A 288,358-nucleotide genomic window follows, 5' to 3' on the forward strand; every position below is an offset into this window, starting at 1 on the left:
CAGCAATAATCTTTTTGTTAACAGTTTTTGTGAACCATTAGGCTTTCTGCTAGATCTATAAAATTTCTTTACACAGTTGACTAGCATGGTCTGAAAATTTATCAGATACCTGTATTTATCAAAAGTCCCTTTCTATGAATCTTCTTGAACATGAAAACACTTTTGCAAAACTGTCGAGTACAACAATAGTCAATCTGTAAATGATAGAAGATCTTTCCATAAGTGTGCGTGCTGCACAGGTTAATAAACCTGTATTTCACTTGTTCATCTGTCTTACATCATTTGAATTTCCAAGGCTCCATCCAGAGAGCCCTAGAAGTGTAAAAGAAAGAGGAATTTTCCTCTCCCACTACACAGTAAAGTATACATAATGTAAAACGAACTTTTTAAACCATTTCTTAAATGCACTGCTCTGTGGCAGTAATTATATTCAATTGTTGTGAATCCATCTCCAGAATTTCTACCATCTTCCCTTTAGATTTTATTAGGTTTGTCATAGCTTTCCTTCCAAAGAGCAAGTGTCTTTTAATATTATGGCTGCAGTCACCATCCGCAGTGATTTTAGAGCCCAAGATAATAAAATCTGTCACTGCTTCCACTTTTTCCCCATCTATTTGCCATGAAGTGATGGGACCAGATACCATGATCTTAGCTCTTTGAATGTTGAGTTTCAAGCCAACTTTTCACTCTCGTCTTTCACCCTCATCAAGAGACTCTTTAGTTCCTCTTTGCTTTGTGCCACTAGAGTGATATCATCTGCATCAGTTCTGTTCAGTTGTTCAGTCGTGTCTGACTCTTTGTGACCCCATGGACTGTAGCACACCAGGCTTCAACTGCGTATCTGAGGTTATTGATATTTTGCCTGGCAACCTTGACTCCAGCTTGTGCTTTATCCAGTCTGGGATTTTGCATGATGTAGGGATGGGGGAGCCTGGTGGGCTGCCGTCTATGGGGTCACACAGAGTCGGACACGACTGAAGTGACTTAGGAGCAGCAACAGCAGCAGCAGTCTGCATATTAGTTAAATAAACAGTATGACAGTATACAGCCTTGTTGTACTCCTTTCCCAATTTTTGTTTGTCTGAAGAAGTATTCATTTTTCCTTCACTTTTGAACAATCATTTCACAAATTACAGAATTCTAAGTTGGTGGTTTTTTCTCTCAACACTTAAAACTTGTTCACTCTACTCTCTTCCATGTTTGCTTGGTTTCTGAGGAGAATTGGATATAATTCTTATCTTTATTCCTCTATAGCCAAAATGTTTTTTCTTTAATTTGAAAATAATATGCCTAGTTGTAGGTCCTCCCCCCCCCCTCATTTCTGTTACATTGCTTTTTATCTCTAGCATTTACTCTTGGTTCTTTCTTAGAATCTCCATCTTTCTGCTTCTATCACCCATCTGTTTTTATGTGCTGTATACTCTATACATTAGAGCCCTTGGCATATTATTCATGTTATTGTTATTGTTGTTTAGTTTCTTTTTAGCATTTGACTCTTTTGTGACCCCAAGAACTGTAGCCCACCAGGCTCCTCTGTCTATAGGATTTCCCAGGGAAGAATACAGGAGTGGCTTGCCATTTTCTTCTCCAGGGGATCTTCCTGCCCCAGGGATCAAACCCAGGCCTCCTGCATTGGCAGGCAGATTCTTTACCCCTGAGCCACCAGGGAAGGCATAGTTGCTTTTCAATTCCTCATCTGATATTTCCAACATCCCTGCCATGTCTGGTTCTGATGATGCTTTGTCTCTTCAAAAATATTTTTCTTTTTTCTTTTGCAGTGTCTTGTAAGTTTTTCTTGAAATGCAGACATGATGTCCTGGATTAAAGGCATTGCTATAAGAGGGCTTTAGTAATGAGGAGGTGAGGTGTGAGGGCAGGCAGATCCCATGATTAGGTCTCAGCCCCTCAGTAAGCCTCTTCCTCTGGACTGTGAACCTCACAAGTGTTTCTCATTTTTCTCTCCCCTACCCCATCCCTTGTGTGGGACAGAATGGCTTGAGCCAGCTGGAGCTGGATATTCCCTTCTCTGAGGTCAGTTGGGTTCAGTTAATACCCTAGAGGGTTAGACTCTAATACTAGTTTTCCTCTAGGGCCTTCTTAAGAGGACTGAGTGTTCTGGTCTATTTCAAATTGGCTACCCCCTATCACCCCACTCCCAGCAGGAAGGCTGAGGGGATTTTCCCTGGTACTCCTGTAGGATCCTGATGAAGCTCCTGGAGGTAAATCTCACAATATTGTGAGTCCCCCCATGACTGGGTCCCCTGGAGTTTTTACTTTCAGATTGTTGACACTGAGCCTCCAGCAGTTTGTCAGTTACGGCTCTGGTTTCTTCCCCAAGCACAGGTTCCCATGATCGTTTCACCCTGAGGAAGCCTCAACTTCCTCTGTTTACCTGTGAGCCTCCCCAGTCTCGGGGGTGGCAGTTTGCCTCCTCTGACAGATGCAAGAGCAGGTTTCCCTTTCCTCTCTCTCTCTCTCTTTTTTTTTTTAATCTACACTTACCTAAGTTATCTTATCCAATACCATGGAATTTTTTTATCTTTTTTTTTTTTTTTTTTTTTTGCTCCCAGGTTTGCAGAAGACTGACTCCCTGATTTTGGCTAAGTTTCTCCTCTAAGAAGGCTTCTTGACCACCCAATTTAAAGCAGGGCTTGCCAGCCATCTCCAGCCACTATCACTTCCTGTTCTTCAGATTCCTCATCAAACCTAATGTTATCTTGTTCATCCATTTACTTTTTAACCATCTATCTCCCACTACTTCAATGTGAACACCATGAGAAGATAAACCTTACATATCTTGTAGTCCATTGATTCCCAGTGCTTTGAAAGGTAGATGTATGGTAGATGTTCAAAAGCACTTGTTTAAAAATAATTCATAATTTGTTCAATCATGTTGCTATTGCTAAACTTAGAAGTTAGGATATTTCTAAATCCTATTACAATTTAATAATAACCACTGTTCTGAGAAACATTTGCATATAAATAAAATTGTGTATAAATAGTTCTCTATAAATGACTTTTTTGCCTTCATCATCATGTAAGTAAAAATCCTATTGAGTCAAAAAAGATGAATGTTTTTAAGGCTCTTAATAGATGTTGTCAGATTATGTTCTGAAAATGCTTTTATAATATAGAGTTTACCAATAGACTACAGTGCCTACCACACTTTTCACTAGTGTGGGCTATTCTGGTTTTTAAAGAGTGTTGCTTATTTAAAAGATGAGAATGAATATACTTATACATTTATATTTGTATCATTTTGCAGCAATTTTCTTTTTACCTATTCCTTTTCTAGATTGTGAGCCTAATGAAAGCAGGGTTTTCATCTTTTTAGGTATATTATTTTCTGAGAACACCCTTATCAACTCTTATCAGTTTCCAGACAACTTATCTCAATAATGGACTAGTTTTCCAAAAGGCTTAAAACAAAATAACTGAAGCTCCAAGTATTATTATAATATCTTAATGTTGTTGTTTAGTCACTCAGTCATCTTCGTTTGTCAGAGAAGGCAGTGGCACCCCACTCCAGTACTCTTGCCTGGAAAATCCCATGGACGGAGGAGCCTGGTGGGCTGCAGTCCATGGGGTCGCTAAAAGTCGGACACGACTGAGCGACTTCACTTTCACTTTTCACTTTCATGCATTGGAGAAGGAAATGGCAACCCACTCCAGTGTTCTTGCCTAGAGAATCCCAGGGATGGGGGAGCCTGGTGGGCTGCCTTCTATGGGGTCACACAGAGTTGGACATGACTGAAGCGACTTAGCAGCAACAGCAGCAGCATCCTCTTTTGTACCACATGGACTGTAACTGCCTGGCCCCTCTGTCCATGGGATTTCCCAGGCAAAAACACTGGAGTGTGTTGCCATTTCCTTCTCCAGGGGATCTTCCTGACCCAGGGATCGAACCCGGGCCTCCTGATTGGCAAGCAGATTCTTTACCACTGAGCCCCCAGGGAAGCCATTGGCCCAAATTGAGAAGTTTTGCTTAATTTTTTACATCAGGTCTCTATATGATAGTCAATGATGCAAATGGGACTGAGGGCCAGTGGGAAGTGAGACGGGAACTCATCACTAACAACAAAGTTCTGAAATGTGAGTGTGACTTCTTTCCATGAATTAGATCACATTCGAAATTTGTATACTAACATGACCCTTACTTATTTGCTTTCTTGAGTGGGAGAGAAATTTTTGGTGCTAAAGCCTTTCCACTGGTTACAGCCGTGCTCTCCATAGAAATATACAGTGAACCACATCTATAAATTTAAATTGTAGTAGCCATGTGAAAAAGTTAATAGGGACAAATAATAGTAGTAAGATTTTTTTAAGCCAATGTGTCAAAAATACTATATCAACGTGTAATAAATATAAAAATTCATTGAGGCATAAAGAGTTTTACACTGTCTTTGAAATCTGTGTTGTATTGTACAATTAAAGGACACTTCAGTTTGGACCAGATGCATTTCAAGACCTCAGAATCATCATGTGAATAGTGCTACTGTATTAATATTGTAAACCCAAGGTTTATAATATTAAAAAGTATTTTCATGGGCTCAAAGAGGAAGTGAATATAGTTTTCAATACTTGGAATGATGTTCCTCAGAGGTTTCATAGTTTGGGTTTTCCAGTCACAGACTTTGAGACAAACATTTGAGTGAAAGTGGTTTATTTTAGAAGTGATCCCAGGAAAACACATGTAGGAAGTGGACAAGTGAGACAAAGCAGGAAGGAAACCAATAAAAAGTGTGTTAGCAAGAAAGTTACTGCTTTTGCAACTGGGCTCCTTCCCTTGTGGTCACCTTGGTAGACACAGTTATTCCAACTCATAGGCAAGGGCATTGGGGCATTTATCTACCCACTTCCCATCCATCACTGGTTAAGGGTTGAATCCAAGGTTTTGGGCTTGCTTTTCATATGGCCCCAGTGTGCTTCCATAGCCAGAACGAGGCCCTAAGTGGAGAGTTGCAGATAGGCAGTGACCTCCTTAATCCTGGAGAAGAGTCAGAGGTCACGAGCTAGAAAGTGACAGCTTCTGCTCCAGCAGGTCACACTGTCCAAGGAGGGATCCTATTAGCCTCAGTATGTTACAAAGACTTGATGTTACAAAGACTCCGCTTTATACCACTCATCCTGTTCACTTATATATCCCTAGCTCCTGGAATAGTAGGTGTTTAATAAATGTTGACTGTATGACTTTCCCTGAGTGCCTGCTTTATTCTTTAAGGCTCTCAATGTAAATGGGGCACATGGTTACCAATCATGGGTCATGTCCTTAAAACTCCCTCATCAGAAAGGACAGAGAGGTTTTCCCTTTCTAGCTCCAGCAAAAGCAAAACAAAAATCACCCTCACTCCCCGCCCCCTTCACTGCTCAACATTCTCAAGGAAGAAATCCAGCTGGTCTGGTTAGCCATGAGGTTATCTCTCAACCAAGCCCTTTGGACAAGGTCATGGCATATAATGATTGGCTAGATTTCAGCTGGGTACTCACTCCTGAGTTTACAGAGGTGGATATATCACTAGGAGAAGTGATAGAGAAATTATCACTATATTCACAACTATGCATACCCACAGGATTATGTTTAAATTGTAAATCTCATTTTCCTATATGTCTTGGTTGAAAATGCTTGAGGACCAGCATTATCTCAGCTGAATCATTTTAGTACTGCTCTTATACCTGCTGTAGGTTTAACACTTGAAGCTTTGACGATTTGACAGAGATCTTATAGATCAGTCATTTTCACCGTTTTTGGAACCAGGGACCGGTTTCATGGAAGACAATTTTTTTCACGGACCAGGGAGAGTGGGATGATTTCGAGATGATTCAATCACTTTATTTATTTTGCACTTTATTTCTATTATTATTACATTGTAATATATAATTAAATAATTATACAACTCACTATATTTCAGAATCAGGGAGCCCTGAGCTTGTTTTTCTACAACTAAATGGTCTCCTCCAAGCTTGATGGGAGAGAGTGACACCCGAAGTATGTTCTTATATCCAATCTACTTTGTGATCTTGCTTTGATTGCTGTCACTGCAGAAAACCCTGCTTTACAAAGATAGCTTGTTCAAAATGGAAGCAGGCTTTTCAGTGCTTTGTGGCAATCTCTGCCACAGAGAATATCCTGTGGCAGGATATTCTGTCTTGACTTTAGAATGTATAGAAATTTGAAGTTGTCTCAAACATACTTTTAGGTCATCATCATTTGCAGTCTCACGAAGCTGATCCTCTTTCTAGCATGAACAAAGTTAATTTAGCTGGCTTATTCACAGATAGGTCACAGATCCATTCCTTCCCAGTTCAAGGGTCTTTTGCTGTTGGGATGTAATGCTCAAACTCTTTAGAAAGCTGAGATAGGTGATCAAAGACCACCTGGGAGAAAGAAGTCCCTGGCTCAGTCTTTTTCAAAATATCTGCTAATATTTGAAACATGTCAAAAATCTCAATGTTCACTTGTCACCCCCATAGATCCAGTTTGGCACGGAATGCAGCCACTTTACTTTGTTGGATAACTGGTTGCCACATATATGTGTTGCAATGAACTCATAATTGAAGTAGAACTCTCGATATTTTATCTTAAATTGTTTCCTTTTTGTTGGTGGTCTTAGAGTCTTTTGCTGTCTCATCATTGGGTCTCTCCCCCTTATCAAAGAAGCTCTTCAGCTGTGTTTGTTTTTCACTCATTTTGGTAAAGTTAGCTGTGGGCTTACCAGACTGAGACGGAGTCAAGTGTGCAGTGCAGGAAGAGCCGCTGATGGAAAATAATGGGCAGGCCTTGTGCACACTGAAATGAGTGTTGGATTCTGACTTAAAGCCTATCACGAGGTTCGGCTGTCCAATTGAAGTACATCAACTCATGTTACTGTAAAGCCTGCCAGCAGATGCAGCTTGTCACTTCCCACTCACTGAAAGGATTTTGATATGAGTCTGCGAGCAATTGTCTTATTTTGGTCTCTGTGTCGTCAACCTCTCTGCTCATGATAATCTGTGTTTGCAGGTGCTCCCCAGTGCTAGCATCATCACTTCAGCTCCACCTCAGATCATTAGGCATTGGATTCTCATAAGAAGTGTGCAAGCTAGATCCCTCACATGGGCAGTTCACAGTAAGGTTTGTGCCTCTATGAGAATCTAATGCTGCTGCTGGTCTGACAGGAGGTGGAGCTCAGGTGGTAATGCAAGTGATGAGTGGAATGGCTATAAATACTGATCAAGCTTCTCTCCCTTGCCCATCATTCACCTCTTACTATGTGGCCTGATTCCTAACAGGCCACAGACCAGTGGTTGAAGACCCCTGCTGTAGACCATACAATATTTTATAGTTTGCACAGATACAAATTTCCACCATCTATCCCTGAGGTTTGTTTGGAAATGAATCATCAAGTCCAACAAGATTGCATTTCTCCTTAGATATTGTTTTGCCCTCCTCATTAGAGTCAATGGCTGTCTTCATTAATTCGGCATAATATATTCAGTGTTCATCTGCTTTGTGGCATACTTCAGTGTATCTATCTTGACAAATCATATCCTATTGCATGTAATTCCAGATTTCATTTGCCCATTCATAAGGTGGTGTACACTTTCTTCCTCCCACCCCTCACACCTTTATCTTTTATGAATAATGGTGTTATAACATTTGTAACTAAGTTTTCAAGTGGACATGTGTTTTATCTTGGATAGATAACTATGAGAAGAATTGCTGGGTTGTGTGGTAACTTTGTGGTTGTACCACTTTACTTTCCCACCAGCAGTATATGAGGATTCTGGTTTCTCTGCATCCTCTCCATCACTTGTTATTGCTCCTTTAGTCATAGTATTGAGCCATTTCAGATCAATAAACAAGTGCAGATAGAGGTCTTATGACATCTCCCCCGTTTGTAAGCTCTGTGTCTGGCCTAGTGGTCCTGCACCTGAAAGGCATTCACTGAACATCTGTTCAAAACAAAGTTTTATTTGTATGTTGTTTTAGGTTTTAGTTTTTAGAAAATGCTCTCACAAATCCTGAGGCTCACAGTAACCCTGTAGGAAGTAGGATGAGTTAAGGATCTGGTCCCCTGGCCCTAGAGCCACTCTTCTCTGAACAATTTAATACTGGATTTCAACATTTCTTCTAAACATCGTATTAGTTTATGCTCAGAAAACAATGCTAAAAATTTTCAAAAAACTCTTAGTTTTAAAACATACAGCAGAAGCTGAAGGGACTGAGTGATTTGACAGTTTAGAGATGACAATTACGGTCCTGAGAGAGTTGGAACTGGAGAGAACAGTCTGGGGAATTGGGAAAAGGAAGTCACCAGACTCCCAACTTCAGCAAGCAATTTCTTCATCTTTGAAGAAGACCTAGTAGCTGAACATTTATAGGGATGGAAAATGTAGAGAATTTCAAAGACAACTGGAAATTAGGTGAGGAGTGATTATTTAGATTGTAGATTGCATTATCTGAGAAAGAGTTAACACCAGAAAGATGGGTAATTGAAAACTGATGATTTTCAGCTCTCTCTTCCTTTTTGCAATAGAAAATTTCAAACCTGCATAAAAATTAAGAAAACAATATCAAGAAAATAGTATAATAAACCACCATCACGCCCATTAATAGAAAATAATCAACACATTGCCATTGTTAAATGTATGAGTTATAAAAAATATTTGACTACATTAAGGATTTCTTTAAAATTGATTTCTCCTCCAGCTTTATTGAGATCTAATGGACAATCAAAAATTGTATGTATTTAGATGTACAACTTGATGACTTGACATACATATACACTGAAATGCTCATCATGCTAAGCCAATTAATGTATCTATCACTTCACATCTTAATCATTTAGATTTTTTTCTTTCTTTTATGTTGAGAACCCCTAAGCTCTACTCTCTCAGCAAATGAAAAGGACACAGCACAGAATTATCAACTGTAGCCACATTGCCATACCCTAGTTCTGCAGGACATATTCATCTTGCAAACCTGAAGCTAAAAGTCATTGTTAATAACGCCATTTGAGCCAAGGTTCATGGGAAATTATCAAAGAATAATGAGGTGATCTTGTTATAAGCCCCACAAACTTTGATCTTTCTTCATTTAGGATGAAAGGGAAGAAAAGCTTCTGAGCTGGTAAGGCAGACACAGAAATAATTTATCACTTATGAGTGAGGGCACAAGATTTTGTTCTCAGTCCTATAGTCATTGATTCATTCAGATAGCATATTCTTGGCACTTTTCACACAGACCATCCACCAGTGGGACAGTCATGCTGGATTTGGACTTGAATCCAAATCAAGATTCATCATTTACTGATTCGAAGACCTTGGAGAAGTGCTGTCTTTGAGCCTCATTTTTCTCATCTGTAAAACAGATAACACCTCCTTGGATAGGGCATTGTTTGAGTTAAAAGTGAAGCAAGTTCCCCACAAATGCACATAACCTGTGTTCTATAACATATGCCACTGTTACATGTTTGAGTTTTAAAAAATGTTTGAATACATTAAGAATTCCTTTAAAATAGATTTCTCCTCCAGCTTTATTGAGCTGAGCTCATGATGAAAGAAATCATAAGGCAATCTCTCTGTCCAAAATCCCCCTTGTAAGAGGGCAGCAAAAAACTCACAAGTGTACCGCTACAATGTAACCTGTGAGATGCAAGACATCTCACATGTTGTGGAGTTCTTTAATGACAGCAAATTCATCTTTTGAAATCATTTGGAGTTTTCTAATCTGTCACATTTCTCTAAATCTTGCAGCTCTATAAGCATAATATGTGCTAAACCCTGTTGTTCAGTTCAGTTCAGTCGCTCAGTCGTGTCTGACTCTTTGTGACCCCATGAATCCCAGCACGCCAGGCCTCCCTGTCCATCACAATCTCCCAGAGTTCACTCAAACTCACGTCCATCGAGTTGGTGATGCCATCCAGCCATCTCATCCTCTGTCATCCCCTTTTCCTCCTGACCACAATCCCTCCCAGCATCAGAGTCTTCCAATGAGTCAACTCTTCCCATGAGGTAGCCAAAGTGCTGGAGTTTCAGCTTTAGCATCATTCCTTCCAAAGAACACCCAGGGCTGATCTCCTTTAGAATGGACTGGTTGGATCTCCTTGCAGTCCAAGGGACTCTCAAGAGTCTTCTCCAACACCACAGTTCAAAAGAATCAATTCTTCGGTGCTCGGCTTTCTTCACAGTCCAACTCTCACATCCATACATGACCATTGGAAAAACCATAGCCTTGACTAAACGGACCTTTGTTGGCAAAGTAATGTCTCTGCTTTTCAATATGCTATCTAGGTTGGTCGTAATTTTTCTTCCAAGGAGTAAGCGTCTTTTTAAATTTCATGGCTGCAGTCACCATCCTGCAGTGATTTTGGAGCCCCAAAAGATAAAATCTGACACTGTTTCCACTGTTTCCCCATCTATTTCCCATGAAGTGATGGGACCAGATGCCATGATTTTCATTTTCTGAATGTTGAGCTTTAAGCCAACATTTTTACTCTTCTCTTTTACTTTGTAGTTCTTCTTCACTTTCTGCCATAAGGATGGTGTCATCTGCATATCTGAGGTTATTGATATTTCTCCTGGCAGTCTTGATTCCAGCTTGATTCCAACTTCTTCCAGCCCAGCGTTTCTCATGATGTACTCTGCATATAAGTTAAATAAGCAGGGTGACAATATACAGCCTTGATGTTCTCCTTTTCCTATTTGGAACCAGTCTGTGGTTCCATGTCCAGTTCTAACTGTTGCTTCCTGACCTGCATACAGGTTTCTTAAGAGGCAGGTCAAGTGGTCTGGTATTCCCATCTCTTTCACAATTTTCCACAGTTTAATGTGATCCACACAGTCAAAGGCATTGCCATAGTCACTAAAGCAGAAATAGATGTTTTTCTGTAACTCTCTTGCTTTTTCCATGATCCAGTGTATGTTGACAATTTGATCTCTGGTTCCTCTGCCTTTTCTAAAACCAGCTTGAACATCTGGAATTTCACAGTTCATGTATTGCTGAAGCCTAGCTTGGAGAATTTTGAGCATTACTTTACTAGCGTGTGAGATGAGTGCAATTGTGCAGTAGTTTGAGCATTCTCTGGCATTGCCTTCCTTTGGGATTGGAATGAAAACTGACCTTTTCCAGTCCTGTGGCCATTGCTGAGTTTTCCAAATTTGCTGGCATGTTGAGTGCAGCACTTTCACAGCATCATCTTTCAGGATTTGAAATAGCTCAACTGGAAATCCATCACCTCCACTAGCTTTGTTTGTAGTGATGCTTTCTAAGGCCCACTTGACTTCACATTCCAGGATGTCTGGCTCTAGGTGAGTGATCACACCATCGTGATTGTTGGCCATTGTCAAATGTTTGGTGCCTGGTTTGTATTGACCAAACCAAGGTCTTGTGCCCAATGTACATTGAGGTGAAACAAACTGAAAAGTTGGGGTTCTGAGCAGAGAAAGGTTCCTTGCAAGGGTCAAGCAAGGAGTACAGGATGTTCATGCTCAGAAGGCTGGAACTCCCCAGTGGATTTCAGGGGAGGATTTTTAAAGTCAAGCTGAGGGAGAGAGTCCAGGTTACTTGATTAGCTCATGCACTATTCCGATTGATGTTGAGGAGCAGGGTAATGTAACAGGGGTTATTATCATAAATCGTTAGGTTCCAGTTTATCCTGGTCATCATGCAGATAACTTCTTCCACCTGGTGGACATTTTGGCATCTGCAAAACAACTCAGGAATATGCACCAGACCCTGTTGTAAAGATTCTGTGACTGCTGTATGGCTAATCTATCGATGAAGTTTTTTTGTTATTACATCTTCACATTCTTCCAATCATCCTTGAGCCAGCCTTTTGTGACTCAGAGGAGGCCTGGGAGACTGAAGCTTTTCTACAAACAAGAGCCAGGCAGAGGGCATGGGGTGGGGGTAGGGTCTACCCCAGGAAGGTCCCTCAGTGTCCTACTCCATTCCAGTTGGAGACCTTCCCACAGTGCCCTTGTTTGGTCCTGAGGAGGGCAGCATGTCCAGAGGGTGGGCTGCTGTCTCCTTCTGCCATCTTTCTCAGGGTTTCCTCTGCAGCACATGGGCAGCCTCTGAGCAGCAGAGATGGGCGGGGCCTGAGACTCCCGCCTCCTGTGAGTTCCTGGACTCAGAGCAGGAACTTCGTGGAATTTGCAGCCAGGTGCTCTCCAGGGAGCTGGGCTGGTTGTGCCCCGCAGTCAGCCTTCCTGCCTGCCTTTATCAAAGAGCTGGTAGCTTTGCCTCCCACCTGCGTGGGGCTCCCAGCAGCATTTACCTGGGTGTCTCTTGGTCTTGCAGCCCCACACGTGGCATGCTGCATCCATCCTAGGCCTGTGGCAGTAGCTGTACAGAGTGGGTGCCTCAAAGGTGGACTCTGGATGTTTCTCAGTCCTGGGAGGTGAGACCTGGCACACAAAGGGCACTCCATTCTCAGAAGCAGGTGTTCTCAGGCTCTGGCCCAGTGGACCTGTGGGGTGGCCAGTCTCCAGCATCCACGCCGGCACCTCCAGGAGCAGCAGGAGGCTCACCGCCTCCTGAGCAGGGCGACCCCGGTCTGCGTCCGCCTTGGCCGGCAAGATGCTGGCCGTGTCCCCGGAGGTGAAGACCAACCCCCTGCAGAAGGCGAACTTCTGCTCGCGCCTGTTTGTCTGGTGAGCACCCCATCTAAGCTGTGACAATCCCTGCGAGCACATGCCTGACACTGCTGGCTTCTGTTGGGGACCAAGGGACAAGGAGAGGGTGTGTTCGGGACTGGTGGCAGTAGGGGTGGGAGGAGGACCCAGGGACCTGGTGTCCACCTTATCCAGCTGCCTCAGAGCTGCTCAGCAATTCACTGTCAGTTCTGAAAGAAGCTGCAACTTTCACCCCAAGGAAGCAGCTTATGAACAACTTTATTTATCTAATCAGTGCCCTGCACCTTTGCCATCTTCCAATAATGTCTCCACCTTTCCCCATGTTCCTTAGGTGAACATCTGAATTCCAACTGCCCTGGGCTCCCTCTCTCACCCTGTCTATGGCCATGTCTTTCTTTTTCTCCCTGCCTCCCTCCCTGTGTGGTTGACTATTTGTCCTGGTACCTAGTCGAGGCCAATTTAATGTGTGTACAAAACACAATTGTTTTTTATGAAGTGAATGGGAACACCGTTCTGGAACACCTTTTGCTTTTTCCTGGGACACACAGCCAGGAGCAGAGTGTCTATTTGACCACAGCCCCTTTCCCTATTGCAAATATCTCCACTTCCACCTTTGAGGACCAGATCCTGGGAATGGGGTCCATGAAACCTGTGGGATCTTATCCAGATCTCTAGCTCAGAGAAGCAGTGCCTGGTCTTGATGTAGATGGTCCTGCCCAGGAGTCCTTTGGTCCTGAAACCACTGAAGGATCCCTGAGCTGGGAGGAAACACACAGATGAAAAATGCTGCGGAGTGCTGAAGCTCTTAAATGAAGTCTTCATCTAATAGCTGGGACTACAGAAAGGCAGGCCTGAACCTTTGGACTTTAATCACACTTGGGTGATTACTAGATCTTTTGTTTCTCGACTCTAACCCATTCATCTTTCCCACAAATTCTGATACTTCTTTTATGGGACAGCCTAGGGGATCCCCAGGGGAATGGCAGCTCCTATGCTTGTTTTGATGGTGGTATATTCAGTGTATGTGGCTACATCTCTTGGCTAGTTGATGTCCCTTAAGGAAAGAGGGTCCTAAAAGAAGGAATATGTGTGTGGTTACCATAAATAATAGCAAAACAGATAAATGTCTCTTTAATTTCAGGTAGGGCAACAAACTCTCAAAGCACATTCTGTTTGTTGATTTTGAAAATGTATGTGCATAGAAATGGAAGGTGGAGACTTTGATTTTGGTTGGCACCCATTTCCAGTTTTCCTGCTGGAGAGGAAGGAGGGTAAAGATCATCTGCAGAGGTCTTTACCCTCATCTGGAGAGGAAGGATTGGTAAAGACCATCTGCAGCTTGATTATCTCAGTTCTCCAAGAGATAAAACTAATGAGACAATTGAGGAATCATGGACCAAAGAGCAAGAGAAGGAGAGTAACTGGAAAAGTCTCTAAGAATGGCCTTAGAAGCTCTGGGAATCTGGGGATCTTTCTTTTGAAACTGTCATAAATTTGTTCAGTCAGGCCATTCTTGTTCTGAGCATTTAGCCAAGTGGCCTCTCTTTAAAAAAAAAAAAAAAAATATTGGAGTATAGTTGATTTACAATGTTGTGTTAGTTTCAGGAGTACAGCAAAGTAAATCAATTTTACATATATCCACTTTTTTGGAGAAGGCAATGGCACCCCACTCCAGTACTCTTGCCTGGAAAATCCCATGGATGGAGAAGCCTGATAGGCTATAGTCCATGGGGTCGCTAAGAATCGGACACGACTGAGTGACTTCCCTTTCACTTTTCACTTTCATGCATTGGAGAAGGAAATGGTAACCCACTCCAGTGTTCTTGCCTGGAGAATCCCAGGGACGGGGGAGCCTGGTGGGCTGCCATCTATGGGGTCGCACAGAGTCAGACACGACTGAAGTGACTTAGCAGCAGCAGCAGCATATCCACTTTTTAAAAAAGATTATTTTCTTTAAAAAAGAAAAAAAAAGATAAAGGCTATTGCAGAGTATTGAATAGAGTTCCCTCTGTTACACAGTAGGTTCTTATTAGTTATCTATTTTATATATGCTTCCTCGGTGGCTCAGATGATAAAAAATCTGGCTGCAATGCAGGAGACCTGGGTTAGATCCCTGGGTTGGGAAGAATCCCTGGAGAAGGAGATGGCAACCCACTCCGATATTCTTGCCTGGAGAATCCCATGGACAGAGGAGCTTAGTGGGCAACAGTTCATGGGGTCACAAAGAGTCAGACACAAATATAGTAGTTTATATATGTCAATTCCAGTCTCCCAATTGTCCCTTCTTCCCTTATCTGCTGGTAACCATAAGTTCATTTTCTACATCTGTAACTCTATTTCTGTTTGGTACGTAAGTTCATTTGTACCGTTTTTTAAAGATTATATGTATAAGTGATACCGTATGATATTTGTCTTAGTCTGCAAGCGGCTTTCTCTGGCAGTTGGGATGCCCTCTTTTTTATCAGACCGCTTGTATTAACATAGAAACAACAGGAAATGGTTGCTGGGGCACAGATTCCCCCTTGATCAGCTGGCAGGTAATCAAGAGCTTTGTAGTGGTCAAGAGTCATGTGGGCCAGAGGGTCTAGTGAAGATTTTGTCATTCTAAGGTTAGAACTGGGTCCTCTACTTACCCAAGCCAGTCTCTGACTTTATTTTTTATGGTTATGGGATTATAAATCATTTCTAGTTCTAGGCTCATCAGGGATCCTACAAGAGAGACAACTGCTATTGCCAGTCCAGCTCCCCTCCTGACTAGATGAGTGGCCCCCTTTGATTCACAGGTTGTGTGAGTGTAATTAAAATCTGAATGTAACCTTGATCTGGGTGTGAACCACATATAGCCCAGTGTCCCCTGGTAGAGTTTTCTTGGAGACAGTTGATGGCCCAACATGGGTGGCCCTTGCTACAGGGGCCTCAAGGAACAAACATCCCTCAGGGGTGCACACACTGTCTTTGGGTTTTCTTGAGTCAAGATTAGGCTCATGGTGGCCCCCTTCCATCCGGGGTACTGGTTGCATAACCAGACCCCTCTATGTTTGGTATGATCCTGTTCCCACATCCATTAAGCATGATAACTACCTAGAGTTTACCATGCCTGTAGGTGGAGGGCTCATAGTCAACAGTTGGTTGAACTCCTAGAAAACAGGGATTTGACTAACACATACACCTTTGCAGGGGTGTGGTGGCAGTGGGCAACCTTGATGTCCCCGGGCAGAAGCCTGGGCATGGAGGAATTAAACGGTAGTTTAGTGATGTTGTCAGTTGTTAGTGGAGTTCCCTGAAAGTCTGGAGGGCTATATTTATTCCCTGACTGAGGCTGATGGTGACAGATCCAACAGTCAGTAAAATTTCAGCCCTTTTAGATGTTTGAATGTTACTTTTTAAAATAAATGAATCTGCCAGGAAGTGATACCAAGGAGGACAGTAAGAAGAATCAACTGTGCACTTTAGCTGGGAAGGTGTTATTTATCTTGAGTTTGTCTTCAGAAGATTGGGGTCAGAAAGAGGCTCACGTGAGCATTCTGGCTGAGGGGAGTTTGACAGGGCTGTAAGGAGTTCAGGGTCCAGAGCCTGTTAGGCTCAGGGTTTTGTGTCCAAAGATAACTGCCTGTAAAAATTCTTCTCCGTTGACAGCTGATCTAAGGAGATCTTTACATCACGATTGAAACTGCTTTGAATATGACTGGTGCTCAGACACTTTAGTCATACGGACTCTTTGCAACCCCATGGACTGTAGCCCACCAGGCTCCCCTGTCCATGGGATTTTTCAGGCATGAATACTGGAGTGGGTCGCTGTTTCCTTCTCCAGGGGATCTTCCCAACCTAGGGATCGAACCCGCATCTCTTACATCTCCTGCATTAACAGACAGGTTCTTTACCACTAGTACAATGTAGGTATCCTTGAATCTGATACAGTTCAGAAGATTTAAGTCCTCAGAAATACAGGAACGTATCTGTAGCCTTACCCACAATGGCCATTCAGCTCTATTCTGCTTTCCTGAAACACCATTACTTTATTTTCATTTCTAGATATATTTTTCCTTAATAATTAAAGCAGATGTACAGTGTATGTTCAGTAGGCCACAAACGGCCTGCTTTTAAGTTATTACCATGTATAAGCCAGCATGACTTTCCTAGAATGTATGTGTGTAAGCACATATCTAAATTCCCCCTGTATCTTTATATATTTAAAATGTAGACTTCTTTTTTAACAATGTCCATGAATGTAGGTCTCTATAGAGATGTGTAATTTGGATATATGTCAGTCTCCTTTTAATGTTTAACAGGTGGCTAAACCCCTTGTTTAAAATTGGTCACAAACGGAAATTAGAACCAGATGACATGTATTCAGTGCTTCCAGAAGATCGCTCCCAGCACCTTGGAAAAGAGCTGCAAAGGTGAGCACAGACATCAGAGAGAAGGGAGGAAGAGTGAGAATTTCCATGTGGAGCTAAAGGTTTGGAGGAGGCTTTGCCTTCTTCTGGGTTCTCCTGAGCCTCCTCCCCTGACACTGCACACTCACCCCCTCAGGCTGACCCCAGGCTTAGCCCACTTTGCAGTCTGGGGGAGCCCGTGTTCCCTGTGCATCTGTGGACGTGGAGGAAGCCCTCAGCCACTGCCCTGGAGGCTGAGCTCTGTCTTGGAGGTGGGGTCCCTCGAGGAGGGTGTTTACCCTCCTGAACTCCTCATGACCTGTGAGTCTAGCAAAGCTTGGCAGGAACTTGTTTCCAGAATCTGGAACTTTTCCTTCAAGGCCTGTTTCTCTGGCGCTTCAGAGTCTGCACCGCTCGTCTTTCAAGAGCCCTGTGAGGAGGTAACCAGCATCTATTGCGCAGCTGCAGAGCGCACCGTAGTGCAGGCTCGTCTCCCACTCCACCCCGCCCCCTTTCCCCTTTGGTGGACACGCTGTTCTTCACTGTGCTCTGTTTATCATCGCAGGCACTGGGATCAGGAAGTGAAGAGAGCCCAGAAGGATGCACAGGAGCCTTCCTTAATGAAAGCAGTCATAAAGTGTTACTGGAAATCCTATTTAATTTGGGGAATGTTTACATTTCTTGAGGTAAAAGATTTTCATACTGTGCGGTGCTTTTTGATGTATGTGTCTCTGTACTGAGGTGGACCAGACCGGTGGGGAGAGAGGCCAGTGGTCTAAGGTCTGAGGATAAACCTTCATGGAAATACGATAGAGCTCAGAGGTTGTATTCATCTTTAGAATGGGCAAGGACTGGACTCCAGGGGTTACTATTCTTCTTTTAACTGATTAAAGAGTGTTGTGGAAGGATGGCCTTGAAATAAAAGACATTTTATATATTATGGTAGAAAGTTCCTGGTGCTCAGTATAAATGCTAATTGATCTTTGACCAAAAGAAGATTCCAGCAACCTCAGGCAATATGTGCCCTGTGATTTAGAGGAAGGTAATTTGGACCTGAGCCCAGAATAAAGTACCTTTTATGGCACTTTGTTATAGTTTAACAAGGTAAAAATTGTTACTTTGACCAGGTCACATCTGATAAATGCTTTCCTAAGAAGATACCATCGCCGCTCCTCTTCCAGGGGAACAGAACCCAGGGCCCTGAATCTGGCCTGTAGGTGCCCAGAACTCCTAAGAGCACACCTTGCCCCAGGCTTCCCTCTTCCCCATGGGCTGGCACTGTGAGCAAAGCCCCCGTGAGGAAGAGCTCCAACTTCACCGTGAATTCTATGCACCCTTCACACTGCTTTCTTTCCCTGGTTGCGGGAGCAGATTCCTGGTTGAAGGGGGAGTCCTGATAGCCTGGCATTGGCAGAGGGTGTAGGAGGGAATGTGCAGGGCAAACCAGAGGCAGAAAGCTGTGAGGTCAGTGACCTCCATGACCCTGAAGATCCTGGGTCAAGATCCCCCAGAGGACAGTTCACCTGGGGACACAGGGCTGTCAGCCCCCTGTTCTGGCTGAGCCTGCTGGGGATCTGCTGCTGATCCCCCTGGGTGGCTCATGCTCTCTGTGGTCCCTTAGCGCTGCCTTAGGGACACGGGCGGGCTGTGAGTGTGTGAGAGCAAGAGGGATGGAAGGTGCAGAAGGTGTGAGCTGTCCTCAGTCCATTGTGTTGGGTTGAGGTGGGTGGGCCAGGTCATTTGCAGGTGGGCGGCGTGGCTCTGGTTTAAAGGCTATGCTGTGCTGAAGGGCACTGCGGGCAATGGGCAGCTGGGCAGGTGAAGTCTGCCCCACACAACTGGAGAGACAGAGAATCTGTCAGCTCCCAGGTGACTGGATGGTCCTGGAGGATGTTCTCACTGATGCCAGAAAAAGATTGGCCATTGTGCCAGAGGGTGGGACAGGTATGTGGGGCAGGGTGCCACCTTTGAGAGGGCACTGACCACCTAGGTACTGCAGTGCCTTTTGAAGGACAGGGGTGGGAGAGGGAGCAGGAGCCCGTCAGGCTGCCCCAGCCCTTCTTTGTCCTGTGTGCAGCTGTCCTAGTCATGGAATTTCCACATAGTCACAGTAAGTCTGTTTGCAAGACACAGGTGGCAAGTTGGTGTGGCCTGTTTGTGCAGGATTTCCTGACCTCACACAGCAGAGCTCTCATGAATTCTGCTTATCAGGAAACCCTGGGGCCTGGGTGTCTGCCTGTGGCTCATGCCAGGTGCCTGGTTGGATGAGTGGCCTCCGGGTTTAATGTTGGATCATATCCTGGAGCAGGTCTTTCTCTGCTGTCCCTGGTTCTCTAGTTTCTCTTTGGTAGCAGATGCTAAAGGGTCTTAAAGTCAGGTGGGTTCAAAGCATAGCCCATGTGGCTGGGTTTGAATTGAGCTGCTGGTTTTTCTTGCTCTCCTGGGCTGTTAGTCCCTTGAGTGGAGTTGCTAAGCCTTGGATGGATCCCATTCTAATATGAGTCCTGGGTCTTGGCTGTGGCAGTTCATGGGAGAAGCGGACATAGAGGGAGAGGCCGCAGGATCGGGGGTTCTTCCTGAGAGGGAATCCTCCCCACTGTGGTGCTAGGAGTGTTGATTTCAAAGTTGTCCAGCCCCAGTAATACTTCCTGCTGGGGATCCAGGAAGGCCAGGCCTGGGGCTGCATAAGGTACAACTGGTAGAGCCCTGGGCCCTTTTAGGAGGTTGGTCTCTGGGTGGTCATGGTGGAGAAGTGGGGAGTAGAGGACGTAAATTTAGGGGCTCATCTGTGTGGCAGTACTGCTAGTACTAGTAGCAGTGCTAGTTAGTTAATAATTGATTTTATGAAGCAACTTCCCATGTTGTGATCAATCTATACTGCTTGTTATTCTTTATATTTTAGATGGTGGAAGATCTAAACTCAGCCCAGGATTTTCTAAAACACAAACATGTTTCCTTTTTGACCTCTAGCCCTCTTTTAATCTCTCAGATGCACAGAATGCCCCGTGGATCATCCATGATCCCAAGCAGTGTGGTCTTTCCACCCACAGCACAAGCAGGGCCTCCCAGGTACTCCTGGTGGCACCAGTGGGAGAAAGCAGGGTGACGCCAGTCCAGAGTGAGGGTTTTAGGATATTGAGATATGAAAACCTCTGTCCTATGAGAAGGGCTTCCCTGATAGCTCAGCTGGCAAGGAATCTTCCTGCAATGAGGGAGACCTGGGTTCAATCCCAGGGTTGGGAAGATCCCCTGGACAAGGGAAAGGCTACCCACTCACTCCAGTATTCTGGCCTGGACAATTCCATCGGCTGTCCTGTGAAAACTGAGGAGTATCTCTTCCTCTCAGAGAAACAAGTAGCAGACTATGGAGCACTTGCTGGTCACCCCTAATTATAACAGAACAGCCAGAGAGCTCCCAGCACCCCTGGCCCCTCTGTGCACCTCCACGGGTACTGTGGGTGGAGAGGGCAGGTCCCCACCTGCCCGGGGCCCTCAGTGTGGAGAGGAGGAGCCTGAAGCCTCTGCCTGGGCCAGAGTCACAGAGACTACCTCCCCAGGTCATCAGTGCTTCTCTCTGAGAAGTGAAGTCTCCATTGCTGGTGTGTAAGTGGGGTAACGTCAGAGAACCAGAGTGGGTTCACCCAGTCCCTTCCCCTGAGAGGGGAGGTATTGCCAGGAGTTGTGTCCTTTTCCCAGGACTCTTAGAAGTGGCCTAGCCTTGTCTAGTCACTTGGCCTTTGTTTGAAGCCACTTTTGCTAATGGTCTCTGGTCTAGTTGGAGGCTGTGGGAAGCCCATGTGTGTGTAAACCTTCACTTTGGAGCTCAGTCGATGAACAGGAAGTAAACAGAATCCTCTGCATCCTACAGTGGGCTTTGTGCCTCAACTCACGGCCGGTTCCCCAAGAGCTGAGTGGTCTTTGCATTTATTTCCCAATACTTTCTTCCACGTGTCCCTCACTTTGCTCAACCCAGGAGGCTGAGGAGTGGCTGCTGGTGGCAAAGATACTGTGGGCTGAGAGCAACCACTGAGGACCACACAGCAAGGGAGAGGAGGAGGGGGCCTTGAGCCAAGCAGAAGGGGACCTGCGGACCTGCTGTGTGCGCCCTGCTGGTTCTTGAAAGCATAGCATTAGCGATTAGCCATTAGGTGTTAGTAATATCCACAGTGATGACCTTGAGTTATAAATTAGGGTTTTATATCTACCTTCTTTTCTTTTTCTAAGCATATGTAAGTTTTTAATGTAAAGTTAAAAGAATTTTTTTTTAATTGAAATATGATTGGTTTACAATGTTACATTAGTTTCTGGTATTCATCCGTTCAGTTCAGTTCAGTCATTCAGTCCTGTCCGACTCTTTGCGACCCCATGAATTGCAGGACACCAGGCCTCCCTGTCCATCACCAACTCCCAGAGTTCACTCAAACTCATGTTCATTGAGTCGGTGATGCCATCCAGCCATCTCATCCTCTGTCACCCCCTTCTCCTCCTGCCCCCAATCCCTCCCAGCATCAGGGTCTTTTCCAATGAGTCAGCTCTTCACATCAGGTGGCCAAAGTACTGAAGTTTCAGCTTTAGCATCATTCCCTCCAAAGAAATCCCAGGGCTGATCTCCTTTAGAATGGTCTGGTTGGATCTCCTTGCAGTCCAAGGGACTCTCAAGAGTCTTCTCCAACACCACAGTTCAAAAGCGTCAAGTCTTTGGCACTCAGCTTTCTCCATAGTCCAACTCTCACATCCATACATGACTACTCGAAAACCATAGCCTTGACTAGATAGACCTTTGTTGGCAAAGTGATGTCTCTGCTTTTGAATATGCTATCTAGGTTGGTCATAACTTTCCTTCCAAGGAGTAAGCGTCTTTTAATTTCATGGCTGCAGTCACCATCTGCAGTGATTTTGGAGCCCAAAAAATAAAGTCTGGCACTGTTTCCATTGTTTCCCCATCTATTTCCCATGAAGTGATAGGACCAGATGCCATGATCTTAGTTTTCTGAATGTTGAGCTTTAAGCCAACTTTTTCAGTCTCCTCTTTTACTTTCATCAAGAGGCATTTTAGTTCCTCTTCACTTTTTGCCATAATTAGTGATTTAATATTTTATACAGTACATGATAAGTTTAGTTACCAACAGTCACCATGCAAAATTATTCCAATATTATTGAATATATTTCCTATGTTGTATAATTCTGTGATTTATTTATTTTTTAAATTTTTATATATTTATTTTTTGGCCCCAATCCCCTTTTACTTATTTTATAATTTGGAGTTTGTACCTCTTAAGTTCCCTCACCTATTTCACTTGTTTCCTCCACCCACCTTGATCCATTTTCTTTATGTAGTCAGGGAAGTAGGAGACTCTTTTTGAAAGATTGCATTCATAATGGTTAAAAATTTTGGCAATCTGGGTAGAAGTGAAACCTTAATTACAATCTAGAAAATTTGGTTTTACACATGACTTTTCTCAAGAGTTCTTGTTCCACTGTGGTCTCCTGTGAGGAACAATGAGTTTTCCAAGCCTTTGTGAATCCAGCCTCTGCCATTAAGAATAGAGTAAGTCTATTACTCTAATATAATAATAATAAAAGTGATGAAAAATCCTTGTTTTTATGGTGGTTTCAGAGCACTCTGTGCCGTTGTAGCTCATTTAGGTGTCCCAGGATTCCTCCGAGGGAGGCACGGCGGGTATTTTTGCAGATAAAGACCTGGGGGCCAGGAGGGCACATGATGGGCTTGGGGTCCTGTGACTGGCAGGTGGCCGATCTGGTCTCTGAGGCGCGGTGCTCTGACTGCTAGACCTCTGTTCTCTGTGTTCTGTCCTCTCCTCCCACAGCCTCCACTGAGGCTCAGAGCCAAGAGGAGCTGCTTTTCTAGCAACAGCTCTGGCCCCTCTGTCAACTGCTTTCTATAGTGTTTTTTTTTTTTTTTTTTCCTTTTTAATTTCCTGTAGATTTTTAAGAACATTTCAAAAATACAAAAATAGAATAGAATGGAAAGGTAACACAATGTGTCACTCCAGAGTAGGGCTCTCTGGCAGAAAGACTGTTGTGAGTTGATTCTGTTTTTCAGAAATAGACACAGGAGAAACTCTGAAGACAGAGTAGAAGTTATTCTTCTGAGGGACATTTACACTGATAAAGGAAATCTCCATTTGTAAAGGTGTCTCCCTCTCTGTACTAGAAAAAGAATGATGGCTCTAAATCACCGCAGAATCCTGTTGAAGGACAGTCTTCAAGAAGGATGAAATCTGCATAACACAGCCAACCCTGCTGTAGTTTAAGCTGCTTCTCCTGCTAACCTCTCATTGGCGCTCCATCGCCTTTTCTTCTGTCTTTAGGGGGAGATGGCATTTAAGGTGGTGGCTTGGGCTATCTCAGGGAGTTACTCAGTTCTTCTTGATATTTCGCATGTGTATCAGAAATATACATGTTAATAAGCTTATGTTTTATTTTCTTTTGTTATTCTGTCATTTATTACAGGGATCCTCAGCTAAGAACTCAGAAGGGTAAAGGGAAATAAGCCCCTATGTCACCCTAAGTCAACTTCAATAAGTGCCATAATGAGCAGTATTGATTCATCTGAAACTCACCCTCACTTCCCAAGATTCTTTTAAAGAAGTTCCAAGACATCAAATATTTTTATCCATAAATATTTTAGTATGTATCTTTAAAAGATGTGGAATCCCCCCTCACTAAACATATTTAGCATAAACATTATTTTTATAGACTACCCTGGTGTCTTCGATGGTAAAGCGTCTTCCTACAATGTGTGACACCCAGGTTCAATCCCTGGGTTGGGAAGATCTGGAGAAGGAAATGGCAACCCACTCCAGTATTCTTGCCTGGAAAATCCCATGGTCAGAGGAACATGGTAGGCTACAGTCCATGGGGTTGCAAAGAGTTGGACATGACTGAGCAACTTCAATTTCACTTTATTGTTTTATGCATAAATATTAACTTTAATATCATTAGTATCTAGCCAGTGCTCACAGTGGTCTTTTCCCCTCTTCTGCTGGAAGCAGTATTAAATAAGGTACACTTGGCTGACACAGGTTATTCAGATTGCCCTTCTGTTCCCCTCCACCCTGAGCCTCTAGGTTGGTAGTCCTGTAGAGATTCCCACAGCCTGGATTTGGCTGATCGCATCTCCCCCTGTGTCAATTAACGTGTTCCTCTGGCACCTTAGGTTGGTGTTTAGGTCTAGAAGTTTGATATAGCTCATTTTTATTTTCTTCACCCCTTTCGTCTATGTAGGAGGTAGGGTTGTATATCTCCCTTATAAGGTACATAACATCTTTTGTGTGTGTGTGTGTGTGTGTGTGTGTGTGTGTGTGTGAGTGACTGATGTTGGAGCTATTCATGATCCTTGTTCAAGGTCCATTAATTTATTAAGTGTTGCAAAGTGGGGATGTTCTAAGCTCTTTGGTTAATGCTGAACTATAGTGTTTATAGGGAAAGTAGGGGAAAATAATTTTTTCCGTTTTTAAAACCTGTTTTCCAAATGGGGAATTGGTTCTCCTCTAGTGAGGAGAGGGGCTAGTGAGTTTTCATGGTTGGTTGTTTGGTTTGGTTTTGTGACTGTCAGTTTGAGCTCATGAATTTAAACATTTCTGATCTGCTTCAGTCCATTTTATTTGTTATGCTTGTGTCAACCTTTGGCCATCTTTGGGCAGTGGGAGTATATTCAGGTTGGGTCCTAAGTCTTTTGCACATACTCTAGAAGTCTTGGCTAGTTGTGTTTTTGTTTTTTTTTTTTAATGTCTTTTTTTGTTTGTTTTGTTTTTTGGTTTCTGGTGTGACAGGATGTTTCTAGTTCATTTTGTACAGCATTTGCTCAGCCCTGGAATCATCCATTTCTCCAAGCAGCCCTGTCTTCTTTTAGTGTGAAATGGTATTTAAAGACTATAGTCTGGATGCTAGAGGGGCTTATTGCTCTTGCTTATTGTTTCTTGGCTTTTTTTCATTAGACCAAGTTAGAATACATTTTTAAGGTAAGCAAATATGTTTATATGGGTGTTTCCAATCCAAATCAGATACAGGACACTATTTTTTTTACTTCATCTTATTGTGCTTACATCTGTCTCTCTTTTCTCCCATCATCCATTCTCTTTGTCCCATGTCTAAGTCCAATTCTCAATGATATCAACATAATTATTCATTTGTTTTACCTTATAATGTGACTTCTGAAAACATAATAAGATTTATCTTTTGGCAGTTCATGCTGTCTTCACATGGGTGTATCACGCAGAGCATGTATTTTCAAATTGTTTTGTTTAAAACCACTTTTGATGGTTCTTTTTTGTATGGCTCTTTGACCCAACAGGATGGGCAGATATTTAGGTACTTTTATTTAAATTTACTCTGAAATTTTAGGAATTGCTTTTTAAAAAATTAGTTCCTTTATAATTACAATTCTGTATAATGTTTTCCTGATTCCAAAATCAAGACAAGGCTACTTTTAAAGAAGGCTGATATCCTTATTAGCTCTATTCTAGTTCTCCTTCTCCTTTTAGAGATAACTTTCCAGGTTAATTTTGACTCATCTTTTTATTAATATTTTTTTAAATATTGTTTTATCTGAAATTTTAGTTTTCCTACTGTGCAGAATGAAAATTTTCAATTTCAATGCTGTAATCTCTGGACTTGAGTTTATAACAATTTTTCTGGAAGCATGAAATGTGTCATGGGACTTTGGTTAAAACTTTTTGTGATCATTGTAACTCATTCATAACAGGTCTATACCCATTCCAGGCTCAGATGCCAAGACAGTGCAAGAGTGGAGGTTAGCAGATGCTTACATGGAGTTAGTTTCTGCATCCAGACTCTTCCAGGGAGAGGAATCTTCAGGCTCCACCCAGTTTCAGGAGGCTGGGCCTCTGGCATCAGAGTGCCCTTATCCCCACCCAGGTGATGCTAAGGTGCAGTCAGGATGAAGACCACTGTGTAAAAGATGAGTGAAGGCTAGAATATCTAGAATGCTGGTGGTTATGATTTCCCAGATTCACTGCTTTTTCTCCTTATCTCTGGATTTTTCTCAACTCCACTTTAGAACACCCCAGTTCTAAAGATTAACTGCCTGTTCAATTTTTCCCTACAAGCTCACTCTTTTCTGCTTATATGTTTCACTCAAGTGTTATTCTTTGTTACCTTGCTTCTATTTTTGTGTATTTATTTCCATGAATGAGATGTGGGGAAATTTGGTGATAAATGTTTCAAGTACCTTAACTTGGAGGAGGAATGCTATCCACTGCAGAAGTTCTAGTTTATGACCGAACCCTGCAAAAAGTTATCCTAAGAAGCAAAAGGTGGGACCCAATATCAGGTGCTTTCAGGAGGCTGAATACGAAGAACTCTATCAAGAAATGGCTACCATGAGCTTCCCTCGAATTCCGGTGGTTAAGACTCCATGCCCCCAATGCAGATATGAGGGTTTTTGATCCCTGGACTGGGAACTAAGATTCTGCATGCCACAGGGTGTGGCCAAAATAAAAAGTCTGCCTCAGAGACTCAGACTCTCAGATAATCCTGAATAATGGATGTTGTGGTATTAAATTCAGCTCTTTTAAAGATCCTTTATGATTTCAGAACTGTGAAGAATTCTTGTGAAAGAGTAAGAACTCTATTCTCAATTGGTTTGTGGAAAGAATATACATGTGGTATAAAGGAATGATGCTAAAGCTGAAACTCCAGTACTTTGGCTACCTCATGTGAAGAGTTGACTCATTGGAAAAGACTCTGATGCTAGGAGGGATTGGGGGCAGGAGGAGAAGGGGGTGACAGAGGATGAGATGGCTGGATGGCATCACTGACTCGATGGATGTGAGTCTCAGTGAACTCCGAGAGTTGGTGATGGACAGGGAGGCCTGGCGTGCTGCGATTCATGGGGTCGCAAAGAGTCGGACACAACTGAGTGACTGATCTGATCTGATCTGATACATTGATGTCAGAGAGGAAAGGTTTAAGGGACAGTGTTTGACCTTGTTCCTGCTTATCAAGAAAGTTTTAATTCGGTTAGCTTCATGATTGATAATGAATATTTTCTCAATTGTTTTATTTCTTTTTAGTTGATGGTGAGAATCAGGAATGTCCAGATGAGAGAATTCCTTGGTGGTGTCTGCCCACACCAGTGTACACGTGGTGGGGGCAGCTCCCGGGAATGGCTGCCACCAGTGTCTGTGTCCCCAGCGTGAGCCACAGCCACTCCTTGCCTTTCTGAGAGACTCTCCAAGGCAAGCAGAGTCTTCTGAAATTTGGTCTATCCTTGGGATTCACACCACTGTTTCATTTGCAGTTAATACTTGGACTCGAGCATTGAACATATGCAGGAGTTAATCTTCTGGTAGCTGGACAAACTTTTGCCTGGTTTGCCTCAGGTAGTTTTACCAAATGTCAGAAATGGAAACACTCACAGATTACAAATGCTGCTGCCAGCTGTCCTGTTAAACGACTCTCCATCTCTAACCTTTCGTTGTGTGTGGAGGGGATGGATTTACTCAGTCTACCTTTGATGGCCTCAGTCATTTGTGTCCTGTGTGTTCTGGAAGCTTTGAAGAATCATATTTAATATGTGTCTTCTTACTCTCTATATGTACTTGGGGTTTTGTTTTCACAATTTTGTGCTATTCATTATTTTGCTTTCTATTTTTTCTTTTTGAGAGAAATTACTGGAAAATTGTTTTTTACTTGCTGCTATTTTTCATATGGAACATAATATCAATTTTCTGTTTTCCATAGTTGCAACTTATGCCAGGATGGAAATTCCTTGTGTGTTATACTTTTCATTACTTCTCTGAATTGCCGTTATGGCTCCTTGCTGGAGGCAAAGTTGTGCATGTGTGCTCAGTCACTCAGTTGTGTCTGACTCTTTGTGACCCCATGGACTGTAGCCCACCAGGCTTCTCTGTCCATGGGATTATCCTGGCAAGAATCCTGGAGTGGGTTGCCATTTCCTCCTCCAGAGGATCTTCTCAACTCAGGGATTCAACCTGCATTTCCTGTGACTCCTGCATTGAGATGGATTCCTTACCATTGAGCCATTGGAGAAAGTCCCAAAATAATAAATGACTCTCCCCCCAAATTGCATCAGTAACAGTTCATGTTTGAAATCCTTTGTTATCTTTTTTAAAGATAAGAAATTCTCTATCCAATTAAATAATAATCATTATCAAGAATAAAAAGAATTCATAGATGAGTGTAAGATATGAACCATGAAGTGGCATTATACCTTAATGAGGCTATTTCTCCAACTGTTTTTTGGTTTTGTTTTGTTAATATTGATTTATTTGGCTGTGCCGGGTCTTAGTTTCTGCATGTGGGATCTACTTCCCTGACCAGGGATAGAACCCAGTTTCCCTACATTGGGAGTGTGGAGTCTTAGCTAAAGGACCACCAAGGAAGTCCCTCAACTAGGTTATTAAATATTGTTTCTCAGTGAAAAACTCCAGATGTGCTTAGGCAGTAATGACCTGCCTTTATTTACACTCCTGTTTGCTGGATTTATTGAATTTATCCATATTATCTTTGGTGAGTGCTATTACTCTTATTTCTCCTATAATTACAAGGATGTTAGGCTCAAAAGGAGAGCTGAGTAACAGGCAACAGTATTTCCCAAATAGAATCATAAGTTTCAGGAAAGTTTTGGATGGCAGATATTACTGCTGGGCTTCTGGTGGTTTGTGGCTCCAGCACTGGACTGCCCTTGGCGGCACCTGGGCTGGGACTGCCCGTGTGTACAGTTTGATGTTCTTGCTTCTCTGGGTGAGCCTGCACATTTCCATCTCAGGAAACTGTAAACAGTGTGTTTGACAATCCACTGTGTGAAGGACTCTTCCAAGAGCTCTCTATGCCTCTTAGGATGGGTGACAGGACATGGTGGAAATGTATCAGTTATATTTTACTCAGGTCTGATCATCTTACTTACACTTCTTCAACTAAATAGTGTTCCCTTTATCCTCTATAGTAGATGAAAATCTCAATGACTTCATGGAGGGAGAGGCAGTTGGTGCAGCCTGTTAACGTGTGTGTGTGCATGTGTCCATCTGTGTAGAACAAGACAGGAATGTTAAGGTTTAATGAGACCCCCATATGAGGAATGGGGACATCTTTTGATAAATATCCTGATTAAGCACTGGTTGGCTGAGCAGAAAATGCTTGTTTTTTTTGTGTTTTTTTTTTTTTGGTGTTTGGTGTTATGGATTCTCCTTCCTTCCTCTTGTGTGTGGGTTCCTTAGCTTCAGACAGACAGAAGAGAGCTATAAAAGCATACCTGTCAGGTAAGCAAAGCTTACCCTGTCTGTGTTAGTAATGTGGGATTGCCAAAAAAGGAAAATCCCTGTTCCTGAAAGACTTCTAAATTTTAGCATTTTGTCTTTTGAGAAGTCTGTGGAGGAAATGATATGTGGCCCAAGGTGTTTAGTTTTGGTAACTTGGATTTGTTGAATGATTTTCCTTGATGGTGAAGAAGGGGACCTAGGAAGAAGACAACATTCAAGGGGTGACTAGAGAGAGAAAGTAGGTTGTGAGGTGGAGTGGCTGTTTGGCAGGGTGGGTAGGTGTTGCCGTTCCTTTGCCTTTTTCTTTGGGAAAGAAATTTGCTTTCCCTAAGTTTTACTCAGGGTGGAAGCCTCAGTGCACCCTGAGTCAATTGGTTTAGGCCTTGGGGAAGAGATGATTGGTAACATTTCTTCCAAATCACCAACTTGGTGGATGGTGGATCAAGAACTAAGGAAGACATGATTTTTTAGCTTGGCCTCCACCATGTTTAATTTTTTTACTCCAAGGAACATTCCAACTTCTAGAGGGTAGAGGCGTAGGGAGGCAGTGCTCTCGGGAGCTGAGAGCCTGCAGAGCTGCCAAACCTGGTTTCTTTGTGGTACTCCAGCCAAAGCTGGTTTCTATTCCCTGGATCTACATGTGGAGTTTCGGGTAGAAAAGGGTGGATGTGTTTGTGCCAGTGTGTCAGTTCATAAGGATTCATGAAGAAGGTGATGAAAGCGTGTCTCCCATATGTGAACCACATTGACTTTCTTTTTTTTTTTTTTTTTTGACATGTTACCTACAATAGATTCATTTTATTTTATTCTTTTTTAATTTTATTTTATTTTTAAACTTTACAAATTGTATTAGTTTTGCCAAATATCAAAATGAATCTGCCACAACACACACACACATTGACTTTCTATTGGGCTGGGACATTGAGAGTATGGGGGACAGGGGCAGGCTGCCAGCAGGCTTGTTCCTGTGGAAGCAGATTTCTTCCTCTTTTTCTGCCACATTTTTCTTTATTAATCTTAAGGCTCAGTTGGTATTGAGCCTGTTTGTGATATTTGTTGAGCATCCGCGGTGTGCTAAGCACAATGTACTAAGGCTTTACTATATTTGAATGGAAAATTTTGCCTTAAGGTTAAACTGTTGCCTGCTTGTCTTATCGGAGATAATAAATCTGCATATTTTTCTTTTAAATTAGTCATGAATGTAGCATTTTGTCAAAATGTATTTAAACATGCTAATGATAAAAGTGGACTGCAGCCATGAAATTAAACTATGCTTATTCCTTGGAAGAAAAGTTATGGCCAACCTAGATAGCATATTTAAAAGCAGAGACATTATTTTGCCAACAAAGGTCCGTCTAGTCAAGGCTATGGTTTTTCCAGTGCTCATGTATGGATATGAGAGTTGGACTGTTAAGAGGGCTGAGCACCGAAGAATTGATGCTTTTGAACTGTGGTATTGGAGAAGACTCTTGAGAGTCCCTTGGGCTGCAAGGAGATCCAATCAGTCCATCCTGAAGGAGATCAGCCCTGGGATTTCTTTGGAGGGAATGATGGTAAAGCTGAATCTCCAGTACTTTGGCCACTTCATTCCAAGAGTTGACTCATTGGAAAAGACTCTGATGCTGGGAGGGATTGGAGGCAGGAGGAGAAGGGGACGACAGAGGATGAGATGGCTGGATGGTATCACTGACTTGATGGAGGTGAGTCTCAGTGAACTCTGGGAGTTGGTGATGGACAGGGAGGCCTGGCGTGCTGCGATTCATGGGGTCGCAAAGAGTCGGACACGACTGAGCAACTGAACTGAACTGAATGATAAAAGTAAATCTTGTGTAAAGAAAAACTGACATTTCTAATTAAGGCTTTTTTCTTTTCTTTTAGGAAGGCACCAGAGTAGTTCAACCCATATTTTTGGGGAAAATGATTAGTTATGTTGAAAACTCTAATTCTGTCACCTTGCATGAAGCCTACTGTTACTCGGCAGGGCTGAGCGCCTGCGTGCTCATGTGGGCCGTTCTGCACCACTTGTACTTCTACCACATGCAGCGTGTGGGGATGAGGCTGAGAGTAGCCCTGTGCCATATGATCTACCGAAAGGTGAGTGTCGCTTGGTACCATGGTGTGTTCCTCTCTTGAGGGATCAGGAACATTTGGGGAAAGTTCTCTGTAAATTACAAATTTCGTAACTGGGATCATTTACACCTTCCTAGAGAAGCTTGCTTTTGCATCAAGCCAAGTTTGTTGTTGAAGCAAACTTTATCAATAAATAATGAAAAGTTTTCTTTTGAGATCAAGTGTGGGCTGTCCTTGACAACTTTTAGTCATAGGCTGTCACATAATAGCCACTAAATTTGTACTGTAAAATATTAAATTAATATTCAAGAATAAGTATTACAAGTATCAAGTTGATTTTCAATGTCTTTATGCTCAAATCCCATAGTGCTGTTTATGGAAATTTTTTGTTGTCATTCATTAATACCTTCAGTTACATCAAATTTGTATTTAAAAGTGAACTTCAGAGATTGGATCTATAAAACTATATCTAAGAGCAGAGAATGTATTTGATAAAGGGAATGATTCTAATTTTAAAAGACCCATCTAATTATATTCAATATAATTATGTTTGCTAGAGAAAAATATAAAGAGAATTCATGCTAAATATAGACTCACTCCTTATATTTTATAGATAATTTTTGTTAATGGTATGAAAGAAAATAGGATATTTGAGATGAAACTTGAAAATTTACATTGTTTTATTAATTCTAGAGAGAATTTGTTGCTCTTCATTTAAATTATTTTAATATAATATTTCCTTTTATTTTTAGTATGCATTGTAGCAGTTTTAATAAGAACTGATTTAATGTGTTTAGTGATTTTGTATTGAGGAATGCCATGAAATTATTCCATAGTTTACCCTTGTCTAAACTAGTGTAAAAAGAGTAAGGCTTTCAGGTATCTTTACAAAGGTATTGCCACAGATATATCAGTGTCAGGAGCTGAAGGGCTCTGTATAAACTTGATCCTGGATATGTCTTTGCCTTAGACTGCTTAAAAAAAAATCCTTATTTGAATGTATTGTATCCTTGAAATTTTCAAAGAGAGTAGATCTTAAATGTTCTCACCACACATATTAAATAGGATAACTATATTAGGTAGTGGATACTTTAAGTGGTTTTACTACAGTAACCATTTCCCAGTGTGTATTTATACCAAAGTATCATGTTGTAACCTTAAACATATGCAATTTTTATTAATAAATAAACTCCTCATTGAAAGACAAAACCAAGCAGCTTAAATTGAAAATATTGCTTCTTTTACATGGCTGCTGCTTCTCTAGAGCTTCTGCTTCTTCAGAATACTTTTTTCAGCAGAAAGTGAGATGTCTTCTCCTCATCTTTCCTTGAGCAGAGCTTTGTACTTTTCAGGATTGTGTGAAACTGGGGACCTGGCATCTCACTGTCTTGTCTGACAACAGCATCTGAGCTGCTTTCCTTCTGTGTGATCTGGAAATTGCAGCTGTGCCCGCAAACTGCAGTCAGAGGTCTTCACTGTCATTCATCATCATTGTTATTCTATTGCGTCTTTAACCATTTAGGAGATGGATACTCTGATTTCCCCACAAATTGGCTAAATGTTTGTCTTTCCAGATCATACTTAACTCTCATACTAGTTGTGAAATTTTACCTGAACCGTGTTGCAAAACCTTAAGTTAGGTGTGAGGTGATGGTTTAGTCAAAGCTCACTCTTGGCTGCACAGGTGAGCCATTGTCTACCTGTGTTGCTTCCTCTTCCCACCACACTTTGGAATCTTGCCTTTGGGAAATGTGATCTGACCTGGCACATTGGCTTATATGAATGTAAATATCTCCCAAGAAGTTCATTTACTGCCTTGATTTTACCTAAATGTAGGCCCTATATGTAGTCAGGAATTATGGGGATTATAAGATAGACATAAATTGAAATTCCAGAAACCTGGAAAAGACAAATTTCCTCATGCAGAGCCTTGCATCTAGAGTCCTGCTGGGGTACAGAAACAAGACTCTTCTTTTCAGGTTACAGGTGGGATGATTCTTCAGGGCACAGCTGGTGCTGCCGAGCAGCTCTGAAAGGCCCCTCTGAACTTTTGTGTTTCATGCTCAGGCCCTACCTCCTGATCCCTGGTCCTGGGGAGGAATCAGATTGGGCATTAGAAATGGAGTGGCTGCTAAGCCCATAGCCATAGTTTGTTCTGACCATGGATTCCAGGCTGCAGCAGGTCTCCAGCAGGTCTTTAAGGCTGTACATATTCCACTCCTAAAATGGCCCATTCAGCATTTCGTACTCTTTGCAGCTGAATTTTGAATGTGAAGGAGGTATCATATATAAAAATGACTTGCCATTTATTGATTGATACATTTCCACAGCTTTGGTAAAATTACCTTTGGCTTTTGATCATTGTTTTTGTTGTTGTGATGGTGGTGGTAAAATACACCCAGTGTAAAGTTGACCATTTTCACTCCTTTTAAGTACAGCATTTAGTGACATTAGGTACACTCACATTGTTGTGCAGCCATCACCATTATTCATCTCTGGAACTTTTTCTTTTTATTTTATTTTTTAACTTTAAAATATTGTATTGGTTTTGCCATATATCAAAATGAATCCGCCACAGGTATACATGTGTTCCCCATCCTGAACCCTCCTCCCTCCTCCCTCCCCATACCATCCCTCTGGGTCGTCCCAGTGCACCAGCCCCAAGCGTCCAGTATCGTGCATTGAACCTGGACTGGCGACTCGTTTCATATATGATATTATACATGTTTCAATGCCATTCTCCCAAATCATCCCACCCTCTCCCTCTCCCACAGAGTCCAAAAGACTGTTCTATACATCAGTGTCTCTTTTGCTGTCTCGTATACAGGGTTATTGTCCCAAACTGAACCTCTGCATCCATTAAACACTAACTCCCCAGCCCCTCTCCCGGCACCCAGCGCCATTCTACTTCTTATCTCTGTGAATTTGAGTATTTTAGTACTTCATGTAAGTGGAATCATACAGTGTTTGTCATTTTGTGTGAGGCTTATGCTCTGTAGCATGATGTCTTCATGGTTCATCCATGTTGTGGCAGGTGTTAGAATTTAATTCCTTTTTAAGGCTCAATAATTAATATTCCATTATAGGTCTATGCAACATTCTGTGTATTTGCTCATCTGTCAATGGACAGTTGTTTCCACCTTTTAACTATTGTGAACATTGCTGCTGTGAATATGAGTGTACAAATTGTCTGTTCAAGTTTGTGTTTTTAGTTTTCTTGAGTGTATCCTTAGAAGTGTAATTGCTATATTGTATGCTAATGTCATGTTTAATTTTTGAGGAACTTCTGTATTCTCTTCCATTGTGGTTATATCATTTTACCCTCTCACTTGATCATTGTTTTTTTTTTTTTACTTGAGGAGTAAAGAAAAAGTTTATTATGAAGTATGACATTTTGTTTGGATCAGTGGCTCTAGTTGGTCTGTTGAAGCAGCTCCTGGTGTCTTTTCAGCTTCCTCAGATCTCTAGGGAATTTTTCTTACTAAAAAAAGGGATTGAGCAACCGGGGTTGTGTATTTTGTAAAATCAGCAGACTGGCATCAAGACCACAGTTTCCTCACAGGAACAGTGTTTTCAACCTCATACTTGCTCATTTCAGAATGAGGAAACTAAGCCCAAAGTGTTTAAATGTTGTCACCCACAGGATGAATGATTGAATCCTAGTCTCTGAATTTCTTTCCTAAGGCAACCTCTCCAGTCTCATCCAATTTGGCTAAAAATTACTTAGTTGGCTCCTAAGTCTAAACCTACACCCTTTAACCTTCAGACAGGTGCAAGTTCACTGAAATGGGGTGGATTTGCTTTTACCTCCTGCTCCTCCCTTTGCTGTCCTTGTGGCTGGGGCTGCCACCACACTGAGGAGTTAGAAGCTGAACAAGGGCCCCAGAGCCCTGCTGTCAGGGGTCATCCTGCTCCTGCTGACACCACTCAAGACCCCTGGAACACATGCTCCATTGTGTTATGTTCTAGGATGACTTGGTATCACCTTGGGAATCTGGATCTCTGTCTCCCTCTCTCATTTCAGGCCCTTCGCCTAAGTAGCCCAGCCATGGGGAAGACCACCACAGGTCAGATAGTCAACCTGCTGTCCAATGATGTGAACAGGTTTGACCAGGTGAGCTGCCCCTGAGGGATCCTCTTCCGTTTCCTGTTTTTCTCACTGAATTCAGCTTACTGGGATGCCAGGTGTCAGGGTTTGGTGTCAGCCAGGGTTCTGTTGAGGATGTAAGACAAAGGTTCTATTTATCCAACTTTCACTTCTCTGTGTGCAAATTTGATGTAATTATATGTATTGTTTCATAAGTGAAAGTTTTGTTTTTCTGATAATAAATGGCAGCAGTGTTCTTGCCCAGCTTGGTTAGTGTCCTAAGGGGTCCTCCTGGAGTGGCCCTTCTTGGCATTTGGTGTAGGTGTTGCTGAACTCTCTTCCTCCTCCTCTAGGTGATGAAGGCCTGGTAGTAAGGGATTGTTTTTTCCCCTGCACCCTGTTCAGTGCCTGTTGCATAGGGAGCCTTCAAGTGGGTGGTCCCCAGACACAACCTCCTCTCTGCTGTCCCCACACACTCTTTTTTCCACTGACCTTAAGCATAGATCACATGACCCAGAACATCGTAGCTGTTGGTCAGATCTGTGTTATGGTAGACACTTCTCTTTCCAGTATTCATTCATCAAACATGAAGTAAGGCCCCTACTCACTTTCAGGGATGAATAAAGCTTAGTTTCTGCCCTATAGAAGCCACAGTCTATCAGGGAGGTAAATACACAAGTAATTACTGGAGAGAGCAGTAGGTACCCTAATACAGGCTTTCCTGGGATGCTGGGGAGCCCAGGGAGAAATAGGGGCTAAACTCTGGGATGCAGAGCATTTGGAGAAGCCCTGAGCTCATCTGTGTTGTGGTCAAAATCCACATCTTCCTTCATTGCTGCTTATCTGATTCTCCCGGGACATCCCTGAAGTCAGCCCTGTGCTGCCCTGAAACAGTGTCATCTGGGGTGGAAACTTGGATTTCTGCTTTAGCAGGTTTAAAACCCAGTGAGATAATTTCTATTTAGGTTTCTGTCTGTTCTTTCAGAGCATATTGTTTCTAGTCTCTGTTCATAATTGCTTTTATACCATCACAAAGAGAGGCTATGCTAAAGAATGCTCAAACTACCGCACAATTGCACTCATCTCACATGCAAGTAAAGTAATGCCCCAAATTCTCCAAGCCAGGCTTCAGCAATACATAAACTGTGAAATTCCAGATGTTCAAGCTGGTTTTAGAAAAGGCAGAGGAAACAGAGATCAAATTGCCAACATCTGCTGGATCATTGAAAAAGCAAGAGAGTTCCAGAAAAACATCTATTTCTACTCTATTGACTATGCCAAAACCTTTGACTGCGTGGATCACAATAAACTGTGGAAAATTCTGAAAGAGATGCAAATACCAGACCACCTGATCTGTCTCTTGAGAAACCTGTATGCAGGTCAGGAAGCAACAGTTAGAACTGGACATGGAAAAACATACTGGTTCCCAATAGGAAAAGGAGTACATCAAGGCTGTATATTGTCACCCTGCTTATTTAAATTATATGCAGAATTAATCATGAGAAATGCTGGACTGGAAGAAACACAAGCTGGAATCAAGATTGCTGGGAAAAATATCAATAACCTCAGATATGCAGATGACACCATCCTTATGGCAGAAAGTGAAGAACTAAAGAGCCTCTTGATGAAAGTGAAAGAAGAGAGTGAAAAAGTTGGCTTAAAGCTCAACATTCAGAAAACGAAGATCATGGTATCCAGTCCCATCACTTCATGGCAAATACAGTGGCTGATTTTATTTATTTATTTTTTTTTGAGTCCAGAATCACTGCAGATGGTGACTGGAGCCATAAAATTAAAAGACACTTACTCCTTGGAAGGAAAGTTATGACCAACCTAGACAGCAGATTAAAAAGCAGAGACATTACTTTGTCAATAAAGGTCTGTCTAGTTAAGGCTATGGTTTTTCCAGTGGTCATGTATGGATGTGAGAGTTGGACTATAAAGAAAGCTGATTGCCAAAGAATTGATGCTTTTGAACAGTGGTGTTGGAGAAGACTCTTCGAGTCCCTTGGACTGCAAGCAGATCCAACCAGTCCATCCTAAAGGAGATCAGTCCTGGGTGTTCATCAGAAGGACTAATGTTGAAGCTCAAACTCCAATACTTCGGCCACCTGATGCGAAGAGCTTACTCATTTGAAAAGACCCTGATGCTGGGACTGATTGAAGGCAGGAGGAGAAGGGGATGACAGAGGATGAGATGGTTGGATGGCTCACCGACTTAATGGACATGAGTTTGGGTAAACTCCAGGAGTTAATAATTTACAGGGAGGCCTGGTGTGGTGCGGTTCATGGGGTCACAGAGTCGGACAGGACTGAGCGACTGAACTGAACTGAACTGAAGAAGGCTTTGTCTTTCTCTTTTAAGGTAACGATGTTCTTGCACTATCTGTGGGTGGGGCCACTGCAGGCTGTCACAGTGACCGCCCTGCTCTGGATGGAAATAGGAATATCATGTCTTGCTGGGATGGCGGTTCTCATTATTCTTCTGCTTTTTCAAAGCTGCTTCGGGAAGTTGTTTTCATCACTCCGGTAAGTGAAACACTGCTTTTAAAAATTGATAATATGTAATTGGTAACATCCACAGTCTGCCTGATGCTTTTATTCAAAAACAAGACAAATGCTTTTTCTAGTCTCTTCTTTGTGTGAGTTGTAGACCCTACAGGCTTAGCCAGTGGAGGCTCCAGCCTTAAACTGAAGGCTGATCCTGAAACAGGAACAGGAAAGGCATTCACTGGGTCCTCTTGGCACCGTATCTGAAAAAGTAGAGTGTCCTTCAGCAGAATTTACCCATGTCCAAGTTATTTAAATATTGGTAAATAGTAATAATCTTGTAGCCCCATTTCTCACTGCATATATTTTTGTTATTCTTGTGTTGGAGCCTTTCAGGTATTTATTCATGTTTCCATTAAGTTATAAGCACCCCCAGGGCCAGGCTGATCTTCATTGTGTCTTTATGAAGCCCCACAGTCATAGCAGCACATGTGACAGAAAAGTGGCTGGTGGTGAAGAGCCTTCTAGTTAGACTGAAGCAGGTCCCAGAGGGTTGGAGGTGGGTGGTTGTCAGGTGATGGAGATGTTGTGCTATTTGAAGGTCACTGAGTTGTGTTTGTTGTGTGTGTGCAGTTCTGTGCTTCGTGTCTTTCTTTATTTGGAATTTCCTTTCCTGTCTTTGCTGGAGAGATAGATGCTCTCTATCCTTCGAGGCTCTGTTCCAGTGCTACCAGGTCTCTGAAGCTCTTCTTCTTCTCTTTTCCTGGTGGAATTAACAGCTCCATCTTTTCTGCTCACCAGAAATTCTGTCCTATTTTATTACAGCACAGACTCTGTCTTCTTGGGTGTCTTTCTGTCTCCCTACCTGACCGTGACCTCTTTGAGCAAATGGTTTGTATCTGACACATTTCAGGTCTCTTTTAGCCCTTGCTGCACATTCTCCAAGTTACTTCTTGAAATGGACTGAATGGTTGACTTCCTAGTTGAAGCCTTTTTCTCCATTTATACTTTGAGTAGGACCTGCCTGTGTTCTAAGTGCAAAAGGGCTGTAGAGAATAATTTTATTACTAGCCCTGCCCCCATGCCCACTCCTGCTGCTGCTGCTGAGGAAAGCTGGGCTGTGGTCACTAAGGCTCATCTCATGTCTGTCCCCTCAGGAGTGAGACCTCTGCTCTCACAGACAAGAGGATCAGGACCATGAATGAAATCATAACTGGCATCAGAACAATAAAAATGAATGCTTGGGAAAAGTCATTTATAGACCTTATTACCAGACTGAGAAGGTAAGTTTATATATATAGATATCACTCCATATTTTCATGCTTTATTTCCTATTCTATTGGATACTTTATATGTCTTACCAAAGAAGCATTTAAGTTCATCTTCACATTAAGGTGAACTTGAATACTAACTATTCACTGCATCACCTACATGTTGCAGGAGGGTTAAGAATAGTGGAGATATCATTTACCCTGCTCTTTAATTTGCCATATTCTCAAAGGAAAAAAATATATATATATGCTTCTTACTTATATAGAAATGAAATTCTAAGTAGTTCTTAATACCTCAAATCCCAATAAGCAATGCTTTTAACATAGTATTTGAGACAATGACATTCAAACTAAAATTGTAATTTATGGTGATGGCTGATAACCAGGAAGATTATAGAGACTTGGTATACTTGTATTGAGCCAAACTGTATGAATCACTATTTTTCATTGTTGCTGTGCTTAGTCGCTCAGTTGGATCTGACTCCTTGTGACCCCATGGACTGTAGCTCGCCAGGCTTCTCTGGCCATGGGACTTCCCAGGCAGGAATACTGGAGTGGGTTGCCATTTCTTCCTCCAGAGGATCTTACAGACCCAGGGATTGAACCCATGTCTCCTGCATTGGAGGTGGATTCTTTACCACCATGAAAGCTCATGAGCCACTATTATTCAATTCAAATGGAGCTATGAAAATACTGTCCCTTTTGTTCTGCTTCATGTTTTTAGACTGTTTTTCCATCTTTCATTTAAATATCTGGTGAGCATTTCTTTGACCTCACCTTGTCACCTCTCATTCTGCACCTTTGCAGAGCCCATCTTCCTTCTACTCTGGCCTCCAAGCCTGACTCCAGCTCATCTTCAGGGTCCACGTGTGTGTGACTTGCCCTGACTCCACTGCTCCGAGTTACATATCCCAGCTCTGGGCTCCCTTGGGGGCTGTGATGACTATCTCTGTCTATTGTCTCCCAATTTTGTGGTTGCTAATTCTCTTCACCCATAAGTTCATGAGCTCCTGGAGGGGACAGAACGTGTCTTTCTGTGAGGAGCCTGGTACAGGCTTGTGATTATGAATGTTTGTTGAATGAATGTTCAAACCCAGTATGATTGACCCAAAATATTTGCAAGTGTGACATTAAGCCTCCTTTTACTTGAAAGAGTGAAGTTTTGATGCAGTGTGTGGTCCTGGTGTCAGGCAGACACCTGAATGTGCACTATGCTAATGTCTCCATGATGTGAGGAATGGTTTATCTTAATCTGTGTCCATTCCCTAGAAAGGGGCCACTTACACAGGGCACTGAATTTGTGTCTTGTATGCTGATGCTTCTTATAAAACCTTTGTCCTACTTTCTTTTTACAGTAAGGAAATTTCCAAGATTCTGAAAAGTTCCTACCTTAGGGGCCTGAATTTGGCATCATTTTTCACTGTGAGCAAAATCATGATTTTTGTCACCTTCATCACCAATGAGCTCCTTGACAACTGGATCATAGCCAGCCAAGTGTTTGTGGTAGTGATGCTGTTCGAGGCTCTGCGGTTCTTGAGCACCCTCTACTTCCCCATGGCCGTCGAGAAGGTGTCAGAGGCTGTCATCAGCCTCCGAAGGATAAAGGTTTGGTGACAAATAATTTTTTTTTTGAGTTGTTGGTGGATTTTTTGTAAAATGCCGCCTTTTGTTTGGTATCACTATGTTCCAGTTAGGTGATATTTAACTCTCTCAGTGCCAAAGATGGCAGTCTTCCCAGAATGTTGTAGGTACTGCCTACCTACAACAACACTTTGTAGAGTGTAATGCACTCTACAAAGGTAGATATCATAAGACTGGTTCTCATGTAGGGGCAGTAGTATATATAAGTAGCAGTAGCATAGGGCTCTAGTGTATTGATGCCTGCAGAGTGACTAAAATGTCTAAAAGCAGAAGAAGCAAACAGAGTGCATCTCCTGTGCTGACTCCAGTGGCCAGGCAGTGACTGTGCACAGTCCCTGGGCCGGGAGGGGAGGAACTTGCTGAGAGCTCCCTGTTCCCTGTGGAGGAAGAGTAGCCTCAGATTCACTTAATTCTCTGTATTCAAAATGAGTTCTTTCATCCACAGATGTTTTGCTTGTTGGTGTATGAGCCTGCCTTTTGTATCTGTCTTTTCATCCCTGTCCCCTTTTTATTTACTGCTTAATCTGTTCTCTCTAGCTGCCTTCTTCTTTTTAAATTTGTAATTCCCACCACTATGTGAACTAAGAATTTCCAGATATACAAGCTGGATTTAGGAAAGACAGAGGAACCAGAGATCAAATTGCCAACATCCATTGGATCATAGAAAAAGCAAGAGAATTCCAGGGGAAAAAAATCTGCTTTTGCTTCATTGCTTTTGACTGTGTGGATCACAACAAACTGTGGAAAATTATGAAAGAGATGGGAATATCAAACCACCTTACCTGCCTCCTGAGAAACCTGTATGCAGGTCAAGAAGCAACTGTTAGAACTGGACATGGAACAATGGGCTAGTTCCAAATTGAGAAAGGATTATGTCAAGGCTGTATATTGTCACCCTGCTTATTTAACTTACATGCAAAGTACATCATGTGAAATGCTGGGCAAAGGAGAATGAAAAAGCTGGCTTAAGACTCAACATTCAAAAAACTAAGATCATGGCCTTTCGTCCCATCACTTAATGGCAATAAATGGGGAAACAGTGGAAACAGTGGCAGACCTAATTTTCTTGGGCTCCAATATCACTGTAGATGGTGACTACAACCATGAAATTAAAAAATGCTTACTCCTTGGGAGAAAGGCTATGACAAACCTAGACAGCATATTAAAAAGTAGAGACATTGCTTTATCGACAAAGGTCTATATAGTCAAAGCTATGGTTTTTCCACTCATTGTGTATGGATGTGAGAGTTGGACCATAAAGCAGGCTGAGCATGGAAGAAATGATGCTTTGAAATTGTAGTGCTGGAGAAGACTCTTGAGAGTCCCTTGGGCTGCAAAGAATTCAAAACAGCTAATCCTAAAGGAAATCAGCCATGAGTATTCACTGGAAGGACTGGTGCTGAAGGGTCAATACTTTCTTTGGCCACCTGATGCCAAGAGCAGACTCATTGGAAAAGACCCTGATACTGAGAAAGATTGAAGGCAGGAGGAGAAGGGGACAACAGAGGATGAGATGGTTAGATAGTGTCCCTGACTCAATCAACATGAATTTGAGCAAACTCTTAGAGATAGTGACGGATGGGGAGCCTGGAGTGCTATATAGTCCATGGGATTTCAAAGAGTCAGACAAAACTTAGTGACTGAACAGCAACAAATACACTATATTATATGATTATGTTCATATATACCATGAGATGTAATAATAGTATATATTATTCCATATATTATTTAATATGTTCTGATGTGAACTAATACTTTAAGTACAGTTAGCAAAACAGTATTTAGACTGTTCAAAATTTGCAAATTCCAGGAAAGCGACTGTTTTTGTTTGTGCTTTCTTCCTGCAGTTTAACAATTTGTTTTTTTCTTCTTTTCTGTAGAATTTTTTATCACTTGATGAAATACCACAGCTCAACACTCAGCTGCCATCAGATGGTGAAATGATGGTGGACATGCAAGATTTCACTGCTTTTTGGGATGAGGTAACATATCTTTCTTTCCAAGATCCTGACTGCTAACAGACAAGTGTGATATAGATTTATTGGAGAATTTTTAGATTCTACCATGGTGTAAAATGGAGAAGGAAATGGCAGCCCAATCTAGTATTCTTGCCTGGAAAATCCCATGGATGGAGGAGCCTGGTAGGCGGCAGTCCATGGGGTAGCTAAGAGTCAGATACGACTGAGCGATTTCACTTTCACTTTCATGCATTGGAGAAGGAAATGGCAACCCACTCCAGTGTTCTTGCCTGGAGAATCCCAGGGACGGGGGAGCCTGGTGGGCTGCCGTCTGTGGGGTCACACAGAGTCAGACACGACTGAAGTGACTTAGCAGTAGCAATATGGTGTAAAATGTGACTTGCTCATTAACTAAAAGTATGTTACAAAATTTTTCAAAATTGGCACTGAGGTTTGGATCTAATAGAGATTAAGTATAAAATCAACCTAAAATGTTTGACATGTTGCTCTAGCTTTCATTTTCAAGAGAGCTTTCAAAGTATTAGCACATTTTGAACTTAAAGTCCATACATTTGTAATATTAGAATTTATGGAATTGGGCAGACAAAATGCGGCAGTGTGGAATGGGTTAACTAACAAACACACAACTGGTTGTTAAAGATGCTTTGGGGAATCAGCGTACATTTTTGCCTTGATTATCAGGCCACTGTATTATACATAGAGTGAGGCTATGACCTGGATATTTACTGTGGGGTAGGGTGGGGGCTCCTGCATCCTGAGCTTCTGGATACTTTGGTGGCAGCCAGGGCAGGAGACAGCAGGTGGGCATAATGAGCACCGGTGATTCTCAGTTAAAGGACTGCACTGTATGACAAGCTGACAGGGAGAACTGGTGATTCCCAACACTTGGTTTATTTGTTAGGTTCAGGCAAACAGAAAAAATAAATAAATAAATAAAAACAGGGTCTGCTCTCAAGAAGTTGTCAGCATCACACACCCATTGTGGCCCCTTTACCAACTGAAATGCTCTCCCTGCCCCCTGGTTCCCTGGTCCTCTGTGTACACCCTCCTCTATCAGTGTGAATTAGTCAGTAAAGCAGAATCCCGCCATGGGAGAGGGAATTCCATTCAAGGTGTTAGTTACGAAGATGATAAAAGGGAGGAAAAAGCAGAGAGGGCAAAATGGTGGTGTGTGAGACAACCCAGGGGTTATCAAAGGCAGGAAGCTGTTCATACTCCCAGGGCTGGAGGATCTCTGGGAGGAGGCGCCTCCACCAGAGGGTCCACCCTCCAGAGCAGAGCCCAGGAGTCCAGCAGCTGTCAGAGTGGGGACCACAGAGCACGTGTCAACTCTCTAGATTCGTCCTGTCTTTCATGGCTGTGACTCTGTGGTGCCACCTACATTGTGTTCACCTGCTTCTGACTTAGCACCTGCTGTCCCCACCGACAACCAATGGTTTGTTCTCAGATACATGAAACCACATACCTGTACCTTCTGTACATGGAAACTCACACAGGGTACCTGACCTTCCCTGATGGTTTCTCCTGCCTTAATATAGTAGATTTGTCTCCTGTTTGGTGTTTCTCGGCATAATGCTCTTGAAACATTTATAGAAATCACCACTAAAATTCCATTATAAAGTCCACTGTATGTGAATGCTACCACATTCTTTGTATGAAACTCGTTAGCAGATTTCTTTAGTTCCCAGTAAACACGTAGATTCATTTTAAATCAATTCGGTATATGATATAGATTGTTTCTGCAGTTTTTTAATGAACTGAAATAAAAATATATACAACAGTATCTGCCTACGCAACAAATGGCTATAATGTAGAATAAGGGATTTTAGTTGTACTACAGCCTATGTGAATAAATCAGATGAAAAATCTGAAAAGGTTTCTATATACCTTCTAGAGTAAAAAAATCCAAATTGTTAATAACTCAGCCAATGATTTTAATACAAAATTATTAATAACTCAAGATACTAAACTGTTAAAGGATGAGGGGGAAAAGGTTGTGAGTTCTGCTGTAAGGCTCTTCTTGTAAAATCTAACTAATTGCATATTATGATTCTGTTAGAGCAGTATTCAAAATTACAGAGATGTAGCCTTCATCAGTTCGGGGAAGGCAATGGCACCCCACTCCAGTACTCTTGCCTGGAAAATCCCATGGACGGAGCAGCCTGGTGGGCTACAGTCCAAGGGGTCGCTAAGAGTCAGACACGACTGAGTGACTTCACTCTGACTTTTCACTTTCATGCACTGGAGAAGGAAACGGTAACCCAGTCCAGTGTTCTTGCCTGGAGAATCCCAGGGATGGGGAGCCTGGTGGGCTGCTGTCTATGGGGTTGCACAGAGTCAGACATGAATGAAGCGACTTAGCAGCAGCAGCAGCAGCCTTCATCAGTTATATTTTCACAAAAAATAGCTTCCATGTTAACATTAATGTGTGGCAACGTTTCGTTGGAGAAAGAAATGGCAGCCCATTCCAGGATTCATGCCTGGAGAATCCCATGGACAGAAGAGCCTGGCAGTCTACAGCCCACAGGGTCACAGAGTCAGACATGCCTGAAGTGACTTAGCTAAGCAACACAAAGGTATTCCTATCAAGGTAAATGATAATTATGCTATTGCAACTAATTTTTAACACTTTGGGGGAATGAAAATTATAAATATTTTCAACTGAATCTTATCTCTTACAGCACTCACTAAAAACTAACAGCCATCAGTTCAGTTCAGTTGAGTCACTCAGTCGTGTCCGACTCTTCGCGACCCCATGAACTGCAGTTGCCAGGCCTCCCTGTCCATCAAGAACTCCTGGAGTTCACTCAAATTCATGTGCATCGAGTTGGTGATGCCATCCAGCCATCTCATCCTCTGTCATCCCCTTCTCCTCCTGCCCCAAATCCCTCCCAGCATCAGGGTCCTATCCAATGAGTCAGCTCTTCGCATGAGGTGGCCAAAGTATTGGAGCTTCAGCTTCAGCATCAGTCCTTCCAAAGAACAACCAGGACTGATCTCCTTTAGAATGGACTGGTTGGATCTCCCTGCAGTCCAAGGCACTCTCAAGAGCCCTCTTCAACACCACATTTCAAAAGCATCAATTTTTTGGTGCTCAGCTTTCTTTATATTCCAACTCTCACATCCATACATGACCACTGGAAAAACCATAGCCTTGACTAGATGGACCTTTGTTGGCAAAGTAATGTTTCTGCTTTTTAATATGCTATCTAGGTTGGTCATAACTTTCCTTCCAAGGAGCAAGTGTCTTTTAATTTCATGGCTGCAATCACCATGTGCAGTGATTTTGGAGCCCGAAAAAATAAAGTCTGACACTGTTTCCACTGTTTCCCCATCTATTTGTCATGAAGTGATGGGACCAGATGCCATGATCTTCATTTTCTGAATGTTGAGCTGTAAGCCAACTTTTTCCCTCTCCTCTTTCCCTTTCATAAAGAGGCTTTTTAGTTCCTCTTTACTTTCTGCCATAAGGGTGGTGTCATCTACATATCTGAGGTTTTTGATATTTCTCTTGGCAATTTTGATTCCAGCTTGTGCTCCTTCCAGCCCAGCGTTTCTCACGATGTACTCTGCATAAAAGTTAAATAAGCAGGGTGACAATATACAGCCTTGATGTATTCCTTTCTTATTTGGAACCAGTTTGTTTTTCCATGTCCAGTTCTAACTGTTGCTTCCTGACCTGCATACAGGTTTCTCAAGAGGCAGGTCAGGTGGTCTGGTATTCCCATCTCTTTAAGAATTTTTCACAGTTTATTGTGATCCACATAGTCAAAGGCTTTGGCATAATCAATAAAGCAGAAATAGATGTTTTTCTGGAACTCTTGCTTTTTCAATGATCCAGCAGATGTTGGCAATTTGACCTCTGGCTCCTCTGCCTTTTCTAAAACCAGCTTGAACATCTGGAATTCACAGTTCACGTACTGCTGAAGCCTGGCTTGGAGAATTTTGAGCATTACTCGTGTGTGAGATGAGTGCAATTGTGTGGTAGTTTGAACGTTTTTTTGGATTGCCTTTCTTTGGGATTGGAATGAAAACTGACCTTTTTCCAGTCCTGTGGCCACTGCTGAATTTTCCAAATTTGCTGGCATATTGAGTGCAGCACTTTTGCAGCATCATCTTTTAGGATTTCAAATAGCTCAACTCGAATTCCATCACTTCTACTAGCTTTGTTGTAGTGATGCGTTCTAAGGCCCACTTGACTTCACATTCCAGGATGTCTGTCTCTAGGTGACATGATTGTGATTATCTGGGTTACGTAGATTTTTTTTGTACAGTTCTGTGTATTCTTGCCACCTCTTCTTAATATCTTCTGTTCCTGTTAGGTCCATCCCATTTCTGTCCTTTATCGAGCCCATCTTTGCATGAAATGTTCCCTTGGTATCTGCGGTTTTCTTGAAGAGATCTCTAGTCTTTCCCATTCTGTTGTTTTCCTCTATTTCTTTGCACTGATCGCTGAGGAAGGCTTTCTCTTCTCTCCTTGCTATTCTTTGGAACTCTGCATTCAGATGGTAATATGTTCCTTTGCTCCTTTGTTTTTCACTTCTCTTCTGTTCACAGCTATTTGTAAAGCCACCTCAGACAGCCATTTTGCTTTTTTGCATTTCTTTTCCATGGAGATGGTCTTGATCCCTGTGTCCTGTGCAATGTCATGAACCTCCATTCATAGTTCATCAGAGAAGTTACTTTTAGGAAATCTTGGTGGAATTCTCTTTAATGTACAACAGTGTTAGGATACTTTTTGGAATTACAAAGGAAAGTAGAATTAAATCAACTTTATACTTTTTGAGAACCATAAGAAAAGTTTAGGGTGGTTCAAAAAGCCTTTGACTATACTTCAGTCGTGTCCAACTCTGTGCGACCCCCTAGATGGCAGCCCACCAGGCTCCCCCGTCCCTGGAATTCTCTAGGCAAGAACACTGGAGTGGGTTGTCATTTCCTCCTCCAGTGCATGAAAGTGAAAAGTGAAAGTGAAGTCGCTCAGTCGTGTCTGACTCTTAGTGACCCCATGGACTGCGGCATACCAGACTCCCCTGTCCATGGGATTTTCCAGGCAAGGGTACTGGAGTGGGGTGCCATTGCCTTCTCTGTTTGACTATGTGGATCATAGTAAACTGTGGAAAATTCTGAAAGAAATGGAAATACCGGACCACCTGATCTATCTCTTGAGAAACCTGTATGCAGGTCAGGAAGCAACAGTTAGAACTGGACATGGAACAACAGACTGGTTCCAAATAGGAAAGGAGTATGTCAAGGCTGTATATTGTCACCCTGCTTATTTAACTTATATGTAGAGTACATCATGAGAAACACTGGGCTGGAGGGAGCACAGGCTGGGATCAAGATTGCCGGGAGAAATATCAATAACCTCAGATATGCAGATGACACCACCCTTATAAGCAGAAAGTGAAGAAGAACTAAAGAGCCTCTTGATGAAAGTGAAAGAGGAGAGTGAAAAAGTTGGCTTATAGTTCAACATTCAGAAAACAAAGATCATGGCATCCGGTCCCATCACTTCATGGGAAATGGATAGGGAAACAGTTGAAACAGTGTCAGCCTTTCTTTTTTGGGGCTCCAGAATCACTGCAGATGGTGATTGTAGCCATGAAATTAAAAGATGCTTACTCCTTGGAAGGAAAGTTATGACCAACCTAGACAGTATATTGAAAAGCAGAGACATTACTTTGCCAACAAAGGTCCGTCTAGTCAAGGCTATGTTTTTTCCAGTGGTCATGTATGGATGTGAGAGTTGGAATATAAAGAAAGCTGAGCACTGAAGAATTGATGTATTGAACTGTGGTGTTGGAGAAGACTCTTGAGAGTCCCCTGGACTGCAAGAAGATCCAACCAGTCCATCCTAAAGGAGATCAGTCCTGGGTGCTCATTGGAAAGACTAATGTTGAAGCTGAAACTCCAATACTTCGGCCACCTCATGCAAAGAGCTGACTCATTTGAAATGTCCCTGATGTTGGGAAAGACTGAGGGCAGGAGGAGAAGGGGATGACAGAGAATGAGATGGCTGGATGGCGTCACCGACTCAATGGACATGGGTTTGGGTAAACTCCGGGAGTTGGTGATGGACAGGGAGGCCTGGCGTGCTGCAGTTCATGGGGTTGCAAAAACTTGGACATGACTGAGCACCTGAACTTAAGTGAGCTAATTAGAAAGAAAATCACGTATCCAGGATAAGGACATTTCCTCGAAAGAAACCGGTTGCATCAAAGGCAGGCTTTATCACAGGATGTGAGGTCATAGATAGAGTGGTGTTAGTTGTAGCTGAGAGTCGCTGCAGTGGGAGCTGAGGAGGGGAAAGCACCGCTGTGGTGTTCATGGTGGTTGCTATGGTGTATCAGCTGTGTTCACCACCTGGCAGTCACTAACGTTGAATTATCTGAACAGTAGCTCTTACCTTTCATTCAATACAAAAGCAGGTAGTATTAGCAGCCTTAGCATCTAAACAGGAGACACAGCTGTTGTCGTTTTCCCATATTTCTGGTGCTGGAGAGGTGACCCTGAGGAGCTGCGGCATTGGGGCTCTCATGGAGGTAGTCAGTAAAGCTGGGTGTGTAGTTACATTCAGGGCCATGGTGGTGCCCTGAGCCATGATCATCCCACAGTGTATGGCCAGGCATCCTGTGGCCCAGAGCAGCAGGTGGGAGAGCCTGGACATCGTGTCCTCTATGCAGGTGTTCAAGTGGAACTGGGGCGCCCAACACTATGTCTGTCCTTTTGTCCCATACACCCACCCACCCCCATTGTGTACAGGTGTCCACTGAATTTCTTTTGTACCAAACTATGCAGCATTTTCAAATGAACTATTTTGTTCTTTCAAGAGCTGAATATCATGTTCTCAGACTTCTTGCCCTTAGTACAGAACACGCTGTTCTGTTGTCCTGGCCTTGCCTATGGAAGGACTGTGCCCCTTGCTGGCATCATTAGTAATTAGGGGCTGTCATAGGTCATGGGTGAGAGAGCCCTTGAAAGGGGGAGAAGCACAGACATTGGGAGTTTTGGAGAGAAGCTGAGTCTGAATGAAGCCCCTGCTGGGTTGGGAGGCAGGAAATAGACATGAGCTCTGTAACCTTCTCACTATACAGCCAGGTGGGCAGGTGGGGAAGGTCTCAGCTTTAATATAAATGGTCCCAGGGACTTCTCTAGTGGTCCAGTGGTTAAGAATCCACCTTCCAATGCAGTAGACTTGGGTTCCACACCTGGTTGAGGAACTAAGATCTCATACGCTCTGGAGCAACTAACCCCACACACTGCAACAAAGACACAGTGCAGCCAAAATAAGAAAAAAAGCAAAATAAAGGTTCTGTGGAGGCCTCCAGATTTCATGGGACAGGGGTTTCAAACTGTATCTGCACAGAGTTGGGGCTCAGCTGATAGTGTTTTGTTGAGTCAGTGTCCCCTGAGCCTGGATAACTAATGGGGGAAGGAACCCAGTGTCTCTGAGCTGTTGAGTGCTGCCCCCTTCTGGGCATCCCAGAGCAGTGCCGGATCCCGACTGAGGTGCTACGATGGGAAGCTGATGTTTGTAGGTAGTTCACTATTTTGTAGTCATAACTTAGCGAAAAGTAGTAGAATTGGAATCCTAAGTTTCAGGCAGGAAGAAAGAAATGGAGAAATTTTAAAAGCTTAAAGAATCTTTCTCATGTATTAAAATGATAGATTTGTAATTCTTAAAATCTGGAGCAAGCTTTTTTTTGGTGATGAAAAATCATTGTCAAATTTTTTTAGTATGTGAACTTTTTTAATCAGTTCAGTTCTTTCCAGAAAAAAAAAATTCAATTTGAAGATTATCCAGACTTTTACTTAATCATATGTAACCACTGTGTGTATGTGTCTTTCTTAAACATAGCAGTTACTGACAATTCTCTTAACATTTAGATATGTAAAGATGTACAGACACCCTAAGTCTTTCAGGAATATGACCCATGATTGGCATGATGGTACTTTTCCTTCTCTGTCATATTGGACTATGCACTCTCTCGTGTACATCCATGTTTTTTGTTTTCCTTGTAGTAGAAGCACTTTATTGCTCCTGTGTAGCCAGGATAGGTAATGCATGTATCACATATAAAATTGAGGCTTTATCACTCTGATCCATGATGTCATAATTAATTTCTTTATTCTTCATTATTTTGTTGTCAGTATTACATTACAGCTCTCGTTAAATTAGAGCTCTGACCATGACTTATAAGAGTTAATTTAGCATGAGTGACTTCTTCATATAAAGTGCCCTTTTGCTTGCTGAGCATTACTGAGGTTTATTCTTTATCAAATGAAAGTGGAGACATTAGTGATTTCAAATTATTTATTAAAAGACGAGGCATGCTAGGTACTTCTGCTGCCACCTTGTGAAGATTAATGAGATAGACAGGTAAAACCAGAGGTCATGATGAAAACTTATAAATGATTAAAAACCTCCCCCTGAATATTCTAAGTACATTATATTAATAAGTTCGTGTGCATCATGCAGTTTGCATTTCAGGCAGGTACCTTGTCATCTCTACTACTTAAATTCTGTGGGTGTCTAGAGCTGTGTCTATATGGAAATCTGGTGAAAGAAGGTATCTTCGTAAAGGCAATTATAGCTGCTTCAAACCCCCAAAGAGATAGGATTGGATGAAAAGGCCTCCAGGACACAGTATCTTAAAATAGGAAGGATAAAAAATGTGGGCTGTATTAGCATGAAAGTGAAAGTTACTCAGTCATGTCTGACTCTTTGCAACCCCCATGGACTATACAGTCCATGAAATTCTCCAGGCCAGAATACTGGAGTGGGTAGCTATTCCCTTCTCCAGGGTATCTTCCCAACCCAGGTCTCCTACATTGCAGGCAGATTCTTTACCAGCTGAGCCACAGGGGAAGTCACCAGGGAAGATATATTAGCATATCAATGATTATTATATTATTTTCAACTACTTTCTGAAGTAATTTGTGTTACTTTGTTGAAATGAGTGTGTTTTTATAAACTTTAATTTGCAGGAATTGGACTCACCAACCCTAAAAGGCATTTCATTTACTGTCAGACTGGGTGAACTGTTGACTGTGGTTGGACCTGTGGGAGCAGGAAAGGTAAGTTGTGATTCCTTTTGTCACTTTGACGCAATGCTGCAGCTCCTGTTAAATTCTCAGAGTGGAGCCCACAGCTGAGTGTGACACGGTTTGAATTGCATGTGTCTAGAGCAGTGTTTCTCTAGGTGTGTTCCATAGAATGTTAGTTTTCAAGAAGGTTTCATGGCCAAATAAGTCTGGATAAACACACACTGTGTTTTCCTTCCTGATGTTTCATGTTGCACAGTTGGGAACTGCTTGTAGGGAGTTTGGCTGTTTCAGTGAAGGAAATTATTGATGTGATAGCTGTTCAGGATAGACGGAGACAGTGGGGACTACTTTTTGTCACAGTGGCCCCTCCAGGAAGTCTGGAGGTAGTGAAGGCTCTTGCCAGAAGCTCTGAGCATTTCCTCATGTGACTTTACTTGTTCCCACCAGTACACATGTAAGTGAATGTGCAGCCATGTGGTAGAGCTCAAGGTACAGACATGAGCCAGACCCAACGCCTCTGCCTTTGAGAGGCAACCAGATTCTGAGGTGAGACAGATATGCAGGCAGATTATTTCAGCCCAGTGTGGTGAGTGCTCTGATGATGTGGACATAGACATGCCTCTTCTTACAACAACAGATTTGAAGGACATGTGTACGTGCACTTAGTCTCCTGTGTTTTGTACAACAAAATACAGAAACCTAAATGTGGGATTTGTACACGAGAGGGAGATGATTACCTCTATGATGGACTTTTAAAAATATTTATTTATATTTCTTTTAAAAATTTATGTATTTATTTTACATTTTTAAAATTTATTTATTTTTTAATTGGACGATAATTGCTTTGCAATATTGTGTCAGTTTCTGCCATACATCAGCATGAATCAGCCATAGGTATATGTCTGTCCTCTACCTCTTGAAGCTCCCTCCCACGTTGCACTCCTCTAGGTTGTTATAGAGCACTGAATTTGAGCTCCCTAGGCATGATGGACTTTAACTCTTTGACCACAACAGCCTTAGAGTTCTCTTAATTAATAATCTTTGGATATATTCTTCACACATCGCTTTAAGTTAAAAAAGAATATTTATTGATTTGGCTGAATTGGGTCTTAGTTGCAGTACATGGGCTCTATAATTGTGTGTTGGCCTAGTTGCCCTGCGGCATATGGGATCTTAGTTCCCTGACCACGTATCTAAGCAGAGCTCCTGGCATTGCAAAACAGATATATATATATATATTTTTTCTTTATTATCTGGGTATTTTTTTAAACTTTTTATTTTGAATTGGGATATAGCCAATTAACAGTGTTGTGATAGTTACAGGTGAACAGTGAAGGGTATCTCTCAACCATACATATATACATGTATCCATTCTCCACCAAACTCCCCTCCCATTCAGACTGCCACAAAGCATTGAGTAGAGTTCCATGTGCTATATAGTAAGTCCTTGTTGGTTACACATTTTAAATATAGCACTGTGTACATATCCATCCCAAACTCCCTAAATATCCCTTCCTTACATCCTGGAAGGTGGATTCTTAACCACTGGACCACCAGGGAAGTCCTCACATACCTTTTTAAGAACAAGTATTTGTCAAGTAACAGATACCCAGATGCAGGAACAACTGCATTAAACATCAGATACAGAAAGTACAGCACAAACTACCACATAATTGCGCTCATCTTACACGCTAGTAAAGTAATGCTTATAATTCTCCAAGCCGGGCTTCAGCAATACGTGAACCATGAACTTCCAGATGTTCCAGCTGGTTTTAGAAAAGGCAGAGGAACCAGAGATCAAATTGCCAGCATTTGCTGGATCATCAAAAAAGCAAGAGAGTTCCAGAAGAACATCTATTTCTGCTTTATTGACTATGCCAAAGCCTTTGACTGTGTGGATTACAATAAACTATGGAAAATTCTGAAAGAGATGGTAATACCAGACCATCTGACGTGTCTCTTGAGAAACCTGTATGCAGATCAGGAAGCAACTGTTAGAACTGGACATGGAACAACAGACTGCTTCCAAATAGGAAAAGGAGTACATCAAGGCTATATATTGTCACCCTGCTTATTTAACTTATATGCAGAGTACATCATGAGAAATGCTGGGCTGGAAGAAGCTCAAGCTGGAATCAAGATTGCCAGGAGAAATATCAATAACCTCAGATATGCAGATGACACCACCCTTATGGCAGAAAGTGAAGAGGAACTAAACAGCTTCTTGATGAAAGTGAAAGAGGAGAGTGAAAATGTTGGCTTAAAGCTCAACATTCAGAAAATGAAGATCATGGCCTCTGGTCCCATCACTTCATGGCAAATAGATGGGGAAATAGTGAAAACAGTGGCTGACTTTATTTTGGGGGGCTCCAAAATCACTGCAGATGGTGATTGCAGTCATGAAATTAAAAGACACTTGCTCCTTGGAAGCAAAGTTATGACCAACCTAGATAGCATATTAAAAAGCAAAGACATTACTTTGCCAACAAAGGTCCATCTAGTCAAGGCTATGGTTTTTCCAGTAGTCATGTATGTATGTGAGAGTTGGACTGTGAAGAAAGCTGAGTGCTGAAGAATTGATGCTTTTGAACTGTGGTGTTGGAGAAGACTCTTGAGAGTCCCTTGGACTGCAAGGAGATCCAACCAGTCCATCCTAAAGGAGATCAGTCCTGGGTGTTCATTGGAAGGACTGATGTTGAAGCTGAAACTCCAATACTTTGACCACCTGATGCGAAGAGCTGACTCATTTGAAAAGACCCTTATGCTGGGAAAGATTGAGGGCTGGAGGAGAAGGGGACAACAGAGGATGCGATGGTTGGATGGCATCACTGACTTGATGGACTTGAGTTTGGGTGAACTCCGGGAGTTGGTGATGGAAAGGGAGGGCTGGCGTGCTGTGTTTCATGGGGTCACAAAGAATTGGACATGACTGAGGGACTGAACTGAACAGAAAGTACACATCCTGCTGCTCTGCTCTGCTAGTGAAGGATGTTACACATTCTTAGTCTTTGCTGAGTAGAGCACTTCGTTTGGGGAAACTCAGGCAGGGTAGATTGTTATATTCTTTATATTCCTTATCCACCTTCAGTTTACATTGACCAATAGTGCTCTTTTCCATTTTTTTGCTTCAATATTTGGAGCTGCAGTTTATCCTGTTCTGATATCCTTGATCAAGCACCAGGGTGGGGACTGTGCGGCAGGGTGTGTCCCGGCCTGAGTGCTCCCTGTTCACATGTGTGTGTTGCCCTCTGTTTCAGTCGTCACTGTTACGTGCTCTGCTGGGGGAGCTGCCTCCGAGCCAGGGGAAGGTTAGCGTGCATGGAAGGATCGCATATGTTTCTCAGCAGCCCTGGGTGTTTCCAGGAACTGTGAGAAGTAACATTTTATTTGGGAAGAAATACGAAGAAGAGCGCTATGAAGAAGTAATAAAGGTTTGTGCTTTGGAAGAGGTCAGTAATGACTTTTGAGCTGCATATACTCAAATTTCAAATGATAGTGTTGGCTTAAGCTATAAGGTTTATTGAAAGTTCTTTTTTTTTTTTAATTTGAAAGTTCTTTGTTGCTTTAAGCTGGTCTGGGTAAATATGCAGTTGTATACGCAGCTGTTTTAATTCTGATGTGATAATCACAGAATGCCTTTATTTCATTTGGTGAAGCTTCATTCAGTTTTAGGTTTTTTTTTTTTTTTAAATGGACAGTTACAAAAATTTGTAAAAACAGAGAGCACATTGTAATGATCCCTCACGTACCCACCCCCAGCTCCAACCAGGATCAGCTGGTGGCCAGTCTTGCTGCATCTCCACCCTTGCCCTCTGCCAGCCCCACCACCACCCCATTATTATTCTAGAGCAGGTACTAGACCTCAGATTAGTCCATCTGTAAACATTTCATCTGTTTTTGTCTAAAAGATAGGAAAGCCTTTGGAAAAAAACATCACCAACATTATTTCACCTGAAAAATTACCCTAATTCCTGAATATCATCAACTTTCTCATCGGTGTTTACACGTTGCTAATCATCTCACTCTGAAATCTGGCTCACCATTGATGGAATCAGACTCCACATGAGTTGTGCCCACTGCACTTGTTTAGTGCCTCCTCAGTCTCTTTCAGTCTCCAGGTTTCCCTCTCTGCTTGGTTTTGACTTGTAATTTATTAAAGAAAATGTTATGCTTTAAAATTTCTTCTTAACCCAGCCTCATTTCATTGGGGGAGACATTGTTTTCAGAAATTGCATTGAGTTTCACAGAAAATGGCAAGAAGAAACATTTAACTCTACCTTGAGATTTAGAGGAAATTAGTAAATGAATGATGAAAACTGAACTTACACTATAGAAAAATTTAATTTGGCAAAAAGAAAGGAAAACATAAATACAGATTAAACAGTATTTTACTCTCTTGAGTTATAAAAATCCATGAACAATAGTGTTAAAGGGCTCCCTCTGTGGTCCGTTCAGATCTGGACATCTTTTATACTGTGAGGAAAAGGCTGGGACTGTCTTTCAAAGGTGTGGTGGTGGAGACTCCAAACGTGCTTTCTGAAGAAACAGTAATTTTGCTTGAGTAATGCTTGAACATCATAGATTTTTATCAGGTGAATATCAAATTTTGATGATGCGGACAAAATGGAATTGCTCACTCTTCTGTTTCTTTCTCCTGGTCTGTGGTTGGTTGTGGGAGATTGTGTTTGCAGAACCAATGCCAAGTTAGCAGTAATCAGCAAGATTTTAATTAAATAGTGTTTATACTGTGTAAGAAAAGAAGGGGAAAGCAAACATAAAACATTGAGACAATAGCTCCCATTTATTCAGAGTCTACATGCAAATCGTTTCTCTTTCTCAGACATGCACCCAGAAGAGGGTATATGAATTCTTTATGAATATTTTCAGTGTTACCATCTTCATTTTATAGTTGGTAAGACTGAGGCTTGGAGAGAAAACATTTTAAAAAGCAGGTGATGGATAAAGCTGGAAGGTGGGGTGTGGAATAAACAGATTTCAGGCGTTTCCTCTTTACCTTAGTCCTGTCAACCTCCTGATGCCCAGATCAGACTCCAGAGACCCAGACCAGTGTGTGGGTGTTTCTTTTATGACCTTGCCTTTCTGGTGAAGTTCAGCCTTGTCTTTCCCCCCACATTTGAGTGTCTCTGCAAAAAAGCAGGTGCTGGACAGTGGCTGATATTCAGTGTTTCCCTGGGGGCCAATGCTTTGCCACAGCCACATGGGGTGACAGGACCAGTAATATGGGCAGTGTCCGGGGCTTCACCCATCCTTGGGAGTCTGTGCAGCACAGACTCTGGTGGGAAGGGGCCCTGCAGAACTGGGCTGCACAGCAATTCTTCTGTACATGATGTGACATTTATAAACATGGACCCCTCTCCTGTTCTCTGCACAGTCAGGACATGCAGGTCGGGCCCCTCATGCTCATTCCCTCCTTGGCAGGAAGGGAGGCCCAGGGCAGAGAAGGAGTGAAGAGATGAGTTGTGGCTTAGTCTTGCCTGCTGTCACTTTGGGTATGTTCTGTTTCCTGCCTGGGCCTCTGACATTTCAAGAGGATATTGGGTCAGAAATTTTCCAGGAGGTTTTGCTGCTGCTCTGAAGTGTCATCTCTGCCTCTAATTAGCAGGAGTCAGCAAGGTCATTATGATACCTGGGAACCACCTAACTAGTAATGATCCTCTGCTCATCTCCTTTTAGAATCCATGACTCAGTGGATGGGCATCAGGTGGTCACATAATAATGGTGTCTGGAGGTATTTTGTCCTGTAGCAGTCCTAGGCAGTATCTAAGTGTTTGTCTCAGTTTCCTTTCTTATTAAAAGCAGGAGGAGTGAGGTTACTGTAAAAGTTATAGGCCATGCCTGTGAAATCCAGGCATGTCAGGGTTTCAGTAAATGGTCGCTGTCCTTACTATTCTAACCCTTTTCTCTACATCTGTCCATCCATACATACATCCCTATAAATATAATCGAGATTTTCTTCCAAGGTTCTTCCTCCTCCTACATCCCCCAAATCCTAGAGGAACAAGCACTGGAAAACAGCATTTCTTAGAATACATGTGTCAATAACAACTAGATGTATTAAACTAGGTCAAATTCAAGTAAATGTTTAACTTCATCCAGATGAAAACATTCTTCTAATAAAACATGAAGTAATCCCATTGGCAACATCAGTTCAGGCTGATGACGTCAACTCCAAGGCCCAGGAGTCAGAAGATTCAGGGATTGAGTCTCAGTTTCTCTGTTTGCTAGGTGTGTGGTTTTGGCTGATTGTCTGAACCTTACAAGCCTGTTTCTTCATTTGTAAAATGGAGATAATAATACAGTCAGTCTTATAAGGTTGTTTCAAGAATGACATGCAATAGTGATTTTAAAGCACCTGATTGCTAGGGACATAACAAGCACTCTATAAATGTTAGAATACTTTTGAAAATAAATTAGCCTCTAATTGTAAGCTCAACCAGTTTTTGGTAAAGTCACATCCATAAAATGTGACTTGTAAGACAGAAGGTATCTTCTTGATATATGTCACTTTCATTATTTGAGCTGATAATTCATATAGGTGCTGTACATATGGTATATTACATAAATCAACAGTAAACATATTCTGTTACCATAAGCAAGAGTGTATGTAACATTGGTCTGCATGTCATCTTTAACCATTTTTTGGTTTTAATTTTTGAGTTTTAAGTTGTTTTTTTTTAAAAAAAACAAGTTTTTACAAAATGTTTTTAAGGCTTTTAAAAACTTTTAGGCATTACACAGTTAAAGGCATCAAGCTGATAAATTCTAGTTTGATATTTTCCCACATAGATCACTTGACCTTACAAATCCCTCTTGGATGCCTATAAGCTTGTACCTTTATCGCATATTTACCACATTCCTGCCAGCATGAACCCTTCCAGGGCCCAAAACAGGGCTCTTGTCTAACACTCAGAAATGAATTGTCTGAGGAGATACATGTGCTGACAAAGCAAGACATTTTATCTGGAAAGGGCACCTGAGTGGAGAGCAGTAGGGTAAGGGAACCCAGGAGAACAGCCCTGCCATGTGGCTCTCAGTCTTGGGTTTTATGGTGACGGGATTAGTTTCAGGGTTGTCTTTGGCCAATCATTCTGACCCAGAGTCCTTCCTAGTGGTGCCTGCCTTGTTCAGTCAAGATGGATGCCAGTGAGAAGGATTCTGGGAGGTGGTCAGACATGTGGCATCTCCTTTTGACCTTTCCTGAACTCTTCCGGTAGGTGGTGTCTTATTAGTTCCATGTTCCTTACCAGGACCTTATGCAAATGGTTACTGTGGTGCCTGGCCAGGGTAAGTGGTTTCAGTCAGTGTGCTTCCCCTAACATGAACATTTTCTTTTCAGATTGCCTGGAAAATAATAGGATAATAAGTTAATTGATCCTTCTATGTCTAGGTATAGAGGCCTTCATGTCTTGAGTTAGTTTAGTGTTGTCTTCATTTCAAATACACTCTTTAGTCACAACCTGAGCAGCGTGATGTAAAAGAGCAAAAGGCTCTGAACTGACATGAGCTGGTTCAGAGTCCAGCTCTTCTGTTTAACAGGTAACAGTCCTCATACCAGTAATGTGACCTCACTTAATCTCAGTTTCCTCATCTGTGAAATGGGGCCAGTACTTCCTGTGCAGCTTGTTGTGAGGCTTAGAGATAATCAGTAATATGATCCAGCACAGTGCTTGGTGCACAGATCTTATCCCCCAGGAGCTGAGAAAAGCTGTCTGCATGTGTATAAATGATGGAGCAGGACAAGACGGGTCCTTCACAAGAGATGTAAACACAGCCTTAGGAACCCAATAAGAAGAGAGAGAAATCCAGGATCGTTTCATGGGAGAGTGTGTTTGGGCTGAGCCTGGAAAGATGGTCAGGATATTAACAGGCCGTGAGAGGAGGGGCAATTTCAAATGGAAAAAAAAAAAACGGTGAAAAAAGAGGGACTCAGACTCCCCCTGTTTGAGTCCAAAGTATAGCATTCTTCTACCAGGGCCTCACATCTGGCCCTCATTAACCATTACTGCAGTCTTCTCCATGGTGTTTGTTGTTGTTCAGTTGATACTTTTGAACTGTGATGCTGGAGAAGACTCTTGAGAGTCCCTTGGACTGCCGCAAGGAGATCAAACCAGTCAATCCGAAAGGAAATCAACCCTAAATATTCATTGGAAGGACTGACACTGAAGCTAAACCCCCAATACTTTGGCTACCTGATGTGAAGAGCTGACTCATTAGAAAAGACCCTGATGGGAGAATTTGAGGGCAGGAAGAGAAGGGGGTGACAGAGGATAAGATGGTTGGATGGCATCATCGACTCAATGGACATGAGTTTGAGCAAACTCCAGGAGATAGTGAAGGAGAGGGAAGCCTGATGAGCTGTGTCTATGGGGTCGCAAAGAGCAAGATACAACTAAGCAACTGAACAACAGCAACTGAACTGCAGTGTTTGAAATCTTACCCACAGAGCCGATGTGCTACTTGGCTCCTTTTCCCAGTTCATTGTAGCTGCTGCTGCTAAGTCACTTCAGTCGTGTCCGACTCTGTGCGACCCCATAGACGGCAGCCCACTAGGCTGCTCTGTCCCTGGGATTCTCCAGGCAAGAATACTGGAGTGGGTTGCCATTTCCTTCTCCAATGCATGAAAGTGAAAAGTGAAAGTGAAGTCGCTCAGTCGTGCCCGACTGTTAGCAACCCCATGGACAGCAGCCTACCAGGCTCCTCCGTCCATGGGATTTTCCAGGCAAGATTACTGGAGTGGGTTGCCATTACCTTCTCCGATTCATTGTAGAGAAGAAGCCAATTCTGACTCCATGTTTAAACTATTTCGTTGACTTGTTTTTTTGTTGCTTTTGTTATTATAATCATACTGAATGTCCTACCTGAGAATCCTGCTCCTCTGCCTGTTAAACTAAAGTGCCCTTGTTCAGAATCCTGACCACCTATAGATAGCAGGAAGGAAGAAATTAATACATCCCCTGCCTGAGTCTTGCCATTCTAGGAGATTTACAAGATTAATGGCCTTTTTACTTAGCTTCCACACCTCCCCATCTCTGATCTATAAAAGAATCTGGCATCTAGACCCCGATAAGATGGTCATTTTGAGGCGCTAGCTTGGCATCTCCTCAGTCAGTGGGCTCCCCAAATAAATTCTCTTCTTCCTGGCCTCAACCCCTCGTCTCTCTGGCCAGTGTGGCGAGCAGAGCAAGCTTGGATTCAGTAACAAATTGAGACCCCAGATATGCTGTGTCATGGGACTTCTTAGCACTGTTTGAGTCTGGATGTTGGTCAGAACCCAATTTGATGATGTATCCTCTGCTATTTCTATTTCTCTTTTCTTTTAATAATAGTATATTGTAAGTAAGCTAGATAATTCTATAATAAATATTGGTATTATTTATTTGTATATAACGAATGGCTTATTTTATTAGCAAATCCTTTGAACCTGACATGAAAGTGAAAGCTTTCTACAAAACAGTGTTTCTACTGTAAGTCTCCACCATCGCTGAAGGACCTTGGGTGAGCTTCTGGATGATGGCATCAAACCAGTGTCACCATTTCCTAGTCTGCCTCTCATTTGTGTATCTATTCTTCAGTGAAAATTGGTGAAATTTAACTTAGAGGAAAAATAACATGAATAAAAACACCTTCCTGTCAGTGGGAGGAATTGTAATATATGCTCAATTCAGGCCTTTCCCTCTAATTTAATCAGAAAATGGTGACTGGGAAATTAGCCTGCCTTGGATTTTACTTCAAATCCTCTGAAATGCTTTGCCCATCTGGGGCTCATGCATAAATAATTTCAGAGTCACCAATACACTTGAAGTCCTACCACCAGAGTTGAAGAGAGCCTGTTTCTATCCCCTCATGTACTAATTAAAAGAGTGGATTTATGTGCCTTTTCTAGAGCATGGTTAAGATTTTTGTGTTATGTTACTATTTTGAGAAAGAAACACAAACAATGTAAAATCAAAGCATAAAAGCTAAGTGGAACAGTTTGCAAGGACTGTCATCAGTGAAATGGAGGCCAAGTAACTCAGGGGTGTGTGTGTGTGTGTGTGTGTGTGTATGTATAAGGCTTAGAACCTATCTTAAAATGGTTTGTTGTTGTTCATGAAAACCAAAGCAAGAGATGGTATTAATTTCTGAGCTCCAGAAGGAGGAAGTGACACAATGATGAATTTTCACAACAGAGCAATTGCTGCCCTTCATTGGATGCACCCAAGTTAAGCTCTGAGTGAGCAGGAAACCTGTGTGTGTCTTTATGTCTTTGTGGCTGTCAGGGAGGGTTATGATGGAGACAGTCTCTATCTTTTCCTTGTGGTCGTGTGCTTTGCATATTGTGATCCACACTGTGCATGGAGTCCCACTGTTGGTTTGAAGAGAAAATAGACATCAGTCACCAATAGCAAGTTATAATCAATTCATGTCCTTTTTCCATTTATGGAGGGTGTTCATACACTTCCTTAGATTCTCACAGCTTGAGTTTAGTGATTCTGGTTTCTGCAGCACATTATGTAGAAGAGGAAAATGAGACTTAGGGAGATCAGAGGACTTGTTTATCATGGAGACCCCAGTGTGCTACTTTTCTTTCTTTGCAAATTTCTAAAGTAGAGACAGAACTGAGGGCGTCATCTGCAGAAAGGTACTGCTGTGTATCTTAGGTTGATGCCTGAGGGGTTTAATAGATAATTTGAAGTAAAGATTCCCCATGTAATAACTGTGTAACTTAAACCTGATTGTTACCTGGTCATTTTGGGGATTTTCTTGTCATTTAAAAAAATTTTTCCCAGATACTCTGGGAAAATAGACTGATTTGTCTACTTCTTAAATAATACTCAAATATAACTTATGATAGATTCCTAGATCATCAAGCCAAAACTTCATATCCTTCTTAACTTTGAGTATTTCCTGCTTCCACCGGCAAGGATCTACTTAGTCCAACTGATCTGCTTGGTGTCCCTCAGCACGTTGTTTCTTTCCTTTTGGTTTTCCTGCCCAGCCTGCTCTTTCTGTTCCCATTTCTTGTACAGATGTCATCTGTCACACTATGACTTGCCTTAAGTATCACTGTGAAGACTCGGGTCAGGTTTCATCCCTTCTCTGAAAATCAGAAGTGGAGACCAAGATCAGCAAAACTGGCAATTTAAGATAAAACAAGTCCTGTGCTTTCACCAGCCTGGACAGCTCTCATACCTGTGTCTCTAGCACAGACCTTCACACTTGCATGTCCAGCTGCACAGTGATATCACTGAGAGGTCATTTCTGCTTGTTCACAAGAGAAGTCTCCTAAATCTGCCTCCACCATCTTCTGCAACTCAATAAATGGTGACCCTGTCCTTCCCCTTTCTCACTCCAAACATCACAGTCCTCTTCTCTTACAATCCACACCTGTCCTGTCAGCAGGTTTTACAGACTCCAACTTCCAAGTATGTCTGGAGTGTGACCCTGTCTCTCCATTTCCACTGTTCCCTAAATTATTCTAGTAGCCTCCTCACTTGTATCTGCCCTCATCATCCCCTGTCCCGCCAAAAAAAAATCTTACTGTCTGTTTATTACAAAGCACAGAAGTGATTCCTTAGAAACCTCAGACCAGATCCCTCCTCCCTTCCCCTCCCCCCTTTACTGGCAGTGACACCAGTCTCCTGCTCTGTCTCTGCCCTCACTCCCCTCATTCTTACTCTGCTCTCCTGGCCTCCTTGTCCTGAACCCCTTGGGCATCTCCCCGTGGCCCCTGCACTTGCCCCTCCCTCTGCGAGGAGCAGCCTCTCCAGGTCTGCCTGAGCCCCTGCCTCTCCCTCTGAGATCTGCTTACAGCCCTCTGAGCAGAGCCCTCACACCCCAGTGTGGACTCATTTCCCTCCTTCACTCTCCATCCCCCTGAGCAGCTTCCTTTTCCTTCTCATCCTCAGTACTTGCACTCAGGTTTATTTTCCATATTGTCCATATCCCACCGTGGAGAGGAATTCTAGTGTTCTGTTTCCTCATGGCTGAATTCAATGGTCCCAGAACAAAGGCTCATGTATAGTCAATCCTCAATATATACCTGTTGAAATGGTTAAATGCATAAATGCTTTGAAAAAATATAGAATGAAAACAAACGAAAAGCCCTGAGAGGTTTTTTAATTTTCCTTGTTACAGTTTAGTCACTATGAAATAAGCCCATTGCTGTTGGTTAAACACTTGTATGAAGAACTGATGCTAAAAGGTTAGGATGGCAGGAGGAGAACATATTTTAAATCTTTTTATTTTTTCCTTTTTCTATCTCCATACAGGATTTGCAGAACTTGAAGGAAAAAGATCTAACTGTGATAGGAGATGGAGGAACCCCGCTGAGTGAAGGACAAAAAGCCCGGGTCAGCCTCGCCAGGTAAATGGGATTTCAGTTGCCATCCTGCCCCTCCTTCTCCACAGCTCCTAGTGGATGTGAGCACACAGACCCCGCTCACAAGGTGGGCCTGTGTGAAGCAGGGTCTTGGCCCTTTCCCTGGGCTTGTGGAAGGAACCTGGAGTTGTTGGACACCATCGTGATTCAAGAGATGAGACCCAGGCAGCGTGAAGTGTCCTCTCCTGACGTCTCTCTACGTTTTCTAGAGCCGTGTATCAGGACGCAGACATCTACCTCCTGGACGATCCGCTCAGCGCAGTGGACCCAAGAGTCAGCAGGCACTTGTTTGAACAGTGAGTTTGCTCCTGTTTTCTATCATCTCTGCTTTCCGGGAACCCTGTAGAGATCAGGGAAGAGAGCTCAGGAAAGCCTTTGTGCTCCAGGAGACTCAGCTCACTCTGTCCTGGTGTCCCTCCCTTCCCTCCGCAGAAGATCTATGATAGAGAAATTTTGCATCATGATGAGGTCAGGACAGGAAAATACAGCAGTTGCTTCCAGTGTGTGTAGGACAGTGGGGGTCCATGCTTTAGGGAGTGAAGGATACATGGAAAATTCCTCCGTTACTTGCACTTGATGGATCCAGACATTGTGGATGGATCCAGACTCCAGGGATAAGAAGGATGATGTAAAGTTTTTAAATCAGAGAGTAAGACTTGGTAACCTGGTAATTGGCTGCCAATTCTTTTCCTTTGTCATTTGCTGAAGGCACATTAGAAGTGAATTTTTCAGTACAGACATAGGGCTTCCGTGGAAAGACCCTGTTGGTTTATGCTTATTATTCTGTTGGTTTAGAAATACTCAGTAAAGTATTTACAGATGATTTAGAATTTACAGATTATTTATTCCACATCTGAGTATGGCTCAATTATTTAACAGTTCTTCATGAATGCTTACTAAAATTAATACTTAGACCCACATGTAGGGTTAACTTGAATTTGAAACTCAGTATCTAGAATCTTTCTGAAGTCCTGACTCTTACTTTGTGTTTCTGGAATTTGTTGTCAGTGGCTCTTTCTTGGCCACAGAACTCCTGGAGAACAGTTCTGTTGCTTCTCTGTCCTAACACATGCTGACTGAGGCCTCTGGTGGAGTCTAGACTGGCGTCTTTGAAAGTCTCATGAATTCGCTTTTTCTGAAGCAGCCTCCACATCTACCCCATGGTTAGTTCCCTTGCTGTTGTTCACCTTGTTAAAGACAATGAGCCTTCCAGCTGCATATCAGCACCCTGCTGTGTGCACTGAGATCGATACCCTTACAGGTGTTCCTGCACAAAACCTCTTACTTTACAAGGAGGATGGTGAGCCAGGAGAGGGGAAGGACCCACACTGGGCAGGATAAGGGAGACTAGGACACAGCTCTCATTCCTGCCACTAAGGAACCTGTCTCTGTGTGGAGCTTGTTAAGACAGATGCCTGGGGAAAGCTCAGCAGAGTCAAGGTTTTGATACAGGATAGTAAATGCTAAGTGAAGTGTCAGCTGGAGGCTTTCACTGAAGTTGAAAAGCTCCCTGTGCCTGGGTGGGAAGTGTCCTAGGGGCCTGTAGGCTGGGCAGGTGTGTGGAAGCTGAGAAGAGGACCCAGTTCCTTTGCTGAAGGAAAAGTAGAAGCTCAGGTGTGGAGGGAGGAGAAAGCAGGTCCGTGAGGAGAACAGCAGGTATGTCCTGTCTGAAGGAGGTGGGGTGTTTGGCAGAGAGAAGCTATTTGGAAATTCTCGCTGTCAGGTTGTGTTACTTTGCTGGGGCTGTCTGTCCAGGCTGCTCTAACAGGAGACCATAGCCTGGGCAGCTTATAAAAGACAGAAATTTATATCTCAGGGTTCTGGAGGCTGGAAAAGTCCAAGGTTGAGGGTGCTGAGAGATTCAGTGTCTGGTGAGGGCACGATTCCCGTCCTTCACATGGGGAAGGGGTGAGGGAGCCCTGTGGGTCCCCTTTATAAGGTCACTAATCTCTTTCATGTGGGCTTCACCCTCATGACCTGTCACCTCCCAATGGCTACACTTCTAATACACAGTGGGAACTAGGTTTCAATATATGAATTTTGAGGACAAAAACGTTCAGTCTATAGCAAGTTGTCACAGGTGGGGTGCTTAAAGAACAGAATTCATTTTCTCACAGTCCTTGAGGCTGGAAGTTGGCCGTGTGGGCAGGTTTGGTTTCTGCTGAAAACGCTGTCCTTGGCTGCTGGTAGCGTCTGCCTTGCTGTGTCCTCACAAGATCTTCTGTCCATGTGCACCCCTGTCTCTGTCCTTTAAAAAAATTATTAAAATATAATTGATTTCTGTTATTGTGTTAATTTCTTTGTATGGCAAAGTTACTCAGTTATATACATACATACATTCTTTTTAATATTCTTTTCTGCCGGGGTCCAGCCCCGGCTGATCCAGGGTATTCGAAGCGGGGACGGTGTCCGCGACCTATTTATTTAAATATTTTATCAAAGATATAAAGAGTAATAGGATGAGGATAGCTCAGTAGGAAAATTCAGTGGAGAAAAGAGGCTGAGTAGCTTGGTTTACACGGGAGACCAATAAAACTTCAAGACAAGAAGTTTGCACCACTTACATAGGCCGCAGGCGTCCTTCCGTTCTCCCGAAGGAGAGGAGACACTGAGGCCTCCCCGGTCAGATCTTAGAAGCCCAGGCATAATTAGTCAGCATGGCGGGTTCCGCGCTCCAGATGGAGACTCAGCCAGAGTGAGAGAGAGAGCGACATGGGGAGACCAGTATTTCGAGAAAGTGATCCCAATTCTTTATTTTCCATGGTCTACTTTTATACACTGAGATGTTATGCAAGAGTCACGCGGGGTCAGCAGTCCTGACTTTTATCAAAGACAGGTGCTTCATACAAATGTATACAGAGGTCTTAGGGGTGTTACATCATCTTCTGGCCAGGGGGGCCTGCTGACAATTTATGACCCTCTCCTTGTGACAACAGTCAGTCAACAACCAGGACACTTATTTCTCCAGGGGTGATTATTCTTAAAACAGACACCACCCAAATAAAGTTACATTCCTATAGGGTGACGGTGTAGTGGGTTTTAGTTAAGGAAAGAATTTACTTAGCCTAAGGTCTAACGTGATTAATATCAAAGGTTAATACTTATTTCTTCTATATACTCATTAATGCGTGTAAGGGCAGGGGATGTGGAGACTTAGCAACAAACATTGGCTCAACAAATGAAAAACCCTTCACCAATACAATTTCTAATCAGCCCATTATACTTATACTAATAGTTTTCTAACTTTTCTAAGGAACCTGTTTTTAGAAGGTTTAAAGCATCTCATGCCTCTCATGGTTGGGAGGCTGTGAGCAATCACATGTGGCCGGACAAGTCTGTCAGGCAGGCTAGAGAACCTTCAGAGGAGTTTGTAGGTTGAAACACTCCTATCACGCCCAGGAATTATTATTAACTGGAGCTCTAAGCTAATTCCTTCTCCAAAAGAGGTGGTGGGGGACAGCCCCCCGTAAAGTCAGAGGTGTAGGTGAGAGCACAAAGTAGTAAAGTAGGCAAGCTCTGGTTACGGGGGTAGATGCTCAAGGATTTCCAGGGGGACTCCTGAGGCTTGATCCCGCCTTTGTGTATGTCGAGCCTCCTTCCTCATGACCTTTGCCATGGGTGGAGTACCTCACTCTGGCCCCCAACACTTTTCCATTATGGTTTATCTCAATATCAAATATAGCTCACTACACTATATGGTAGGACCTTGTTGTTTATCCATTCTACACATAATACTTCGCATTCTGCTAACCCCAAATTCTTAGTCCATCCCCCACACCCCTACTGCTCATGCAACCATAAGTCTGTTCACTATGTCTGTGAGTCTGTTTCTGTTTTGTCAATAGGTTCATTATTGCCATATTTTAGATTCTACATGTAAGTGATATCATATGATATTTGTCTTTCTCTTTCTGACTTACTTCACTTAGTATGATAACCTCCAGGTACATCCATGTTTCTGCAACAGGCATTCTTTTTCCTTTTTTTTTTATGGCTGTGTAGTATTACATCATCTCCATGTACCAACCATTCATCTGTCGGTGGACGTTACGTTGTTTCCATGTTTGGCTATTGTGAATAGTGCTGCTATGAATATAGGGATACATGTCTTTTTGGTGTATGGTTTTGTGCATATATATGCCCAGGAGTGGGATTACTGGAATATAAGGTAATTCTACTTTTAGTTTTCTGAGGATCCTCCATGCTGTTTTCTACAGTACCTGAAGCAATTTTAATTCCCAGCACTAGTGTAGGAGGGCTCCCTTTTCTCCACACTCTCTCAGCCATTGTTATTTTAGTGTTGACCATTCTAACTGGTGTGAGGTGATGCCTCATTGTAGTTTTGATTTGCATTTCTCTGATAATTCACAACAGTGAGCTCCTTTACATGTGCCTATTGGCCATCTGTATGTGTCCTTTGGAAAAGTGTCTATTTAGTACTTCTGCCCATTTTTTGATCAGATTTTGTTGTTGTTCAGTTGTATGAGCTGTTTGTATATTTTATAAATTAAGCTCTTGTTGGTCACATCGTTTGCAAATATTTTTTCCCAGTCTATAGGTTGTCTTTTCATTGTGTTTATGGTTTCCTTTGGTGTGCAAAATCTTGTAAATTTGATTAGGTCCTATTTATTTATTTTTTTAATTAAAAAAAATAATTACTTGTGGCTGTACTGCGTCTTTGTTGCTGTGATGGTTTTTCTCTCTTTGTGACAAGTAGGACTATTCTCAAGTTGTGGTGTGTGGACTTCTCATTGAGATGGCTTCTCCTGTTGCAGAGCGTAGGGTCTAGGATGTGTGGGCTCAGTGGTTCCGGCTCCTAGGCTCCAGAGCTCAGGCTCAGTAGTTGTGGTGCACGGGTTTTGTTGCTCTGTGCATGCGGGGTCTTCTGGGATCAGGAATGGATCCTGTGTCTCCTGCACTGACAGGTGGATTCTTTAGCACTGAGCCACCAGGGCAGCCGCCTTTTGTATATTTTTGTTTATATTTCTATTGCCTTAGAAGACTGACCTAAGAAAACATTGGTATAATTTATGTCAGAGAATATTTTGCCTTTAGTCTCTTCTAGGAGTTTTATGGTGTCACATCTTATGATTAAGTCTTTAAGCCATTTGTAGTTTATTTTATGCATGGTGAGAGGGTGTGTTCTAACTTCATTGATTTACATGCCTGTGTTTCTGTCCTTATGTCTTAGTCTCCTCTTCATCTAAGCACACCAGTCAGATCAGATTAGGTGCAGTGTCTTTAAGGGTAGTGATTACTTCTTTACAGTCCCTGTCACCAAATTCTAAGGTGCTAATAACTAACGTGACATGTGAATTTGAGAGGAACATGGTTGGTGTAGAGCAGGCCTAGGATAGCAAAGTAAAAAGACTTCAGCAGAGTCAGTAGGTATGTGAGGAGCTCTGAGCTCTGGACACAAGGAACTGGGATTCCACATCCACTAACGGGATTGTTAGACTTTGGCAGAAACTGCCCAAATGTAAGATGTGCTTAGGGTTGGGGTGATGAAAGAGTTGTGATGATGGCTGCAGAACAATGTGAATGTACTTTATGCCAATATATGGCTATATGATTAAAATGGTAAATTTCATGTTCGGTATATTGTAACACACATACACACAAACCTGCATAGTAGCACTGAATCTTTGAGAACATGAGAGAACAGGGCAGATGACACGTGGCATGGTCTCCAGCTCTGATCTGATCCCCACTTTCCAACCCTCTCCTGTTCATGACTTGATGAGTTTTCCCTTAGAGAAGTGCCTGTGTCTTGTCATGAGTTCAGTGACAGGAGCTAGTGCTGTGACAGGGATTCCCCACCCCCAACCTCCTGGAGTCATGAGTATCTCAGCCTCCTTGTTCCAAGTACCCCACCCTGAACTCACAAATGTGTGTTACTCCATCTTGTGTGCATCTGCACATGTTCTCCATCAATGTAGGAACAGATTCTACTGGTCATGGCATCCATGTCACAGGGAGAGGAGAGCAAGGCATTTTGGTGCCACGTACAGTGTGCTGATCACAGAAGTTCTGTTGAATTCTTTTTCAAACACAGGAGATATTTATAAAATCCTCTCAAATATTTTGTGTGTACCACTTTGGATATATACTTGATAGAAGGAAGCTTAAGACTATTGTTCGTAATCAGAACCACACATTCTCTAGGGAAACTTAAAGCAGAGATTGTGAAAGCAATTTAGGAAACCACTCAGCAGCAACTGGAGTGTATTCTCAAGTTAGAGAAGCAGATGGAACAATATGCTGTGAGAGATGGTGGTCGTGTGGAAGCTGGGTCATGGGGAGGGTTTTGTATTAAAAGTGAATGAGTCACACTTGTACTTGTTGTTAACAGTTTCCTTCAGTCATGAATTTATATCCAAGGTTATTCAGGTTCATGACTTTTACAGCTTTATGCTGTGAACACAGTGGATTCTATCAGCTACAGAAGGTGAGGGCCTTACGTGAACTGATGCAGTCTTACCTGTGTCCAGCCACGGATCCCATCCTGGTTTAGCCCCACATCACCAGAACCCTGCCTCCTGCATCATCAGCTCTTGGGGTCTGTCCTGATCAGACTCCCACACTCCTGTCTACACAGTTCACCATTCTGTCTACACAGCTCACCCTCTTGCTCCAGTCCTTCACGGACATACCCCCCATCCCGCCCCCCACCCCATTCAGAAAGCAGCTCCAGGTCCTCAAACAGGCTTCTTTGCCATCTTCCCCCATCAGCCTTTCCAGCTCGCCCCCACACCCACTCGGTATCCAGCTATGCTGGCTCTGTGGGGGTCCTTTATCACCCCTCTCTGTACACACTAGTCCCTCTGTCCAGAGCCAAGGAGCAGTGCCCCAGGACACAAAAGGAAGGTGGAAGATGGAATCTGCTGTTCCCTCCTGCTCCTCCAGGGGGCGCCCGTGCCCTCTGTCTCCCCTCAGCCCTCAGTGGGTGCGCTTGATCATTTATGAGTCCCCCTGCCACCAATCGGAGAAGGCAATGGCACCCCACTCCAGTACTCTTGCCTGGAAAATCCCATGGACAGAGGAGCCTGGAAGGCTGCAGTCCATGGGGTCAGACACAACTGAGCGACTTCACTTTCACTTTTCACTTTCATGCATTGGAGAAGGAAATGGCAACCGACTCCAGTGTTCTTGCCTGGAGAATCCCAGGGACGGGGGAGCCTGGTGGGCTGCCGTCTATGCGGTCGCACAGAGTCGGACACGACTGAAGCAACTTAGCAGCAGCAGCTGCCACCCATAAACTATGAATGCAGGAAGGTGCCTCAGCCCAGCATCTTCTGTCCCAGGAACCCTGCACCTGCTGTGCCTTCTTCCAGGATGTTTCCCTAGATAGTCTCAGGGCTCCCGAGTCTCCACATCTAAGATAGCAACCCCTCCTTGTTTTTCCCTCAGAGCACAGGTCACAGCCCAGTAGCACATTTTCTATACTTCTTCAATGTATCCTCTACACAGTGCAGAGTATTGTCTTCTGTCTTGACCTGTGGATGGATCCTCAGCACTTAGGACAATGCCTGGCTCCTCAACAAACTGCTGATTGAATGAATGGAAGTGGGCACTCTGTCTGTCTTATTTGTATTGCCTCCACCATGGGATGTGTCCCCTTTTAATACAGCCCTTATATAGGATTATATGTGGGATCATAGAATTAACACAGCCTTTATATAGGAATAACTGTTATACAACTGGTTGCTGACTCAATCATTTCTATGGCATGACTTGGAAATCTTTAAAAACTTGGAAAAGAGTGTATTTTTCTAGTGACTTCGATGAAAGAATTATTTAGGAAAAGTTCCCAGCCATCGACTGATCACTTCATTGTAATTATTTGTATTACCTTATCCGTGATGGAATGTTAGGAAGAAAACATCTTAAAACTTTTGGGTTGATTCATCTTGGATGTAACACCCCATCAGATTTGATTAACATCCACCTTTAGGGACTATTGGCAGGCAATTATGAATTAAGGTGAAAAAATTCTGTTTAAAAGCTTTAGTTCTAAGTTGAAAAGGTGTTAACCGAGAAACTTAGGTTGAACGTTGAGCTAGCACATGTCAAAAGGTGAGAATGAATCCTTTTGGACTTAAAGAAACAATGGTGTATGTTTCTACATCCTGGGGTCTTGCTTCTGATCACAGACCCAGTGTCCAAAGTGTCCCCTTAGGACTTTTCTATCCTGAGTACAAAGCACATGACTGTTTGTGGTTATGGTGGAGTGGAGAAGGGGCCTGACCTTTACTGAGTGGATTGTTGGTTTGATTTGTCAGAATGTGTGGATGAGTTGTAATTGACCTTGTTTTGAGATGAAGAAACTGAGGTTGGGTTGCTCGTCTGACGTCAGTTTTGTGAGAGGGACTGAGATGCAGTCTGCTGGCTCCAGACTCTCCATCTGACTCACTCACAGGCTGAGCTGTGGCCCAGGTTCCTGAGATTTGCTCTGCGAGGGGCTGGGGCACCCAGAATACCTGCCTGGAGCCCTGCCTGTGGTCACTGGGGTCCCAGACTCACACATTTGCTTCCCTGGAGGGGTTGTCGACCCTGTGGGATGAGACTACAGCTGAGTCCCTAGAGCTCTACATTTGAAAAGCAGGAGTAGTTTTTTTTTTTTTTTTTTACTGTGGAAAAAATCTAAGGTTAAATACTGAGGTTGTCTTGACTAAGAGAACTGATGGGTCCTCTGAGCCACTGGATGATTTCCACTGTGATTTGGACCATTTGGATTCTGTTCTTTTACTTTCATGTTTGGAAGGTGTTCGGTCCTAATGAAAGAAGACTTGTTTCCTGGATGGAACTGGGAATGTTGTAGAGAGTGATGGAGGCCACGCTGACATTTATTTTATATCTAACATTCTTTGGGAACAAGCGTCTAGCAAATGCACTCTGGCAAAGATTACCAAGAATCTATTAATTTTTTGTTGTAAATATTTGCATCATTAATTATAAATAATCATCTAGAAAGCTAAGAATGTACACATTTTTAAATGACATGAATCCCTCTTCTCCCATTCCCAAATAGCGATAAAATAGTATTTTAGTTTATTCAAGTTTTGAAATCTCAGTATTACTCAGTTGTTTTCCTTTATGAAACATGTAAATAATTGTTAAGCTGAGTTTTAGAGGAAAAGACTTATCTGTTGGTGCCTCCTTCACTGGGCTGATTTTAAGACTTTTTTGTAGCAGTAGAGTCAAATTTGTTGCTGATAAATTTAAGAACCTAGTTGGATTAATTGACTTATGTTTATTTAATTTTTATTATTGATTCGGCATTTAAACTAACGATCTTTGGTTGCTATGTGGTCTTTGTCTCACTGTTTTCAAAATATGTTTTCAGTTTGAGGTACTCCATTAATGTGCTTTTGCTTTCTGTACCTTTTACATTTGTAGGTGTATTCGCCAGGCCTTGAAGGAGAAGATCACAATTTTAGTCACTCATCAGTTGCAATACCTAAAAGATGCAAGTCAGATTCTGATATTGAAAGATGTAAGTAATTTCTAGAAGTCTGTGGAATTGCTAGCCCTCAGATGTGTTGGGGGAAGGCAACAGCAACCCAGTTCAGTAACTCTTGCCTAGAAAATCCCATGGATGGAGGAGCCTGGTAGGCTGCAGTCCGTGGGGTCGCAAAGAGTTGGACACGACTGAGCAACTTCACTTTCACTTTTCACTTTCATACATTGACGAAGGAAATGGCAGCCCACTCTAGTGTTCTTGCCTGGAGAATCCCAGGGACAGTGTAGCCTGGTGGGCTGCCCTCTATGGGGTTGCACAGAGTCAGACACGGTTGAAGCACCTTAGCAGCAGCAGCAGGTGTGTGGAAGGACGGACCTCCTTTCTGGTCATTTTCCTTGGATTCATGGTAAACACCCTCTTCTCCCTCAGTTTTGCATCCCCTTCTTCTCAGAGCTGGTGTTCACACCTTGGAGGATGAACCTAAAGCTCTGTAGAAATGTAACTATTACACTCTAAGCCATATAAACCCTAAAGTGTATAAGAGTGCAACCACAGGATTATTGAATCATCACTGCTCTAATGAAGTTTGTTAAGGATAATGATGCAATTTTATTTAGAACTTTTTATTTTTCTCTTCCATGACTTAAGTCAAAGCATATTACTTACAAATTAGAGATTCTAAGATTTGTTGGTATCCAAGTGATTGTCATACCTAGATTGCCTAAAGATCATATTCCATTAACATCAGAAGTGAGGTTGGGTATCTGAGCACCTGGATCAGAGACGCCCACTCTGCTGGTGTCTCCGATTGCTGGTCTCACTGCCCAGGTCTCTTGTGTGTGCAGCAGGAGGACAAGGCCCTGCCTTCATGGGGCTCCTGTTATGGGGAGGATGTGACAAAGAGGGTGACTTCCTAGCTGTCTCCTTGAGGAGCTGATGCCTCCTGGGGTCTGAGTGACATCAAGGTGGGGACCACACAGTCACCTGGGGGAGGGAATCTGAGGCAGGGGGTCCTAAGGAAGGAGCTGACCTGGCACGTTGGAGGAACTACAGGAAGACCAGCATGTCTGAAGAGAGTGAGCAGAGGATGTGGAGGAGCTGGTCTCCGAGCAATGGCCAGGGGACCGAAAGTGGCATGGAAGTCTTGGATGGTCCAGAGCAGAAGAGGGATGTGGTCTGATATCAAATTTGAGAGATTTCTCTGATGGTCACTGGAGGGGTGACAGCAGAAGCAATTCCAGGTCTTAGTAAAGCTGAGAAGACAGAAGTGTGGGCTCAGGCTAAAGTATCAGCTTCTAGAGCTGCTGTAACCAAGTACTGCAAACTGGGTGACTTAAAACAGCAGATTATCGTCTCCCTGCTCTGGAGGCTACAGGTCCCAAATCCAGGTGCTGACAAGGCTGTGCTCTCCCTGAAGGCTCCAGAGAAGAATCTTTCCTTCCAGCCTCTGGTGTTTGCTGGCCTTCCTTGGTGTTCCTTGGCTTCCAACTGCAGCACTGTGGTTTCTGCCTCTGATGCCACTTGGCCATTGTCCCCGTGTCTGAGTCCCTTCTCATAGCAGAGGGGAGATGGCTGCCCCCTTGTCCCTTGGGATTGTCAATGCTTGGCTGCTGAGTGAAATTCTGTCTTTGTATTTCTAGTCATTTCATTGTGCATATTACAGATAAAGTAGTGAGTGGTGATTTCATTAAAGAGGTATGTGAATTTTGCCTCCCAAGTGGAACAAGACACAATATATCCTGCATAATTTTCTAGTTCTGCAGTATCAGACAGTACCCAGATGCTTCACTGGGTTTCTTCCAGTGGTTCACCTCAGGACATAGGGTGAGAGGGGTCCTAGCTAGGGTCCTGGGCCATCTTCTTCCACCTAACCTGCATTAACCTGAGTTGCTCTCATTTGATGAGTTTTGCATCCTGAGAATTTTTTCCCTAATGTTTTGTTTGCCACTGAATGATCACCTGCATCTCGTTTCAGGGTCAGAAGTAGTGAAACATCTGCACATTATTTTGACTTTGTAAGGGAGGGAAACTGCAAGGATGTGTCCCACGTGTTCAAAGAACATGATTAGATTGGCTGTAGTTTAAGCAGCTGCCTGATTGGGGAAGCCTGGTTGGTTGCTTGTGGTCAGTTGGTGCGAAGTTTTCTCTTGGATCTGTGTGCACTGATTGTGGCTTAGGTTTTGGTTTGCGGGCACAGACTGTCAAGGCATTAGAGCCATCCCAGCCTCATGGCCTCTTTGTTTAATGATTTTAACAGATGGAATATTGAATTTTCATTTGGGAACTTCCTTGATCCTTCTGTCTCTCTAATGCACTCTAAGTCCTCCAGACAGTTGTAAAGACTATGAATATGCAGTTTATGGGTTCTCTGTTCAAGTTTGGTTCCTACATGTCCTGTCCCAGCTGGGCACATGATACTGTGACAGTGACGGTGGCCAGTGAAATTTGATGAGCGACTCTTACCTATGCAGATGTGCTTGTGCCCACCTCTGTGTCAATAACTTTCTTTTCTGGAATACTCTGCCCAGCGTTTTTGTTTTGTTTTGTTTTTAATTTTGCTTGTCATGTGAGGTTTCTCTGAGTTCTCTTGTTGTCTCTAGAGACTGTGCTGATCCTCCCAGCAACTTCTGTACTTCTTGCTTCCCTAAATGCCCAAGGTAGTTATGTGAATGGCCTCCATTTTTAACCTACAAGCACACATTTCTTTCAAATAACCCAATACTTAACACAGGGTTTGGCAGAGAACAGAATGCTTAGTTCTGTTTGAGTTGGCTAGATTTCTCAACAAGAATTCTAGACCCAGGAATCTTTTATTTTCTTCAAAAATCATAATTTAAGGCCAGATAACTTTTCTTGATTAGTATTTCAGTTGGTTTAATATTATTGAGGCTTCCCGGGTGGCTCAGATGGTAAAGAATCTGCCTGCAATGTGGGACACCCGGCTTCAATCCCTGCTGCTGCTGCTAAGTTGCTGTGTCTGACTCTGTGCGACCCCATAGACGGCAGCCTACTAGGCTCCGCCATCCCTGGAATTCTCCAGGCAAGAACACTGGAGTGGGTTGCCATTTCCTTCTCCAATGCATGAAAGTGAAAAGTGAAAGGGAAGTCACTCAGTCGTGTCTGACTCTTAGCGACCCCATGGTTTGCAGCCTACCAGGCTCCTCCGTCCATGGGATTTTCCAGGCAAGAGTACTGGAGTGGGGTGCCATTGCCTTCTCCAGCTTCAGTCCCTGGGTCAGGAAAATCCCTGGAGAAAGGAATGGCAACCCACTCCAGTATTATTGCCTGGAGAATCCCATGGACAGTGGAGCCTAGCAGGCTACAGTCCATGGGGTTGAAACAAATCAGACACAACTGAGCAGCTAACAATATTATCAAATGTAAATTAATTCCTCTCAATTTTTTTTTTTTTAAATTTTAGGATAAAACAGTGGAAAGGGGGACTTACTCTGAGTTCCTGAAATCTGGGGTAGATATCTTTTCCCCTTTTGAGAAGGGAAATAAGCAGCCTGCATCATCTCCAGTTCTAGGAACTCCTACTCTGATGTCTGAGTCTTTGGTTCAGTCTCTGCCATCTCCCAGACCCTCCTTAAAAGATGCAGCTCCAGAAGACCAAGATGTGAGTTTCTATCCTGCAGGATGCCTAAGTCTGTCTGCTCTTGGTGGCCTCATGGACCATCAGTCTGCTCTGCTCATGACATGTTTATTTGTCCCAAAGTAGGCCCTAAGGTTCCCAAAGTCTTATTCCATGGAATGGATAGAAGAACATGAAAGGAGCAAGCCTGCTTGGAGTTCCCCTTTGGGTGTAGGTTAGAGAATCTTATGGGGACCAGGAGTGGGTGCACTGCTGTGAATTTCTGGGTTCTTGTGGCTCACACTGAAATAAGAACTCTTCAATTTACCATAGTTACATCCTACTTGCTCTGGTGGCCCCTGGGTTCCCTTATGCATCCAGAGGCTTAATGTGAAGACACCCTTAGATGAGGCCTCCTGTAATCACATTAAATCAGCTTCTTTTCCTATATGCTGGAATGTCTGGCACTGCAGGTGACTGATGGTAGTATTTTGCCCTATTGTCAGAGGTAACATGTGCAAAGGACCTGACACATGGTAGACACTTTGGAGTTATTTTCCATCTTCACCTTTCTTACCAGTCAAGACCAAGAACCACATCTTACCCACCTTGAATCCCAGTGGCCAGCATAGTGCTGCAGACATCCTAGCCTCCTGTGACTGTATAATGCATTTTAAGTCCTCCAGACAGAAATGCAGAAGTGTACTAGATCTTCCTTAAAAACATACACAGATATTTCTCAATATCCAAACCCAGGAGCCTGGAGAATTCTGATAAGCATTCAGATTAGTCATTTGGTGTCTAAACTTAGGAATCACTCTCTGAAGTTTAATAACCAAATAGACTCAGATCAAAAGTCCCCCTGCTATCCAGATTCTCATGACTCTAACCCACTGTGTGAACTCAGTTTACTACATTTGTCTAGTACTTTGAGCCCCAACTACGTTTAAACTTTCTATCATTGAGTGATACAAGTCATCTAGAGAGATACATTAATTCCATATTATTTTACATATTATTTTAGAACAAAATTCTGCATTTGTCCTTGAATCAGGTAGGCTGTACTTGTGCTGACAGTCATGATTGACTTTAAGCAAAGTCATCCAGCAGTGCATAATCTTGTGCAAATGATGTTTCCTTATTTCTAATAGATTCCTAGTAGTGGGATAGCTGGGTAAACACCTATGTGGTTTGGCCAGATATTCCCACACCCTTCTTCATAGGAGATGGACCATCTTGTTCTCCTACCAGTGTGTTAGATATGTCTTTGTTTCCCACAGCTTTGCAGTGATGCCATTGTTGAATTCTTGAAATGTGGAGTTCATCATTTAAAATTTCATCTCTCACTGCCATTTTTCCCTTCCAGATTGAGAATATACAGGTTACACTACCTCTAGAGGACTATTTGGAAGGAAAAGTTGGTTTTAAGACCTATAAGAGTTACTTCACAGCCGGTGCTGGCTGGCCTGTCATCACCTTCCTTATTCTAGTAAACATCGCAGCTCAGGTACGTAAGGGCGTTTATTTTGGTTTGTGTACTCAGATTGATAGTTACATCCTATTTATACTGTATTTATTTTATAATTATTTTTAGATATGTGTATTAAGAGATTTATTTTGCAAAACCAGCTGAGGTTGTGCATTCTAGCTGGGTGAATCTGAAATCAGGAAGACAGGTCTGCAGGCTAGAAACTCAGGCAGGAGCTGACCCTGTTGACTTGAGGCAGAATTTCTTCCTCCCCCTGGAAGCCTCAGGTATTGCTCTCCAGGCCGTTGTCTGACTAAACAAGGCTGCCACAAAAGTTATTACTCCATCTTTCAGTCTACTTGGATTTGTATTGAAATACATTAATGAAGAGCTGACTCATTTGAAAAGATCCTGATGTTGGGAAAGATTGAGGGCAGGAGGAGAAGGGGACAACAGAGGATGAGATCATTAGATGGCATTACCGACTCAATGTACATGGGTTTGGGTCAACTCTGGGAGTTGGTGATGGATAAGGAGGCCTGGCATGCTTCGGTTAATGGGGTTGCAAAGAGTCAGATATAACTGAGTGACTGAACTGACTGACGTTACATGTGGGGAGCAGTGACTTCTGGGGAAAAGGGGATCTCTTTTAAAGATATTAAAATGTATTATGCCCTCCCCTGACCTGTGGTCATCTGGGGTGTGGGGCTTGGTGCAGACCTGAGCCGGAAGGACCGTCTCTGTGTTCTGGAGCCTTTCTATCCCCCATGCTAGTGAGCAGGGTGTGAGGGCTCAGTAAGGTCAGTGTGTGAATGATTGCTGTTTCCTGTTCCAGGTTGCCTACATCCTGCAGGACTGGTGGCTTGCATTCTGGTGAGTGATTCCTGGTCTGACCCAAAGTGATGAGAAATTGGGCCGGGTGGAGCTTGTTTAACCTCCACTTACGACCATCCAGTAATTTCCTTGGAGAAAAAGTAAACTTCTTGCGGGTGGAGTGTGATCACCTCGTGGTGGTCTCTCCCCATGTTCGTCTCTTTAACAGCTTCTTCAGAGACAGTATAGTTCTTTTTTTGTTTTTGAACTTTTTGTTTTGTATTGGAGTATAGCCAGTCAACAATGTTGTGATAGTTTCAGGTGAACAGTGAAGGTACTCAGCCATACGTATGCATGTATCCATTCTACCCCAAGTCCCCCTCCTATCCAGGCTGCCACATAACATTGAGAGAGTTCCATGTGCTATGCAATAAATTCTTGTTGGTTATCTATTTTAAATATAGTGTGTGCATGGCCATCACAAACTCCCAAACTATCACTTCCCCTTCAGCAACCATAAGTTCATTTTCTAAGTCTCTCTTCACAGACAGTTTTGAGAACTGAAAATCATCATTCAGATTTTTAAAAGGGAGACACACAGAGGGTCTTGTGATCTGGGAAAGACTTTCCAGCATGAAACATGTTTCTCAAATTGAGGTATTTTTTTTTTTTTACGTTTGTGTAAATTCTATGTTTATGTATAGTGTAATATTTTTTCTTCTCTGTTCCATAGGGCGAATGTACAAAGTGACCTATATTCTGGGGCATTAATAAAAGAAGATGTAGATACGATGATCATTCTGAACTGGTGCTTAAGAGTTTATTCAGGTAAAGTTGACTCATCTGCTCTATTATATCAGAGTTAAGGTACTTACAATGAGTCTGTGAACAATGAGGGCTTCCAGAGTAATTTAGTGATGTTTTAACAGATTAACTGTCTGAGTTGCATTTACTCTGAGAATTGATTAGAATAATTATTTTAAAGATCTACTAGAAGAAAAGGGGTTGAAGGAAGACTTAATTTACTCTGTACTGGATGTTGGTAGTTAAACCAGGATTGCACATTCAGCAAGTCAGCCACTGGAAATACGTGGCAATTGTTTATTCTAATACGTTGTTTTAGCTAATTCTGATATTGTTATATGGATGGGCAAGGGGATTAGAAATGGATCCTCACCCTGTGGTTCATGTTGTTCCAATTCTGTCCAAATAAGCCTTGGCTTTTATTGATCTTAGATGAAAATCTCTGGCAGCATGGGCCCCAAATAAAAGCATTATTGCCTCCCAGGTATGCTTATTTCCCTTCACCACACTGCTCATCTCCTGGGCTTCACTAATTACTTGAGAAGCTAAGCAGGGGGAATCCAGGGTCTGGGATTAGATTCCCTCTCTTTCTTACCTTGAGATTACAAGTTATCTCCTTCTAAACTGTGTGATTATTTTAACATTTGGCTTTCCAGACTAATATTAACAGGAATGTCTCTATTCACAAGGATGGTTTAGAATATATATAGCATTAAATACTATTTAATGCATGTGTTCACCTAAAATTTTAAATATATTATTTATCCATTCATCTGTTGATAGACATTTAGATTGCTTCCATGTCCTGGCTATTGTAAATAGTGCGGCTATGAACATTGGGTTCATGTGTCTTTTTGAAATATGGTTTTCTCAGGGTACCCATGTAATAGGATTGCTGGGTCATCAGATCAGTTCAGTTGCTCAGTCGTGTCTAACTCTTTGCAACCCCATAGACTGGAGCACTCCAGCCCTTCCTGTCCATCACCAACTCTAGGGGTTTACCCAAAATCATGTCCATTGATTCCGTGATGCCATCCAACCATCTCATCTTCTATTGGTGTCCCCTTCTCCTCCCACCTTCAATCTTTCCCAGCATCAGGGTCTCTTCAAATGAGTCAGTACGTTGCATAAGATGGCCAAAGTATGGGGGTTTCAGCTTCAACGTCAGTCCTTCCAATGAACACTCAGGAGTGATTTCCTTTAGGATGGACTGGTTGGATCTCCTTGCAATCCAAGAGACTCTCAAGAGTCTTTTCCAACACTACAGGTCAAAAGCATCAATTCTTCAGTGTTTAGCTTTCTTTATAGTCAAACTCTCACATCCATACATGACTACTGGAAAAACCATAGCCTTAACTAGACAGACCTGTGTTGACAAAGTAACGTCTCTGCTTTTTAATATGTTGTCTAGGTTGGTCATAATGTTCCTTCCAAGGAGTAAGTGTCTTTTAATTTCATGGCTGCAGTCACCATCTGCAGTGATTTTGGAGCCCCCAAAAAATAAAGTCAGTTACTATTTCCACTGTTTCCCCATCTATATGCCATGAAGTGATGGGTCTGGATGCCATGATCTTAGTTTTCTGAATATTGAGCTTTAAGCCAACTTTTTCACTCTCTTCTTTCACTTTCATCAAGAGGCTGTTTGTTTCTTCTTCACTTTCTGCCATTAGGGTGGTATCATCTGCATATCTGACGTTTTTTATATGTTCTCCCAGCAATTGATTCCAGTTTGTGCTTCCTCCAGCCCTGCATTTCTCATGATGTACTCTGCATAGAAGTTAAATAAGCAGGGTGACAATATACAGCCTTGACATACTCCTTTTCCATTTTGGAACCAGTCTGTTGTTCCATGTCCAGTTCTAATAGTTGCTTCCTGACCTGTATACAGATTTCTCAAGATGCATGTCAGGTGGTCTGGTATTCCCATCTTTTCCCAAATTTTCCAGTTTGTTGTGATCCACACAGTCAAAGGCTTTGCAATAGTCATTAAAGCAAAAAATAGATGTTTTTATGGAACTATCATGCTTTTTTAATGATCCAGTGGATGTTGGCAATTTGATCTCTGGTTCCTCTGCATTTTCTAAAACCAGCTTGAACATCTGGAAGTTCACAGTTCACGTATTGTTGAAGCCTGGCTTGGAGAATTTTAAGCATTACTTTACTAGCATGGGAGATGAGTGCAATTGTGTTTGGCATTTCTTTCTCTGGGATTGGAATGAAAACTGACCTTTTCCAGTTCTGTGGCCACTACTGAGTTGTCCAAATTTGCTGGCATATTGAGTGCAGCACTTTCACAGCATCATCTTTCAGGATTTGAAATAGTTCAACTGGAATTCCATCACCTCCACTAGCTATGTTTGTAATGATGCTTTCTAAGGCCCACTTGACTTCACATTCCAGGATGTTTGCCTCTACATGAGTGATCACACCATCGTGATCATCTGGGTCGTGAAGATCTTTTTTGTACAGTTCTTCTGTGTATTCTTGCCACCTCTTCTTAATATCTTCTGCTTCTCTTAGGTCAATACCATTTCTGTCCTTTATTGAGCCCATCTTTGCATGAAATTTTCCCTTGGTATCTCTAATTTTCTTGAAGAGATCTCTAGTCTTTCCCATTTTATTGTTTTTCTCTATTTCTTTGACTGATCACTGAGGAAGGCTTTTTATCTCTCCTTGCTATTCTTTGGAACTCTGCATTCAGATGCTTATATCTTCCCTTTTCTCCTTTGATTTTTGTTTCTCTTCTTTGCACAGCTATTTGTAAGGCCTCCTCAGACAGCCATTTTGCTTTGTTGCATTTCTTTTCCATGAGGATGGTCTTGCTCCCTGTCTCCTGTACAATGTCACAAACCTCCATCCAGAGTTCATCAGGCACTCTGTCTATCAGATCTTGTCCCTTAAATCTATTTCCCACTTCCACTGTATGATCGCAAACGATTTGATTTAGGTCATACCTAAATGGTCTAGTGGTTTTTTCTACTTTCTTCAATTTAAGTCTGAATTTGGCAATAAGGTGTTCATGATCTAAGCCACAGTCAGCTCCCAGCCTTGTTTTTGTTGACTCTATAGAGCTTCTACATCTTTGGCTGCAAAGAATATAATCAATCTGATTTTGGTGTTGGGCATCTGGTGATGTTTGCTATGACCAGTGCATTTTCTTGGCAAAACTCTGTTATCTTTGCCCTGCTTCATTCCATATTCCAAGGCCAAATTTGCCTGTTACTCCAGGTGTTTCTTGACTTCCTACTTTTGCATTCCAGTCCCCTGTAATGAAAAGGACATCTTTTTTGGGGTGTTAGTTCTAAAAGGTCCTGTAGGTCTTCATAGAACCGTTCAACTTCAGCTTCTTCAGCATTACTGGTTGGGGCATAGACTTGGATTACTGTGATAGTGAATGGTTTGCCTTGGAAACAAACAGAGATCATTCTGTTGTTTTTGAGATTGCATTCAAGTACTGCATTTTGGAGTCTTTTGCTGACCATGATGGCTACTCCATTTCTTCTGAGGGATTCTTGCCCACAGTAGTAGATATAATGGTAATCTGAGTTAAATTCACCCATTCCAGTCCATTTTAGTTCGCTGATTCCTAGAATGTCGATATTCACGCTTGCCATCTCTTGTTTGACCACTTCCAATTTGCCTTGATTCAGGAACTTGACAATGTCTTATGCAATATTGTTCTTTACAGCATTGGACCTTGCTTACATCAGCAGTCACATACACAACTGAGTATTGTTTTTGCTTTGGCTCCATCCCTTCATTCTTTCTGGAGTTATTTCTCCATTGATCTCCAGTAGCATATTGAACACCTACTGACCTGGGGAGTTCCTGTTTCAGTATCCTATCATTTTGCCTTTTCATACTGTTCATGGGATTCTCAAGGCAAGAATACTGAAGTGGTTTACTGTTCCCTTCTCCAGTGGGCCACATTCTGTGGGAAATAGATGGGGAAACAGTGGAAACAGTGTCAGACTGTATTTTGGGGGGCTCCAAAATCACTGCAGATGGTGACTGCAGCCATGAAATTAAAAGATGCTTACTCCTTGGAAGAAAAGTTATGACCAACAAAGATAGCATATTCAAAAGCAGAGACATTACTTTGCCAACAAAGGTCCGTCTAGTCAAGGCTATGGTTTTTCCAGTGGTCATGTATGGATGTGAGAGTTGGACTGTGAAGAAAGCTGAGCACTGAAGAATTGATGCTTTTGAACTGTGGTGTTGGGGAAGACTCTTGAGACCCTTGAGACCCTTGAGCCCCTTGGTCTGCAAGGAGATCCAACCAGTCCCTTCTGAAGGAGATCAACCCTGGGATTTCTTTGGAAGGAATGATGCTAAAGCTGAAACTCCAGTACTTTGGCCACCTCATGCGAAGAGTTGACTCATTGGAAAAGACTCTGATGCTGGGATGGATTGGGGGCAGGAGGAAAAGGGGACAACAGAGGATGAGATGGCTGGATGACATCACTGACTCAATGGACATGAGTCTGATTGAACTCCGGGAGTTGGTGATGGACAGGGAGGCCTGGTGTGCTGTGATTCATGGGGTCACAAAGAGTTGGACACGACTGAATGACTGAACTGAACTGAATCTGGTGATGTCCATGTGTAGAGTCTTCTCTTGTGTTGTTGAAATAGGTGTTTGCTATGATCAATGTATTCTCTTAGGAAAACTCTATGAGCCTTTGCCCTGCTTTATTCTATACTACAAAGCCAAATTTGCCTGTTACTGCAGGTGTTTCTTGACTTCCTACTTTTGCATTCCAGTCCCCTGTAATGAAAAGGACATCTTTTTTGGATGTTAGCTCTAAAAGGTCTTGTAGGTTTTCATAGAACCATTCAACTTCAGCTTCTTCAGCATTACTGGTTGGGGCATAGACTTGTATTACCATGATATTGAGTGGTTTGCCTTGGAAATGAACAGAGATCTCTCTGTCATTTTTGAGACTGCATCCAAGTACTGCATTTTGGACTCTTTTGTTGACTCTGATGGCTACTCCATTTCTTCTGAGGAATTCTTGCCCACAGTAGTTGATATGGTGGTCATCTGAGTTAAATTCTCCCATTCCAGTCCATTATAGTTCACTGATTCCTAAAATTTCGACATTCACTCTTTCCATCTCCTGTTTGACCACTTCCAATTTACCTTGATTCATGGACCTAATATTCCAGGTTCCTATGCAAAATTGCTCTTTACAGCATTGGACTTTGCTTCCATCACCAGTCACATCCACAACTGGGCTTTGTTTTTTCTTTGACTCCTTCTCTTCATTCTTTCTGGAGTTATTTCTCCACTGATCTTCAGTAGCATGTTGGGCACCTACCGACCTGGGGAGTTCATCTCTCAGTGACCTATCCTTTTGCCTTGCTGGGTCATATGGTAGTTCTATTTTTATTTTTTTAAGGAATCTCCATACTGGAAAAGCAGACTACCTTACCTGCCTTCTGAAAAACCTGTATGCAGATCAAGAAATAACACTTAGAACCAGACATGGAACAATGGATTGGTTCCAAATAGGGAAAGGAATACATCAAGGGTGTATATTGTCATCTTGTTTATTTAATATGTGCAGACTATATCATGTGAAATGCCAGCCTGGATGGCTCACAAGCTGGAATCATGTTTGCCCAGAAAAATAACACCTCAGATATGCAAATGACACCACCCTTAGGTCAGAAAGCAAAGAGGTACTAAGAAGCCTTTTGATGAAGGTGAAAGAGGAGAGTGATAAAGCTGGCTTAAAAGTCAGCATTCAAAAAAATGAACATCATGGTATCCAGTCCCATCACTTCATGGCAGTTAGATGAGGAAAAAATGGAAATAGTGATAGACTTTATTTTCTTGTGCTCCAAAATCACTGCAGATGGTGACTGCAGCCATGAAATTAAAAGATGCTTGCTCCTTGGAAGAAAAGATATGACAAACCTAGCCTGCACATTAAAATGCAGAGACATTACTTTGCTGACAAAGGTCTGTATGGTTAAAGCTATGGTTTTCCCAATAGTCATGAACAAATGTGGGAGTTGGACCATAAAGAAAGCTGAGCACAGAAGAATGGATGCTTTTGAAGTGTTGTCCTGAACAAGACTCTTGAGAGTCCTTTGGACTGCAGGGAGACCAATCCAGTCAACCCCAAAGGAAATGAACCCTAAATATTCATTGGCAGGAGAGATGCTGAAGCTGAAACTTCAGTACTTTGGCCACCTCATGTGAAGAGTTGACTCATTGAAAAAGACCTTGATGCTGGGAGGGATTGGGGGCAGGAGGAGAAGGGGACGACAGAGGATGAGATGGCTGGATGGCATCACTGACTCAATGAACATGAGTTTGAACAAACTCTGGGAGATAGTAAAGCATAGGGAAGCCTGATGTGCTGTTATTCACGGGGTCACAAAGAGTCAGACACAACTGAGTGACTGAACAAGAACAATACTCCATAGTGTCTGTATCAATTTACCTTCTCACCAACAATGCAAGAGGGTTCCCTCTTCTCCACACACTCTCTCACATTTATTGTTTCTACATTTTTTGACGAGGGCCATCCTGACTGGTTCGAGATGATAGCTTTGTAGTTTTGATCTGCATTTCTCTAATAGTGATGTTGAACATCATTTTATGTGCCTCTTGGCCATCTGGGTGTCTTCTTTGGAGAAATGTCTCTTTAGGTCTCCTGCCCATTTTTTGATTGGGTTGCTTGTTTTTTGGATATTGAGCTGCATAAGCTGTTTGTATATTGTGGAGTTTAATCCCTGGTCAGTTGCTTAGTTCACTCTTATTTTCTCCCATTCTAAGGGCTATCTTTTCATCTCATTTATGGTACATATATACACTGGAATATTACTTATCCATAGAAAGGAACAAATTTGGGTCATCTGTAGAGATGTGGATGGACCTAGAGTCTGTCATACAGAGTAAAGTAAAAGTCAAGTAATCGCTCTTTTTATATAAGCCAAAAATATGCTTATATTAATGCATATATATGAAATCTAAAAAAAATGGCACAAAAGAACCTATTTTCAGGGCCAGGAATAGAGTTGTAGATGTAGAGTATAGATGTGTGGACACAGAGGGTGGGGTGCGGAGGAGGGAAAGATGAATTGGGAGATTAGGATTGCCATATGTACACCAGCATGTGTGAGACAGATAGCCAGTGGGAAGCTGCTGTGTAGCACAGGGAGCTCAATTCAGTGCTCTGTGATGACCTAGAGGGGAGGCATACAGGGAAGGGAGGTCCAAGAGGGAGGGGATATATGTATACATATAGCTGATTTACTTCATTGTACAGCAGAAACTAACACAACATTGTAAAGCAGCTCTACCCCAATAATTTTTTTAAATAAATAAAAACTGAAATAGTCTCACAGGAAATGCTTCTATAAAGCTTTTACCAAGAGCGAGTTATATAAAAGTGCACTCGTTGAAATTTGGTGTTTATTTTGCTGATCACTTGCTAAGAAATTTGAATCCATTGGCTAACTAACTTCTGAATTCGTGAATTATGGGGGCTTAAAGAAGAAGGAAGGGATTCTGTTTCACATTCATTTTGGATGGTGGGTCAAGGCAAATGCCTGTTGATGGAATTCAGGAATTTGAACAGCTTTCAGAATTTAAATAACACTGATGTATCAGATGACTGGAAAAACAGTACTTGAGGGAACAATTATTATAGAAGTTATCCCCACTGTATTTAGCACTGTGAGTTAAAGAGATGTTCAGAGGGCTATTTTAATTTTTATATGCATGGTAGTGCTCATTTAGATTATTGATTAAACAAATGTAAATGATTGTATTTATTTACAAGTGTTTTGAAAGTGAAAGAGTTAGTCGCTCAGTCGTGTCCAACTCTTTGGACAGGACTGTAGCCTGCAAGTCTCCTTTGTCCATGGACAAGGAATACTAGAGACGGTAGCCATTCCCTTCTCCAGGGGATCTTCCCAACCTAGGGACTGAACCCAGGTCTCCTGCATTGCAGGCAGATGCTTTATTCTGAACTGAGCCCCCAAACACTTAGTGAGAGATTAGGTACTTGTTTAGATTTACTATCTCATGTCAAAATATAATCTGTAGTTTCTTGCAATTCAGTTATTTAAGAGATTGTCCACTTGCAACTTAACATTGTCTTTTCATACTCTTTAAAGCTACTTGGGCATAGAAGTAGCTACTTTATTTTAAATATTTTAAATTTTTATTAATTTTTATTACAGTATAGTTGCTTTCCAATGTTTTGTTAGTTTCTACTATACATCAGAGTGAGACAATTATATATAAATATCCTCTCTTTTTTGGATTTCCTTCCTATCTAGGCCACCAGAGAGCTTTGAGTACAGCTCCTTGTGCTATACAGTAGGTTCTTAAGAAGCTACTTTACATGGAAAGGAATTTCCTTGTAAATTACAAGGAAGTGGTAAATCATTTCTCTTGTTCCCTGCTTAACTCACATGCTGGTACCAAAGCATACCTCAGTTTTAGCTTATGGAGTATATTGTAAATCGTGAGATTTGATATGCAGAGAAAGGAAGATTAATTTCTTTTTATAATTATTTTTCTTGTGAGTTTTTATTAGAATTTGTAATTACTTAGGAAAGCCTAGACTGAAACTATAGTTTACACACGAATTTTTTTCCCTCTGTGTTGTTTCTTTAAGTGAGAGGAAAACAGTGAGTTTTATATTTTTCTTTATAAATGTATTTTGTGAAAACATTAAACTTGTACAGAATCTACTTTATATATATATATATGTACTGCTGCTGCTGCTGCTAAGTCACTTCAGTCATGTCCGACTCTGTGCAACCCCATAGATGGCAGCCCACCAGGCTCCCCCATCTCTGGGATTCTCCAGGCAAGAACATTGGAGTGGGTTGCCATTTCCTTCTCCAATGCATGAAAGTGAAAAGTGAAGTCGCTCAGTTGTGTCAGACCCTCAGTGATCCCATGGACTGCAGTCTTCCAGGCTCCTCCATCCATGGGATTTTCCAGAGAAGAGTACTGGAGTGGGATGTCATTGCCTTCTCCGTATATATGTACATATATGTTTTTTATTCTATATTCTGTATATGTAAATCTCTATACAAATTTTATTTATAGAATAAAATACACAGTATCTTTACAAACTGCCTACCATCTTTAGTGTCATTGAGGATAAGGCAGAGATCTTGTGCTGAGTAATGTTTATTTATTTCAGGGTTAACTGTGTCTACCATCGTTTTTGGCATCACAAGGTCTCTGTTGATAATCTACATCCTTGTTAATTCTTCACAAACATGGCACAACAAAATATTGGAGTCCATTTTGAGAGCTTCCGTATTGTTCTTCAATAGCAATCCAATAGGTAAGTCAGACACCAAGTTTCTCAGTGAATATGTCTTATTAACACATTTAGTGCCTAATTACATTTTCGTATTTGAAAATGGAAGAGATGCTTGGAAGAAAATCATTGTGTGTGTTTATTCATGTTATACAAAAAGTTTCACTGATAATTTTTCCTATCAGAGAAAATCTGAATATAGGAGCCTGTAACCTTTTATTCCAATTTATGTGTCTATAAAGATAAATGAATGTTTGCTTTGCAGGATGGTTTAGGAGTCCATTTGTTGCGTGGCATATGAAACATGCAGCATATGATGCAAATGTGTTGACATGTTTTTGATAGCTATTGAAATGTTGGCTGTGTTACATACTGTTAAGCTAACTAGTTAGGACCTTCTTCCAGGAACATCTCTACAGAAGACAGGCTGTGTGTTTCTTTCTTTCACTTCCCATCCATATCTGGGACCACAGAGCTCTGGCATGTGCTCATATTTTGAGTTTTATTTAAATGGTAATGGAAAATTAATTAAAATACAGTATCAGTGAAATGTATACATACTCTTCAATAAAATCAGCCCTCTAGTTTTACAATGGACTTTTAATTACATTTATGAGGTCTTGTGGTACATAGCTGGTGGATCTTCAGTATTAGTAAGAGTGTCCCCAAAGGTTTCCCAGTGGCTGCTTCCTCTATTCTGAGGCCTTTGACCTGTCTTGTTTTGGAAGATAGCCTCCTGACCTGGGTTCCTGTGAAGAGTTAGTTCATCAGCATACATGCCCATTCTGTTCAGTTGATTAGATTTGTGCTGAGGTCCAGGGTGGCTTTGTTTTTGCAGGTGATGATTGACAGGACCTATCAAGTCAGGGATGTGACTGAAGGGAGGACAGGAGTAGCCTTGGCCTGGCCATCAATTAGCTGTGCGATAAAGGCCAAAGTATGTAGATACTCCTGGGCAGGCAAATCTCAAGGCAGGATATTGTTATGGTTATAAGTATGGACTCTAGAACCAACTTCCTGGGTTTAGTCCTGGTGCTAGTTACTAATAGTAATAGCCAGTTGTAGTTATGTTAATACTTATGTGCTAGTTATTTAATTTCTCTGTGTCTTGATTTTCTTACCTGTAAAATGAGAATACTATTCACACACTTACCAATATCTTGATGTTGTGGGCATTAAGCAGGTTAATGCATTAGCACACAGCACATGGTCATTGCCTAATGAACCTTAGTGAGGATGACCACATGGTGTCTGGGAACTTTCTCAGTGGGAATACCACTGCCCTTCCTGTTTCACAAGACTGTTGCAAGGATTAAAGAAGACTGTTTAGGGCAGCACCTTGTGCAGATTTATTCAACACATGTTGTTTAGTGCAGGCACAGCGTGGAGCACAGGATGGCAAACTGCAAAGGCTCACACAATCTCATCTTATTATGAAGCTGGAGTGAGGAAGAGATTGAAAGAGTCTGTGCTATTATGGCTATGATTCGCTCTACTTAACCTGTTAATGTGAAAACTATAGTAGTAAATTTGGGAGCATAAAGTGAGACTGAATTTCTGTTAAGACAGCCTCTGAGCTTCTGACCACAGTTGACCAGGCTGTTTATGACCTATAGGCCTCTCTAGATGCTGATTTATTTATTATTCAAGGATTTGAAGCCATGTTTAATGTTCAAGGTCACTAACCCTGGAGCAGTGGGCATACCAGTGTATCTTTCCTCTCCCTCCTGTATCTATTATCAGAACTTCATTCCTTCAAGAAAATAGAAGCCCAAATAAGTACTGCAAAGATAGGTCCAAAGGTTTAGGGGCATCAATTATTTGCTCCTTTAGTGGTATATTAAATTGAACTCTTCCCTGTCTTTAATCTCAAAAGTAGAATTTGTAATAGATAATTTATGGTGGACTTTGTTTCTGGTATGTGATGTCATGAAGAGAGAACCACATATAGCAGTGTTACTATTACTGAGTTCAAGCTCACTCTCCTCACTTCACAAAAGACCAGTAAGACTCACAGAGGAGGTATTGAGGCAAGGAATAGCAACTTTATTTGGAAAATTGGCAGACTGAGAAGAAGGCAGACTAATGTCTCAAAATAACCATATTATTGGGGTCTGGGTGCCATTTTTTTTTTTTTGAAAAAAGAAGGAAAGGAGGTGAGGAAGTAAAGTCAAAAGGCCACTAATCTTACAAAACAGGAGGATATTTATTAATGTCTTCTTTTCTGCAGACCATCCACAGGTGCTGAGGGTCAGAAAGTCTCCCTGTAAGCTGAAAAAAACCCACTTTAGTTTAACATTCAGGCAGAAGGGCAGGGTTGCCTGACAAAAACAATGAATAGCAAAGGCTAAAGTCAAAGAAATAGATCCAACGTGGAGTCAAAATTGGTTCTTCCCTGTAACAGTTCTTTTGATGGGCACCTCTGCTATCTGAGGCCAGTATCCTGTGCTTTCTCATCCTGAGTCTCCTCAGGGTGTCACTCCTGCAGGAGTGGCTGCAGGGTCCTGATGGCTGCAGCATCCTTTGTTTACTGATATGGTAGATGGCATTTTTAGTTCATACCAAGTATTTACTAGAAATTAGTTCTCATCATCTAATCCTATAGCCTTCAGTATAGACTGTTGTTGTGGATTCTGAGAAAGGAAATAAAATCAATGATAAGTAATCCTTAGTCATTTAGTGATATTTGTGTTTTCCTGCCTAAATACCTCTGATCTTCGTAGATGCTTCTTCATAAGTCTGTACTAGTCACACTTGGTACATGTCTGAAAATAATGACTTATTCCAGTGGTAAACTCATAACTTGGAAATGGTCAGAATCCACAGTTTCCCAAAATGTGAGGTGCTGTGAACAATCTGGACAGAAAAAAGTACAGAGGGATTATAATTATGTTTGATATATAGCAAAACCAATACAATATTCTAAAGTTAAATTAAATTAAATTTAAAAAAAGAGTATCACTTGGCAAAATTATTATTGATAACTAAAGCAAAATTAGTGTAACAATTAGGATTAACTTAGATATTTTGCAACTGTTTGTTTACCAGTTTAACACTTGGAATGAGTCTTAGATGGGATGGATCTAAAAGGAGGGAGCGTTCTAAATTCACCAACCCTTCTTGATACAATGACAGTATTCCCCCATTCTTTTAAAAATCTGGACTCTATTTCAACTGCCCATACACTGCCATTTGGTGATATTTTTATTTCTCTTTAGGTATCATCCTAATGTCTCTTTCATTTTACCACTGACATCAGCTTTTTTCATTTGAATTTGTAATATATTTGTTGTTTAATTGCTAAATCATGTCCAACTCTTTTGCGGTCCCATGGACTGTAGCCCACCAGGCTCCTCTGTCCATGGAATTTTCCAGGCAAGAATACTGGAGTGAATGCCACTTCCTTCTCCAGGGGATCATCCCCACCCAGGGATTTAGCTCGTGTCTCTTGTGTCTCCTGCATTGGCAGGTTGAATTTTTACCACTGAGCCATGATGGGAAGGCCAATATATGAAATATTTAATACATTTACTTCTTTTAGATTTATTTATTTATTTTTAGTTGCATTGGGTCCTTGTTGCTGCACATGAGTTTTCTCCAATTACGACAAGCAGGGGCTCTTCTTCATTGCAGGGCTTGGGCTTCTCATGCAGTGACCTCTCTTCTTGAGGAGCTCATGCTCTAGGTGCAAGGGCTTCAGTAGTTGTGGAATATAGGCTTAGTTACTCTGTGGCATGTGGGATCTTCCCGGACCAGGGATCGAACTTGTGTCCCCTCCACTAGGGACACTGTACCACAGAGAAGTTCCTAAATATATACACTTCAAAAATATGTTTTGCTTTGTTTATAAATTGTTTATCTGAAAGCTCCTATAAGGGAAATGAATAATATCTTTTTTTATTAATTAATTAATTTATTTTACTTTACAATATTGTATTGGTTTTGCCATACATTGACTTGTATCCACCATGAGTGTACATGTGTTCTGCATCCTGAACCCCCCACCCACCTCCCTCTCCATCACATCCCTCTGGGTCCTCCCAGTGCACCAGCCCAGAGCACCCTGTATCATGCATCAAACCTGAACTGGTGATACATTTCACATATGATATTTTACATGTTTCAGTGCCATTCTCACTTATCATCCCACCCTCGCCCTCTCCCACAGAGTCCAAAAGACTGTTAATACATCTGTGTCTCTTTTGCTGTCTTGCATACAGGGTTATCATTACCTTCTTTCTAAATTCCATATGTATGCATTCAGTTCAGTTCAGTCCAGTCGCTCAATCGTGTCCGACTCTTTGCAACCCCAAGCACACCAGGCCTCCCTGTCCATCACCAGCTCTCGGAGTTCACTCAAACTCATGTCCATCGATTAGGTGATGCCATCCAGCCATCTCATCCTCTGTCGTCCCCTTCTCCTGCCCCTAGTCCCTCCCAGCATCAGAGTCTTTTCCAGTGAGTCAACTCTTCATATGAGGAGGCCAAAATATTGGAGTTTCAGCTTTAGCATCATTCCTTCCAAAGAAATCCCAGACCTGATCTCCTTCAGAATGGACTGGTTGGATCTCCTTGCAGTCCAAGGGACTCTCAAGAGTCTTCTCCAACACCACAGTACAAAAGCATCAATTCTTTGGCGCTCTGCTTCTTCATAGTCCAACTCTCACATCCATACATGACCACTGGAAAAAACCATACTTTTTTTGTAAGTTTAAAGTCTGACACTGTGTAGTATACTGTATTGGTGTTTTTCTTAAATGAGTAATATCTTGTATCCTATTCTTGTAGGAAGAATTTTAAATCGTTTCTCCAAAGACATTGGGCATATGGATGACTTGCTGCCTTTGATATTTCTTGATTTCATCCAGGTAATGTATCAGTCCTGTCAGAGTTCTCCCAGGGAGTAGCAGAGTGCCCGTTCCTCAAGGCCTTTTCACAGGGACTTAGGGTGGGCCTGTCAGCCTGGCGATGTATCTTATTACCTTCAGCAAAGGTCATGTTTTATAAGTAAAAGGTGTGGCTGTGATTGGGAGGCTGAGTTAACATGAGTAACACCTGGTCATGAGTGGCTCCACAGTCACATCAAGGTTGGTCTAAAGCAGTGACAGGCTGGGTAAGTGGTTCTCCCTCAGCATTCCAGATGTTTGGCTTGGATTCCCTTTACTGTGAGCACATTTCATAACATAAACAGTCACCTCTCATGGAAAGAGACTAGATGAGCTAAATTATGTGTTGTATTACCATTCCCTGGTGGCTCAGAGGTTAAAGCATCTGCCTGCAATGAGGGAGACCCAGGTTCAATCCCCAGGTCGGGAAGATCCCCTGGAGAAGGAAATGGCAACCCACTCCAGTATTCTTGCCTGGAGAATCCCATGGACGGAGGAGCCTGGTGGGCTACAGTTCACAGAGTCGCAAAGAGTCAGACACGTCTGAGTGACTTCACTTCACCACAGAAGCCAAGTATTTATTGTACCTTTTTTTTTCTTTTTTTTGATAGGATCAGATGTGATCACTTAGAAAGAAAAGATTAGTAATAATAAGGTGAAAATAATACTTGATCAAGGACAATAAAGGGCAGTTATTGATACAAAGAGTTTAATCCAGTAATTTTGATTACAGGATCAAAGTTATCTCAAAAAATGTCTTCTTTGTTTTTGTAGGCAGTTTTTCTTTTCACACGTTGAAGTCTCTGTTTTAACGTATCTTTAAAAAAAAAAAAAAAGGCAGAAATACCCACGGAAATGCTTCTATCCAGCTTTTGTTTTGTCTGTGAACTTGAGGTTCTAAGGAATGATGCTGGGTCATCTCAGCTCTTGTTTCCTCATTCAGTATCATTGCTCACCTGGGGTGTTTTCTCTGTTATTCCTGTCTGCTTTTCAATGATTCAAGCTATGTGACTTTCTAAGTGTTTATTTTGTAAATGAAATGCATTTATCAAAAGCTGCACACTAATATCTGAATGCAAACAGCACAGCCTGTGGGCAAAGGCTTCCACTATTTACCAATGAGAAGTAAGCTGAGACTCAGAGGCAGAGGACTTTTACTGCAAAGATACAAAGATATATGTGCTTTTTTTTTTTTTCTTTTCTGGAAACTTATTTTATAAAGGTGTCCTCTTGGGTTTAGCTACATTACTTATCCCCAGAAGCAGTCTTTCAGTAAAGCAGTATCACATCTTGACAGTGATTGTTAATTACTTTGAAAAGATTTTGTAAAAGGTTCTGTTCCTTTGCTACTATAAACTAGGTCAAGGTTGGGTTTCCAAAGCTGGCTGGCCTGCTGTGTGCTTGGCTCATGGTTAATTGGCCCTTATAATCAGAATCCATCACAGATTTTTGCATGACCTAAAGAGGGATAGGAACAGATGCTATGTGATTTCAGGATAAACATTCTCAGTCATGTGAGGAGAGAAAATTTCAGTCTCACTGATTTCCAATCCAGCTCTTCCACTTGTATTTCAATTATCTTGAAGTCCAAGTCCTCCAGGTGGAGGCATCCTAAAGGTCATTAGAAGTTAGAGTCTGGTATTTGAGGGAGAGACCTGGGATGGCACTTGTATATTCTTCACTGAGAAGGTAGTAGTTGAATCTGTGAAGATGGATAAGATTGCCCAGAGAGAGTGAGGCATGTTTAGGGACCAAGATCAGAACCTTTTGGAAGCCTTGATATTTAGAGAGAAAGCTGAGAGAGGAGGCAAGCAGAGGAGACACAAAGTGAACAGCAAGGAATGAGAGGAGGAGACAGGGTGGAGACCTGAGGAAAGACAGGTCTGTTCAATGCAAATGAGAAGGTGAGCCCACGGAGAGTTGTTGGTTGATTTGGAATCAGGAGTTGTCCGTGACCTGAGAAGCAGGTTTCAAATGTGAGGAGGCCAGAGTGCAAAGGCCTGCAAATCCAGGAGGTGTGGAGGGAGGTGAGGTGAAGACAGGCTACTCCTGGAAGGAGTTTGAATGAAGCAGGAGAGAGGCCCATCTGGAATGTAGGGTCTGAGGAGGTGTTGCTGGCTGTTTGGGTTTGTAGTTTGAGTTGGGGATATGTGTAAGGTGGTGGGTGGTATTCTTTCTCTCTCCTTCCGTTCAACAAATAGGGATTAAAGTTGAGACCCTGAGGTACAGGAGTGAGTCGGGCACAAAGCCCTCTTCCAGGACCCTTGGGGAGGGAAAACAAAGTGAAAGTCAGTCAGTCATGTCCAATTTTGTGTGACCCCATGAACTATACAGTCCTTGGAATTCTCCAGGCCAGAATACTGGAGTGGGCAGCCTATCCCTTCTCCAAGGGATCTTCCCAAACCAGGGATTGAACCCAGATCTCCTGCATTGTAGGTGGATTCTTTACCAGCTGAACTACAAGGAAAGTCCAAGAATATTGGAGTGGATAGCTTATCCTTTCTCCAGGGGATCTTCCTTACCCAGAAATCAAACTGGGGTCTCCTGCATTGCAGGCAGATTTTTTACCAACTGAGCTATCAGGGAAACCCAGAGAAAGGAATCACATAGAAACTCACCTCTTGCTGCCTTTGGAATCTGAATTGTGCAAGTACCTTGGAGGAAGCCCTGAAAGGCAAACTGGATGTGGGAGCTGGGGCAGTTAGAGAGTCTGGTCCAGGAAGTGGGTGGAGTTTCTATGAAGTGACCTTTCATCCCAGAGGAAAGGAAAATGCTCCTGTGGGTGGTGAAACAGGAGGTGCTGCCAGAAGCTCAGTTCCTATGTGGGAAGCAGTCTTTTCTCTCTGTCACTATTGAGAGTGACAGGAAGTCAGGAAGGGGCTTGTTCAGCTTTGTTTCAAAGAATGCAGTTAGTGTCAGGTGGCTTGGAATTCATTCCTGATGATTCTGATCAGCCTTGGTATATTTTATAAACCTTGGAAAATACTTGATTATTTTCATGTTTATTACATCTAAAGGGTTTATTCCATATACTTTTCCTTATCTAATTCCTTCTTATTCTCTTAAAAGAAATCTCAGGTTATTTGTTTAATATTTTGTAGTGGTGATGTCAAGTGTGAAAACACTGGATTCTGCCTAGTGGGTCCACACTTAAGGACAGTCCATCCCCTCAAGTGATGTCATTCAGAGACGACATCCCAAAAGAGGGGTGATCACGAGTTTGTACACCCTTCTGTACCCAGACTCTTATAACAACAGATGTCTTGCCTGTTCAGTCACATTATAGTTATTGATGAAGGGGAGCTGTTCACAATTCCAAAGGAAGAAGAAAGGTAGCATTAAAAAAAAATCAATTTGTATAGTGTGCTTGGTGGCTCAGATGGTAAAGAATCCACCTGCAATGTGGGAGACCTGGATTCGATCCCTGGGTTGGGAAGATCTTTTGGAGGAGGGCATGGCAACCCGCTCCAGTATTCTTGCCTGGAGAATCCCCATGGACAGAGAAGCCTGGTGGGCTACAGTCCCTTGGGTTGCAAAGAGTCAGACATGATTGAGTAACTAAGCACAGCACCTGATAATCATTTACAATGTCAACAGCTTCGAAGTGCCCTGGAGTGAGGAGGCCTGCAGTCTCCCTTTTGAAGCTTGAGTCCTGGATCCAGAGTCTTACCATCTCTGCTGCACAAAAACAACACCTCCTCTCTGTAAAACAGGGAAAATAATACCGACTTTATAAGGTTTATTGGGAAGACAAAATGAAGTTGTTTTAATAAAATTCTTAGCACAAAGCTAAGTGCATCTTGAGCACTAAATCAGATCAGTTTAGTTCAGTCACTCCGTCATGTCCAACTCTTTGCAACCCCATGAACTGCAGTAGGCCAGGCTTCTCTGGCCATCATCAACCCCCAGAACTTGCTGAAACTTATGTCCATCGAGTCGGTGATGCCATCCAACCATCTCATCCTCTGTAGTCCCCTTCTCTTCCTGCCTTCAATCTTTCCCAGCATCAGGGTATTTTCCAATAAGTCAGTTCTTCGCATCAGGTGGCCAAAGGATTGGAGTTTCATCTTCAGCATCAGTCCTTCCAATGAATATTCAGGACAGATTTCCTTTAGGATGGAATGCTTGGATCTCTTTACTGTCCAAGGGACTCTCAAGAGTCTTCTCTAACACCGCAGTTCAAAAGCATCAGTTCTCTAGGCACTCAGCTTTCTTTATAGTCCAACTCTCACATTCATACATGACTACTGGAAAAACCATAGTTTTGACCAAATGGACCTTTGTAGGCAAAGTAATGTCTCTGCTTTTTAATATGCTGTTTATATGGGTCCTTTCTTCCAAGGAGCAAGCGACTTTTAATGTCATGGCTACAGTCACATCTCCAGTGATTTTGGAGCCCAAGAAAATAAAATCTCTCATTGTTTCCCCATATATTTGCCAGGAAGTGATAAGATCGAATGCACGATCTTAAGACATCTGAATGTTGAGTTTTAAGCCAACTTTTCACTCTCCTTTTTAACTTTCATCAAGAGGCTCTTTAGTTCTTCTTCACTTTCTGCCATAAGTCAAGGCTATATATTGTCACCCTGTTTATTTAAATTATATGCAGAGTACATCATGCAAAATGCCAAGGTGGATTAAGCACAAGCTGGAATCAAGATTGCCAGGAGAAATAGCAATAATCTCAGATATGCAGATGTGCACTAAATAATGCATCGCTATTTTAAAACACCAAATGTATTTTTAAGTAGGAGAAACAGTCTGCTAAAGGCATGATGTTGAATTAAAATTATTGGGACACACAGTTTTCAGGCTCATAAATATTACCTCATGAGTTTGCATTACATAGATTCTAGGCTTTGCAATCCTTGAAGACTTAAATGGACACTTTCCCATGTAGACTCACAGAATAAAAATCAACCATTCTCAAAATAGACCATTGAACACAAAATAGTTCAAATTAATGTAATTTTCACACAGTTTGCCAGAGTGCCAGATAACATTGGGAAATACTAGAGATCTCTTTAAATAATTAAAGATACCAAGGGAACATTTCATGCAAAGATGGGCATAATAAAGTACAGAATGGCAAGGACCTAACAGAAGCAGAAGATATTAAGAAGAGGTGGCAAGAATACACAGAAGAACTATACAAAAAAGATCTTCATAACTCAGACAACCATGACAGTGTGTTCACTCACCTAGAGGCCAACATTCTGGAGTGTGAATTCAAGTTGGCTTTAAGAAACATTACTACATACAAAGCTAGTGAACGTGATGGAATTCCTGTTGAGCTATTTCAAGTCCTAAAAGGTGATGCTGTGAAAGTGCTGAACTCAATATGCCAGCAAACTTGGAAAACTCAGCAGTGGCTACAGGACTGGAAAAGGTCACCTTACATTCAAATCCCAAAGAAGATCAATGGCAAAGAATGTTCAAACTACCATACAGTTGCACTCAATTCACTTGCCAGCAAGGTAAGGCTCAAAAGCCTTCAAGCTAGGCTTCACCAGTACGTGAACAAGAACTTCCAGATGTACAAGATTTATAAAAGGCAGTGGAACCAGAGATTAAATTGCCAACAACTGTTGAATCATAGGAAAAGCAAGGGAATTACAGAAAAACATCTACTTCTTTATTGAGTACACTAAAGCATTTCAATGTGTGGATCACAACAAAGTGTGGAAAAATTCTTAAAGAGTTGGGAATACCAGACCACTTTACCTGCCTTCTGAGAAATCTGTATACAGGTCAAGAAGCAACAGTTAGAATCAGACATGAAACAACAGACTGGTTCAAAATTGGGAAAGGGGTATGTCAAAGCTGTATAATGTCACCCTGCTTATTTAAATTATATGCAGAGTACATCATGTGAAATGCTGGGCTGGATGAATCACAAACTGGAATCAAGGTTGCCAGAAGAAGTATCAACAGCCTCAGATATCCAGATGATACCACATAAAGGCATAAAGCAAAAAGGAACTAAAGAGCCTCTTGATGAAGTTGAAAGAAGAGAATGAAAAAGCTGGCTTAAAACTCAACATTCAAAACACTAAGATCATGGCATTCGGTCCCATCACTTCATGGCAAATAGATGGGGTAAAAGTGGTTACAGTGACAGATTTTATTTTCTTGGGTTGCAAAATCACTTGTGGCTCCTCACCCACAACATACATTTTGAGATAACATTGGCTCAAGGTGTTTTCCTGGGCCATAAAATGATCGAAATGAATCTTGAAGAAAGGCAGGTTTCCAAGCAAAGATATAGTCTCATTAACATAGCTTAAGAGAATATTTGCATGAGTAAAACATTCTGGTTTGTCAAGTCTGTTCTGAGTCTTAGGCAGAACTGAGTTGAAGACAGAGCCCAGGGTAAAAACATAGTTCATTATCATAGCTTAAGAAAAGCATTTCCATAAGAAAAACACATTGGTTAGCTCAAGATTTGAATAAAGTTCTGGTGGAACTAGGTGTCTTAGTGGCAACACGGAATTTTAAAAGAAACCTCCTTTTAATTTTGTATAGAGAAGGAAAAAAATCTGACACTTGTAGTTTGTTTCCTCCTGCCCCTTAAGAGCAGAGAAGGTGATGACACCCCACTCCAGTATTGTTGCCTAGAAAATCCCATGGACGGAGGAGCCTGGTAGGCTGCAGTCCATGGGGTCGCTAAGAGTCGGACACGACTGAGCGACTTCTCTTTCACTTTTCACTTTCATGCATTGGAGAAGGAAATGGCAACCCACTCCAGTGTTCTTGCCTGGAGAATCCCAGAGACGGCGGAGCCTGGTGGCTGCTGTCTCTGGGGTCGCACAGAGTCGGACACGACTGAAGCGACTTAGCAGCAGCAGCAGCCCCTTAAGAGAGAGATTAAAAAAAAAAAAAATGTCTGACACTTAGCAGCCTATTTCCTCCCTTCGGAGACCCCTAGCCTTCCTGCATGTTACCTTTCATGTTTACCTTTTTTCCCTGTTATGATTTATGTTTTTGTATCCTAAGAAGTCTTTATCTTTAGAAGCATGAAGATATTTTCCTATTGTTCTAGTTTTTTATAGAAACTGATACATTTTGCATTAATTTTTACATATCAAAGTGTATTTAGTTGTGAAGTTTATTTTTCCCAGTTATTCTAGCGAAGTTTGTTAAAGACTTTTATACACTGAATTGGCACCTTGATTTAAAATCATCTGACTATATGTGAGGAAGTCTGTGTCTGGATCTTTGTTTTGTTCCACCAATCTTTTTGGTTCAATTTATTCCTGAATATTTAATGAGTTCAGTTCAGTCACTCAGTCATGTCCGACTCTTTGTGACCCCATGGGCTGAAGCATTCCAGACTTTCCTGTCCCTAACCAACTCCCAGAGCTTGCTTAAACTCATGTCCTTTGAATCAGTGATGCCATCCAACCATCTTGTTCTCTGTAGTCCCCTTCTCCTCCTGCCTTCAATCTTTCCCAGCATCAGGGTCTTTTCAAATGAGTCAGTTCTTCACATCAGGTGGCCAAAACATTGAAGTTTCAGCTGCAACATCAGTCCTTCAAATGAGTATTCAGGACTGATTTCCTTTAGGATTGGCTGATTTTATCTCCTTGCTGTCCAAGGGACTCTCAAGAGTCTTCTCCAACACCACAGTTCAAAAGCATCCATTTGAATGCAAAGAAAAAACACCATTTTCAAATGCTCATTGCTAGTATATAGAAAGCAATTGATTTATTTGAGAATTCACTTTGCATTTCCTGGAGTTGGTGGTGTTTTCTAAAATTCTATAGGATTTTGTACGTATACAATCATGTCAGCTACTTGTCTGTTGTAACAGGAATGTAAGTAATTTGGAAGCTACTGGCAAACAGATCATATATTCAAACTGTGCTTGTGAGAGTGTTATAGCCACGTGTTCCGGGAAAAAAACTCACTCAGAGGACAATGCAGATAGTGGAGTGCATTTTATTACACCGGCGGGCCCAAGGCAGAGTCTCCTCTTAGCCAAGGACCCTGACCAGTGTTTGTTAAAATCTTTTATACCCCATGTGTACGTGTCCAAACCTACCACCCCAATTTCCTTGAGACTTACATAAAACAAAGGAAGGGTAAATACAATCACAATAACCCCATTATTCAAGTGTTATCAAGTGTTAGGTGTTTAAACAGTTAATAATCAATAAGCCTGCAGTTACACTCCAATAGATACAAAAAGAATTTATGACCTGTCTGGAGGCAGGGGTGACTAGAGTCTGTTTTCTCTTAGGCAATGAGTAACCTGGATGTGATCTTCAAGATTCCCCTGTCCAGAGGGGGTCATATCCTTCTATTGTAGTTTCCATAGGCACTAAGCACAGAGTCCAGAGTCCATTGGAGAGGTGGCTTAGCATGATCAGCATGAACAGGCCTAAGATGGGGTCCAGGCCCTATGAGTTCCTTCTTCAAGAGGAATATTTTAAATCTGCAGCATTAGAATATGGTGTTCATTCTAGTAGTAGAGTCTTCCTGTGGAAATTTAGTGTTTTTACTACTAGCCATATATAGATATTGAACATTTAAAATACTCAGCCTAATTTTGGGTCCTTGGGATTTATGTATTTGTTAAAATTATTGGGCTTCCACCCCACCCTGCCAAAGACATTTTGCGTTCTGGGCTTAGAACTCATCATTCTCACAAAATGTTTGTTTTTAATTTAAATAATAATTCTTAAATCAACACAAGTTAGTATGCTCTATTAGCATTTTTAAGACATTTTAATGATCAATCTGCTCTGTGAGCTGAGCAGACTGTTATTCCCCCCCCCAAAAAAATCTGGAAGTCATCCCTGCATGGGAGAAATCAGATACAACCCCAAGAAACCAAACAAAATTGGAAAATGCAGACAGAAGGATATGTATAATAATGGAGTATATCTGCTGCTGCTGCTAAGTAGCTTCAGTTGTGTCTGACTCTGTGTGAACCCATAGATGGCAGCCCACCAGGATCCGCCGTCCCTGGGATTCTCCAGGAGAGAACACTGGAGTGGGTTGCATTTCCTTAATGCCTGAAAAGTGAAAGTGAAGTCGCTTAGTTGTGTCCGACTCTTAGCAACCCCATTGACTGCTGGCCTACAAGGCTCCTCTGTCCATGGGATTTTCCAGGCAAGAGTACTGGAGTGGGTTGCCATTGCCTTCTCTGGGAGTATATCTAGATATTAATTTTAACATATTAATTTTATCTTTATTTGGGATACAGTATTGGGAAGAAACGAAAAGGACAAACTTGGGGTCACAATGACTGAATTACCAGTGAGCTCAGTTGCTCAGTTGTGTCTGGCCCTTTGCGACCCCATGGACTGTAGCCCCTTATTGCCAAATTTAGACTTAAAATGAAGACAGTAGGGAAAACCACTAGACCATTCAGGTATGACCTAAATCAAATCCCTTATGATTATACAGTGGAAGTGAGAAATAGATTTAAGAGACTAGATCTGATACAGTGCCTGATGAACTATGGACAGAGGTTGATGACATTGTACAGGAACAGGGATCAAGAACATCCCTGTGGAAAAGAAATGCAGAAAAGCAAAATGGCTGTCTGGGGAGGCCTTACAAATAGCTGTGAAAAGAAGAGAGGTGAAAAGCAAAGGAGAAAAGGAAAGATCTGAATGCAGAGTTCTGAAGAATAGCAAGAAGAGATAAGAAAGCCTTCCTCAGCAATCAATGCAAAGAAATAGAGGAAAACAACAGAATGGGAAAGACTAGAGATCTCTTCAAGAAAATTAGAGATACCAAGGGAACATTTCATGCAAAGATGGGCTCGATAAAGGACAGAAATGGTATGGACCTAACAGAAGCAGAAGATATTAAGAAGAGGTGGCAAAAATACATAGAAGAACAGTTCTTTTTGCCACCTCTTCTTAATATCTTCTGCTTCTGTTAGGTCCTGAGTCGCCAGTCCAGGTTTGATGCACGGTACTGGTTGCTTGGGGCTGGTGCACTGGGACGACACAGAGGGAGGGTATGGGGAGGGAGGAGGGAGGAGGGTTCAGGATGGGGAACTCGGGTATACCTGTGGTGGATTCATTTCGATATTTGGCAAAACTAATACAATATTGTAAAGTTTAAAAAAAAAAAAAATCTTCATGACCCAGATAATCACAATGGTGTGATCACTGACCTAGAGCCAGACATCCTGGAACATGAAGTCAAGTGGGCCTTAGAAAGCATCATTATGAACAAAGCTAGTGGAGGTGATGGAATTCCAGTTGAGCTATTTCAAATCCTGAAAGATGATGCTGTGACAGTGCTGCACTCAATGTGCCAGCAAATTTGGAAAACTCAGCAGTGGCCACAGGGCTAGAAAAGGTCAGTTTTCATTCCAACCCCAAAGAAAGGCAATGCAAAATAATGCTCAAACTACTGCACAATTGCACTCATCTCACACACTAGTAAAGTAATGCTTAAAATTCTCCAAGCCAGGCTTCAGCAATATGTGAACTGTGAACTTCCTGATGTTCAAGTTGGTTTTAGAAAAGGCAGAGGAACCACAGATCAAAGTTGCCAACATCTGCTGGATCATCAAAAAAGCAAGAGAGTTCCAGAAAAACATCTATTTCTGCTTTAGTGACTATGCCAAAGCCTTTGACTATGTGGATCACAATAAACTCTGGAAAATTCTGAAAGAGATGCGAATACCAGACCACCTGACCTGCCTCTTGAGAAACCTGTATGCAGGTCAGGAAGCAACAGTTAGAAATGGACATGGAAAAACAGACTGGTTCCAAATAGGAAAAGGAGTACATCAAGGCTGTATATTGTCACCCTGCTTGTTTAACTTATATGCAGAGTACATCATGAGAAATGCTGGACTGGAAGAAACACAAGCTGGAATCAAGATTTCCAGGAGAAATATCAATAACCTCAGATATGCAGATGACACCACCCTTATGGCAGAAAGTGTAGAGGAATTAAAAAGCCTCTTGATGAAGGTGAAAGAAGAGAGTGAAAAAGTTGGCTTAAAGCTCAACATTCAGAAAACGAAGATCATGGCATCTGGTCCCACCACTTCATGGGAAATAGATGGGGAAACAGTGGAAACAGTGTCAGACTGTATTTTTCTGGGCTCCAAAATCACTGCAGATGGTGACTGCAGCCAAGAAATTAAAAGACGCTTACACCTTGGAAGAAAAGTTATGACCAACCTTGATAGCATATTCAAAAGCAGAGACATTACTTTGCCAACAAATGTCCGTCTAGTCAAGGCTATGGTTTTTCCAGTGGTCATGTATGGATGTGAGAGTTGGACTGTGAATAAAGCTGAGCACCAAAGAATTGATGCTTTTGAACTGTGGTGTTGGAGAAGACTCTTGAGAGTCCCTTGGACTGCAAGGAGATCCAACCAATCCATTCTGAAGGAGATCAGCCCTGGGATTTCTCTGGAAGGAGTGATGCTAAAGCTGAAACTCCAGTACTTTGGCCACCTCATGCGAAGAGTTGACTCATTGGAAAAGGTTCTGATGCTGGGAGGGATTGGGGGCAGGAGGAGAAAGGGACGATAGAGGATGAGATGGCTGGATGACATCACTGACTCAATGGACGTGAGTCTGAGTGAACTCCGGGACTTGGTGATGAAAGGGAGGCCTGGCATGCTGCGATTCATGGGGTTGCAAAGAGTCGGACACGACTGAGCGACTGAACTGAACTGAACTGAACTGAATCCTTCTTACTCAGATTTGCTGTGAGAATGAAATTAAAGTAGGCCAATGGAATAATTGAGAGGTGGGACACATGCCAAGCCTCATGAAATGTCATCCATTATTGGTATTTGGGAGGGCAGAGTATCCATGAAGTTTTCAGTGAGAATTGTACAATTTCTTCAGTATTATGAGAAATTTTGCTCTGGGTACTAATAATAAAGCAGTTTCCTAATTTTCAAATTTTTTGATTAAACAGGTTTTTAAGCAAAACCATTAACATTTTTCATAAGCATTAATTTTTTCTGTTACTTTACTGCTTTTGTGTATACTTCATTAACAATTTATTTAGATGACAGCGTGGTTTGTCAATAATAATGTAGATATTTTTCTGGAATTCTCTTGCTTTTCCTATGATCTAACAGATTTTGGCAATTCTATCTCCAGTTCCTCTGTCTTTTCTAAATCCAGCTTGAGCATCTGGAAGTTCTCAGTTCACGTACTGTTGAACCCCAGCTTGGAGAATTTTGAGCATTATTTTGCTACCATGTGAGATAAGTACAATTTTGTGGTAGTTTGAGAATTCTTTGGCATTGTCTTTCTTCGGGATTTGAATAATAATTGACCTTTTCCAGTCCTGTGATTACTGCTGCATTTTCCAAATTTGCTGGCATATTGAGTGCAGCACTTGAACAGCATCATCTTTTAGGAATTGAAGTAGTTCAGCAGGAATTCCATCACCTCCACTAGATTTCTTTATAGTGATACTTCCTAAGGCCCACTTGTCTTCACATCCCAGGATATCTGGCTCTAGGTGAGTGATCACACCACTGTGGTTATCCGGATTAACTGCCTCCTGAGGATCTGTATGCAGGTCAAGATGGCAACAGTTAGACCAACAGACTGGTTCCAAATTGAGAAAGAAGTACATCAAGGCTATATATTGTCACCCTGCTTATTTAACTTATATGCAGAGTATATCATGTGAAATGCTGGGCTGGATGAAGCACAAACTGAAATCAAGATGGCCAGGAGAAATGTCTATAATTTCAGATATGCAGATGATACCACCTTTATGGCAGAAAGTGAAAAGGAACTAAAGAGCCTCTTGATGAAAGTGAAAGAGGAGAGTGAAAAAGCTAGCTAAAAACTCAAATTCAAAATATGAAGATCATGGAATACGGTCCCATCGTTTCAAAGCAAGTAGATGGGGAAATAGTGGAAACAGTGATCAAATTCATTTTGGGGGGATCCAAAATCACTGCAGATGCTGACTGTAGCCATGAAATTAAAAGAAGCTTGCTCCTTGGAGGAAAAGCTATGACCAGCCTCAACAGCATATTAAAAAGCAAAGACATTACTTCCTGACAAAGGTCCGTCTAGTCAAAGCTATGGTAGTCATGTAACAATGTGAGAGTTGGACTACAAAGAAAGCTGAGCACCAAAGAATTGATGCTTTTGAACTGTGGTGTTGGAAAAGACTGTTGGGAGTTCCTTGAACAGTAAGGAGATGAAACCAGGCCATCCTAAATGAAATCAGTCCTAAACATTTATTGGAAGGACTGATGCTAAAGCTCAATACTTTGGCCACCTGCTGTGAAAAACTGACTCGTTGGAAAAGACCTTGATGCTGGGAAAGACTAAAGGCAGGAGGAGAAGGGGATGACAGAGGATGAGATGGTTGGATGGAGTCACTGACTCGATGGATATGAGTTTGAGCAAGCTCCAGGAGTTGGAGATGGACAGGGAGACCTGGTATGCTGCAGTCCATGGGATTGCAAAGAGTCGGACATGACTGAGTGACTGAACTGACTGTGGTTTGTTAGAAATAGCTTCACAGGACAGCATCTTTCTGAGGATGGGAGATGACTGCTTTAGTCACCCTGACATCCTAACTGCTTTAGTCACCCTGACATCCTAAGTAGGCTGTTTGCCTGTACCAAGAGGCTGAACTGGAGTGGACACAGTTGAATTTCATAAGATTCAGTAGTGCACAAAATCTAGCTTTTGTACTTCCTTTGATATCGATAGACCAGTTCGTGGTACATGAAACAGAAACAGTCAAATTGATCTTCTCTTTGGACTGAACTGAATAATTTAGTTGGTTTAGTTAATTCACAGGTGTTCCACTTTTTCTTTAGTTTTCCTTTAATTCTCAGCAGTTTCATAACAGTAAGTTTTCTCAAAGAAATAGCAGAAGTTGAACAAAGAGAATAAGGAATAAGAAAATAAACATCTCAAAAAATCTTGACTTGCTGCCTAATATTTATCAATTTTTGGAAGACCTAGAATTGGGAAGAAAATACAGAGAGGACAAAACCTGTACTAAATGAGATTTATTGGTCATATTATTTCTAAAATAACTTCTTTGAACAAAATAGACCTTAGATTCAATTTTCTCTGTGGCTAGAGAAAAGCCACAGTCACTTTGTACATCATCACCACATCTAAGAAAAGCATCACCTGCTCTGGTATATCCTTGAATAGTACTCAGCTGTTCCAGGGGTTAGAATGAGTGGCCTCTTAGGGTCCAAATTCATGTGATTCTTAAGATTCTTTAAGCCCTTAAGTCTGTAATACACTGTTCCCTCCTCCCCTGGCTGCTGTGACCAGAGCACACTGAAACGTGATAATGATGGACTTAGAGTTTATATTTGTTATCCATAAACTGGTAAGCACATTATGTACATAATCTCATTTAATTCCCACCACCATCCTTTTATAGTGTTGCAATATCCCAGCTTTACTAACATTAAAAGTGGGTGGGGGATCTTACCATCCCTGTTAATTTAGGGTGAGCCCTAAACCCTCTTGAAAATTAATAGTCTCAGATACCTCAATAGCTGTCTACTGGAATTTCCCCTCCAAGTACACGTTGTCATTTCTGCAAACTAAAGATTTGTTCTGACTTGTGAAAATTCACCATGTACTTTCAAGTGAAATACTATCCTTGAATGTTTGCATTTATTCATATGGAATAATAGACTTTTGATAGAATTCTCAAATGGTGTGCTCCAAATAGGTTATAAACGTATTAAAAAATGATTCCCCTTATTTCCTGGGGCATCAAGTCTTGGGTCACTTGTTTCTGGGTCAACACGTCTCTTGCTGTGTACACATCATTGTCTCAGTGCCATCGTGAGAAATAGTTATAGAAGCACTGGCCATGGTGCTATGTGCTATCAGATGGGCCTGAAATCCAGTCAGATGGGAGGAATTGTGTGTGTAGCTTGGATAAGGTTCCTTGGAATCCTGGGAATATGGAAGGAAGATATGAGATTGGCTTCAAGAAAGGGATGTTTATTGTACCCAGGAATATTCTATTTCCTTTGTTAGAGTGTTGACTTTTTGCTCAGATCCTATTTTTGCCTTCTACCAACTTTTGCAAAGAGTTTGAGAGAGCTGGAAATAAATAAAATATTCATAAATGTATATACATAGATACTTAAAATGTAAACCTATACATTTTTTTTGTATATATATATGTGTGTGTGTATTTATATAATATTTAATCCACTATAAGACTGGCTATAGTATGCCCTTCAAGTAGAAAGAAAACTCTTAGAGAACGTCTATTTGAATTGTTTCAGAATTTAGGGGCATGAAATCTGAAGGACATAACCTAACTGGGGATCTTTTGAGAGCAATAGTTACTGATCTTTAATGTGTACACAAGGAAAAAGCATTGGCACAGCTCCCTTCATTTTGATCTTATGTCACTTTCCAGGTTATCCGGCAGGCTGGGTTAGTCATCAAAGGCCCTTAACTGGGTAGAAACAGATGATTGAAACTGGTGAATATTGTCCAGTCAAATAATGTGAATTTGCTAAAAAAAAAAAAACACAAACGAACTGTAATTTGGATTTTTTCCTGATTGATGTTTCAGCAGGTTTTTTCCCCTAACAACCAAAGATGACACCCCTAGTGACTTTACTTAAGACCAGACATGAAAGGAGCTGGAAGGACCCCACCCCATGAACACAAAGGTTGCAGTAGTGTGGGATGCACATTTAAACCAGTGTTTGTTAAGAAATTGTTCATCTGTAGGTCTAATAGGTGACTCATTGGAAAAGACCCTGATGCTGGGAAAGATTGCAGGCGGGAGGAGAAGGGGACAAAAGAGAATGAGATAGATGGATGGCATCACCAACTCGATGGACATGAGTTTGGGTAAACTCTGGGAGTTGGTGATAGACTGGCAGGCCTGGAGTGCTGCAGTCCATGGGGTCGCAAACAGTCGGACACAACTGAGCAACTGAACTGCGGTCTAATATGAGAGAGATCAGACAGGCCTATTTCCCCTCATTTATGATTAGAATTTATTTCTTCAGGATTCCATCCTCTTCATTCTGAGTTTTATATTGATACCATGGCACAGATGAGAGAAACAGGGAAACCACATGGGTCTCCATCCAGATAATACAGTTTGCTTCACAAGGGCTCCTGGCCACAGAATTACAGTTCTGGAAGATTCCTCCTCCTTCTAGGCTCCTCCTTCTGCAGCTGTGGCTCTTGGATTACCTGAATACAAACCACTCCTGTCTTTCTCCATGACCTGAAGTCCTTCCTGGAAAAACTTAGGATAGTCACTTGCTCTCCCAGCTTCATGTTTCTTATCTACAAATGGAAATGATAGTTCTTACTTTTCTTATTCACAAGATAGTTGTGAAGATCCTCTGAGAAAACTGATCTGGAAGAGCTATGAAATGATAACCCGAGTCTCTGTGATACAGGCATTACCCACCCTAACCCATCCCTTAGAGATGTACCAGGGCCAGTTGCCCTGGGTGACAAGGAGGGGGAGGCCCTGGGTTGGAGAGCATGGGATGCAGGTGCTCAGGCTGAGAGGACCCAGAAAAACCAGTGTTAACTCAGACAAGCATCTCAACCTTCTCCTGCCTCCTTTTTGGTCAAAATTTGTGTCAGGTATGATTACTACCTGCAAATTATTCATGCCACTCTGTTTGTTAAACCAGCCTGTGAAATTCAGTTATCAATCTCTTCTTAGATTTCTTTTAAAAGTGTTCATATTTTCTTCCCTATGTTTCCTCTGCCCTCTCTGCCTTGTGCAGATTGTCATGGATTTGTCTCCACCTGAGATCATAAACTTCAGAGGCCTTGACCCAGACCATGTGAATCTACACATCCCCAGTATTGACCCCACTTCCGTAGCAGGCAGACACTAAGTGTTGATTGCATTCCTATGGCCTGAAGTTGTCCATTGTGATATCATACTTTTCCTTATAAAGATGGATACTTAAAGCAGCAGCATGTAATGTTTGGTTTCTATTCTTTCTGCCATCTTTTTAGACATTTCCCAAGATAAAATCACATTATGGGATGAGATGATTAAATGAGTGTTCATAGAATTCTTGGCACAGTGCCTTATATGCAGTAAATGTCTGATAAATGGTATCTGTTGGTGTTTAATCATTAAACTTTGAAATTGACATTTTACATACTTAGCATAATGGTGGAAAATTGGATGTACATTGGGGGCAACTTACATGTGTCATAATAGCTCATGACACGGGCTCTCCAAGTTTGTGACTTAGGCTTTGTAGTCTTGATCAAGTTGTTTTTCTTCTCTATGTACCTCAGTGTCTCTATCTGTAAAATGAGATAATACTGTTACTACATAGGATTATTGTGAGGATTAAAGAGTTAATACATGTGAAGTTTTGAATGTGTGGCCCTGTACACAGTCAGCACTCAGTAAATATTAACTATGGATCGAAACCAAAAAAGATAATTCCTACTTCCAAAGATCAGCATTTGAATTTTTCTCTACTTTTCTGGACACTGAATTTATAATCAACCACTTCTATAACCTAACATGTATAGCTGAGGCTTCTGGATTCCTCATCTGTGATACCTGCTTGCTCATCTCTAGTAACACCTGTTGACTCCTGATAGTTTGGTATTCAAGTCTTTTTCCCTGGGAGTTTTAAATATTCTCTCATCTGTTAAAAGTAGTAAGTAAGCTACTGAGTGTATCAAAGGAGCTAATACCTGAAAAATTCTCCTCATGGTGTTTGACACATGCAATAAATACCACAAGAATCACACATTATTTTATTTCTTTGGATGGAAAAACATTCCCTATTATTCCAACACATCTTTTGGGAAAAGAGTTTAATCCTAACAAAACGTTAAAGTTTATCTTTGAAAAAAATCCTTAACAAAGACACCTCTGTATCTGTTTTCACTGTTTCAGGCTTTTTTACTTGTGATTGGTGTAGTAGGCGTGATGGTGGCAGTGATTCCTTGGATTGCAATACCTGTGATTCCCCTTGGCATCGCTTTCTTTTTTCTCCAGCGATATTTCTCAGAGACTTCACGAGATATTAAACGCCTGGAATGTGCAAGTGAGTACGGGACTCTCGGGTTGGTTTGGCGAAGTAGGCTGGCTTTCCTTTATGCCATTTTATTAATCAGACCCCTGAAATCCTGCAGACTGTCTTCTGGAATTTCTCACTAAGTTAACGTTAGGTAATTGAATATTATGGGCCCTGTTCAGTGTGGCCCTTAAGGTGGCAGGTCAGCTGTAGCTTTGTATTTTAGGACAAAGAGGTGAGTTTGCCTTGCCACATCCTGATTCCAGGGAACTGTTTACATCCTGCTTCTTGGACATTCCAGATCCACTGCCTTTCTGGGTGGAATCCTTGGGAAGAGTAGATTTTGCAGGCACTTGGGGTTCATCACTGGCTTTAAAAGAAAGCTGCATCCTAATCATCAGAGACAGTCTAGCATCTCTCTATTTCACAGAAAGGAAGGCTGAGTCACCAGATATCGACTTGTTCAAGGGCAGCTTCCCAGTTGGCACTAGTGCTAAAGAACCTGCCTGCCAATGCAGGAGACATAAGAGATACAGGTTCAATCCCTAGGTCAGAAAGATTTCCTGGAGAAGGAAATCGCAACCCACTGCAGTATTTTTGCCTGGAGAATCCCACGGACAGAGAAGCCTGATGGGCTACAGTCAATGAGGTCGCACAGAGTCAGACACAACTGAGAGATTTAGCAGCAGCAGCAGGTGAATTTGAGGATAGGGACCATCTATGTCTTGTTCATGACATACTTGCTAATAGAGCATCCACTCTATAAATACTTTTATTAAAAATAAAATACTTTATTACACTGGAACGAATATACAAGGGAAATAGGGGAATTTTCTTACCCCAGAGTTACTAGAAATGACAAGGAAAGGAAAAGTTTAGGAAAAGAAAAGGAGGTATCAGGAAATATATTCATATACCAGAAATGATACATTTGAAAAATACATTTTTTCACATACCTAAAAGATGGCAAGTAAGTTGCAGTTGTTAAATGTTTTAAAAAGCTAAGTGCTGTTATTTTCAGGTTTTTGTTTATCATCAACAGTATTTGGTAGAACACACTGTTCATATGCTGAAATAATTCCCTTAGAAAGATTATTCAGTAGGCATGCAGTCTAGTATTCTATCTAACTTTGTAGCTTAGAATGATGGGGAACACATTTTATGACTAATCCTTCTGTTCTACAGCTATTCACAGAGGGTAGATTATATCAGAGCTTATCTCATTAATGCACAAACATATTTCATCAATATTAAAAATCATAAGAAATCATAAAGAATGTAGAATTGTTAAATGTATTTTTTTAAAGGTATAAGGACAATAGCCGAAAAGGAAGGAAGATGTTTGTATCGATATCACAAACCTTAACCATGGATAGTTACTGCTGAACTTTCCATAAACCAAGCCAAGAAGAGAAGTATATAGAGTTACATGGTTCTTAGTATCTGGTGGCAACTAAGTTGAAAAAAAAAAAAAAAAAATCTAAGTTCATCAAAACAAAGGTGATTTTTATTGTGGCATTTGCATGTTTTGTTTTTAATAATAAATTCTTAAGAGGCATTTATCCTAAGTATTTGCATAATACAGAGTGGTTGTTGGTTTCATAAAAGCTATAGAAAAATTTTTGGTCATCAGGAGAATCAGCTAAACTCCCGTGAGTTTTGGTCTTAGGAGGTGTTTGAATGGGATGCACAACAGTAGAGTCCAGGTATGTATGACGTCCTGCTGATGTGAGTTGGTAGGATGTTAGGATGCAGGGAGGCAGAAAAGGAAGTGAAGAGGTCCATCCAGGCTTCTGTAGACAAGGCCTCACATGTTTTATAATTTGAGGCTGACTTATGAAATGGCGTTGGGCTTCCCAGGTGGCACTAGTGATAAAGAATCCTCCTGCAATGCAGAAGATGCAAGAGACACAGGTTCAGGCCCTGGGTTGGGAAGATCCCCTAGAGTAGGAAGTGGCAGCCTACTCTGGTAATCTTGCCTGGAGAATTCTATGGACAGAGGAGCTTGATGAGCTATAGTCCGTAGGGTCACAAAGAGTCAGACACAACTGAGCACCATGAAATTGAGCCATTCAACAGTCTTGTTGCAAAGCAGGTCTCTGGTATATTCAAAGAGGAGTTGTTCCAGAAGTAACCTGTGACTAAGATTTATGCCTGGGGAAAGGGCCACTTCCCATCCATAAGAAAAGAAATATGGGCACTTCTTAAGGCTTTTTAAAGAGAAAGTACTGGATTTTTAAAATGTTTTTAGAAACCATCCCCAAGAAAGAGAAATGCAAAAAAGGCAAAATGGTTGTCTGAGGAGGCCTTACAAATAGCTGAGAAAAGAAGAGAAGGTAAAGGCAAAGGAGCAAAGGAAGGATATACCCATCTGAATGCAGAGTTCCAAGAATAGCAAGGAGAGATAGCAAGGAGAGAGCCTTCCTTCATGATCAATGCTAAGGAATAGAGGAAAACAATAGAATGGGAAAGACTAGAGAGATCTTGAAGAATATTAGAGATACCAAGAGGACATTTCATTCAAAGAGGAGCACAATAAAGGACAGAAATGGTGTAGACCTAACAAAAGCAGAATATATTAAGAAGAGGTGGCAAAAATACACAGAAGACTGTAAAAAAAAAGATCTTCATGACCCAGATAACCATGATGGTGTGATCACTCACCTAGAGCCAGACATCCTGGAATGTGAAGTCAAGTGGGCCTTAGGAAGCATCACTAGAAAGAAAACTAGTGGAGGTGATGGTATTCCAGCTGAGCTATTTCAAATTCTAAAAGATGATGCTGTGAAAGTGCTACACTCAATATGCCAACAAATTTGGAAAACTCAGCAGTGGCCGCAGGGCTAGAAAAGGTCAGTTTTCATTCCAACCCCAAAGAAAGGCAATGCCAAAGAGTGTTCAAACTACCACACAATTGCACTCATCTCACACGCTAGTAAAGTAATGCTCAAAATTCTGCAAGCCAGGCTTCAGCAATATGTGAACTGTGAACTTCCTGATGTTCAAACTGGTTTTAGAAAAGGCAGAGGAACCAGAGATTAAATTGCCAACATCCGCTGGATCATTGAAAAAGCAAGAGAGTTCCAGAAAAACATCTATTTCTGCTTTAGTGACTATGCCAAAGCCTTTGTGTGGATCACAATAAACTGTGGAAAATTCTGAAAGAGATGGGAATACCAGACCACCTGACCTGCCTCTTGAGAAACCTGTATGCAGGTCAGGAAGCAACAGTTAGAACTGGACAGGGAACAACAAACTGGTTCCAAATAGGAAAAGGAGTACATCAAGGCTGTATATTGTCACCCTGTTTGTTTAACTTTTATGCAGAGTACATCATGAGAAACGCTGGACTGGAAGAAACACGAGCTGGAATCAAGATTTCCAGGAGAAATATCAATAACCTCAGGTATGCAGATGACACCACCCTTATGGCAGAAAGTGAAGAAGAACTAAAAAGCCTCTTGATGAAGATGAAAGAGAAGAGTGAAAAAGTTGGCTTAAAGCTCAACATTCAGAAAACGAAGATCATGGCATCTGGTCCCACCACTTCATGGGAAATAGATGGGGAAACAGTGGAAACAGTGTCAGACTTTAGTTTTCTGGGCTCCAAAATCACTGCAGATGGTGACTGCAGCCATGAAATGAAAAGACGCTTACTCCTTGGAAGAAAAGTTATGACCAACCTAGACAGCACATTCAAAAGCAGAAACATTACTTTGCCAACAAAGGTTCATCTAGTCAAGGCTATGGTTTTTCCTGTGCTCATGTATGGATGTGAGAGTTGGACTGTGAAGAAGGCTGAGCACCGAAGTATTGATGCTTTTGAACTGTGGTGTTGGAGAAGACTCTTGAGAGTCCCTTGGACTGCAAGGAGATCCAATCCAGTCCATTCTGAAGGAGATCAGCCCTGGGATTTCTTTGGAAGGAATGATGCTAAAGCTGAAACTCTAGTACTTTGGCCACCTCATGTGAAGAGTTGACTCATTGGAAAAGGCTCTGATGCTGGGAGGGATTGGGGGCAAGAGGAGAAGGGGACGACAGAGGATGAGATGGCTGGATGGCATCACTGACTCAATGGACGTGAGTCTGAGTGAACTCCGGGATTTGGTGATGACAGGGAGGCCTGGCATGCTGCGATTCATGGGGTCGCAAAGAGTTGGACATGAATGAGCGACTGATCTGATCTGATCTGATCTGAAGGCTGTATATTGTCATCTTGCTTATTTAACTTATATGCAGAGTACATCATACAAAATGAAGGACTGGATGAAGCACAAGCTGGAATCAAGATTGCTGGGAGAGAGATCAATAACCTCAGATATGCAGATAACACCAGCCTTATGGCAGAAAGTGAAGATGAACTAAAAAGCCTCCTGATGAAAGTGAAAGAAGAGAGTGAAAAAGTTGACTGAAAGCTCAACATTCAGAAAACTAAGATTATGGCATCCAGTCCCATCACTTCATGGCAAATAGATGGGGAAACAGTGGAAACAGTGGCTGACTTTATTTTTCTGGGCTCCAAAATCACTGTAGTTAGTGACTGAAGCCATGAAATTAAAAGACTCTTACTCCTAGGAAGAAAAGTTTTGTCCAACCTAGACAGCACATTAAAAAGCAGAGACATTACTTTGCCAGCAAGGTCTGTCTAGTCAATGCTATGTTTTTTCCAGTAGCCATGTATGGATGTGAGAATTGGACTATAAAGAAAACTAAGCACTGAAGAATTGATGCTTTTGAACTGTGGTGTTGGAGAAGACTCTTGAGAGTCCCTTGGACTGCAAGGAGATGAAAGCAGTCAATCCTAAAGGAGATCAACACTGAATATTCATTGGAAAGACTGATGCTAAAGTTGAAACTCCAATATTTTGGTCACCTGATGCAAAGAACTGACTCATTGGAACAGACCCCGATGCTTGAAAAGATTGAAGGCAGGAAGAGAAGGGTACGACAAAGGATGAGATGGTTGGATGGCATCACTGACTTGATGTACATGAGTTTGAGCAAGCTCCAGGTATTGGTGATGGACAGGGCAGCCTGGCGTCCTGCAGTCCATGGTCTTGCAAGGGATTAGACATGACTGAGTGGCTAAACTTAACTACTGGGTTTTTTCAGTGTTTGATCTGGAGAGTCTGAGAACTTTGGCTCTACCCTTGTGGAATATTGGGATTTTTATTTTTTATTTTTTTATTTTTTTGCACCATAGTATGCTGTGAGAACATTAGACAGCAAACTATTCAGTCCAGATACCCCCTCCTCCACACTCCATATAAGCAAATGTGGTGGCCAGTAAATTAGAACTGTTTATGTTCTCCCTCAAGGTGAGGGGGGGAGGGTCTGTGCCATAAATAATACCACTGTTTTCTTGAAACAGTAACTGATAGTATGTCTTAAGGTCACTGCTGAAGGCACCAGTAAAAACAGGGACACCCGACTGCTGTATTCAGAAGGCTTAAACTTGCTTCATCCTTGTGCTCTGAAGGACTACTGACGTCTTGAGGTTTAGTTTCAGATCCTACTGCCAAGCTGCCTCTGGATGCTTAGGCTGACTTTTTTTTTTTCTCAGCTTAATGACAAGTATGTAGCTGCTTTTCATGGGTTTATTGGGTACCTATTTGCAAAAGTGAGCATAACAGCAGTCACAGAACAGTGCATAAAATCTGGATGGCATTTGGTTGCCTTTCTCTAGCTAACACTTTTTGTTTGTTTTTAAAACTTTTAATTTTGTACTGGGGTAGAGCCAAATTACAAGCAATGTTGTGATGGTTTCAGATGAGCAGTGAAGAGACTCAGCCATAAATATATTTGTATCCATTCCCCCCCAAACTCCCCTCCCATCCAGCCTGTCACATAACATTCCATGTACTGTACAAAATAGGCCCTTGTTGGTTATTTGTTTTAAATATAGCAATATGTACATGTCTATCCCAAACTCCCTAACTATCCCTTCCTCCCATCCTTCCTCCCAGAAACCGTAAGTTCATTGTCTCAGTCTGTGAGTTTCTGTTTGTAAGTAAGTTTATTTATTTCATTTTTTTAGATTCCACATATAAGGGATGTCATATGATATTTCTCTCTATCTGACATACTTAATTCAGTAAGTAATGACACTCTAGGTCTACCCATGCAGCTGAAAATGGCATTATTTCATTCTTTTTAATGGTCTAAACAACTCTTCACATTTAGCAGTGCCTGAATGATGAAGCCATATCCAAATTCTGTCTGAAAGTGTGCTGTGATCAACTAGCAATGTCTGCCACAGGCATTGCTGGCAGAAGGTTAGCATATTTGCCATGTGTATTCAGACTATGGATCCTCATGTCTGCTGTTTTAAGTGTTCTCATACCAGATTTCTAGGGACTTTATTCAACCTCAGGTGCTTAGTAAGATGTACAGTAATGACTAAGGTGGTTGGATATTAGCTAAGGAAGATTTGGGGTTTTCTGAACATAAAGTCTGGAGAAAAATATATTTAATCACACATGGGGATCCCTAACCCTCATTATTCTCCCTCTGAGACATTACAGTTGGAATTAAAAGCAAAAGCATGGGATTAAAACAGAGTTGGGTCTGACACCTGCTCTACCATTTAGGTGGGTTAATTTACTTAATCTGGGCAGGGAGTGCTCTTAATCGCTCAGTCTCTGGAAGTCTCATGAGGGTTTCTGGAGTCAGTGCTTGTCAAGTGCTTGCAGACTACTACCAAAGACACCAAAACCTTGAACATGAGGGAATTCAGAGCATAATAACCACTAGCAGGTCTCACATAGAGTGATGATAACCCACAGCAGGGCTATCAGCCAAGGGTCCTTGCATGTAGTTCTCTGCCCTCCCCCTGCCAGGGAAGATCTTCAGTCTTTGTGGGGTGTGTTCTGAATCTTCAGGGTTGTGGACACACAGCTGTCAGTCATATGAAAGGTAGGGTTACACGTGTGTGTGATTGTAGACTGACGCCTTGGCTCTTATAGGATAGTGAGCTCAGTGTTTGTGGGAAAGAGGGTATTTCACTGCCCAAGATAAGACCGGGGCCTTGATATCCCCACTTCCCTGACCAGTTAATCTTCTGTGGATACCCTCCAGTTCACTCATCCTGGAATCCTGCTCAGCCCTAAGTGGGGTTTGAAAGAAACAGCATAGATTTTCACTGTTCTGCATTCCCTTGCTGCTGCCAAGTTGCTGCAGTCGTGTCTGACTCTGTGCGACCCCACAGACGGCAGCCCAGCAGGCTCCCCCATCCCTGGGATTGTCCAGGCAAGAGTACTGGAGTGGGGTGCCATTGCCTTCTCTGTCTGCATTCCCTTAGACCACTGTAACTGTTGGATATGAGGTGAAGTTGGTGATGGGGTCTTTGAGTTTCCTAGTGTTTAAACGGGGTGACACAGGCTTCTAGAGTTGACCCCACCCTCCCTACTGGAGAGAATCAGCTGCAGCATTGATCTTCTGACAGGGAAGCAGGTGAGGGAGGCCATGCTGAAAAGTTCTCTCCAGGACTCTCCCTGGGTGAACAGCCATGTGCTTCCTCCTCAGAAGCCTTGTTGGTGATGAACATCACAAGATTTGTTGACATAGTGTTGACATCACAACATTTGCTGTGGAAGTGAGAGCCTGGTTCTAGTGAATTTTCTGTGGTCTCTGTAGTTGGACTCTTAGTCTCCTCCTTACAGGATGATGGGCTCAGAATTCACCTGCATCATCGCTGTGAGCACCCTACTTCCAGATGTACTGAGTTCTGTGGGTGAGTTGGCATACCTGCTGGGGCTGCAGAAAAGGCCTGTGCAGAGCTCCCAGGCTTTCTTATTTGGAGCATGAGCTCAGTCTGTGTTCATGTTGCACTTACAAGTACAAAGTTATAGGAAGCTAAAATAAAAAGTTAATAGGATGGACAGAGAGACCAATGTGGATGCTGGAATAAGACCACAGACATGTAACTATACAGTCATAAACACCACCAAATCATTTCAGGCTCTTTGCCTAAATTAAGTACAGAGGGGAAATATTCGATCTTGTTCCAGTTCAGAGGTTTTTATTTTATTTTTCCCATCACAGGTCAGGGACTCTATAATTATGGTTCCTGGTCAGATGTCCCAGGTGGAAAGAACCCAGGACTGAGTGGATGGACAGATAGCCCCCAGCCCAGACTTTCCTCCCCCAGCCCAGGGCTTTCAGCCCCCTCCGAGCCCTGTGTCTCACAGGAGGAATCCTGCTGTTTCCTCCTTGTAGAACCAGGGACGCTAAGCACAAAAGGTGGTTCTGTGTCTTTGCTCATTTGTACCCCAGACCCTTCCCATACACACACACAGCTGCAGTGCCCATATGCTCGTCGGTACCAACTGAACTGTCACCCAGATAGGCATTCAGTTGCCAGGCTAAAGAGTCATGTCCTGAAAATATTTTGGAGTTTCCATTTTGATTCTTTTTCCTCCATCATTTAAAAAAGTTTCTGTATTCTCCTATAAGATAAGTTACCCTAACTTCCTCAAAACATCCTGTGAGGTTTTACTTACAGGTTTTCTCTAGGAGATGCATAGGTAACAAAGTGATGTCAGTATTTTCTGATGATAAAGCACAAGTTATCACTCATCCCAGACAGAGGACACAGGCTCACTCTCCGCCCCCAAAACAGCTAGTTACAGCCTTGTTTCTGGTGGGGAATGAGAACCATAAGGGTCCTTCCTGCCCAGCAGCCTGCAGTCCACCTGTTCCAGGATGTGCAGAAGCCTGACCCTGGGGCTTGTGGTCAGCATGCTCTTAGAGAAGATGGCAGGAAATGAATGGTCAGTCATGTGTCACCTGACCCCAAACCTATATGAAGTCACTCAGAAGAGAATGGACACTAAGGCTACTGTCAGATTCTCAAAGGGTGATGTGAATGTCACAAATCACAGTGACCTCCAAACACCAGGACACGCATTCAGCAGATATAAAAACACCCATCAGGTTACCCGAGCAGAAGTCAAGACTGTTCAAAAGCTCCTCATCTGCCGGGTCCTGTGGGCACAAGGGTGGTGCAGTGTCAGGTGCTCCATGACCCACACAGAGGCTCCTGGCACAGATGCAGGGAGACGCCCAGGATGGGGGAGGGAGCAGACTGTCCCCTCCCCTCACTTGTCTCACCCTCCACTGTCTGGCCCTGCTCCAGGGTAGGGGATGTACTGACTCTATCCCAGCCCTTAGCTTACTCATCTGAGGTGGAGACGGCCCATAGGGAGCTCAGCAAAATTCAGGGTGGTGAGGACTGTCATGGAGAATTAAATTTTGAAATGTTACTGTCTCAAAAATTAGTAGTAATTACTCAGTTATGGAAAGGAATGACGTGTTGCCACTTGTAGCAACATGGATGGACATAGAGGGATATTATTCTTGGTAAGGATAGTAAGACAAAGACAAATACTATATGGCATCCCTTCTATGTAGAATCTACAGAATAATATAATGAATATATATACAAAACAGAAATAGAGACAGAAAGCAAACTTACAGTTCAGTTCAGTTGCTCAGTCGTGGTCAACTCTTTGAGACCCCATGAACCACAGCACGCCAGGACTCCCTGTCCATCACCAACACCTGGAGTTTACCCAAACTCATGTCCATTGAGTCCATGATGCCATCCAACCATCTCATCCTCTGTTGTACCATTCTCCTCCTGCCCTCAATCTTTCCCAGCATCAGGGGTTTTTTCCAAAGAGTCAGCTTTTCTCATCAAGTGGCCAAAGTATTGGAGTTTCAGCTTCAGCATCAGTCTTTCCAATGAATATTCAGGACTGACCTCCTTTAGGATGGACGGGTTGGATCTCCTTGCAGTCCAAGGAACTCTCAAGAGTCTTCTCCAACACCACAGTTCAAAAGCATCAATTCTTCGGCACTCAGCTTTCTTTATAGTCCAACTCTCACATCCATACATGACTACTGGAAAAACCATAGCCTTGACTAGACAGACCTTTGTTGACAAAGTAATGTCTTTGCTTTTTATTTATTATTTTTTTTTACTTTACCAAGTAATCTTTTATTTTTTTATTGCACACTTCAACATTTTACAGAAAAAGGATAATCATTTAATGTTAGGCTCCAGATAACTACATATATGCTTTCTATTGATGCTTTTTAATGTAGTGACCTAAATTTTTACATAATCAGTAAACAGAATAATTTATATTCTACTTAACATTTTTGAGTCTCACAAATATTTTTGCATATAATTTACAATTATTATTTAATAATTATAAAAAACCACCATAGCAGTAACATTACACCAAAATTCATTTATCCATTTCCTAATTTGGTAGCTTTAACAAAACTCATGTGAATGAAATTGTTAGAACAACTTTGTACAAGTAGCTTTTTCTTTTAAATATTTTCTTGGGCATGTTACTCAAAGTTAGTATGTCAAAAGATAGACCTATTATAGAGCTCTTATAAAAGATTAATTAGTGTACAATGCTATTGGCATGAGGGTACATGTAGTTAATTTTTTGCTAATATATTAGCAGGAACAAGGTCACAGTTTCAATTTTCATTTTTAATATTAGGAAATATTATTATTATTATTTTAATATGCTGTCTGGGTTGGGCAAAACTTTCCTTCCAAGGATTAAACGTCTTTTAATTTCATGGTTGCAATCACCATCTGCAGTGATTTTTCAGCCCCCCGAAATAAAGTCAGCTACTGTTTCCACTATTTCCCCATCTATTTGCCATGAAGTGATGGTACTAGATGCCATGATCTGAGTTTTCTGAATGTTCAGCTTTAAGCCAACTTTTTCATTTTCCTCTTTCACTTTCATCAACAGGCTCTTTAGTTCTTCTTCACTTTCTGCCATAAGGGTGGTGTCGTCTGCATATCTGAGGTTATTGATATTTCCCCCAGCATTCTTGATTCCAGCTTTTGCTTCCTCCAGCCCAGCGTTTCTCATGATGTACTCTGCATATAAGTTAAATAAGCAGGGTGACTATATACAGCCTTGACTTAATCCTTTTCCTATTTGGAACCAGTCTGTTGTTCCATGTCCAGTTCTAACTGTTGTTTCCTGATCTGCATACAGGTTTCTCAAGAGGCAGGTCAGGTGGTCTGGTATTCCCATCTCTTTCAGAATTTTCCACAGTTTATTGTGACCCACACAGTCAAAGGCTTTGCTGCTGCTGCTGCTGCTGCTAAGTCGCTTCAGTTGTGTCTGACTCTATGCAACCCCATAGACAGCAGCCCACCAGGCTTCCCCATCCCTGGGATTCTCCAGGCAAGAACACTGAAGTGGGTTGCCATTTCCTTCTCCAATGCATGAAAGTGAAAAGTGAAAATGAAGTCGCTCAGTCGTGTCCGACTCTAGCGACCCCATGGACTGCAAGGCTTTGGCATAGTCAATAAAGCAGAAATAGAGAAATTTTTCTCTTGCTTTTTCAATGATCCAGCAGATGTTGGCAATTTGATCTCTGGTTCCTTTGCCTTTTCTAAAACCAGCTTGAACATCTGGAAGGTCATGGTTCACATATTGCTGAAGCCTGACTTGGAGAATTTTGAACATTACTAGTGTGTGAGATGAATGCAATTGTGCGGTAGTTTGGGCATCCTTTGGCATTGCCTTTCTTTGGGATTGGAATGAATACTGACCTTTTTGAGTCCTGTGGCCACTGCTGAGTTTTCCAAATTTGCTGACATATTGAGTGCAGCATTTTTATAGCATCATGTTTTAGGATTTGAAATAGTTCAACTGGAATTCCATCATCTCCACTAGCTTTGTTCGTAGTGATACTTTCTAAGGTTCACTTGACTTCACATTCCAGGATATCTGGCTCTAGGTGAGTGATCACACCATCATGATTATCTGGGTCATGAAGATCTTTTTTTGTACAGTTCTTCTGTGTATTCTTGCCACCTCTTCTTAATGTCTGCTGCTCCTGTTAGGTCCATACCATTTCTGTCCTTTATCAAGCCCATCTTTGTATGAAATGTTCCCTTGGTATCTCTAATTTTCTTGTATTGATCTCTAGTCTTTCACATTCTATTGTTTTCCTCTATTTCTTTGCACTGATCTCTAAGAAAGACTTTCTTATCTCTCCTTGCTATTCTTTGAACCTCTGCATTCAAATGGGTATATCTTTCCTTTTCTCCTGTGCTTTGGCTTCTCTTCTTTTCACAGCTATTTGTAAGTCCTCCTCAGACAGCCATTTTGCCTTTTTGCATTTCTTTTTTTTTGTCAATGTTCTTGATCCCTGTCTTCTGTACAATGTCACGAACCTCTGTCCTTAGTTTAATAGGCACTCTATCAGATCTAGTCCCTTAAATCTTATTTCCCACATCCTCTGTATAATCATAAGGGTTTTGATTTAGGTCATACCTAAATGGTCTAATGATTTTCCCCACTTTCTTCAATTAAAGTCTGAATTTGGCAATAAGGAGTTCATGATCTGAACCACAGTTAGCTCCTGGTCTTGTTTTTGCTGACTGTATAGAGCTTCTCCATCTTTGGCTGCAAAGAATATAATCAATCTGATTTTGGTATTGACCATCTGGTGATGTCCATGTGTAGAGTCTTCTCTTGCCTTGTTGGAAGAGATTGTTTGCTATGATCAGTGCATTCTCTTGGCACAACCCTATTAGCTTTTGCTCTGCTTCATTTTGTACTCCAAGGCCTAATTTGCCAGTTACTCCAGGTGTTTCTTGACTTCCTACTTTGGTATTCCAGTCCCCTGTAATGATAAGGACATCTTTTTTGGGTGTTAGTTCTAAAAGGTCTTGTAGGTCTTCATAGAACCATTCAACTTACAGTTACCGTAGGGCAAAGAGAGGAAAGGAGCAACAAATTAGGAATATGGAATTAAGAAGTACACGCTACTGTGCATCAAATAGGTCAGGAACATGAATTTACTGTACACCTCAGGGAATTTTACTTAATATCTTGTATCAGCCTATCTAGGGACAATTCTAGCCTCACTTGTGCTCATGTTTATTTGCTCAGTCATGGGCAATTCTTTCAATCCTATGGACCATATCCCACCAGGCTCCACTGTCCATGGGATTCTCCAGGCAAGAATATTGGAGTGGGTTGCTACTTATTCCTCCAGGGGATCTTCACAACCCAGGGATCGAACCCACATCTATATCTCCTACATGCAGGTGAATTCTTAAACTGCTGAGTCATCCTATAATGGAATATAATCAGAAAAAAATAACTGCATCACTATGTTGTATACCTGAAACGTATTGTAATTCAACTGTACATATATATATATATATATATATATATATATATATATAGACACATATATATTTTTTTAATTTGGAGCAGTATATGCTGAGGAGGACCTTGATGAATGAGGTAGTAAAGAATTTCTTTATCTAAATCTAGCTGTGATTTCAATTTGTTAAAAAAAAGGAGGGGAGGGGGAAGGGGGTTCAAAAAGAATCTTTCATTTCCAGGTTGTTAAAGTGAAGGTTGGTGTCAGCAGGAATTCAAGGGTCATGTGGAGGATCCTCTCTGAAGGGGCATTATCCTTCCTCCCCCAGGCAGCTCTCCAGGAAGCCCCAGGTGTGCCCTTTGTTGGGATGTGTGACCACAGAGCATGAGAGGCTGTTGGCTTCCTCACATCCAGCTTCCCTGACTTTCTCTGTTGTGTGTCTGTCTCTGCTTCCCCAGCACGGAGCCCAGTATTTTCCCACTTAGCATCTTCTCTCCGGGGACTCTGGACCATCCGGGCGTACAAAGCTGAACAGAGTTTTCAGGAGCTGTTTGATGCACACCAGGACTTGCATTCAGGTCTGTAAGTTTCTGGAGATGATTTTGAAGGATGGAATGTTCTGCCTCGTGAGGCCTGACTTCCCTGTCAGGTGGCCTGGCTGGCCAGCACTTTCCTGTGCTGCCCCATGGCTCCCTCTGCAAACCTGCCTCCCCAACCCCTTCCTCTCACCAACTGTCTGTGCACCCCTCTTCCCTTCCATCCCCTGCTTGCCTCCCCTGACTGGCTTGTGCTGTCCTTTCATCACTGTGCCCTGTGGTTTTCTGTCTCTTTAGGGCAGGAGTCAACAAAGAGCCAGCTTTGTGTGCTGTCCTGTGTCTGTTGTAACTTCTCGAGTTTCCTGTTGTAGCACAAAGGATGGCAAAGCTAATGCATCAGCAAATGGCCGTGCCTGTGAGCCACTAAAACTTCACTTATGGAACCAGGTGCTGGCCATTCCTGGCCTCCAGGCTGTAGTTGTCAGCTCTCCTTTCAGAGCATGTAAAATCTGACTGAGGAAAATAATTTCCTGATTAGCATATTTGCTGTTCTCTTCATGTATATTATTCTTTGTGTCAGTGAAGATTTGTTCTAGGTAGAAATTTCAGAATTTACTACAAGTTATAAAATCCTGGCCTGTATCTTCAATCTGTATTGTATTGTATTTTGAAGATAAAATGGCATTTTAAAAGCCGCATGCAGGTACTGTTAGCTGATAGTTATTTACACACTGGCTCTGAAGGGTAAACACTGTGCAGGACCCTGTAGAAATTGCAGAGGGTGCTAGAAACAGTATGAGCTGTGCTTTCTGCTATCAGAGAGCTGGGAATAGTCAACATGTGAAAGGGTGATCTTCAAGTTGAGGCCCAGCACTGCAGGAAACACACTGATGAGACTGTTTTTCTGTCTTCTTTCTCTTGATGAAATTTCTGTTTATAACCTGTGGATTGAGTAAAGTGCATGCTTCCCACAGAGCCCCTGGACTGATTCCTGTGTGTGTCAAATGTTGTCATGTCAAAACCTAGCTTTCTGGACTCTGGGCTCCTTGGATATAGGATAATATAACTTTGATATCCTACCTGTGTAAAAATCTTCTGTTGCTCAACTGAACAGAATGCTTTTTCTCATTTGAAGCATCTAACATGGCTGTTCTACTGATTTATTATACTTATTATGGTTCACAAATGCAGAGGCTTGGTTCCTGCTTTTGACGACATCCCGATGGCTCGCTGTGTATCTAGATGTCATCTGTGCCATCTTTGTCACTGTTGTTGCCTTTGGGGCCCTGATTCTTGCACATGGTGAGTATAGATGTAGTTACTTATAATATGAATACAGTTTATAGTTTCATTTACATTTATTAAATAAAGCTCCTGCTGTCTTATCTAGTATATACTGTTTCACTCTAATGAATTAGTGTTTGCAGTATAGGATTCTACGATATGGTCTATATAAAATCATTTGTGTCTTGATCAGACCTTTTTATCTCTTTCTTTGAATGGGTTGAGGTCTATGCAAATATAGCAAGCTGACTTGCTGAACATTCCAGGTAGTGTTGGGAGGAGCAAATCAGGTTTACTCTTATATTAAGCTTTTGTCCAGTTAGCTTTAGGGATACTTGAATCTCTTAGTTGCAGGTGCCTGATTCACTGAGGTGAGAAAGATTCTTTGTAGGGAAGAACAGTGTCCTCACTGCTGTGTGGGTACCAGATGAGCAGGTGTCAGCAACTGTGCCATGAATTCACCATCTCTATTCCATAGTAACAGCACCAAATCAAAATCTTTAATAAGGAGCAATAAGTGTAGCAGTTTAGACTTAAAAGCACTAGGTCTTAGAACCCATTGTCTTGTCTTTCGTGGTTTCAACTGCAGCTGCCTTGAATGTAGAAAGTGAAATTTACACAAAGGTTCTTGAAACCCTAATGATGAAAGTCAGAATAATGACATGATTCCTCACCTTTGTAATGCTGTCAAGTGTGTCAATCCTGCTGGGATTAATAAACTCATTTTGTAGTCTTTTTGAATTTGAAGTGTTTTTTTCATTGTATCATGGTCTCAATCAAGACATAGTAAAAGTATGTGTCATATTATCATTATATAGAAATGATTTAAATATTATAAAGGAGTCTGCTTCATAAAATGACAGAAGGCTCTAGGTGAGGGGTTAAGAACAGGACTGACTTTATTCTCCTTCTTTCTTATTTAGCTTTGACTCCTGGGCAGGTTGGCCTGGTCCTGTCTCTTGCCCTCACACTCACGGGGATGTTCCAGTGGTGCATCAGGCAAAGGACCGAAGTTGAGAACCTGGTGATGTTTATTTTAACCTTCTTAGCCCTTTCAAGTCTCCTTGCCATTAAATGGCATAAAAGCAATTCTTATGTAAAATATTAAAGCTGTTGCAATTACATCATAGCTAACAGAGTTTTTTATATCCTCCTCCATCTGGTTAAAGTCAATGTAAAATAAAATCTATACATATTGTCCTTAATCTTATGTATGTCATGTCGGCAGGTTTTATATTCATTGTCAGCTCTCTTCAAGTAAAATAAATGTCTCTTCATAATTATATTTTGTAGGTATAATGAAAGTAGGGGGAAGGTTCTGAAATGCTAGAGAGAATATATGCTAATTTCTTAGGAACTTGTTTATTTTTGTTTCTTAATAGATAATTCCTCATTCTTGGTAAAATAATTATGTATTTTGAGGGTTTTTGTTTGTTTGATTAATAGGTACACCTACTTCATTTTAGCATTTATTCCTATATGTGTTGAACATCTGAATTTGCTAGTGTCCCTTCTTTCTGGTAGGATAACCTACTTCTCAGATTGGCCCTTCTGTAGCCACACATTACTGATTGATGTCCATAAGTATTCTTTTCTTTAACAAAATTCTCTTGTTTCTTTTATCCATATGTGAAAAGTAGGTAAATAAAACTTTATCATTCAGTTCTGTAATTCTTTTAGCTTTAATATGATGTTTAAGGATGAAATGCTAAATGAAAATATTACAAGACAATGAACAAGTTTGGAGATCATCAAAGCTCTCATCAAACTCCTATTTCTGTCCTTTGGGAATGATAAGACTTGAGATATTTTAAGCCAGTTACGTATAAAAGCAGCACATATCATTTACAATCTTGGAACACCTATAAACGAGACCTTCTGTCCTGACCCGTGTGATGTCATGTGTCTTTCAGATGATTTCAGTGGAAAGAGTGATGGGATATTTAGACCTTGAGAAAGAAGCTCCCTGGGAATACAAGGATCATCCCCCACCACCCTGGAGTAATGAAGGAAGGATGCATTTTTACACTGTTAACTTCAGGCACACCTCAGATGGGCCTCTGGTATTGAAGAACCTGTCTGCAGTCATTGAATCAACAAAAAAGGTTTGTTTAACCCAGTTGTCTCTTTAAAATCCAGCTAAAAAGTTAGCACCATATTTGTTCTTGGCTTCCTTGTTGCTGTGTCAGGGGACTCTTTGTTCCTCATGGATGCACGTTCGATAAGTTGCTTCAGTTGTATCCGAGTCTTTGTGACCCCATGGGCTGTAGCCTGTCAGGCTCCTCTGTCCATGGAATTCTCCAGGAAAGAATACTGGAGTGGGTTGCCATATACTCATCCAGGGGACCTTCCCAACCCAGTGATCAAACTGGCATCTCTTACGTCTCCTGCATTGGCAAACAGGTTCTTTACCACTAGTGTCACCTGAGAAGTTGTGTAGTGACATGGTAAGTGCATCATTCTTGGAAATTGACCACTGAAGGGGGACCCCAGCATTTTTTTGTGTTGCGAGCTCCCTCATGGTGCTTGGAGGGCCCTGGGCCCTGGAGCTGGAACTTAACCTGAGCTGGGATACTATGTGTTTTACCCAATTATTCATGAGGAGTCTCAGAAGTCAGCCCTGGCTCCCTGGCTCTCCTAACTCTTAGCCCTAACTCTCCTATGTCTCATTTCTTGCCATCTTTTCTTCTTTTTACCTCTGGAATCTTCTCTTCCTCCCATGATGCCTTTCAATTGAAGCCTCCTCCTCTATCCCTTGGCCCTTCCCATAGACTTGTCTTCCACTCACCCACACTTAGCTGTCATCCCCTTCCTCTCACCCCACAGGCTGCTTCTTTCTTTAGCACAGATCTGATCCTTACTGGCCTGGGTAAGATGATGCTCAAACCATAGTTCAGCCCCAGGTCCTCTCCAAACAGGGACTGTGTGGCCATCAGAGAAGAGCTCAGAATCGTGATTCAGTCAGGGCTGAGGAACAAAAGCCCCCCGTGGAGGCAGGACCCAGAGATTTGCTTAAAGTTGATGAAAACAACCCAAAAGGAGCAGAGGAGGATCCATGTGGGAGATGACAGAGAGGTTTGTTTCCTGGTCCTGTCAGCATCCATGGCTGCTGGTGACGTTCTTTTCACACTCAGCTTGGGTCCTCCAACTCAGACCAGGAGAGATGCTTGAAGAAGAAATTGAACCAGAACAGACAAAGTAGTAGGAAGCTCTTGCCCACATACCTGACCATCCTTGGGTCCTAACATTCCCACCCCCTCTGCACTCAGGTCCTGTGTAGATTCTCCCAAAGCGACATGTCCTCCCTGCTTCCAGTGTGCACATGTCACGAAGCTGGTGAAAAATCTCATTTTCTGAGTGAAAGTTTTACTCACTTAGTCATGTTTGACTCTTTGTGACTCCATGGACTGTGTGTCCATGGAATTCTCCAGGCAAGATTATTGGAGTGGGTTGCCATTTGCTTGTCCACAGGATCTTTCCCACCCAGGAATCAAACCTATTTCTCCTGCATCACAGCTGGATTATTTACCATCTGAGTCACCAGGGAAGCCCCCTCATCTTCTGAGTTAATCCTAATATATCTGGTTCTGTGAGATACTTGATTTTTCATCAGCATTATATAATTCTTTAAAGATAGCATTTATGGTATACCCATGTTCATAGCAGTATTATTCACAGTAGCCAAAATTTGGAAGCATCCCAAGATTTATATCATTTATCAGGTGAATGGATAAGCAAATCCTTACAAGGTAGTATATCCCCACAATGAAATATTATCATTCAACCTTAAAAAGAAAGAAAATTGTAATCTATAGGTGAGCCTTGAGGACATCATGTTACGTGAAATAAGCCAGAAACAAAAGGAATGAATACTATATAATTCCATGTATGAGAATCCTAGAGCAATCAAATTTATAAAGACAACAGTAGACTATTGGTAGCCAGGGACTGGAGTGAGAGGGATGGGGAGCTGATGTTTATTGGGTACAGAATTTCAGTTTTACATGAGAGGAAATATTCTGGAAATTGGTTGCAAAAAAGTGTGAATGTACTTAACACTAAACTATCCTCTTAAAAATTGTTCAATTCAGTTGTCACTCAGGCGTATCTGACTCTTTGCGACCCCAAGGACCACAGCACACCAGGTTTCCCTGTCCATCACCAACTCCTTGAGCTTGCTCAAACTCATGTCCATCGAGTCAGTGATGCCATCCAACCATCTCATCCGCTGTCATCCCCTTCTCCTCCCACTTTCAAACTTTTGCAGCATCAGGGTCTTTTCAAATGAGTCAGTTCTTCACATCATGTGGCCAAAGTCCTGGAGTTTTAGCTTCACCATCAGTCCTTCCAATGAATATTCAGGGCTGATTTCCTTTAGGGTTCATTCAGAACTGATTCCTGGTTGTTCATTAAAACCTTCTTTTACATTGATCAGATCAGATCAGTCGCTCAGTCGTGTCCGACTCTTTGCGACCCCATGAATTGCAGCACGCCAGGCCTCCCTGTCCATCACCAATTCCCGGAGTTCACCCAAACTCATGTCCATTGAATTAGTGATGCCATCCAGCCATCTCATCCTCTGTCGCCCCCTTCTCCTTCTGCCCCCAATCCCTCCCAGCATCAGAGTCTTTTCCAGTGAGTCAGTTCTTCGCATCAGGTGGCCAAAGTACTGGAGTTTCAGCTTTAGCATCATTCCTTCCAAAGAACACCCAGGACTGCACTCCTTTAGAATGGACTGGTTGGATCTCCTTGCAGTCCAAGGGACTCTCAAGAGTCTTCTCCAACATCACAGCTCAGAAGCATCAATTCTCTGGTGTTCAGCCTTCTTTATCATTCAACTCTCACATCCATTATGTCTACTGGAAAAATCATAGCTTTGACTAGACAGACTTTTGTTGATAAAGTAATGTCTCTGCTTTTTAATATGCTGTCTATATTGGTCATAATTTTTCTTCCAAGAAGTAAGAATTTTTAATTTTATGGCTGCAGTCACCATCTGCAGTGATTTGGGAGCCCCCCCCAAAATCAAGTCTGTCACTGTTTCCATTGTTTACCCATCTATTTGTCATGAAGTGATGGGAACATATGCCATGATCTTAATTTTTTGAATGTTGAGTTTTAAGCCAGCTTTTTCACACTCCTCTTTCATCTTCATCAAGAGGCTCTTTGTTCCTCTTTTCTTTCTGCCATAAAGGTGGTGTCATCTGCATATCTGAGGTTTTTGATATGTTCTTCCTGCATGTTATACTCCGTATATAAGTTAAATAAGCAGGTTGACAATATATAGCCTTGATGTATATTGGTGTAGTCAATAAAGCAAAAGTAGATGTTTTTCTGGAACTCTCTTGCTTTTTCTTTGATCCAGTGGATGTTGACAATGTGATCTCTGGTTCCTCTCCATTTTCTAAATCCAGCTTGAACATCTGGAAGTTCTCAGTTCATGTACTGTTGAAGCCTATCTTGGAGAATTTTGAGCATTACTTTGCTAGCATGCAAGATGAGTGCAGTTGTGCAGCAGTTTGAACATTCTTTGGCATTGCCTTTCTTTGAGATTGGAATGAAAACTGACCTTTTCCAGTCCTGTGGCCACTGCTGAGTTTCCCAAATTTGTTGGAATATTGAGTGCAGCACTTTAACAGTGTCATCTTTTAGGATTTGAAATAGAAATTGTTAAGCTGGTAAATTTTAGGTTACATGTTTTACCAAAATTAAAAGATATCATCTGTGGCATGCTTTGTAATTTTCATCTGTATCTCACAGAACCCTGAGGCTTCTTAAGATCAGGAAACATCTTGTTTTCATCTTGTTCCCCAGGAAATGGCATTCTGCAGGGCACAGTGAGAGTACTAAGGGACTTCTGGCTAAGACAGTGAGTGAGTAGCACACAGGTCTGAGCAACCAGTAACCAACACACACACATTTCTCAGCTAGCTCAGTGGTAAAGAATCTGCCTGCAATGCAGTGGATGCGGGTTCAATCCCTGGGTGGGGAAGATCCTCTGGAGAAGGCAATGACAACCTGCTCCAGTATTCTTGCCTGGGAAATTCCATGGACAGAGGAGCCTCGTGGGCTACAGTCAATGGGGTCACAAAGAGTCAGACATGACTTAGTGACTGAGCACGCATGCACCCTTTTAACATGAAATGCTCAAATGATAGATACCCAGAGAGAAGCTTCAGTTAGTCACAGGGCAAAAACTTGCTCCGAATTGTTTCCATTTTCATTGTTGGTCAGGAGGAAGATGAGAATTAGTATGGCAGGAAAGCATTAACTACATTAGCTACAATTTTTATGAAATCCTGTCCCTGAGAGCACTGTAGATGATGTTTGCTTACTTGGAGACAATGTGTCCATCAGATTTCCTGTTGTAAATATAATTCTGTTAATGTGTACTGATCTTAAATTTCTCCCAAACCAAAAATATGAATATCTATGAAACTATGTAGTACAACTTAAGACTGTAACAGATTTGTATTCTTTTATCTTAAAATCCCCAAATCCTAGGGTTATCTGAGGTTCTAAAGTTTGTGAGGGAAGATTGAGTTTGAAGACTGAATTAATAATTGCAGTAACTTGACTTTTGATGTATGTCTTGGTCAATTCTCAGTATCACCGTTAGCTTCATTTCTGTGTTTGGAGATGATACTTGTGTAGTGTGTTCCTGAAGTGATTTCACTCCACTTGCGTACATCCCAGGTTTCCTCTCCTGCTCATCTGTTCCAGCCCCTGACACTCCAGGACACCTCTTTGATGTTGGATTTGATGGAGAGGCTGCTCTGTGGGACATGGGAGTGAGCCCACCTAGCAGAAGTGGGGCTCTGTTCTCTTTCCATCATGTCCTCTGCTGTCCCAGTTCCTGGAAATTAGAGTCAACAGGAAAGTGTAGTAGGTACCATGCAGGTTTCTCATTCATGGAAGAAATAGCTAGTAAAAGTAAAGACCCAAAATGAGGTAAATAGAACCCTAGGCTTCCTGGTTAGATTCCAAACACAGGCTGAGTTTTTCATTTAAATGGTTTTGTGCTTCATTTGATCATTTTAGAGAGTGCTGGGTCATTTTAAAGCTTTTCCAGCTCTCGAGGTAGGTTGATTTTGATTTGTTATCTTCTTTTCTTGTCCAGAGCTATTACTTGCTTAATACATTTTTACAGATGCTTACTATACCTTGCTATAATGTACAAAATATTGCTGTCCTACATTTTCTCCTTTTTTAACATATTTTCTCCACAACCCCTCCTCTCACACTGATTGTCCCCCTTTCCCTGCTGGCTTCCTCATTCCTTGTGACTCAGCCGGTGGTGTCAGGGCCAGCAGTACCTGAATCACCTGGAATTTCTTAGAAATGCAGAGTCTCAGGCTCGCCCAGACCTCTTGATTCAGCATCACATTTGAACAAGATCTTCCAGTAAAGTCCTTTCTCTCCCATGGGCAATTTTTGATGAGTGATAAACTATGATATCCAAGCATTGTACTTTGCCAGTTTGAAATGGAGTCATGAATCACCCAAACACCTGTTGAGTCTGAGCAGGAGGCTCTAGAATGTTCTGTGCCACTTACCTTACTGATTTATTTGCTTTTATATTCTGGAAATCATACCTTTATATTATAATCCAACTCTATGTTATTTCAATGCATTTATCTGCATCTTTTCCAGTGGAGTCTGTCTTCATCACAGATAGTTTTCATCCTTCTTCCACCTTTCCCACACCAGCCTCCTACAGGGGCTGGAGGGACTTCTCACAGGCTCATCCCTGCCTGGACCTGAAGTCAGATACAGCCCAGTGCAGCAGTGTATGTGCAGCTCTTTCACTACCTGATGGTATCAAAAATGAGGCTTGCTGTTCCAAACAGGACATTAACTCTGTTTGACCCATTTCCCAGGAACCATTGTCCCACTTAGCTGAATGTTTCTCTCCCAGCCCAGCTGTGGGTGCTGGTTCTTCCTGCTTACAGCCAGCCCACCTGACCTCAAGTACCCCTTTCTTCTCTGTGATGTTGGCCATCTTGTCCCACTCACCACATTTTCTGCATCCATATCCACATAATGCTTTAACTCTCTGGCAACAGGATTTCTATGGTAGGGCTGTTCCTTTAACTGCAACTATATAAAGAAGGCTGAGCACTAAAGAACTGGAGTTTTCAAACTGTAATGCTGGATAAGACTCTTGAGAGTTTCTTGAACAGCAAGGAGATCAAACCAGTCAATCCTAAAGGAAATAAACCCTGAATATTCATTGGAAAAACTGATACTGAAGCTCCAACACTTTGGCCATCTGATGCAAAGAGCCAACTCCTTGGCAAAGACCCTGATGCTTGGGAGGAATGAGGGCAAGAGGAGAACGGGGTGACAGAGGATGAGATGATTAGATGGCATCATTGAGGCATTGGACATGAGTTTGAGCAAACTCTGGGAGAGAGTGAAGGACAGGGAAGTCTGGTTTGCTGCAGTCCATGGGGTAGCAGAGTTAGACATGACTTAGTGACTGAACAACAACACACCTCTCCCCAATTTCTCTGTTTAAGCTACATAGAAGGGCATAATAAGGTATCAGTCCATCAAGGAGATAAGGAGACCACCAACAAAACGAAAAAGAGGCTGGCACATATGGATCTGAGTCCCATGCTATGACTTAAGGGCTCTGCTATTTCAGGCAGACTAATTAATCTTATAAGCCTTGACCTTCTCATTTGCAAAATGGAAGTGATGGGACTTAACATCTAGTTTTGATCTGCAACTTAAACAAAATAAGACATATTAAACACTCAGCGTGAAGACCAACACGCTGTAAATACTTGGACAAAGATAGATGGTTGTCATTTTCATAGGATCTAAAACCTTAGGGGCTTCCCAGGTGGCACTAGTGGTAAAGAATCCACTTGCCAATATAGGAGACTTAAGAGACCAGGGTTTGCTTCCTGGATGGGGCAGATTCCCTGAAGAAGGGCATGGCAACCCACTGCAGTATTCTTGCCTGGAGAATCCCATGGACAGAGGAGCCTAAAGTGCTTCAGTTCATAGGGTCACAGAGTCAGACACGACTAAAGCAACGTAGCACACAGCACAAAATGACCTTAACTACTTATGCTGCATAAATTGTCATCTGTCCTGTGAAAATAAGGGGTTGGCCAATTGCAATCATATTTATGTATGGCTATAGGATCCATCTGCCATATCTATTTCTCTGTCTAGCTTATCTTATACCTAAATAATATAGTAATAGATTATCCATATCAATAACCTCAGATGCAGATGACACCACCCTTATGGCAGAAAGTGAAGAGGAACTAAAAAGCTTCTTGATGAAAGTGAAAGAGGAGAGTGAAAAAGTTGGCTTAAATCTCAACATTCAGAAAACCAAGATCATGGCATCTGGTCCCATCACTTCATGGGAAATAGATGGGGAAACATTAGAAACAGTGTCAGACTTTATTTTTGGGGCTCCAAAATCACTGCAGATGTTAACTGCAGCCATGAAATTAAAAGACGCTTACTCCTTGGAAGGAAAGTTATGACCAACTAGATAGCATATTACAAAGCAGAGACATTACTTTGCCAATAAAGGTCCATCTAGTCAAGGCTATGGTTTTTCCAGTGTTCATGTATGGATGTGAGAGTTGGACAGTGAAGAAAGCTGAGTACCAAAGAATTGATGCTTTTGAACTGTGGTGTTGGAGAAGACTCTTGAGAGTCCCTTGGACTGCAAGGAGATCCAACCAGTCCACGCTAAAGGAGATCAGTCCTGGGTGTGCATTGGAAGACTGATGCTGAAGCTGAAACCCCAATACTTTGGCCACCTCATGCGAAGAGTTGATTCATTGGAAAAGACCCTGATGTTGGGAGGGATTAGGGGCAGGAGAAGGGGATGACGGTGAAAGAGATGAACTGGATGGCATCACTGACTCAATGGATATGAGTTTGGGTAAACTCTGGAGGTGGTGATGGACAGGGAGACCTGGCGTGCTGCTATTCATTGGGTCACAGAGAGTCGGACATGACTGACTGACTGAACTGAACTGAACTGAGATTATCCATAAATTTCTCCAGTCTGAGTTAAAAACCTCAGCCCCCTATGAAAGCCTCTGTCTCATGATACCTCAGGTAATACAAATAATACAAAGGCAAATTCAATACAGATCCTGGTTTTAGCACATACAGTTCACTTTGAAGAAATAAGAAAATGCTTGTATCAGCTTTGTAATATAGAAAACAGTTATAATTTTTATAGGAGTTTAGAAAAGATGATATAACATCCATTAGGGTTGAGAGAAGTCCATATAAGGAACAAGTAGAGTATTTCTGAGAGATTAGGCATGTGAAATACACTTAGTGACTTGCTAGGATTTCAGTAGGTGGAAACATTTATGAAAGTCATTCCAGGAGGTGGGACCAACATTAGCAAAGGCTTGATGCCCTGATTCAGTGAATGAAGAATTAGGCATCTACAGAGCATTCGGGGAAAAGAACTACCAGGTGTATAACACACATATTCACACAACCCTCACAACTACCCAGAAAGCCCAAGGAGCTGACTTGTGGAGATGAAGGATGGAGAAATTAGTGAGTGCAGTTTTGTACAGGTGACTTCCTGGGGCACATGTCCGGCATAAAGCCGTCCTTTGGGAGTTTAGTCTGAGAAGTGAGTGCACATGGAGCAGAGTGGGCAGATGTGGGAGACACAGAGCCAGTAGCTGTTTTACCTCCAGCAAGACATCATGGGAAACCGATTCCACCTTTTGGGATCAAACTCATGTTAATTAAAACATAGTTATAACACACGAGTTTGTGAATGTGCAAGGAAACTAGTAGGAGTAGAAAATGGTATCATATTTCTGAGAGGTAGGCTGGCAGTACTTAACAGCCTTCTCAGAAAATGTTCATACCTGGTTCTCAGCAATTCCACATCTGAGAGTTTATCTTCAGGAAATAATTAAGGTTGTTTAGAAAGATTTAGCTTCAGGGATATATAGCCCGTTATTTATAACTGCAAAATATTGGAGACCACCTAAAATATCCAACAATAGGCGATTTGTTAAGTAAATGATCACATATACTATAATATTAATAGCCATTAAAATAAATACATTTTTTGAAGTGCTGAATAAAAATAGATTACAACAGTATGTTCATAATAATTCCATTTTGTTTAAATATATGAACTTTTATCTTTAAGAACACATGTATAGAAATAAGGTTTTCCTTGGTGGGTCAGTGGTAAAGAATCAGCCTGCCAAGTGGGAGATGTGAATTTGATCCCAGGTTCAGGAAGATCCACTGGAGGAGGAAATGGCAACCCACTCCAGTATTCTTGCCTGAGAAATCCCATGGACAGAGGAACCTGGTGGACTACTGTCATTGGGGTCACAGAGAATCAGATATGACTTAGTTGACTAAACAACAATGAAATAAGAAAGGAGAAAGAACACATATTCAAATCTAGAAAGAAAACACATCACCATGTTACAAATGGTTTTATCAGAGTGCTGGGGTGATGGCTAGTATTTATGTACTTTTCAGATTCATTTACACTGATTACAATTAAGGAAAGAATTTTTCTTTAAACTTTTAATTTTGTATTAGAGTATAGCTGATTAACAATGTTGTGATAGTTTCAGGTGAAGAACAAAGGGACTCAGCCATACATATACATATACATGTATCCATTCTCCCCCAAACTTCCCTCCCATCCAAGCTGCCACATAACATTGAGCAGAGTTCCCTTTGCTACACAGTAGGTCCTTGTTGTTATCCATTTTAAATATAGCAGTGTGTACATGTAGATCCCAAACTCCCTAACTATCCCTTCTCCATAGCCTTCCTCCTGGCAACTGTAAGTTTCTTCTCTAAGTCTGTGAGACTGTTTCTGTTTTGTAAATAAGTTGATTTGTATCACAACTTTTTAGATTCCCCATATAAGGGATGCCATGGGCTTCTCTGGTGGCGCAGTAGTAAAGAATCTGCCTATAATGCAAGAGATGCAGGAAACGCAGGTTTGATCCTTGAAGAGGAAATCGCAACCCACTCCAGTATTCTTGCCTGGAGAATCTCATGGACGGAGGAGCCTGGCGGGCTACAGTTCATGGAGTAGCAAAGAGTCAGACACAACTGAAGCAACTAAGCACAGCACAGAACATAAAGGATGCCATATGATGTTTCTGCTTCTCTGTCTGACTTCACTCAGTATGACAATCTCTAGGTCCAGCCGTCTTGCTGCAAATGGCATTATTTCACTTTTTAATGGATGAATAATTTCCACTTTAAATATTAATACATATCACACCCTTTTATCCATTCCTATGTCAGTGGACTTTTAGGTTGCTTCCATGTCTTGGCTATTGTAAATAATGCTGCAATGAACATTGGAGTGTATGTATCCTTTTGGACCATGTTTTTCTCTGGATATATGCCCAGAGAGTAGCAACATAAGACACACTTAGTGACTTGTGGTTAAGATTTCAGCAGGTGGAAATATTTGTGAAAGGCATTCCAGGAGGTGGGACGAGCATGAAAATCTGATTCATACCTGAGTCTCAGCAATTCTGCATCTGAAAATTTATCTTAAGGAAATATCTGAGTTTGAAAAGATTTAGGTTTAAGAATATATCAGTTCAGTTCAGTCGCCCATTAATGTCTGACTCTTTGTGACGCAATGGATGGCAGCAGGCCAGGGCTCCATGTCTATTACCAACTCGTGAGTTTACTCAAACTCATGTCCATTGAGTTCGTATTGCCATCCAACCATCTCATCCTCTGTCATCCACTTCTCCTCCCACCTTCAACCTTTCCCAGCATCAGAATCTTTTCAAATGAGTCAGTTCTTTGCATCAGGTGGCCAAAGTATTGGAGTTTCAGCTTCAACATCAGTCCTTCCAATGAATATTCAGTGCTGATTTCCTTTAGCATGGATTGGTTGGATCTCCTTGCAGCCCAAGGAACTCTCAAGAGTCTTCTCCAACACCACAGTTCAAAAGCATAAATTCTTCAGTGCTCAGCTTTCTTTATAGTTCAACTCTCACATCCATACATGACTACTGGATAAACCATAGCTTTGACCCGACGGACCTTTGTTTGCAAAGTAATGCTTCTGCTTTTTAATATGCTGTCTAGGTTGGTTATAACTTTTCTTCCAAGGAGCAAGCATATTTTAATTTCATGGCCGCAGTCACCATCTGCATTGATTTTGGAGCCCCCCAAAATAAAGTCAGCCACTGTTTCCACTGTTTCCCCATCTATTTCCCATGAAGTAATGAAACCAGATGCCATGATCTTAGTTTTCTCTATGTTGAGTTTTAAGCCAACGTTTTCACTCTCCTCTTTCACTTTGGTCAAGAGGCTGTTCTTCTTCGCTTTCTGCCATAAGGGTGGTGTCATCTGCATATATGAGGTTATTCATATTTCTCCTGGAAATCTTGATTCCAGCTTGTGCTTCATCCAGCCCAGCATTTCTCATGACATACTCTCTGTATATAAGTTAAATAAGCAGGGTGACAATGTACAGTCTTGACGTACTCCTTTCCTGATTTGGAACCAGCCTGTTGTTTCGTGTCTAGTTCTAACTGTTGCTTCCTGACCTGCATACAGATTTCTCAGGAGGGAGGTCAGGTGGTCTAGTATTCCCATTTCTTTCAGAATTTTCCACAGTTTGTTGTGATCCATACAGTCAAAGTCTTTGCCATAGTCAATAAAGCAGAAGTGGGTGTATGTTTTGGAATTCTCTTGCTTTTTCCATGATCCAGCAAATGTTGGCAATTTGATCTCTGGTTCCTCTGCCTTTTCTAAAACTAGCTTGAACATCTGGAAGTTCATGGTTCATGGACTGTTGAAATCTGGCTTGGAGAATTTTGAGCATTACTTTACTAGTGTGTGAGATGAGTGCAATTGTGTGGTACTTTGAGCATTCTTTGGCATTGCCTTTCTTTGGGATTGGAATGAAAACTGATCTTTTCCAGTCCTGTGACCACTGATGAGTTTTCCAAATTTGCTGACATATTGAGTGCATCACTTTTTAGCAATAAAGTATTTGAAAATTAAGGTATGCATCAATACATTGCTTTTTAGACATAATGCTTTTAGACAGTTAGTAAACTACATTATAGTATAAACATAACTTTAATATGCACAGAGTAACAAAAATATTTGTATGACTCACCTTATTTTGTGGTGTTCACTTTATTGAGGTGGTCTGGAACCAAATCCACAATATCTTTGAAATATGCCTATACACAGAACATATAAGTCACATATATACACATTAAAACCTACCTGTATGTAGAGAATGACCCATTTAAGTTACATAAATTACAGTTTACCATAAGGTACAAAATGACTACCAGGATAAATAAACTGAAGCCCCTTTTACTATGTGTGTGTTTGTTAGTCCCTCAGTCATGTCTGACTCTTATATTTAATCTCTATAAAAACAAATTCTTTTTATAATGAAAACTGATCTTTTCCAGTCCTGTGACCACTGATGAGTTTTCCAAATTTGCTGACATTTTGAGTATGTGATATTCCCAACATGCAATCTGTCCTCAGAAAGGTCTAACTTCTCTGTTTAAAGGCTTGAGTTTTTAAAATTTACTGAATTAATTTACAAATGACTGAAAGCATGTCTTACATCCCTCACTGATTCCAGATTCTTAAACAGAAATGAAATTATCTCTTGGGAAGCTTCCACCAGGAATCATCAGTTGGGCAAACTTATTGGTTTAAAAAAAAAAAAAAAGCCAGTTTATGCACACATGTTTGAATGCAGTCAGCTAAAAGCTGGCTTTTTCAACACAGTTACATTCCTCAACAGCATTTTACCTGCTTTATTTATCTCTTACACGTGCTTAGTGTGTTCGTCTTTTTGCAACCTCAAGGACTGAAGCCTGCCAGGCTCCTCTGTCTATGCTTTATGTTGATCTTTGAATATACTGTTCAGTTCAGTTCAGTCACTCAGTCGTGTCCAACTCTTTGCGACCCCATGAATTGCAGCACGCCAGGCCTCCCTGCCCATCACCAACTCCTGGAGTTCACCCAGACTCACGTCCATCAAATCAGGAACTCCCCAAGTCAGTAGGTGCCCAATATGCTACTGGAGATCAGTGGAGAAATAACTCCAGCAAGAATGAAGGCATGGAGCCAAAGCAAAAACAATACCCAGCTGCGGATGTGACTGGTGATAGAAGCAAGGTCCGATGCTGTAAAGAGCAGTACTGCATAGGAACCTGAAATGTCAGGTGCGTGAATCAAGGCAAATTGGAAGTGGTCAAACAAGAGATGGCAAGAGTGAAGGTCGACATTCTAGGGAACAGCGAACTAAAATGGACTGGAATGGGTGAATTTAACTCAGATGATCATTATATCTACTACTGGGGGCAGGAATCCCTAAGAAGAAATGGAGTAGCCATCATGGTCAACAAAAGAGTCTGAAATGCAGTACTTGGATGCAATCTCAAAACCGACAGCATGATCTCTGTTCGTTTCCAAGGCAAACCATTCAATATCACAGTAATCCAAGTCTATGCCCCAACCAGTAATGCTGAAGAAGCTGAAGTTGAACGGTTCTATGAAGACCTACAAGACCTTTTAGAACCAACACCCCAAAAAGATGTCCTTTTCATTATAGGGGACTGGAATGCAAAAGTAGGAAGTCAAGAAACACCTGCAGTAACAGGCAAATTTGGCCTTGGAATACAGAATAAAGCAGGGCAAAGACTAATAGAGTTTTGCCAAGAAAATGCACTGGTCACAACAAACACCCTCTTCCAACAACACAAGAGAAAACTCTACACATGGACATCACCAGATGGTCAGCACCGAAATCAGATTGATTACATTCTTTGCAGCCAAAGATGGAGAAGCTCTATACAGTCAGCAAAAACAAGACCGGGAGCTGACTGTGGCTCAGATCATGAACTCCTTATTGCCAAATTCAGACTTAAATTGAAGAAAGTAGGGAAAACCACTAGACCATTCAGGTATGACCTAAATTAAATCCCTTATGATTATACAGTGGAAATGAGAAATAGATTTAAGGGCCTAGATCTGATAGATAGAGTGCCTGATGAACTATGGACTGAAGTTCGTGACATTGTACAGGAGACAGGGATCAAGACCATCCCCATGGAAAAGAAATGCAAAAAAGCAAGATGGCTGTCTGCGGAGGCCTTACAAATAGCTGTGAAAAGAAGAGAATATACTGTTAGTTCACTTAATTTCTCGTTGCTTTGGTTTTGATAAATAGAGTGATACTTCACATGTGTCTTTCTAAGATGTGATTGTAGATATCAGCTGGTTTATAAAATCCCTTTTGAAGTGCTGAGGTGACAGTTTCTGTATAACTAGCAATGGACGGAGGAGGCTGGTGGGCTGCAGTCCATGGGGTTGCAAAGAGTCGGACACGACTGAGCGACTTCACTTTCACTTTTCACTTTCATGCATTGGAGAAGGAAATGGCAACCCACTCCAGTGTTCTTGCCTGGAGAATCCCAGGGACAGGGAAGCCTTGGTGGTCTGCCGTCTATGGGGTCGCACAGAGTCGGACACGACTGAAGCGACTTAGCAGCAGCAGCAGCAGCAAATATTAATTGTATTGTTAATCTCATTATGTGAATTTTGCCTATTGGCTGCTGCCCATTAAGACAGCGAGACCTGTGTTTTACAATTGTAAGATGTTTTCTTCAAGGACAGAACGTCATTAAGGTATTTAATGTTAGGAAGTGACTTAATTTTTCTACCAAAAAAAAATCCTCTCAAATAATAGAACTCTCAGAAAATGGATAGTTATTTGTGTATAACACTTCTGACTTGTTGACACTGCTGTAAAATTATCCACATAATTCTCAACATAGAAATACCCAGACATTAGGAATAAACATAATTTAAACTTAATTTTTATGGATCACTTAGGAGACTGCTGGCTTTTCACTGCCTATAGATTAATTCTGTTATTATTAACTCTTCTTTGAGACACAGGGTCTCAACTAGGGGACATTTGTCAATGTCTGGCATTTTTGGTTGCCGAAATGTGAGGAATGTTTCTGGTTTCTAGTGGTTAGAGTCCAAAATACTACTGAAAATCCTACAATATACAAGATTTTGGGCATATATCCAGACAAAACCAACTATAATTAATTATCCCCCAGTAATGAATTATCTGGGCCCAAATTTCAACAGTTGAATTGACTGAGAAATGTTTAGACTACATTCTACATAGACTTTAAAAATTCTTTCACAACTGACAGGATTTCTCCTAGGTTTGTTGCATGTTGTTAATTTTTAATCCCTTTTGGATCTCATTACAGGTTGGCATTGTGGGAAGAACAGGAGCTGGGAAAAGTTCTATTTTTTCTGCAGTTTTTCGATTGTCAGAATTTGAAGGCTTACTTTCAGTTGATAGCTGTTGGATACAAGCCACTGGACTTCACAATTTAAGGAAGAAAATGTCAATCATACTACAGGTATGCACATCAGAGCATTCTCATATGTTCTTTTTATAAGGCACCAAGTTTAAATGATTTGAATTTGATTTTTATTTGTTTTCAAATTGGATAAAAATGTTGATCCTTTTGCCCCCAGTAGAGCATATTTTTAGCAGCAGGTATTTTCAACAGATAATCTAATCACATACCAGATTTAAAAATATATATATTTTATATTGAAATATAGTTAATATACAATGTTGTGTTAGTTTCTACTGTACAGCAAAGTGATTCAGTTTATACATATATACTTTTCATATTGTTTCCACTATGATTTATTTCAGTTTTTGGTTCAGTTCAGTTGCTCAGTTATGTCTGACTTTTTGTGACTCCATGGACTGCAGCACGCAGACTTCCCTGTCCATCACCAACTGCCAGAGCTTGCTCAAACTCATATCTATCGAGTCAGTTCCAACCATTTCATCCTCCGTCGTCCCCTTCTCTTCCTGCCTTCAGTCTTTTCCAGCATCAAGGTCTTTTCCTATGAATCAGTTGGCCAAAGTATTGGAGATTCAGCTTCAGCATCAGTCCTTCCAAAGAACATTCAGGTTTGATCTCCTTTAGGATTGACTGTTTTGATCTCCTTGCAGTCCAAGGGACTCTCAAGAGTCCTATCCAACCCCACACTTCAAAAGCATCAATTCTTCAGCACTCAACTTTCTTTATAGTCCAATTCTCACATTCATACATGACTTCTGAAAAAACCATACCTTTGACTAGATGGACATTCATTGGGAAAGTAATGCCTCTATTTTTTAATATGCTGTCTAGGTTAGTTATAGCTTTTCTTCCACAGAGTAAGAGTCTTTTAATTTCATGGCTGCAGTCAACATCTGCAGTGTTTTTTGGAACCCAAGAAAATAAAGTCTGTCGTTGTTTCCATTGTTTCCCCATCTATTTGCCATGAAGAGATGGGTCTAGAGGCCATGATCTTAGTTTTCTGAATGTTGAATTTTAAGCCAACATTTTCACTCTCCTTTTTCACTTTAATCAAGAGGTTCTTTAGTTCCTCCTCACTTTCTGCCATAAGGGTGGTGTCATCTGCATATCTGAAGTTACTGATATTTCTCCTGGTAATCTTGATTCCAGCTTGTGCTTCATCCAGCCCTGCATTTCTTATGATGTACTCTGCATATAAGTTAAATAAGCAGGGTGACAAAATATAGCCTTGATGTGTGCCTTTCCTGATTTAGAAGCAGTCTTTTTTTTCCATGTCCAGTTCTAATTGTTGCATCTGGACCTGCATATGTATCTCTCAGAAGGCACGTAAGGTGGTCTGTTAGTCCCATCTCTTTAGGAATTTTCCACAGTTTGTTGTGATCCACACAGTCAAAAGGCTTTGGTGTAGTCAATAAAGCAGAAGTAGATGTTTTTATGGATATGGTTATTTATTACAGGATATTAAATATTCTTCCCTGTGCAACAGTATGACTTTGTTGTCTATACACTGTATACATAATAGTATCAATCTGTGAATCCCACACTCTCAGTCCATCCCTCCCCCCTGCTCCATTCCTGTGGCAACCACAAGTCTGTTCTCTATCTGTGAGTCTGTTTCTGTTTTGTAGATAAGTTCATTTGTTTCATATTTTAAATTACACATATAAATGATATCATACGATGTTTGTCTTTCTAACTTATTTCATACATTATGGTAGTCTCTAGGTCCAGCAATGTTGTTGAAAATGACATTATTGCATTCTTTTTATGGCTGAGTAGTATTTCATTACATATATATATATATATATATATATATATATAAAACATCTTCTTTATCCATTCATCTATTAATGCACATTTATTAATAGGTTCCTTCCATGTCTTGGCTATTATGAATAGTGCTGCTGTAAACATAGAGATGCATGTATATTTTGAAATACAGTTTTTTCCTGGATATATGCCCAGGAGTGGGATTGCTGGACCATATGGCAACTCTGTAGGTTTTTTTTTTTTTTTTTCCCCTTCCTCTCATCTCCCTCCCCATCCCACTCCTCTAGGTTGATACAGAACCTCTGTTTGAGTTTCCTTAGCCATACAACAAATTTCCCATTGGCCGTCTATTTTACACATGGTAATGTAAGTTTCCATGTTACTCTTTCCATGCATTTCACCCTCTCCTCCCCTCTCCCTGTGTCCACAAGTCTATTCTCCATATCTGTTTCTCCACTGCTGCCCTGTGCATAGATTGTTAGTACCATTTTTCTAGATTCTGTGTATATACATTGGAATACCATATTTATATTTCTCTTTCTGACTTACTTCACTCTGTGTAATAGGTTCTAGGTTCATCCACCCCATCAGAACTGACTCAAAACCATTCCTCTTCACGGCTGAGTAATATTCCACTGTGTATATATACCACAACTTTTTTATCCATTCATCTGTTTATGGAAATCTAGGTTGCTTCATGTTATAGCTATTGTCAATAGTGCTGCCACGAACAATGGGATACATGTGTCTTTTTCAATTTTGATTTCCTCAGGGTATATGCCTAGGAGTGTGATTACTGGGTCATATGGTGGTTTTATTCCTAGGTTTTAAAAGAATATCCATACCGTCTTCCATAGTGGCTGTATCAACTTACATTCCCACCAAGAGTGCAAGAGTGTACCCTTTTCTCCACACCCTCTCCAGCATTTATTGTTTGTAGACTTTCTGATGATGGCCATTCTGACCAGCGTGAGGTGATGTCTCTTTGTAGTTTTAATTTGCATTTCTCTAATAATGAGCGATGTTGAGCATCTTTTCATGTGTTTGTTAGCCATTTGTATGTCTTCTTTGGGGAAATCAAAGCAAGATCTGATCCTCTATGACCCACCTCCTAAAGTAATGGAAATAAAAACAAAAGTAAACAAGTGGGACCTGACTAAACTATTTGTAGGTTTTTTTTTTTTTTTTTTAAAATTTTATTTTTAAACTTTGCATAATTGTATTAGTTTTGCAATCTCCATACCATCTTCCATAGAGGCTGTATCAATTTACATTCCCACCAAAATTGTAATAGAGTTGCCTTTTTTCCATATCCTCTCCAGCATTTCTTATTTGTAGACTTTTAAATCATGGCCATCCTGACCAGTGTGAAGTAGTACCTCAGTGTTGTTTGCATTTCTCTAGTGATTAGCAATTTTAAGCATCTTTTGTTGTGCCTGTTGGCCAATGTGTGTCTTCTTCACAGAAATGTACCACAACTTTATCCATTCATCTGTTGATGGAAATTTAGATTGCTTCCATGTTATAGCTATTGTAAATAGTTCTGAAATGAACAACAGAATACACGTGTCTTTTTCAATTTTGGTTTCCTCAGGGTATGTGACTAGGAATGAGATTGCTGTGTCATATGGTGGTTTTATTCCTTGTTTTTTTAAGGAGTCTCCAATACTGCCTTCTGCTACTTAGATATTCTGCTCATTTTTCAGTTGGGGTTGTTTGGGGTTTTTTTTGTTGTTGTTGAGTTATATATATTAACTGTTTGTATATTTTGGAAATGAAGCACTTATTGGTCACAAAATTTTCAAATACTTTCTCCTATCCATAGGTTGTCTTTTCCTTTTGTTTATGATTTCCTTTGCTGTGCAAAAGTTTGTACATTTGATTAGGCCCCATTTGTTTATTTTTCCTTTTATTTCTATTCCCTTGGGGGACTGACATAAAGCATTGGTATGATTCATGTCAAAGAATGTTTTGTCTATGTTGTCCTCTGAAGGTTTTATGGTGTCATGTCTTATATTTAAATCTTTAAGTCATTTTGGGGTATGGTAAGAGTGTGCTCTAACTTCATTGATTCATATGTAGCAGTCCAGATTCCCATAGTAGGAATCTGAAGAGGCAGTCTTTTCTCTATTACATAATCCTGCATTACTTATTGAAGATTATCTGAGTGTAAGTGTATGGATTCATTTCTAGGGTCTCTATTATTTTCCATTGATCTATATGTTTATTTTCATGCCAATACCATACGTTTTGATTATTGTAACTTTGTAGTGTGGTCTGAAGTCTGGGAGGGCTATGACTCCTGCTTCGTTATTTTTCTTCAGGATTGTTTTGGCAATGCTTGATCTCTTATGGTTTCATTTAAATTTTATGGTGATTTTTTCTAGTCTGTGAAATATTTGATAGGAATCATTTTAAACCTGTAGATTGCTTTGGGTAGCATGGCCATTTTAATAATATTAATTATTCTAATTCAGGAGCATGGGGTATTTTTCCATTTCTTTGAATCATCTTTAATTTCCTTTATCAATGTTGTTTATTCTTAGCAAAGAACTCTTTCACTCCTTGATGAGATTTGTTTCTAAGTATTTTAGCTTGTAGATGCCATTTTAAAAGAGATTGCTTTTTTTTAAATATTTTTTTTATTATATCCCCTTTCTGATATTTCATTGTTAGTGTAATGAAATATAACTGATTTCTTTATGTTAATCTTGTATCCTGCTATCTTGCTGAATTCATTTATTGGTTCTAAGAGTTTTTGTGGGGAGTCTTTAGAATGTTCTATGTAACATATAATCTACATAATAAGGACAGTTTTCCCACTTCTTTTTCATTTGGATACCTTTTTTTTTTTCTTGACTCATTCCTGTGACTAGGACTTCCAATACTATGTTGAATAAAAATGGTGAGAATGGGCATCCTTTTCTTGTTCCATATTTTAGTGTGAGGGTTTCAGCTTCTCACTGTTGAGTTGTGTTAGCTGTGGGTTTGTCATAAATAGCTTTTAGTAAGGTTAAGATATTTTCCCATTATACCCACTTTGGTAGGCCTTTTCTTCATCATGGATGGATATCAGATGCTTTTTATACATCTATTGGAATGGCCATGTGGTTTTTGTCTTTCCCTTCTGTTGATGTGGTGTGTCACGTTGATTGGCCTGTGTGTGTTGAACAATCTTTGTGCCCTGGGAAGAACCCAACTTGGTCATGATGCCTAATCTTCTTTTATCTGTTGTTGGATTTAGTTTCCTAATATTTTGTTGAGAAATTTTGCATCTATGTTCATCTAAGTTATTAAGCTGTCATTTTCTTTTTTGTTAGTGTCTTTGTCTGGTTTTTGTATCAGTGTAGTCGTGGCCTCATAGAGTGACTTTGGGAGTGTCCCCTCATTTTCTGTCTTTTGGAAGAGCTTGATAAGGATTGGTATAGGTTCTTCTTTTTATGTTCGGTAGAATTCCCCAGTGAAGACATCTTTTCATGGACTTTATTTGCAGGGATTTTTAAAAAAATATTGCAGAATCTGTTTTACTTCTAGTGTGTAGTGTGCTCAAATTATCTGTTTCTTCTTGATTCGGTTTTGATGCACACTGGGTTTCTAGAAACTTGTCCATTTATTCTAACCTCTCAAATTTGTTGGCATCTAAATCTTTGTAGTATTCTCTCTCTTTTTTATTTCTACAATATAAGGTCTTATTTCTCCTGTTTCTTTTTGTTTACTTATGTCCTCTCTTTTCTTCTTGTTGAGACTAGACAAAGGTTTGTCAATTCTTTTTTTTTTACCCTTTCAAAGAAACAGCTCTAGGTTTTCTTGATTTTTTAATCCCTATATATTTCCTCTCTGATCTTTATTTTTTCCTTCCTTCTGCTGACTTTAGGTTTTGTTTGTTCTTTTTTTCCCTTAATTCCTAGGTGATAGGTTAAGCTATTTACTTGCTTTTTTTTTTTCTTTTTCTTTCTTTCTAAGGAAGATCTGTATTGCTATGAAATTCCTTCTAAGAACTGCTTTTGCTTCATCCTGTAGGTTTTGTCTGGTTGTGTTTTCCCTGTTATTTGTCTCAAGGTATAAAATTTTTTTTGATGTCATCATTGACCCACTGTTTGTTTTAGTAACATATTACATAGTCTCCATATAATTATGCTTTCCTCATTTCTCTTTCCATGTTTGATTTCTAGTTTCATGACCTTGTGGCCAAAAAAGATGCTTCAAATAATTTATTTTCTTTCAAATTTGTTGAGGCTTGTTTTATGCCCTAGTATGTGGTCTATTCTAGGGAATGTTCTATGTACACTTGAAAATTTATACTCTGTGTTTTGGGGGGTTGTAATGTAATATCCTGAAAATATCAGTTAAGTCTAACTATTTTAATATATCATTTAGGATCGCTGTTGCTGTATTGATTTCTGTCTGGGAAATCTGTCCATTGATGTCAGTGGGGTGTTAAGGTCTCCTACTATTACTGTGTTTCTGTCAGCTTCTACCTTTATTTCAGTTAGTATTTGTTTTATGAATTTGGGTGTTCCTATATTAGGTGCATTTATGTTGATGAATGTAATATCCTCTTCTTGTATTAGCCCTTTTATGATTATATAATTTCCTTTTTTGTCTTCCTTTATGGCCTTTATCTTAAAGTCTTTTTTGTCTGACATGAATATTGTGAGCTCCCACTTCCTTGTCATTTCCATTTGCATGAAATACCTTTTTTTTATCCCTTCACTTTCAGTCCACATGTGTCCTTTGCCCTGTTGCATGTCTCACACTGGCAACAAATTATAGATTCTTTTTTTTTTTTTAATCCAATCTGCCACTCTTTGTCTTTTTATATGAGCATTTAGTCCATTGACATTTAAAGTAATTATCAATAGATATGTATTTGTTTCCAGTTAGTTTTGTATTTCATCTTTCATTTGATTTTCCTTCTTTGATTTGATGGTTTTCTTTTGTATTGTGCTTATGCTTTCTTCTTTTTGGTTTTTGTGAGTCTGCTGTATGTTTTTGATTTGTTTTACAAGTATATTAACCTCTTCCTATAGCTGATGACACTTATTTTAGATTGGTAGTCATATTAGGCTCAAATGCATTCTAAGAAAAATCTACATTTTCTTACTTTCCTCCCCCACATTTTGTGATTTTCATGTTCTGCTTCACATCTTCATGTTTACCCTTTTACTGTTCATTGTAGTTATCATTGCTTTCACCAAAAAAAATTTTTTTAAGTCTATATACTGGATTATTTAAGTGATTTATTTTCCAATTGTGATTTTCTTTCTTTTTTTTTTTATTTGCTTGCTTTTTTATTTAGAGAAAACTTTCAATATATCTTCTAGGATAGGCTTACTATTACTGTATCCTTTTAGTTTTTGCTTGTCTAAGAAATTCTTTACCTTTCATATTCTAAATGATTATTTTGTTGGGTAGAGTATCCTAGGTTGCAGGTTTTTCCCTTCCAGTACATTGAATGTATTTGGCCACCTCTTGATTTCTATGGAGAAATCAACTGATAGCCTTATGGAAATTACCTTGTAATTAACTCTTTTTCTCTTGCTGCCTTTATAATACTTTCTTTAACTTTTGCCATTTTAAATATGTTTTTGTGTAGATCTGTTTCTATCTATCTAGTTTGGGACCTTCTGTTCTTTCTGTACTTGAATATTTGGTTCCTTCTTTAGATTTGGGAAGTTTTAAGCCCTAATTTCTTCAAAAACATTTTTATTTCCAATTTTCTCTTTATTTTCCTGTTGGGATCCCCATCATGTATAGATTGGCACACTTTATATTGTTCCATAGGATCGCAATTGCTTTCATTTTTTTATTTGTCCATCTGCTGTTCTGATTTGGTGATTTCCATTGTTCTAACTTCCATATCATGTATTCATTCTTCTGCAATTTGCTATTTATTGTCTATATTGTTTGTTGTTCAGTTGCTATGATATGTCAGACTCTGGCAACCCCTTGGACTGTGGCACATCAGGCTCCTCTGTCTCCCAGAGATTACTCAAATTCACATCCATTGAGTTGGTGATGCTATCAAACCATCTCATGCTTTGCTAGCCTCTTCTTCTTTTGCCTTCAGTCTTTTTCAGCATCTGGTCTTTTCTAATGAGTCAGCTCTTCACATCACTTGGCCAAAGTATTGGAGCTTTAGCTTCAGCAAGACTTTAGCTCAGCTTTTGCCTCAGAAAATAAGTTTTCTAATTTTTTTTGGTTCCTCATTGTAGTTTCTAGTTCACTTTTAGAGTCATCTACATTTCTATTGATAGTCTTTCTTAATTTCTTCAGAATTTTCATTTCTTTCTTTTTGAACTCAGAGTCTATTAGACTGAAGAAATCTGTTTCATCATTCTTTCAGGGGATTGCTCTTGATCTTTTGATTAGGAGTGGTTTCTGTGCTTCTTCATTTTGCTTATATTTCTCTTACTCTAGGAATTTAAGAGAAAGAGTTATCTACTGTGGTCTGGCAAGGATGTTTTTATATGGGAATGTCCCTATTTCGATTGTGTGAGTTTAATGTTTTTAGTGTGAGACTGTTTTTATTACCATTATGGATGCCTCCTGCATCTTTCCTCAGTGTGTGCTGGTGGCTATCCCCTCTATAGGGGGTATGCCTGGTGTGGTGACCAAAGCCTGCACTTGATGTTGTGTGGAGCTTCCTCTTTGCTCTGTGGTTTCATAGTCCTCTCAGGGAAAGGGTCTGCTTCCCAGTTATTAGAGTCAGTTCAGTTCAGTCACTCAGTCGTGTCCAACTCTTTGCGACCCCATGAATCATACCATGCCAGGCCTCCCTGTCCATTACTAACTCCCAGAGTTTACTCAGACTCATGTCCATTGAGTCGGTGATGCCATCCAGCCATCTCATCCTCTGTCATCCCCTTCTCCTCCTGCCCTCAATCCCTCCCAGCATCAGAGTCTTTTCCAATGAGTCAATTCTTCGCATCAGGTGGCCAAAGTACTGGAGTTTCAGCTTTAGCATCATTCCTTCCAAAGAATACCCAGGTCTGATCTCCTTTAGAATGGACTGGTTGGATCTCCTTGCAGTCCAAGGGACTCTCAAGAGTGTTCTCCAACACCACAGTTCAAAAGCATCAATTCATTGGTGCTCAGCTTTCTTCACAGTCCAACTCTCACATCCATACATGACCACTGGAAAAACCATAGCCTTGACTAGATGGACCTTTATTGGCAAAGTAATGTCTCTGCTTTTCAATATGCTATCTAGGTTGGCCATAACTTCCCTTCCAAGGGATAAGTGTCTTTTAATTTCATGGCTGCAATCACCATCTTCAGTGATTTTGGAGCCCCCCAAAATAAAGTCTGACACTGTTTCCACTGTTCCCCCATCTATTTCCCATGAAGTGGTGGGACCAGATGCCATGATCTTGGTTTTCTGAATGTTGAGCTTTAAGCCAGCTTTTTCATATTCCTCCTTCACTTTCATCAAGAGGCTTTTTAGTTCCTCTTCACTTTCTGCCATAAGGGTGGTGTCATCTGCATATCTGAGGTTATTGATATTTCTCCCAGCAATCTTGATTCCAGCTTGTACTTCTTCCAGCCCAGAGTTTTTCATGATGTACTCTGCATATAAGTTAAATAAGTAGGGTGACAATATACAGCCTTGACATTGCCGGGGTCCAGCCCTGGTGGATCCAGGGAATTCGAAGGGGAGAAGGCTTCGGCAATCAGGAAACAACAGCTTATTTAAATGTTAATTAAAGATATAAAGAGTGGTTAAATAAGGGTAGCTCAGTGAGGAAATTCAGTGGAGAAAAGAGACTGAATAATTCAGCCAGAAGGTGAGAGAAAGAATGACATGAGGAGACCAAGTTTTGGTGAATAAGGCCCGCACTTTATTTTCCAAAGTAGTTTTTATACCTTAAGTTATGCATAGAGGATAATGGGGGAAGGGGTAGAGTCATGCAGTAAGCCAGGCTTTCTTCCTGAAAACTTATATGCAAAAGTTTGGGTGATTTGCATCATCTTCTGGCCCGGAGGCCTGTTAACATTTTAAGATCCTTTCTTCAGAAAACTTATTTTTCTCTAAAGGTGATTAGTCAGGTGCCACCCTCCAAAAGTATTAGATAAAGTTGCATTCCTATAGGGCAAAGGTGTGGTGGGCTATAACAAGAAAAAGAATTAACTCAAGGGTCCAAGGTTACAAACATTAAAGCTACTACTTACACCAATTATATTAATCAATACACTGCCAGGGACACAGTAGGTAAGGGATATGGAGACTTAGCAGCAAATATTGGCCCAAAAAGTGAAAAACCCTTCACCAATACAATTTCTAATCAATCTTTTAACTGCTCAAAGGAATCTGTATTTAGACAGTTTAGAACATCTCATGCCTCTCACAGTTGGGAGACTCTGAACAATCACATGTGGCCGGAAAAACCTATTCAGGCAGGCTAGAGGACTTCCAAAGGAGTTTGTAGGTTGAAACACTGTCCCACCCAAGAATTATTAACTGGAGCTGTAAGTTAACTCTTTTTTCAGAGAGAGGTAGTGGGGGATATCCCCCCATAAAGTCAGAGGTGTAGGTGAGAGCACAAAGCAGAAAGTAGGCAGACTCTGGTTTAGGGGGTAGATGCTCGAGAATTTCCAGGGGGACTCCTGAGGCTTGATCCCGCCTTTGTGTATGCCGAGCCTCCTTCCTCATGACCTTTGCCATGGGTGGAGCTCCTCACTGCCGGCTCCCAGCATGACATACTCCTTTTTCTATTTGGAACCAGTCTGTTGGTCCATGTCCAGTTCTAACTGTTGCTTCCTGAGCTGCATACACATTTCTCAGGAGGGAGGTCAGGTGGTCTGGTATTCCCATCTCTTTCAGAATTTTCACAGTTTATTGTGATCCACACAGTCAAAGGTATGGCATAGTCAATAAAGCAGAAATAGGTGTTTTTCTGGAACTCTCTTGCTTTTTCCATGATCCAGCGGATGTTGGCAATTTGATCTCTGGTTCCTCTGCCTTTTCTAAAACCAGCTTGAACATCTGGAAGTTCATGGTTCACGTATTATAGTAGAAGTCCCCGTATCTGTTTCTGAGCTGCAGTGTAGGCAGACCTGGAGCTCTCCCACTGGGAGAGGAACCATTGAGTATTCCTGTGCTAGAACTGTCCACCAAGGAGTGGGTTCCCTGGTGTAACCTGTCACCTATTGTGTGGGCTCATGAAATACATTCTTTTGGCACTATCCTTGGCTCTGCATCAACTATGAGAATGCAGGCAATCAGCCCTGGTGTCCTCAAGACACTGTGCTCTTAAAGCCACCATCACAAATCCATAGCTGCAGATCAATTGAAGTCAGATTTCAGGACTATAGTAGTTTCTCATGGAATATTATTCAGCCTTATAAAGGAAGGAAATTCTGAGGCATGCTACAACACAGAAAAACCTTGAGATCATTGTACTAAGTGAAATAATACAGTCACAAATGACAAATATTGTATTATTCTACTAATGTGAGGTACCTAGTGTAGTCAATTCATGGAGACAGAAACAAGAGAGAGGGTTACCAGGAATTGCAAGGACAAAGGGGAGGGGAGTAGTTGTTTAATAGGTACAGAGTTTCAGTTTTGAAAGATAAAAGAAATTCTATGCCTGGATTGTAGTGATGGCTCTATGACAATGGGAATGTGTTTAATAGCACTGAACTGTACACTTAAAGTGGTTAAGCAGAAAATTTTATGTGTATTTTACCGCAATTAGGGCTTCCCTTGTGACTCAGCTGGTAAAGAATCTGCCTGCGATGTGGGAGACCTGGGTTGGGAAGATCCCCTGAAGAAGGGAAAGGCTACCCCCTCCAATACTCTGGCCTGGAGAATTCCATGGACTATACAGTCCATTGGGTCACAAAGATTCAGACACAACTGAGTGACTTTCACCACAATTTAAATTAAAAAAAAAAAAAATCCCTTTCAGGAAAAATGGGAAGAAATTTTCAGCACATAAAATCTATATTTTAAGATTCTCTTTATCTATTAGGTTCATCACTTAGTGATTATGGTAGGAAATAAATTGATGATCAAAACCATGCACAGGAAAAAGAAATACAAAAAGGCAAATGGTTGTCTGAGGAGGCCTTACAAAAAGCTGAGAAAAGTAGAGATGATAAAGGCAAAGGAGAAAAGGAAAGATATACCCATTTGAATGCAGAGTTCCAGAGAATAACAAGGAGAGATAAGAGAGCTTTTTTAGGCACACAATCAAAGAAATAGAGGAAATCAACAAAATGGGAAAAACTAGAGATCTCTTCAAGAAAATTAGAGATACCAAGGGAACATTTCATGCAAAGATAGGAACAATAAAGGACAGAAATGGCATGGACTTAACAGAAGCAAAAGATATTAAGAAGAGGTGGCAAGAATACACAGAAGAACTATACAAAAAAATCTTTATGACCTGGATAATTGTGATGGTAGGATCATTCACCTAGAGCCAGACATCATGAAGTGTGAAATCAAGTGGGCCTTAGGAAGAATCACTATGAAAAAAAAAAATAGTGGAGTTGATGGAATTCCAGCTGAGCTATTTCAAAGCCTCAAAGATGATGCTGTAAAAGTGCAGCACTCAGTATGCCAGCAAATTTGGAAACTCAGCAGTGGCCACAGGAGTGGAAGAGGTCAGTTTTCATTCCAATCCCAAAGAAGGACAATGCCAAGAAATGTTCAAACTAATGAACAATTGTACTCATTTCACATTCTAGCAAAGTAATTCTCAAAATCCTTCAAGCTAGGCTTCAACAATACATGAACCTTGAACTTCCAGATGTCCAAGCCAGGTTTAGAAAAGGCAGAGAAACCAGAGATCAAATTGCCAACATCCACTGGATCATAGAAAAAGCAAGAGAATTCCAGAAAAACATCTCCTTCTGCTTCATTGGCGACACTAAAGATTTTGTGTAGATCACAACAAACCGTGGAAAATTCTTAAGGAGATGGGAATACCAGGCCACCTTATCTGCCTCCTGAGAAACCTGTATGCAGTTCTAGAAGCAACAGTTAGAACCAGACATGGAACAAGAGACCAGTCCCAAATTGGGAAAGCAGTATGTCAAGGCTGTATATTGTTACCCTGCTTATTTAACTTATATGCAGAGTACATCATGTGAAATGCTGGACTGAATGAAGCACAAGCTGAAATCAGGATTGCTTGGAGAAATATCAATAACCTCAGATACACAGATGACACCACCCTTATGGTAGAAAGCAAAGAGGAACTAAAGAGCCTCTTGATGAAGGCAAGAGTGAAAGTGAAAGAGGAGAGTGAAAAAGCTGGCTTAAAACTCAACATTCAAAAATAAAGATCATGGCATCTGGTCCCATCACTTTATGGGAAATAGAGAAACAATGGAAACAGTTAGAGACTTTATTTTTGGGGGCCTCCAAAATCACTGCAGATGGTGACTGCAGCCATGAAATTAAAAGAAACTTGCTCCTTGGAAGAAAAGTCATGACTAAACTAGACAGCATATTAAAAAGCAGAGACATTACTTTGTCTACAAAGGTCTGTATAGTCAAAGCTTTAATTTTTTCAGTAGTCATGTTTGGATGTGAGAGCTGGACATAAAAAAGGCTGAGCACTGAAAAACTGATGCCTTCCAACTGTGGATGTGGAGAAGACTGTTGAGACTCCCTTGCTCAGCCAGGAGATCAAACCAGTCAATCCTAAAGACAATCAGTCCTGAATATTCATTTTGGAAGGACTAATGCTGAAGCTGAAGCTCCAATACTTTAGCCACCTGTTGTGAAGATCTGACTCATTGGAATGACCCTGATGCTGAGAAAGATGGAAGACAGGAAGAACTCAATGGAAATTAGTTTGAGTAAACTCTGGGTGATGGTCCATGAGGTGAGAGAATTGGAGGTGACTACACAACTGAACAACAAGAAGAGCAAAATGAGTTTAAATTCCCAAGATTTATGTTTTGATTGTACCCATCTCTGAAATGGGCCAGATGAAATTAGTTTTGGAAATAATTAGCACGTCTGCAAATTACTTTTATGTCCTTGGATGAAAGTATCTATAAATGTGCCCTGTTGATGCTTCTTGATAAGAAAAGTTTGTATGTGTGTGTATATAAAAGTACTCCATAAATAAAGATATAACACCAAATGATTCTTGGCTCTGCAAGTAATATTTTAGCAGTACATGTGAGCAAAGACTAAACATCCCTTGACATCACCAGGTTTTGGATTTGTTCCATCAGTTTCCATCCTACGTTTGGGCCTGCTCTAGGTACACACTCCAGAGAGTTTGCTTTCAAAACATTATTAAGCTTTGTATCCACCAACCATTGTAAATACAGAACATTTATATGCTTTTATATCCAATGTACAGTAATGGTTGACTCAAGAGAGAGAATCTGAAGAGATCTTGCAATGTTTTAAAGGTCCAAGAAAGTCATTCAGGAGGCAGCCAGTGATAGAGTGTTTAAAAGTGTAGAACACATGTATACCTGTGGCGGATTCATTTTGATATTTGGCAAAACTAATACAATTATGTAAAATTTAAAAATAAAATTAGGAAAAAAAAAGTGTAGATCAAGTATAAACATGACCCACATTTTTATTTCTGCTCTGCCTCATATGACTATGGGGCCTTGATGAAGTCATTCAGCTTCTAAGGTTCATCATCCTGGTCCTTAAACCAGTTCTAGGAATTACTGCTGCACAGATTTGCTGTAAAGATATAACTGGATAAGAAAACAGTTGTGGCCCATTTCTAGTTCTTAGGAATCCTCAGTCAGTAGCACCTATTACCATCCTTAAGGATCAGGGCATTGAACTTTCCAGTGTTACTTCTAGTTAAGTGAAAAGAGTAACACATTCTGGACTGATTTTGCTACTTAATTTCTGTTTATATTTTTGTGGTTTTGGGTGATTTTCTTTACATTTATTGTTTATAGTGTAAAGCACATTGTTAATATAAATGTAAAGAGTGAAGGGAAAGAAAATTAGCAAAATAGGAGTTTTAGGGAAAGGCAAAATAGAAAAATCTGTCTTTTCAATAAGGAACAAGAGGAGAGACTATCACTTCCTTTTTATCTTTTGATTTCTGATTCCCATCTCATAATGTTCTTTCCTGACCGCCACCCTGTACCCACTTATACTTTCCAGTCCCCCATGAAGATCTCTGGTATTTTTTTAGCCCTCCTCACATTCTTGACTATTTTCTTCCTCTCCTTGAGGACAGGGCCTCTGTCTCTAATTTCTGCTGCTCTAGTGTTTGTTTCAGGCTCTGAGAGGTTACATAGGTATTGATAATAATCCCTAACATTTGTGGAGTCCTTAGCTCTGGGCATTGGTGATGGACAGGGAAGGCTGGCATGCTGCAGTCCATGGGGTCACAAAGAGTCGGACACAACTGAGTGATTTTCACTTTAACATGTTTTACCCTCTTTCTCTACCATCTCCCACTTTTTGCTCAAAAGAATTCTATGGTTATCCTTATCTTACAGATTTTAAATCTGGGGCACTGGAAACTTAACTTACCAAGCGGTAAAGCCTGGACTTCAATTTAGAGAGATTCCAAACTCCAGAATCCAGCAGGGACAAAATCTGATACTGTGGTTACTTAAAGTTACTTGTCTCAGAGCAGAAAACTTAGGATCCTCTTTCCCCAAACAAATAGGAAGCAGTGATCCTTGTTTTCTCAAGACCTTGATTTAGTAGTCCTAGCAAGCTGAGCTCAGACTCTGCAAAGGGGGAGCCCAGTGCTGTTTCTTTGAGTCGCCCCACTTAGGTGATCCAGGTCTGCATCATCTTCCCTGACTCCCTCTGCCCTATGATCCTGTGAGCAGCAGCAGCTTCCAGGATGGTGTCTCTCTCCCGCATCACTATTGACCCCATCATGAACAGGTCAGAAATGGGGAGATGTGACAGCAACAAGGACTTGCCTAGGAATCAGAGGCAGGGGAGTGGTGACATAGACAGTCAGTCCTGGAGTTTTAGGGGGAACTTTCAAAGACAAATACTGTGTAATCTTAGGAAGGTACTCCTCAATTTGTGTTCAAAATTTCAGGAAAAAGCAAAATATGAAAGTACTTCTTAGATAATTTCCTTAAGTGGAACAGGTATCTGAAGTCTGTGCATCCTTTGTGCTCAGAATGTGAAGCAGTTAAGTATATTCCCCAGAAAGAACACCAAAGTGAGATTGTATTTACGGAGTAGCTGCTTATCTGAAAGGATCTGGAAAATGAATTTCAAAACTTCTTTGGATGATATTCTACACATAGAACTCCTTATCCTATTGGCACAAATAAGATGTTTTCAATTGAAGTGAGACTGCTTGTGAATTCATTATTTATGATTGTAGCCTAAAGGTTGGCACAGATCAACAGCATCTTTATTGTGGTTACATAGATTTATTTTTATGTTTGATGGGTTTTTTTTTTTCTTCTTCTTTTAAATCAAAGCAAAAGCTAAGTATTTTTTACACAGCCCGTTCTGCTCTTTGGTATTTCCATTCCCTGAGTTTTCTTCAGTAGGCTGAAGAAGGTGAATCAGAGTTGTTCTGACTTCTCTGATATATTCTAGATATACTTTAGTAGAGGACAGTTTCTTGCTTTGGGACTGAAATGATGAGGATAAAGACTGTGCTTTATCTGCCTCGTTTGTAACCACTTGTATGGTTTTTGTCTGGGCCCTGGGTCATTTTAACCTTCAGTTAGTGGGTAGGGTGTCTTTTCAATATAGTTTATAGTCATTCTTCCAGCAGCATATACAAAGGTCCAGTAAGACTGAAGTTTTCTGTCTGCGGTTGTGTTGAGGGGTTATCAATTTATTGCACTAAACGCTCTGATTCAGAGTGGCTATTTTTGGGTCACACGTAAAATGACTTTGTGTTATGTTTGTAACAAAGGAAAAAGTCAGTACTGAATATGACACAATGAATTACATTTTAAAAAGTATAATCTTTAAATCATAATGAAAAAACAGTTTTGAAACTAATGTTTCATTTAAATTGTTACATTGAATAAGAATGTTTTCCTGACTGTTTTGCCAGCCAACTCTTATTCAATGAGGTTTATTTGTACTTTCAGGAAAAAAAAATGTAGTGTATATTTACATGAAGGTTGTGTGACCTACTGTTGCAAGAAGGGGGACCCCTTCCAGGGCTTGAAACTGGGTTCTTGTCTAACACTCAGAAATGAATTGTCCGAGGAGACATATGTGCTGCCAAAGCAAGAGATTTTATTGGGAAAGGGCACCCGGGTGGAGAGCAGTAGGGTAAGGGAACCCAGGAGAACACCTGTGCCATATGGCTTGCAGTTTGGGTTTTAAGGTGATGGGATGAGTTTCTGGGTTGTCTTTAGCCAATCATTCTGACTCAGAGTCCTTCCTGGTGGTGCATGCTTTGTTCAGCCAAGATGGATGCCAGAGTGAAGGATTCTGGGAGGTGGTCGGACATGTGGTGTCTCATTCTGACCTTTCCTGAATTCTTCTGGTTGGTGGTGGCTTATTATTTCCATGTTCCTTACCAGGACCTCCTATCGTAAAATAACTCATGCAAACGGTTACTATGGTGCCTGGCTAAGGTGCACGGTGTCAGTCAGTGTGCTTGCAGGTAGTAATGAGGTTCTGTGATGCAGGTCATCTGACACACAGGTGAGAGAAGTGGGGACCAGCTGATGCAGACTCAAAGGTAATCTCTACATAGACAGAGGAGCCTTCAGTTCAGTTCAGTTGCTCAGTTGTGTCTGCCTCTTTGAGACCCCATGGACTGCAGCACACCAGGCTTCCTTGTCCATCACCAACTCCCAAAGCATGCTCAAACTCATGTCCATCGAACTGGTGATGCCATCCAACCATCTCATCCTCTGTCATCTCATTCTCCTCTTGCCTTCAATCTTTCCCAGCATCAGGATCTTTTCCAAGGAGTTCTTCGCATCAGGTAGCTAAAGTATTGGTTTCAGCTTCAGCATTGGTCCTTCCAATGAATATTCAGGACTGATTTCCCTTAGGATGGACTGGTTTGATCTCGTTGCAGTCCAAAGAACTCTCAAGAGTCTTCTCTAACACCACAGTTCAAAAGCATCAAGTCTTTGGCCCTAAGAGAAGCCTTGCTGCTAAGTCGCTTCAGTCGTGTTAGACTCTGTGCAACCCCATAGATGGCAGTCCACCAGGCTCCCCCATCCCTGGGATTCTCCAGCCAAGAACACTGAAGTGGGTTGCCATCTCCTTCTCCAATGCATGAAAGTGAAAAGTGAAAGTGAAGTCGCTCAGTCGTGTCCAACTCCTAGCGACCCCATGGACTGCAGCCTACCAGGCTCCTCCGTCCATGGGATTTTCCAGGCAAGAACACTGGAGTGGGGTGCCATTGCCTTCTCCAAAGAGAAGCCTTAGGCCCCCGTAATTGACATTCTCTTTGCATGTGCGGAGATGTTTCATTCACAGATGTGGAAAGGTTCCAGATCCTGGGAAGACTGTTTTACCAGTAGAGAAAATAGCCTGCTTTATTCTTCAGTGCCAGTGTGAAACTATTTAATAGTTCTGCTTTGAGGCACAAACCTGAAAGGTTATGGCTGTGAGCTGTGAATGGTGTCAGTATTCTTGGCTTCCAGAGGAGAGAATTTCAATCCAGGACCAAAGACAGCCACTTTTGACCACTCAGAGCTTTTGTGTAGCAAAGTTTTTAAATGTAACAGGAGTATAGAAAGCTTCCAGCAAAAGGTGCTGGAAGGGAGGGCCTAGGAGAGTACCCCCTTGCTAGTCTTTAGCAAGGCATTATACATTGTTAGTGAGCTGCTAATCATAGATAAAAGAAACACAAGGCTGGCTGAGAGAAATGCACCAGGCTCCTCTCCCATAACATACATCCTGAGAGAGCATCTGCAAGAGGGGAGCAGTCTCCCACTGAGGTATCTCTGGGTGAGATAAATTGTATCCATAAAGCAGTTGACATTAGTTTTTAAAGAAAAACAGGTTTCTAATAAAGATACATTGTTTCATTAACATAGCTTAAGACAGGATATTCCCTTGGGCAAGATATACTGTTTTGCTGAGCAGATAGGAGCTGGAGGTTTGAAAAAGTTAGTTTTAGATAGTCCCCATAGCAACACAGGATTTGAGAAACCTCCTGCTATGCCAAGGAATGTGCCTTTTTGCCTTCTCCCCATGTTTGGAGACCCTGGCCTCCATATCTGCCTGACTATTAACCCTTTCAAACCTCAACTAATCATGCTCTTGCTATTTCCTAGTATCATACCAGAATTGACAGTTTATCTAGTGCTGTTGGTGTATAATTTATCAAATAATTATATCCTCATTTTTTTTATTAGGTAGGTATTACCAGGGAGGCCTTGAAAAAAATCAAATCTTCCTTTCTGTTCTTCAGGTTTTTCTTAAGGTGACACACCTCAGCATTCTTTTGTTACTGTTCAATGGTCCAGTGGATATTTTGCAGCACAGTTTATACAACTGAAAATTATTTTAGAGATACTGTTTTTGTAAACAGGCATTTACAACCTTATTATTAAAGATTTTAATATAAATGTATTTATTTTAATTGGAGGCTAATTACTTTACAATAATGTATTGGTTTTGCCAGACATCAACATGAATCTGCCACGGGTGTACATGTGTTCCCCATCCTGAACCCCCCTCCCACCTCCCTCCCAATACCATCCCTCTGGATTTCAGTGAATTTTGATTTTGTTCATTTTAATTCTGTAAATACTGGAATAAATGGATAAAGTGGACTAATAACATTTACTTATTTTCGGTTATTTAGGAGCCTGTTTTATTCATGGAAACAATGAGGAAAAATCTGGATCCTTTTAATGAACATACAGATAAGGAACTATGGAATGCCTTAAAAGAGGTAATTTATTAAATGTTATTAGTTTGTTAGCATCAGTATATGTGTGTGTACATTTATAGCACTGCAGGCAATTAAAGGGGAGCTTATCCATGTAACTGACTTTGTTTACCTCCTAGCAGAATATTGATGACCTGTGTATTGATTTTGATGGAAAGCAAGAATATAATGCCTCATATTTCCACTGTAGCTTTTCCCCTAGAATCCAAAGCAACTAGACACATTACCTTGTCTTTGTGTTATATTATATTCAGTTCTACAGCCGTGTTTGACACATTGGGACTTCATGGACTGCAGCATGCTAGGCCTCCCTGTCCTTCACTATCTTCCAAAGTTTGCCCAGGTTCATGTCCATTGCATCTGTGATGCCATCCAGCCATCTCATCCTCTGATGCCCTCTTCTGCTGTCAATCTTTCCCAGCATCATGGGCTTTTCCAATGAGTTGGCTGTTCATATCAGGTGACCAAAATACTGGAGCTTCATCTTCAGCATCAGTCCTTCCAATGAGTATTCAGGGTTGATTTCCTTAAGATTGACTGGTTTGATCTCCTTTTTGTCCAAGGAATCTTCTCTAGTACCACAGTTTGAAGGCATCAATTCTTTGGTGCTCTACGTTCTTTACAGTTCAGCTCTCACAACCATACGTGACCCCTGGGAAGACCATAGCTTTGACTATAGCAGAGCACTAAATTAGATTTTTAAACTATGGGTTCAAATTCTATTGGTGACCTAGTGAATTAATTACCCTAATTACCCTGTAGTATTTATTTTATTCCTCTGGTATTAGGGAACATTTACTAAGTGAAGACAATAATAGCTTTTCACTATTAACTGAAAGATAAATGAGATGATACTACTAAAACAGTGTGATGTTTCATAAGTGTTTATAAGGGTAAATTATACAGTTGGAATGTGATAATAATTATATATTGACTGCTATTTTAATGCTGCAGAGTAAATGCAAGTAACAGAACCCTGGAGCTTTTGTGATGTTTTTATAGTTTTAAGTTCATTTCTAGAAGATGTTCTATTTGTGTAGTGTTTCCCTTTGGACTACTTCTTTGAATCTCCTCCCCATTTCATGGAATGTTTTGAGTGTTAAGGTGTTGTTGGTTGGTATATTTTAATAAAATTAGAAAAAAAAAAGAAATGCTATATTTTTTCACATATAATATATAAAAAGCATTCTAATAAAAGTGTGGAAGTATAACCAAAAGAAAAATTTGTGTATTTGCCCCAGTTTTTTAAATTGATTCTAAGCAACTTATGGCAGAAAATGTATCTCAACCTCTAAACTATAGACAGATTTTAAACCTTCATAGGACTTAGCTCAGTTTTCTGCTTTTAAAAAGTAAGCACTTAATAAATACTTAATGTTTGATTGATCTCTTCAGTTCAGAGAAGCATGGCTTATTTCTCTCAAAACAAAAATGTTTTTTGTTTTTCTCCTACAAATCCCAGTGACACAGTGTTGTTGTTTTGAATTGGTACTTTTTGTCATTTCGTGTCACCCTTTCAGGGGTAGCTCTCAAATCTGTAATACACAGATGAAGTTGACTGTGAGCAAGCTGACTTGAAGGCCTGATAATCTCCTGCCAATATTTATGGTTTCTGAAGGATGTCAGCACTGAGTCTCACACACCCACCCTGCTTTCCAGCAACTGTGAGGATTTCATGCTCTTAAATCAGGTCGATTGCTTCACCTTCTACTTGAGAAGCAGTGGACCTCTGATTCCGTTTAAGTCAGTGAGTCTTTCTACAGTGAAATTCTAGAAGAGAAGAGGTAGGAAGAGCAGTTATAAAGGAAGATGGGGGGATCCACTTCTACTGGACTCAGAGGAAAGATTTAATGATGAAATTAGTACACACCTTTCAAAACACTAGAAATATTGGTAACTTATTTTCCAATTTGTTTCCAAGCCTGAGATCTCTCTTCACAGATCCTCCAGTAGTAAAATTACTATAGAATTTTAGAGCACACTGTTCCATGGACAGTGAAGAAACATTAATTGGAAGATAAATCCTTTGAAAAGCTATCTTAGAACCTGGATATAACTTATATTTAATTCATCTGTAGGAGCCAAAATCAAAATAAAATTTAGTAGCCTCTGAATTCTAATAATGATGAAGCACTGGAAGTGGTAGACAATACTAAGATCTACCTTTAAATAAAGTACATTTGGAAATTTCTTTTTTTTTTTTTTATTTTATTTTTAAACTTTACATAATTGGATTAGTTTTGCCAAATATCAAAATGAATCCGCCACAGGTATACATGTGTTCCCCATCCTGAACCCTCCTCCCTCCTGCCTCCCCATACCATCCCTCTGGGTCGTCCCAGTGCACTAGCCCCAAGCATCCAGTATCGTGCATCGAACCTGGACTGGCATCTCATTTCATACATGATATTTTACATGTTTCAATGCCATTCTCCCAAATCTTCCCACCCTCTCCCTCTCCCATAAAGTCCATAAGACTGTTCTATACATCAGTGTCTCTTTTGCTGTCTCGTACACAGGGTTATTGTTACCATCTTTCTAAATTCCATATATATGTGTTATTATACTGTATTGGTGTTTTTCCTTCTGGCTTACTTCACTCTGTATAATAGGCTCCAGTTTCATCCACCTCATTAGAACTGATTCAAATGTTTTCTTTTTAATGGCTGAGTAATACTCCATTGTGTATATGTACCACTTCTTTCTTATCCATTCATCTGCTGATGGACATCTAGGTTGCTTCCATGTCCTGTCTATTATAAACAGTGTTGCGATGAACATTGGGGTACACGTGTCTCTTTCCCTTCTGGTTTCCTCAGTGTGTATGCCCAGCAGTGGGATTGCTGGATCATAAGGCAGTTCTATTTCCAGTTTTTTAAGGAATCTCCACACTGTTCTCCATAGTGGCTGTACTAGTTTGCATTCCCACCAACAGTGTAAGAGGGTTCCCTTTTCTCCACACCCTCTCCAGCATTTATTATTTGTAGACTTTTGGATCGCAGCCATTCTGACTGGTGTGAAATGGTACCTCATAGTGGAAATTTCTGTAAATAGAAATAAACATGAGTTTATTTCACAAAGTGAAGTGTGTGGTTTCCATATGCCACTTCCAGAAGTGGTCCTGTTACTTTAGTGGTATTCTTAGGGAGGAATCATCCCATCATTGTATTTCTCTAGGAATTGTTCCTTTATGACTTTTATGTGATATTCTAATTTTTAGAATATCTACTAAATCTTTCATTGATAAACATGAAAATGTCATAAAGAAATACTTCCTAGGGGCGGCTGGTCGGAGGTGTCTCGGAGCTAGTTCTTCCCGATCTCTGTTCCGTGGGTCGACACCGACGTGCATTTCGAGCTCTAGGCCGGCTCTGGGGGCACGCGCTGAGATGATGCTGAGAGGAAACCTATTGAGAAGAACCCGGCGTGCCTCTGTGCTCTGGAGTCGGCGGCCGGAGAGGGGGACCCGGCAGCCCTGGCCCTCGCGCTGATAAAAAAAAAAAAAAAAGAAATACTTCCTATAGTAACAGAGTGATGAGATGATTTGTCAGTCTAAGAAGTATAACTCAAGCAAAAAGATCAATTTTTAGGTGGATTCTGTTCAGTTCAGTTCAGGCACTCAGTCGTGTCTGACTCTTTGTGACCCCATGAATCGCAGCATGCCAGGCCTCCCTGTCCATCACCATCTCCTGGAGTTCACTCAAACTCGTCCATCGAGTCGGTGATGCCATCCAGCCAACACCCCCCAGTAATTGGTTTATAAGTGATGCAGAACAAATGGAAAATGTGAACCCTAACTCAGAGTCTTTCTGAGAGTAGGAAGGCACCACTACGTTTTCTTCTTTAAGAACTTCAGTTAAAAGTAAAAGAAGTTTTTTAAATTTATTTTTAAATCCTTAGTTCTGTCTACTCCTTCCTCCTTGACTGATCTGGACACTCAGAAGGGAGACAGTTTTATGAATGCTGCCCATCCCACCTTAGTTGTTTTTTTCAAGGTATTCTGAAAATAATTTTTTTTCATGTAATGATAAATAGCTTACAGTAAATTGAGGAAAGTTCATCAGAAATTAATGCCGATTGGGACACCTAAAAAGCAAGGGCAGCTCTACCAATATAACATGAGTAGTACCTGAAGATGAAGCACTTTATCTCTCAAAGGTTAAGGAATCATGGTAAATAAAACTCTGGAAAAGAAGGGTAGTCATGTTGATGTATCACAGAGACCACCACAACATTATAAAACAATTATCCTCTAGTTATAAAACAAATAAACAAACCAAAAACTCTTGAAAATAATCAGCAGCATGTTGCTTCTGTTAAAAAAAGAAAACAGCTTTATTTCTGGAATAGACAACTAAGGATGGCATATTTCATAAGGCATGAAAACTGTGAAGAAATAACCCAGTTATGTTTGACGTTGATAATATCTCTGTTAGGACACAAGTGTATCTCATCATACAGGAAACCAAGATTCAAAATCTGGGTTTCAGCAGCCTGTGCATCAGAAATCACATGATTCAATCCTGACTGTAGAGAAAGCTCACACACCCATTTTCTGGGACCTTGTATTTAGGTGAATGGACTCCCCCTTTACTTCCTTTACTGCTGGTCCTGCTCTAGTAAAAGCTCTTCTCCATCTGTTGATTGTATTTCAGTGTCTCTTCCAACCCACACCAGCCTTTCTTTTTGAAGAGTAGGAAGATTCTACAAAATATGGAGACCATCTGACATCTCACGATCTCCTGTGAGGGGCATTGGCACCTGGCTAGTAGATACAGTATATATAGTAGGTTACTCTGAAATCATGATAATAGAAGTGGTTGTCTTATAAATTCAGATTATTACTTTCAGTTTTGCTGTAGCTTATTACTTTCCCAAGCTCAAGAACAATCTCAAGCATTTTATACTGAGATATATAGTTTTCAAGAGTATTCTCTCTGTTTTCCTTAAATTATAACTTTTAAAATGCCTTCCACAGTTTACATTATGATGTTATGTTATCTTGGAGCCAGTTAATTGTTAGAAGAATATATTTTTTTACACTTCCATTTAGTAAGAAAATAGTATTATATGTAAATTATCTGTGTGGATTTGTTTCCTAATTTATAGCAACAGATGTCACAAGATAAGATGCACTTATTGCTTCATTCATACATCCAACAAATATTTATTGAGAGACCTTTAGACAGGCATTGTTGTAGATTCTAGGATCATCACAGTCATCAAAATTGATAAAGTCTCTACCATTTTGCTTAAACTCTTGTGGAGAAGATGGAAAACCAGTCAATGCATGTGTAATAAGTCCTCAGTGCTGATACATGTGAAGAAGAAAATAAAGCAGAACATGAGAGGCCAGCTGACAGCATTATTAATAATAGACAATATATGTTTATTTCTTTGTATCAACCACTACAAACTCTACACATACTGATTCATTTTATACTCTGACGATGTTAGCAAGTACACATACCTTTATTATTTCATCTTCATGTTAGTCTCATTCTCACAGTCTCAGAAAGCAGTGTTTACTGGCAAACATTTTCACCTCACAAAAGCCTCAGTCCTATTAGGCCAAAGTGGAAAACCTGAAGGAAAGTAAAACAAAAAACAAAACAAACAAACAAAAAAAAAAACAGCTTAGTGATGAAATATCCAAATTGAGAGCAAGTGTGAGATTATTTCCTTAAAGTTAAGACATCAGTCTTATGAAAGACCAATTTGATGTACAAAGATTACTAATGTCAGCTCAGAAGGAAAAGTGATAAAAGCTTTGCCACTGTCACACCTTTGATTAGTCCCATCACTGGATGCAGATGTATGAATTTGTTTCATAGATAGAATACTAAGTCCTCTTCCTTGTAATGGAGGAAAGGGGGTGACTAAGCTGACATCTTCCTTTTTATAATATAACCACAAGCACTTGTATCACAATCCAAATCTTACCCTTTAGATTCTGTAAATATCAATACCATACTTAATCCTAAATCAGAATTCCCTCTTTCTGAGCTTGAACTCCATCAGCAGCATAATTCAGGATCATATTCATAGAACTACTCCAGCATTTAGGACACCATGAAAATGTTGCCCTGTCATCCCTAGTGTTTTGTTATTTGACACTGTAATTCTGGGTCCCTGCTCACTGGCCATCACTCATCAATCTGTTGGTCTCTTAATCTGAAGTATATTTACTTTTTGTTCTTTAACTTCAAGCATAGTATGGGTTTGGTTCTTATTCCACAATATTTCTTCAAAACAAATATTCGTTGAAATGACTCCTACCAACCAGTGACTTTCAGATTATCTCTGGCAGTTAAAAGTTTGTTTTATTTAATCTTATGATTACAATTTTTTTTTTTGAAGGATAATTGCTTTACAGAATTTTGTGGTTTTCTGTCATACATCTACAAGTATCAGCCATAGGTACACTCATGTCCCCTCCCTCTGGAACCTCTCTCCCATCTCCCTCCCCAACCCACCCTTCAGCCTATTACAGAACCCCTGTTTGAGTTCCCTGAGTCATACAGCAAATTCCCATTGGCTGTCTATTTTACATATGGTATTGTAAACTTCTATGTTACTCTCTCCATACAACTCCCCTTCTTCTTCTTCCCCTCCCCTCATGTCCATAGGTCTGTTCTCTATGTCTGTTTCTCTGAAACTGGAGCCTATTACACAGAATGATTGCAATTTTTTCAGAGTAGATTAATATACACACCACCCATACCCATGGTCTGGGGGAAATAAGATGTTATGTTGTATGCTGTTTTTCCTGAGTTTTCTCACTGCAAAACATTTATGATACTGAAGAAAATCCAGTTGACTGGTAAAACAAAGATGGGATTAAATTTGGGAAGGAACCAAAGCCAGGTTTAATAATATATGAGGTACAGTTTTCCATTGTTTGAATTTGTATTTTTTTAAACCTTTAGCTCTTCCAAAATGGTAAAGTACTGATAATATTATATCTTTAGAGACTCATACTTCCTACAATAATTTTGTTAAAAAATTTTTTCCCTTAGTGTACTAACACCTAGGCAAAATATACTTTGGGAAAACTGTAAAGATCCTTTTAACTTTTCTGTTTAGATCAGATTGGGAGAAATAGCTTCATTTCTTGAGAGACTTCCTTAACTAATCCCTGGTGGAGTTTCTGGTGGATGTCCTATGGATAGGGGACACTGAGATCTTTCTGTCCTGAGTTGACTCCACCATCTTTCTCAGTGAACACTCCTTGGAAGGAGCTCTCCCCATCAGGTGGCTGTACATGTAAGAGATGTAAGAGATATAAGAAATCCTGAGGATATCAAAACTCTAATGTATGAGGCTTCTCTGCTTCAGCAGAAATTTGTGTAGGAAAATGTTCTTCTTTCTGTATCCACAGGTACAACTTAAAGAAACCATCGAAGGTCTTCCTGGTAAAATGGATACTGCCTTAGCAGAAACAGGAGCAAATTTGAGTGTTGGACAGAGACAACTCGTGTGTCTTGCCAGGGTTATTCTCAAGAAAAATCAGATATTGATTATTGACAAAGCCACATCGAATGTGGACCCAAGGTGAGGGGCTGAGGTCCATGAAACCTGGAATCTGAATTTTAAATGTGGTAAATGCAAAATGCTTGATGATGCTTAAAAATGTTTTCAAGTGTTCTCTTTGTCCCAAAGATATCTCTTGATAAGATTAATTCTAGAAACTAAAGTATGTTATATGGCATTAATATTGTTATGAGACTTCCTAAGAGAGCAAAATTCCTAAATCTAGCTTCTGATAATTTCAAGGGAAGAATATTTCCCATTGCTTTATGAAAAATGGTAAATTTGTAAGTAGACTTTTTATACTTAGTTTTTCAGAAAAAAAGATTAAGTCATAAAGCATGGATTTTTAAAAAAATATCATTTTTATATATAATATTTTTTTAAGTCTTAAGTCTGCTTTTCCTGTCTTTACTAACTAAACTGATCTTCTTTGATTCCAGAACTGATGAGTTAATAAAAAAAGCAATCCATGAGAAATTTGCCCAGTGCACTGTGATAACCATCACACACAGATTGAGCACCATTATTGACAGTGACATGATAATGGTAAGACCCTTACCTATGGAATTTCAGTTATTTAGATTTTCATTCAATTTTGCAAAATATCCTTCCTTGAAAAACTTTATAGGAACCTCTAATAAGTTAACTTTCTCTTAATTTTTCTCCATTCCTGACAATAACTCAAGTACTTACCTATACCTTCAGAATGTGCTATTAAATAATATATCCAATAATTTCATATTTTCACATTAAAAATTTATTTACACTGTCATTTTTCTTAAAGATGGCCAACCATGAAAATATTCCAAATCTAAGATAAGTCTCCATATTTCAGAGTAGTAGAACATGGTCATTTTTACTATGCCACAGTTGTTTCATTATTTTTAGATTCCCAGAATCAAAAAATGAGACCTTTGGGAATTTCCTGGCTCTCCAGTGATCAGGACTTCATGCTCTCACTGCCAAGGGCCAAGGTTTGATCCCTGGTTGGAGAACTAAGATCCCACAAGCCACATGGCATGGCAGATTTTTTTTTTAATAGCCTTTTATAAAGAACTAAACAGACATTTCTCCAAAGAAATATATAGATGGGTAACAAACACATGAAAAGATGCTCAACATCACTCATTATCAGAGAAATGCACATCAAAACCACAATGAGGTACCATTTCATGCCAGTCAGAATGGCTGCTATCCAAAAGTCTACAAGCAATAAATGCTGGAGAGGGTGTGGAGAAAAGGGAACCCTCTTATAATATAGCCTATTATACAGTGTGAAGTGGGAATGCACACTAGTATAGCGACTGTGGAGAACAGTGTGGAGTTTCCTTAAAAAACTGGAAATAGAACTGCCTTATGACCCAGCAGTCCCACTGCTGGGCATACACACTGAGGAAACCAGAAGGGAAAGAGACACGTGTACCCCAATGTTCATCGCAGCACTGTTTATAATAGCCAGGACATGGAAGCAACCTAGATGTCCATCAGCAGACAAATGGATAAGAAAGATGTGGTACATATACATGATGGAGTATTACTCAGCCATTAAAAAGAATACATTTGAATCCATTCTAATGAGGTGGGTGAAACTGGAGCCTATTATACAGAGTGAAATAAGCAAGAAAGAAAAACACCAATACAGTATACTAACACATATATATGGACTTTAGAAAGATGATAATGATAACCCTGTATGTGAGACAGCAAAAGAGACCCAGATGTATAGAACAGTCTTTTGGACTCTGTGGGAGAGGGAGAAGGTGGGATGATTTGGGAGAATGGCATTGAAACATGTATAATAACATATATGAAATGAATTGCCAGTCCAGGTTTGATGCATGATAAAGATGCTTGGTGCTGGTGCACTGGGATGACCCAGAGGGATGGTACGGGGAGGGAGGTGGGAGGGAGCTTCAGGATGGGGCACACGTGTATATCCGTGGTGGATTCATGTTGATGTATGGCAAAACCAATACAATATTGTAAAGTAATTAGCCTCCAATTAAAATAAATAAATTTATATTAAAAAAAAAAATATTACCAGGAGGCTGTTGGCCAAAGTTGAAGAATTTCTGAGCTGTTGGTGTCAGAGGAGAAGAAACGGCCTTGTGAAAAAGACAAAGTATTTTCACAGAAAATATTTAATAAAGGAAATATGTCACATAGCAATTGGAGGGCTAGAAATGTTAGAAACACAGGGTTAATCATTTTAGCAGGCAGCTACTATGTCCTAGGACAAATCTCCAGACCCAAGTACTCAAGAGGATAGGCCCTAAAGAGTTGGTGCTCAGACCTCCATGGAGCAGTCACTGCTCAGTTGCTGGTAATATTTGTGGAGGAGCAGGATGGGGCTGGTTCTCCACATGCTAATGGAACCTGGAATCTGGAGTCAGGTCCCACTGCTGAGGTGATGCTGCAGAATTAGCAGAAACTAAATAATCTGTTTGCTCTGTGATTCCCTCTAGTGCTCCCTACTGGTAGGATCTAACAAAGAGCCAGCTGGCCAAAAGTGAAAGTGAAAATCACTGAGTCATGTCACTTCTCTAGGTCAGAAAACTGGAGAGGGTAGCCTTTCCCTTCTCAAGGGGATTTTCCTTTCCCAACCCAAGGATTGAACCTAGGTATCCTGCATTGCAGGCCGATTCTTTACCAGCTGAGCCACAAGGGAAGCCCAAGAATACTGGAGTGGGTAGCCTATCCCTTTTCCAGGGGATCTTCCCAACCCTGGAATCGAACTGAGGTCGCCTGCATTGCAGGTGGATTCTTTACCAAATAAGCTATCGGGGCAAAGTGTTTCTGAAATGTGATTTGCAAAGAGCCAGCCTCTGCATCACAAAAGAGTGTAGAAAGAAAGTTAGGTCAGTTCTAAGAGACTATAGATAAACAACTAGCAAGTCTCTTAAATAGTAGATCTGGACTCAGCACACAGAGCAGGCTCTAAGCTTTGGTGGTTGGATATCTGTCTAGTATCTTTCATGCAATTTTGATTTGTTCTTTCTCCTCAGAAATTTAGTATTTCCTTCCTTAGCTTTGTTTTCCTCCTTCCTCCCTCCCTTCCTTTTTTCTCTCTTTTTTCTACCTCTCTCTCTTTTTCTTTTCCCTCTGTTGCTGAATTTCAATAAATCTTAGGATGTGGATTTATAAAATGACAAGGAAAATCATTCCTTGAAGAGAAATCTTTGGCTGCAAATAAGCCCTCAGGAATTCAAGTTGTTTTCAAGCTAATTCCCAGCCGGTGGAAACAAGCTGATCTTACTCATATTACAGTTGCTAACTGCTGTCACATGATCCTGCAGTATCCAGTGTTGCTGATTAGAGATGAAGTAAATAGATAAAGAAAGCCTGCATAGTGCTTAAGAAGCATCAGAGTTAACTTTTATTTCAATGGTTTATACCAAACAGGTTAGTCAGTATATACTCAGTTTAGTTCAGTTCAGTCACTTAGTCGTGTCCAACTCTTTGCAACCCCATGAACCGCAGCACACCAGTCCTCCCTGTCCATCACCAACTCCCGGAGTTTACCCAAATTCATGTCCATTGAGTTGGTGATGCCATCTAACCATCTCATCCTCTGTCATCCCCTTCTCCTCCTGCCTTCAATCTTTCCCAACAGTATATACTAAACAAGTAATAATCAGTAATAAATGGTCACTAATACTCAAAATTCCTTATGTCCAGGGATAACGAAGCTGTCTCTACTGACTTGTTTAACAGTTCCTGGAATATCACCTCCCTCCCTACTCCCCATGCATTGTCAGGTGGGATCACCAGTGGGGACACTGAGTAGATACCAGACTGTCAGCCCTGAGGCCATGCCTGTGGCCTCACTCCTCCAAACTGGTCATACTTAGGAGTGAGCTCTGGAGAGGCAAACGACAAAAGTGAGGCATCTGCAACCAAAGGGATGCTCTAGGTTCCAAGCAGTGTCTGGTCACCTGAACTAAAGCATCTCAGTCGGAAGCAGGCCTCTCCTACAGAGTTTTGTGAGGGACCTGGTGACATTCCAAGATTTTAGGACAGTGACTTTGAAATGCCAACAAATTTGTTTAGCATCAAGCATCCTTAGTCCTTTGTTTTTGTTCTTGAATGCTAATTTGAAAAGTAACCTTTTATTTCTACTCTTTATCTGTCACTTTGTTATTCTCATGTCTCAGACTGTATTTTGCAGACTGCCCCCCAAAGGCATACTTCTTTCACAAGGAATGAATGATGCTGTAAAATTTCCCCTTTGAAACCTTTAGTGAAGCTTTAGCGGCAGCAGCACAAAGATGGCTTGATCTCTGGTGCAAATAAATTCTTTGCTTCTAAATGTACCCTGGAGATGTATTTTTGGGTTTTGGCATTACAGCATTCATGGAAGCAGCTTCCTGTTACTACCTAATTCTTACACATGCTGGCACCTTGGAATGTAGCATCTCTGGTAGCTCAGATGGTAAAGAATCTGCCTGCAGTACAAGAGACTTGGGTTTGCTCCCTGGGTCAAGAAGATCCCCTAGAGAAGGGAATGGCAACCCACTCCAGTGTTCTTGCCTGGAAAATCCCATGGGCAGAAGAGCCTGGTGGGCTACAGTCCATGGGGTCACAAGAAGTTGGACACAACTGAGCAACTAATACTTTCACTTTGGAATGTATGATTGGTTAAGGAAACAGTAAAAAATGACAGCATTTGGCAGACGTGTCAGTTGCTTAGTTCTGAGTCTTTATCTATCTGTACTTGATCCATAGTTGTAAATGTCTAGTTCACAAGTAGCTCCTTAATCAATCATCTTTGTTGCCATTATCAAAAGATGTCCATTTGTTAAATATTCTACTTACCAGTCAGTTCAGTTCAGTTCAGTTTCTCAGTCATGTCTGACTCTTTGTGATCCCATGGACTGCAGTACTCCAGGCCTCCCTGTCCATCACCAACTCCCAGAGTTTACTCAGACTCATGTCCATTGAGTCGGTGATGTAACCTCAGATTTTTCCCTGTTTGTCAATATGTTCAATAAGTCCTTAACCTAGTTTTACAAAACAATTTACAGCCCGGCCCTTCCCCACCTTTCTAGTTTTGTCCCTCTCTGCTCCCCCGCCTTCCTTCACAGCTAAAACCACACTGATGGTCTTTCAGGTCTCCAAATGCAGTCTCTTACAGTGTGTCCTTTCTCAACTGTTGGTGGATTAGACTAATGTCCCTGCAGTGGAAATAGTGAGATGGCTGGGTTTAGGATAGACACTGAAGAGGAGCCAAGTGATGGACTGAACGTGGGATCTGAGGGAAGAGAAGGGAAATACAAGGGTTCTCTTTGGAGCCTGTGATGATGACCTTGTTTTCCATGGTGACCTTGCCCTTCACTGTGGAGCTGACCTTTCTGTTTCTGTTTTGGGAGACCTTCAGTTTAAGGCTCTCTGGTCAAGGTCATCAGTGATGTCATAAGGAGATCCCAGTAGGAGATGTAAATCTGGCCACTTGTTTACATCTTGGTCTGACCTGGTTGCAGTTGATGACTCCTCAGGGCTGGAGAATCATTCTCTGTTCTACACCCACACCGGGTGTAAACCTTGTATTATTTTCTAGAGCTTTGGATTACCAGTCGACTTTCAATCAGCAAAAGCACCATAAGTATTGTTCTTTCTCAAAACTTTGACTTTCAAGGCACCTGTTTTTCTTGATTGATTTAGAAATACAGGAATGTGGGGAATGGATAAATTAGGAATTTGGGATTAATAGATACACACTACTACATATAAACAACAGGACCTACTCTATAGCACAAGTAACTATTTTCAATATCTTGTAGTAACATGTAATAGATAAAAATCTGAAAAAATATATAATCTGTCTCTATATATATTTATATATGTACAACTGAATCACTTTGCTGTATACTTGAAACATTATAAATCAGCTATACTTCAGTTAAAAAAAAAAGTAAAAAGAAATATAGGCATATCTTGTTTTACTGTACTTCACGGATACCGACTTTTTTTTTTTTTTTTTTACACATTGGATGTTTGTCACAACCCTACATCAAGTAAGTATATTGGTGCCATTTTTAAAAAACAACATTTGCTCACCCCAAGTCTCTGTGTCACATTTTGCTAATTCTCACAATATTTCAAAGTTTTTCACTATCATTACTTTTTTATGGTGATCTGTGACCAGTGAACTTTAATATTACTACTATAACTTACTGAAAGCTCAGATGATGTTTAGCATTGTTTAGCAGTAAAATATTTTTAAATTAAGGTCTGCACATTGTTTGTTTGTTTGTTTGTTTTTCAGTCACAATGCTATTACACACTTGATAGGCTACAGTGTGGTATAAACTTAACTTCTTTATGCTCTGGGAAACCATAAAATTTATGTGACTCTTTATTGTGATATTCACTTCATTGTGGTGTTCTGAAACTGAACCCGCAATATAGCCAAGTTTCCTTTCTGGAATGCAAGTGATTATCTGTTCCAAAAGCTTTGAGGACATAAGTTAAGTTAATGAGCTGTAAAGCCTAATGCTCTAGAGGGCAGGGAGCCAGCCTAGGGGAGTGACTGGGTAAGTGATACATACTGATGAAGGGCATAATCAACAGTGTTGTCCCTATGGTCATATATTTCCAAGTGCTTTTGTTGTTGCGCAGTCACTCAGTTGTGTCTGACTGCCAGCCCATGGACTGTAGCATGCCAGGCTTCCCTGTCCTTCACTGTCTCCCACAGTTTGTTCAAACTCATGTACATTGAGTCAGTGATGCCATCCAACCATCTCATCCTCTGTCATCCCCTTCTCCTGTTGCCCTCAATCTTTTCCAGCATCAGGGTCTTTTCTAATGAGTCAGCTTTTTGCATCAAGTGGCCAAGTATTGGAGTTTCACCTGCAGCATCAGTCCTTCCAACGAATATTCAGGGTTGATTTCCTTTAGGATTGACTGGTTGGATCTCTTTGCTGCCCAAGGGACTCCCAAGAGTCTTCTCCAGCACCACGGTTTGAAAGCATCAATTTTTGCTCACTCAGTCTTCTTTATGGTCCAACTCTCACATCTGTACATGACTACTGGAAAAACCATAGATTTGACTATATGGATCTTTGTCGGCAAAGTGATGTCTCTACTTTTGAACACACTGTCTAGATTTGTCATAACTTTTCTTCCAAGGAGGAAGCGTCTTTTAATTTCATGGCTGCAGTCACCATCTGCAGTGATTTTGGAGCCCCAGAAAATAAAATCTGTTACTTTTTCCATTGTTTCCCCATCTATTTGCTATGAAGTGATGGGACCAGATGCCATGACCTTAGTTGAATGTTGAGTTTTAAGCCAGTTTTTTCACTTTCTTCTTTGACTTTAATCAAGAGGTTCTTTGGTTCCTCTTTGCTTTCTGCAATTAGGGTGGTATCATCTGCATATCTGAGATTATTGATATTTCTCCCAACAATCTTGATTCTAGCTTGAGCTTCATCCAGCCCAGCATTTCACATGATGTACTCTGCCTATTGGTTAAATAAGCAGGGTGACAATATAAAACCTTGAGGTACTCCTTTCCCAATTTGGAACCAGTTTGTTGTTCCATGTCCAGTTCTGACTGTTGCTTCTTGACCTGCATACAGGTATCTCAGGAGGCAGGTAAGGTATTCTCATTTCTTTAAGAATTTTCCACAGTTTGTTGTGATCCACACAGTCAAAAGCTTTAGTGTAGTCATTGAAACAGAAGTAGATGTTTTTCTGGAATTCTCTTGCTTTTTCTATGATCTACTGGATATTAGAAATTTGATCTCTGGTTCCTCTGCCTTTTCTAAATCCAGCTTATACATCTGAAATTTCTTGGTTCATGTTCTGTTGAAGCCTAGCTTGGAGGATTTTGGGCATGACCTTGCTGGGTTGTTAAATGAGTGCAATTGTGTGGTAATTTGAACATTCTTTGGAATTGCCCTTCTTTGAAATTGGAATGAAAACTGACCTTTTCCAGTCTGGTGGACACTGCCAAGTTGAGACATGCAAATCAAAACTACAGTGAGATCTTGTACCAGTCAGAATGATGATCATCAAAAAAATCTACAAATAAATGCTAGAGAGGGTGTAGAGAAAAGGGAGCCCTCCTACGTTGTGGGTAGAATGTAAATTTGTGCAGACACTATTGAAAAACTGGAGGGATTTTCCTGGTGGCCCAGTGGTAAAGAATCTGCCTTCCAATGTAGAGGACTTGGGTTCAATCCCTAGTCAGGGAACTAAAGTCCCACCTGCTCGGGCGACTAAGCCCACACACCACAACTACTGAGCTCGTGCATCACAATGAAGATCCCTCATGCCACAGCTTTGACCCAGCACAGCAACAAACAAACAAATGAAGAAAAACTATGAAGGTTCCATAAGAAGCTAAAAACAGCCCCTGTGTGATCCAACAATTCCACTCCTGGGTATATACTCAGAGAAAAACATGGATACCTGCACCCCAGTGATCACTGAAACACTGTTTACAATACTTAAGACATGGAAGCAATTCAAATGTCAATTGACATATGAATGGATAAAGAAGATGTGATACATATATACAATGGAATATTGTGCTGTGCTGTGCTTAGTTGCTCAATGGTATCCGACTCTTTGTGACCTCATGGACGGTAGCCTGCCAATCTCCTCTGTCTGTGGGGATTTTCCAGGCAAGAATACAGCAGTGGATTTTCATGCCCTCCTTCAGGGGATTTTCTCAACCCAGAGATCAAACCCTGGTCTCCCGAATTGCAGCTAGATTCTTTACCATCTGAGCTACCAGAGAAGCCCACAATGGAATATTACTTAGATATAAAAAAAAGAATGAAATAATGCCATTTGCAGCAACATGGATGGACCAGGAGATGATCATATTAAATGAAGTAATTCAGACAGAGAAAAACAAATATCATATGATATCGCTTACATGCAGAATTTAAAAAAAATAAAATAAAAAAGTGATACAAATGAACTTATTTACAAAACAGAAACAAACTCACTAACATTGAGACCAGAGACCAAATTTATGGTTACCCAGGGGAATTGTGCAGGGAGGGATAAATTGAGAGTTTGGGACTGACATGCACATACTGCTCTATTTAAAATAGATGGCCAACAAGGACCTCCTGTGTAGCATAGGAAACTCTGTTCAATGTTCTATGATGACTTGATTGGGAAAAAATTTTGAGAAAGAATGGAAACATGTATATTGATTCACTTTGCTGTAAACCTGAAACTACCACAACATTGTTAATCAACTATACTCCAATGTAATAAAAAAGTAAAAGTAAATATACTCCCATATAAAGTAAAAATTAAAAAAAAAGAAAATGAATCAAATTATTTTGCAATAGGTCCATTTAATTTTTATGTCTAAGACAGCTACCTAGAAAATCTGCAGATGATACACAGGCCTGATAAACACATCTTCATTGAGCTCATGTAACTGACTGACTTACCTCACTTAATGCATTTGTCCTTAACCAGTGGAGAGTGGCAAATGATTTGAGATTAGCATTCCTGGAGAGTTTCTCGGATCAAGGGATTGTTATCACACTAACTTAAATGTGTGGTTTAATTTAGTTCAACCTGGGTTACAGGAAGAATGGGGAAAGAGTGAGAGATTATAGGAACTTTTTCTTATAGATATAAAATGTTAAAAAAATTCAAAATTGTACCTATTTTTCTTTACATAAAATTTAGAGTTGCTTTATGTTTATAGATTTGACTATATGGACCTTTGTCGGCAAAGTGATGTCATGTGTTTTGAAATACCTAGAATCTTTGACAAAACTGGTAAGCACAGAGGCTAAGTTGGTAAAATTCTATTCCTGGCCTTTTTTCAGTCTATATTCCAGTGTAACTCTTGCAGCTCCTGACATGAGCGTTGACCACACTACACTCTGTTCCTGTCAGTGCCCCCACCTCTCTGACTACCCCTTTTTTCTTCATTTCTAACATTTGACAATAAGTTTCAACATTTTATCTTCAACACTGGCTTGTTTGTCTTTCATTTTCCCCTTCATGCTCCCTCTTGCCCACAATCATCAGGCATGTGGTCCTCCATGTCCACATCCCTAATCCTGTCACCCCTGTATCCCACTGCCTTGGCAGCTTCCCTTGCCAGCTATATCCGTTCCCTCCTTGATCTTATCCTACAGTCTTGCCAAATTATATTATTGGGCAGTCACCCTGTCATACCCTGAATTTAGTTTCCTTTGTTTTTAACTTTTAGTCAGCATGTATTGTGTGCCTGATTCCGTACAATGTCAGAGCCCTGAGATGCAAAGTGAACATGGAAAACCTTATAAACCTGCTCTGGAGGAGATCCCAAGCTAGCGACCAACCCTCTTGGTCCATTTGGTTGCCTGTGTCTGGAATGACCACTGTCTGCCAACCCACCTCCAATTCTGCATGTTCAACGTATTCATTCTTCAAGGCCCAGCTCTCTGTTCTCTGTCCTTCTTGAAGCTTGTCCTCCAAACCTCTGGCCAGAACTCATCTCTTCTGTTACTCAACTCCTCTTCATGAATTTTTTTTTCTTGCATTATAGACACTTATGGATTTTCTTCTCTCTCTCCTTTCAGCATAGGCTTCCTGACATATGTGTTTTCCTCTTCTAGAGCATCTAGCATAGTGCTATCAATGCAGTTAAATATGCAGTAAACGTTTGCTGAATAAATTTAGAAACTAATCAAAATTGACTTAAGTTTTCCTCAAATATGTTTTGACTGTGGGTCATTTCATATTTATTGATCATGAAAGTTAAATAAAACTAGTTTTCTTTCTTTTTGTGTGTGTGAATATATCCCAGGAACACAGTAAATAATTTGTACCTGAGTATAATAAAATTACAGTTGAAAAGTAGACAGGATAAATGTTTATGTTTACATGCATATTTTCTTAAATTATAAACAAAGTTAATATTAGATATTATCCATATGGAAAGATATTTTAGACTATTGAAGATTAAACTTCTCCTGTCTCTTATTTTACTTATGGTAAATAATTTAACAGTGTCTTTTACTTGTAACTCACACACAGAGGAAGTAATGAAAGTTCAGTCCTAGATTCAAATCCCACTTCTGCCATCTGCTGATTCTACTTCCTTGGCCAAAGTATTTAACTGCACATCAGTTTTCATCTGTGTCTGGCTGTGAACTTCTTGATAGACTGTCTTGCTCATCTTTGAATCTTCCATTCCTAGAACAGTGCTTTGGTGATAGATATTCAGTGCTTACAGGATTGATGAATGGATAGGGAAAATGGAAGGAAAAAAGGAAGGAATAAATGGAAGAGTGGATTGATGGAAATCATGAAGCTTTTTTGTCTACTCTTGAGAGATGATTATAAAGCATATGAAACAGTAAATCCTCAACTCACAGCTATTTTTATTTTCCATTCTAAATCCAAACACTGCTATTTTAATTATGGGATGCTTTCATGGATCTGACGGTTACTGTAGCCTTTGTTACACTCCATTAATATACGAGGGCATCCCATCTCTCACACCTTGTGAATCTGTCCACTTGAGGCTGTATTCATAATGCAGTTCACTTTAAGATACTGTATTTTGTTTAATGCCTATTAAAAGAGTATTAATGAAGTGTATTGTATTTGCATTTTTAAAGTGTTTAAAAAGTTAAATTTTAAGTTCTTATAAATTATCAAGCGTTGCAGCAAACTATCACACTTCTGTCATTCCCCCACCTAAAACTGAAAACTCCCCTTATAAAATATAATGAGTTAGTAATGTCAACAGCAAAAAACAAACAACAAAAAAAACGCACAATGTGAGAATTGTAAGTTGTTTCATATGGGGCAAAATGAGGACTATGGCCCAGGATACAGCATTTCAGATTGCTCTGAGAAACTACTCCAAAGAGTAGAGGGTCAGTGTTAGATGTGATTGTGAAGCGGGGTATGTGCAGTCAAGTACACCTCTTGGCAGAGGCTTGTTGCTAATCATGAAGAGCAGATATTGCTGTTAATGATTTTAGTGCTTTTCTAGATATGAGGAGATGCAAGAATTAGGCTAAATATGAGAAGATTGCAAGAATCAGGCTCACCAAAATCTTCTCCTAAAAGTATCTAAGTATCTGAAGGCATATTCTGCCAATTTTTCCCAGGGCACAGTGTCTCATTCTGAGTCTCCACCCTGTACTCCTTTTAGGATGTGTTGAAGGTCAGTGGGTGAAGTGATTTGTGACCTAGTTCTCATAGAAGTGGAAGACAAGTGCCAATTTTTAGTAGGCATTAATACTGAAAAGGCTCAAAGTATTTTGATCAAAATTATCTTTCTACCATTTATATCATTAAGCCTATTGTTTTTTGAGAGCACTAATTTCTTTCTTTATTTATTTTTTTGGCTTTGAGTATTTTAGATATTAGCCAATTCTAATAACTACTCATCTCAGTGGCATTTATGTGTTTTAGACAATGTGAGAGAAATTGGAAAATTTACTATTCATTCAAATTTGAATAAAGTAGAAAGTTGGACAAGGACAAAATATTAATAATATTTTCATTAAAATATGTAAAGTCTTTATAGTCAGAGAACTCATTTTCACCAACTCTGAAGTGGTGATTTTTAAAAGTTGTTGCTTTTGCAGAATGTGAAGTTGTTCATTGTATGAAGTAATGAACCTTTTGATCTCAGGCGACTCAGCCTGCAGCAGCTTGAAGAAGGATTTTGGTTCCCTGGACAGAGATTGAAGTCAGGCTGAGGCATAGAAAGCTGGCCTCAAGGGCCAGTAGCCAGTGACAAGGCCTTGGACTTCTGACTTTGTATAAATGAATTTACACAAGCAGATGGACAGTAGTGAAACAAAGGGCTCGGTAGGAGGGAAAATGATAACGTGTAGATAGTCACATGGGCAGGCTCAGAAAAAGAGTGGTACACTCGTGATAGTTAAAATCACTTATATGGGGCATTTTTTCTGGGTTTCCCTTGGCCAATTATCTTGTTTTATCTGACTCTAGTTTATACTTGGTTTATCTCAAGGTCCTCCCATGTGTGTGCATACATCCCTTAGGCAAGATGGATCCTAGAGAAGAGGCTTATGGGTAGGTTGACATCACGAACAGTGGGGTGGTGACACCTCCCTTTTTGACCCCCAAGGAACATTTCTGCACATGTGTAGGTAGGAAGGTTTCCTTAACCTTGAGAATGAGAAAATGTGGCCTGTTTATCTTTTATCTGGCCAGAGCTCAGCTTCTCCTCCCTCCTGCAATATCTTCTTCTTGGAGTATCTGTCCAGAGAGGACAAACTCCAGCTGGGCAGCCTGGGGCCCGTCTGTCTGCTGCCACAATTTTGTACTTATTTACTTAGTCTTTGGCATGAGATAGACCTGTGTTTTAAAATTGTGTGTTTTTTTTTTCTTCAATGTCAAGAGTAGTTATATGTTCTATGTTTAAGTAAAATTGCATATTGAGGGCATCTAAATTGGCATGCCAAATTATAGGACATTTTAATAATTAGGTGGATGTGACAGATTCAATTATTCTTTAGCTCTTTTGAGAAAGATGCCTTTAGCAGTGATGCACAGTAGTTAAAAAAAGGTTACTGGGAAAATGGCCTTTATGAGACTTAATGAACAGTTTCCACTAAATGACATAGGATGGATTAAGTACCTAGATGTGAAACAACCTGTGTCTTGCTTAGTTTCAGGGTATTTTCTTAAGATACATTTGCTCTAGTAGTGGTAGTGGTAGTAGTCACTCAGTCATGCCTGATTCTTTGAAACCACATGGACTGTAGCTCACCAGGTTCCTCTGTCCATGGGATTTCTCCAGGCAAGAATACTGGAGTGGGTTGGTATTCTCTTCTCTGGGGGATCTTCCCAACCCAGGGATGGAACCTGCGTCTTCTACATTGGAAGCATTTTCTTTACTGTCTAAGCTACCAGGAAACCACTTCACATCAAAACTGTTTTCCTGGGTACATCATTTAGGCCAATTGTTTCAGACTCTTCCTTCCTTCTGAAACTATTAAGCAAAGCCACCAACAGGCTGAAAGGCAGAGTTAAGAGCCCCCTCCTCTCCCTTTCAGCATCCAATTAGTGGACATATTAATGAGCAATAAAGTTGCTGAAAGGTAGGCAGTTGGAAAAAGGAAAGAAGCAAGGAAAGATAATTTGTGACAAAAGAGATTTAGAGCCTCAGCAATTCAGACTGGGCTTCCCTGTGTGCTATGCCAGGCTGTGATCACTGGAATTTGGAGCCCAATTTCTTTCTTTCTTCTTTAGTCTTATCCAAAGAGAAAACTGGATTTCTACAGATTTATTCTATGCAAAGCAGCTCTGCTAAAGCTGCCTAAGTAGGAGCTCTTTTTGCCAGCCTTTCACTCTCAGAATAATAAACTACAACCACAGCCAAACTCAAGAAGCATCTTAACCTCTGTGACAAGAGATTCAGTGCTCTTTTCAGTTCAGTTCAGTCCGACTCTTTGCGATACCATGGACTGCAGCACACAGGCCTCCCTGTCCATCACCAACTCCCAGAGTTTACTCAAACTCTTGTCCATTGAGTCAGTGATGCCATTCAAGCATCCCATCCTCTGTCATCCCCTTCTAATTCCACATTCAATCTTTCCCAGCATAAGCGTCTTTTCAAATGAGTGAGTTGTTTGCATCAGATGGCCAAAGTTCAGCTTCAGCATCAGTCCTTCCAATGAATATTCAGGGCTTATTCCCTTTAGGTTGAACTGGTTGGATGTCCTTGCAGTCCCAAGGGACTCTCAAAAGTCTCCTCCAATACCACCATTCAAAAGCATCGATTCTTGGGTGCTCAGCTTTCTTTATAGTCCAACTCTCACATCCATACATGACTACTGGGTAAACAATATTTTTGACTAGATGGACCTTTGTTGCAAAGTAATGTCTCTGCTTTTAAATATGTTGTCAAGATTGGCCATAACTTTTCTTCCAAGGAGCAAGTGTCTTTTAATTTCATGGCTGCAGTTACCATCTGCAGTGATTTTGGAGCCCCCCAAAATTAAGTCTGTCACAGTTTCCATTGTTTCCCCATCTATTTGCCATGAAGTGATGGGACCAGATGCTATGATCTTAGTTTTATGAAGTTGGGTTTTAAGCCAACTTTTTCACTCTCCTCATTCACTTTCATCAAGAAGCTCTTTAGGTCTTCACTTACTGCCATAAGGGTGGTGTCATCTGCATATCTGAGATTATTGATATTTCTCCCAGGAATCTTGACAATAGCTTGTGCTTCATCCATCCCAGCATTTCTCATGATGTATACTGCATATAAGTTAAATAAACAGAGGCCTCTCGCCTTCTGAGATGATCCACACTCTGTCCCTTGAGTGTGTTTCTGCTATAGCCACTCTTGCCTTTTGAGATGGCCTGCAGTCTGTCTATAGAATCTGTATGTGTGTGTTCAGTCGCTCAGTCATGTCCAACTCTTTGTGACCCCAAGGACTGTGGCCTGCCAGGCTCCTCTGTCCATGGGATTTTCCAGGCAAGAATACTGGAGTGGGTTGTCATTTCCTTCTCCAGGGAAACAAAACATAGTATTAGCTAAATCAGTGAATTCTTTGAAAATGAGGACTCGATAAAATTTAGCTGAAATAGAAGAATCTGTCATGAAAACACTGTAAGAAGGTAGTTTTCCTAAGATTTTGTGATTCTTGCTACAGTAAGGTGAAGAAGAAATCTGTGGACCAATATTCAAGAACATATTCTTAAGGCTTCCATACCATATAAGTACTGAGAGTGAAATTTTTGACTAATAACTGTTTTAGTGGAACACATTCTTATCGAGTATACAATAGAGATACAATAGAATCTTTATCTCTATAAATAAATCCACTTCTTCACTATCACTTTGTCTCTCACTGAATTCTTTCTGAGCTGAGACATAAAGCACCTGAACTTCAGTACGTCCAGACACTAGGTGAGTGATTCTAATTAAAAGACCATGGGTTCAAGTCCCAATCGGAGTTTGAGCAGTTTCATTAGGATTTTGCCTGGTAAAACAAGGTAATCAAACCATTTACACAGCATAAGGCCTACCACCTAAATAGATTCTCTCCATTTTTCTCCTCCTGTCCCTTTCCAAAATATTGTCTGAGTTACAGTATGTTACTGGGATACATTGCATGCTGCTAATGAGTTTCTTTCTGCTGATTAACAGGTTTTGGATTCAGGGACAGTGAAAGAATACAGTCCACCACATGTTTTGCTGCAAAACAGTAAGAGCCTATTTTACAAGATGGTGCAACAATTGGGTGAGGCTGAGGCCACTGCCCTCACTGAAAGAGCCAAACAGGTGAGGCTGCTGCAGGGAGTTGTAATTGAAGTTTGTCTCCAGGGTTCACACTCCTCACCTGATCTCCAACAGGCATCTGGTAACAAGCACTCAGTGCCCTTATCAATCAGAAGCCTCTGGAGACTAAGCATCATGACTGAGTCTTAATAATACTTTGCAGGTTGAAGACAGGTCTGCTGAGAATCTGCAGCAGTGCTGGGGGTGGGGTCAGAATGTGTGGCGTCATGTGTGCATGAGAGAGATTTTATATTGCAGAGTACAAGTGGTTGAACTCTGGTTTTAGATTCTTACAGAGCATAGAACACTCTGCAGATCCTTTACATTTCATTCTGACAGGTGCTCAGTACATTTTTTCAAATTTAAATTTATTTTTAATTGGATGATAATTACTTTACAATATTCTGTTGATTTCTGCTGTATATCAACATGAATCAGCCATGGTATGCATATGTCCCCTCTCTCTTGAGTCTCCCTCCCACCACATTCCATCCTGCTAAGTTGTCACAGAGCAGCAGATTTGAGCTCCCTGCATGATACTGCAAATTTCCACTGGCTATGTCTGCATCTCCATTGCTGCTCTGCAGATAGGTTTATCAATACCATCTTTCTAGAGTCCATATATATGCACTAATATATATATATTTTCCTCTTTCTGACTTACTTCACTCTGTTTAATATGTTCTTGGTTCATCCACGTCATTAGAACTGAGTCAAATGCATTCCTTTTTATGGCTGAGTAATATTGTGTATTACTCACACATCATGAGAGTACATCATGAGAAATGCTGGGCTGGAAGAAGCACAAGCTGGAATCAAGATTGCTGGGAGAAATATAAATAACCTCAGATATACAGATGACACCACCCTTATGTCAGAAAGTGAAGAGGAACTAAAAAGCCTCTTGATGAAAGTAAAAGAGGAGAGTGAAAATGTTGGCTTAAAGCTCAACATTCAGAAAACTAAGATCATGGCATCTGGTCCCATCACTTCATGGCAAATAGATGGGAAACAGTGGAAACAGTATCAGACTTTATTTTTTGGGGATCCAAAATCACTGAAGATGGTGATTGCAGCCATGAAATTAAGACACTTACTCCTTGAAAGTAAAGTTGTGACCAACCTAGACAGCATATTAAAAGCAGAGACATTACTTTGTCAACAAAGTTCCATCTAGTCAAGGCTATGATTTTTCCAGTAGTCATGTATGGATGTGAGAGTTGGACTGTGAAGAAAGCTGAGTGCTGAAGAATTGATGCTTTTGAACTGTGGTGTTGGAGAAGACTCTTGAGAGTCCCTTGGACTGCAAGGAGATCCAACCAGTCCATCCTAAAGGACATCAGTCCTGGGTGTTCATTGGAAGGACTGATGTTGAAGTTGAAACTCCAGTACTTTGGCCACCTCATGCGAAGAGTTGACTCATTGGAAAAGACCCTGATGCTGGAAGGGATTGAGGGCAGGAGGTGAAGGGGATGACAGAGGATGAGATGGCTGGATGGCATCACTGACTCGATGGACATGAGTTTGGGTAAACTCCTGGAGTTAGTGATGGACAGGGAGGCCTGGCATGTTGCGGTTCATGGGGTTACAAAGAGTTGACACAACTAAGTGACTGAACTGAACTGAATATTGTGTATATGTACCACAACCCCTGTATTCATTCATCTGTTGATGGACATCTAGGTTGCTTTCATGTCCTAGCTATTGTAAATAGTACTGCAGTGAACACTGGGGTACATGTGTCTTTTTCAATGATGAAACCGTACCTCAGGGTGTATACCCAGTAGAGGGATTGTTGGGTCATATGGTAGTTTATTCCTAGTGTTTGAGGAATCTCCATACTGTTCTCCATAGTGGCCATATCAGTTTACATTCCCACCAAGAGTGCAAGAGAGTTCGCTTTGGTTCACACCCTCTCCAGCATTTGTTTGTAGATTTTTTGATGCTGGCCATTCTGAACAGTGTGATGTGATACCTGATTGTACTTTTGATTTGCATTTCTCTAATAATGAGAGATGTTAAGCATCTCTTCATATGTTTATTAGCCATTTGTATGTCTTCTTTGGAGAAGTGTCTGTTTAGGTTTTCTGCCCAATTTTTGATTGGGTAGTTTATTTTTTTGTTATTGAGCTGAATGAGCTGCTTATATATTTTGGAGAATAATCTTTTGTTAGTTGTTTCATTTGCTATTATTTTCTCCCATTCTGAGGGTTGTCTTTTCACCTTGCTTATAGTTTCCTTCACAGTGCAAAAGCTTTTAACTAGGTGCTACTTGTTTACTTTTGCTTTTATTTCCATTACTCGAAGAGGCAGGTCATAGAGGATCTTGTCAAAGAGTGTTTTTCTCTAAGAGTTTTTATAGTTCCTGGCCCTACATTTAGGTCTTTAATCCAATTTGAGTTTCTTTTTAATGTATGGTGTTAGGGAGTGTTCTAATTTCATTCTTTTATACGTATATGTCCAGTTTTCCCAGCACCACATATTGAAGAAACTGTCTTTTCTCCATTGTATGTTCTTGCCTTCTTTGTTAAAGATAAAGTGCCCACAGGTGCCTGGGTTTATCTCTGGGCTTTCCATCCTATCCTCTTCCACTTGTCTGCATTTCTGTTTTTGTGCCAGTACTCTGCTATCTGATGACTTTAGTTTTATAGACTGAAGTCAGAAAGGTTGATCCCTCCAGCTCCATTCTTCTTTCTCAAGATTGTTTTGGCTCTCAGTACATTTTCAATGTAAGTGCTATCAAGGAACAGCTAGTTGACAAGTCTAGACAGCATATGGAAAAGCAGAGACATCATTTTGCCCACAAAAGTCCATATAGTCAAAGTGATAGCTTTTCCAATTGTCATGTATGGATGTGAGAGTTAGTCTATAAAGAAGGCTGAGCCCTAAAGAATTAATGCTTTTGAATTGTGGTGCTGGAGAAGACTTTAGAGAGTTCCTTGGCCTGTAAAGAGATTAAACCAGTCAGTCCTAAAAGAGATCAATCCTGAATATTCATTGGAAACACTGAGGTTGAAGCTGAAGCTCCAATAATTTGGCCACCTGATGTGAAGATCCAACTCTTTGGAAAAGACTGATGCTGGGAAAGATTGAATGCAAAAGGAGAAGAGAGGCAGATTACGTGATGGTTAGATAGCATCACCGACACAATGGATTGAGCAAACTCCAGGAGATAGTGGAGGACAGAGGAGCTTGGCATGCTATAGTCCATGGGGTCACAAAGAGTCAGATATAACCTAGCAACTGAACAACAACAACACACAAATGTAGCTTAACAATAAATATTGTTAAATTAGTTGCAAGATTGTTAGGCCAGGAATCAACAAGCTTTCTAATTCTATGACCTATGCCTCTTTTTACACGATTATTACACTTGACTTGAAACAGTTACTGAAAGAACAGATTTCTAATTCTGTGTCTGCTACAAACTAGCATAACATTAATTATGTGTATAAAGCCACTATATCGGAGAAGGCAATGGCACCCCACTCCAGTATTCTTGCCTGGAAAATCCCATGGACGGAGGAGCCTGGTAGGCTGCAGTCCATGGGGTCGCTAAGAGTTGGACACGACTGAGCAACTTCACTTTCACTTTACACTTTCATGCATTGGAGAAGGAAATGGCAACCCACTCCAGTGTTCTTGCCTGGAGAATCCCAGGGACGGGGGAGCCTGGTGGGCTGCCGTCTATGGGATTGCATAGAGTCGGACATGACTGAAGTGACTTAGCAGCAGCAGAGCCACTATATATATAACTTTTGTGGGCAAAGTGATGTCTCTGTTTTTCCATATGCTGTCTAGGTTTGTCATATCTTTCCTTCCAAGGGGCAAGTGTCTTTTAACTTCCTGGGTGTAGTCACTGTCCACAGTGATTTTGGAGCCTAAGAAAATAAAGTCTGTCACTGCTTCCACTTTTACTCTTTCTATTTACAATGAAGTGATGGGACAGGATGCCATGATCTTAGTGTTTTAATGATGAGTGGCAATGTGTATGGTTATGTATATAGGGCCACCTTCCTCTTAAGGGACTTCCTCATCTATTAAATACTGGTGTTGAAGCCAATATCTTATGTTATCTGGACCCATCTAGAATTCAGTAATCTATTTCTCACTACTCAATGTTTGATTATATGTAATGAAAACACATTTTTAAGTTGAGGATTTTGATACATAGTTGGGGATATATCCCTCTGATGTGAAATGCCTAAGGTCAAAAGAACAAAAGGGTTTGTGGGATTTCTGGCTGTTTTGTGACTAGGTTTACAGGGCATCACAAATGCTTGTCATATCTTAGGAGGGAAGCTCTAAATGGGAAACACTATAGTGGATGAAAGTGCTCTGTGAATTTCAGGCATAAAAAATATAGGGCTCCAAGTGCAGTTTCCCTACATTTGCATAAAATGTAAGTACTTCCAAAAAGCTCAGAACACAATCTTTGTTGTCCCCAATCTAGGCTTGAACAAGCCAAATTTGTCAACTCTTCCAACAGTTCTGTGATCATGGACAATTTCCTACCCTCTGAACAGTGGAAAGTACAGATCTTCTTCTAAGGAGAAAGAATAAGAAGAGACATTGACAGGGGGAATATAGGCTATTTTCTATTTATTTTTATGTTTTTAGGCTGTCACCTCAGTTATCACATTTGTACAATGAGACCTCAGTTATCACATTTGTACAGTCGGTTACTATCACCTTACCTTTGCTAGAAAGATTCTACGTGACCTGAATGTTACTCTTTTGAGCACCATCATATACAGTGCTTAGTGCTCTCACACACCTCATCTCTGAGAAAATTCTTTGTATACCTTTAAACACCATCCAGACTATAGAATTAAGGTATTGTGAATTCATGACTTATTCTGGTGACAACTTCCATCTTCCAGAAGATACAGGAAGCATAAGGGGGTAAATGGAACTAATTCTTTTTGTTTGTTTTGGGAGTTGAATCTGAACTTTACTGGGGACACAAATTTAAAGTCAGAGCAGCACATTTGAGGAACAAGTCACTGCATACAATATTAAAGAGTAGAAATGCAATTGTAGAGGCATTTCACACACAGAAAGTAATAAAGCAAAGACTGAGCAAGCAGACAGTATCATCACAGGAAAGGAGATCTCTAGAGTGCTAATAGAGGTTTTGGTAGAGCAAACAGACCAACTCTCTAACTGGACGTAATACTAAACAACAAAGACTTATGGAGAAAATGATATTAGTATCATGTAGGATTTTTCTTCACAGATTAGAAAACAGAGGTGACCTACACTTTTTCCCAGTAGATCTTTCTAGATCCAATGAACAATATTCCACCTTTCTCTCCTCCAACTCTCATATTTCATAGCTTTCCTTCCAAGGAGCAAGCGTCTTTTAATTTCTTGACTGTAGTTATTGTCCACAGTGATTTTGGAACCCAAGAAAATCTGTCACTGCTTCCACTGTTACCCTGTCTATTTGCAATGAAGTGATGGGACAGGATGTGATTATCTTACTGTTTTTAATGTTGAGTGGCAAGCCAGCTTTTCACTCTCCTTTTTCACTCTCATCAAGAGGCTCTTTTAGCTTCTCTCCACTTACTGCCATTAGAATGGTATCATCTGCCTATCTGAGGTTGTTGTTATTTCTCCCGGCATTCTTGATTCCAACTTGTGACTCACCTAACCTGGCATTTCACATGATCTACCCTGCATTTAAGTTAAATAAACAGAGACAATATATAGCCTTGATGTACTCCTTTCCCAGTTTTGAACCAGTCCATTTTTCCATACCTGGTTCTAACTGTTTCTTCTGGACCTGTGTACAGTTTTCTCAGGAGGCAGGTAAAGTGGACTAGTACTTCCATCTCTTAAAAAAAAAAAAAAAAGAATTTTCTACAGTTTGTTGTGATCCACACAGTCAAAGGCTTTAGCATAGTCAATGAAGCAGAAATAGATGTTTTACTGGAACTCCCTTGCTTTCTCCATGATCCAACAAATGTTGGCAATTTGATCTCTGGTTCCTCTGCCTTTTCTAAACCCATCTTGTATGTCTGTAAGTTCTTGGTTCATGTACTGTAGAAGCCTAGCTTAAAGGATTTTGAACATAACCTTGCTAGCATGGGAAATGAGCACAACTGTGCAGTAATTTGAACATTCTTTGGCATTGCTCTTCTTTGGGATTAGAATGAAAATTGACCTGTCCCAGTCCTGTGGCAGCTGCTGTTTTCCAAATTTGCCCTATTGAGTGCAATACTTTAGCAGCAGTATCTTTTAAGATTTTAAATAGCTCAGCTGGAATTCCATCACCTTCTCTGATTTTGGTCATAGTAATGCTTCCTAAAACCCACTGACTTCACACTCCAGGATATCCAGTTCTAGGTGTGTGACAACACCATTGTGATTATCTGGATTGTTAAGACCTTTCTTGTATAGTTCTTCTGTGTATTCTTGTCACTTCTTAATCTCTTCTGCTTCTGTTAGGTCCTTGAGTTTTCTGTCCTTTATCATGCCCATCCTTGCATGAAATGTTTCCTTGATAGCTCCAATTTTCTTGAAAGAGATCTCTAGTCTTTCCCATTCTATTCTTTTCCTCCCTTTCTTTGCATTGTTCATTTAAGAAGACCTTCTTTTCTCTCCTTGTTATTCTGTGGAAACTCTGCATTCAGTTGGGTATATCTTTCCCTCTCTCCTTTGCCTTTTGCTTCTCTTCATTCCTGGGCTATTTGTGAAGCCTCCTCAAACAACCACTTTGCCTTCTTGCATTTCTTTTTCTTTGGGATGGTTTTGGTCACTGCCTCCCATACACTGTTACAGACCTCCATTCATAGTTCTTCAGTTGCTCTGCCTACCAGATCTTATCCTTTGAATCTATTCATCACCTCCACTGTATAATTATAAGAGATTTGATTTAGGTCATAGCTGAATTGCCTAGTGATTTTCTCTATTCCTTTCTATTTAAGTTTGAATTTTGCAATAAGCAGCTGATGACCTGAGTCACAGTCAGCTCCAGTTCTTGTTTTGCTGACAGTGTAGAGTTTCTCCATCTTTGGCTGTAAAGAACATAATCATCTGATTTCAATTTTGACCAGCTGGTGATGTCCATGTGCACAGTCATCTACTGGGGTGTTGGAAAAGGTTGTTTGCTATGACCAATATGTTCTCTTGGCAAAACTTTGTTAGCCTTTGTCCTGCTTCATTTTGTACTCCAAGGCCAAACTTGACTATTACTTTAGGTATCTCTTGACTTCCTATCTTTGCATTCCAATCCCCTATGATGAAAAGAATATCTTTTTTTTTTTTTTTTAAATGTTAGTTCTAGGTCTTGTAGGTCTTCATAGAACCAGTCAGCTTCAGCTTCTTTGGCATCAGTGGTTGGGTCACAGACTTGGATTACATGTTGAATGGTTTGCTTTGGAAATGAACCAAGCTCATTGTTATTTTTGAAATTGCACCCAAGTATTACATTTTGGACTCTTTTGTTGACCACGAGGGCTACTACATTTCTTTTAAGGGAGCTTTGTCCACAGTTGTAGATATAATGGTCATCTGAGTTAGATTCACCCGTTCTTTTCCAGTTTAGTTCACTGACTTCTAAAATGTTGATGTTAACTCTTGCCATCTCCTGTTTGACCACTTTGAATTTACCTTGATTTTTGGACCTAACATGCCAGGTTCCTACGCAATATTGTTCTTTATAGTATCAAACTTCACTTTGCCCAGCAGATGCATCCACTACTGAGCATCGTTTCCACTTTGGCCCAGCTCTTCATTCATCCTGGAGCTATTAGCAACTGTCTTCCCGTCTTCCCCAGTAGCTTATTGGACAGCTTCCAACCTGAGGGGCTCATCTTCTGGTGTTATACTTTTTGCCTTTTCATACTGTTCATGGGGTTCTCCAGGCAAGAATACTGGAGTGGGTTGCCATTTCCTTCTCCAGGAAATATACACAAACTACATTTGTGTGTTATTGTTGTTCAGTCAGTCAGTCATGTCCGACTATTTGTGTAGTTCTTTGTAGTTTATTTTACATAGTTCTTACATGTATGATTTCACTTTATTCTCATGATGGTCTTTTATTTTTAATCCCACATCATGGATGAGGTGATTGGGTCAAGGGTTCACTGAAAGTCAGAGAGCTGGTCCAGGGAGTACATTATTTGTGTATTTTATAGATCCTATACTACTTTATTCAGAGAAGGCAATGGCACCCCACTCCAGTACTCTTGCCTGGAAAATCCCATGGATGGAGAAGCCTGGTAGGCTGTATTCCATGGGGTCACTACAAGTTGGACAAGACTGAGCGACTTCACTTTCACTTTTCACTTTCATGCATTGGAGGAGAAAATGGCAACCCACTCCAGAATTCTTGTCTGGAGAATCCCAGGGACAGGGGAGCCTGGTGGGCTGCCGTCTATGGGGTCGCACAGAGTCGGACATGACTGAAGCGACTTAGCAGCAGCAGCAGCATACTACTTTATTATTATTTTTATTCCCTTCTGCTTTCCTTTGGATTAAGTGATTTTTTTTCTAGATCATATATTAATATTTGCAGGGCATCACTTCAAGCTAGAGGAGATTCTCTTTATTTAGTACAGAAGCTTCTTAGAACCAAAAGAGAGAGAGAGAGACAGAGAGGATAAGCAAGCTAGGGAGAAATTGAGAATGAATATTCCCTAGCCTGCAGAGATGGGTGGTTACAATGATGCTTGCATTTCAGAATTTCTCTTCTCCAAGGTCCTTGACAGTATATATTCTTCACACAAACACAGTGGTTTTTTATGATACCTCATTGAAATAACTTAGAATTCACCAGTTAGTTGGAGAACTGCTCACTCATGATAGCTGATATCTGTTTCCCTTATGTAGTCTCTGTTTGTCTTGCCACAGCTGATTGTATCCTGTTGTCTAAGGCAGCCTGTTGAGATCTTTTTGTCTTTTGAAGTTTCAAATGACTCCTGATTTCATCAAGGATTACCCTTATTTTTTATCTACCAATATCCTTGCTGTTTAGGGTGATTTCTGAGAGGATAAGGGGAGACAAAATTCACTATTCAATTAATCAAAAAGAAGAAAACTTAACTCTCTAGTACTCTTTAACTTTGATAATATACCTGCCAATATGTACACAAAGTTGCATACATATTAAGTTGCTTCAGTTGTGTCCAACTCTTTGTGATGCCATGGACTATAATCGGCCAGGCTCCTCTGTCTATGGGATTTTCCAGGCAAGACTACTGGAGTGGATTGCCATTTCCTTCTACAGGGGAATTTTCCAGACTCAAGGATTGAACCCACATCTCCTGAGGCTCCTGCATTGGCAGGCAGATTCTTTATCATTAGTGCTACCTGGGAAGACTGTACACAAAGTTAGACTTGTTTTAAAAATGAGAAATTTAACCTAGAGTTATGGAAGCAAAAGTAAAAAAGTGGGACCTAAGCAACTTAAAAACTTTTACAGAGCAAAGGAAACCATAAACAGAGTGAAAAGACAATCTATGGAGGAGAAAATAGTTGTAAACTATGAAACTGACAACAGCTTAATTTCTAAAATATATGAAAAATTCTTACAACTCATAAACAACAACAACAACAAACAAACAAAAAAAACATACAACTCAATAGAAAAATGGGCATAAGAACTAAGCAGACATTTCTTCAGAGAAGATGTACAGATGGCCAACAGCCACATGAAAAGATGCTCAACATCATAAATGATTAAGGAAATCCAGTTCAAAACTATAATGAGGTATCACCTCACACTGGTCGGAATGGACATCATTTAGAAGTCTACAAATAATAAATGATGAAGAGGATATGGAAAAAAAGGTACTTCCTTATATTTTTGATGTGATTACAGATTGGTGCAGTCACAGTATGGAATTGCAGAACAGTATGGAAATTCCAGATTGCAGAGCAGTCTGGAAATTCCTCAAAAAAACTAAAAATAGAGTTGCCATATTATCCAGCAATCCCACTCCTGGGAATATCCCAGACAAAAATATAATTCAAAAAGATACATGCATCCTTGTGTTCATAGCAGCAGTACTAAGAACAGCCAAGATGTGAAAGCAACCTAAATGCCTGCTGGCAGATGAACGGGTGAAGAAGATACAGTATTACAGTATGTGTATATACATATACATACATCTTCTTTATCTATTCATTCATCTAGGTTTGTGATACATACCTATATAGACACATGCATATACGGTATATACACATACAATGGAATATTATTCAGCCATGAAAGAGAATGAAATAATGCCATTTGCAGTAACATGGATGGACCTAGAGATTATCATACTGTGTAAAGCAGAGAAAGACAAAAATCATATAGCACTTATATGTGGAATTAATTTTTTAAAAAATGAACTTATTTATAAAACTCACAGAAATAGAAAACAAACTTAAGGTTAATAAAAGGGAAAGGAGAGGGAGGGATAAATTAGAAGTTTAGGATTATCAGATACATACTTTCACATATAAAATAGACAATGACCTACTGTATAACATCAGGAACTATATTCAGTATATTGTAATAACCTACAATGGAAAACAATCTGAAAAAGAATGTGTGTTTATAACTGAATCACTTTGCTGTACACTAGAAACTAAAACACTGTAAATCAGCTATATATTTCAATGAAATAATTATTTAGCCAATTAATTAAAAGGAGAGGAGTTTGAGGATTATTGGGATTGAACTAGGGCCATGTAGCTCAGTAAGAATGAATGATCAGAGTCTTGAGCCATAATTCTCTATATATTGAACCACTGATTCAGTATATTCAATATATTGATTCCTTTATCCATGCAGGAAAGCTTTTATTGCTCTATTACTTTTAGTGATATCTAATTCCATGATAGTAGCTTTGTTTACAAGCTGGAGTATAAATACTAAATTTCAACCTATACTGGAGGAACTATAATGAGCCAAACCCAAGAGAAGAACTGAAAATGACTCAAGAAACCTAATATTGGGCCTTTTGTTCTGCTTGCCTTGAATTTGAACTTTTTTGACATCATCTTTTTTAATCTTCACAACCATGCTGAACTGGCAGTATTATCCTTTAGATGGAGAAACTGAAGTAGGAGAACCTAAATGACTTCTTAAAGTCCCAGGTTAGAAAGTGTTAGTAATTTTTTACCATATTAAGTGAATTAATTGTATCTTAACTTCTACTCTGGGCTTATGTAAAGATAAAATCAAATGATTAACAAAAGGGCTTCCCAGATGTTTTGCTTTCATCCCATAAATCATGTGATATTGCTACTTTCTGTGGACTAAGGGGCCATATCTCTGAGCAGCATTGTAATCACAGCCAACACTTAGCTCAGCCTGTTTTCAACCTGCAGTTTGTAGCCATTTCTTAGTTCCTATGAGGTAGGTCACTGTCTTGTTTGACCAATGAAGAAGCTGGTGCAGAGTGAGCTTAAGTGATCTTTCCAGGGTCAGCAGTGGTCCAGGAGAGAGAGGTGAGACTGGGCTTCTCCATCCCAGGCTCAGCAGAGACCATGGGGTCTCTGCTAACAAGTGTTCAGTCACCTCAACTCCCTTCATAACATGCTCTTGAAAAAGATGCCTTCTCTCACTCCTGCTGTCAGTAGAGTGTGGTCTACACCAGGACAACAGATGGGAGAGAGGAAGGTCAAATCAAGGATTTTATACATGGGAAGCTTGTTTTCATTATTTAGTTTCAAGTATTTTAGACCATGACATTTTTTAAAATAAAAAAATTATGTTGAGAAGGGCTATAGGGAAAGGAGCCAGCTAATTTTGGGAGGACTGTCAACTGGGAGAAAATGAATTATATTTCCACGTGTGTGTGTTTTTTTTCTTCATGTGTTCTTTTGGCTGTTTTTAGTTTCACAAAGAGTACATAAATATATAACCACACACACATGGCTAGCTTAAAAAAATGGAGGAGAGAGATGATATGCAATTAGCCCCCAAAAGCCTGACTTTTAAATCCTTGCATTTTGAATCAAAATAGTCTCAGATTTCACCCAGTGGAATCATGGTATTTTTGGAGAATTTTATTTTTCTCCTTAAGTGGTCTTTTAATATATAGACCACTTAAGGGGTCTATATATAGTGGTCTTTTAGTATATAATTTCATATGCAGTGCTGTTTTGAGGGTAGCAAGTATGCAAGCAAGAAGAGGAAAAGAAAGTACACCTAATATGAAGGTAGGGGTCTCAGAACTTTTGTATTCACATATGAAGTCCATTATCTCTCATGATAACGTTGTTAACAACATCCACAAATGAACTTGGAGTCATCTTTTGTAAAATAGATCTGGAATCATATGACAAGAATGAATTTCACATAGATAGTACATTTTCTGCTTTAAAGACAAAGACATTCTTCTTTGGGGAAAAAATTACTTTTGAAGTCTTTTCTTCACCCAGACACTTTTAGAGATAAGAGCTCACAAGTCTTGACATTATTTCATTTTGTTATATGCATCTGTCAAGAAACTGAGATAGGATACAGCTACTCAAAAGTGATGGTTGTGAAACAGTGAAACTTGACAGCATTTCATTTCCTTTGTGTTCTGACTATACATTCATCAGAAAGCCTGTCTCTTTCAGTTCAGCTAGAAATTGGTAGAATTCAAAAAATCAAGCTGGCAAAGAACTGTCCTATTTTGTGTATCATCTTACATTTTAGAGAAGTTGCTTGGTTGAGTCATTGTTAAAGCTTTAGATTCTTCTTTCATTCTTGGGACCAATTATTCACAGATCACATTTCTATAGGCCCTCTAATAGCTTTTGCCACACAAATTAAATGCCAGGATATTTCATATACATATATGAAATACATTTCATATATATATATATGTCAATATATTTCATATATATATCAGTATATTTCATATATCAGAGAAGGCAATGGCGACCCACTCCAGTACTCTTACCTGGAAAATCCCAAGGACTGAGGAGCCTGGTAGGTTGCAGTCCATGGGGTCGCTGAGTCGGACACAACTGAGCGACTTCTCTTTCACTTTTCACTTTCATGCACTGGAGAAAGAAATGGCAACTCACTCCAGTGTTCTTGCCTGGAGAATCCCAGGGACGGGGGAGCCTGGTGGGCTGTCGTCTATGGGGTCGCATAGAATCAGACACAACTGAAGCGACTCAGCAGCAGCAGCATAATTCATATATATATATATATATATCTCCAGCTTTTCAATGTTTGTCAATCAGAATTTATAAAATACAGGGATTACAACTGGATACTAACATCCAGATTTATTGAGCTCATTTTATGTGTGAAAATGAGAAACCCTCGTGCAGACGCTGGATTTCCTAGCCTCTTTGTCACTCTGTTTTTAATTTATCTCCAGGTTTTGAGTCAGTAAAATAATTTTGCTTTTTAATTTACTATAGTAACAAAGCATATCTGTGAATTAGAATGATCAGAACTCTAGTGAATCTACAGGTTATTTAGCATTAAGCCCAGCCTCACTGAGGATTCTAATGGGACTACTTCCTCCATAGAATAAGCACATCCCTGGTTTTTAAAATTGTGCCTCCAGTAGCTATGTGATTGTTTAATATGAAGATGTGGACATCTTCCACATGTATTCCAAATGTGTTGCCTTAGAAAGGAGGACTTTAAAATGCTTTAAACATTTTTTTTTTTAATTTGTTCTTTTTCCCCTTCAGGCACACACCAAAAAGAAATAACCAGATGTTACTCACAGTGGCCGTGTGGTTATGAATGCTTCCAATGGACAGCCCTCAGCCTTAATGATTGTTGAGTCAGCGCTGTGAATCTACCATGATGTCAAGTCTATTCCAAAGGTGTTTTTCCAATAGTTTTTGCACTGCAAAATCTATATTATACTTATTTTTACACTAGTCTCAAATATTTACACAAAGATGTTAGTTCATTTGGACTTCTTTTCTCCAATTTTACCCAATAGTTTCAAGTTCTAACAAAATGATTTATTATTTTTATTTATATATTATACAATTTTTTCTTATCCAAATCAGAGGTGAAATCCACCAGTGAAAGCTGTCTACCACGTTTAGTGCCTTGAGAGACTCCAGAACCAAAACTCATTTTATGAGGTATAAAGAAAGTTGTCACAGATGTGTTTTACTGTTCCTAAAATTACATATTACTTTCCAATTTTATCAGGGGTTCTATTTACTTGAAGACCATGTGAAGTCACCATTTGTTTTACCACTTTCTTTAACAGTGCTATGATCCATTATTGCACACAAATATCTCTGATTAAAATAGAGATATACAAAAGAGAAAACAAAATCATATACTTTATGTGAGATAGGAAAGACAGGTATCCTCTGCCCAAATTTAAAAGACACTTGGTTTAAAATATGTAAAGATAATATTTGATTATATGTTTTAAAACAGAAGGAAGAGAAAATATGCTTTCTCAAAATAGGAGCCCTTCTAGGTGATCACTGTCTTCTAGATGGAGAATTGTATTGTATTCTGTATTTTACACTTTTTAAATTTATAACATAAAATTTTCTGTGATAACCATTTTAACATAAAATTCACTGCATTAGCCACAGTCACAGTGTCATGAAACCCTCACCATCCAGTTTATTTTTAGTGATTATTTTAAACCACTCAGTGTTAGACCACTATTTTTTCTACAGTCATTTTTGGTAAGTTTCATTCTTTATGAATTAATCTATTTCATGTGAGTTTTCAGCTTGATTGGCTTAAAATTATTCATAAAATCTTATATGTTTAATATCTAAGTAGCTATAATTGGGTTCTATTTTGCTTTTTAATTTTCTTTGAGCCTTGTTTTCTTTCTTGAATAATCTTGCTTGATTTTTTCCTATTAATTTTCAAAGAATCAAATTCTGTTCTTAATTGATTCTTTCTGATTTTATGTTTTCTAGCTTATCATATTCTTCCATTCCTTCAGCTTTTCTTCATTTGAGTTTTTTTCTCTAAATTCTTCAGTTGGAAACATATTAATTTTTAAACTTTTTTTCCCCTATGCAAATACATAAAACCTACTTTTTTATTCCACCTAAAGGCCCACTTTAGCTGTAGCCTACAAGTTTTGGTACTGAGCACTCATCAATAATCATAGTGTTATGTATTTTCTAATTATTAATTTGATTCATTATTATATATTTCACTCATGAGTTATTTATCAGTGTAATGTTCTCTAAACTCCAAATACTAATAGCTATTTTTCTCTTATATTCACCATGTAAATTGCTAACAGTCAACCTGTATTAGCTCATAAAAATAGTAGTTTCTTATGATTCAATGTAATAGTTTTCTTTTGATATTAATATATAACTTAACTTCATTTTGGTCAGAGAACATTAGAGTGAGGGTTTTTAAAGCAAAGGTTTAAAATATTGACACACAAAGTCCTTGTTTCCACCATTTTTGTTTTCTATTTGTGGGATTTTAAAATGTTATGTGCATAACCAGAAATTTTCAAATAAAAATCCTTCTCAAATTCTGGAATGTTTTTGATGTATGTTACAGATTGGTTCTTTGGGATATAGACTCAGATGGAGTTTAGTGTTGTGATGTTTATTAGGGGTGTTGTTGGAATTAGCATTCGTGGAATTAAGAGTGAAGAAACTGGACAGAGCAGAGGGAAAAAACCAAGCTGGATCATGGGCCAGATGACCTTAGCTGACCCTTGAGGGCTCTGGAGTGAAGATGGCCCTTCAGGGTTGTCCTGACATGTCCACTGGCCAGGCCTTTATGCCTCCACCTGGATGGGTCATTGCACACAGGCTGCCCCCTAGAAGCTCTGGAGGCTGAAGATTGCCCACTGGCAGCACTTCCAACAACTAGGGGGAGAGTCCTTGAAGGGAGGTCAGGACAGCACATCTCCAGGTCTTCATGGCCTGTGTCACAGCTCCAGAGGTAGGTGATAAGGATGTACTGTGGGCGAAACTCTTGGTGACTGATGTGCAAGTCAGAATGATGACTTGGTGATTCTCCTCAGTGCTCTGTGGTGTGAAAAAGAGCAGGAGCCCCATGTAGGGGAGATACTTCATTCTCTAGGATCAAACCAGTTGTTATTTCTCTGGAAAGATCAGTCCTCATCCTAGGTAACTCATATTTCTCTAATACTCTCTCATAGGTGGTCTGTCTTCTTAGTAAATCATGAGCTTCTTAAGACTTGGAACTGGATCCTATTCACTTTTTAGTTACATCCTCCAGCATGGTGTCTGTCACATAAGAGGTGCTCAGTAAATGTTTTCTGAATGAATGATGACAAAGAAGAAACCTTCCTTCTAAACATTATAATTCTGAAATGTTAAGAGGTAGCCTAGGATAACACAAAACCCTGCTTTTGGAGTCAGTCACATTGATCTGCATGGCAGTTCTTTCTCTGCCACGTACTAGAAATGTGAGTGCCCAAAGAATGCACTGTCCAGAATGGGATACTTGAGAGTGAAAGGAAAGCAATAACCAGCAAGATGCCAGAACAATACACTGGTATTGTCCTTGACAAAATGGGCTACGGTCCCCTTAGTTACTTGCCTTTGTGTCTCAACCTCTGAATCTTAGCTTCTTCATCTGGAAAATGAATATATTTCCTGCCCTTGAACCATTGCTTTGGTTGGGATGATGGATGGACTTTGGGTGTCTTTCCACCCAAAGACCCAGGGTGGAATCATTGACCTTGGTGATTCTTAAACACCAGGAAAGGAAAGCAGGATAGGCATGGATAAATTACCTGACACGAAGAGCTGACTCATTAGAAAAGACTCTGATGCTGGGAAAGATTGAAGGCAGGAGGAGAAGGGGACGACAGAGGAGGAGATGGTTGGATGGCATCACCGACTCAGTGGACATGACTTTGAGCAAACTCCAGGAAATGGTGAAGAACAGGGAAGCCTGTAGTTCTTCAGGCCATGGTGTCACAAAGAGTTGGACACAACTGAGCAACTGAACAACAACAGCAACAACAACAAAGGTAGGTTGGAGACTGTAGAAGGTGTATTTGAGAAGGTCTTCATCCAATGGCCTAAACCGTTCTTCCTTCACATGTAGTTAAAATGACAAAAGCACAGAGGGAGGAGTTCAAGCTCTGGAAGAACCAAGATGAAGACTTTGATACACATAGAATGTTTTACAGAAAGCTTTCATTGGACAGTTCTAACTAAAATCACTTTTTCACTCAGCAACCATGCTCATAAACCAACTCAGAATTATCTACCCCGAAAGGTAGAAGCTTTGGGTATTCCAAAACACTTCTTGATCCCAAAGCTAATCATATTTAATTTTAGAAGATGCTACATGAAAAACATTTTTAAAATTAAATTTTGCAGACTAGACAAAAAAAAAAAAACTTAATAATTTAATGAAACAGATTTTATATCTTAGCTTTCACCTCTTGAGGTAGATAATTATGAGCATGGTTGCTTATCTCAGTTAAATCAGAATTTTGGGGAAGAGGAGGCAGGAGTCAACACTTTTAAGACCCCACAGGTGATTCCACCCTGCAGCCAAGTGAGAACCACTCTTGGAGGCAACAGATCTCATTTCTTCATAAGTTTCAGCTTCTGTCATTGCTAGAGGCTTCCTCCAAGAAGCCCTCCTAACTAATTACATATTCTTCTCTTTCATCTGTCCATAGGTCTATCTGTACCTGGGGTCAGCACTTTCCATATTTGATCGTGACTACAGGTCACCTGCTGCTGCTAAATCGCTTCAGTCGTGTCCGACTCTGTGACCCCATAGACAGCAGCCCACCAGGCTCCCCAGACCCTGGGATTCTCCAGGCAAGAATACTGGAGTGGGTTGCCATTTCCTTCTCCAATGTGTGACAGTGAAAAGTGAAAGTGAAGTCGCTCAGTCCTCTCTGACTCTTAGCGACCCCGTGGACTGCAGCCTACCAGGCTCCTCTGTCCAGGGATTTTCTAGGCAAGAGTACTGGAGTGGTTTGCCATTGCCTTCTCTGCAGATCACCTTGGGACACTGTTAACCTGTAGATTCAGACTCAGGAGGTCCACGTGGGCAGAAGTCCGGCATCACTAGGACACTCCCAGGTGCTGCCCCCTGCTGGTGGGGGCCCCACGTGCAGTGTCTACAGGAGAGGCTCATCTGTTTGCGCAGGCGCATTTGTGATTGTTCTGGGGCTGTTCAGGCTCCTTTTCTGCCTTTCCTGCACAAGGAGGGAGGGTGGCTGGTCTCCAACTCTTTCCTGTCCTGGCTCTCATCCCATTCGGTCCTCACTACACTGCCCACAGTGTGGACACAGACCTATACAAGCAGAAAGCTCCCCAATGAGTAAATGAACAAATGTGGTGAGAACCTCTATGGTGTTGTTAACATACATGAAGGTCTTAGGAAGGTCGGGAGGAGAAACTCAATGTCCAGGGAGCCCTGGGTTCCAAGCACCATCAGGTGCGGTCAGGCTCCACACTGTGGGTGTGGTACCCAAGTCTAAAGATTGAAACATTTTATTGAAAACAAACAAACGAAATACCTCAGCAAAACCGAATTCATAGATACAAAGAACAGATTGGTGGTTCCAGAGGCAGGGGGTGGGTGGTGGGTGAAATTTAAGAGGGTATTGGAAAGGTACAAAGTTCTTGTTAATAAGGTCTGAGGCCAAGAGAAGCCCTTGGACTTCCCCTCACCTCTATTCAGGACTCCCCAGAGTTCTGTCTCAGAACTGAAATCTTTCTCCAGCTAACTTCCCAGCTGTTTAAAAGCTTATCTCTTGATATTTGAGTGGCTTCCCTCAGAAGGACAAAGCGGGAGGGTGAGAGTAGAAAAGGCAAGAGGGACTGAGGTGTTGATCGGTTTCTTCTCTCAGCTTTTAAACTAGGGTTTGGGTGTGTAAAAGCAGCCAAGGCAAACATCACAGCATTTTCACCAAAACTAGGTCCCTTAACAACTGTGACAGGGATGAAAAGTTGTCTTTGTCACCCATGACCTCTATGTGGCAGCGCCTCCCGCCACTCTAGGCCTTTGGTAAATTCCTACCTCTCCTCAGAATAATTTTTAATTTCTGACTCCAGTTCTTGGGTGGAAAATTATCTCATTAGGTTAATATACAATAATGATGAAAGAGGAGTGGTATCAAGATAAGATTGAATCTTTTTATCCAAATATTTCAAAGGGAAGAAATGAATCATTCCAGAAACTGCTGCCATATAAATTCCAAAGTGCAGTATTAAACTGATGGTTTGTAATGATTTAGAAAAGGAAGCAGTGGTCACTGGGACAACCTCTTGGATTGTTAAGTAAAGAAATGTAATGCTGAATTAAATACATATACTTATAATGACTGAGGAAACAGAAGAAAATTAGTGAAATCCTAATGTTAAAATTTTAGCAGGCATCTGACAAAGTTTCTCAAGATGCTCTTGAGACGTAGTACTGAACCTGAGCACATATATATATATATATATATATATATACATACATATATATACATACACACACATATATATAGACACACACACACACACACACACATATATATATATATATTAATGTTAAGGTGATTATTAAATGGAAATGGACTGTGTTTATCTTTCTCAAGTCTTTATCTCTCAGAGGTGTGTACTGGAGTATCTGTGGGTGAAATTGTATGTATTTAGGAGTTGTGTTAAATGCTGGAAGCACCCCAGCTTAATGAAACAAGATGTACAACATGTTAATAATTGTGCAGATCCCCCCACCAACAAATAATTATCTAGTCCTAGATGTCAGTAGGCCTGAGGTTGAGAAAGCCTGCTTCCAGTCCCCCTGCAGCTCCTTAAATACATATCCATGCTGAAAACCAGTCTCTTAGTCTCAAGTCTAAATCATTCTGTTGAACAAGGACCTGTTGTATAGCACAGGGAACTCTGCTCAATGTTATGTGGCAGCCTGGATGGGAGAGGAATTTGGGGGACAATGGATACCTGTATATGTATGGCTATGTCCTTTTGCCATGCACCTCAACTATCACAACATTGCTGATTGGCTATACTCAGATATAGAATAAAAAGATAAATAAATCACTCACTTGATTTATAGGGGTGTTTTTTGGGGCTCTGGTCAGAAGGGTGGGTGTGACTAAAGGAGAAAATGCTCAGTATTGTTGGCTTCTGGCTCTAGTGTGAGCCTGGGTCTCCCAGACAATGGATTTCCTTCAAGAATCCCACTCTGAGAGGTTAAGTCTTTGACCTGAAGAAGGTCTACAAACCTCACATGGGTGGGGTGGTGGGTGGGAGGGATAATGAATTTCCTAAGCTAAACATCACTTTTCCAACTAGTGATGCAGACCACACTAGTATTTAAGAATCAAACAGTTTCCCTTGGCTAGTCCAGTGCTTGTCCCTTATCTAGGTTTCTAGGAGAATCATACTCCATTATTGGGCAGAAAAGGGCTTGATTTCTTCCAGTTCTGTTACCTAGACTCCTAAGTCAGACTCCAGCAAGGGTCCTTCTGCCAGATGTCCCTTGCACCCATAGAAGGAGAAATTTGATTCAGAATGAGAGGAGAGCTTTATTCCCATTAAAACATGAGAGGTAGAAGCTTGTGGTCTAGAGCACATGCTCTCACCACACCAGCAGGGTTGTTTTATATGATTTATATGATATAAATATAAATTTGTATGACAGCAGGGCTGTCATCTGGGAGGGGGCGAGATTCTCATGGGAGAGCTTAGCTGTGCTGCTTGTAGCTCCAGATCACAGTGCTGGGTGCCATGTCTCTGCACACGGCCCTTTGAACTGAGGTGTGACCATTTTGCACCAGGGACTCTGGTCTGAAGGGCTGAATACTAGACCTCTGCACAACAAACATTGTGAGCAAATGAAACTCAACGCAACACAAAGGAAAAAAAAAAAGCTTAGACTTTATGAGCAGATTCAATGTTTCCTTCCCCGGGAACTGTTGATGTGCTTTGTGGGTGACACGCCCCTCCCCTGTCCCCGTCCTGCTCCTCATCCTGAGGGTGCTGAGGGCATAGGCTCAGCTCCTGGAGCTGCTTCCTGCTGAGTGTGGGGTCCTCAGGCCCTGGGGAGGAGCAGAACTTCTCCTGCTGCCTGTGGACATGTCTGGTGCTCCCGGGCTTCCGCCCTAACTGCTCTGCCTCTGAGCCACCAGTGTCTGGAGTTTTCCAGATTCTGAGGGTCATGAAGGGGCCCAGGAAAGCATGAACCCAGGGATGCTCCAGTGGCCTCATCACCCTGGCCTCAAATTGTTTCCTGGATCAGGGGGCCTGGTGTATGCAGCCCAGTGGCTCTCTCAGTGGTCCGTCTGCGCCTTCTATGAGGCCACATGTATCGACGTGAAAACATCTCCACATGTCGCCAGGTGCATAGACCCCTCCCCGGGCATGAATGGGTGTTCAAGGTTAACTTCGTGCCCCAGGATCATCCTGGTCTGGGAGGCAGTGGGCTTGAGTCACAGTTGGAAGCCCAGGCTGTTCTGGTTGATCACTGTTGCAAGGGTGACTGTTCCCTTTTTTATGGTGACAGGGTTGCATTTGTTCCCCCAACCAAGGTCACTAGCTCTCCTCTGAACACAGTGATTCCCAAAATTAGTCATTTGCTCTTTGGGGACACAATTTTGTTGTTTTTTGGAGAGAAACTTCAGGTCAGAGAGATGTTCACATGAGTACTCAAGGGAATCTGTTGATCTAGGTTGTTTTTCCAAAGGATGGGGCTCAAGGCCCCCTTCTCTTGAGTGTGATGTCCCCATGGAGTGACCCCCTACAACTTCGGGGCAGATGGGTGGTTGGCATCACCAAGTGGGGTCCATTCCTCTCAGGAGTGACTGGGATTGAGGGCTGCTGTTTTCCAAGTTTTCAGAGCCACCTGGGCCTCTGGCTGGAAGGAGTGGCAGGCAAGTCAGGTACAGGCGTCAACCGGTTACCTTGGTTTCTCCTACAGGGAGGGCACACTTGAGTTGTCCCACTTCAAGGGAACTAAAGGGTCCCTTCTCTTGGCTTAGGGAGTGGGTCTACCATGAGTTCAAACACATTTGACTCTAACTTACCCATGGGGCTAACAGCATGCAGATCAGGGCAAGTGGGAGTAATGTAACATTTTCTCCTGGCATAGCTTGGCTAAGGTGTCTTTGAAGGTGTGATTGGATCTCTCTTCTTTCCCTCATGATTGGGTCTCCAGGCTTAGTGAAAAGTCCATTTTATGCCCAGGGCACTTGTTATCCCCTTTGTGACTTGAGATGCTAATGCTATGCCATTATCACTTTATAAGAATCCTGGGAGCCCAAACCTGGGAATTATGTCCTTTAGCCACTTTGTTTGCCATTTTAGTTCTAGTGGGGAGCCTTTCTACCCACCTTGAAAAATATGTCCAGAGGAGGAGCTAAGATGGTGGAGGAATAGGATGGGGAGATCACTTTCTCCCCCACAAATTCATCAAAAGAACATTTAAACACCAAGTAAATTCCACAAAACAACTTCTGAATGCTGGCAGAGGACATCAGGCACCCAGAAAAGCAACCCATTGTCTTCGAAAGGAGGTAGGAAAAAAATAAAAGACAAAAAAAGAGACAAAAGAGGGAGGGACGGAGCTCCATCCCGGGAAGATAGTCTTAAAAGGAGAAGTTTCCAAACACCAGGAAACACTCTCAGTGCCGAGTCTGTGCCGAGCTTTGGAAGCACAGAGGGCAACATAACAGGGAGGAAAAATAAATAAACAATTAAAACCCACAGATTACGAGCCCAACGATAACTCCCCCAGTGGAGAAGCAGCACAGACGCCTGCACACGCCACTAGCAAGCAGGGGCTGGGCAGGGAGGCACGGGCTTCATCACTTAGAGTAAGGATCTGGTCTGAATGCCCCGAGCACTATTTGAGTGAACTAATTTGGGCTAGCAAAGCAGACTGGGTTAACTACCACGCGAAAAGCCAGCCCTAACCTAAGACACCGCCAGGCCCGCACACGGAACAAAGAACTGAACAGAGATAGTCGGCTGCAGACCATCCCCCTCCGGTAGCAGGCAGCCAGAGCCAGAAGGGGGCAATCACAGCCACAGAGAGACATTATCTACAAAACTGTAAGCAGGCTTCTTTGCTAAGACTTCTTGGGGTTCTGGATGGTCAACATCCGCCTGAGAAGGTGCGCCGGTTGTACACCCAGAAAACCGAGCGGTGGGGAGGCGATAAGTTGCAGCAGTCACGCTCACCAAACACCTCATCACCTAAGCTGCTTGGACCTGGGAAGGGCACAAAACGCAGGCCCAACCGAGTCTGTGCCTCTGAGGACTACCCGAGTGCCTGAACCTGAGAGGCTTGGACCTGGGAGGTGCAGGCAGCTGAGGGCTGGCCTTGGATGGTTCCCGGCAGAGCAAACTAGAGTGTGGGCAGGGAGGCTATACGCGCCATTAGCGGGGGCAGGCCCAGTGTGGCTGAGGCACTGCCAGCACACGCCAGTGTTATTTTTTTGCAGAGTTCCTCCCTCCCCACAGCGCGACTGAACAAGTGAGCCTAAAAAAAAAAAAAGTGTCCACCACCACCCCCTTTGTATCAGAGTGGAAATCAGACACTGAAGAGACCATAACAAAGCTATAACAAAGGGAACCACCTTGGAAGCGACAGGCAATAGAATAAAACCCTGTCATTAGCACCAACTACATAGGAAGGGGCCTACAGATCTTGAGAAATATAAGCCAGACCAAGGAACTAGCCAAAAATGAACTGACCCCACAATACCCAAAACAACACCAGAGAAAGTCCTAGATATATTTTTATGATCATTCTTTCATTCATTCTTTTTTTTTTTAATTAAAAAAAAATTTTTAAGTCCTCTATTACTCCTTTAATTTTTACTTTTATAACCCCCTATTACTTTGCAAACAAAACAAAACAAAACTTATTTTTTAAAGCAAACTTCATATATATATATTTTATAATTTTTGTGACCTTTTTTCTTTTTCTCTTTCTTTTTTTCTTTTTATTTTTTTTCTTCTTCTTTTCTTTAACATTGTATTTTTGAAACTCCAAACTCTACTCTAGACTTTTAATTTTAGCTTTTTGGTATGTGTTATCAATTTTGTACCTATATATTTTTTTTACAATTTTTGTGACTGTTTTTTTTTCCCCCTCTTTTTCTTTCTCTTCTTCTTTTCTTTAACATAGTATTTTTACCTTTTGCTTTTTGGTATTCGTTATCAATTTTGTACCTATATCTTCTTTATAAAATTCTGAGACTATTTTTTTTCCCTCTCTTTCTTTTCCTTCTTTTCTTTAACATTGTATTTTGCAAATTCCAAACTCTACTCTAGATTTTTAATTTTTGGTTTTAGGTATTTGTTACCAATTGTGTACCTTTAAGAACCCAATCTTCAGTACCCATTTTTACTTGGGAGTGAGATTACTGGCTTGACTGCTCTCTCCCCCTTTGGACTCTCCTTTTTCCCCACCTGGTCGCCTGTGTCTCCTCCCTAACCCCTCTCTACTCTACCCAACTCTGTGAATTGCTGTATGTTCCAGATGGTGGTGAACACTTAAGGAACTGATTACTGGCTGGATCTGTCTCTCTCCTTTTCATTCCCCCCTTTTATCCTCATGGCCACCTCTGTCTCCTTCCTCCCTCTTCTCTTCTCTGTATAACTCCATGAACATCTCTGAGCAGTCCAGTTGTGGAGTGCACATAAGGAAGTGACTACTGGTTGGCCCACTCTCTCCCCTATTGATTCCACCTCATCTCATTCGGGTCACCTCTAACTCCCTCCTCCCTCTTCTCTTCTCCATGTAACGCTGTGAACCTCTCTGGGTGACCCTTATGGTGGAGAAACTTTTCATCTTTAACCTAGATGTTTTATCAATGGTGCTGTATAGAAGGAGAAGTTTTGAGACTACTGTAAAAATAAGACTGATAACTGGAAGCAGGAGGCTTAAGTCCAAACCCCAACTCCAGGGAACTCCTGACTCCAGGGAACATTAATTGACAGGAGCTCATCAAACGCCTCCATACCTACACTGAAACCAAGCACCACACAAGGGCCAACAAGTTCCAGGGCAAAACATACCAAGCAAGTTCTCCAGCAACACAGGAACAAAGCACTGAGCTCCAATATACAAGCTGCCCAAAGTTACTACAAAACCATAGTCATCTCGTAACTCATTATTGGCCACTCCATTGCACTCCAGAGAGAAGAAATCCAGGTCCACCCACCAGAACACTGACACAAGCTTCCCTAACCAAGAAACCTTGACAAGCCACCTGTAAAAACCCACACACAGCAAGGAAACACCACAATAAAGAGAACTCCACAAACTGCCAGAATACAGAACGGACACCCCAAATTCAGCAATATAAACAAGATGAAGAGACAGAGGAATACCCAGCAAGTAAAGGAACAGGATAAATGCCCACCAAACCAAACAAAAGAGGAAGAGATAGGGAATCAACCTGATAAAGAATTCCGAATAATGATAGTGAAATTGATCCAAAATTTTGAAATCAAAATGGAATCACAGATAAATAGCCTGGAGACAAGGGTTGAGAAGATGCAAGAAAGGTTTAACAAGGACCTAGAAGAAATAAAAAAGAGTCAATATATAATGAATAATGCAATAAATGATATCAAAAACACTCTGGAGGCAACAAATAGTATAGTGACAGAGGCAGAAGATAGGATTAGTGAATTAGAAGATAGAATTGTAGAAATAAATGAATCAGAGAGGAAAAAATAAAAATGAATTAAAAGAAATGAGGAAAATCTCAGAGACCTCCAGGACAATATTAAACCCTACAACATTCGAATCATAGGAGTCCCAGAAGAAGAAGACAAAAAGAAAGACCATGAGAAAATACTTGAGGAGATAATAGTTGAAAACTTCCCTAAAATGGGGAAGGAAATACTCATGTCCAAGAAACCCAGAGAGTCCCAAACAGGATAAACCCAAGGTAAAACACCCCAACACACATATTAATCAAATTAACAAAGATCAAACACAAAGAACAAATATTAAAAGCAGCAAGGGAAAAACAACAAATAACACACAAGGGAATTCCCATAAGGATAACAGCTGATCTTTCAATAGAAACTCTTCAAGCCAGGAGGGAATGGCAAGACATACTTAAAGTGATGAAAGAATGTAACCTACAGCCCAGATTATTGTACCCAGCAAGGATCTCATTAAAATATGAAGGAGAAATCAAAAGCTTTACAGAAAAGCAAAAGTTGAGAGAATTCAGCACCATCAAACCAGCTCTCCAACAAATACTAAAGGATATTCTCTAGACAGGAAATACAAGAAGGGTGTATAAATTCGAATCCAAAATAATAAAGTAAATGGCAAAGGGATCATACTTATCAGTAATTACCTTAAAACATAAATGGGTTGAATGCCCCAACCAAAAGACAAAGACTGCCTGAATGGATACAAAAACAAGACCCCTACATATGTTGTCTACCAGAGACCCACCTCAAAATAGGGGACACATACAGACTGAAAGTGAAGGGCTGGAAAAAAAATTTCCATGCAAATAGAGACCAAAAGAAAGCAGGAGTAGCAATACTCATATCAGATAAAATAGACTTTAAAACAAAGGCTGTGAAAAGAGACAAAGAAGGTCACTACATAATGATCAAAGGATCAATCCAAGAAGAAGATATAACAATTATAAATATATATGCACCCAACACGGGAGCACCGCAGTATGTAAGACAAATGCTAACAAGTATGAAAGAAGAAATTAACAATAACACAATAATAGTGGGAGACTTTAATACCCCACTCACACCTATGGATAGATCAACTAAACAGAAAATTAACAAGGAAACACAAACTTTAAATGATACAATAGACCAGTTAGACTTAATTGATTTCTATAGGACTTTTCATCCCAAAACAATGAATTTCACCTTTTTCTCAAGTGCACACAGAACCTTCTCCAGGATAGATCACATCCTGGGCCATAAAGCTAGCCTTAGTAAATTCAAAAAAATTGAAGTCATTCCAAGCATCTTTTCTGACCACAATGCAGTAAGTTTAGATGTCAATTACAGGAGAAAAACTACTAAAAATTCCAACATATGGAGGCTGAACAACATGCTGCTGAATAACCAACAAATCACAGAAGAAATCAAAAGAGAAACCAAAATTTGCATAGAAACGAATGAAAATGAAAACACAACAACCCAAAACCTGTGGGACACGGTAAAAGCAGTCCTACGGGGAAAGTTCATAGCAATACAGGCATACCGCAAGAAACAAGAAAAAAGTCAAATAAATAACCTAACTCTACACCTAAAGCAACTAGAAAAGGAAGAAATGAAGAACCCCAGGGTTAGTAGAAGGAAAGAAATCTTAAAAATCAGGGCAGAAATAAATGCAAAAGAAACAAAAGACACCATAGCAAAAATCAACAAAGTCAAAAGCTGGTTCTTTGAAAGGATACATAAAATTGACAAACCATTAGCCAGACTCATCAAGAAACAAAGGGAGAAAAATCAAATCAATAAAATTAGAAATGAAAATGGAGAGAACACAACACACAACACAGAAATACAAAGGATCATAAGAGACTACTATCAACAATTATATGCCAATAAAATGGACAACTTGGAAGAAATGGACAAATTCTTAGAAAAGTACAACTTTCCAAAACTGGATCAGGAAGAAATAGAAAATCTTAACAGACCCATCACAAGCACGGAAACTGAAACTGTAATGAGAAATCTTCCAGCAAACAAAAGCCCAGGTCCAGACGGCTTCACAGCTGAATTCTACCAAAAATGTAGAGAAGAGCTAACACCTATCCAACTCAAACTCTTTCAGAAAATTGCAGAGGAAGGTAAACTTCCAAACTCATTCTATGAGGCCACCATTAGCCTAATACCAAAACCTGACAAAGATGCCACAAAAAAATAAAATGACAGGCCAATATCACTGATGAACATAGATGCAAAAATTCTTAACAAAATTCTAGCAATCAGAATCCAACAACACATTAAAAAGATCATACACCATGACCAAGTGGGCTTTATCCCAGGGATGCAAAGATTCTTCAATATCCACAAATCAATGTAATACACCACATTAACAAATTGAAAAATAAAAGCCATATGATTATCTCAATAGATGCAGAGAAAGCCTTTGACAAAATTCAACATCCATTTATGATAAAAACTCTCCAGAAAGCAGGAATAGAAGGAACCTGCTGCTGCTGCTAAGTCACTTCAGGTGGGTCCGACTCTGTGCAACTCCATAGACGGTAGCCCACCAGGCTCCCCCATCCCTGGGATTCTCCAGGCAAGAACACTGGAGTGGGCTGCCATTTCCCTCTCCAATGCAGGAAAGTGAAGAGTGAAAGTGAAGTCGCTCAGTTGTGTTCGACTCCCAGCGACCCCATGGACTGCAGCCTACAAGGCTCCTTTGTCCATGGGATTCTCCAGGCAAGAGCACTGAAATGGGGTGCCATTGCCTTCTCCTAGAAGGAACATACCTCAACATAATAAAAGCTATATATGACACACCCACAGCAAACATTATCCTCAATGGTGAAAAATTGAAAGCATTTCCCCTAAAGTCAGGAACAAGACAAGGGTGCCCACTTTCACCATTACTATTCAACATAGTTTTGGAAGTTTTGGCCACAGCAATCAGAGCAGAAAAAGAAATAAAAGGAATCCAAATTGGAAAAGAACTAAAACTCTCACTGTTTGCAGATGACATGATCCTCTACATAGAAAACCCTAAAGACTCCACCAGAAAATTACTAGAACCAATCAAAGAATACAGTAAAGTTGCAGGATATAAAATCAACACACAGAAATCCCTTGCATTCCTATACACTAATAATGAGAAAATAGAGAAATTAAGGAAACAATTCCATTCACCATTGCAACGAAAAGAATAAAATACTTAGGAATATATCTACCTAAAGAAACTAAAGACCTATATATAGAAAACTATAAAACACTGGTGAAAGAAATCAAAGAGGACACTAATAGATGGAGAAACATACCATGTTCATGGATTGGAAGAATCAATATAGTGAAAATGAGTATACTACCCAAAGCAATTTATAGATTCAATGCAATCTCTATCAAGCTACCAACGGTATTCTTCACAGAGCTAGAACAAACAATTTCACAGTTTGTATGGAAATACAAAAAAACTCGAATAGCCAAAGCAATCTTGAGAAAGAAGAATGGAACTGGAGGAATCAACCTTCCTGACTTCAGGATCTACTACAAAGCCACAGTCATCAAGACAGTATGGTACTGGCACAAAGACAGAAATATAGATCAGTGGAACAAAATAGAAAGCCCAGAGATAAATCCACGCACATATGGACACCTTATTTTTGACAAAGGAGGCAAGAATATACAATGGATTAAAGACAATCTCGTTAACAAGTGGTGCTGGGGAAACTGGTCAACCACTTGTAAAAGAATGAAACTAGAGCACTTTCTAACACCATACACAAAAATAAACTCAAAATGGATTAAAGATATAAATGTAAGACCAGAAACTATAAAACTCCTAGAGGAGAACATAGGCAAAACACTCTCCGACATACATCACAACAGGATCCTCTATGACCCACCTCCCAGAATATTGGAAATAAAAGCAAAAATAAACAAATGGGACCTAATGAAACTTAAAAGCTTCTGCACAACAAAGGAAACTATAAGCAAGGTGAAAAGACAGCCTTCAGAAGGGGAGAAAATAATAGCAAATGAAACAACTGACAAACAACTAATCTCAAAAATATATAAGCAACTCCTACAGCTTAATTCCAGAAAAATAAATGACTGAACCAAAAAATGGGCCAAAGAACTAAATAGACATTTCTTCAAAGAAGACATACAGATGGCTAACAAACACATGAAAAGATGCTCAACATTACTCATTATCAGAGAAATGCACATCAAAACCACTATGGGGTAGCATTTCACACCAGTCAGAATGGCTGCAATCCAAAAGTCTACAAGCAATAAATTTTGGAGAGGGTGTGGAGAAAAGGGAACCCTCTTACACTGTTGGTGGGAATGCAAACTAGTACAGCCACTATGGAGAACAGTGTGGAGATTCCTTAAAAAACTGGAAATAGAACTGCCTTATGACCCAGCAATCCCACTGCTGGGCATACACACTGAGGAAACCAGAAGGGAAAGAGACACATGTACCCCAATGTTCATCGCAGCACTGTTCATAATAGCCAGGACATGGAAGCAACCTAGATGTCCATCAGCAGATGAATGGATAAGAAAGCTATGGTACATATGCATGATGGAGTATTACTCAGCCATTAAAAAGAATACATACATTTGAATCAGTTCTAATGAGGTGAATGAAACTGGAGCCTATTATACAGAGTGAAGTAATCCAGATAGAAAAACACCAATACAGTATACTAACGCATATATATGGAATTTAGAAAGATGGTAACGATAACCCTGTATACAAGACAGCAAAAGAGACACTGATGTATAGAACAGTCTTTTGGACTCTCTAGGAGAGGGAGAGGGTGGGATGATATGGGAGAATGGCATTGAAATACGTATAATATCATATATGGAATGAGTCGCCAGTCTAGGTTCGATGCACGATACTGGATACTTGGGGCTGGTGCACTGGGACGACCCAGAGGGATGGTATGGGGAGGAAGGAGGGAGGAGGGTTCAGGATGGAGAACACATGTATACCTGTGGTGGATTCATTTTGATATTTGGCAAAACTAATACAATTATGTAAAGTTTAAAAATAAAATAAAATTAAAAAAATAATAAAATAAAATAAAAAGAACATACATATCAATAATTACTTTAAATGTAAATGGATTAAATGTTCCAACCAAAAGACACAGACTGGCTGAATGGGTACAAAAACAGGAACCATATATATGCTGTCTACAAGAAACCCACTTCAGGCCTAAAGACACATATAGACTGAAAGTGAGAGGATGGAAAAATATGTTCCATGCAAATGAGGAGCAAAAAAAAGCTGGAGTAGCAATCCTCATATCAGACAAAATAGACTGTAAAAGGAAGATTACAAGACATAAAGAAGGTTACTACTTAATGATCAAAAGATCAATCCAAGAGGAAGACATAACAATTGTGAATATCTGTGCACCCAACATGGGAGTACCTCAATACATAAGACAAATGCTAACAGATGTAACAGGGGAAATTGACAGTAACACAATCATAGTAGGAGACTTTAACCCCCCACTCACATCAATGGACAGATAATCAAAACAGAAAATTAATAAGGAAGCACAAGTCTTAAATGATACATTAGATGAGATGGGTGTCATTGATATCTTCAGGACATGCCATCTGAATGCAGAAGAAAACACCTTCTTCTCAAATGCACATGGAATATTCTCCGGGATAGACCACATCTCACATCACAAATCAACCCTCAGTAAATTTAAGGAAATTGAAATCATATCAAGCATTTTCTCTGACCACAATGCTATGAGACTAGATATCAATTACAAGAAAAAAAATCTTTAAGAAACACAAACACATGAAGATTAAACAACACGTTTCTAAATAACCAACAGGTTACTGAAGAAATCAAAAGGGAAATCAAAAATTTCTAGAAACAAATAATAATGAAAACACAACAACCCAAAACCTATGGGATGCAGCAAAAGCAGTTCTAAGAGGGAAGTTTATAGTAATATAATCCCACCTTAAGAAACATTGAATAGACAACCTAAATTTACACCTAAAACTACTGGAAAAAGAAGAACAAGAAAACCCCCAAATTAGTAGAAGGAAAGAAATCATAAAGATCTGAGCAGAAATACATGAAAAAGAAATGAAAGAAATAATAGTGAAGATTAATAAAACTAAAAGCTGGTTGTTTGAGAAGATAAACAAAATTAACAAGCCTTTAGCCAGACTCATCAAGAAAAAAAGAATCAAATCAACAAAATTAGAAATGAAAAAGGAGAGGTTATAACAGAGGATGCAGAGATACAAAGAATTATAAGAGACTATTATGAATAACTATATGGCAATAAGATGGATAACTTGGAAGAAATGGACAGATCATTAGAAAAGTTCAATCTCCCAAGACTGAACCAGGAAGAAATAGAAATTATGAACAACCCAATTACAAGCATTGAAATTGAAGCTGTGATAAAAAATCTCCCAAAAACCCAAAGCCCAGGACCAGATGACTCCACAAGAGAATTCTATCAACATTTAGAGAAGAGCTAATGCCTATCCTTCTAAAACTCTTTAAAAAAGTTACAGAGGATGGAACACTTCCAAACTCATTCTATGAGGCCATCATCACCCTGATACCAAAACCAGACAAAAAAACACAAAAAAGAAAACTGCAAGCCAATATCACAATGAACATAGATGTAAAAATCCTCAACAAAATTTTAGCAAACAGAATTCAGCAACACATCACAAAGCTCATGCACCATGATCAAGTTGAGGTTTATTTCAGGAATGCAAGAATTCTTCAATATATGCAAATAAATCAATGTGATATAGCATATAAACAAATTGAAAAATAAAAACCATATGATCATCTCAACAGATGCAGAAAAAGCCTTTGAAAAATTCAGCACCTATTTATGACTAAAACTCTTCAAAAAATGGGTATAGAAGGAACCTACCAAAATATAGTAAAGGTCATATATGATAAGCCTACAGCAAACATTATTCTCAATGGAGAAAAACTGGAAGCATTCCCCCTAAGATCAGGAACAAGACAAGGGTGTCTTGTTATTATTATTCAACATAGTTCAGGAAGTCCAATCAGAGAAGAAAAAGAAATAAAAATAATTCAGATCAGAAAAGAAAAAGTAAAGCTCTCACCTCAGATGACATGACACTGTATAGAAAACCCTAAAGATAGTATCAGAAAATTACTAGAGCTAATCAGTGAATTTAGCAAAGTTGCAGGATACAAAATTGATACACATTAATCACTTGCATTTATATATACTAACAATGAAAAATCAGAGAAAGTACAGAATCAATCCCATTTACCATTGCAAAAAAAGAGAGAAATATCTAGAAATAAATTTACCTAAGGAGACGAAAGAACTGAAAATTATATAACGAAAGAACACAGAAAATTATAAGACACTAATGAAAGAAATCAAAGGTTACAAACAACTGGAGAGATATTCCATGTTTCTGGGTAGGAAGAATCAATATTGTGAAAATGACTATATGACCAAATGCAATCTACAGATTCAATATGATCCCTATCAAATTACCAATGACATTTTTCATAGAACTAGAACAAAAATTTTCACAATTAATATGGAAACACAAAAGACCCTGAATAGCCAAAACAGTCTTGAGAAAGAAGAAATGGAGCTGGAGGAATCCACCTTCCTGACTTAATATTATCCTGGTTTTAGAATAGAGGACACTGAATGCCAAGTAATTCCATAATGTGCCCATGGTCTCACAAAGCATAAAAGACAGAGGGACATTATGTCTCAGGCACTCTGACTTACCATCCTGAGCATCTCAATGACTTATAGCTTGTCCAGTGTCAGAAATGCTCATTAAAAAAAAAAATTATATTTAAAAATTCTTTTTGACTGTGTGGATTATGGGAACTTAGTTCTGCAACAAGGGATTTAACTTCGACCATGGAATAAAAGCAAAGCATCTTAACCACTGGACCATCAGGGAATTCCCAGGCAGACTCATCTTGAGAGCTTTGTCTACAGGTCTCAAGACACATGCATCCTGAACTTGGCCTGAAGTTAATAGATAAGATGCTAAGAACTTCCAGATTGGGGATTATAATTGAGGGTAGATTCCAGGTGATCATGTACCCTGGGTGCCAGAAGTGACTAGGATGTTGACATTAGCAGTAGCATCATACTATGTTCAGATGGACCCAGGAGCCCTTTAAGAAATCACCATTCCCCTCATTACCATCCCTAAGTGGCTTTCTATTTTATATGATGGAAGATCTAAACTCAGCTCAGGATTCTCTAAAACATGAACACATTTATTTTGTGACCTCCAGCCCTTTTTCAATTCCTCTGGTGCATAGGATGACTCATGGATTATCTGTGGTTCCCAGACAGTGCTCTGACCAACCACAATGCAGGTATTCCTGGCAGCACCAGTGAGAAGAGGCAGGGCCATGCCAGTCCAGTGAGGATTTTGGGGTTAGAATTTCAAGGTATGTGAACCTCTGTCCTGTGAGAATTGAGGAGTGACTATAATGCTTGGGGAAATAAGTACCAGGCTGATACTGAACCTAGGGCATTTACAGGTCACCCCTAATTAGAATGGAACAGGCAACAAGTTCTCAGCATGTCTGGCCCCGCCCCTTTGTACACCTCCAAGGGGAATGTGGGTGGGGAGGACAGGTCTATGCCTGACCAGGGCCCTCAGAGTGGGGAGGAGGAGCCTGAAGTCTTTGCCTGGACCAGATACTCAGAGAACACCTCCCCAGGTCATCGGGGCTTCTCTCTTAGAGGTGAGGTCTCCACCTACTGGTGTGTAAGTGGGGTGACCTCAGAGAACCAGAGTGGGCTCACCCAGTCCCTTCCCCTGAGAGGGGCGGAGTGACCAGGGTTTATGTCCTGTTCCCAGGAACATTAGAAAGGGCCTGGTCTTGTCCAGTCACTTGTTGTTTGTCCAAGGCCACTTTTGCTGATGGTCTCTGGTGTAGGTGGAGGCTGAAGGAGGCACATGTTTGTGTAAATATTCACTTTGGAGCTCAGCTTACAGGCAGGAGGTAAACAGAATCCTCTGAGTCCCACAGTGGGTTTTGTGCCTTGACTCAGGGCTAGTTCCCCAAGAGCTGTATTGGGCTTTTGACTTTATTTCCCAACCCTTTCTTCCAAGTGTCCCTTGAGTCTGCTCAATGCAGGAGGCTGAAAAGTGGCAAAGTGGAGGCTTTGGTGGAAAAGTTACTGTGGGCTGAGAGCAACCACCAAAGTCCACACAGCAAGGGAGAGGAAGAGGGAGCACTGAGCCAAGCAGACAGGGACCTGCAGAGCAGACCTGCTATGTGCAACCTGCTGGATATTGAGAGCATAGCATTAGCCATTAGTTGTTAGTGATATCCACGGTGATGACCTTGAGTCATAAATGATGGGAATGCTTTTTAATTCATTTTTTAAAAAGCATAAAAAAGGTTTTACTCCCATTAAAAATAAAAAAATGAAGTATAATTGACTTATTATATTAGTTTTAGGTATATAGCATAGTGATTCAATATTTGTATACATTATAAAATGATCACTGCAAGTCTAGTAGCCCTCTGTCACCATACAAAGTTATTCCAATATTATTGACTGTATTTCCTATGTTGTATATCACATCTCACTATTTATTTTTTTAACTAAAAGATTGTATCTTCTAATCTCCATCACCTATTTCACTCATTCTCCCCACTCCTCCCTTATTCCATTTTCTTTTAGAAATCAGGGAAGTAGATGCCTCTTTTTTAAAGGTTGCATTCATAATGGTTAAAAATTAAAAAAAAAAAATCTGCATAGAAGTGAAACTTTTAATTGCTATCCAGAAATGTTGGCTTTTATAAATGACTTTTTCAAGAGTTTTTCTGCATGGTGGCCTGTGAGCTGCACTGAGTTTTCCAAGCCCTTTGTGAAACCAGCCTCTGCCATTAATAGAGCAGGTCTCTTCCTAGGACTTCTGTATCATAAAAATGATCATAGCTTACACTTGTTTTTTAGTGTTGGTTTTAAAGTACTTTGAGCTGTTGTGGCTCTTAGTTGTCCCAAAATTCCTTGAGGTAAACAAAGACATGGAGGACATGTGGGCACATGATGGGTTTAGGGTCATGTGACTCACAGGTGGCCGACCTGGTTTCTGAAGCCCAGTGCTCGGACTCCCAGGCCAGTGTTCTCTGCATTCTCTCCTGAGGCTTCCTCTCCTCCCACAACCTCCACTGAGACTCAGAGTCAAGAAATGTTTTTCTGACAACAGCTCTATGTTCCTCTGTCACCTGCTTCCTACAGAGTTTTTTTTTTTTTTTTCCTGTAGGTGTTACAAATATTTCAAAATTTACAAACATTGAATATGATTGAAGGGTAGTAGAAAGTGTCACCTGAGAATGTCCATTTTTGACACAAAGATTATTTTTAGCTGATTTTTTTTTTTTTTTTTGAGAAATAGACACAGGAGAAACTGTAAAGACAGAGCAGAAGTTACCCTTCTGTGAGGGACATTTACATTGATCAAGGAAATTTCCATTTGTAAAGGTGTCTTCCTCCCAGTCCCAAAAGAGAAGGATGTCTCTAAATCACAGAAGAATCTTGTCAATGGAAAATACTTAAATCTCCGTAACAAACCCAGCCATTTTAATTTTAGCTGCTTTTCCTATTAACTTCTCATATGTGTCCCTACCAATCTTTCTTTAGCTGGAGATGGTATTTAAGGTGATGGCTTGGGCCATCTCAGGGAGTTACTCAGTTTTTCTTGAAGATGGTAGAATTGGGCCAGAAACACTTCAAGTAGTGTGAAAATGTAGTGGAGAAACTATAAGTTCCCCTAAGAAGCAAGAGGTGAGCCAGAATGTCAAGGGCTTGCAGGTTAACTAACAAGGACTCCATCAAGAGATGTCTGCCTCAGAGACTCTGAGACTCTCTTATAACTTTGAAATGATTGTTGTGGTATTATATTGGACTGTTTCAAATATCTTTTACAGTTTCACAGTTATGCAGAATTCTTGTGAAGGAAGAAGAACTATGTTCCCAGTTGTTTTGTGGGAAGGCTATTCACTGGGGTTATAGGTTGGTGTCAAAGATGAAGGCTTTATGGGAACAATTTTTAATATTGTTCCTGCTATCCAGAAGGTTTTCATTTGGTTAGTTTCAAGTTTGCTAATGAACATTTTCTCAATTGTTTTATTTCTTACTCGTTGAGCATTAGGATCAAGAATAGACAGAGGAGGGACTTCCTTAGTGGTCAGTGGTTAAGAATTTTCCTGCCAGTGCAGTGGACATGGGTTTGATTCCTGGTCCAGGAACTCAGATCCCCACATGCCTTGGAGCCCATAAACTGCAACTACGGAGCCCACTTGGTGCACCTACCGAAGCCTGTGTGCTCTAGAGCCTCTGCTCTGCAAAAAGAGGAGCCAGCAAAACCAGAAGCACGGCCGCTACAACTAGAGAGTAGCCCTCACTCACAGCAACAAGAGAAGGCCCACACAGCAAGGAAGAGCCCGTGTGTGTCAACAAAGACCCAGCAAAGTCAAAGATAAATAAATAAACAAGATTTTAAAAAAGAGCAGACAGAGGAGTGGAAGCTCTGAACCAGGACTGGCATTTGTTGTTCAGTCGCTCAGTCGTGTCGGTGTCTGCTACCCCAGGGACTGCAGCATGCCAGGTTTCCCTGTCTTTCACCACTGGCCTTACTCTTTTAAAAAAAATTAATTTTGATTGCACTGGGTCTTCACTGCTGAGCAAGGACTTTTCTCTAGTTACAGTGTGCAGGCTTCTCACTGCAGTGGCTTCTCTTGTTGTGGAGCACAGGCTCTAGGTGTGATGGCTCCAGTAGTCAGCACGTATGGGCTCAGTAGTTGTGGTGCACAGGCTTGGTTGCTCCACTGCATGTGGGATCTTCCCTGACCAGAGATGGAACCTGCGTCCCCTGCATTTGCAGGCAGATTCTTAACGACTGGATTACCAGGAAAGTCCATGGCATTACTCCTTAATGAGGCTATCTACTCAACTGGGTTATTAAATACTATCTCTCAGCAGAAAAAATCCAATCAGATAGTAATGAGGTGCCTTTATTTTATACTACTTTTTGGTGAATTTGTTGCATCTATCAGTATTCTCTTTGGTGGGTGACATTACACTTACTGTAATTAGAACAGTATCAGGGTCAAAGGAGAGCTGAGTAACAGGCAACAATGATTTTCTAAGAAAATCATGTTTTAGGACTGTTTGGGATGGCAGGTGTTAGTGCTGGGCTTCTGATGGAGATCCCCAGGTTTGCAGGCTGCAGCACTGGACTGCCCTCAGCCATACCTGGGCTGACATTCTTGTTTCTATGTGTGAGCCTACCTATTTCTATCTCAATGAAGTCTGTACAAAGTCTGTTTTACAGTGTACAATCTGAGGGGCTCTTTCATAAGCTCTTAGAACCTCTAGGGGTGAATGATAGGGCTTGCTGGAAATGTAACAGTGAAACTTTGTGTTCCTGAGAATGGATCCTCTTACTCTGATTTGATCATCCTATGCATAATTCTTTAGCTTAACAGTGATTTCTTCTCTGTAATAGATTAAGCTTTCTATTACCTTGTGGAAGGTGAGGCAGTTGGTGTAGCCTGTGAACCTGTGGGTGCAGAAAAAGACAGGAGTGTCGAGGTTTAATGTTACATCCATTTGAGGAATGGGGACAACTTTCTCTATATATCCTCATCAGGCACTAGTTTGTTGAGCATAAAATATTTGTTAGTTTTGTTTGTGTTTGTTGTTTGGGATTCTTCTTCCCTTCCTCTTGCATATCCTTTCCACAACTTCAGACAGACAGAAGAGTGCTATCAAGGAAAACCTGTCGGTTGCTTATCCTAGCTATGTTAATAAGGAAGATTGCTTAAAAGGAAAAGCTTGCTCCAAAGTCAAGTTCCTGAAAGATTTCCAAAGTTTTGACATTTTGTCTTTCGAGAAGTCTGTGGAGGAAATGATGTTGAGGGTCACGGAATTTAATTTTGATGACTTGGATTTGTGTTGAATGTTTGGTTTTCTTTGATGGGAGAGAAGGGGACCTTCAAGGGGTGACTAGATTGTGGGGTGGAGTGGCCATTTGGCAGGGTGAGCAAGTGTTGCAGTTTTCTACCTTTAGTTTTGGGAAAGAAAATTGCTTTCCCTAAGTCTTACTCAAGGGAGAATGCTCAGGGTCTCCCACCTCACTGGTTTAGGATTTTAACTTTTGCCTTAGGGAAGAGATGATTGGTAACATTTCTTCCAAACCAGCACCTTCAACAAGTGGCTGATGGCAAGCCACGGACAAAAATTGTTTTTTAGCTTGATTCCAAGGAACAGCCCAGCTTCTAGAGGGTAGAGACATATTGACACAGTGTCCCTCGGGGCTGAGACCCTGAGAACCTCCCCAGCCTGGTTTCTTTGTGATGTTCCAACAGAGTCTGGGCTGTTTTCTTGTTGTACTGATGTGTGAAGTTTGGGGTGGGTACAAGTGAATGCATTTGTCCCAGTGTCTCAGTTCATAAAGATTCTTAAGAAAGTGATAAGAGTGTGTCTCCCACACATGAACCATTTTGACTTTCTGTTAGGCTGAGATGTTGAAAGAACAGGGGAACAGGGATGGACTGCCAGCAGAGCTTGTTAGTATGGAAGCAAATTTCTCACCCTTTTTCTGGTGCTAGTGATAAAGAACCCACCTGGCAATGCAGGAGTCATAAAGAGACATGGGTTTGATCCCTGGGTGAGGAAGATTCCCTGAAGAAGGAAATGGTAACCCACTCCAGTATTCTTGCCTGGGAAATCCCATGGACAGAGGAGCCTGGTGGGCTTCAGTCCACAGGGTCACAAAGAGTTGGACCTGACTGAAGCGACTTAGCACCAGCACCCTAAGAATAACTTGGTGTTTTGCCAAATGCATTCTAAAGCACTGGTTATAGTATTTATTGAACTTCTAGAGTGTACTGAGTACAAAGTACTAAGGCTTCATTGTCTTTGAATGTAAAATTTTGGCTTAAGGTTAAAACTATTGTCTGTTTGTCCTAATACGAGATAGATATTTTCTTTTCAGGTGATTCATAAATGTAGTGTTTTGCCAAAAATGCCCTTTTAATACACTAATGGTAAAAGTAAAGCTTGTGTTAAGAAAACTGGTAGAGCTTGCATTTCTAATTAAGACTTTTTTTTCTTTTCTTTTAGGAAGGCACCAAAATCGTTCAGCCCATATTTTTGGGGAAAATGATTAATTATGTTGAAAACTCCAATCACACGGATTCAGCTGCTTTGCATGAAGCCTATGGCTACGTGGCAGGGCTGAGCGCCAGCGTGCTGGTGTGGGCTGTTCTGCACCACTTGTACTTCTATCATATTCAGTGTGTGAGGATGAGGCTGAGAGTAGCCATGTGCCATATGGTCTACGGCAAGGTAAGTGTCACTCAGTTCCACAGTGTGTACCTCCCCTGAAGGATCAGGAACATTTAGGGAAAGTTCTCTGTAAACTAAAAATTTTGTAACTGGGATCATTTGTACTTTACTGGAGAAGCTTTGTATTTATACCAAGTCAAGTTTTTTTGTTGTTGTTGTTGTTGTTGCTTTTCCAATATATAATAAAAAGTTTCTACTGAGATTGGATCAGGGCTACATTTTATGACTTGAGAGTCCCTTGGACTGCAAGGAGATCCAACCAGTCCATTCTGAAGGAGATCAGCCCTGGGATTTCTTTAGAAGGAATGATGTTAAAGCTGAAACTACAGTACTTTGACCTGTAGTCATGCAAATAGTTGACTCATTGGAAAAGCTCTCTGATGCTGGGAGGGATTGGGGGCAGGAGGAGAAGGGGACGACAGAGGATGAGATGGCTGGATGGCATCACTGACTCAATGGACGTGAGTCTGAGTGAACTCTGGTAGTTGGTGATGGACAGGCAGGCCTAGCGTGCTGCGATTCATGGGGTCGCAAGGAGTCAGACACGACTGAGTGACTGAACTGAACTGAACTGAGCCACATAATATCCACTGTTGCATAATATCCACTAAATCTGTAATAAAATCTAATTAATTAAAGTATCAAAGGTATCCCATTGATTTTTAATGTTTTTATGCCTAATTCTCATAGTAATATTTCTGGAAATTTTGTTGTTGTTGTTCATTAAAACCTTCAAAGCTGTATTTAAATGTGAACTTCAGGATTGGATCCATAAAATTAAATCTTGGAGAACAGAATGGATTTGGGAAAGGGAATGATTATATTTTTCAATGGCCCATTTAATCACATTCAGTACAATTGTGTTAACTAAAGAAAAACATAAATATAACTCAGGCTAAATACAGACTCACTATATGCTATATGCTATAGTTACAATTGTTTTATTGGCATTAAAGACAATAATTGGGTATTTTGGATAAAGCTTGAAAATTTCCATTGTCTTTAGTATTTTGGGAGAGAATTTGTTGCTGTTCTTTCAAGTTATCTTCATAATACTATGTTTCCTTTTTCTCTTTAGTATGCATTATAGAAATTTTAACAAGACCTGATTTGATGTGTTCAGTGATTTTTATATTGAGAAATGCCACACAACTATTTCATACCTTACCCTGATCTTAACTGGTATAAAAGGAATTAGGATTTCAGGTGTTTTTAGAAAGAAATTGCCACAGATACACCATGTCAACTGTTGAAAGGCTCTGTGTAAACTTGTTTCTCAGTATCTTGTTGCCCTGGGTTATTTGCTTTAAAAAATCCTTATTTAATTGTATTATATACTTGAATTTTTCTGCGAGAGTAGATCTGAAGTGTTCTCAAGTGAAAGTGTGAAAGTGGAAGTCGCTCAGTTGTGTCTGACTCTTTCCGGCCCCATGGACTATGTAGTTCATGGAATTCTCCAGTCCAGAATACTGGAGTGGGTAGCCTTTCCTTCTCCAGGGGATCTTCCCAACCCAGGGATTGAACCCAGGTCTTCCGCATTGGAGGCTATCAGCTGAGCCAAAAGGGAAGACCTAAGTGTTCTCAGGAGACACACAAAATGGTAACTACATAAAGTGTGAATATGTTAATTGGTTTTACTACAGACATCATTTCCTAATGTATATTTTTAACAATAATCATGCTGCTAAGTCACTTCAGTCGTGTCCGACTCTGTGCAACCCCATAGACGGCAGCCCACCAGGCTCCCCCGTCCCTGGGATTCTCCAGGCAAGAACACTGGAGTGGGTTGCCATTTCCTTCTCCAATGCAGGAAAGTGAAAAGTGAAAGTGAAGTCTCTCAGTCATGTCCGACCCTTAGCGACCCCATGGACTGCAGCCTTCCAGGCTCCCCTATCCACGGGATTTTCCAGGCAAGAGTACTGGAGCGGGGTGCCATTGCCTTCTCTGAACAATAATCATATTGTCCACCCTAATACATATAATTTTTATTAAAAGGTAAAATCCTAATCAAAATTTAAAACCAAACAATTTAAATTGAAATTATCACTTCTATTACCTAGTTGCTACTTATACTGCTTATCTGGAGCTTCTGTTTCTTGGGAATGGTTTTCTTGGCAAAATGTAAAGTGTCTTCTCCTCATCTTTCCTTGAGCAGACTCTTGTTAATCTCAGCGCTGTGTGAACCCAGGGCCCCTGGCATCTCACTGTGTATATTTGGCACATGAGCTGGTTTCCTCCTGGGTGACATGGAATGGCAGTGGTGACTGTACACACTAGCCAGGGTTCTTCATTGTCCCCCATCATATATTTGTTATTCTCTTGCACCTTTCACTGTTTAGGAGATGAGTACTCAGATTTCTCCACAAGTTAGCTAGATATTTGTCTTTCTAGATCGTGCTTAGCTCCCATAAGTATGTGTGAAATTTCACCAGAACTGCACTGTGAAAACCTTCGGTTAGGTGTGAGGTCATGGTTCAGGCAAAGCTCATTGTTTCTGCACAGGAGCCATTGTCCACCTGTTTTTCTTCCTCTCCCCACTAACACTTTGGAATGTGACCTTTGGGAAATTTTTAGGCTCTTTTTAGCTGAACTTTGAATGATCTTGTGGGATGTGTCATAAATAAAATGATTTGTCATTTCTACAAATTTGGTAAAGTTACTTTTGGCTTTTGGTCATTGATTTTTAAAAATTATTATAAAATATGCATAATATAAAATTTACAATTTTAACTAATTTTGGGAACATTGTTTAGTGACATTTGTGACACGAAGAGCTGACTCATTGGAATAGACCCTGATGTTGGGAAAGACTGAAGGCAAAAGGAGACAGGGGTGGCAGAAGATGAGGTGTTTAGATACTTTCACTGACTCAATGGACATGAATTTGAGCAAAATTCAGGAGATAGTGGAGGACTGAGGAGACTGCTGTGCTGCAGTCCATGGCTTTGCAAAGAGTTGGGCATGACTTAGTGACTGAAAAACAACAATTTAGTGACATTAGGAATATTTACATCGTTGAGGAAACAACACTGCTCTTCATCTCCAGAATTTCATCTTCACAAAGTGATCTTCTCCATCCAATAAACACTAATTCTCCAGCCACCCCACCCCCACCTCTACCAGCCATTACCATTCTTCTTTAATCTTTGAATTTGACTTGGTGTCCCATGTAAGTGGAACTGTAAAATATTTATCATTTTATGTCTTGTTTATGTCATGTAGCACAATGTCTTAAGGGTTCATTGATGGTGGAGCAGGTGTCAAATTTAATTCCATTTTACAACTGAATAATATTCCATTACAGGTATATACAGCATTCTCTGTATCCATTCATCTGTTAGTGAACATTTGGGTTGTTTCTACCTTTTGGCTGTTGTGATCATGCTGCTCTGAACACAAGTGTATAAATATCTGTTCAAGTTCATACATTTAGTTCTTTTGAGTATATTCCCAGAAGAGGAATTGCTGTATTATATGCTAATTTCACGTTTAGTTTTTTGAGGAAGAGCTGTACTGTCTTCTATGGCAGCTACATTGTTTTACATCCCCACTTTATCATTGATTTTTCTGTTTAACCTGAGGACTAAATGCAAAAGTTTTATGGACCATGGGACTCTGTTTGGGTCCAATTGGTGGTCTTCGAAGCAGCTCATGGTGTCTGTTCAGGTTCCTCAGATCTCTAGGGCATTTTTCTTAACAAATAAATGAATTGTGCAGCAGAGGCTGTGTTTTTTGTAAAGTCAGCAGACTGGCATTAAGAACAGAGGTTCCTCACAGGAACAGTATTTTGAACATTATACTCACTCATTTCAGAATGAATAAACTAAGCCCAAAGTGTTTAAATGAGGTCATACACAGAATTAATAATCGATTACAGATTATAGTCTGTCCAAGTCCTCTAATTTCTTTCTTTAAGGTAACCTTTCCACTCTCATCTAGTTTGGCTCAAATTTATTTTGGTTTGTTATTAAGTCTAAGTCAATGTTCCTTTATCCTTCAGGCAGGTTCAAGTTCATTGAGAAGCAGGATGAGGGATTTTGCTAAAACCTCCTGCTCCTCCCTTTGTTGTTATTGTGGACAGGGCTGCTGCCACATTGAGGAGACAAAAGATGAATGTAGGTCCCTAGAGTCCTGCTGTTCAGGGTCATCCTCTTGGTCCTAGCACCGCTCAAGACCCCACGAAAACACACTCCATTTTGCTACGTAATAAGATTGACTTTTCATACTGTTCATATTGTTCATAGGGTTCAAAGCAAAAAGAATACCCAACTGTGGATGTGACTGGTGATAGAAGCAAGGTCCGATGCTGTAAAGAGCAATATTGCATAGGAACCTGGAATGTCAGGTCCATGAATCAAGGCAAATTGGAAATGGTCAAACAAGAGATGGCAAGGGTGAATGTCTACATTCTAGGAATCAGCGAACTGAAATGGACTGGAATGGGTGAATTTAACTCAGATGACCATTATATCTACTACTGCAGGCAGAAATCCCTCAGAAGAAATGGAGTAGTCATCATGGTCAACAAAAGAGTCTGAAATGCAGCACTTGGATGCAATCTCAAAAACAACAGAATGATCTCTGTTCGTTTCCAAGGCAAACCATTCAATATCACAGTAATCCAAGTCTATGCTCCAACCAATAACACTGAAGAAGCTGAAGTTGAATGGTTCTATGAAGACCTACAAGGCCTTTTAGAACTAACACCCCAAAAAGATGTCCTTTCATTATAGGGGACTGGAATGCAGAAGTAGGAAGTCAAGAAACACCTGGAGTAACAGGCAAATTTGGCCTTGGAATACAGAATAAAGCAGGGCAAAGACTAACAGAGTTTTGCCAAGAAAATGCACTGGTTATAACAAACACCATCTTCCAACAACACAAGAGAAGATTCTATACATGGACATCACCAGATGGTCAACACTGAAATCAGATTGATTATATTCTTTGCAGCCAAAGATGGAGAAGCTCTATATAGTCAGCAAAAACAAGACCAGGTGCTGACTGTGGCTCAGACCATGAACTCCTTATTGCCAAATTCAGAGTTAAATTGAAGAAAGTAGGGAAAACAAATAGACCATTCAGGTATGACCTAAGTCAAATCCCTTATGATTACACAGTGGAAGTGAGAAATAGATTTAAGGGACTAGATCTGATAGATATAGTGCCTGATGAACTATGGAATGAGGTACATGACAGGGATCAAGATCATTCCCATGGAAAAGAAATGCAAAAAAGCAAAATGGCTGTCTGGGGAGGCATTACAAATAGCTGTGAAAAGAAGAGAAGCAAAAAACAAAGTAGAAAAGGAAAGATATAAACATCTGAATGCAGAGTTCCAAAGAATAGCAAGAAGAGATAAAAAAGCCTTCTTCAGTGATCAATGCAAAGAAATAGAGGAAAACAACAGAATGGGAAAGACTAGAGATCTCTTCAAGAAAATTAGAGATACCAAAGGAACATTTCATGCAAAGATGGGCTCGATAAAACACAGAAATGGTATGGACCTAACAGAAGCAGAAGATATCAAGAAGAGATGGCAAGAATACACAGAAGAACTGTACAAAAAAGACCTTCATGACCCAGATAATCACGATGGTGTGATCAGTGACCTGGAGCCAGACATCCTGGAATGTGAAGTCAAGTGGGCCTTAGAAAGCATCACTACGAACAAAGCTAAAACAAAACAAAGCTCAATTCCAGTTGAGCTATTCCAAATCCTGAAAGATGATGCTGTGAAAGTGCTGCACTCAATATGCCAGCAAATTTGGAAAACACAGCAATGGCCACAGGACTGGAAAAGGTCAGTTTTCATTCCAATCCCAAAGAAAGGCAATGCCAACGAATGCTCAAACCACTGCACAGTTGCACTCATCTCACATGCTAGTAAAGTAATGCTCAAAATTCTCCAAGCCAGGCTTCAGCAATATGTGAACTGTAAACTTCCTGATGTTCAGGCTGGTTTCAGAAAAGGCAGAGGAACCAGATATCAAATTGTCAACATCTGCTGGATCATGGAAAAAGCAAGAGAGTTCCAGAAAAACATCTATTTCTGCTTTATTGACTACGCCAAAGCCTTTGACTGTGTGGATCACAATAAACTGTGGAAAATTCTGAAAGAGATGGGAATACCAGACCACCTGATCTGCCTCTTGAGAAATCCGTATGCAGGTCAGGAAGCAACTGTTAGAACTGGACATGGAACAACAGACTGGTTCCAAATAGGAAAAGGAGTACGTCAAGGCTGTATATTGTCACCCTGTTTATTTAACTTATATGCAGAATACATCATGAGAAACACTGGGCTGGAAGAAACACAAGCTGGAATCAAGATTTCCAGGAGAAATATCAATAACCTCAGATATGCAGATGACACCACCCTTATGGCAGAAAGTGAAGAGGAACTAAAAAGCCTCTTGATGACAGTGAGAGTGGAGAGTGAAAAAGTTGGCTTAAAGCTCAACATTCACAAAACGAAGATCATGGCATCCGGTCCCATCACTTCATGGGAAATAGATGGGGAAACAGTGTCAGACTTTATTTTTGGGGGCTCCAAAATCACTGCAGATGGTGACTGCCGCCATGAAATTCAAAGATGCTTACTAATTGGAAGGAAAGTTATGAACAACCTAGATAGCATTCAAAAGCAGAGACATTACTTTGCCAACAAAGGTTCATCTAGTCAGTGCTATGGTTTCTCCTGTGGTCTTGTATGTATGTGAGAGTTGGACTGTGAAGAAGGCTGAGTGCCAAAGAATTGATGCTTTTGAACTGTGGTGTTGGAGAACACTCTTGAGAGTCCCTTGGACTGTACGGATATCCAACCAGTCCATTCTGAAGGAGATCAGCCCTGCAATTTCTTTGGAAGGAATGATGCTAAAGCTGAAACTCCAGTACTTTAGCCACCTCATACGAAGAGTTGACTCACTGGAAAAGACTCTGATGCTGGGTGGGATTGCGGGCAAGAGGAGAAGGGGACAACAGAGGATGAGATGGCTGGATGGCATCACCGACTCAATGGACGTGAGTCTCAGTGAACTCTGGGAGTTGGTGATGGACAGGGAGGCCTGGAGTGCTGTGATTCATGGGGTCACAATGAGTCGGACACGACTGAGCGACTGATCTGATCTGATCTGAAGGTTGACCTGGTATCACCTTAGCAACCCAATTCTCTGTATCTTTCTCTCTCTCACTAGGTACTTCGTCTGAGTAGCTTGGCCATGGGGAAGACCATCACAGGCCAGATAGTCAACCTGCTGTCCAACAATGTGAACAGGTTTGATCAGGCTAGCTGCCCTTGAGGGATCCTCTTCCATTTCCCATCCTTCTTGATGAGTGTAGCTTAATGTGATGCCATGTGCCAGGGTTTGGTGTCAGCCAGGGTTCTGTTGAGGACCTAAAACAAGGGTCCTTTTTATCCAACTCTCATTTCTTCTGTGTGTAATTTAGATGTAACAATGTGTGTTGTCCTCTGGATGAGAATTTGGGTTTTTCTAATAATAGACAGGCAGCAGGATTCTTTCCCAGTTTGGTTAGTGTCCCTAGGGGTCCCCCTGGTGTGGCCCTTCTTGGCACATGGTGTTGGTGTTGCTGGGCTGTCTTTCTCCTCCTCTGAATGATGAAGGCCTGGAGGGCAGGGGTTGTTCTTTCCCTGTTCAGTGCCTGCTGTATAGGGAGCCTGTAAGGAATAATGCCAAGTGGGTGGTCCTCAGCCAAATACAACCTACTCTCTGCCATCCGCTCACATTTTTTCCCACTTACTTTATGAATAAATCACATTACCCAGGGCATTGTAGCTGTTGGTCAGATCTGTATTGCACTAGACCTTTTCTCCTTCAAGTATTCATTCATCAAACATGAAGTAAGACTTCTACTCAGTTTCAGGGGTAAATTAGGCTTAGTTTTTTCCCCCTCAAAGCCACAGCCTGTCAGGGAGGTAAATATTTAAGTACTGACTGGAGAGAGTAATAGGTACCATAAAATAGGATTTCTTGGGAAGATGGTGGCTGAATTTTGGAACAGAGAATTTGGGGAAACCCTGTGCTCATCTGTGCTGTGGATAAAATTCAGATCTTCCTCCCAGTGCTGCTGGTTGGGTTCGCCCTGGCCAGTCCTGTGCTGCCCCAGAACAGTGTCATCTGGGGTGGATGTGTGGATTTCTGCTTTAGCAGGTTTAAAACCCACTGTGATCATTTCTGTTTGGGTTCCTGTATCTTCCTTACAAGCATATTATTTCTATACTGTGTCCTTACTTGTGTTGTTTTTTTATAATATCCTAAGAAGGCTTATCTTTTTCTTTAAGGTAATGAAGTTCTTGCACTATCTGTGGGTGCGGCCACTGCAGGCAATTGCAGTGACTGTCCTGCTCTGGATGGAAACAGGAATATCATGTCTTGTTGGGATGGCAGTTCTCATTTTCCTTCTGTTGTTGCCAAGCTGCTTTAGGATGTGGTTTTCATCACTCTGGTAAGTGAAACATTGGTTTTAAAAATAGGAAACATATATTTGGTGACAACTACAATCTGTTGGATGCTTTTGTTTAAAAAATAAAATCCCTTCTCTGATCTCTTCTTTGTGTGTGTTGTAGACCCTTCAGGCTTAGTTTAGCCAGTGGTGGCTCCAGCTATAAGCTGAAACAGGAAAAGTTATGGGGTTTTCCAGACCATCCCAGAACTGTACCTGAATATGTAGAGTGTCCTTGAGCACAATGTACCTATATTGAAGTTATTTAAACATTATTAAATAGTAATAATTCTACAGGCTCAATCTTAGCTTCATACATTTTTGTTATGCTTGGGTTAGAGTGATTTTTCCAGTATGTATATTCATGTCTTATTTTTAATTCAATGTTTCCATTAATTTATAAGTGGCCAAGGACAAAGTCAGTTTTGATTAATTTTTAAAATCAATCTATTTATTTTAATTGGAGGCTAATTACTTTACAATATTGTGGTGATTTTTGCCATACATTGACATGAATCAGCTATGTGTATATATGTGCCCCCCATCCTGAACACCCCTCCAACCTCCCTCCCCATCCCATCCCTCTGGGTTGTCCCAGTGCACCAGCTTTGAGTGCCCTGTTTCATGCATCAAACTTGAACTGGTCATCTATTTCACATATGATAATATACATGTTTCAATGCTGTTCTCTCAAATTATCCCACCCTCACCTTCTCCCACAGAGTCAAAAAGTCTGTTCTTTATATCTGTGTCTGTTTTGCTGTGTCCCATATGGGGTCATTGTTACCATCTTTCTAAATTCCATATATATGAAATAATAAACTGTATTGATGTTTTTTTTTCTGACTTACTTCACTCTGTATAATAGGCTCCAGTTTCTTCCACCTCATTAGAACTAATTCAAATGTGTTCTTTTTAATAGCTGAGTGATACTCCACTGTGTATATGTACCACAGCTTTCTTATCCATTCCTCTGCTGATGGACATCTAGGTTGCTTCCATGTCCTAGCTATTGTAAACAGTGCTGCGATAAACACTGGGATACACGTGTCTCTTTCAATTCTGGTTTCCTCAGTGTATATGCCCAGCAGTGGGATTGGTGGGTCATATGGCAGTTCTATTTCCAGTTTTTTAAAGAATCTCCACACTGTTCTCCAGAGTGGTTGTACTAGTTTGCATTCCCACCAACAGTTTGAGAGGGTTCCCTTTTCTCCACACCCTCTCCAGCATTTATTGTTTGTAGACTTTTTGATAGCAGTCATTCTGACCATCATGAGATGGTACCTCGTTGTGGTTTTGATTTGCATTTCTCTGATAATGAGTGATGTTGAGAATCTTTTCATATGTTAGCCCTCTTTATGTCTTCTTTGGAAAAATGTCTGTTTAGTTCTTTGGCCCATTTTTGGATTGGGTCATTTATTTTTCCAGTATTGAGCTGCATGAGCAGGTTGTATATTTTTAAGCTTAATTCTTTGTCAGTTGCTTCGTTTGCTACTATTTCTCCCATTCTGAAGGCTGTTTTTCACCTTGCTTATAGTTTTCTTCATTGTAAAAGAGATTTAAGTTTCACTAGTTCCCATTTGTTTATTTTTTCTTTTATTTTCATTACTCTGGGAGGTGGGTCATAGAAGATCTTTCTGTGATTTATGCCTATGTTTTCCTCTAGGAGTTTTATAGTTTCTAGTCTTACATTTAGATCTTTCCTCCATTTTGAGTTTATTTTTGTGTATAGTGTTAGTGTTAATTTCATTCTTTTACAGGCAGTTGACCAGTTTTACCAGCAAAACTTGTTAAGGAGATTGTCTTTTCTCCATTGTATATTCTTGCCTCCTTTGTCAAAGATAAGATATGCATAGGTGTGTGGATTTATCTCTGGACTTTCTGTTTTGTTCCATCAATCTATATTTCCGTCTTTGTGCCAGTACCATACTGTCTTAATGACTGTGGCTTTGTAGTACAGCCTGAAGTTAGGCAGGTTGAGTCCTCCAGTTCCATTCTTCTTTCTCAAGATTGCTTTGGCTAGTTGAGGTTTTTTGTATTTCCATACAAATTGTGATATTATTTGTTCTAGTTCTCTGAAAAATACTGATGATAGCTTGATAGGGATTGCATTGAATCCATAGACTGTTTTGGTTAGTATACTCATTTCCAATATATTGATTCTTCTGATCCATGAACATGGTATATTTCTCCATCTATTTATGTCATGTTTGATTTCTTTCATCAGTGTTTTATAGTTTTCTATATACAGGTCTTTGTTTCTTTATGTAGATTTATTTCTAAGTATTTTATTCTTTTCATTGCAGTGGTGAATGAAATTGTTTCCTTAATTTATCTTTCTGTTTTCTCATTGTTAGTGTATAGGAATGCAAGTGATTTATGTGTATTGATTTTATGTCCTGCAACTTTACTATACTCATTGATTAACTCTTGTAATTTTCTGGTGATGTCTTTAGGGTTTTCTACATAGAGGATCATGTCATCTGCAAACAGTGAGAGTTTTACTTCTTTTCCAATCTGGATTCCTTGTATTTCTTTTTCTGCCCTGATTGCTGTGGCCAAAACTTCCAAAACTATATTGAATAGTACTGGTGAGAGTGGGCATCCTTGTCTTTTTCCTGACGTTAGGGGAAATGCTGTCAGCTTTTCACCATTGAGGATAATGTTTGCTGTGGGTTTATCATATATGGCTTTTATTATTTTGAGGTATATTCCTTCTATGCCTGCTTTCCAAAGGGTTTTTATCATAAAAGGATGTTGAATTTTGTCAAAGGCTTTCTCTGCATCTATTGAGATAATCATATGGATTTTATCCTTCAATTTGTTAATGTGGTATATCACATTGATCTGCAAATATCAATGAATCCTTGCATCCCTGGGATAAAGCCCACTTGGTCATGACGTATGATCTTTTTAATATGTTGTTGGATTCTCTTTGTTAGAATTTTGAGAATTTTTACATCTATGTTCATCAGTGATATTGGCCTGTAGTTTTCTTTTTTTGTGCCATCTTTGTCTGGTTTTGGTATTAGGGTGATGATGGCCTCATAGAATGATTTGGGAGTTTCCCTTCCTCTGCAATTTCCTGGAAGAGTTTGAGTAGGATAGGTGTTAGCTCTTTAAATTTTTGGTAGGATTCACCTGTGAAGCCATCAGGTCCTGGGCTTTTGTTTGTTGGAAGATTTTTGATTACAGTTCTGATTTTCATGTTTGTGATTGGCCTGTTAAGATTTTCTATTTCTTTCTTGTTCAGTTTTGGAAGGTTGTAGTTTCCTAAGAATTCATCCATATCTTCCAAGCTGGCCATTTTATTTGCATATAGTTACCGATACTAGTCTCTTATGGTCCTTTGAATTTCTGTGTTGTCTGTTGTGATTTCTCCATTTTCATTTCTAATTTTGTTGATTTAATTCTTCTCCATTTTTTTTTCCTTGATGAGTCTGGCTAATGATTTGCCTATTTTATTTACCTTCTCAAGGAACCAGCTTTTAGTTCTGTTGATTTTTGCTATAGTCTCCTTTGTTTCTTTGTCATTAACTTCTGCTCTAATTTTTATGATTTCTTTCCTTCAACTAACCCTGGGGTTCTTCACTTGTTTTTTAACTAGTTGGTTTAGGTGTAAATATAGGTTATTTATTTGATTTTTCTCTTGCTTCTTGAGGTAAGCGTGTATTGTTATGAACCTTTGTCTTAGCACTGCTTTTATTGAATCCCATAGGTTTTGGGTTGTTGGGTTTTCATTTTCATTTGTTTCTATGCATATTTTGATTTCCTTTTCGATTTCTTCTGTAATTTGCTGGTTATTCAGAAGCGTGTTGTTTAGCCTCCATGTTTGTATTTTTAATAGTTTTTTTTTTTCCCCTTAGTTGACATCTAATCTTACTACGTTGTGACCCAAAAAGATACTTGAAATTATTTCAAATTTTTTTTTAATTTACTAAGGCTAGATTTATGGCCCAGGATGTGGTCTATCCTGGTGAATGTTCTGTGTGCACTTGAGAAAAAGGTGAAAGTCATTGTATTGGGTGAAATGTCCTATAGATATCAATTAGGTCTAACTGGTCCATTGTATAATTTAAAGTTTGCATTTCCTTGCAAATTTTCTGTTTGGTTGATCTATCCATAGGTGTGAGTGGGGTACTAAATTTTCCCACTATTATTGTGTTACTGTTAATTTCCCCTTTCAAGTTTGTTAGCATTTGCCTTATGTATTGAGGTGCTCCAATGTTGGGTGTATGAAAGTGAAAGTGAAAGTCACTCAGACGTATATGACTCTTTGTGACCCCATAGACTTTATAGTCCATGGAATTCTCCAGGCCAGAATACTGGAGTGGGTAACCTCTCCCTTCTCCAGGGGATCTTCCCATCCCAGGGATTAAACCCAGGTCTCCCACGTTGCAGGCAGATTCTTTACCAGCTGAGTTACAAGGGAAGCCCAAGAATGCTGGAGTGGGTTTCCTATCCCTTCTCCAGTGGATCTTCCTGACCCAGGAATTGAACTGGGGTCTCCCATATTGCAGTTGGATTTTTTACCAGCTGAACCACAAGGGAAGGCCAAGAATACTGGGGTGGGTAGCCTATCCCTTCTCTAGAGGATCTTTCTGACTCAGGAATCAAATCAGGGTCTCCTCCATTGCAGGAAGATTCTTTACAAACTGAGCTATGTGGTAAGCCCTTGTTGGGTGCATATATATTTATAATTGTTATATCTTCTTCTTGGATTGGTCCTTTGACCATTATGTAGTGTCCTTCTTTGTCTCTTTTCACAGCCTTTCTTTAAAAAGTCTATTTTATCTGATATGAGTATTGCTACTCCTGCTTTCTTTTGGTCTCCATTTGCATGAAATACCTTTTCCAGCCCTTCACTTTCAGTCTGTATGTGTCCCTTGGTTTGAGGTGGGTCTCTTGTAGATAGCATGTATAGGGGTTTGTTTTTAATTCTTTCAGCCAGTCTTTGTCTTTTGATTGGGGCATTCAACCCATTTACATTTAAAGTAATTGTTGATAATTATGATACTGTTGCCATTTATTTTGTTGTTTCGGGTTCGGGTTTATAAACCTTTTCTGTGTTTCCTGTCTAGAGAATATCCTTTAGCATTTGTTGAAGATCTGGTTTAGTGGTGCTGAATTCTCTCAGCTTTTGCTTGTCTGTAAAGCTTTTGATTTCTCCTTCATATTTGAATAACATGCTTGCTGCGTATAGTAATATGGGTTGTAGGTTTTTTCTCTTTCATCACTTTAAGTGTGTCCTGGCATTCCTTTCTGGCCTGAAGAGTTTCTATTGAAAGGTTAGCTGTTATCCTTATGGGGATCTCCTTGTGGGTTATTTGTTGCTTTTCCCTTGCTGCTTTTAATATTTTCTCTTTCTGTTTGATCTTTGTTAGTTTGATTAATATATGTCTTGTGGTGTTTCACCTTGGGTTTATCCTGTTTGGCACTCTCTGGGTTTCTTGGACTTTGGTGGCTATTTCCTTTCCCACTTTAGGGAAATTTTCAACTATTATCTCCTCAAATTTTATCTTGCCCTTTCTTTTCATCTTCTTCTTCTGGGATTCCTGTGATTTGAATGTTGGGACATTTTACATTGTCCCAGAGGTCACTCAGGTTGTCCTCAGTTCTTTTAATTCTGTTTTATTTTTTCCTCTCTGCTTCATTTATTTTCACCATTCTATCTTCCATCTCACTTATCCTATCTTCTGCCTCAATTATTCTAGTGTTGGTTCCCCCCAGAGGGATTTTTATTTCAGTTATTGCATTATTCATTATTGACTGACTCTTCTTTATCTCTTCTAGGTCCTTGTTAAACATTTCTTGCATCTTCTCAATCCTTGTCTCTAGTCTATTTATCTGTAACTCCATTTTGTTTTCAAGATTTTGGATCATCTTTACTATCATTATTCTGAATTCTTTTTCAGGTAGACTCCCTATCTCCTCCTCTATTGTTTGATTTTGTGGGCATTTATCATGTTGCTTTACCTGCTGGATATGTCTCTGCCTTTTCATTTTGTTTAGATTGCTGTGTTTGGGGTGCCCTTTCTGTTTGCTGGCAGTTCATGGTTCCTCTGTATTGTGGAGCCTTCTCCCTGTGGGTGGGGTTGGACTAGTGGTTTGTCAAGGTTTCCTGGTTAGGGGATCTTGTGTCTGTGTTCTGGTGGGTGGACATGGGTCTCTTCTCTCTGAAGTGCCAAGAAGTGTCTGGTAGTGAGTTTTGGGGTGTCTATGTGTTTGGCATGGCTTTGAGCACCCTGTCTTTTAATGCTCAGGACTGTGTTCCTGTTTTACTGGAGAATTAGAATGGTATAGCTTGCTCTGGATGAGAAGGCAATGGCAACCCACTCCAGTAATCTTGCCTGGAAAATCCCATGGACAGAGGAGCCTGGTAGGCTGCAGTCCATGGGGTCCCTACGAGTTGGACATGACAGAATGACTTCACTTTCACTTTTTACTTTACTGCATTGGAGAAGGAAATTGCAACCCACTCCAGTGTTCTTGCCTGGAGAATCCCAGGGACGGGGGAGCCTAGTGGGCTGCCGTCTCTGGGGTTGCACAGAGTCGGACACGACTGAAGCGACTTAGCAGCAGCAGCAGCTTGCTCTGGAACTTGTTAACTCTTGAGTGGAGCTGGTTTCAGTGTAGGAATGTATCCTTTTGGGTGAGCTCTTGTCTATTAATATTCCATGAAATCAGGAGTTCCCTGATGTTCTCAAGTTTTGGAGTTAAACCTTCTCCCTCTGGCTTTCAGTCTTATTCTTACAGTAGCCTCAAGACTTCTCCATCCATATAACACAGATGATAAAACATCTAGGTTAATGGTGAAACAATTCTCCACAGTTAGGGACACCCAGAGAGGTTCACAGACTTACATGAAGAGGGAGAAGGGAGATAGAGGTGACCAGGAGGAAAACAGGGGGAGTCAAAAGGGGAGAGAGCAATCTAGCCAGTAATCAATTCCCTAAGTGTTCTCTACAGCCCAGAACACCCAGAGACATTCACAGAGTCAAGTAGATAAGAGAAAGGTTAGGGAGGAGATATAGGTGACCTGGGGGAGAAAAGGGAGTGTCAAAAAGGGAGTCAGCAATAAAGCCAACCAGTAATTTCACATACCTAAGTGATAATGGGTACTGAAGATTATATCCCTAAAGGTACAAAATTGAAAACAAATACCAAAAAGCAAAGATTAAAAATCTAGAGTAGAGGTTAGACTCTCTGAAATACAATATTAAAATTATAAAACAAAATCAATCACAAAATTATGAAAAATAAATGTGAATTTGCTTTAAAAATAGGATCTTTTTTGCAAGATAATAGGTTATAAAAATGAAAAAGGGTAATAAGGAACTTAATTAAAAAATTAAAAAGTGATAATAGTAACAATATATCTAGGAATTTCTCTGGAGCTGTTGTGGGCAGTGTGGGGTCAGTTCAGTTTCAGATAGTTCGTTGTTCCAGCTTGTACTTCTTCTCAAGGTCTATAGGCCCCCTCCAATGCTTAGTCAATGTTAACTACATGGTTTTAATCTGTTGCACCTGTCATTTCCAGAGCAGTTCCCTCTTCTTTGTTTATTTTGGCTTCCTCTGTTTGCAAGTCTCTTCAGTGTCTAATTTCCATGCTGATACAAGGGGGAAAAGGTGGTCACTTATTTAGGCTCACTCATTCAATTGTGTTGTGGGGTGGGGGGAGGGACAATACAAATAGATTTCTCAGGCATGTGTGGGGAATGTTCACAGTGTAAGGACCACACTGGGTTTACCAAAGCTCAGGTCGCATGTGCTTCCTGGGTCTACACTGCTCAGGCTCCAGGGTGCTCTGCAGGGGTACTGTCCAAAGTGGGACTTCCTTTTCGGGCATTTCCCAGGTCTAAGCCATTCAGGTTCTTGGGTACTCCACAAGGGCACAGAGTCAGTTGGATGTGCATTTTGTGCCCTTCCCAGGTCCAAGCAGCTCAGGTGACCAGGTGCTTGGTGAGTGCACTGTCCCAGGTGGGCTGTGTGTCTTAATCACCTCCCCAGTCCTGGCTGGTTGGTGTCCCGGGTGTGCCGCCAGAGTACCATCTCAGGTGTGCCATGTGAGAGGTGTGTCTCCTCTGGGGAGCTGATCTCAGGTTGCGACACTCTGGGCAGGTGTCAACTGTCCAGGATCCCAGGAGGACGTGGTTAGCAACTGGGAGACTGCTCACAGTTTGGTGGAGGATGCCAGTCCCTGGGGCGGAGATTGCAGCAGCCCCTTGCTCTGCAGCTCTGGCTGTCGCACACCTGCCTCTCTGCCTCGGGAGGGTGGGGAGGGCTGGGGGGCTGGCTAACTCTTCTTTGGTGTTAGCTCAATCCTTTGTTCTGTGCGCAGGCCAGGCTGTGCTTTAGAGCCTTTTGTGGGAAAGTTCTCTCTCTTTATTTGTTCTCTCTGGCAATCCCACAGTTTGGGTTTCTATCTCATGTTAACTCCCTCAAATTGTCCTCAGGGCACTGAGGCCTGGTCCTTATCCTAAGCACTGATTATGCAGCCTGTGCCTCCCTGTCCAGTCCACACTTGTTGGTAGTGGATGCGAGTGTCTGGGCTACTTCTCCACTGGAAGCTGCGGTTAGGTGCATATTGTGTGTGTGTGTGTGTGTGTGTGTGTGTGTTTCCTCCCGGTTATGTTGCCCTTGAGATTCCAAAACTCCCCACAAACTTGCCTGTGAGAGGATTTCCTACTGTGTGGAAACTTCTCCTCCTGCACAACTCCCTCCCCAGGACAGGTCTCTGTCCCTAACTCTTATTGTCTCTCTTTTTGGCTTTTATATTTTGTCCTACCTCTTTTCAAAGAGAATAGGGTGTCTTTTTGGGTACCTGGTGTCCTCTGCCAGCATTTAGAAGTTGTTTTGTGGAAGGTACTCGGCATGCAAATGATCTTTTCATGAATTTGTGGGGGAAAGTGGTCTCTCCATCCTATTCCTCTGCCATCTTGGGACTGCCCCCAGTCTTGATTATGTCTTTATTTTTCTTTAATTAATTAATTAATTTACTTTACAATATTGTATTGGTTTTGCCACACATTGACTTGAATCCAACATGGGTGTATATGTGTTTCCCATCATGAACTCCCCTCCCACTTCCCTCCCCATCCCTCAAGGTCTTCCCAGTGCACCAGCCCCGAGCACCCTGCATCATGCATTGAACCTGGACTGGCGATTTGTTTCACACATGATAATTTACATGTTTCAATGCCATTCTCCCATATTATCCCACCCTCGCCCTCTCCCACAGAGTTCAAAAGACTGTTCTGTACATCTGTGTCTCTTTAGCTGTCTCGCATACAGCGTTATCATTATATTCTTTCTAAATTCCGTATATATGCATTAATATACTGTATTGGTGTTTTTCTTTCTGGCTTACTTCACTCTGTATAATAGGCTCCAGTTTCATCCACCTCATTAGAACTGATTCAAATGTATTCTTTTTTAATGGCTGAGTAATATTCCATTGTGTATCTGTACCACAGCCTTCTTATCCATTCATCTGCTGATGGACATCTAGGTTGCTTCCATGTCCTGGCTATTATAAACAGTGCTTCAATGAACATTGGGGTACACGTGTCTCTTTCCCTTCTGGTTTCCTCAGTGTGTATGCCCAGCAGTGGGATTGCTGGCTCATATGGCAGTTCTATTTCCAGTTTTTTAAGGAATCTCCACACTATTCTCCATGGTGGCTGTACTAGTTTGCATTCCAACCAACAGTGTTAGAGGGTTCCCTTTTTTCCACACCCTCTCCAGCATTTATTGTTTGTAGACTTTTGGATAGCAGCCATTCTGACTGGCATGAAATCTTACCTCATTATGGTTTTGATTTGCATTTTTTTGATAATGGGTGATGTTGAGCATCTTTTCATGTGTTAGCCATATGTATGTCTTCTTTGAAGAAATGTCTGTTTAGTTCTTTGGCCCACTTTTTGATTGGGTCTTTTATTTTTCTGGAATTGAGCTGCAGGTGTTGCTTGTATATTTTTGAGATTAGTTCTTTGTAAGTTGCTTCATTTGCTATTATTCTCTCCCATTCTGAAGGCTGTCTTTTCACCTTGCTTATAGTTTCCTTTGTTGTGCAGAAGCTTTTAAGTTTAATTAGGTCCCATTTGTTTATTTTTGCTTTTATTTCCAATATTCTGGGAGGTGGGTCATAGAGGATCCTGCTGTGGTTTATGTGGGAGAGTGTTTTGCCTATGTTTTCCTCTAGGAGTTTAATAGTTTCTGGTCTTACATTTAGATCTTTAATCCATTTTGAGTTTATTTTTGTGTATTGTTTTAGAAAGTGTTTTAGTTTCATTCTTTTACAAGTGGTTGACCAGTTTTGCCAGTGCCAATTGTTAAAGAGATTGTCTTTTCTCCATTGTATATTATTGCCTCCTTTCTCAAAGATAAGGGGTCCATAGGTGTGTGGATTTATCTCTGGGCTTTCTATTTTGTTCCATTGATCTGTATTCATGTCTTTGTGCCAGTAGCATACTGTCTTGAAGACTGTGACTTTGTACTAGAGACTGAAGTCAGGCAGGTTGATTCCTCAAATTCTATTCTTCTTTGTTAAGATTTCTTTGGCTATTCAAGGTTTTTGTATTTCCATACAAATTGTGAAATTATTTGTTTTAGTCCTCTGCAAAATACCGTTGGTAGTTTGATAGAGATTGCGTTAAATCTAGATTGTTTTGGCTAGTATACTCATTTTCACTATACTGATTTTTCTGATCCATGAACATGGTATATTTCTCCATCTATTTGTGTCTTCTTTGATTTCTTTCACCAGTGTTTTATAGTTTTCTATATATAGGTCTTTTGTTTCTTTAGGTAGATATATTCCTAAGTATTTTATTCTTCTCATTGCAATGGTGAATGGAATTGTTTCCTTAATTTCTCCATTTTCTCATTTTTAGTATATAGGAACGCAAGGGATTTCTCTGTGTTAATTTTATATCCTGCAACTTTACTGTATTCATTGATTAGCTCTGGTAATTTTCTGGTGGAGTTTTTAGGATTTTCTATGTAGAGGATCATGTCATCTACAAACACTGAGAATTTTACTTCTTTTCCAATCTGAATTCCTTTTATTTCTTTTTCTGCTCTGACTGCTGTGGCCAAGACTTCCAAAACTATGTTGAATAGTAGTGGTGAGAGTGGGCAACCTTGTCTTGTTCCTGACTTTAGGGGAAATGCGTTCAATTTTTCACCATTGAGGATAATGTTTGCTGAGGGTTTGTCATATATAGCTTTTATTATGTTAAGTTATGTTCCTTCTATTCCTGCTTTCTGGAGGGTTTTTATCTTAAACGGATGTTGAATTTTGCCAAATTATGTCTTTATTAAAACCTGTCTTTATTAAGACTTCTCTGGTGGCTTAGATGGTAAAGCATCTACCTACAATGTTGGAGACCCAGGTTTGATCCCTGGGTCGGGAAGATCCTCTGGAGAGGGAAATGGTAACCCACTCCAGTACTCTTGCCTCAAAAATCCCATGGACAGAGGAGTGTGATAGGCTACAGTCCATGGGGAGGAAAAGAGTTGCACACGACTGAGCGACTTCACTTTCACTTTCATAAAGTCCCACAGTCTCAGCAGCATATGTGATAGAAAAATAACTGGTGATGAAGGGCCTAATGGTGATGAGTGAGAGCTGAGGCAGGTTCCAGAGGGTTGGAAGTGGGTCATTGTCAAGATTGTCAGGTGGTGAAAGTGTTGTTTGAAGCTAGGTGAGTTCTTTTGTGTCTGTGTGTACCTTTATGTGAGGTATTTTTCTTTACTTGAAATTCCCTTTCCTCTCTTTGCTGTGGAGAGATGTTCCTTATCCTTTGAGGCCCTTTTCCAGTGCTACAAGGTCTGTGAAATTTTTCTTGTTCTCCTTTCCTAATGTTATTAGCAGCCTCGTCTTTTCTGTTCCCTAGAATTTTACTCCTATTTTATTACAGCACAGACACTGTTTTCCTGTTAGATTCCTTTCTGCCTTTCTTGTTCAACCACCATCTTCGTGGGCAGAAGGTTTCTATCTGACGCACTTCAGGTCTTCCTTGGCTCTTACTGCAAGTTCTCTGAGTTAGTCTTTGAATTAAGCTGAGTTGTTGACTTACTAAAAGTCTTTTTCTCCATTTGTACTTTGAGTAGTACCTTCCTGTGATGTCAGCACGGAAGAGCTGTAGAGAATCATTTGATCTCTGGTCTCTCCCTGTGCCCCCTGCTGCTGCCGCCACAGAAAGTTAGTATGTGATCACTATGGCTCGTCGCTCACGTCTGTCCCCTTAGGAGTAAGACTGCAGCTCTCACAGACTACAGGATCAGGACCATGAGTGAATTTATAAGTGGCATCAAATCAGTAAAAATGTATGCTTGGGAAAAGTCACTTATAGACCTTATTACCAGATTGAGAAGGTAAGTTTTTTATATGTCACACCATATTTTTGTACTCCCCTCCACATTTTAAACTGAATTTATTTATTATTTTTGGAGGATAATTACTTTACAATGTTGAGGTGGTCTCTGCTATACATCAAGGTGAATCAGTCATAATTTGTGTGTGTCTGTGTGTGTGTGTGTATATATATATATATATATATATACATATATACACAATATATATACACATATATATATATATATATATATATATATATCCCCACCTTCTTGAATCTCTGCCTTCCACCCCCATTCTACCTCTCTAGGTTGTCACAAAGCACCAGGCTAGACTCCCTGTGTTATATAGCAGCTTCCTGCTAGTTATCTATTTTACACATGACAGCATATACATGTCAATGCTACTTCCTAAATATGTCCTACCTTCTCCCTCCGACTTTGTGTCTCTGAGACTGTTCTTTGCATCTGTGTCTCCATTTATTCTCTGTGAATAGGTTCATCAGTTCTATTTTTCTAGATTCCATATATATGCATTAATATTTGCTTTTCTCTGACTTACCTCACTCTGTATAACAGGTTCTAGATTCACCTGCTGCTGCTGCTAAGTCACTTCAGTTGTGTCCGATGACTCTGTGTGACCCCATAGATGGCAGCCCACCAGGCTCCCTGTCCCTGGGATTCTCCAGGCAAGAAAACTGGAGTGGGTTGCCATTTCCTTCTCCAATGCATGAAAGTGAAAAGTGAAAGTGAAGTCCCTCAGTCGTGTCTGACCCTCAGTGACCCCATGGACTGCAGCCTACCAGGCTCCTCCGTCCATGGGATTTTCCATGCAGGAGTACTGGAGTGGGGGGCCATTGCCTTCTCTGCTAGGTTCACCTACGTTACTACAAATGACTTTTCTGAATTAATTTTGAAGGCTTACCAAGTTTTTCACATTACGATGAACTTAAATACTGTGCACTCCACCCCCAACATGTGGCAGAAAGTTTAAGTAGAATGGGGAGACATCATTTTAACCTGCTCTTCCACTTACTGTCTTCTTAAAGGAAAAATTCATATAAAGCTTCTTCAGTACAGTTCAGTCACTCAGCCATGTCCGACTCTTTGTGACCCCATGAATTGCAGCACACCAGGCCTCCCTGTCCATCACCAACTCCAGTAGTTTACACAAACTCATGTCCATAGAGTTGGTGACACCATCCAGCCATCTCAACCTCTGTCATCCCCTTCTCCTCCTGCCCCCAATCCCTCCCAGCATCAGAGTCTTTTCCAGTGAGTCAACACTTCGCATGGGGTGGCCAAAGTATTGGAGTTTCATCTTTAGCATCATTCCTTCCAATTAACACCCAGGACTGATCTCCTTTAGAATGGACTGGTTGGATTTCCTTGCAGCCAAAGGGACTCTCAAGAATCTTCTTCAACAGCACAGTTGAAAAGCATCAATTCTTCAGCGCTCAGCTTTCTTCACAGTCCAACTCACATCCATACATGACCACTGGAAAAACCATAGCCTTGACTAGACGGAGCTTTGTTGGCAAAGTAATGTCTCTGATTTTAAATATGCTATCTAGGTTGGTCATAACTTTCCTTGCAAGGAATAAGCATCTTTTAATTTCATGGCTGCAATCACCATTTGCAGTGATTTTGGAGCCCCCCAAAATAAAGTCTGACACTGTTTCCACTGTTTCCCCATTTAATTCCCATGAAGTGATTGGACTGGATGCCATGATCTTAATTTCTGAATATTGAGCTTAAAGCCAACCTTTTCACTCTCCTCTTTCACTTTCATCAAGAGGCTCTTTAGCTCCTCTTCACTTTCTGCCATAAGGGTGGTGTCATCTGCATATCTGATGTTACTGATATTTCTCCTGGCAATCTTGATTCCAGCTTGTGCTTCTCCCAGCCCAGCGTTTCTCATGATGTACTCTGCATATACATTAAATAAGCAGGGTGACAATACACAGCCTTGACATACTCCTTTTCCTATTTGGAACCAGTCCATTTTTCCATGTCCAGTTTTAACTGTTGCTTACTGGCCTGCATACAGGTTTCTCAAGAGGCAGGTCAGGTGGTCTGGTATTTCCACCTCTTTCAGAATTTTCCACAGTTTATTGTGATCCACACAGTCAAAGGCTTTGGCATAGTCAATAAAGCAGAAATAGATGTTTCTCTGGAACTCTCTTGCTTTTTAGATGATCCAGCAGATGTTGGCAATTTGATCTCTGGTTCCTCTGCCTTTTCTAAAACCAGCTTGAACATCTGGAAGTTCATGGTTCACATATTCCTGAAGCCTGGCTTGGAGAATTTTGAGCATTACTTTACTAGCATGTGAGATGAGTGCAATTGTCCAGTAGTCTGAGCATTCTTTGGCATTGCCTTTCTTTGGGATTGGAATGAAAACTGACCTTTTCCAGTCCTGTGGCCACTGCTGAGTTTTCCAAATTTGCTGGCATATTGAGGGCAGCACTTTCACAGCATCATCTTTTAGGATTTGAAATAGCTCAACTGGAATTCCATCACCTCCACTAGCTTTGTTTGTAGTGATGTTTCCTAAGGCCCACTTGACTTTGCATTCCAGGATGTATGGCTCTAGGTGAGTGATCACACCATCATGATTATCTTGGTCGTGAAGATCTTTTTTGTACAGTTCTTCTGTGTATTCTTGCCACATCTTAATATCTTCTGCTTCTGTTAGGTCCATACCATTGCTGTCCTTTATCGAGCCCATCTTTGCATGAAATGTTTCCTTGGTATCTCTAATTTTCTTGAAGAGATCTCTAGTCTTTCTCTTTCTGTTGTTTCCCTCTATTTCTTTGCATTGATCGCCGAGGAAGGCTTTCTTATCTCTCCTTGCTATTCTTTGGAACTCTTTACTCAGATGCTTATATATTTCCTTTTCTCCTTTGCTTATGCTTCTTACTTATACGGAAATGAATTTCCAAGTGTTTCTTGGTACCACAAACCCCCCAAAAGCAGTAATTTCAAGGTGTTAATATTTTTTTCCCTGTATTTTATGTTTATTTTTACCTGACGGTACTCCTTAGCTTTTTCACTGTCTGTTAAGGTCTTTCACATATGGAAATCAATTACAAAAGTACTCCACAAGGTAAGTTTTGTTTTCATATCCAATATAGAAACATGAACAGAGACATGGTGGTTAAATGTTTCAGATAGAAGAGTATATAATTGCTGGAAATCAGTCTTATGTGACAAGTCCAAAGCATTTTCTTCTGATGATGATAGTAGGTGTATTTTCTGTCCCTCCATGACATCTGTCCTATATTGGAGTTTGTGTGTGAGGCAGTTTCCTCTCTCCACCCCAGCTAATGTCCTCTGCTTTGTACAACTTCAGGATCCTGGGAAGAACCTGTTTTTCTGTCTCTTCTCTTGAAGTGGGTGGCTTTTGCCTATTGTCAATGCAGGGTACAGGATGGGCTTGTTGTCATTGCTAGTTACTCAGTTGTGTCCTACTCTGTGCGACACCATGGACTGTGCCCACCAGGCTCCTCTTCCATGGGATTCTCCAAGCAAGAATACTGAAGTGGGTTGCCATTTCCTTCTCCAAGGGATTTTCCCAACCCAGGGATCGAACCTACATCTCTCATATCTCCTGAGGATGGGACTAAGTGGCTGGAAGAGAGGTGACAGAGATGGCTTCTGGAGAACCATCCACTTTGGGAGGCAAAGAGCTAGAGCAGAGAGGAAGGAGGGATATGAATTTTAGTCAAGTTGAAGTCCTCAGGCTGCCTTGGAGCCCATGTCCCTGACAACAGTCACTGAGATGACACATGAATATCCAGGCAGCTGGCTCCTTGTTGTTGTTACTTAGTCTCTAAATTGTGTCTGTCTCTTTATGACCCCATGTAGTATATAGCCTGCCAGGCTCCTCTGTCCATGGAATTTTCCAGGCAAGACTACTGGAGTGGGTTGCCATTTCCTTCTCTACAGAATATGCTCGTATTTGAGTTGATGACATTCAAACTAAAACTATAATTTGCTGTAGCACAAATGGCGAGATTATAGAGATTGGATGTAACTGTATCAGGCAAAACTTTATGAATCATTATTATTCATTCCAAACAGAAGCATGAAAACACTATGTTGTTTTCTTGGTAGAATACTTTTCTACATTTTCTTATCTATGGTATTTTTCTACATCTTTCATTTAAATATCTGATGAGTGTTTTACTCCAGCACAGGGTACTTAGAATTCTCTGGTATCTTCCTGTCACTTCTTACTTTGCACCTTTGTGGGGGCCCTCCCTCTGATGGGAATACACTCTCATCTTCCTTATTCTCTGGCCTCTGCCAACCCTGACTTCAGCTTATCTTCTCAAGATCCACATTCATGCAGCTTGCTCTCACTCCACTGCTCCGTGTTATACAACTCTGCTCTGAGCTCCTGTGGGGGCTGTGTGGCTGCCTCTGTCTAATGTCTTGGTGTGTCACAGTCTTGGGGTGTCTTATTCTGTTCCTCCACAAGTTCATGAGCTCCTGGAGGTGATGGGTTGTGTCTTTCTGTCATCACTGAGGAGCCTGGCCCAGGACTTGTGGTTTTGAATGCTTGTTGAATGAATGTTCAAACCCAGTCTCATTGGTCCAAAATGTTTTAAAAAGTGTGACTCTAAGTCTTCTTTTAGTTGCAAGAGTGAAGTGGTGCTGCAGAGTGTGGTCCTGATTTTGGGGCAGACCTCCGGGGGTGCACTGTGTAGTGTCTTCATGATGTGAGGGATAGTTTATCTGTGCCCACTGCTTCAAAAGGGGCCATTCACACAGGGCACTTGAATTCATGCCTTGGATGTTGATGATTGTTTTAAAATCTATTTTCTACTTTCTTTTCCAGGAAGGAAATTTCCAAGATTCGGCAAAGTTCCTACCTTAGAGGAATGAATTTGACATCATTTTTTGCTGTAACCAAAATCATGATTTTTGTCACCTTCGTCACCAATGTGGCCCTCGAAAAGGTGATTACAGCCTGCCAAGTGTTTGTGGTGGTGACGCTGTTTGAGGCTCTGCAGTTTACGAGCACCCTCTACTTCCCTATGGCCGTCGAGAAGGTGTCAGAGGCCATCATCAGTATCCGAAGAATCAAGGTTTGGGAACAAATAATTTTTTTAAGTTGTAGGTGTATTTTACATAAAATGCCTTCTTTTATTTGGTGTGACTGTGTGCCAGTTAGGTGAGGTTTAGCTCTGTGCCAAAGCTGGTAGTCATTCCAAACTCTCTTATGTACTCCCCTCTCTTCTTTGATAGAGTATATTATAAATATCATAAGTTCCCTGCTCATTTATTGGCAGCAGTAGCAACAACACAGGACTCTCTACATACAAGTGATGACGTTAGGGTGATTAATATGCTTAAAAACAAGAGAAGTGAATAGGTTGCCTCTCCTGTGCTAACTCAAATGACTAGTTAGTGACTGGGCACAGTCCTGGAGTGAACAGGATTCCTCTCTAGGCTGGGAAGGAAAAAACTTGCTGAGAGCTCCTTGTTCCTTGGGCAGGAAGATTTACTTAGTTCTCTGTTGGAAACGGGTTCTTTCCTGCATAGGTGGTTTGGTTGTTAATTTCTGAGCTTGCCTTTTGGATCTGCCTTTTCCTCTCTGCCTCTTTTCACTTACTACTTAATTCTGTCTCTAGCTGGACTCTTCCCTTCAAATTTGTGATTCCCACCATACCCACTATGCTTTTTTCCTGATTGTCCCTAAATTGCCTTGGACAAATAATTTACATCACCAAAACAAGGGCCTGGCACACAGTAGGTGCTCAGTTATTCACGTGTTTATGAATAAATCTAAAATTAAAATAAACTGGTTCTGAGAATCAGCCTGGGCATGAGCTTGAGTGTCTAGGCTTTATGAAAAATCTGATTTGTTTCTACCTCTCCACAGTGATGGGCTGCTAATAATAGATCTCTAGTGAAGTTAGATAGTTCTCCAATGTGATTGTATTTTAGTTTTAGGTCTTGTCATAAAAGCCAATTTTTTGTGTGTGAAGTTTCTATGCTATAAAAAACCATTTCCCATAAAACACATCAGTCATATGGGTTCAGTTCTGGTCTCCTGAGTTTTTCATTCTTTCTGATGGGGGCTTCTAGCAACACTTATAAGGCTCGGTCCATTCTACTTGTTAAAAAATTCCTTTTTCATGGCTTTCACATCTTGAAACAAGACATTTAGGAATATTCTTGGACTGTGGTGACATTCTTAATGACACATTAACCCATCCAGATGGAAGCTTCATATGTGTGTTGTGCTATTGTGGTTTTGTTATTACTGCTGCTGCAGCTGCCTTCTTTGATCATGGCTACCAGTGATCTTGTGGTCTGGGCCCTCTTGAACCCTTTATGCATCATTCCATGTCATTTAATCTGAAAAACAATTGAGTGTGTAAACGTTGGTGTCGCTGCTTTATGGATAAGGAAACGGGTTCATGTATCAGTTGGAATAACTCACCCATCCTCACACAGCTTGCAAATGACAGAAGTAGGATTCTGACCACAGCCTGATTTCTTAACCACTGTTACATTGCTTTCTATATACCTTTTATTGTGTGGACTATCTCATTCAGTTCAGTTCAGTTCAGTTGCTCAGTCATGTCCGACTCTTTGCGACCCCAGGAATCGCAGCATGCCAGGCCTCCCTGTCCATCACCAACTCCCAAAGTTCACTCAGACTCACGTCCATTGAGTCATTGATGTCATCCAGCCATCTCATCCTCTGTTGCCCCCTTCTCCTCCTGCCCCCAATCCCTCCCAGCATCAGAGTCTTCTCCAATGAGTCAACTCTTCACATGAGATGGCCAAAGTACTGGAGTTTCAGCTTTAGCATAATTCCTTCCAAAGAAATCCCAGGGCTGATTTCCTTCAGAATGGACTGGTTGGATCTCCTTGCAGTCCAAGGGACTCTCAAGAGGCTTCTCCAACACCACAGTTCAAAAACATCAATTCTTTGGCACTCAGCTTTCTTCACAGTCCAGCTCTCACATCCATACGTGATCACAGGAAAAACCATAGCCTTGACTAGACAGACCTTTGTTGGCAAGTAATATCTCTGCTTTTTAATATGCTATCTAGTTTGGTCATAACTTTCCTTCCAAGGAATAAGCGTCTTTTAATTTCATGGCTGCAGTCACCATCTGCAGTGATTTTGGAGCCCCCAAAATAAAGTCTGCCACTGTTTCTACTGTTTCCCCATCTATTTCCAATGAAGTGACCGGGACCAGATGCCATGATCTTCGTTTTCTGAATGTTGAGTTTTAAGCCAACTTTTTCACTCTCCTCTTTCACTTTCATCAAGAGTCTTTTTAGTTCCTCTTCACGTTCTGCCATAAGGGTGGTGTCATCTGCATATCTGAGATTATTGATATTTCTCCCAGCAATCTTGATTCCAGCTTGTGCTCCTTCCAGCCCAGCGTTTCTCATGATGTACTCTGCATATAAGTCTCATTAAGTTTGGTTTTCATCATCTCCTCTTACTCTGAAGACCTTTGAAGTCCCTGTTTCTTGAAGAATCAAGTTTTAAACTCTGGGTTCCACTGGATTCTCTGTTTCTCAGCACATGACCCTCCTCTCTGGCATGGGATTGGGGTGGGGAGGAGGAAAAGGCCTGTCTCTATGACCTGCCACATTCATCCCCACTTTGAGATCTCTGTTCAGCCTCCTTGGTTGCCTTCTCCTCTGTCCTTGATTTGAGTAAATGCTGCTGAGCCTCCAGCAGCCCCATGACCCTCTCCCGGCACTTTTGTTCACATTGATCTGGGGTTTCCATCTATGTGCACAGCCAGCCTCATGTCAGGTGGGGTAATGCTGATTCCCTGGGAGTGTTCTGAGCCCCTTGACAGCAGACTGTCTCTAGTGGTTCTTTAGTGTAGTGCATGGTCCACGCTGGACACATCATGGGTATCATATAAATGCTGGATTGACTGAGACAACAGTTACAGAAAGTGAATCAGTTGAGTTCAGTCACTCAGTCGTGTCCTACTCTTTGAGACCCCAGGAATTGCAGCACGCCAGGTCTCCCTGTCCATCACCAACTCCCGGAGTTCACCCAGACTCACGTCCATCAAGTCAGTATTTCCATCCAGCCATCTCATCCTCTGTCATCCCCTTCTCTTCCTGCCCCCAATCCCTCCCAGCATGAGTCTTCTCCAATGAGTCAACTCTTCACGTGAGATGGCCAAAGTACTGGAGTTTCAGCTTTAGCATCATTCCTTCCAAAGAAATCCCAGGGCTGATCTCCTTCAGAATGGACTGGTTGGATCTCCTTGCAGTCCAAGGGACTCTCAAGAGTCTTTTGCAACACCACAGTTCAAAGGCATCAATTCTTCGGCGCTCAGCCTTCTTCACAGTCCAACTCTCACATCCATACGTGACCACAGGAAAAACTGTAGCCTTGACTAGATGAACCTTTGTTGGCAAAGTAATATCTCTGCTTTTGAATATGCTATCTAGGTTGGTCATAACTTTCCTTCCAAGGAGTAAGCCTCTTTTAATTTCATGGCTGCAGTCATCATCTGCAGTGATTTTGGAGCCCCAAAAAATAAAGTCTGCCACTGTTTCCCCATCTATTTCCCATGAAGTGATGGGACCAGAAGCCATGATCTTCGTTTTCTGAATGTTGAGCTTTAAGCCAACTTTTTCACTCTCCACTCTCACTGTCATCAAGAGGCTTTTTAGTTCCTCTTCACTTTCTGCCATAAGGGTGGTGTCATCTGCATATCTGAGATTATTGATATTTCTCCCAGAAATCTTGATTCCAGCTTGTGCTTCTCCCAGCCCAGCGTTTCTCATGATGTACTCTGCATATAAGTTAAATAAGCAGGGTGACGATATACAGCCTTGACATACTCCTTTTCCTATTTGGAACCAGTCTGTTGTTCCATGTCCAGTTCTAACTGTTGCTTCCTGACCTGCATACAAATTTCTCAAGAGGCAGATCAGGTGGTCTGGTATTCCCATCTCTTTCAGAATTTCCCACAGTTTATTGTGATCCACATAGTCAAAGGCTTTGGCATAGTCAATAAAGCAGAAATATATGTTCCTCTGGAACTCTCTTGCTTTTTCCATGATCCAGCGGATATTGGCAATTTGATCTCTGGTTCCTCTGCCTTTTCTAAAACCAGCCTGAATATCAGAAATTTCACGGTTCACATATTGCTGGGGCCCCACAAAAGCCCAGGGTGGTCAGTCTGCACTAGAAGCCAGAGAAATGCAGAGGAGGGAGCAGATTGGAGTTAGGCATTCCTGGAACATTGCGCCTTGATGGGAGTCTAAAATCAGGGGAGCTGAATCTAATCCAGTGGGGCAATAGGTCTGAATCTTTTGCTTGTTCTGTGCATCCATCTGTGTACCCAGACTGACTGAAATTGGTGAACCTGCTCTCTAAAGAGAAAAGCTAGCTGTGCCCTGTGCAGCCAGGTGTTCATGTAGCCCCTGCTGGCTTGGCTCCTGGGACTTGTAGTAAACTAGGATTAGTCTGTCTTGATGGCCATCATGAAATAAAAGAAGATTTATACCATGAGACTTTATGCTAAAATTCATCTCTAGTCTGAAGGTGCTCTTGAGACAGAATTCCCTCCTCTTTGGAGTTGGTCAGTCTAGTTTCTCTTAAGACCTTTGACTAATTGGATGAAACCCACCCACATTATGGAGGATAATCTGATTTACTCAGACTCTACTGATTAAATGTCAATCTCATCTAAAATTGCTTTCACTGTAATAGGTGTTTGAGTAAGTGTATGGGGGTTGATCTGCCAAGTATCTGGTTAATAAAATGAACCATCACACCCTCTTGAATCCCCATATCTTCCTCCAAGCTCCTGGATGTGACTTTGTCCTCACTAAGCCATGTGTTTATGGATTTGTTTCCTTCCCTGAACTCCAGAATTCTTACAGACAGTGCCTCTTTCATCTTCATAGTGCTCTCAAATAGATGATGCTCAGAAAATGTGCAACTGAAGGGACCTTCCAGCTCCATCATTTCTGGGATCCTGCAAATACCTAACCATTAAGCATGGTTGTAGTGGAGACAGTGATAACTCTGATTCTCTGATGGATGATGTGACTTACCAAAGAGTATAGCATGAAAGGGGTCCTGCAGGTTTTCAGGAAATTGTGCTCAAGTACTTGGGTGGATTTTTTTATTTCTTTTCTACTAAAATGAACTCAATGTCTAAGGCCTGAGACTCCTTCATGTGTAGGTTTGTGCAGTAACATTAACATTATGACCTGGGGAGAACTTTGAATTTTCCTGGTGCTGACTTTGTCAGGCTGCTTTGTGTCCTGTTAAGGACACACCTTTGAAGACACTAAATTTTCTCTTCATGGCAGGAAGGTGGTCTCAGAATTTAGAGATCTGTTGGCAGTAGTTGTTTTCAGTAAAGGCAGGGCAAATAGCTGAGAATAAAAGTGGTGAGATGGTTAGTGTTTGCATTGGAAACTGCTCCATGGTGTGTTGAAGTAATCTTGGAAATACTTTTTTTTTTTTTTTTTCTTTTAGATCCTATTAATAGAAACTTCTTCAGCCCATTTAGTTTTACCACCATATAAAGAATGGGTGGTATAAAGAATATAGTTCTCTAATTCATGAGAATCATCTGGTGTGCTTGTTAAAACTAAATGATCACATCTTGGAGTTTCTGACTCGCTATTCCTTTGCTGGAGTCTAATTTGTCTTTAGTAAGTGTCCCTTTGTCCTTGAAAATAAATCACATTTGGGAAACATTGCCCTATTTGTAGAAAGAAATCTAAAATGTATCTTAGCAAATGCAAAAGATAACAATCTTTTTAAAAATAAAATCAGTTGAGAGGAAAAAGCTGTCTTGATTTATGCTAGACTTTTGGGGGTCAAATTTGAATTTATTCATCCAATCATTTCACAAAATAACAAGTCTGGTGCAGCCTTGAGTATGGTGCAGATGAGTATATAGAGTGGCAGGTAAGCAACTGCAGAGAGGTCCTTCCTACTTGCAATTTATGTTTCACCAAGTGGGAGGTTAATAAAGAATCAAACAGTGAAACTTGATGTGCATTTCTGTGTCAATAGTCCTTGGAAGGAAAAGTCTGAGGGGCCATGAGGCGCTTTGTCAGAGTCACTGGTGTAGTTTTGGAGGTTGTGTTGAAAAGTTTGAGCACGGAAGTCTGAGCAAGTTACCTGGATAATTCCATGTGTGGGAGTATGGGAGGTGGGAAGCCGATGCTTTGCATTTTCCTGGGGATGATCATATGACAAAGGCCTTTTGAGGATAAGAAGGGGGATCCATGCATTTGAGGAGCCAGAAATGTCTGAGGCTGCAGAGTAGAGAGCTGGAGGCCTGAGCAGGGGACCATAAAGGATACTACAGGAAACATTAAGGCTTTTATAATCAGCCTGACTGCAGCCTGGAGAATAGGGCAGTGAGGTGGGGTAAGGACCCAGAGCAGAGGCAGGGAGATGAGTGTGTCAGGAGGCTAATGCAGTACACGGTCCAGGGACAAGATGATGTGGTTTGGTTTGGGGTGAAATAGAGAGACTTGGCAATATTTGAGAGCTACTCAGGGGCACATTTTGAGTTCGGTATTAGGGGCAGGGAGGGGAGAGGTGGATGTCAGGCTGCTTTGGTTTTTCAGGCTGTAAAATCACCTGGATTGACTATGATAAGGAATGCTAAGAGAGAACCAAATCTGAGGAAATGACTAGCCTGGACTTAGTTTTGGATTCTGAGAGCATTTAAAAATATTCAGTGTTTGCTGTAAGGCCCACCTCACTGAGCAGCCATTGGCTGGATTCAGCCTCCTGTCCTGTTATCTAACAGGTAGCATCAATTATTGGATATTCATTTTCTTCCTTTCCCTGCCTCACACTTAGATGTAATGAGGCCCAACTAGAAGGTGAAAAGGGCCGCAGGAGTGGAAGAAAAGGCCAAATGAGTTGGTCAGAACTGGGCAAGATTTCACCACAGATGGGCTGGAGGTATGGTGAGCAGGCAGAGTTTAAAACACAGTGTGGTGTGGAGCCCTGCTGCCCCATGGCCTCCTGAAGCCTGGGGCTCAGTAGACTAGGTGGTTCATCATCCAGAATTTCTGCTCAGGTCATGTCTGGCAGCCCCAGGAAGGAAACCCACTACCCCTGCCCACCTTGGATGGGGTGCAGTGGTCCATCGCCATGGGCAGAACTACACGTGGTCTTCATAGTGTTGTGTCTTCTTGTTTACATGTGCTTTTCTATGTCATTTTTCCCATGTACAAAATATTAATGATTTACTATGACTTTATAGGTCCCAGAAGTCCCTCTATTTTATCTTAATAAGGAAAATGGACTGAAGCTCTTTTCTTTGAATTACTCCAATAGGATTGTAAATGTCTTGAAAGCACTATAAGTTTTCAGTGACTTTCACATCCAGTAAAATGTGTCTTTGAAGTTATGTTATTCATAAAACTGCTTAGATTTTTCCCCACCAGCCACTGGGAAGTCAATCTTTTTGGCTGAAGTTCTGACTTTGGTATTTTCCCACACCATCTGTTCTGGGTCTGCACATCATCTGTAATTTATTTTCAGCTTTTTTTTTTTTTTTTTAATCAGCCTGAGCCCTAGAAAAAAAATCCAGCCAGCACTTCTGACACCTTTACAAGCTGGTTATGTGTTGGAATCTCATTTAATCCCTGGAAGATTGTGTCATCTTTCCTCACTCAAACCTATTATTTGTGGAGAAGTGTTGGAAATTTCTGTCCTACTATGTACACAATGATGGTTTCTGGTATCACTGACTCGATAGACATGAGTTTGAGCAAGTTCCAGGAGTTGGTGATGGACAGGGAAGCCTGGTGTGCTGTAGTCCCTGGGGTCGCAAAGAGTCGGACGTGACTGAGCAAATGAACTGAACACATACACACACTGAATATTGAGTTTTTGTCTTGGTAACATATTTAAGCTGAAATTGGCATTGGCACCCTACTCCAGCAACTCTTGCCTGGAGAATCCCATGGATGGAGGAGCCTGGTGGGCCGCAGTCCATGGGGTCGCTAAGAGTCGGACACGACTGAGTGACTTCGCTTTCACTTTTCACTTTCATGCATTGGAGAAGGAAATGGCAACCCACACCATTGTTCTTGCCTGGAGAATCCCAGGGACGGAGGAGCCTGGTGGGCTGCCATCTACGGGGTCGCACAAAGTCAGACACGACTGAAGCTACTTAGCAGCAGCAGCAGCAGACAAGATGTACGATATATGCATACAACTTTTTGCTTATTGCTGTGTTAGCTCAGTCTGTGTATAGCTGTAGCAATGCAGGTTGGATGGATTTGAAGAGCCCTGTAATCTATTCCTTCCCTTACCCATGATTTGCTGACTCTGTACAAGGCTTGGTTTCTGTTGGAGTTGGAACTAGTGTCTGTAAGTGTGTGAGTGATGTAGTGTCTATACCTCCTGTGTAACATATAGGAGAATCCCTCATGAGATTCAGGAGTAGGGAGGACAGTGCCAGCTGGCAATGTTCTTACAGGTTCCCAGGAAGATTAGCTTTTGAGATGGACTGGAAAGGTGGGTGGGTTAGTACTCAGGGTGTCCAGGCAGAGGCCACCTGGGGAGTGTGGACTTAGGTGCTTATGGATCACTGGGGGATATTAAGTATGATGGACATTCTCAGAGGTAAGAGATCAGGAAGACGTGCTATTGGGGAGGGCTAGGGAAGGAACTATGGAAAAAACTCAAGAATATTGTATCAGTATTTGAAATGATTAATAGTAAGTTAGACTCTGAAATTATGTTGCTTCAAGAGAAAGGGAAAATTGGGAGATGAATGAGCTGTGGCAGAACAGACAAGAGCTGCTACGTGACTGATGATGGGAGAGGTGATGTGGAGAGAGAACTCAGGCTGTGGTGATTGACAGCCTGCAGAGGAGTCTTCAGAACACCATCAGTCCAACCTGCCTCCTGCTGGACATGGGCTTGGGGCGGGGAGGAGTAGCTGTGCCCCATGTTAGGTTCTCAGTGAGCCTGGATGAGAGGAGGAGGAAACGAGAGGATCTTATCTCCTGACTGCTGGTCTTTGAGAGAAATGTAAGGGTACTGCTTTCTTGTTCCTGCACAGAAGCAGGTTTTCATGATCAGTTTTTGCCAATTGTTCTTTTGAAGAGGAAGATTGCAATCACATTTGTAGCTCTGTGGTGTGATAGATGAGAATGTCAAGGACTTGAAGGATGTTTATGATTTTAAGGGGGTAGGTTCCTATTCAAATATTTTCTTTCTCAAACATCCTCAGTTGCCCCTGTGTTGGTAGGGATTTGGTTTGCCTCTGGGTCCTAGAATTGCCCATATTAAAGCTGCTTACAAGGATAGTTTGCTTTTCTTTCATGCAAGAGTCCTTGTAATGCTCTATATTCTCTTCCTGGGGCTGTCTTTACAAAGTAATACAAACCACAAGACCTAAAAGCACAGAAGTATATTGTTTCACAGACCTGGAGGCTGAAAGTCTGAAATCAAGGTGTCAGCAGGGCCACGATCTCTCGAAATCTTGTAAGGGGGACTCCTTTGTCAGCTCTGTTAACTTAAATGGTTTCAGACAAATCTTGTTTTTCCTAGGCTTGTAATTGCCATCACTCCAGCCTCTGTCTCCATCATCATCTGCCTGTTTTCTGCTGGTGTGTCTGTCTCTACATCTCTCTTCTTATAAGGGCACTAATCATGTTGGATTCAGGGCCCACTCTACTCCACTGTGATTTCACCTTAATGGATTACACCTATAACAACCATATTTCCAAATACAGTCACATTATGAGCTAACTGGGGTTAGGACATATCTTTTTTGTGGTGATACAACTCTCCCCATAACAAGTCCCATGGCTAGTGTGAACCTCCATGGTATTTGGACCCAGACTCTTTCTCTCTTATTATATTACTCCACTGCATGTGACCTTGACCCCGCTGGCAGCCTCCAAGGCCCAGGACGTGGGGTGGAGGAAGGTCCTGGTTGCTGTCACTCTCCACTGACCTCAATTTAGCCACATGGCTGTGCCTATCTGTTTGTGAGGCTGGAGAGAGAGGCCCGCCTTCCAAACTGCCATGTGCAACCAAAATCCAGGGTTTGTTACCACAGAAAAATGAGAGCAGATTTTGAGGACAGTCAGCAGTCTCTGCCACACATTCATAGTTCTTAGGGGTGTGGGTAATGGAGGTGGTCTCAGTTGTTTACTCAATTTCTCTACCACTGTAGTTTCTTTCATTGAGTTATTAATACATCTAACATTTGCAGGGCAAGAGAGAGTTTTCTGGCATATGTTTATGTTAGCTTTGTAGTGGTTCACAGGACTTACTTGGTTTTATTCAGCTAAATCACATTGAATGACTGCTAAGTGCTGTGAAAATAGCAAGAAGTGGAAGATGCAGCCATTCCTGTCTAGCTGGAGAGAAGGCACTGACTAAAGAGAAGAGATAAGTGACAGTGAAAAGATGTTTGTGAAGTATTTTTAAGAGGTAGAAATTTAATAAGAACATTTTCTTTTTAGAATGATAACATGTTATAGTTAATGAAAAGCAGTGATACTGATTTAACACACATGAAAAAAGCAGAGTGGTCTTAAGTGCTCACGTGAGGGTCATGACCCACAATAGAGCCAGAGTTTCATTCAGCATCTCTGCTGTAGGTCTTGTGTTCCCAGCCTGTCTTGTTCCACCTGATTGAAGAAGGCCTGGGAATGGCCTTCCTCTCTATGTTCCTAGCCGTGTCACATCGTGCTTGGTGCATAGTGGGATTCAGTAAATATGTATGGAATAATTTCCTATCAGCTCCCATGTTTATTGATGGTAACACAAAACTAAAGCAATATAAATGTCCAGGTTCTAAATGTGTTGGATTTTAAAGCTATATTTTCTCCTTAGGGAAAAACTTGTACACTGAGAAATATTGAGAAAGTTACAGATAGACTCATGGCCAGGCACTCTATTTATGTCATATATACACATGCATATACACACATTATATATACACACACACTCCCTTACATAAAGAACTCTATGTATACTATATGTCCTATATTATAAATGTACATACTATATGCTGTAATAATAGTGTATATTATTCTATATATTAGTTTGTCCTGATGTGAACCAACACTTCAAGTACAAATGGCAAAACAATTTGTAGGTTGTATAGATTTTTACTGAAAATTCCAAGGAAGCAATTATTTTTGTTTGTGTTTCATCCCGCAGACTAAACTGTCTATGTTTTTCCTTTTTCTATAGAACTTTTTGTTACTTGATGAGATATCACAGCTCAACACTCAACTGCCATCAGATGATAAAACAGTTGTGCACATGAAAGATTTTACTGCTTTTTGGGATAAGGTAATAAGTCCTCCATTCCTAGATCATGATTGCTTATAGATAACTGTGACATAGATTTATTGGAGAATTTTGAGATTTTACCCATGGTGTAAAATGTGACTTGTACACTTAGTGGAAGTATGTTATAAATTCTCAAAATCAGGGATAATGTTTGCAACTAACAGAGATTGCATGTAAATTCAGCCTAAGGCATTTGACGTGTTCTCTATTTCACTTTCAAGAGAGCTTTCAACATATTAGCACATCTTGAACTTAAAGTACATATGTTTGTAATGTTAGAATTTACAGGACTGGAGAGACAAAATGACAGAGCAATGCCAGATTCCGAAGCCTGAACAGGGAGGGAGCTCAGTGTCTGGCCCTGGGAAACTGTGAGGTGTGGGGACAGGAAGCTGAATGTATGTGGCTCATTATTTTGTTGTCATAACTGAGTGAAAGTAGTAAAATAGAACTCTCAGTATCAGACAAGAAAGGAGTGGAGAAGCTTAAAAAAATTTTCTCACGTTTAAAAATCTAGCTTTTTACTGATATATTTGTATTCCTATAATATCCAAGTCTCCTTTTTAATGATGAAAAATAATTGTCATTGTTTTAGTATGTTAATGTTTTAGACATATTTTAGAATGTTTTTAGTATGTTTGTGTTCAAAACAATATAAACAGATGAAGAGATATTCCATGTTCCTGGGTAGGAAGAATCAATATTATGAAAATGACTATACTACCAAAGAATCAATGTGATCCCTATCAAGTTACTAATGGCATTTTTCATGGATGGAAACACAAAAGACCCCGAATAGCCAAGCAGTCCTGACAAAGAAGAATGGAGCTGAAGGAATCAACTTTCCTGATTTCAGATTATACTGCAAAGCTACAGTCATCAAGACAGTATGGTAGTGAAACAAAAACAGAAATATAGATCAACTGAACAAGATAGAAAACCCAGAAATAAACCCATCTACCTATGAGTACCTTATTTTTGACAAGGGAGGCAAGAATATATAATGGGGCAAAGACAGCCTTTCAATAAGTGGTTCTGGGAAAACTTGACAGCTATATTGTAAAAGAATGAAATTAGAACACTTCTTAACACCATACACAAAGATAAACTCAAAATGGACTAAAGACCTAAATATAAGACCAGAAACTAGAAAATTCTTAGAGGAAAACATAGACAGAACCCTCAATGAGATAAATTTTTGTATACGAGACAGCAAAAGAGACACTGATGTATAGAACAGTCTTTTGGACTCTGGGGGAGAGGGAGAGGGTGGGTTGATTTGGGAGAATGGCATTGAAATATGTATAATATCATATATGACACAAGTCGCCAGTCCAGGTTCAATGCACGATACTGGATGCTTGGGGCTGGTGCACTGGGATGACCCAGAGGGATGGTATGGGGAGAGAGGAGGGAGGAGGGTTCAGGTTGGGGAACACATGTATACCTGTGGCAGATTCATTTTGATATATGGCAAAACCAATACAATATTGTAAAGTTAAAAAATAAAATTAAATTTAAAAAATTAAATGTAAAAAAATAAACATAAAACATAAATTTATTTATTTTAATTGGAGGCTAATTACTTTACAATATTGTGTTTGTTTTGCCATACATCAACAATGAATCCAAATCCACCATGAGTTCAAGATCCTCTATGACCACCTCCTGGAGTAATAGAAATAAAAACAAAAGTAAACAAGTGGGACCTGATTAAACTTAAAAGCTTTTGTACTTCAAAGGAAACTATAAGCAAGATTTAAAGACAATCTTCAGAATGGGAAAAAATAATAGCAAATGAAACAACTGACATGGGAGTACTTTCAAAAATATATGAACAGTTCATACAACTCAATGCCAGAGAAACAAACAACCCAAAGAGTGGGAAAAGACCTAAACAGACATTTCTCCAAAGAAGACATACCGATGGCTCACAAACACATGAAAACATGCTCAACATCACTCATTATTAGAGAAATGCAAATCAAAACGACAATGAGATATCACCTCATACTGATCAGAATGGCCGTCATCAAAAGTCTACAAACAATAAATGCTGGAGAGGATGTCTATAAAAGGAAAACTCTTGCACTGTTGGTGGGAATGTAAATTGATACAGCCACTATGGAAGATGGTATGGAGATTCCTTAAAAAGCTAGGAATAAAACCACCATATGACCCAGCAATCCCACTCTGAGGCATATACCCTGAGGAAACCAAAACTGAAAATGATACATGTATCCCATTGTTCATTGCAGCACTGTTTACAATAGGTAGGACAAGGAAGCAACCTAGATATCCATTGACAGATGAAGGGATAAAGAAGTTGTGGTACATATACACAATGGAATATTACTCAGCTATTAAAAAGAAAACATTTGAATCAGTTCTAATGAGGTAGATGAAACCAGAGCCTATTATACAGAATGAAGTAAGTCAGAAAGAAAAATACCAATACAGTATATTAACGCATATACATGGAATTTAGAAAGATGGTAACGACCACCCTATATGCACAACAGCAAAAGAGACACAGATATAAAGAACAGACTTTTGGACTCTGTGGGAGAAGGTGAGGGTGGGATGATTTGAGAGAATAGTATTGAAACATATATATTACCTATGTGAAATAGATGAACAAAGTTTGATGCATAAAACAGGGCATTCAAAGCAGGTGTACTGGGACAACCCAGAAGGATGGGATGGAGAGGGAGGTTGGAGGGGGGTTCAGGATGGGGGACACATGTACACCTGTGGCAAAAAAGTTCTAAAAAAAAAGAAAAGAAAAAAAAGGAGATCCAACCAGTCCATTCTGAAGGAGATCAGCCCTGGGATTTCTTTGGAAGGAATGATGCTACAGATGAAACTCTAGTACTTTGGCCACCTCATTCGAAGAGTTGACTCATTGGAAAAGACCCTGATGCTGGGAGGGATTGGGGGCAGGAGGAGAAGGGGACGACAGAGGATGAGATGGCTGGATGGCATCACTGACTTGATGGACGTGAGTCTGGGTGAACTCCGGGAGTTGGTGATGGACAGGGAGGCCTGGCGTGCTGCGATTCCCGGGGTCTCAAAGAGTCGGACACGACTGAGCGACTGAACTCAACTGATTCAGTTCTGGGAAGAACTGAATTATAAAAATATCATAGGATGTTTTTAAGTCTTAAGTCTGCTTTTCCTGTCTTTACTGAATTAAATCAACTTCTTTGTTTCTAGAACTGAGCAGATCAGATCAGATCGGGCGCTCAGTCGTGTCCGACTCTTTGCGACCCCATGAATCACAGCACACCAGGCCTCCCTGTCCATGACCATCTACCGGAGTTCACCCAGACTCATGTCCATCGAGTCAGTGATGCCATCCAGCCATCTCATCCTCTGTCGTCCCCTTCTCCTCCTGCCCCCAATCCCTCCCAGCATCAGAGTCTTTTCCAACTCTTCACATGAGGTGGCCAAAGTACTGGAGTTTCAGCTTCAGCATCATTACTTCAAAAGAAATCACAGGACAGATCTCCTTCAGAATGGCCTGGTTGGATCTCCTTGCAGTCCAAGGGACTCTCAAGAAGTCTTCTCCAACACCACAGTTCAAAAGCATCAATTCTTCGGCGCTCAGCCTTCTTCACAGTCCAACTCTCACATCCATACATGACCACAGGAAAAACCATAGCCTTGACTAGATGAACCTTTGTTGGCAAAGTAATGTCTCTGCTTTTGAATATGCTATCTAGTCATAGCATATGTGGTCATAACTTTCCTTCCAAGGAGTAAGCGTCTTTTAATTTCATGGCTGCAGTCACCATCTGTAGTGATTTTGGAGGCCAGAAAAATAAAGTCTGAAACTGTTTCCACTGTTTCCCTATCTATTTCCCATGAAGTGGTGGGACGGGATGCCATGATCTTTGTTTTCTGAATGTTGAGTTTTAAGCCACTTTTTCACTCTCCACTTTCACTTTCATCAAGAGCCTTTTGAATTCCTCTTCCTTATCTGCCATAAGGGTGGTGTCATCTGCATTTCTGAGGTTATTGATATTTCTCCTGTCAATCTTGATTCCAGCTTGTGCTTCTTACAGCCCAGTGTTTCTCATGATGTACTCTGCATATAAGTTAAACAAGCAGGGTGACAATATACAGCCTTGACGTACTCCTTTTCCTATTTGGAACCAGTCTATTGTTCCATGTCCAGTTCTAACTGTTGCTTCCTGACCTGCATATAGGTTTCTCAAGAGGCAGGTCAGGTGGTGTGGTATTCCCATCTCTTTCAGAATTTTCCACAGTTTAATGTGATCCACATAGTCAAAGGCTTTGGTATAGTCAATAAAGCAGAAATAGATGTTTTTCTGGATCTCTCTTGCTTTTTTGATGATCCAGCAGATGTTGGCAATTTGATCTCTGGTTCCTCTGCCTTTTCTAAAAGCAATTTGAACATCAGGAAATTCACGGTTCACATATTGCTGAAGCCTGGCTTGGAGAATTTTGAGCATTACTTTACTAGCGTGTGAGATGAGTGCAATTGTGCGGTAGTTTGAGCATTCTTTGGCATTGCCTTTCTTTGGGATTGGAATGAAAACTGACCTTTTCCAGTCCTGTGGCCACTGCTGAGTTCTCCAGATTTGCTGGCATATTGAGTGCAGCACTTTCACAGCGTCATCTTTCAGGATTTGAAATAGCTCAACTGAAATTCCATCACCTCCACTAGCTTTGTTCATAGTGATGCTTTTTAAGGCCCACTTGACTTCATATTTCATGATGTCTGGCTGTAGGTGAGTGATCACACCATCGTGGTTATCTTGGTTTTGAAGATCTTTTTTGTACAATTTTTCTGTGTAATCTTGCCACCTCTTCTTAATATCTTCTTCTTCTAGAGATCTCTTCAAGAAAATTAGAGATACCAAGGGAACATAGGGATTAGAGGGCTAGAAGTGAAACACTGGGATAACGATTTTAGAAAGCAGCTACCATATCTTAGGACAGATCTCCAGACCTGAGAATTCAGAAGAGAGGCCCTAAAAAATTGATGATCAGACCTCCAAGGAGAGGTCATTGCCTGGTTGCTGGACATATTTGTGAGGGAGCAGGATGAGGCTGGTTCTCCATGTGCTAATAGCCAGGAGCTGGAGTCAGGTCCCAGTGCTGAGGTGCCACTAGTAGCAGAATCAGGTAGCACATTAGCTGTGTTTCCCACCTTCAGTCTCCCTCTAGTGCCCCCTACTTTCAGAACCTAACAAAGGCCACCTGGCAAAATAGTCTCTGAACTGTTGCAGTGACTTGCAGAGACCCACCTTCTGCATCACAGATGAGAGTTTGAAAAGAAAGGCAAATCAGGGATGAGAGACTAAATAAACAACCAGCGAGTCTCTCACACAATAGCTCTGTTCTGCACACGTGGCAAGCTCCAGACTTTGGTCTCTGGATATCTGTCTAGTATATTCCTTCCAGATTTGGTTGGCTCTTTCTTCCTTAGTAATTTAATATTTCCTTCCTGAGCTTTATTTCCTTCCTCCATCTATCCCTTTTCTCTCTCTCTTTCATTTTTTTCTCTTTCTTTGTCCCTTTTCTCTGTTGCTTGCTCAGTTTCAATAAATGTTAGGATGTGGTTTTATAAAATAAAAAGCATTCCTCAAAGGATAAACTTTGGCAGCAAATAATCTCAAGGAATGCAAGATACTTTAAGGTATTTTGATGGTCCATACAAAATAGGCAATAATCACTAATGAGTGGTCAGTAATAAGCACAATTCTTTATGTATGATGATAATAGAACTGTCTCTTTTGACTTGGACAGTTCCTGGAATATCACCTCCCACCCTACCTCACATGCATTGTCAGATGGGACATCAGTGGGGACATTGAGTAGATACCAGGCTATCAGCACTGAGGCAGTGCCTGTAGCCTCACTCCCTGAGCTGGACGTGCACAGGAGTGAGCTCTGGGGAGGCAGACGACAGGAGTGGGTCATCCTCAACCAAAGGGATGCTCTAGGCTCCAAACAGTGCATCTGGTCACCTTTATTAGACATCACAGTAGGATGTGGGCTATACCTGCAGACTTTCATGAGGAATGGAGTGACATTCAAGATTGCTCAACACTGGTTCTTAATTTCTAGAAATGTTTTGTGTCAGGCATCCTTAGTCGTTCATTTTGTGTTTTCGAGGCTAATTGGAGAAGTAACCTTTTATTGGTAGATTTTACTTGTCACTTTGTTCTTACTTCTCAATATTCCATTTCAAAGATTGTCCCTTAAAGCACCATTCTTCCATTATAAATAAATGATGCTGTGAAACTTACCTATTTCAAGCCCTTTGTCAGGCTTTACATAGCAGCAGAAAGATGGCTTGATCTCCAGCTCAGTTAAGGGTCTGTTCAATTAAATTATTTGCTCCTAAATGTACCCTAAAGATTTATTTTTGGTTTTGGTATTATAGCATTAATGGCATTAATGGTAGCAGATTCATTTTATTATCTATTTCTTAGAAATACTGTCACCTTGGAATGTGTGGTTAGTTAGGGAAATTGAGGAAAGACAGAATTTGGGCATGTCACCTGGTCTCTAGTCTTTCCCACTCTATTGTTTTCCTCTATTTCTTGGCATTGATCACTGAGGAAGGCTTTCTTATCACTCCTTGCTTTTCTTTGGGACTCTGCATTCAGACAAGTATTGTGGGACTTTTCTCTCTGGGACTTGGAAACGGCGAACCTCAAAGAACAACACTTGGACAGTCTCTGCAAGGACTGACGATTTTATTTCTGCAGTCGAGCCTTTTTATAGGAGCGAGGAACAAAGAGCTTAGAGCATATGGCCAGCAGAGTATGTACAGGGCTAAGATATAATCAGTAAAACATACTTCAAGGAACAGTGCATTCTTAATGACCCATGTGTTTATCCATGACCCATTTTCTCAAGCAACCTCTTTAATGTTTAATTGCTAAATTTTGGCGCCGAGCATAGCCAAAGGCAGGAAATGTTTTTCAGCTATCAGTACACAATGTCTGGGTACTTCTGGCCCTTCACCATTTCCCCAAGGACCTTCTCCTTCAAGGCTATTTTGCACTGTGCCTCCCAACATATCCTCCTTTTGTTTTTACTTTAAGCATGGCAGCTGCCAGTTGGACTCCGTCGGAGGAGGAACAGAGTTTTGAGTAGAGACATCTGTATAGAATTGTGTAGTGCCATACTAGATAGGGTTCCTACTGTAACAATAAATATTAGACTAAGAATGCCAGCAATAATCCATCCTATTATGCGCTTTGACCTCCTTAAGCCAAATTTGAGCAAAACTGAGAGAAATACAGAGTCGGTCCATGGTTCTGTTAGGTTAACAGGAAGCCACAAATCAGATCTTTGCTTGACTATTGCAATGTTGACATAATGATATGAAATAGTATGGTTTAAACACGTATACAAGGCACATGCTGTACAGTTAACAATCTTAGCAGAAAGATCTATATAGAAGTTACCTACAATAAACATGTACAGGAGGTGCACACAAGATTGGATATAACCTGTACTATTGTATAAAAAGGTATAGTTTTGAGGTTTTAAGGCTTTTGCAGTCCCATACACACTGGCAAAGTGCTCCAATGTAACAGGAATCTTCCACACATGCCATTGCTCAGGTCCTACGGTAGGGGCTCAGACATTGACGTTTTCTCTTCGGCTTCTCTATGGTCATTGAAAACAACCTTTGTGTCAGCTGCATCACCTGTCGGGGGAGTCTGGTCTTGGGGTCCTTCTTGGTAACGGACATGGCGAAGTGGAACCTAGATTTCTTCTCCATCTGCAACAACAAGACCATAACCTCTGCCTAGGAGTCATAAGATTCCTGGCAACCATTGATTAAATTGTTTATACCATATTGGTGTGTTGGCTTCTAACGGTTTCCTACTGTTTTCCTCTGCAAAATGTCTGTCTGCATGAGTAACAGAACTATCTTTTATTAAATTTTTTAAAAAAATTTAAGGAATAAAGAATTAAAGATAATAACTGTTGAGGGGTCATAGGATAAGAAGTGCATCTCCTCTTCCATATTCCCCTTTCTGTTTTAATAAATGAGTTTTAAGAGTATGATGGGTTCTTTCGATAATTGCTTGGCCTTGGGGATTGTAGGGTATCCCTGTGATGTGTGTTATATTCCATTCCATTAGAAATGAATGAAACGAGTGAGAGGTAAATGCAGGCCCATTATCTGTTTTTAAGACTGAAGGTATTCCCATAACAGGAGGGTGAGTAAAAGTGTGGACACGGCGTGTTTGCTGGATTCTGAAGAGACAGGCACTGCCCATATAAAACCTGAAAATTTATCAACTGAGACAAAAAGCAAAGAAAACTTTCCCAAGGAGCAATGAGTGAAGTCAGATTGCCAAAGGGAGTTAGGCTGTTGCCCACGAGGATTAACTCCTGAAACTGTGGTACGTAAGTGCAGAGCAGCACAGGCATCACAGGATTTAATGATATGTCTCACTTCAGTGAGGGGAATATGGTATTTAGAGTGCAATCTTTTAGCATTGGTATGAAGATTAGCGTGTTCATCCATTGCAGACGTAAAGACAGGAGCTATGAACCTATCAACAGCATCATTTCCTGCTGCCAGGGGGCCAGGTAAACCTGAATGAGCATGTATATGTGCAATGAAGAAAGGTTCCATGTGTGATCGAATTAAGGCTTGAGTCTTTGAAAAGAGAATATATAATTCTTCATCTAGGTTGTACAAAAAGGTGGTAACAAAATCAGGGAAAAGGGAAGCAAGGTATTTGGAATCAGTATACACATTGAAGGATAATGATTGAAGAGACAAAAGAGCATATAAAGCATATAATTCAACTCTTTGCACTGAAGAATAGGTAGTAGGTATTTTCTCTTTGATATTAGGGCCGACAATCCCAGTTATGCCTTTCTTGTTGCCATCAATAAAATAGGTAGGTGCATTTGAAATAGGCTGGGAGGCAATGATATTAGTTACTATAAATTTAGCAAATTGTAAGTATTTCCACAATTTTCCTTTCAGCAAATGGAATGAGATAACATTCTGAGAATCACTTAATGCTATTTGCATGGTCATGTTATACTGTAAGGCGATTTGTAGCTCCTTTTTTGTCAAGGGGACATGTATTGCATATGGATCAAATCCAGTTAAGGTTTGTACATGGCTCCATCCTGATACAATTAGTTGCCCTATTTTCTCAGTGTATGATACGATTTTTTTTTGATTGTTTAGTATGCAGATATACCCATTCTATTGGGCTATTTTGAGCTATAATTGCAGTAGGTGAATGTTTGGTAGGAAATATATATAAATAAACCGGTTGGGTATGGTCCAGCCAAGTTAAGAAGGATTGCTGAATGAGTTTTTCAACAATTTTTAATTCTTCTTTCACTTCTTTTGTTAGCTGTCTAGGACTATTAGGGTCAGGAGGCCCCTCTAAAATTTTAAATAAATTTTGTAATGCATAGGTGGGAAGGCCAATAGACGACTGAAGCCAATCAATTTTTGAAAATCATTTAATGTACATAAAGAATGCACATAGATTTGAGTTTTTTGAGGTTTTATCTTAGACTCTTCCATAACATGTCCTAAGTAATTAAAGGGTGCTTTCAATTGAATTTTATCTGGTGCAACAAGTAGGCCATGATTTTGAAGAGTAGTAGTGACTTCGTCATATAACTGTTGTAAACAAAGTTCAGATTCCATGGAGAGGAGTATATCATCCATATAATGAATTATGAAAGCAATAAGATATTTAACAGGTTGTAATAAAACTGATATGAGATATTGGCAAATGGTAGGAGAGTTCATCATTCCCTGAGGTAAAACCTTCCATTGAAATCTTTTAACAGGAGCCATGTGATTTATAGAAGGAATTTAAAAAGCAAAACGTTTTCTATCTTTAGGATGCAAAGGTATAGTAAAAGAGCAGTCTTGTAAATCAATAACAATTCCAGACCAGCCTTTTGGTACCATGGAAGGGGAGGGCAATCCAGGTTGTAATGGCCCCATAGGAATCATTGTATTATTAGCATTTCTTGAATCTATCAACATTCGCCATTTTCCTGATTTCTTTTTTATTACAAAAATGGGAGAATTCCATGGGGAAAATGAAGGCTCTATATGATTTTTCTGTAATTTCTCATTTACTAATTGTGTGAGAGTTGCCAACTTTTCTTTAGTCAGGGGCCATTGAGGTGTCCATACTGGGGCATCAGATTCCCAATCAAGAGGCAGTGGTGTTAACTCAATGGCCCCCACTAAAAAGGCTCATTTAGAGAGATCGTGACTTTCATTTGTTCAAGAAAATCCCTTCCCCACAGATTAACAGGGATACTGGTAATATATGATTTGATGTAAGCTACAATTTGATCAGGACCATAAGCTTGTAAATAGGATGCACTGACGAAAGTTTGTGTAGCATCAGCTTCACCTATCCCTAATAGTCTGGAAGGAGCCACAGCCTTACCCCAATCAAGAGGCCATTCTTCAGTTCTAATAATGGAAATGTCGGCTCCTGTATCCAACATAGCTGTGAAATTTTTTCCCCGTATCTTTAGAGTAAGCATAGGTTTTTGATGCTCCTTTAATAAGTTAGATAGTGCAGTGGTAAGATTAGTGCTACCAAAACCTCCCTGTCTAATTTTATCAGATGCCTTCAATGGTTTGACATATGGCAAAAGTAATAATTGTGCAAAGCGTTCCCCTTTTTGTAGATATACATTTCCTACTTTCATGACATTCACCATGACATGTATCTCTCCTTCATAATCTTCATCTACAACTCCAGTTAACACTACTAAACCTTTTATTGTACAGCTGCTGCATCCCAAAATTAGTCCAACTGTTCCAGATGGGATTGGACCATAACATCCAGTGGGGATTTTATGAGGATTGCATAATTTTATTAATTCCATATCATAAGGACTTGTTGTATCAATGCAAGCACTCTTAGATGTAGCTGCTTGCAGTGTCATAATGTTGGGTCCTCCTTTTGTAGTGAGGCTAGAGGATAGCCCCTTTATCAGTTTCCCAGTTGTTTTTGTTGTGCCTCTGATGCATTTCAAACCTTATCAAATTTGGAATGACATTCATTCAATCAATGGAATCCCCTCTCACATTTTGGGCAAACTCCTGAGGGCCTTTTTTTTTTTTTTTAGAAGTATTATTATTTTTAGCTGTCTGCATTGGCATGTGGCATTGTTTTTTCATACGGCCGGCCTTCCCGCAGTAAAACATTTAGCATTGGCAGCCTTTTGCACATTAAAAGTTTTTAGTGCCACTAATTTTGTTCTATGGGACATAGATCCGATATCTCTACAAGCTTTCAAATACTCCATAAGAGAACCGGTTTCTCGAATTGGTCTAAGCACGGATCGACATTCCTCATAAGCATTTTCAAAGGCAAGTTGCTTTAAAATAATATTTTGTAAGGTTTCATCTCTGAAAGATTTCTTGACGGCATCCTTTAATTTCCCTATAAATTGGGCATATTCCTCCTCATGTCCCTGTGTAATCTTGACAAATGAACCATCACAGTTAACACTATCAACCTTCGCCCATGCTCTGCAAGAAATTTCTTTAATGAAATGCAACATCTGAGGGGTAATATTAGCTAATTGCCCAGTCATATTGGCCATGGATCCCATTCCAGTAAGTATATCATAAGTTAAATTGGCAGGGTTACCACGAGATTGCTGGTTAATCATCATTTGTCGGGCCTCATCACCAACCCACATTTGCCACTGAAGTAATTGTTGAGGATTTAGAACCATCTTTGCTACTTGAAAAAAAATCATATGGCATCCAATGATCAGCCCATCCTGTGAGGAATTCTACACAGTAAGGAGAAGTAGGTCCATACAATGTGCATGCTTTCTTTTTTTTTCTTTTTTAATTTTATTTTTAAACTTTACATAATTGTATTAGTTTTGCCAAATATCAAAATTAATCCATCACAGGTATACATGTGTTCCCCATCCTGAAACCTCCTCCCTCCTCCCTCCCCATACCATCCCTCTGGGTCGTCCCAGTGCACTAGCCCCAAGCATCCAGTATCGTGCATTGAACCTGGACTGGCATCTCGTTTCATACATGATATTTTACATGTTTCAATGCCATTCTCCCAAATCTTCCCACCCTCTCCTTCTCCCACAGAGTCCATAAGACTGTTCTATACATCAGCGTCACTTTTGCTGTCTCATACACAGGGTTATTGTTATCATCTTTCTAAATTCCATATATATGTGTTAGTATACTGTATTGGTGTTTTTCCTTCTGGCTTACTTCACTCTGTATAATAGGCTCCAGTTTCATCCACCTCATTAGAACTGATTCAAATGTTTTCTTTTTAATGGCTGAGTAATACTCTATTGTGTATATGTACCATTTACTTATCCATTCATCTGCTGATGGACATCTAGGTTGCTTCCATGTCCTGGCTATTATAAACAGTGCTGCGATGAACATTGGGGTACACGTGTCTCTTTCCCTTCTGGTTTCCTCAGTGTGTATGCCCAGCTGTGGGATTGCTGGATCATAAGACAGTTCTATTTCCAGTTTTTTTAAGGAATCTCCACACTGTTCTCCATAGTGGCTGTACTAGTTTGCATTCCCACCAACAGTGTAAGAGGGTTCCCTTTTCTCCACACCCTCTCCAGCATTTATTATTTGTAGAGTTTTGGATCGCAGCCATTCTGACTGGTGTGAAATGGTACCTCATAGTGGTCTTGATTTGCATTTCTCTGGTAATGAGTGATGTTGAGCATCTTTTCATGTGTTTGTTAGCCATCTGTATGTCTTCTTTGGAGAAATGTCTATTTAGTTCTTTGGCCCATTTTTTGTTTGGGTCATTTATTTTTCTGGAGTTGAGCTGGAGGAGTTGCTTGTATATTTTTGAGGTTAGTTGTTTGTCAGTTGCTTCATTTGCTATTATTTTCTCCCATTCTGAAGGCTGTCTTTTCACCTTGCTGATAGTTTCCGTTGATGTGCAGAAGCTTTTAAGGTTAATTAGGTCCCATTTGTTTTTTTTTTTTTTGCTTTTATTTCCGATATTCTGGGAGGTGGGTCATAGAGGATCCTGCTGTGATGTACGTCAGAGAGTGTTTTGCCTATGTTCTCCTCTAGGAGTTTTATAGTTTCTGGTCTTATGTTTAGATCTTTAATCCATTTTGAGTTTATTTTTGTGTATGGTGTTAGAAAGTGTTCTAGTTTCATTGTTTTACAAGTGGTTGACCAGTTTTCCCAGCACCACTTGTTAAAGAGATTGTCTTTAATCCATCTTGCCTCCTTTGTCAAAGATAAGGTGTCCATATGTGCGTGGATTTATCTCTGGGCTTTCTATTTTGTTCCACTGATCTATATTTCTGTCTTTGTGCCAGTACCATACTGTCTTGATAACTGTGGCTTTGTAGTAGAGCCTGAAGTCAGATAGGTTGATTCCTCCAGTTCCATTCTTCTTTCTCAAGATCGCTTTGGCTATTCGAGGTTTTTTGTATTTCCATACAAATTGTGAAATTATTTGTTCTAGCTCTGTGAAGAATACTGTTGGTAGCTTGATAGGGATTGCATTGAATCTATAGATTGCTTTGGGTAGTATACTCATTTTCACTATATTGATTTTTCCAATCCATGAACATGGTATATTTCTCGATCTATTAGTGTCCTCTTTGATTTCTTTCACCAGTGTTTTATAGTTTTCTATATATAGGTCTTTAGTTTCTTTAGGTAGATATATTCCTAAGTATTTTATTCTTTCTGTTGCAATGGTGAATGGAATTGTTTCCTTAATTTCTCTTTCTATTTTCTCATTATTAGTGTATAGGAATGCAAGGGATTTCTGTGTGTTGATTTTATATCCTGCAGCTTTACTATAGTCATTGATTAGTTCTAGTAATTTTCTAGTGAAGTCTTTAGGGTTTTCTATGTAGAGGATCATGTCATCTGCAAACAGTGAGAGTTTTACTTCTTCTTTTCCAATTTGGATTCCTTTTCTTTCTTTTTCTGCTCTGATTGCTGTGGCCAAAACTTCCAAAACTATGTTGAATAGTAATGGTGAAAGTGGGCACCCTTGTCTTGTTCCTGACTTTAGAGGAAATGCTTTCAATTTTTCACCATTGAGGATAATGTTTGCTGTGGGTTTGTCATATATAGCTTTTATTATGTTGAGGTATGTTCCTTCTATTCCTGCTTTCTGGAGAGTTTTTATCATAAATGGGTGTTGAATTTTGTCAAAGGCTTTCTCTGCATCTATTGAGATAATCATATGGTTTTTATTTTTAATTTGTTAATGTGGTGTATTACATTGATTGATTTGTGGATACTGAAGAATCCTTGCATCCCTGGGATAAAGCCCACTTGGTCATGGTGTATGATCTTTTTAAAGTGTTGTTGGATTCTGGTTGCTAGAATTTTGTTAATGATTTTTGCATCTATGTTCATCAGTGATATTGGCCTGTAGTTTTCTTTTTTTGTGGGATTCTTGTCAGGTTTTTGTATTAGGGTGATGGTGGCCCCATAGAATGAGTTTGGAAGTTTACCTTCCTCTGCAATTTTCTGGAAGAGTTTGAGCAGGATAGGTGTTAGCTCTTCTCTAAATTTTTGGTAGAATTCAGCTGTGAAGCCATCTGGACCTGGGCTTATGTTTGCTGGAAGGTTTTTGATTACAGTTTCAATTTCCGTGCTTGTGATGGGTCTGTTAAGATTTTATATTTCTTCCTGGTCCAGTTTTGGAAAGTTGTACTTTTCTAAGAATTTTTCCATTTCTTCCACGTTGTCCATTTTATTGGCATATAATTGTTGATAGTAGTCTCTTATGATCCTTTGTATTTCTGTGTTGTCTGTTGTGATCTCTCCATTTTCATTTCTAATTTTATTGATTTGATTTTTCTCCCTTTGTTTCTTGATGAGTCTGGCTAATGGTTAGTCAATTTTATTTATCCTTTCAAAGAACCAGCTTTTGGCTTTGTTCATTTTTGCTATGGTCTCTTTTGTTTCTTTTGCATTTATTTCTGCTCTAATTTTTAAGATTTCTTTCCTTCTACTAACCCTGGGGTTCTTCATTTCTTCCTTTTCTAGTTGCTTTAGGTGTAGAGTTAGGTTATTTATTTGACTTTTTTCTTGTATCTTGAGGTGTGCCTGTATTGCTATGAACTTTCCCCTTAGGACTGCTTTTACTGTGTCCCACAGGTGTTGGTTTGTTGTGTTTTCATTTTCATTTGTTTGTATGCAAATTTTGGTTTCTCTTTTGATTTCTTCTGTGATTTGTTGGTTATTCAGCAGCGTGTTGTTCAGCCTCCATATGTTGGAATTTTTAATCATTTTTCTCCTGTAATTGAGATCTAATCTTACTGCATTGTGGTCAGAAAAGATGCTTGGAATGATTTCTATTTTTTTGAATTTACCAAGGCTAGCTTTATCGCCCAGGATGTGATCTATCCTGGAGAAGGTTCCATGTGCGCTTGAGAAAAAGGTGAAATTCATTGTTTAGGGATGAAATGTCCTATAGATATCAATTAGGTCTAACTGGTCTATTGTATCATTTAAAGTTTGTGTTTCCTTGTTAATTTTATGTTTAGTTGATCTATCCATAGTTGTGAGTGGGGTATTAAAGTCTCCCACTATTATTGTGTTATTGTTAATTTCTCCTTTCATATTTGTTAGCATTTGTCTTACATACTGCGGTGCTCCCGTGTTGGGTGCATATATATTTATAATTGTTATATCTTCTTCTTGGATTGATCCTTTGATCATTATGTAGTGACCTTCTTTGTCTCTCTTTGCAGCCTTTGTTTTAAAGTCTATTTTATCTGATATGAGTATTGCTACTCCTGCTTTCTTTTGGTCCCTATTTGCATGGAAAATCTTTATCCAGCCCTTCACTTTCAGTCTGTATGTGTCCCCTGTTTTGAGGTGGGTCTCTTGTAGACAACATATGTAGGGGTCTTGTTTTTGTATCCATTCAGCCAGTCTTTGTCTTTTGGTTGGGGCATTCAACCCATTTACGTTTAAGGTAATTACTGATAAGTATGATCCCGTTGCCATTTACTTTACTGTTTTGGGTTTGAACTTATACACCATTTTTGTGTTTCCTGTCTAGAGAATATCCTTTAGTATTTGTTGGAGAGCTGGTTTGGTGGTGCAGAATTCTCTCAGCCTTTGCTTGTCTGAAAAGCTTTTGATTTCTCCTTCATACTTGAATGAAATCCTTGCTGGGTACAATAATCTGGGCTGTAGGTTGTTTTCTTTCATCATTTTGAGTATGTCTTGCCATTCCCTCCTGGCTTGAAGAGTTTCTATTGAAAGATCAGCTGTTATCCTTATGGGAATTCCCTTGTGTGTTATTTGTTGTTTTTCCCTTGCTGCTTTTAATATTTGTTCTTTGTGTTTGATCTTTGTTAATTTGATTAATATGTCTAGGGGTGTTTCACCTTGGGTTTTTCCTGTTTGGGATTCTCTGGGTTTCTTGGACTTGGGTGATTATTTCCTTCCCCATTTTAGGGAAGTTTTCCACTATTATCTCCTCAAGTATTTTCTCATGATCTTTCTTTTTGTCTTCTTCTTCTGGGACCCCTATGATTCGAATGTTGTAGCGTTTAATATTGTCCTGGAGGTCTCTGAGATTGTTCTCATTTCTTTTAATTCGTTTTTCTTTTTTCCTCTCTGATTCATTTATTTCTACCATTCTATCTTCTAATTAACTAATCCTATCTTCTGCCTCTGTTACTCTACTATTTGTTGCCTCCAGAGTGTTTTTAATTTCATTTATTGCATTATTCATTTTATATTGACTCTCTTTTATTTCTTCTAGGTCCTTGTTAAACCTTTCTTGCATCTTCTCAATCTTTGTCTCCAAGCTATTTATCTGTGATTCCATTTTGATTTCAAGATTTTGGATCAATTTCACTATCATTATTTGGAATTCTTTATCAGGTAGATTCCCTATCTCTTCCTCTTTTGTTTGGTTTGGTGGGCTTTTATCCTGTTCCTTTATCTGCTGGGTATTCCTCTGTCTCTTCATCTTGTTTAAATTGCTGAGTTTGGGGTGTCCTTTCTGTATTCTGGTAGTTTGTGGAGTTCTCTTTATTGTGGCTTTTCCTCTCTGTGTGTGGGTTTGTACAGGTGGCTTGTCAAGGTTTCCTGGTTAGGGAAGCTTGTGTCGGTGTTCTGGTGGGTGTCCAGTAATGAGTTATGAGATGTCTATGGTTTTGGGGTGACTTTGGGCAGCTTGTATCTTGAAGCTCAGGGCTGTGCTCCTTTGTTGCTGGAGAATTTGCTTGGTATGTCTTGCCCTGGAACTTGTTAGCCCTTGTGTGGTGCTTGGTTTCAGTGTCCTTTTGGAGGCGTTTGATGAGCTCCTGTCAATTAATGTTCCTTGGAGTCAGGAGTTCCCTGGAGTCAGGGTTTGGACTTAAGCCTCCTGCTTCCAGTTATTGGTCTTATTTTTACAGTAGTTTCAAAACTTCTCCTTCTATACAGCACCATTGATAAAACATCTACGTTAAAGATGAAAAGTTTCTCTACTGTGAGGGTCACTCAGAGAGGTTCACAGCGTTACATGGAGAATAGAAGAGGGAGGAGGGAGTTAGAGGTGACCCAAATGAGATGAGGTGGAATCAATAGTGGAGAGAGTGGGGTAGCCAGTAGGTGACCCAAATGAGATGAGGTGGAATCAATAGTGGAGAGAGTGGGGTAGCCAGTAGTCACTTCCTTATGTGCACTCCACAACTGGACCACTCAGAGATGTTCACGGAGTTATACAGAGAAGAGAAGAAGGAGGAAGGAGACAGAGGTGGCCAGAAGGATAAAAGCGGGGAATGAAAAGGAGGGAGACAGATCCAGCCAGTAATCAGTTCCCTAAGTGTTCTCCACCATCTGGAACACACAAACTCACAGAGTTGGGTAGGGTAGACAGGGGTTAGGGAGGAGACACAGGCGACCTGGTGGAGAAAAAGGAGAGTCCAAAGGGAGAGAGAGCAGTCAAGCCAGTAATCTCGCTCCGTAGTGAAAAATGGGTCCTGAACATTGGGTTCTTAAAGGTACAAAATTGGTAACAAATACATAAAAGCAAAAATTAAAAATCTAGAATAGAGTTTGGAATTTCAAAAATACGATATTAAAGAAAAGAAGAAGGAAAAGAAAGAGAGAAAAAACGAACAAAGAAAAACAAACAAGGTCATGAAAATTATAAAGAAAATACAGGTACAAAATTGATAACTAATACCAAAAAGCAAAAATTAAAAATCTACAGTAGAGTTTGGAATTTCAAAAATACAATGTTAAAAAAAAGGAAGAAGAAACATAAAGAGATAAAACAAACAAACAAAAACAAGGTCACAAAAATTATAAAGAAAATACAGGTACAAATTTGATATCAAATACCAAAAAGCATAAATTAAAAATCTAGAGTAGAGTTTGGAATTTCAGATATACAATGTTATATAAAAGAAGAAGAGAATGAAACAGAAAAAAAAAAGTCACAGAAATTATAAAAAAAACTGTAGGTACAAAATTGATAACATATACCAAAAAGCTAAAATTAAAAAAACTAGAGTAGAGTTTGGAATTTCAAAAATACAATGTTAAAAAAAAGAAGAAGAAGGAAAAAAAAAAAAAAAAACCAAGGTCAATAAATTATAAAATATATATATATGAAGTTTGCTGCAGAAGAAAAAAATAGGGTCTTTTTTTTTTTTTGCAAAGTAATAGGTTATAAAAGTGAGAATTAAAGGAACAATATAGGACTAAAAAATTTTTTTTAATTAAAAAAGAAAGAAAGAAAGAAAGAATGATCATAAAAATAGTAAAAATATATCTAGGACTTTCTCTGGGTTTGTTGTATGGTGGGTTCAGTTCATTTTTGGCTAGTTCCTTGCTCCGACTTATATTTCTCAAGATCTATAGGCCCCTTCCTATGTAGTCCGTAGTAACCACGGGGTTTTAATCTATTGCCTGTAGCTTCCAAGGCATTTCCCTCTGTTATAACTTTCTGTTTGCTGGTCTCTTCAATGTCCGGCTTCCGCCCTGACACAAAGGGGATGGTGGGGGAAACTTTTTTTTTTTTTTTAGGCTCACTTGTTCAGTCGCGCTGTGGGGAGGGAGGAGGGATGCTGCAAACAAATAACACTGGCGTGCACTTGCAGTGCCTCAGCCACACTGGGTCTGTCCCCACTCACGGCGCGTGTAGCCTCCCTGCCCACACTGCTCGGGCTCTAGGTTGTTCCCCCGAGAACAATCCGAGGCCGGCCCTGGGCTGCATGTACCTCCCAGGTCCAAGCCGCTCAGGTTCAGGCACTCGGGTAGTCCTCAGAGGCGCAGACTCTGTTGGGCCTGCATTTTGTGCTCTTCCCAGGTCCGAGCAGCTCAGGTGATGAGGTGCTTGGCGAACGCCATTGCTGAGACTTATCGCCTCCCCGCCACTCGGTTATCTGGGTGTAAAACCGGCACACCTTCTCAGGCAGATGTTGACCATCCAGACCCCCAAGAAGTTTTAGTTAGCAAAGAAACCTGCTCACAGTTTTATAGATAATGTCTCTCTGGGGCTGCGATTGTCCCCTTCCGGCTCTCGCTGCCTGTTACCGGAGGGGGAAGGTCTGCAGCCGGCTATCTCTGTTCAGTCCTTTGTTCCGTGTGAGGGCCTGGCGGTGTCTTAGGTTGGGGCTGGCTTTTCGCGTGGTAGATATCCCACAGTCTGGTTTGCAAGCCCAAATTATTTCGCTCAGATAGTGCTCAGGGTATTCAGGCCATATTCTTACTCTGAGCGATGCAGCCTGTGCCACGCCTCCCTGCCCAGCCCCCGCTTGCTAATGGCGTGTGCAGGCGTCTGCACTGCTTCTCCGCTGGGGGAGTTACCGTACGGCTCGCAATCTGCAAGTTTTAATTGTTTATTTTTTCTCCCTGTTATGTTGCCCTTTGTGCTTCCAAACCTCGGCATGGATTCGGCAGTGAGAAGGTTTCCTGGTGTTTGGAAACTTCTCTCTTTTTAAGACTCCCTTCCCGGGATGGAACTCCATCCCTCCCTCTTTTGTCTCTTTTTTTTTGTGTGTTTTATATTTTTTCCTACCTCCTTTTGAAGAGTTGGGTTGCTTTTCTGGGTGCCTGATGTCCTCTGCCGGCATTCAGAAGTTGTTTTGTGGAATTTACTCGACGTTTAAATGCTCTTTTGATGAATTTGTGGGGGAGAAAGTGTTCTCCCTGTCCTACTCCTCCGCCATCTTGGCTCCTCCCTCCAATGTGCATGCTTTCTTAAAGCTAGACAACATACCAAAATCTAGACTAACCCAAGTATTCTGGCCTTGGGCAGGTTGATCAAACTGTATTGGGAAAGCAAAAGCACAAGCAGGCATCTCCCGAGGAGGAGTGAAATGGTTAGTACAAGCAAAGTTAGCAACTGCTGTTACAGGTGGAGCAGAAGGAAAAACCTCAGAATTGGGCTATCCATTGAATGAAATTACCTCTGCTCTAAGTGGTTTTGGTTTTGACACATCCTGTATACATATGTCTCCAAGCTGTTTTTCCAGGGATTGTGTCTGATTGAGCATAACATTCTTATATTTCAAATCACCTTGCATATCTTGTTCCTTAAGGTTATATTCATGTAAAGACTGTACAGTCTCCACTTCCAAATCAACATTATTCCCTTCAATTTGTTCTATGACAGTCCGTATGAGTGACCATGTAACCCACCATTGAGGGGGAATACGGACTCCTTGCTGATACGCTCACAAAACATTATTCTTAACCCTTTTCCACATGTCTAGATTGAGCATACCCTCCTCTGGGAACCACAGATTATGTTCCAGTAAAATATGATAGCAGTCATTCAATGGATCTCTTAAAACATTAACACCATTTTGTCTCAAAAAGTGATGCATTATAGAAATGAAAGGAATCTTACTGCTATGTTGTCCCATCCTGCTTACCTCTTTCTGCAGGGCTCTCCACTTTGTTCAGTCTTCCTATCAAGTCCCTGTTCAGGGCGTCACCTGTGGGAGTTTTCTCTCTGGGACTTGGAAACAGTGAACCTGAAAGAACAACACTTGGACAGTGTCTGCAAGGACGGACGATTTTATTTCTGTAGTTGAACCTTTTTATAGGAGCGAGGAACAAAGAGCTTAGAGTATATGGCCAGCAAAGCATGTACAGGGCTAAGATATAATCAGTAAAACATACTTCAAGGAACAACGCATTCTTAACGACCCTGTGTTTATCCATGACCCATTTTCTCAAGCAACGTCTTTAATGTTTAATCGCTAAATTTTGGCGCCGAGCATAGCCAAAGGCAGGAAATGTTTTTCAGCTATCAGTACACAACGCCTGGTTACTTCTGACCCTTCACCATTTCCCCAAGGACCTTCTCCTTCAAGGCTATTTTGCACTGTGCTTCCCAACAAGTATATCTTTACTTTTCTCCTTTAGCTTCTCTTCATTTATCAGCTATTTAAATAACCTCAGATATGCAGATGACACCACCCTTGTGGCAGAAAGTGAAGAGGAACTGAAGAACTAACTTCTTTATGAACGTGAAAGATGAGAGTGAAAAAGCTGACTTAAAACTCAGCATTCAAAAAACTAAGATTATGGCATCCAGTCCCATCATTTTGTAGCAATAGATAGGGATACAATGGAAACAGTGACAGACTTTCTTTTCTTGGACTCCAAAATCACTGCAGATAGTGACTGCAGCTATGAAATTAAAAGACAGTTGCTCCTTGAAAGAAAAACTGTGAACAACCTAGACAGCATATTAGAAAGCAGAGACGTTACTTTGTTGACAAATGTCTGTCTAGTTAAAAGCTATGGTTTTTCCAGTAGTCATGTATTGATGTGAAAGTTGGACCATAAAGAAAGCTGAGTGTCAAAGAATTGATGCTTTTCAACTGTGGTGTTGGAGAAGACTTTTGAGAGTCCCTTGGACTGCAAAGAGATCAAACCAGTCCATCGTAAAGGAAATCAGTCCTGAATATTCATTGGAAGGACTGATGCCAAAGCTGAAACTCCAATACTGTGGCCACCTGATGCAAAGACCTGACTCATTTAAAAAGTCCCTGATGCTGGGAAAGATTGAAGGCAGGAGGAGAAGGGGACGACAGAGGATGAGATGATTGGATGGCATCACTGACTCGATGGACATGAGTTTGAGCGAGCTCTGGGAGTTGGTAATGAACAGGGAGGCTTGGCATGCTGCAGTCCATGGGGTTGAAAACAGTCAGACACGAATGAGTGACTGAACTGAGCTGAACTGTCACCTGGTCAGTCCTAAAGTGTTATCACTCAGCACCTGATCAGCAGATGTGAACATCTGTATCCTCTGAACAAAGCAGCTTTTTTGCTATTATCAAAATATGTTCATTTGTTTAATGCTTTACTTATCGATTTGTTTTTTAGTCACTCAGTTGTGTCCACCTCTTTGCGACCCCATGGACTGCAGCACACCAGGCTTCCATGTCCTTCACTATCTCCTAGAGCTTGCTCAAACTCATGTCCACTGAGTCAGTGATGCCATCCAACTAGCTCATCCTCTGTTGTCCCCTTCTCCTCCTGCTTTCAATCTTTTCCAGCATCAGGGTCTTTTCTAGTGAGTCAGCTCTTCATATCAGGTGGCCAAAGTGCTGGACTTCACCTTCAGCATCAGTCTGTTCAATGAATATTCAGGGTTGATTTCCTTTAGGATTGACTTGTTTGATCTTCTTGCAGTCCAGGAACTCTCAATAGTCTTCTCCAGCACCATAGTTCAAAAGTATCAATTCTTCAGTGCTCAGCCTTCTTTATGGTCCAACTCTCACATCTATACATGACTTCTGGAAAAATTATAGTTTTGACTAGACGGACCTTTGTCAGCAAAGCAATGTCTCTGCTTTTTAATACACTGTCTAGGTTTGTCATAGCTTTCCTTCCAAAGAGCAAGTGTCTTTTACTTACCAATATCTCCTGGTAAATTTTTATAATCTCAAATTTTACTCTCTTGGTCAATGTCTGTG

At 40.7% G+C, this 288,358-nt stretch overlaps 1 protein-coding gene across 1 annotated transcript; it reads left to right on the plus strand.

Moving 5' to 3' along the window:
- The first annotated feature begins 12,136 nt into the window (after positions 1 to 12,136).
- On the plus strand, positions 12,137 to 203,721 carry LOC521568 (ATP-binding cassette sub-family C member 4). The gene is made up of 31 exons (XM_024989063.2): positions 12,137 to 12,636; positions 16,908 to 17,018; positions 17,560 to 17,680; positions 31,139 to 31,354; positions 35,355 to 35,444; positions 37,783 to 37,946; positions 39,065 to 39,190; positions 40,534 to 40,783; positions 42,700 to 42,801; positions 51,787 to 51,876; positions 55,104 to 55,295; positions 64,119 to 64,213; positions 64,438 to 64,524; positions 73,628 to 73,724; positions 77,113 to 77,310; positions 78,632 to 78,772; positions 79,569 to 79,606; positions 80,280 to 80,374; positions 89,530 to 89,676; positions 94,441 to 94,520; positions 112,407 to 112,557; positions 126,153 to 126,272; positions 127,422 to 127,532; positions 128,438 to 128,538; positions 129,428 to 129,619; positions 144,803 to 144,958; positions 164,416 to 164,505; positions 171,884 to 172,056; positions 172,476 to 172,581; positions 188,147 to 188,281; positions 201,923 to 203,721. The coding sequence occupies exons 1-31, from the start codon at positions 12,563 to 12,565 to the stop codon at positions 201,941 to 201,943; spliced, it is 3,870 nt and encodes a 1,289-aa protein (XP_024844831.1). The 5' UTR covers positions 12,137 to 12,562; the 3' UTR covers positions 201,944 to 203,721.
- The last annotated feature ends 84,637 nt before the right edge of the window (positions 203,722 to 288,358 follow it).

The sequence above is a fragment of the Bos taurus genome, unplaced genomic scaffold, assembly GCF_002263795.3.
Source record: "Bos taurus isolate L1 Dominette 01449 registration number 42190680 breed Hereford unplaced genomic scaffold, ARS-UCD2.0 Leftover_ScbfJmS_1899, whole genome shotgun sequence".
In the NCBI taxonomy this organism is placed as follows: domain Eukaryota; kingdom Metazoa; phylum Chordata; class Mammalia; order Artiodactyla; family Bovidae; genus Bos; species Bos taurus.

Excerpts from the sequence above, each read along its gene's own strand:
- LOC521568 (XM_024989063.2), top strand. The coding sequence starts at position 12,563 with ATGCTGGCCGTGTCCCCGGAGGTGAAGACCAACCCCCTGCAGAAGGCG. Across the intron at positions 17,019-17,559 it reads CTTGGAAAAGAGCTGCAAAG|GCACTGGGATCAGGAAGTGA; the intron begins GTGAGCACAGAC and ends TTATCATCGCAG. Across the intron at positions 37,947-39,064 it reads AAGTTGTTTTCATCACTCCG|GAGTGAGACCTCTGCTCTCA; the intron begins GTAAGTGAAACA and ends CTGTCCCCTCAG.